Source organism: Lissotriton vulgaris, chromosome 11 (assembly GCF_964263255.1).
Source record: "Lissotriton vulgaris chromosome 11, aLisVul1.2, whole genome shotgun sequence".
In the NCBI taxonomy this organism is placed as follows: Eukaryota; Metazoa; Chordata; class Amphibia; order Caudata; family Salamandridae; genus Lissotriton; species Lissotriton vulgaris.
Window position 1 is genome coordinate 992,364,271 of NC_141699.1, and position 288,358 is coordinate 992,652,628.

At 46.2% G+C, this 288,358-nt stretch overlaps 1 protein-coding gene across 2 annotated transcripts; it reads left to right on the forward strand.

Annotated features, from left to right (window-relative positions):
* The first annotated feature begins 8,228 nt into the window (after positions 1 to 8,228).
* Positions 8,229 to 227,203, forward strand: CCNL1 (cyclin L1). 2 transcript variants are annotated; one of them, XM_086944229.1, is made up of 11 exons: positions 8,229 to 8,606; positions 8,697 to 8,771; positions 33,988 to 34,097; positions 110,622 to 110,742; positions 117,280 to 117,344; positions 131,945 to 132,044; positions 151,718 to 151,822; positions 151,926 to 152,067; positions 194,705 to 194,807; positions 209,130 to 209,213; positions 226,410 to 227,203. In XM_086944229.1, the coding sequence occupies exons 1-11, from the start codon at positions 8,229 to 8,231 to the stop codon at positions 226,750 to 226,752; spliced, it is 1,626 nt and encodes a 541-aa protein (XP_086800355.1). In that variant the 3' UTR covers positions 226,753 to 227,203. The 2 variants fall into 2 exon arrangements, with proteins under 2 accessions (XP_086800355.1, XP_086800356.1); XM_086944230.1 differs by lacking the exon at positions 209,130 to 209,213 and having other exon boundaries at positions 8,257 to 8,606.
* Positions 227,204 to 288,358: the final 61,155 nt, after the last annotated feature.

Sequence of the window (288,358 nt, forward strand, 5' to 3'; positions counted from 1 at the left end):
CAGATTATTGTTCTTTTTAGTTAATTCTACTGTTTCAGTTGATGACATCAATGATGAATAAGAACATTTGGATGTGTGTGAGATTAGAGAAGGAATCATTGGTGAAGATGAGTGGTTGGAAGAGGTAAAAAAAATTGATACTTCAAACTGTAGCTAGGAACATAAAAGATACCTGGTCTTATGTGGATAAGAATTATGAAGCTTTACAACCATTTTGGAGAGTCAGAGATGAGTTATCTTTTCATGGCGGAATTGTGTTCAGAGGAACTAAACGTATTCTTCCTCTGTCTTTGAGGGAAGGATTGATTTACTTAGCTCATGAGAGTCATCCTGGCATCTCATAAACAAAAGGAAGATTGAGACTTATGTACTGGTGGTCGGGAATGGACATCCAGGTAGAACATGTTGTTCGTGAGTGTGGAGAGTGTTGCAATGCTGATAACATTTTCAAATACAGAGTCCAATCCATGATTATAAGAGATATTCCAAAAGAACCCTGGAAAGAAGTGTCTTTCAACATTTTAGGTCCTATTCGTCTTGGAAGTGTTGACAAGTATGTATTGGTTCTTTTGATGTTTTCGAGGTGGCCAGAAGTTGCCATTACCATTTCCATTGAGTCTTGGAATGTTATGTAATGTTTCTTAACAGGTTTTTGAAAGAGAAGGCTTTCCCAATTAAATTTTGACAGATAATGGTGTGCAGTTGGTCTCCCATGAGATGGAGGAATTTTTTAAAGAAAGGGGCAATAGACATAAGAAATCAGCCTTATATCATCCCAAGACCAATGGCATGTGTAGTGTCCCACTACAATAATACACGGACACTGGTGTGTATATACTCAACCCTTTATTTCTGTGTCCACTCCGTTCCCCGTCCCTACTCTAACTAACCCCTTCCTGTCCTGTCCCCACCTCTTCCCCTCTGCCCACCTAGCTCCGCCCACCCCAGCTACTGGACTGCTAACTCCTTGACATCTCCCCCTTTCTTAATAAAGTAACAAATGAAATAGAGATTAGTCCATCTCTACGATCAGTCTCTTAGGGGGCTGCACGTGACGTCGGGGTCTCGCTGGTGTGGACACAATGCTCTCAGCGGATGGTTCCTTTGCCGATGAATGTCCAGTGTCGGATGCGACAGACTCAGGATTGTCTCGACCCTCAGGTGTGGGGATTGTGGTTGTGCTTTCGTGGTCCTCAGGAGGACATTTCTTGAAGTGAGAAGCGTTGCGGGTGACTCGCCGATTTTCCGATTCCGCGGTCACCATGGTGCCCTTTTGTTGTACAATTATGAGAGGCTCATCCTTGAAGCGACAGTCAGTCTTTTGGCGCTGTTCTTGCTTGACAAGGACTTTGTCGCCTTCCTTGAGGGAGGGTGACCGGGCCCTTCGCTTGTGGTCAGCATATTCCTTCATTTTCTCTTTGCGGCGCTGATCTGTTGCGGCCATGTCTCTGTGTTGCTGATCCGAGAGGGGCTTCCTCAGTGCTCCGTCCCATGTTGGGATCCGATTTCTCATTGTCCTCCCAAGCATGAGAGTGGCAGGGCACTGGCCCGTCGTGGAGTGTGGAGTGGTTCTATAGGCGCAAAGGACTTCATTCAGAGCTGACCTCAGATCTTTCTTCTCGGCGGTGGCTTGCTGGACAGTTCTCTTGATGGTGGACATGAATCTCTCTACAGTGCCGTTGGCTTGGGGCCAGAGTGGTGTGACTTTGCGGTGTTGAAAGTCCATGTGCTTCGCAAAGTCAATGAATTCGTGACCGTTGAACGGGGGCCCGTTGTCCGTCTTGATGACCTTGGGGACGCCCCATGTCGCAAAGGTTTCTTCAAGCACCTTGAGGGTGCAGGCGGCACTGGTGGATGATATGAACTGGGCCACTGGGAATCTGGAGTACTCATCCATGATGACAACTACATATTTCCCTGATTGCAGGGGTCCATAAAAGTCCATGGCAACTTCCTGCCACACCCCGTCGGGCAATGGGGTCATCTGCAGAGGTGCGGGAGGGTTGCTGTGGCTGGTCAGTTGACATGGATGACAATCTTTCAATGTGTCCTCAACCATCTGGTCGAGGGCTGGAAACCAGACACGCTCTCTCAGTGCCCTTTTGGTGGATACGACCCCTCAATGGCCTTCGTGAGCGAGGTCGATTACTCCTTGTCTCAGTGTCGCCGGAATGACCAGTCTGTGATCTCTCAGGAGGAGGCCCTCACTGGTTACAGAGAGTTCGTCAGAGACATGTCGGAAGGCCTGGAGTTCTTTCTTGATGGCGGGGTCCTCCTCTTCCTCCTGCGGGTGATACCTCCACCTGTTGGATTGTATGCGCTTCAGTACTGTCTGTAAGATGTTATCTTGGTTGGTCGCTTCCCGAATGGTGTGCATGGGGATAGCTGGTGGACGAGCATGACCAGTCACAAAGTGGATGTATTCCTCCGCGATGGAGGGCGCAGTCTCTGAGGATTCTCGGGGGTGGCGGGACATGTAGTCTGCCGGATTCTCTGCCTTCCCCGGTTTGTGGACGATCGTGAAAGTGTACTCTTGTAGCCGTAAGCCCCACCTTTCGATCCTGGGGGGCATCTTGCATTTGGGATTCCCGTAGATTGTAACAAGTGCCTGGTGGTCGGTTATGAGCGTGAAGTGTTTCCCGTATACAAAGATGTGGAAGTGCTCACATGCCCACACAACGGCCAGGCTCTCCTTCTCAGGTTGGGAATATTTCCTTTCGGGGTCAGTTAAGCTCCGACTGGCGTAGGCGATGATCCGCCTCTGATCTGATTCATTGTCGTACTGAGCCAGGATGGCTCCTAAGCCCACGGGGCTTGCGTCCACGGTGATTTCCGTTTTCCTCCTGGGGTTGAAATAAGAGAGGCAGTCGGCCGATTCCACGGCGTGTTTGATGTCTCTGAAGGCACGCTCACATTCCGGGGTCCAATCAAAAGGCTGGCCAGCTTTCGTGAGGAGCCTCAGTGGGTGACTTACAGTGGCGTAATCACAAATGTAGCGGGCACAGTAGCTCGCCATTCCTAGAAAGGAGCGTAGATCGTTGACGTCAGCCGGACTCTTGGTGTTATTGAGCATGGCGATCTTGTCAGGGTCCGGTTTCATGCCATTGGACGAGAAGATGTGGCCGAAGAATTTCAAGGTGGATTGATGAAATTCGCATTTTTCTTTGTTGAGAGTCAAGTTGGCGTCCATCAAGGCGTGGCAGACACGGTCAAGGGCGATGTCGTGCTGTCGCATGTCAGATCCGTAAACCAAGATATCATCGCTGTAATTGAGGGCGTTAGGTATGTGTTGGATGACAAGACGTATCGCCTCTTGGAAAATTTCAGCAGCCGATGAGACGCCAAAACTGAGCCGTTTGTAGCAGAATAGACCAAGGTGCGTGGCAAAAGTTGTGATGGAGCGAGAGCTGTCGTCCAGTTCGAGCTGATGGTAGCCCTTGTTCAGGTCCAGTTTAGAAAACACTTTCGCCCCATTGAGCGCAGTGATCATGTCGCTCAAATGTGGGCCGGGATGTCTCTCCTTTCGATGGCCGTGTTCGGCAGGTGCATGTCCACACAGAGACGGACCTTGTTGGGGGTCCCTTTCTTGGGGACGATGACCACTGGGGACACCCAGGGAGTGGGGCCCTCGGTGCGCTCGATGATGTCAGCGTCCAACAGTTCTTGCAGTTCATCTTCAACCGCAGATTGTAAGTGAAAGGGCACTCGCTGTGGATGCTGGGCCACTGGCTTGATTTGTTCATTTATGTGCAGATGAATTTGCCGGCCTTTCAATTTGCCCAGGCCCTGGAATAGCGATGGGAATTTCACAACATAGTCTGAGCTGTCATTCACATTGAAGAGGACATGCACCAAACGAAGGCGTTCAGCGGTGGGGAGGCTCAGCAGACAGTCGGCATCGGGCCCTTTAATGACGTGGATGACTGCCGGGATGGAGATGTCGCCGTGCGTGAGGGTGGTGTCGAACTTGCCTAGACACAGGAGTGGTTTCCTCGACATCCAGGTGTACACACGGACAGGCGCGAAACGCAAGTGAGGATTTGGGTCCATGCGTTCATGTTCAGCAACTGAAATGTAGTTGAGCGACGCGCCACTGTCCATCACGAATTTGGCTGCGTGGTTGCCCACCTTGATGTTGAGACGTGGGTATCGTTTGAGCTGATCGTTGTCAGCGATGTTGATGTATTCAGTGGTGTATGAAGACCGCCTGGACGAGGACGATCGTGATTCTCTTGACGGAGAACGACGGTCCCATCTGGAGCGTCGAGACTCGTGGCTGGAGTGAGAAGATGCTGGAGATCGAGTGGATTCACCCTGAACCGCTCTGATGTGGTGACGTTTGGTCTCAGATCTCGAGGGCCTCTGCTGGCTGTCACGTCTGTCATTGTCACTGCGTCTTTCTCTGTGGTATTCACCACACATGGCTTCAAAGTGGTTGGACCGTCCACATTTTCTGCAATGTTGGCCCATGGCAGGGCAGGAGTCGATGTGAGGGTAGTCGTATCCGCACCTGAAGCACCGCCTCGTGCGGTCGGGTCGCCGATCCCTCCTCTCAGGTTCTTTCCTTCTGTAATCCGGGCGTCGCCTGGGCAAAAATCTGGAGCGACGTGACCTGTCACGCGGGTTGCGTCTGCTGTTGTCACGATGATCCTGTCTTCCGTGTCGTCGATCAGAGACGCGGTTGGCATGTTCAGTACTGGTACCGAGTCCGGTCTCGATGTCCGCCGCGTTTTCTTCAGCCTGGTCGTACAACGGGGAGTTCTCCTCAATTTCTGCGAGTTCCTGCGGTTTTCGTAGCAGTCGTCGTCTCAGCGACTCCGAATGACATCCAGTGATAATTTGGGATTTGATGGCCGCATCAGGCGAGAAGTTTGTAAAGTCACAGTATTGGGACTGTCGTCGCAGTCGATGTATGAAGGAGCTCAGCGGTTCCTCCTTTCCTTGGCGCTGCTGGTGGAACTTGTGTCGCTCGTAGTCTACATTTCTCTTGTGCAGAAAGCGGTTATTTAGCACGTCCCTCACTTTGGCATAGGTGTCATCTCCTGTGGCTGGGATCTCTCGCACAATCTTGCTTATCTCACACCCCCCTAGGTTGCGAAGGGCAATTATCTTGTCTTTGTCCGGTTCTATTTTGGACCCTTCAACGTAATCCTCAAAGTCCTCTAGCCATTCTTGCCATTTTAGGCCCATGCTGCTTCCAGTTGTAACGGTTAGTGGCTCCGGTGCTCGCAGATGCGTTCCTCCCTTGACTTCCTTTTGCGCGGGAGGGTTAGACATCTTGACGGTGGGTCTTCAGTGCTTGTTTCTGACTCTTATTTCAGTTACTGGTGTGCGTTTCCAAGAGTTGTTTATTTTAGCTACCAATGCTTGTTTGTTTCTTGCTGTCAGTGTTCACTTATTAAGATTTGCAGGGTTCTCTTGCCACGGCTTGTTAATTTCCACTGCTAGTTTTCGGTTCTTGCCTGACTCAAAGATGGCCGCCGCCCATTCATATAGGGTTTGTCTTCCAAGCTGCCTGACCTTAAGATGGCCGCCCCCTCTGCAATACACGAGGTTCTCTCCCTCGCTCCAGACACACACACTCAGGGCCACTGGACTCACAGTTGCAGGCCTCTGCTCTTCAGGTACGGTTGAAGGGTTTTTTCGCTGCACGGCGTGGCCTTCTGGTCTTGCGCGCCGACCTGATGCTAAGTCTCACGCATCAGGCGGCAAGACTTCACTTTTCCGACGGTGTCGGTGCTGGCTGGGGCGCTTTGCCGCTCGCTTGTGGGGCGCTTCTCCCGCCCTTGCAGTGTCTCAGGAGGTGATGGGGCAATGTCGGAGTGGGCTCCCGACCTTCACTCACGTTCTCGTCGGGTCTTCGCGCCCATGGGTCTCGCGCGTCCAGCGCGACCGGCTCCCTTTCTTCTGGCGCTTCGGCGCTTTCACTCGGTGCTCTTTCTTCTGGCGCTTCGGCGCTTTCACTTTGCGCTTCCTTCTTTTCTCGGCTCTTCCCGCTTCCGAGGGGTTGCCAGGTCATTCCTGGGGGTCCTCACTTTGGCGCCGCAGGGTCACGGTCGCAGCGGAGCTCTGGACGCTCCACGCTGCGGGACGGGGCTCGCTCTGGTGGGTTTGCTTCTGGATCCCACCCTCGTCGCCAGTTGTAGTGTCCCACTACAATAATACACGGACACTGGTGTGTATATACTCAACCCTTTATTTCTGTGTCCACTCCGTTCCCCGTCCCTACTCTAACTAACCCCTTCCTGTCCTGTCCCCACCTCTTCCCCTCTGCCCACCTAGCTCCGCCCACCCCAGCTACTGGACTGCTAACTCCTTGACAGCATGGTAGAAAGATTTAATAGAGTATTAAAACAGACCATTCAATGTGCTGTTTCTAACAATCTTTGTTGGAAACATGATGTTTTTTGTAAAGTGAAAAACTACAGAATTACTCCTTATTCAAGCACTGTTTTTTCTCCATTAGACCTATTTAGAAGCAGGGGGGCTAATTCTTTGGTATGTCCTCCCTGGGTGAATGATTTAAATGAGGATGATGTGTTTCTTTTTCAAAAAGATGAGTATAAGAAAAAGAGAGAACACGGGTTGTTCAATAGGAGGAAACCTTTATTTGATTCATGTAAAGCTACTAGAAAAACAGATGTTCAGGTTGGTGATTTAGTCAAAATTAGGAACCCCTTGTGGTGGTGTTAGTAGTTCAGGTTCAAAATATTTATCTCCAATAAGGGTTATCAAACTATTTGGAAATGCTGTCAAAACAGAAGATCATCGCATCTGGAATCTTAATTGAGTAGTAAAAATATTTCTGAGAAAATGATGACAAACATGTTGTAAATGTTCCTGAAAAAGAAGTAAGTGTTTACAGCACTAGAATAAGGAAATCTTCAAGAATTTCTAAGAGACCGTCTTATCTGAAGGAATATATTTAATTCTCTTGTTTTTTTTGTTGTTGTTGGGAATGGAGGGAGGTATGTAGTATTTTATGGCTAACACTGATGTATGCTGTGAATCAGTGTTAGCCCAATAGAATATTTGTAGTTCATTCTAGTTCTCCAGTGATAGAATGTTAGGGTTTGAAGAACAGGCAGTTATTAAGAGCCTGGATTTGATCCTGATGCCAGATTAACTACTGAGGCTGGAGTGTTATTAGTACTTACTTAATAAAGTATCTTCTATAATCAACGTGCTGCCTCCTATCTCATTTCAATATATTTTGTATAGATAGGGTGACCAGACGTCCCCGTTTTCCCAGGACGGTCCCCGTTTTTGGAGAAGTGTCCCCGTGTCCCGACACTTTTCTCCAAGTGACTCAAATGTCCCCGTTTTCAACCAGTGTCCCAGGTAAACACAGAAATGTCCCTGTTTTTCATTGTTCAAGTTGAGCATGCACGCGCATGCTCTCTTTGCACTGGCATTTGCTAGCCTGTGATGTTTTATTGATTCTTGGCAAATATATGCTGTAGTCCTTAAAAGTGTAAATGTAATAAGAAGTACTAATGCTGCTGTGTAAAGGAGAGGGGTACCAATAAAAGACCTCAGATTTGGTTTCTGTAATGCTTCATCTCGGTCTGTGGAGGGAGCTGTCGTTGTTGTCCCTTTTCTATGTCTATGACAGCTGTCAAATAATCCTACTTTTATGTCGATGGTTACTGCAAACCGTAGTCCTACTTCTATGTCTATGACCTGTCCCCGTTTTTTGTTTTGAGAATCTGGTCACCCTATGTATAGATGCCCTTTCTTCCTCAACTTTCTATTCAATGTATAGCACCATTTGTCTTTATGAGTTTGCGCCTTTTGTATTTTATTGTGATGACGGGATTAACGCTGTGTTTGAACTTCGCTTATCGGATACTTTCCCTTTATGGAATTTAGATCGTCTATCCGTTCCACCTGTTGTCTGGCACCAAACGTTCCCTTCATTCCAGACAGCTCAGCTGTGAAGGAAGGTCGTTCCTGGAGCTCCGTGTGTACATTTTACACAGCGGAACATTCAACCATTTCGGTTTTTATCTTTTATTCGTCCATAGGTGTCATCCGACAGGACAGGGAGATTCCCCTCCTAAAAGAGGGAAAGTCCGTCTTCCCTTCCTATGGAAGAAACTGCCCTCGCTGACAGCTACTAGCTCCTGTGACCAAGGTCTGCATCACAGACCCGTTGCGCGGAGACCAAAGCGTCACTGGGCCTCCTTCCAAAGGGACTCTTTCTTTGAGTCAGTCTGCTTCGGCGGATGGATATCGCTTCCGGTTGGAGCGGTGGCATTCGTTCCGGCGCCTTGCGAGCGTCACTGGTCGGCGGCAGCCTGCGCCTCCTTCCTCCCCCGTGGATCGTAGCGAGGACGTCTGTCAGAGTAATGGCGTCAGGCCCGGGCCATCAACCGGCGCCCGCCGCCGCTACCAAGTCGTCCCGCGCGGCCGACGGCATCCTCATTGGCGACCGGCTGTACTCCCAGGTGCATTTGACCATTGACAACTCGCTGATCCCGGACGAGCTGCTATCGCCCACCCCCTCCATGCTGGACGGCTTGGATCTGAACAGTGAGACCGACCTTCGTGTCCTAGGCTGTGAGATGCTACAGTCCGCCGGCATCCTACTCCGCTTACCGCAGGTGAGCGAGCACTCCGGGGACGGGGAAACCACTAACATGGCGCATGAGGAAGAACCGGCCGAGTAATACCTATCTTCTCTCTGTTCACAGGTGGCAATGGCCACTGGCCAGGTTCTGTTTCACCGCTTCTTTTACTCAAAGTCATTCGTGAAACACAGCTTCGAGGTGAGCATGTACCATGTGTCTCGTCCGCTATTGCTGACAGTTTATGTAGTCTCGTCATATGCTTCCTGCTCGAAATATAAGTTACTTTACTTTTTCGAGGCCGATTGTTTACAATTTCTGTTGGTGCATATATTCTTGTAGCCTCCCAAGGAACGACCCAGTCCTCTATCTAACACGGCGCTCCCATATTGTGTCTTTAAATGTTGTTGGGCTTTTAAGGCGATAGCCTCTTACTCTGCATGTCACAGCTGGCAGGTCATTGTAGTTTGACCGGTGTGTCTGCCACACACTTCTCGATGTTCGCCCCTTGCCTGGCTGCCATGTTACGTATTCCTAGCCTAATCACATCACCCAATGGAACTTTTTAATTGTACGCTTCCAGCTAAAATGTAATTGCTTTACACTAGAGGCCTGCCACCTTCGAGACTCTGTTTTGATGAGGCAGTCTAGTCCACCACAAGAAAGTGCGAATTGAAGCTAGAGTATGCTTTTTATTACCCTTTGCCTTTTTACCCACATAAACTTTGTTTGAGACACGCATATGGCTAAAAACCGGCATGACTCTAAGTAAGTTAAGCTACATACCTGTTTTTTTTAGGCCTCGCTGTTCACTGGACATAAAATAGTGGGAATGATTGCCTAACTACAAACCTGCACCACACGCCCCTTGCCTATACTTTGGACACTCCCCACTTTTAGTTTTCCCTTCAAACGTAAGTTTGGAAAAGCATCACTTCCTTCTCAATTGGACTTTTTTTGTGTTTACTTTAGTCTTTTAGGCCGAGCCTAGGCAGTGCACATGTACTGTCTGCAAGACTTGCAGTAATCACTATATGAATTGTAATCCCTCCCACTACTTAGAATTGGTTCAACCCTGCGTCGGTCTACTTTGGTAACTCCTCATTGGTTGGTTCCCCCCCCCCATACACCACTTCCTTTTTTTTTTTTTTTGCTCAGGAGCACTGGCCAAATAAACTACCTACGCCGTAGAAGTTTCTTCCTTTGGGAACTACTCCAAGAAAGGAAAAGTGTGATGACAATCTTCCCTTTGTGCTAGCCTATTTGTAGGTTACTGCTAAAGTATGATCTGTGAGCCAAATGCATTTTTTTACCAGCTTATCTCACCTGTATACATCATGTAGTGTCCCCTTACTAACCTCCAACCTTAACTGTGGCCGCTCCTAGTGCATCGAAATTGGGTGCTGTGTGTAAGGAAGGCTGCAGTTTAGCAGGGGCCCATTGAGTGAATGATGTGTTATTCCTTCAATGTTGCCTGCCATTTATATCCCCATGTGAACTTGACAACTCACATGGCTGCATTTCCTGTGTCTGGCCTGACATCATGTAGCTTGTGATTGAGCAGCACGAGTATGCAGCTTAATTGTGTTGCATTAGTCTGTGCATCCCGTTCCAAGTGGAAAGTTTGCCTTTTCAAACAAAGTTTGTTCTTTGGGCCTGCATTTTGAACAGTTCCCATACAGCAGTAGTGATATATCAACTACCCGCTAATACACACACTTATGGTTTTAGAAAAACATGGTCTACACTTGTTGCGATAAACTTCTACCACAGACAGTGTTTTTAACTGTCTTCTTTAAGGTTTTGGGACTAAAACCTCGATTCCGACAAAGCGCTACTGCTGCGACCTTGTGATTTCGGATCCTCTGTTTCCCCACTAAAGTAGTTTGATAGTTTTCAAAATTTTCGGATCCCATTATTTTGGGTGCTAAAATGTTGTGTCCAAGAGGTAGGTATGTATGTTAGGGAAATAAGTATATATGATTTTCATTAATTACTTTGTAAGTGTTAGGGATGTATATTGACTGAAAAAAACAGTTGAACTACAGTTATTGTCATAAATCAAATTCTAAACCCACTGAAATTCGCCTGTTAGACTCCTCCATGCACTTCTTATGACCTCACATATATAACTAGACATGTTGCATGGACATTGATTACATCGCATTTAGTGAATTTTTAGACCTATGTTCATGCTTTAAGTCCTATTACCTGAAACACATGTGCATATATTTGCTCGAAAAGAGTTACACAAGTTTTGTTTATCAATGTGCACACAACACAATTCATAATTCGCATCACTCCCCATGTGGTTTTCCTGATGAATGTTCTTATGTTTGAATGTTGACAAGTTGGTGATGTGTGTGGCGTTTGCTAAAACTTGTAGCGTGTGTGCAGGTGTGTTAACTGCAATCTTCAAATTTCTGTGGTTTTATGCTTTTGAGCCAGATCTGTGACGCATTTGTACGTTTTTTTTTCCACTGAGTTCGTGTTTGATTTATTTTGATGTAGTAGTAACTGCCTCTGCTCCCTGTACCCAAGCAGCAGCGAAGGGGGGTGTGCCTAGTCAACGGCATGGCAGGCAGACCTACTGCGCATGACCATCAGCAGTAGTGCCTGGCCATGTGCAAGGCCCCATGCTTAACCCACAGCTCTTTAAAGCAAAAATACTGGGCCCTTTATGAAGATACCAATGGTACTTACTATAGATTGCATGTTGAAAGAGAAAATGCCAGATTTTTTAAAATTCATGTCCATAAATCAATAATATTCTCAGTAACTACAAGTGAAAACAAAGTTCGATGGGATGAAATGTTGTACACACTGTGATGAATTAATTTTAATGCTTATCAAGGTACTTTTACATACCCACAAAATAAACCGGTTTAGCAGCCAAAGCGAAGCTATGTTTACGGGCGACCCCAAATGGCGGGCATAAGGAATATGCCAGAACCTGAATCTGTTTAGAATGGCAGCCCACCAGTACATGTGCTTGTGTAGCAACAATGCGTCTGTGCATAGGAAAGAGGTGGCGGGCTGTCTCGACTGGATGGTATCCATGCGACTACCGCTGAGGACTAGGAAGCAACATTTCAATGGAGAATGGGTCTGACACAGTTGAGACTTCCTGCAGCTCTTTTCAGAGTCTGCTGGCACGTTCTGGCAAGAGTGCTCCAGCTGAAAAAACAAACAGGTGTTCTGTTATTTCGAAGTGTGAATGAGTAATAAAGATGCCTTTAAATCTTACTTTTATTTGGTCACATCACGGCTTTCAAAGACAGAGTTCAAATGTCAGTTTATGTCTTCTTACAGATTTCTGCTTGTTCTATCATGGAAATTCTGTAAAGCTTTCCTAAATTTTAACAGGTCTGGTATCACTCAAGAGTCAGATGGTAGCCTATTCCATAGCTGGGCTGCCGCCACAGAGAAGGCTCAAACCCCTCCCTCCCCAATGTCGAGTCTTCTGGAACCTATGTTCCTTAACCCCTTCCATGCTGGTGACGAACCCCAGCCGTCATGCACTACGGTGCTCGTGTGCTGATGACGGCTGGGGTTCGTCATGGCCCGCCCCTGTTCGTTTGTTTACCGCACGGGGGCGGAAACCGGCCAGCAGGGAAGGGGTTAATAAGATTGGCAGTTGTACATCGCAGGGTTCTTTTTGGTGTATATCTTTTCAATCTGCGTTGCAATGGTAGTGGACCCTTATTCTGGTAGACCTTGTAGACAATCCACATTGCCTTGAAGAGAATCCTTTGCTCCACGGGGTGCCAATGAAGTATTCTTAGAGCCTTGGGTGCAGAAGACCTCCACGGCCTGTTTAGTGTCAATTTTGTTGCGACCAACTGCACTCTGTGCAATCTTTTGATCTGATAATTTGAGGCTACCAACAAAAAGGCATTACAGTAATTAATCTTCTGAGTATTACACTATGCGCAATTAGTGCTTTCGCATTATCGGGTAGAACAAAGAACAGTTTTCTTAATCATCGGAGCAAAGTAAACCCGAACGCAGCTACGTTGTTTACATGCTTTTCCAAAGAGACCATCATCGAAGGTAATTACAAGATTGCATACTGCTTCCAAGAAGCGAAGCTCATTTTCTGTAGGAAATGGCCAGAGATTCATAGGGAGAGGCATCATAGGCTTTTTCGCAGAGAAGCATAGGAATTCAGTCGTATCCTTGGATAATTTTAGGGAATTTAAATTCATCCACTATGCACAACTGGAAAGCGTTTGCAGCCCCTGGCTGATTGTTATAAAGACAGAATCAGCTGTGTATCGTCTGCATAATTTACCACAGAAATGTTGTCTTAAAAGGAACACTCCACGGCTGCATATAGATGTTGAACAGTACTGGGCTAAGTGCTGAGCCTTGTGGCACACCTTGTTTAGTGTGTCTAAAAGTTTATTGATATGGGGCAGTGCTACTGCCTGACAGTGATCTTGCATATAAGATTTTACTCCCTTCCATCAGTCTCCCGACACCCAAATCTGCTTATCTTGTCAGCAGGGTATGGTGGCTGACCGTATCGAAGGAGGCCGACAGATCCAACAATGTGACCACTGCGGACTGAACACCATCAACCCACATACAAATCTCATCCAGTGCAGTCAGTAGGGCTGTCTCTGTACCCTAGCCTGGTCTAAAACTGAACTGTTCCTCTTCAAGTAAGGCATGCAAATCAAGAAACGATAAGATCTTGCTAACATACTGTTCCAGGATTTTCACCAGGAAAGGTAGACAAGAGATTGGCCTATAGTTACTCAAAACCGCCGGGTCTGTAGAAGGCTTCTTCAGCAGAAGTGTGCCCACAGACTTCTTCCAGCTGCAAGGTACTGGCTGACCTTGATTTCAAAGATTGGTTACAGAGTAGTAATAGTGGTGGCATCAACTCGTCCATCCACTTATTTCACTCTTTTGGCGGAAGAGGATCTAGTGGAGATCCCGATGTAGACCTAGCAATTGTTAAGAGTTTCCTCCGTCATTGGCTCAAAGGATTTAATCCCACAGGGAGTATTCTCAGATTGGTCAAATGTGATGCCATTCACAGGCTTTAGCCTTTCAGAGACCTCTTCTTAAATGCACAAGGATGCTAACTAAATTGTCCTTTCGCTAGAAGGAGCTGGTTTCATCTCGGACAATTTACTAATATCTTCCAACATTTTACCTAGCTTTCCATCAAAGAAGATCATCACACAGCTGCTGAGTGGGGATCAAATCTTTCTTTAAACACTGGGGGTTAGATAGATCGTGGAAGATGTCAAACATCTTATTTGCACTTTTATCTGTGGCTGGAATAGTCTGTGTAGGAACTCACTTTTGCTATCCCTTTCTCCTTTTTGTACTTCTTTAGCTCGGACTTAAGATGTTATTTGTCTTCGTCCCTTAAAAACTGTGCCATTTTCTTTGATTGGCTACATTCTAGTTTTGTTAGTCTTAGGGACTCCTTGTACCAAGGGGCTGTTGGACAATTACAGGGATTAATTTAATAAGGGGAATAACACCTTCCTGGAACTTTCTACAGTTGATCTCAATTGAATCTCTGGGATCAAAACTGTTAAAAAGACCCTTCCGCCAGAAGGCTTTACAAGCTTATGTCAAGCCCTCACCCTTTTACCTGGCATTAATGCTCTTTTGCTGGTAGATCATTCCAAGATATTTATATTAAATGCTATTAGCGCATGGTCCGACCAACATAGGGGGGACACTTCCTTGACCGAAATCAAATCATCTAATGTATGACCTTTCTGGTGAGTTGGGCCTCACACCAGTTGTTTTAAACCTAAAATTCTGCAAGAGCCACTTTACTCTTCTCCAACGCTCCTCAGCATCTTGCTCTTGATGGTGGCAAGTATTTCTATATTGGACTGAAAGCAAACTCTGTATTATCAACTTGTTTTCGAGCTTCCTTTACAAATTGTCCAGTATTGATGATAAACCTATATCTAGAGAGAATAGAATCGCTGTCAACTGATCTCTTACAAACCTTTTTAATTAACTCTTTTTGTTGTGGTCATATGTAAAAGCACTATTATGCATTGGAATGACTTTATCACAGTTTGTACTAAGTCTGAGCACGGACCACTTTCTTTTCACCAGTAGTAAATGTGAATGTTAAAGATTTATAGCAATGTAAAATGAAGTACGGAATACAATTTCTGAAATTTTATCTTTCAGTTTTCAATGCATTACAAGTATCATTGATGTCTCCCATACAGGGACCAGTGTTTTTGCTTACCAATTACCTACCAGAGGTCGCCATACACTAGAGTTTTCCTTTGTTTCAAATACATAACCCACCAGGTGGGAGCTAATCACTGCTGTACACAGCCTTGGGGCTAGGCTCTGCACCGGGCCCGTTAGACTGTCAACTTCCACTAAGCATAAGCATGTGGCCTATGTGCCAGGTTTGGCCATGTATGTATATTCCTTTTTCTATTTATTTTGGGATATGGGAATCCTGAAACGGGCATAGGAATCCAGCACAAGATTCACACACTGAAGATTGTTTAGGAATTGGGAGTCTGATTTCTGACTCTTGATTACAGACATGTTAAATAATTGCTCGGGACCACAGTACCAAGACAGGTACCAATATCCTTGCTGCCATTATAAGTGTCGGAGATTAGCAAGACCGAAATGAGAGACTGAAATCCTGGAACTGTTTGCTCCTTGTGTGGGTTTAATTTATTTTGTCTTTTCTCAACTGAGGACTGTCTCTGCCCCCCCCCATCCCACTGTGTGCAGTGGATCAGGGTGTGCCCCTTTTAAAAATATCCCTTTTTGTATGTGCAGGGGACAAACCAAATTAACATAATTTGCCAGTGTGTTACAATTTCCTGTTGTCATCTATGAAAGTGTGTAAGTATAGGTAAGTATCTACACGATAAAACCTTTCTAACATTGGACATATCCTCCCACGATTACCTCCATTTCATTGGTATTATAGTTCAGCTCACTGGCTTTTCTCCACTGGCCGCAGACTTTAGCAATTTTCAGGGGACAGCCTCATGCTTTGTAGAACACTTCTTATGCCAGCATAGACCCATACATGTTCTGGGCCCACCTCCTAATCCTCCATTCCCTCACCCCGCCGAATTTTGCACAGTATATCTTCTAGCAATCATAAGTTGAACATCATCTGTTTAAACAGCGTCTCATCACTTCAGATGTCCTGACAGACTAATTGTGCATTCCGATCTATCGCTAACTCGGAGCAGCCACAGAATCTGATTCACTGGCCCTCAGATTTGCCCTTTGTTTTATTAACAATTTACTCAAAAGTAAACAAAACCTGAATATCTTAATCAGGGGCCACTGTTAGCTTCACTTTAAAGAAAATTATTTTTTCAAGGCCATTACCACGGAATAAACGTCGTCAGAAATACATAACTGGCGATGTATATACTGTTCCTGAATTTCCATTTCTGGATTCTGCTGTCACCAGAATCTCTTCATGGCACTATTGGGCCTTTTACAAGCTGTTTATATATGTGTGTGTGTGTTTGAGGCATGTGTGCTGTAGATAAACATGCTTTGCATACTCAGCCATGTAGTGTTAGGTCCGGATGTTTGCAAGTTGTTTTCTTCAAAGAAGTCTTTTCTAGTCATGTGCTAAGGTGACTCATCCTTTCTGTGATTGTGTGCATGGACATTGACTCCATTGTTCGTTTTCTTCCCACCATTGGGTTTGGACGTGTATTGCTGCGCTCCGGTTCGGAACCGTCCTTCGGGTTTCCCTCAGTGGGCGCCCAATTCACTGTACCCTCGTCGGTATTATTGTATGCGTTTCCATATTCTCTGCGCATAGATAGTCATTCGGGAAGCTGCATCTTTGGTCGAAACTATTGTGGGCGGCCTACGAGCCTAGCTGCGTTGGACCAGACTTCTGTCGATAGAACAGACTGTTTCAGTTTTGTCCTCTGTGCCACTCCAAGCACCCTCGCACCGACCTACATAAAGTCTGTAACTTGTGTGCCTCTGACCGGAGAACAAGGAAGAAGATTGTGAGGCTTGTCGTTCGTTCTGATAAAAAAAAGACTCTTGGATAGTCTGGCTCGGCGAAGAGCAATGTAGCAACAAAGCATCCTACCTACTCCAGATATCTTTGGAGAAGAATCCGAACATGAAGAGGTCGAAGTGTCGGCAGCAGATTGAATTGGAGTCCGAAGACGTGCCACAGGGAAAGGGTGCTGTGAGTACTAAAGACCCTTTACCCTACAAACTCTCTTCAGCCAAATATAAGGCTTCAGCACCACCTCTGCCTTCAGTCCCTGGTCTGCACTGAGGTGATGTTTCTGACGCCCCGCCCTAGAGCCCGGCACCGAAACAACCAGTCGAGCCGACAAAAGCAGTCTTTGGAACCGAAACCTTCTGCTCTGAAAGTCCAGTTCAGCACCAAAACCTTCGGTGCCGAAATCGTAAGAGACTTCCAAAACCTCTAGAACAGATTACCGTACGTTATGAAAGAGAAATTAGACCCTGTGCAGAAGAAAATCTAAATCAACACAGATACTGAACATATTCTGGCAAAAACACCTTCCAAAAGGAAAGTTAGTTCAGAGGACACTAGTTCTAAATTTCCTCTTAAGAAAAAGGAGGACATGGCTACAAACTCTATTCATCCTAATCCGCAACCCCCTCCATCTTTACCCCTACCACAATTGCCAGGCTCAGATCTTCTACGCATAACACCCCAGGGGGTCTCCTCATACACAGACTGATAAAGGGGATGATGTTGACTATGGCAATAGTCATTTACCAGCAGATCCATGGGATGACTATAATTCATCCACCCATGGATAATGATCGGGTTAATACCCTGCAAAGCCATCCCCTCCAGATGATGTAGCTTATCAAGAGCAGCAACTTATCATGGGGTTACATTTTACAAAGAGTCTTTGGAAGAAGACTTTTTATTTGAAAATCTAGGGTCTACACATAGGACATGTCAGTCTTCCTATTTTAAAGGGCATGATGAGACCTGCTGAATAAATATTTAAGGACCCTGTGCGTGCCCGAATTCTAACACTTAGGGTTGACAGAAATTACGAACCCCCACCATGTGATCCCATTTTTTATTAAGGGACAGTTGCTTTTAGACTCATTAGTAGTCTCTAATGCTTGTAATAGGGCAAGTTCACAGAACTCCGCAGATGCAGGTCCGCCAGGCAAAAACTATAAATGGATCGATGCATCAGGTAAGAGTGACTGCTCAAGTCGCTAACCACTGGCGTATTGCCAACTTGTAGGGCCTACTAGCAAGGTATAACAGCGAACACTGGGATGAGAGTGAAGACCTACTTCAATACCTCCCAGAGCACAAGAAGAAATCACAGGAGTTAATCCAAGAAGGCAAACTCGTACTAATTTCTCCATTAGATGTGCTTTAGATACTATTGACACTGCAGCAAGGGGAATTAATACCAGCATTCTCCTACAACAACATTCTTGGCTTAGAATTTCAGGTTTTAAACTGGAGGTGTAGCAGTCTATTTTAAATACCATTTTTAATAAACAGCATATCTTTGGACCTCCAGTAGATGAGTCCCTAGAAAAAATGAAAGGACACAGATGTGGGGAAGTCCAGGGGACCGCTTCAGTCCCCATCAAACAGAGGCTCCTTTTGCCATTCATTTTATAGAGGAGGGTCCAAAAGTACATCTTTAGACCCAAATTCTTCCTCCTGTAAATAAAACACACAGCCCTCTCCCTCTACAGGTTTCTATAGCGGAGGGTACAGAGGAAACCATTTCAAGGGTTAGGGGTGAGAGCATACCAGCGTGTAAATCCCCTTCCCCCTAATAAGCAATGCCTTGCCTACACTTCTCTCGATCATTCAACACCTGTCGGAGGAAGACCATTTGACAATCCATAACATCAGGCAAATGGTTACTAGACGTTATCCAACATGGTTATTGCCTGGAGCTCACCAGCATTTCTCCCAATTTTCCACCTCGAGCTCACAAACTCTTGTGAGAGCACCTACAGCTCTTCAAACAAGAGGTACACGCTATTTTAACAAAGGGAGCCATAGAACCATTTCCATTACTGTATCAAGGTTCACAGGGTTACCCTGTACTTTCTCAACCTCAAAAAAGATGGCTCCTTAAGACCAATTTTAGAACGAAGGATGTTAAACCATATTGTCGAACATTTCCATATGGTTACGTTTCAGCAAGTGCTTCCACTTCTACAACAAGGCAATGTTATATCCACTCTGTACTTGAAAGATGCATACTTTCACATTCCGGTTCACCCAACACATCTCAAATTTGTGATGGCAGGAAAACAACATCAGTACAAGGTACTCCCGTTTGGAGTAACTACTGCTCTCTGAGTGTTCACAAAATGTCTAGCAGTAGTGGTAGCTCATCTCAGAAGACAACCGGTTCATGTCTTCCCATATCTAGATGATTGGCTTGTCAAGGCCAGCACACTCAGACTATATATGACCTAGTCCATCAATTGGGTTTTAGACTCAATATGCGAAAGTCTCATCTTCAGCCGTTCAGTCCTATCTGGGAGCGACTCTAAACACTCGCACAGATCTAGGCTCTACTAATCCAGACCGATTTAAAAATATTCAAACTCTGTTACTACAGTTTCAAACCAACCAATACTTAGCAGTCAGGACTTTCATGCAACTGTTAGGAATGATGGCATCATGCATTGTAATATTGACTTATGCAAGATTACACATTCGTCCCCTACACGAATGCTTAGCACTCCAGTGGAGTCAGTCTCCAGGTCAGTTAACAGCTCTAGTGTTGGTAGACAGCCGCACCCATCGCTCTCTGCAGTGATGGAACACTCAAAACTTATCAAGTGTGCGGCCGTTCATCGACCCTAATCCACATTTCGTGCTAACAGACTCCTCGCACACAGGTTGGGGTGCCCATCTCCATGACTTAACAATTCAGGGTTTATGCCACAACAATGTATGTGAGCGGGTGCTGCACTCTAGTATTCAATTTCTGTGTGTTATACGGTATGTGTGCTGTGTTAGATTAGTGCCTGCAACAAGCAAACGTCTTCACATCAACTATCTAGAGCTTCTAGCTGCGTATCTAGCACTGAAAGCTTTTTAGTCTCCTCATAAGGGAAGGTGTCTTAGTCCGCACGGACAATATGACGGCTACGTACAAAAACAGGGGGAGGAGGGGTGGGGGAACAACACTCTGCAACTGCCACGCCTCAGACCGTTGGGCAATCCATCACAGAATTCATTTTCTGGTAGAGCTTCTTCAGGAGTGAAAAATCAAATTGCTGTCCTCAGCAGGATGCGGCAACAAAGACATGAGTTGGAACTTCATCCCCAAGTTCTCCTTCCTTACTTTCAAGAATGGGTATTCCCACTAAATGCCCAAACTTCGCTTTCAGGTTCCCACACCATCTATCCAAAGGCAATGCCCTATGGATGAATTGGTCAGGGATATTTGCCTACGCTTTCCGGCCTCTCCTTCCATTTCTGGTTCGGAAGCTCAGGCAAACATCACATTAATCTTAGTGGCTCCCACATGGGCCCGTCAACCGCGGTTCTTCACACTTGGAATTAACTGTGGTTCCACAGCAGAAGCTGCATCTCGGTTCTAAACTTCTCACTCAGAACCATGGAGAAATCGGACACCCAAACTACAAGGAACTCAATCTAGCGATTTGGCTCCTGAAGTCAGTTTGGATACTTAAATTTGCCACCAGATTGTATGTTCATTCTTAAAGATGCAAGAAAGCGTACCACTGGAGCATGTTATGCAGCAAAATGGAAAAGATTTGTTGTATATTGTAATAAGAATATTAATCAGCTAGATGCATCTGTCCGAGGCAAGCTGGTCTAGCTTACCCATCCATTCGATTGCACCTTGAGGTAGTAGCCTCAAATTTGCAGAACAGACGGACAACATTTATCTTTGTTTAAGGTGCCAGTAATTAAAACCTTAATGAAGGGCTTTAAAATATTAATTCCACCCAGAGCACCTCCTGCACCCGTTTGGAATCTGAACATTGTTCTTACAAGACTCATGGGTCCTACTTTTGAGCCATTACGCAATTATCCATTACAGTTTCTTTCTTGGAAGGTTGCCTTCCTCATTACTAACACTTCATTAAGAAGAGTTGGTGAGCTACAAGCATTAACCTTAGAACAACCGTTTATTCAGCTTCATAAAGATAGAGTAGTTCTTCGCACCAACCCAAAATTCCTTCCAAAAGTGTTTTCTGCTTTTTAAATTAATCAGTTGAGTTACTGGTGTTCTTCCCTCAACCTGATTTAGTAGCAGAAAGAGCTCTTCACACACTTTGCCGGAAGAGCGTTATTGTACTATATTAAAAGGACAAAAGATTTTCGTAAGACAACGCAGCTATTTGTTGCCTTTGCTACACCTCACTCACAAAGGCAATCTCTCTAAATCTGGTATTTCAAGATTGATTGTTAAATGCATTCAAACTTGCTATGCTAAAACTAAATAACTTTATCTATTCCTCCTAGAGCACATTCCACTCGTAAAATAGGAGCATCTATGGATTTTTAGGTAACATTCCTATAGCTGACATTTGCAAGGCAGCAACATGGTCCACACCGCACACACTTACCAAACACCATGTGTGGATGTGGTAGCACATCAACAAGCCAGTGTAGGTCAAGCCGTGCTGAAGACACTTTTTCAAACAACTGCAACACCTACCGGGTAGCCACCGCTTTGGGAGAATACTGCTATATTGTCTATGCAAGGCATGTTTAAGTACAGCACACATGCCTTGAACAGATTGTTACTTACCCAGTAAGCATCTGTTCTTGGCATCTATTTACATTACTTGCGTATGGACATCTCTGTACTACACTCACTCCTTTCTCACCCTCTTGTGCGAAAACAATCTTAACAATGGAGTTGATGCCCATGCGCACTATCACCAAAAGGAGGAGTCTTCTTACCTTGTGACTGGAAAAAACTTCTTTGATGAAAAACAACTTTCAAACATCCAGACCCAACACTAAATGGCTGGAATATGCAAAGCATGTACATTTACAGCTCTACATGCTAAGTACAGATGCTTAATGGGTAAGTAACCTAATCAATACACACACACACACACAGGTTCAAGAAGTGTTGGGTTAATGCATCCAAATCATTACATATATGCTTCTTTCCTCGTTACCCATTACCAAACTTTTTTTGAGTTTGTTACATAAGAACAGTTTCGTACTACCAGAGAAGTTCATAAAAGATCATTTTTGCTTGCCAATTTAGGATCTGATCGGTTACAGCCTGGGATGTGTAATTCCTAAAACCTGACGCCCTTGTCACATTGGGATTAAGAGCATCACATTTTCATGTGTATTTTGTCCTTGGGACAAGTGGGCCCAACCCCTCTAGCACAAACCTTTTGGCTGCCGGTTTGCAGTACCGCATTATAGATCAGAGAAGGGCACTGTCAGCAGTTAAGGTAATATGTTTGTCCATATGTTAATGCTGTTCAAGCTTCATTAATTGGAAGCCTTTATTATTAGGGTGACCACTTTAAGTAAATGTTGTAAGCTCTGACTGCACTACTGACAGTGGTTCCAGTATAAAAATGTGTACACACTTTTTTCAAAGTTTAGCAATATGAGGCTATGTATAATGCTCCCAAAATGCTCTCTTATTTGACACAAATATTTTCAGAAGCTTGAAAGCAAGATAGAGGATTCTTTGCTTTCAAAATAAAATGTTCATAAAAAAATTTAAGCAGAAAAAATAACGCTACGCTGTAAAATTTCAGGTTCCATTTCGTTGCAGCATCATTTAGGAGCATGTGTTGATACATGCTAGTATTTCCCAAAAGTATTCAAAATGGAAAAACAGTGTAACCAGTTCCAATAAGATTATGAGGAAACAAAAATAAACAAGTATTGGCAAAGACAGTAGGTCTGAAATTGGTAGTTGGCTTTTTAGTTTTGTCAGTGTGTGAATTGTTTTGGCATGGTTTTTGTAAAACCTTATTGGTGTGGGAGCTGCTGGGCCGTCACTATTATAACAAACATTAACAAAAGCAAAAATAGTTTTTGGTCTCAAAAAGCACACACTGCCACAGTAGTTACTGGCACTGAACAAACTGCTTTGTGTGCCGATATGCTCCTTGTGAAAGATCAGAATGCAGTCCCTCACAGTGTGAAGTCCGTTAATACATAGAGAGCGAGAGAGAGAGACGCAGAATTTTAATAAACGCAAAAGGTCATAGCCAACGCCAGACCAAATTAGGGTGCCAATTAAAGGAAGTCTCAAGAGTGCACCCATGGTATATGTCCTTGCATTAAGTGCAGCTGTACGGCTTTCGTGAATTCCCAAGAATTTATAGAAGTGGGACTAGAATAAGTACTTCTAGAAAATATTTGTGAACTGCATTTTGGCATGAGCAAATATGCATGTGTAGATTTGCTCGTGCGAAAATCTGAGTGTTTGCAAGTTGATGATCCCTCCAACCACTTTTTTCCCAACTCTTGAAGAATACTTACATCTGCCATTGTCTGGAGTAAATTTCCAACATTTCTCATGTGGGAAAAATTAGAGAAGAGTTGTTGAAACCCCTTAAAACATGCAAGTTAGTAGGTTTGCACAGACTCAGAAGGGCATTCTAACCCTGAACTATTGCTTACCACTACCTTCAGCCCCAGTATGTAGATCTGTAGAAACGTAGCAACATAAGGGTATTGCAAGTCTTCAAATACTACTGTGGTATGAGCTCTGGCATAATCAGGCCATATCGGAGCTCTTATATAATGAGATTGCTGCCATAATTTGTCGCCGCACTACATGGCTCCAAATGGACAAGTGGATTTTTTTACATGACAAGTAGATTGATGAAGAGACGTGCCCCATGGACAAGTAGATATTTTATTAAATTCCACAACCCTGTACAGAGTATGTGGGACCTCGAACATGACAATACACAAAAATGCAGCGATCGTATAATTGAAGTACCAGTGATAAAGTTTTTCACAATGGTGGACCTCATTGAAGAATATCTGATAGCGTTAATTTACTAGTAGTTTAATTAAATGTGAGGGTATCCTTCCTCAAATCTCTCGAAGTGCTACACGAGGTACTGTGCAGCATGGTGAATCCAGCTTGCTGTTTGAATTTTTTTGTGAAGTAAAGCACAAATACACCTGCTGTCCAGGATTGGGCCGCACGGCAGATTAGCAGTCGTTTCGATAAGTTTTGTACTCGGTCACAGCATGGGCTTTCTCATTACAGTACACTTCATGTACAAGGACTCGAGAGTCTTAACTCTCCTGAGTGTGAAACTTTACCTTTTAAAATTCGCATAACGAATAATTATACATTCTCTGGCCTTCTACTGTACAGGCCTCCCAAGGCAAATATACCCTTGGCACAACTATTGGGTCCCGCTTTGGAGTCCTGCTTATCCGGGGCAGACTTCACGATCCTGGGGGATTTTAATATCCCCCTGAAAAGAGTTGATGACAAAAATACGACTACATTTTTAGAGACAATGTCCAGTTGTGGCATGTCCCAATTAGTGAATGCAGGAACTCACTCCGCCGGGCATACCCTGGACGGAATATTTACCTCGAATCCCAACATCACAATAGGAGAAGTGATGTCTATTCCCTGGTCCGATCACAAAGTAATACATTTTTTCCTAAACCTGGACCAGACCAAAATGGTCAGGGCACCTCGGGAGAGGGAGCGCCCTTACCAGGACTGGGAAAAGATAGATATCTCCGAACTTCACTCAGGCTTGGCTCCACCACTTTCGAATTAGATAAGGACTGCGACATAGCCTCATCCCAAGTCGAGAACTGGATTAAATCTGCAGTGTTGTCAGTCGCCCCCATCAAATTAAAAATAAAAAAAGAAGTAAACGCTCTGAACCGTGGTTTTCGGAGAAATTAAGACTACAAAAACAAACGTGCAGAAAGGAGATATGGAGGGCCAACTACGGGTCAACAGAGAAAGTCCATTATTGCAAAACCATAGCCACTTACAAAAATTTGATTTTTGGAAGAAAAATCTGCATTTTTCGTAAAAAAAATTAACGAAGCCAAAGACTCTAGGAAAGAATTGTTCGCCACGGTGAAGAAACTTACAGAGCCCACGACCAATCAGGTCACTGGTAGCACATACCTATGCAACAAATTAGGTCCGTTCTTTACGGGCAATGTGAGACTAATATAAGATTCCTTCCCCCAGAGGCCCATTGTATCAGATGCAGGGGGTGTTAGGTTACCTGATCACCCCACTCAGGACAGTCCCTCAGTCCTTAGCCCCCCTATTCCCAATTTTAAGTTTTCAGTTCCCTCAGTAGAGGAGAACAGACTATTGATACTGTCCACCAAATCTGGGGTCCCTATGGACCCTTGTCCACCAAAGGTGCTGCACTTGTTCCCTGAACTGCTTAGCGCCCAACTCCAGCCACTCTTCAGGAACATAATTCAGTCCAGCTGCTTCCCGAAAGCATGGAAAGCAGCCTCTGTACTACCATTACTCAAGAAACCTAGTCTCGACTCTTCCATACCAGCTAATTTTCGGCCAATTTCAAGAATTCCTTTCCCGGCTAAAATCCTTGAGAAACTGCTGAACTCTCAGTTGGCAGGGTTCGTCAGGGACACGCATGCCCTAGATGACTCCCAATATGGGTTCCGGGAGGAACACGGGACTGAGACTGCCTTGGTGATGGCAGCGGAGGAAATCAGGAGCATTTTGGACACTGGAGGGAAGGCCGCCCTCATCTTATTAGATCTGTCAGCTGCCTTCGACACTGTTAACCATTATAACCTCATAAGCAGGCTAAGCGATATAGGCCTTGACGCATCTATCAAATTGCTGGCCTCCTTCCTAGCAAACACAACCATCTCAGTTCAGCTTGGGGAATTTGTATCCAAATCCTTCAATCTGCCGTAGGGGGGTTCCCCAGGGTTCGTCCTTGAGTCCGTCCCTTTTTAATTTATATGCTGCCCCTTTAGCCAACATCATCAGGAACTGTGTGTTTGTCACTTTATCCTACGCGCATGATACCAAAATAGTGGTGGCAATCTCAAACAACACTTCTGAGACCGCGGAGAGATTCAAACTCTGCATGAACCAGGTCAGTCACTGGATGCAGGACAACTGTTTAAAGTTCAATGGCGATAAATCGGAGGTTATGCTATTGGGGGCTGATCCGGACATCTGGTCTAGCCTCTGGTGGCCAGACAGCCTGGGCAGATGTCCTTCACCGGTGGACAAAGTGAGGAACCTAGGCGTCATATTTGACTCCAAACTAACCTTCGATGCTCAAATAAACAACCTTTCCTCAACTGTCTGGTACACACTGAAACTAATCAGGAAACTGCTCCCATACATTCCACCTGACCCTTCCAAAACCCTGGTTACCTTGTTAGTCCTATCTAAATTAGATTATGGTAATGCACTATATTCAGGGTTTCAAAAACAGCTGTTACTAAAGCTGCAAAGGCTCCAGATAGTGGCAGCCAGGCTGGTTCTGAACATTCCGAAGTTCGAATCAGTAACTAAAAAAATGAGGCCTTCACTTACTCTCTGTAGAAAAAAGAATCCAGTTTAAGTCAGCCTGTCTAGCCTATAAAACTCTGCACGACTCAGGCTCGCGCTTCCTAAAAAGAAGCCTAAAACCCTATGAACCGATCAGGACTCTTCGATCCAGCGGCACCAAGCTCCTCGTGACCCCCAGATTTAAACAACTAAGGTGGGGGGGGAGAAGCTTCATAGGCAACACAGCAAAAATATGGAACAAGCTTCCCGTCGAACTGAAAAACAGCCCCTCATTGTGGTCATTCCGAAAGAACCTAAAGACCTGGCTTTTCTCATCTTAGTCTGAGGGAGCACCCGATCCTCTGGCAAGCAGCCTTATCCTTGGACAGCGCCAAGACGCCCTCGGGCATTCGAGCGCTATATAAATCTCAAAATCAAATCCAATTACTAACGTCTATATGGTTCACATGCATTATTCTTGGATTTGGGGCCCCTGAACATTATTTGTGGCTGCTTCTGGAAATGTCTTTGCCTCAACAAAGTGATCCAACGAAGGGCGGTGTAGGAAGCTGGCCTCTGTATATACTATTAAAATGGGGTATTGTGTGCAGAGTCCAGTTGAACCCCCAAAGGTAGGCAGATGTAAAGTTGGATAGCAGCTCCCTCTCTATTTGTGGTAGTGTGGTCGAGCAGTAAGGCAGTTTTGGAGGACGGTGTCGAGCATTTGTTGTACACACTCAGCAAATGAATTCATACACACCAAGACTGAACTTCAGACCAATGGTTTTTGTATAAAAATATTTGTAGGTATTTTATTTTTTAGAGCCAAGCAAGCCTGGCCCAGGTAAGCAATACATACTTTACAGTAGTAATGCAGTTTGTAAACAGTTTGAATTGTAATTGCGAATGCACTTTGTTTTGACTTGCAGTATGGCGTCCGAGAAATGCAATGCTTTGTAGATACAGTACATAGACTTGAATAGGCTTTTCAGTAAAATACCAGGTAAGTTTTAGATTATTTTTCTTACTCTGAGTAGTATACCTGGATACTACTCTGGGACATTTCCTGCAAACAGGTAAGTAAAATCGTTTTTGTTAAAAAGCACAATTTTAAAGAATTTCTTTAGGTTTTCAAACTCCACACTTAGAAACTTTTCCAAGAACATCAGTCAGTGTTATCATATGGAGGAAAATAGTGTTGTTGGTTTTAAAGTAAGTATCTGGTAGTGGGAGTTGAGGTTCTGGGGGTAGACTCGGGGGTCCCCCAGGGTTAGGGATGCACTCTTGTTACATCCTCAGCGGCACTAGGGAGGCCGGGTGCAGAGTCCTGAGGCCCGATGTTATCCAAGGGGGGATAGGGTGCCTACGGTTGGTGGCTGCTGGCTAGCACCCCACTTGGTTGTGGGAGTCAAGCTCCCAGCTTTGGCTTTGTTTTGTTGCAGCATGCTTGGTCCAGGAAGACTTACGGGAGGAACCAACAGCTGGGCAGGTCATTTGGAGTGCTCAGGGATGTGGGTGCACCTCTGGTTCTTTTCTCCAGGGCGGCTAGATGCAGGGGTGTCTTTTGAGGTCTGATTTCACCTTATCGGGCCAATCGTGGTTGGGGGGGTCACCGTGCAGAGGCTGCAGGTGACGTCGGGGAGTCATGAAGGGGTCAACTCGAGGTGGACTCTGACTCTGGAGCGCTGGGGGACCTCGCTGGGTTCGGTGGGCCACTCTAACTCAGGCCGTAGGCGCCGGGTGGACCTCCCAGGGGTTCTGGAGGTCACTGGCTGCAGGACAAGACTATTTTTATCGCAGGCTCTCCGGAAACTGAATACGGGCCGGTAGGGCTTGGGGCTAAGTCAGTTGTTCTCTACAGTCTTCTCTGCTGGGCATAATCTTTCGTCCTTTTTCTTCTAAGGTTGCAGAAATCTGCTTTCTTGGTTCAGGACTGCCCCCCCCCCCCAATACTGTATTTGGGGGGGCGTTTTAGGGGTCTCTAGGTCAGTAGCCAAAGGGGCTACTGACCTTAGGGTGACTACACCCTTGGTGTGGTCACCCCACATGAGGGAGTGAGCACAATCCCTAATCCTGATTGGGGAGTGCCGTCCATTAAGTTGAACATTTCAAACGTGCAGGACATCCGCCGAACAGTTTCAAATGGATTGTTCTAGAAAAAGCCACAGTGGGACCACGGGGTGCCAACACTGGACATATACTGGACATCCGTGAGTCCAAATGGATGGTTTTCTCCGATTCAATAAACAATGGCCTCAATGAGAATGACAGTAGTTTTGCTCAACTAGCTACGCTATGTCCGTAAACTAAGACATCGCCTAGCTGGCTCCCCCATCACTATGATTCTCCATCCTTTGCTTAATATACTCATTGATGACAACCCTCCCTCCTGTGTCAGAGGGTGACTGATCTATCTTTTTGCCATCAGTGAGCCATGCCATGTAATAAACTTATGTTCACTGTGCAAGGTTTAGACAACATGGTGCTTATACCACCCTGCTTGATAGGTAAGCACTATTAGTCACGGTACCAATGATTATTATGCATTTCCTCCCGACTGTGACTCATCGGGAGCTGTAGTGCATATATAATCATTTTTTTCTGTAAACCTCTGACTGGATCATGACACCATTGGTTTATACTCGCTTATACCGTCCTGTGAGACAGGTACGCGCTGACAAACTCGCTTTCATTTTGAATTATTTAATCACTATGGCTTTTTCCACCACTACTTGTTTTTTTATTAAGTCTGATTTTTGTTCTGTTTACCGTTTTCTCACTGTTACTTACTGCTTAAAAGCGCTTATACCGTCCTGTGAGACTGGTACGCGCCGATTACATTTCGATCACCTATCGCCCAATTCGCACTTGCTTTAGAAACAATGACTGCATACTGAGTCTTTCCTTGCTTTTTGTCCACGCATTGCGCGTGAGTCGCATTTCGAGTAGTTTTTAACGCTGCTGTCTGATCACGCTGCCCCTTGCCATTTCGGACAGAAGCCCCGCCGGATTGTTCACAGCCCACAGGTATTTGCCGCTTATCTATACCAGTGCGTGGCCCCCTTCCCAAACATGCATACCGCCATACCCTTGCATTCAGTGTCCCGAGAGTTGTTGGTTGACTCGTTCTCCCTCTCCCCCTACCTTTACAGAATCTCAACCAGCCAACTGCATTGTGGCGGCATTTTTGAAATAATCGCTTTGAAGACGGGGACTCTGCAGCCCCTGCTCTGTAAATTACTCTCCTCTCCTTTCCTCTATGTTAATTGTGACGTACGGTGCACTTTGCGATGCAGTTGTTTTCTAACGCCGGTTCTGTATTCCTCAGATATTCCCATTGATGTCATATCTCTTGAAGTCGTTTCTACATCGGATTTTTCCTTGCTACATGTTCTGTGTTTTAATGCGTTATTCACGGTAATCCATACACCTTTTCCACCTTTTTCTGCCAATTCCACTGTCTTAACCAGAATCCTCCGGGACCAGTCCTAACTCGTATCCCTTTCACATTTTTTTGCAACTCCGCCCCACCCCTGTCCTGAGGAAGACCCCTCCTCCCCTGTAAGGCTCCTTCACTGCCTACCATATCGTGGGGTCGAAACGTCGACAACCTGTCCGCTTACCAGCTTCTACCTTAAGCGTGACAATTACTGTATCGCCTGAAGCATGGTGTATCTGATTTGAACTCTAAAAACATTCATGTTTTGTGTATCTGGCTTCTTTCATAAGCCTGGTTTATATACTTGTTTAATAAGGTCGTTTGACCTTCATTGTGACACTACCCTCACTTTGCACTACTCCTTCCACTGACACCCTCCCCATCCTTTCCCTCTGGGGCACTAATTCTGATGAAGTGCATTTTTGTGTATAATATATTTTGGTCGATGCATTGTGATTTAAATAACAATGTTTCCTTACAAATTTGACTGCATATGTTTTTAATTCATAGTAAAAGTCTTTGTTTACCTATAACACTGTGTTCTGGGACCCCTCCCTCTCGTACTGCCATCCGCATGATGGCGGGCATGGAAGAGTGGGCTTAACCTCTCCTAACCCACCTGAGGGGTGGAGATGGCAGAGGTGGGCAAACCTTATGCGCTGGCTAGTTTTTCACCCTAGTCTTCATGCCAAAAACGAGGGGAGACAGAAAGGGGGCCTTTCCTTTGCTAGCAGGAGAGGCTGGGGGTCGCATTACAAATGCTGCCAGGCCTTTGAAGCTCCCCTGCCACAGATGGCTCTTCTTCAGTTTAACCATTATGGTGCTGTGGAGTTCGTAATGAAAAGCTTCCAAGCACCATATACTCTTAATGGCAGCACTGCACTTACAATGTCCAAGAATGGACTTAGACACTGTAAGGCTACAGGGCTCATGCACCTGTACCCTCGCCACTGGTATAGGGCACACATCTAGAGGGGTGGATGATCTATGCCAGGGCTATGGCTTGTATGCATGGCACACAGGGATTTTTACCATACAGACTCTTCACTTTGTTCTGCTCCAAAACACACAGTGTATGTGTGTAAAGGTACAGGGCCTCGAAGGGTGGCACAATAAGTGCTACAGCCCTTGGAGGTCTTCTCTGGTCACAGTGCCCTGGGTACCTGTGGTACCATTTACCAGCGGCTGACCTGTGGCTGGATATGCCAATTGGGTTAGTTTTGGGGAAAGAACACAGGCACCGGGAACCTGATTGGCAGGGACCCAGGGCACATCAAGTCAAAGTGCATCAGTAGTCTGGCAAAAAGTGTGTGGGTGTAAACCTGAGCACTTATGAAGGCAGCTGATGGGACTATACTGAACTTTACCATAGGATTATATTAGCTTCTGACCTTTCCCTGCCTTTCCTGTTATTTTAGTGTAATGCTTGTTAATGAGTGAGAGCTAGAATTGTTTAGGTGTTGTTACTGCTCCGGAAGGTGTTATACCATTTTCTCCCTTATTTTACTACCTAAATTACTCTCCTCCAAACACAGTTCCTTTTTGAAGTTGCATCAAGATGGATCTGTTTGTAACCCACTAACGTACTCCAGGCTAAACCTTGATTGATCCACTTCTCTACCCATAAAGAGTGAGGCACCCATAAAGAGTACTTTGTTTATCCAGTTGAAGTGCATCAGTGTCAAAGTTCGTGAGAACCAGTGATCATGGACAGAATCCACCTTTAATTTTGTCCGGTAACCTCAAACTGCCTCAGGAAGAGGGCTAAGACCTCATGACTACCACCACCTTAATTTAATGCTGCGTGCTGTATTGTTTTCTAAAATGTACTGTCCTACCGCTGCCAAAATGCTTTCCCTAAGCATCTGTTCAGCCCTTACTTTATTCTGCAACAACTACATGTTATTAAATCCAACATTCCTTGTCTGTGCTATAGTGGTCCCATCCCCCCACCCCATAGCCTTTCTTTGCCTAATTCTGTAAATGTAGGCTTCTCAACACAATTTACTTTCCTGGACTGCCTATCCTCCCAAAAGCTTCAAAATCCCTTTAGCTTCTCAAACCTTCTATTTGGAGTTTTACATCCTCCCCAAATTCCACATTCCTGCAAAAGCTCAAACCTTTTTTTTTTCCTAGTTGGGCTTATTACATTTACTGCCACAGTTTGGATTGTGGCTCTGTTCCCTCTCCTTCATTACCTGTATATTTTAGGGAAGCTCTTTGCTCCCCTCCTGCAACTTCTGATTGCTACTTTTTCTGCTTCAGGCATTTCTTTGGAACCTCATGGAAATACCATCATCATTATTGGGTTTTTTTTTGGGGGGGGGGGGGGGGGGATTGGAATCAGTCTAGCCTCTCCAGAACTCATATTTTGTTATTTGTTCACTTCTGTTGCCGAGGCTGAATATAAGTGCTTGTAATTCACTGCCCACATCCATGTTTGCCGTCCATCAAGTTCCTAACATGGCCCCGTTAAAACATTTCCTAGGCTCCACATACAGACCGCTTTTAGTAATCTATTTGCAAAAAGCCTATTGTGAATCTTAACTAAAGATACTACTGGCTCTAAGCCTGCCCAATGCCTAGAATTACATCTGTAACCCACCCGTCATCTTGGTATGGCAAATGTTAAAAAAACGGCGGCCGAATGATTAAGCATATGCGCACAGCTTTTCACTTTTAGCCATAATCGCATCATGACATGTCTATACTTTTTATCTTTTTTTTCTTCTTGCCAGTGCTGCACTGCATCGGTAAATCAAGCATTGACAGTGCAAATAGGTCCTCAATGCAAGACCAGTTGGCTTTGCCAATGCTTGTGTAGTTTTGAGTTTTAACAGCATAGCTATAAAACCTACTGTTTTTCATTATCAAACACTATGCATAGTATGATTTGTGCCCACCCATTTCAACCATACATTTTCATGGATCATCCTTTTTCAGGCATTGGCTTGTGACATCTTGGCTCTGCCCAACAGAATATTCCTCTCACCTTATGCTGTAGGATGTTTGGGATATGCTTCCACTTCCACTCCAGTGCTTAAGATTCTTGGCACAAGGAATTATTTTACAATTCTGCCCCTTTCTATCCCGTCCTGCTAATCCCTTCCCTTCTTTCTCACACAAGTATGCTAAGACTGCATGTGTTAGCAAATAAAACCCAGACATTTTGGCTTTGCCAATACCATTATTCAGAAATTCACTTAACTGCCATCTTTTAAAAAAAAAAAAAATGCTTTTAGTCTGACCCACCACCATATCCCAGTCCGTCTCTTACAACACCATCAGTTTAGGTTCTCATTTATGCACTCTGCAATGGCATGAAACTGCACATCCTCGGTTTTTTACTCTAGCCTGTCTCTTGTCCCATTGTAAGAATTGCTCTTATTCAGTGTTCACTACTAACTATTCCTCTTATTCCTTCCATTTTCATATTGGTGTCTACCATTAATTCGGTTCGGATTTTATTTGTGATAACTGACTAGCGATTTCCACTTTTTTGTCGTTTCCACATCCTAACTCACAAATGAATATCCACTTCATTTACCGCTACTCTTCACTGTACTATTGGACTCCCTTTTGATTTTTAGGTACGGAATATCTTCCTTTCCCTTCATCTTAACCCTCATAAAGCATTGATTCTTTTGCTCCATTATCTTCCCATCAGATTGTCCACCTATACCCACTTTCTTTTAACCAGCTCCCTAGCTATCCATCAACCCTGTATGTACATGCATGGTGCTTTATATCTCCTCACTGTTGTCCCTCCACTGCACCTTTTTCAACAAATTAGCTAGTTTCTACATTAATACGTTCTTCACTTTTCACACCAAAGCCCATCCTTGTGAACTTTTCCTACCTGGTCCATTGCACCTCTTTCTCTTCATTCTCCAGCCTGTAAGTTTGCCCTCCTTGTACTCAGTCCTGCTTAAAATTGTTCTTGAAAGCCTAGTACCTGATTTACAAAGATTGATCTTGATGTTTGAATTACACTGTAGTTTCCACATACTCATGGAAAGAGTGCGCTGATTTGGGCCCTTTGTTGTAGATATCATTGCGCCCTCTGATTGTCTACGAACTGCTGGCCTCAGATAAACTAGTATTGCTGAAAGAATAAATCCCTCCTCTTTGATTACAGAGTAATAGGTTCTGTAAGACAAGTAACTTCTTACTCTGCTCCGCTGCCCCTATCCATTTTCTATATCATTCTATTTTTGCAGTTTGATATTGACATGAAGACTGAGAGGAACATGCTTTTTTTGCGTTTCGACACTTGCATGTGCATCGCATTACATTCACCAGCGTAACTTTTTTCCTGTTTCGCTAACTCCTAGCAAATGAAGCCATGCAGTACTATATTTTAAATGGTAATGGTACTTCTGTTCTGTTTGCAAATTTGTTAGAAAGTTTGCAAAAAGAATATTTTCATTTATGTGAGCGTGAATAAGTGTGGAAACAGTTTTTCATCTGAATGGCTTCTTTTCAGATTGTTGCCATGGCTTGCATTAATCTCGCTTCCAAAATTGAAGAAGCACCTCGACGTATAAGAGATGTAATAAACGTTTTTCATCATTTACGGCAGTTAAGAGGAAAAAGGTAAGGCAATTTACTATGTGAATATTTTATTTTACATGAATTTTCATTGTTCAATATAAAGCGAGGTTAATGTGCTAGTTGTATTGGTAAATATTCTTTTTATAATACCATCTGAAATGTGTACTTTCTGTATATAAAAGGAATTAAAATGTGCCTATCTCCCATCTAAAAAAAGACACGGGGCAAGTCTGTTTTGGACAAGATAACCCCTAAAATGACTATCTGTGCTTAAGAAATCGTGTTTTTGTGCTAACTTTTAGATAGGTTTTTGGGGTGGTAGCTGTAGTTCTCCATTCATATAGGTCATAATACTATATACGTAATTTCGTTACCATGGGCATCTGGCCTTATTCTTTGAAGATGTACTTATCTTTTTGTCTGCCAAATGCAGATTTTATTCGACCACTATTCTGAAATTTTTATTTTTACTTTCGAGCATGGTTGCCCGCAACGTGGCCGAGCGTGTATTTTTTATAATGGAAGTAATCATTTGTAACTGAGTCTGAATACTATCTAGGCTACATGCAGATTTGTAGACTTAAACAACCGTTTAAACCATCTTCATTCTGCGATTCTGAAGACTATCTTCATTATTGCACAATGCACTACACTTACTAGTAACACCACTTTCCTCAGTGGCTTTTTTCAGATAAATATGTATGTTTTAAATAAGTCTGGTCCTCTTTGGAAGCGAGATCGCTAAGCCTAAACAGTTGCAAGTGAACACAGTTCAGGTATTGCTTTATTTTTTAAGTAGAACGTATTAAGTTACATGAGTTATGTCAATATTATGAACGTACAACTTGTTTGTAATGGGGAGGACTTAAACTTGAATTCAACGAAATGTTTTCTTTTTTTTGTTCCTGAAGTGACTTTGGCTGCAAGGCATAGTATTACCTGTGTAATTGAGCATACGTATCAAATAGTGTTTCAGTGGTCTGTTGACTTGTGGATGTGCTGTGAACCTCACAAGAACTAAATTTTTCTGGTTAAGCAAGTCGTATGTTTATGAAGTGTTTTTAATACAGTGGTAGCTGCTATTAGCGTCAGTCCTATCTATTTAACTATTCGGCAAGCAATTCATTGGACATATCAGATACTTTTGTACCTGATTTAACACTATTTTTTCGATTATTTGTTTATAAGTGCATTCCAGTTATCAATAGGAAGCAATGTATGCCTCTTGCAGTGTGATTGCAAATAATCTAAATTAATCTTTATTGTGTTTCCAAATGGTTCATGCCCGAATGCTTTTGGGATTCAAGGTGCTTCTGTGGAGAAGGACTGATCCAGATGTTGTGATATACAAATATTGGGAGATGGCACAGTTGCATTCTGTTTATTTATTTCAGGTTGGCATGGTGGAAATTGTGTTTTTTCCCTTTCTTTCGGTTTTTCTTTCAAATGTACATTGAAGCTGAATCTATTTGTGTGACCCGTTATTACCTTTGACTTGGTAGTTTCACACATGACCGTACAAGTGTAATGGAGGAGATTGGGGTCTAAGAATATCCTTTGAGGTTAATCTTGCAAGATAATAAGCCCTGTGAAAAGAATAGATCTGCCAGAAGAATGTTCAGATTCAGCAGTCTGTGCTAACCAAACTGTAAGGATTTGAGTTTTGAATGTTCAGTGAGAAAAGGGAGTTGAATTTGAAAAAACTCATACGACCTGAAGTTACATTTGCTGAGCAGAGCGCACACAACTCTAGACAAATATCTGCTGTTCGAGCATGGTGAGGGGTTAAATGTCAATAGCCTTTATTGCAATTGCTCGCTTATAAGCAGGTTCTTATTCATTTGGAGGATATTCATATATATATGAATATGTTTATGTACGTTACTTGGCAAATATTTAAACATTTTATTTGAAGTGATAGAAAGGTTTGTGCACGTTGTTAAGTCGATTGACTAATCTTGCAATAATGTGTTAAACAAATCAAGCACTTGGTTTGGATTTCCACTATTGCTGCAGTGTATTTTTATTAAAGTGATAAGCATACAATTATTGCCAAGAGAGTCCAATTTTGGTGACTTTACCCGCCGGGCTCCCGATATTTAAAAATGTGTTCTCTTAAGATTTTCCTCTGAACTTGTACCTCCAGAAGAAAAGTTGCATTTTTCAAAAGTGCACTCGGCATCCTTGTCCTTTTCCTTAGCGTGGGCACCATAAATTACCATAGTAAAATCACCCCGTAGCTTATTCAGCCAGAACACCTTTTTGGGAAAGTATTGCTCCAAAATGTTACAAATTTGCTTCTATTGTGATGTTGTGGCTAAAATATGTGTAATACCTATGAATGTATGCTTAAAGGATTGAGGCATATGCGGTTAAGTTTAAAAATGATAGCTTTACTTGATGCCTCAACAATCTGATGTGAAAGCCAACATTGCGTAATGTAGTGTGAACTAATTTTATTAATCATACATATCATTTTAAAGTAAAATCTTTAATATCATTGGGGATTCTCCGGCAGTAGAGAACCTACCTAAAATATTAGAGCATATGTCCTCTCATGCGTATATTCCACAGACAACTTACCCACTGAGCTTTAAAACTTTAAAGTCTTTACTCTTATAATCTGAATTATTGTAATAGAAAGGAGGACTTATTTGGCTAGTTTATCCCTTTGTCAAAAAATTACACTACATAAAATTAAGACTGGATGAACTTCACCCGAAAAACAGGAGGTACGGTAAATGTAGCACATTTGACTTGGCCATCTATAAGCTTAGGCCATGGTTATTGTAAAACAAAGGGGCAGATGCAACATTGGGACAAGCTCTCAGCAAGGGCAGGCAAAGTTAATGGAAAGCCGAAAGAAAACAAAAGACCAAAAGATTTGGATAATTTAGGATAGTGGTTCTTAACCTGTTGTCTGTAGATGCCTGGGGTCCCAAAAAATCCTAAAGGGGCCCCTCAAATTTCTAGAAGAAGTATTAAGACTAATGAAAGTATGTATACATAAAGCAAAATAGAACATTTTAATATGCTGTATAAAAAGCACCAGGAGCAACATCTAAATGAAATTCTACAGTCTAGCGTATTGCTTCATTTTTTCAAAAAAAACACATTTTGAAATGCTCCAACCTTCCTATTAAAATTTCTGTTTTTGTTGGTAAATTAAGTGAAATATATTTGATAATTTGTGTGTTGGTTTGACAGCTAGTAGTGTCCGTGATTTTTTTTTTTTGCATTGTTTTGTGGTTCAAATTGTAAATACTGCGTAGGTCATGGTTATCTCTATTAGAGATTTCATAAGGAATCCACTGAAATAAAAAAGGTTAAGAACCAATGATTTAGAACATTCTTGATGTGCATAATATTAAATTCTGGTCTAGACACATCTTTTGTTGCCTCACCAGCCTTATGTAGTCAAATCAAATGCATAATAATAATATGCATAGAGGGACTTTGTGTCAGCCATCTTTATCCATTGGCCTTTAGGTGCCATTCATCTTATGATTTCACCCAAGACCGCATATGGTTTGAAGTAATAGGCCAGCCACTTTTGCAGTTGACTCTTTCCACTCTTTCTCACTGTGCCAGCTAGTGTTAAATTTGAGCTGGTGAAGGTCACCATCACTTATTTTTTCCCATTAGACATTTTTCGAGTGGGAGAGAGAGAAGAGCATACAAACGGGAAATAAGGGCGGAGACCAAGACAAAAGCTTCTAGAAAGGAGAAAACGTGAACCAGCAAAAGTTAGATTAAATGGGCATTAGGTGGTTTCCAGTGTATGCAGGCTCGGTGTTCGCTGCGCCGGCACTTAATAGTGTAGGCATCTGGATTCTGAGTAGCTCTTTGGGCACTTAATCATTGGTAACGGCATATTGTTTGATTTGTCCGCTTGTTTCTTAAAGGGCCCTGCATGCTCCCCTGACCATGTTGCCAAGTCTTGCGTACAGTACTGTTTCAGATTTTATATGGAATGTGCTGCATTAAGACAGCCACTTCTTTAAATCCAGATAGCCATATTTAAATGTTGTATACACTTTATAAAACTTTTTACTTTTTGAAAAATCTTTCAGGTTTAGAATCAATGAATCTGTCACCACGAATAATACAAAAATTGTGTTTCCAAAGTCTCGTTGTTTGCTGTACCAAAATGGCAGACATGTTTTCTGAACTTGACTGCCATCTTGGAATAGTAAGAAAATTGCTAAGTATGCCCAATACCATTCAAAAATAGTTACCAGCTGCAATGTTTCATTCCAAGCATTAGCTCACACCATTTAAGTGGTAACACTTTTTTCTTTTATATTGTATGTTTGCAAAAACTACATAAGCGCTAACAGCATGAAGGTCTCTTCAAAATAGTCTAAGTCTTTCTGCCTGTTGGCCACCGAGAAAATGGCTCGCCATTCCCAAGTACTCTGCGACACCCTGTCGGACTACTTCCACAGCAAGATGGCCACCATCGACCCACAACTTCGACTCCCAACCCAACGACTTCAACAACTTCCACCCACCTACGGACACCAGCCACTTGATCGCCACATAGAATCTGCTCACCATGACCATCTCCTCCTCCATCCACTCTGGAGCACCCTCGGGCCCCTGCCATTTCTTCAACCTCTGAACCAAAGAAACCAGCGCAGAGCTCGCCAACATCCTCCAAGCCTCCATCCTGACAAATGGAAACTTGCTGAGGTTTGACCCCCTCCTGAAGAAACCCTCCGCCGACCACAGCAAGTTCAAAAATTACCACCCCATCTTGCTTCTTCTGTTCCCCTCTAAAGTCGTCGAAGACCATCAACACCCAGCTCATTGAACAACCAGGAAGAAAAATAACCTTCTAGACTTCTCCTGTGCCAACCACAGCACTCAGACTGCTCTGATCGCCGCCACAGACATCAGATTGGTTGTGTCCCCAGCCGATGTTGACCCCGGCCCCTTCCTTGAGGTGGACACGGAGCCGGACAAGCGCCAACCGACACTGGTACTGCCGCCAACAGTTTTTTTTGTAGCACTGTCCTCCCCTGGTGTTCCCTATCGCCCGAGTGGCTACCAGAGGAGGGTGAGGACGACTGGGAGGGGTCTGTGGACCCTTTAGCAGACCAGTTGGAGGAACCGGACTGGAGAGTTGAGTTGGCTGAGGCCAGTGGTCACCTCCCTAGACCATGACATGCTTTCAACCCCTGCTGTGGCTATGGAGGAAGGTGCATATTATGCAGTGGTGTTGGGTAGGGCAGCAGAGGCCTTAAAAGTTGAGCTTCCTACGGTGGTGGTTAGAATTAACCCCCTGACCGAGGTGCTTCAGCCGGCAGCAGCCTCTTCGGAGCCCCTGCTGCCTTTCAATGAGGCCCTTACAGACCTCCTTTTGGGCACTTGGTCCAAGCCCCAACACAGGGGCTCCTGTGGAGAGGATGACTGCCCGATGCCACCGCCTGGCCCCGGGCGACCCTATTTTCCTCTCAACATCCCACTCCTGAGAGCTTGGTGGTCCAAGCCTCAACTTCTGAGGGCGCGTTCCTACTGCACCACCTGAAAGGGAATCCAAGAAGCTGGACCACCTTGGGAAGATGATGTGTTCTTCCTCCAACTTAGGACTGCGGTCGTTGAACACCACATGTCTCTTGGGCCATTACTCCCACTCGTTGTGGGCTTCGGTCGTGCAGGTGCTGCTACAGTGCCCAGAGGAGGCCTGGGCTGTGCTCTCCCATGCAGTTACCGAAGGGAGATACTCCGCGAAGTCCGCCATAAGATGTGGGCTGTACACCGCCGACTCGCTAGGCAGGCCGAGATGCTACGCCTGGCTGAGGTCCACTGGCTTTTCGGGTGGTGCCTAAGCAGCACTTTTAAACATGCCCTTTGATGGCCGTCTCGTGTTAAGCGACAAGGCAGACCACTTTCTCGAGGGCTTTAAGGACTCTAGGGCTACGGCCACATCCTTGGGCCTCGCTTCCACTTCCTGCCCAGCGCAGCCTGCTTTTTGCTCCTTTTGTTGCTACGGAAGGGGTCCCTGGCACGTTCCACCCAGAGCCAGAGGCCTGTGCAAGCTGTCCAGCCTCTGCGCAGGCGGGTACGTGGTCCCACCATCGTCGGTATGGGTGCCAGTCCACTAGCGCCCCCTCTGCAGCAGACCCCAAACTCTCCTAGTCCGACCTTTCAGGGTCACCCTTCGCCACTGGGCGGCAGGATTTGCCATCACCTCCCCCACTGGCTCAACACCACATTAGACAGGTGGGTTTTGCAGGTAGTCCAAAGGGGCTACTCCCTCCCCTTTGAGGCTAACCCTCCTTCCATGCCACCTCAATTCCATCGCATGTCGGAGGATCACTTGTCTCTTCTCCAACAGGAAGTTAAGAATCTCTTGACCAAGGGAGCCATCGAGCGAGTTCCTGCCCCAGAAGTAGGTTGTAGTTGTTATTCCCACTACTTTCTGGTGCCCAAGAAGGACATGGGCCTGCGTCCTATCTTGGATCTCTGGAGTGTCAACCGCTTCCTCTGGAAGGAGAGGTTCAAAATGTTGACTCTAGTTCAGGTCCTGTTTGCCCATGACCCTGGAGACTGGATGGTTGCGATGGACTTGCAGGACTCTTATTTTCACATCCCTGTCCTGCTGGCCCACCGGCGTTACCTAGGTTCACAGTAGGGTAAGAGCACTTTCAGTTTGTGTTCCCCTTTGGCCCTACCAGCGTCCCTCGAGTGTTCACAAAAGTGATGGCGGGGCCGGATCTCATCCGCGCAGATCAGGGGTTCCAATCTTTCCCTATCTCGATGACTGGCTATTGAAGGCGGGCTCTCCCCAGGCTGTTGTCTCCCACCGCCAGACTATGGCTAACCTCCTGCATTCGCTGGGGTTCACCATCAAAGTGCCGAAGTCACACATGATCGGAGCAGTTCTGGACACATCGCAGTTTCGAGCTTATCCTTCCGAACAGCGAGTCTGGGTTATTCGGGCTATGATTCCGATCTTTTGGCCTTTATCCCGAGTTTCGGTCAGAATGATCCGGAGGCTACTGGGCCTCCTGTATCCTGCTGGTGGACTATGCCAGATGGCATATGCGGGCTCTACTGTGGGACCTTAAGTTCCAGTAGGCACAGCATCAGGGGAATCTTTGCGATTGCATTCAGATCTCAGAGTACACTGCACACCAATTACAGTGGTGGCTCACAAACCAAGATTGGGTCATCGGCAGATCCCTCTCTCTTCCCCAACCAGAGAACACAGTGATGACAGATGCATCACTTCTGGGGTGGGGCAGCTACATGGGAGAGGCGGAGATCAGAGGCCTCTGGTCTCTTGCGGAGTCCGGGCTCTACATCAACCTTCTTGGAGCTTCAGGCGATCTATCTTGCACTGAAGGCATTCCTTCCTTCTGTCGCAGGGAGAGTAGTGCTGGTGTTCAGACAACCCCACTGCCATGTGGTAATGCAACAAACCGGGCGGGGTGGGGTTTTGGATAGCCCTGGGCGTAGTTCGCAGAGTTTTGCTATGCTGAACTCAGCGAAGTTACAAAAAAACTCTGCGAGTGGCGGAGTGCTGTGTGAACTGCAGTTTGTGTTGGTATTCCTGCAGCTCGAGCTCGCGAACTTCCCGATCGCAAACTTACCGATTTTGGGGTGGGGGGGTTGGAGGACTCCCCTGCACATCGTGAAGCAGAGTATTCTGCACTCCACGAGCTCCGCTGACTGCAGAAACTCTGCAAACTGAGCGAATTTCACCGCCTAGTTGTGGACCTTATGTCAGGAGGCACTTCGTCTCTGGCAGTGTCTGGAACATCAGGGCGTGTCCCTGGTGGTTCAACACCTGGCAGGTTCACGGAACGCCAGGACGGCTAACTCAGCCGTCGGTGCATGATGGATCACAAATGCCATCTACACTTGGAGGGTGCTCAAGGTCTCTTTCAACGGTGGGGAGAGCCTTGGTTAGATCTATTTGCCACCGAAGAGAACGCACAATTTTAGCTTTTCTGGAGGTCTTCTATACGCCTTACCGCCTATACCACTTATGTCCAGAGTACTGAAGAAGATCAAGCACTACCGGGCCAAAGTCATTCTTGTGGCTCCGGACTGGGCATGAAGAGTCTGGTATCCCGAGCTTCTGCACATGGCCATAAATCCTCCGATCAGACTTACCCTTCAGGAGGCTCTTCTGTCGCAGCAGCAGGGGACGGTCCTCCACCTGAACCTGTCCAGCCTCCCCCTCCTTGTGTCGAGATTGAGCGGCAACAGTTGACCACTTTCAAACTTTGTCCCGAAATCTCTAATGTTATCTTGGCAGCCAGGCGTCCCTCCACCAAAACTGTATACACCTGTAGGGGAAAAACATTGTGGCATGGTGCTCTGCAAAGGCTGTGGATCCCCTTTCAGAGGTTCTCACCTTCCTTCTTTCTTTGGCCCAGCAGCGCTCTGCTCTGGGCACCTTCAAAGGCTATATTTTGGACATCTCTGCCTTTCTTCGGCTTCAGGATGAGACCTTCTTTTTTCAAGTCCCTATTGTATATCGCTACCTCAAGAGCATTACTCACTTGTTTCCTTCAATTCCTTTCGTAATGCCCCAGTGGGACTTGAACCTGGTTCTGACCTACCTTGTGTGCTCCTTGCGAGCCACTGCTTAACTGTACTAGCAGATTTTTACCTCTTAAGACTGCCTTTTTGGTTGCCATCACCTCTGCTCGCAGGGTGAGTGAGCTTCAGGCTCTTTCTTCCAAACCTCCTGTCGTCGTTGTTCATCCGGACAAAGTTGACCTTCGCACTAGGCCTTCTTTCCTTCCCAAAGTGGTTACCTCTTTCCACATAGGACAGACCATCACTGTTGCCCACCTTCTTACCACCTTTGCATCCTTCTAAAGAGGAGGAGAGGCTCCACTGTCTGGATCGAAAACGTGCGCTTTCATTCTATCTGTATCGCACAAAACAATTCCGGGTGGATGACCATATCTTTGTTGGCTACCTGGGCGCCAAGAGGTCGGACCGTACAATAACGAACCGTCTCTCAATTGGTCGTTATTTGCTTAGCAAAAAAGGAACCTCCAGTGGGTTTGTGTGCCCATTCCACCAGGGCGACTGCAGCCACTACTGCTTTGGGATGTGGAGTCCCCCTTCATGACATCTGCCAAGCAGCTACGTGGGCTTCATTGCACACATTTACCCATCACTACTGCCTGGACAGCCAAGTCCGGAGAGACCGCTTCTTTGGCTGTTCAGTTCTCCAGGACTTTCTGGTGTGAACTTGGTTCGCAGACTCCCCTCCGGGTTGGTATTGCTGGGGTATCTATTCTAAGGTGAGCAATCCATAACTAATTGTCTCTTTCAGATGAACAAGTTACTTATCTTCGGTAACGATATATCTGTAAGAGACATAGATTAGTTATGGATTCCTCACTGCCCCACCCATCCTCCCCATTCTGCGAACTGACTTCTAGGGTAAGGACTCCCTTTCATTTCCCTAGTTCTGTGCACCAGTGGTCCGTGTCTTTCATGGCTCTGTGCTTCTGGCGTGGAATGTCGTGCAAAGAACTGAGTCAGCGCGCAGGGGCGTCGTCTAAGTAGATAACGCAACATCATTCCGGCGACCACGATGCCAACGACTAACGCTGAGTAGACAGACACCTCCCACTGAACACTGGGGTACTGCTGAATAAAATTTCTCCGGATCCAGTCTGACGCCTGGAGGTAATTCTAAGGTGAGGAATCCATAACTAATCTATGTCTCTTACAGATATATTGTTACTGTAGGTATGTAACTTGTTCATCAGGGTCACCGACTAGGTGAAGACCAACTGCCTGAAGCTCAACATGGACAAGACCGAAGTACTGATAACACCTCCCCGTGGAGGAACAGCTGGTGGCCCCTCTGACCTCAGACCCACACCAGCAGACCACACCCACAATTTCTATGCTGCTTCCACATCCCAAAATCTCCAGAAGGATCCCAGTCAACACCAGAAAAACAGTCCACAGCCAGCTAGACTACATGAAGCACACTACTTTCGTATCGCCACCCAAGCCCAGCCAGCTAGACTACATGAAGCACACTACTTTCGTATCGCCACCCAAGCCCTCGAGACTCCAAACCATACAGTGTGCAGCAGCCAGACTCATCCTTAACACCCCTTCCGAATAGACCCCCCCCCCCCCCCAATGAGAACCTCCATTGGTTCGCTGTCCTGTAGGGATGCCAGTTCACTCTACTGACATGCCTACGAAGCCCAACACGACCGTGGACCAGCATAAGTCAACAACTGCCTGAACTTCACCAACCCACCTGCACGTCGCCTTAGTCTTAGCCACAGCGAAGGTAGTTTCTTTGGGTACCTCGCCGCCAAGGTCCTGGATCTACCATCACCTACAAACCTCCCCTCCCTAGTGGATTTCCGAAGGAGACTCGAGACCTGGCTTTTGAACGGAGACAAGTGAAATCTCAGCATCTGGATACCCTCAGGTGTGAAGAGCTGTGCTTTATAAATGATTGACCCAAAAATGCATTGTAAACCACTTGTCTCTAGAAGTAGTGATTTTCCAGTGATTTCTGTGTCGGATATTCGTTAAATACCCTTTGTAGGGTAATACGGAGACAGGATCTTGGCATTTGTAGGATGGGACTAATATTTCCTTCAGTTGATAGCTTAAATACAAAGTTAAACTTCTCTAGCAGGTGAGAGAGTGAAATCCTCCTGATATTCGATTTTCAAGGACTTTGGGTGGGTAATGGGCTAAACTTTCATTGGTCTGAATTAGAAATAGCAAATCTTACTGACAAAATAGTGGTAATAAATTGAAAAGATTGAGACTTGCAAGACCTCTTTAAAAGCGGTGATCATAATTCTTTCAAAGGGGCATCGGAGAATCGTAGGAAGTTAAATCTTACTCTTATCCGAAATGTGCAAAGTTCCAGTGGTTCAAAGAGCCTTGGTGTACTCCAATCATAAAGGAATTTTCATGGTTGATGTAGCAGGTTCAATTCACTGTATTGCTTGCAGTGAAAACATCCAAGATCCCTCAACTGGCTCTTGTTTTTACGTTCTCCATTTTTTGCCCACCCATATAATGTTACAAGGGAGGCTCGGGGTTGCAAAATACCAGACTTCTACCTGGAAGTTGACACAGTGCTCGATTGCCTCTAAGATTGGATGAGGACTAGGGGAGGGAAAGGAAATGGGAAAACAACCAGAAGACTTATACCTCTCATAATCTCCATTACTTTCAACCAGTCCTCCTTCTCCAGATAAATATAACTGAACATTTGGTAGGATAACCCCTGACTTCTAAGTGAAATACAATTCTTCCCCTGCTTTCTGCTTGATGAAGAGTGTAATTTCCTGTTTTCCTGATAGCACCATGTTTTTATCACTATGAAAGAAGCCAGAAGATTAATTCCGACCTCTTGCCTGGAAAAGATCAGAACAAGTGACTCAACTCTTGCTGTGCCTTCGTGGTAAAGTAATTGAATGCCTAGTGCACAACTTTTTTAAAGAATCAAGCCCACAAAGCTGGTCTGTATGCTAAAGTATTGGTTCTATCCTAAGCCAAAAAAGCCAGTTTATGTAATGGTAAACCAGCATTTGCAGTGCGATAGGTCTGCATTTATCAGAGTTAGAGCTATTGCTTTTGTAAATGATGTTTTTTACTTGGGGCAGGTGTGTACGAATGAGAGCCCGGGCAAATATTTAAATGCAATTGTATGTAAATTGATTGGAAAATGTAATAAATTGCAAAAAAAGCTTCACTCGTAGTCTAAAATAGTCTCATTAAGAGCTAACCTTTCCTTAATGCTATACCTTCTCGTGGCCCTGCTCCCAGTTTCACTCTGGTTAACCGTGGTTCATGTAATTTTTTTTATATCTCTTTTTATTTATGTACAAAAACAAAATGAAACTAAGACGTATCAGGAACAGCACATTCAGTTACAAAAATCAAGCAAACAATTTCAGATATCAGGATTTCTGCAAGATGATGAGGGAGGTTACTGAGACACAGACGCCATGATCGCTCAACAATATTTGACAACATACAATTTAGAATGCCTTCTATGCGCTACGACTCTCAGACCGCGCCACCCAAGAAAACACGATAAGTAAACTATTGCCCCTAGATACGAAAACATAATCCGGATAAACAAAGGATAATTATGCACACCATAAAATAAACAACGCTAAAGCGCGAAACCTCATCCCCAGCACCCTGCACCCCTGCATGTAGCTTTCACTCGTCCCCAACTAGCAGTGTGCCTGTCGCCCCAAAACTACACTAATATATCTGAAAATAGAAAATGGAGGAGGACCTTGGAACAGACCCCCAGCCGTGCCCCCCCCCCCCCACCCCCCCACAGCTTAGCTTCCCCTATGCTGACGGATCTAATAAATAAAATGTCAAAATATACAAATCAAGGGGGATCCTTATTCGCCTGCCTCACCTCCCGCATACTAATCCTATAAGAATTGAGTCCTGCACCGCCACAGAGTCCACTAATGTCATACAATAATGGTATATTGCTCAACCTTGGCCTGTCTGATCAGGAGCATGAAGACTCCCCAGCCCATCTGCTGCAACTTCAGGAGAGTCAAAGTACCATACTGGTCTGTTAAGTTCCGCTCGTAGGCCAGTTGAAAACAGCAAAGCATATTGGACCCAGTTTACCCTGCTGTCCCATTTTCCCGACAAGAATCCCTGACGTTGCTGTTGAATGAATGGCGCGAAATCCGGGAGAGAAGAAAGAGCCACATTGATACACCTCAAGCCAGATAACTCGCTGTCCACAGTCTCCCGCACCTCTTGCTCCAAGGAATTCCCGACATCTGTTAACATAGCTAAGTTGAGTTCTAGGACTTTCGCTTTACCATTCGATTCAACGGGGTCCGCACTTGTTAGCCCAATCCCAGGCGCAATATCCTCCAATTTACAATCCAGGGCTAGCATTCTCAGGCTCATGGAGAAGTGAAATCCAACAACAGCCGCCATTACATCTCCCAGCGTCGGTCCCATCTCTTCTCTCACAGTAGTGACAGTTTTCGTCTCCACCGGAGACCCTTCGGGCAGGATGCGAAGTTGAAGTCAGCCTCCGTACCATCCACTTTCGGGGTCGTTGGTCAAAGCACTCCGGTGACAGCCGGAGTGATATTTCCTTACTCCGCTGTTGCTGCTGTTCCAATTAGAGGTCCACCAGTGAAATTGGCGAATCTCCGATCCGGGCCGACCGGTCCTTCTCGGTCTCTCATGGCTGATGTTGTTCAACGTGCCTCCGGCCTCTCCATTGCTCAAGGCCCCGGTTCCGAAGCTGGTGCTGGCCGCAATCTTTACGCTGACATTTCCGTCCACAAAGCTCGTAGATCACTCGGGATCACACGGTCGGGCATAGTTTTGTCTCATCTATGCGGGGGCATGGCATAGGCGCAGGTTATGTAGCAGGATCTTGTGGGTGGAGAAGGAGGTCGACGGAGCTGGGAGCCTAGGCGGCCATCTTGGTCGCCAGGTTGGCTCCTCCCCCGGTTCATGTAATTTTAAACTGAAATTAATTTAAAAACCGATTGAGGGCTCACTTGCACTGTTAAAGACAGCAAATTCAGATTGCAAACGGTTCTGATTCCTGCTGCAAGGCGGCTCTCAAATACCACAAGTTGTGAAAGCAAGGGCTTGTGTGCAAACCCCTCCAGTAATGAGATAAAAAGTTTAAAAAGAAGACAACATTGTGATTTGGTCACCCCTCCGCCCATTTCAATTTGCAGGAAGTTGCACGGTGCGGTATTCACAGCAGAAAAGTTTACATTTCCACCTACTTGTTCAAATCCGTTTTTCAGATCCTAATTCTGACACAGCATGCAAGGAAGCTCAATTGGTTAATGCACCCAATGCAGTAGTATTTTGGTAATACTGAAAGTCTTGTACTTGAATTGTAGAATAGCCAACTCTACCTTTCATGTTTCAGAGATCGAGAGAGTGCTATCAAGCTGTGTAATGACGTGTGATATTTAGGGCGCTATTTAAATAAACGTTATTTCTATCAAGAGAAGCAGTTTCAGAAATAGGTAAATGTACATACTAAAAAAAGTCACCTGATTTAGTTTATTTGGCACATGCAGTTTTCTCCCAGGTTTATACCATAGCACACGCTACCAGACAAATGGCTGCGTTTTAACACTTCCCGCGAACGGTGGCCTCAGTTCACGTTTTCAAATCCTAGCAATGTCGACTTGGCCCTAAATCCTTTCAAGGTCAGAAAGTGGAGTAATTGGAACCACTATAGAAAACTGACTATGTACAGCTGTTTAGGCCAGGTGCGCTGCATCTGATGTGTTGATAGAGCAGCATTTGTTGATGTTTACACAACACACAGGACGGCCTGTGATCCGGATAAGTGTGCATTGTGGAATATGTTGTCTGGCTTTGTAGAAACTGAGCCCAGGCATGCAGACATCCTCCGCAGATCGCCGCAATTACTGCCAGTAGCACGTCAGCCATGTTCATGCGGCTGCGTGTCTGCTGTGAAGGAGGGGGCTAATTGCTCACAAAGGAAAGAGATGACCAGAGATGTCCCAACAGAAAGCAGTGCAAGGAAACTCCCTTTTGAAAACCAGCATGCACGGAACGGACCGCAGTAATGCGGTTGGGGGAGGGGTGGGTGTATGTAAGCATGAAGGCAAGAGATGGCCAGCTTAAAGTATAAATCAGTGAAGTCCTGTGGGAGGGAACCAAGCACACAGAGGCATTACAGATGGACACTATTGACCAACCAGAGTTGAGGAATTCCGAAAAGCAGGCCAACCAAAAGTGCTGGGCGTGTTGAATGCCCTTGAACTTGAATACAACATGCCTTGCAGTGCTGCACAAGCGCTGTCCATGCTCGAACTATAAACTAGAGATGGGGAGGTACAACCAAACCAGAACGGATCTTGCTGTGAACTTGCATTGTGCGGGCGCTTCATCTGTTGTCTAAAACTTGCTCATTCCACACATGGTGCTGTACCTGATCGCCAAATCATTCAATATTTTGTGCGATGCATTATTTTGGTTGTCTACATTCTCCTCGTTGAAGAAACATTTCACTGTATTGGACTGCTGACACACTAGATTGGGAGCCAGGATGGAGTGGAACATGATTGAAATTTGGCTCATAACTGCCTTTAGATCCAATCTGCCATGGTAGTAAAAGTAACTTTTGTAGATTTTAGAAATTGATTCAAAGCTTAAAGCCCGATATTCAACTCCTCTTAAATCAACATCACTATGCACTAGTGGGAGCTTCCTTGTTAGGCCTATGGGGACAGTTTGCATGAACGGCCTTCCTCTAGTTAAGGTGGCTTGACACAGTACTCTACTAATGATTTGAGATCTGAACCATCTTTGTGTACTGCGGAGTTTTCTTGGATAGTAAAACTTAATTGGTTGTGGCAGCAGAGCGAGTACATTTGTAGGGGATACAAAGGTTTTACATCTAAGCAACAAGTAATGCAGATTTAGGTGACCGAGAGAACGCAGCAAAACAGGGAATTGATTTTTTCAGCATAATTTGAAAGTTAATTGTTAAATTAAGCCTGCTCCCTATTGCTGTACGACACACTAACTTCACTTGGGGCTAAGGCTGTGCTTTAACCTTTTAATTACACAATCATGACCTGTAGTAAGCTTGCATAAGGCTTCCAGAATTGTGTAGAAAATGGCAGTGTCATTTTTCAGTATTTTGTGGAGGTTTACTGTTGGCTAGATAGCAGACAATCTAGTCTGTTTCCCAATTTTTGTACAGAGAAGATGTATCCTAGATAAGACAAGGGACTGTCGAAGAGGATTTCTAAGCGGAGAATTGCATTTTGTTCCTTCTTATTTAGGTGGATCTGCTAATGATCATTGACACTGGATTATGCTTCCACCATCATTACCTCATTTAGTTTTTCTCTCTCTGGGATAGTCACAGAGCAATTTTGCTTGTATTTGGTAACTCAGTAGTAACTAATTGGGCGGGTCTGGCCTTAATTGAAAAACTGGAGTCTATCCTACAAGTGCTTCCACTTCTTATTTAACACATCACTTGATGTCAAAGGAAAAGTAAAATGTTGCCATATTGCTGGATACGTATTCTTGCTTCCGTTACTCGATCATAGTAGGTATTTTTGCTGTTTGTGGCCTCGGCTTGAAGAGCTCTACTGTTCATGTAACCAAAAGTAATCTGCCCATTTACTAACTCTTCATTTCATTTTGCCAATGCGTATTTGAGTTCCAGTTTTCAGTAGCATCAACGTATTGACAAGCATTCATAATGCCAATAGGTATTTTGTAATGCACTGTCAAACTAGACCTAAAAATCCATGTGTGATTGACTGCCTTCGTCTGTCTATTCTGCGGCCAGAGAAAAACACCATACATGCTCTAGTTATCGAAGTCACTTTAATAGCATTACAGTTGCATGCGTGTGCCCCTTAAAGTTCAAGCTCATTATCTGGATAAATAAACAAAATGGACAGCTGTGTGGAGGGCATGTTTTTTTGTGGGAGAAACCCACTTCTGCTCAACCAAAACATCTACACCTGGCTTCTAACATGTGGGCCTTGTCAAAGCCCTTCTCCTGGTGGTCTCACATCATTGTATGGCTACAGCTGTGCTGTCAAGCCAGACCATAACAATGCAACCTAACCTTGGACAAAAAAGAAGAGCCTGGGAAGAAAGGACTCCTATCGCTAATAGTTCAGGACATAATAGTTTTTGACGTTTCTTTGTGTATGCCTGCATGCTCAGGCTCCTTAATATTTAAGAAAAGGCTGCCCCTGTTCCCCGAAACTGGTGCATGTCGTTCATGCAAACCTGTATTAATGGTCCTTCTCTCTAAAAGTGCAACCATAAGGACGTTCATGCTTATTAAACTACAGTACCTATCCTCCTGAGTTTCACAAATGTCTTTTTGGCATGGTATTATTTACACCGATTCTTTATCATTTTTTTTGCTGTTTCAGAATCTTTTTGCCCAATTGTGTAGCTGCTCTTTTCCGCAATTTGTTTCTTGTGACCCTTTTACTTAGAAACAGTTTGATTTTTTTTCATCTCACACATTCTAAATAAATGAACAAAACTTTGTTCCCTTCGTGTGGTGTAGGTCTTCTAACGAACGATCATCAGTACTGTTGTAACTCAATTGAGTTTGTCTTCTCTATCCAGGTGGCTGTTTTCGCCTTGGGTGGTGGTGGAGAGATGAGGGATGCATTGGAAGGCGACTGAGAAATGGGTGTTAACGACATGCTAAAGACCCTCTTTGCCATCCTTTAGTTCAGATCTTGGGGGTGGGACGACAGCACCGCTCATGGTAACCAGAATCTGGGAGCTCTTAGAACTACAGGTTGATTAGAGTAACCTTTTTGCACCCCTCAGAAACAGTGTTTTGCTACAATTATTGGATATATTAACATTTTAGCACGCCTGATCCAAAGTCATGTGATTAGTTTTCAATAAAAAATGTTAAATACACCGTTTTTACTGCCTTTCTATAGTGCATCTGAGTATTTTCATGAAGCTGAGAATTTTTCTTTGACTTACGAAAGAAGGAAAGGGTCACTGAGTAATTTCTTAGGGTGAGCGTAACTCGTGTAATTTGCTTTCGCTTAACTACACACCATTAAAGCAAATTACACTGAATTACAGAGTTTAATCCGGCCCTTAGTGCTATTTTCTTAGCGCAAAATGGACTCTTACGTCGAGAGTGAACCAGTGGATGCATTTTGGGGTAAGAAAATGCGGTAAACGCTACGGTGGTACAGTACCACAGCAGCCTCTTTCTCTGTTCCTGTGTTCTTGGTCAGTTATTTTTGCCCCAGATTATGCAAACGGGTGTAATCTTTTGTAATTTCACATCACAAGAGTCACTCAAAATTATTGACTACGCCAGCGTAATCAAAAGTTCACACCTGTCTAGTAATAACAAGCCAGAAGTTTGACGTTCGAGTAAATAAAGTGCACACGTGACAAAAATGAGCGCATGTCAGAAAAACACAGTGACTTTGAACAATTTGTTAAGGGCTTTTATTACAAGGTTGAGCTGCGTTGCTCAAGTAAAACTTTATGCTACAGACTGGTTTTCAGCTTCTCACTTAACCACTGTTGCTTTAGAAATTTGTTTCAGGTCACCTCTGATATATATATATATATATATATACATCATTTTAGATTGTGTGAGGGACCTTATTAAAGTCCGGGTTTCTCTAATATTTATGACACTGTGTCCTCTTAGTGTTTGCCCTGCTGTAAAGCAACATTTACTACTATGGTGTTCCTTTTTGTCTTTTATCCGCTTACAAATTATCTACTTCTGTGGTTGCTACGAAATCTTCAGTGTCCACTTCCTTCCCAAAAATATTTTTTTCCTCGTGGAATGCTTTGTACCTTGAATTACATGACGCAAGTATTTACGACTGTTAACTAGGCAATATATAGAATTCTGCATCCTTCGAATTTAGTTTGGTTTAGGTGGTAGCCTGTAAGTGTCGCATGATTTCCATTTTTCAGTTTTGCCGCTAACACCTCTCACGTAAGGCTTACAATTGGCTTCTATCTATTATCATGCACAATCCTCTTGTCTCCGACTCCCTCCTATTCTTGTTCACCCTTTCAATTACTGCATATGTCTACCATGCATTTTTGTTTTCCTGGCCTGGGTAATATTTTCACGTTATAGCTCGATTTTGTTTTATGTATGACAGTTTCTTTTTAGTCGGTACATTGTTTACTCTTCCTTTTAGTGAGCTCATTGTCACGCTTTCAAGTGCATCCATTAGGGTATCCAGATTTGTCAAGAATGTTTTTGACCCTACTCTTTACTCCTCATAAAACCACAGTATATAAAAATCGTCATCTTACATAAAAAACTATTAAAATCACTTTACACAACTAGACAAATTCCTACATAGCATACGATCTTTTTTAAAGCCCGTTTTAGGAATCCGATAAAATCCTTTTAATGGCCACTGCAAATCTTCTTACGCGCTTGTCACGCTCCAAGAGCACATTTCACTAAATAGTGTTACTGCTTGCCTGAGTTCATAAGTACTGTATTTAAGAAAGAGTGGCTTTAAGATTCCCTTCGGAGGTATTTGCACCTTTAAACAATCTAAAAGAATGTGCAGGCAGTTGCACTTTACCTGTAACCCACAATTTCATTTTCCCTGCACTTCCATCATTGCTGAATTCACTTTGCTGCCAAGATGGCACAGGTTTAAACCAATTCTTAGTCTTCTAATGTCTGCTCTTAGACTGGGGTAGAGCGTCAATATAGGGAAATTACTCAGTTTTGCCAGGACATTAACATGAATTGGACAAAGGATTTCCCCATAGGACACTGCATGTCCTGTTACCTTGCTTTATTTACCAAAGTGCTAAGCTCACCCTTTGTGATCCCTATCTTTAGATTCTCGTTAGAAAAATCTAAACCCAGGATCCTGCATATTTTGCCCATATTTTTTGGGTCCTTCTTGGCCCAACTTCAGCTTGCTATGTAGGATCTAATTTTTGCGCATCACTATTTTTTGTCCTTCTGTTTGCAGGTGTAGCCAGAACTTTACTGTATCAGCATATGCTAAGTAACTCCAGGATGTTCTTCCTGTTTCCATTCGGATTGTCTGGTTCATTGCTGACATCCGTCCCAGCTAATTTTGGCACTTGCGCACAGAGGCTAAGCGCCAGAGAGGCAAAAAAAAATCAGAATAAAGGTCACATCCGCTGCCATGGGATCATGATTCCGTTGCACACACCAATGATACCACCTTCTCCAGGTGGAGCGGTATCACTTGACGGTGCTATCGGCCCAAGCCTTGGACCTGAACTCCGCAGCCTTTGCCGAAAGGCCTGGGACCACCCAGCGTCCCCTGTAATCCTTTATGCCATGAGGGTGAGAGAGCCCTACTCTATCAATGAGTGAGTGACTCCATCTGGATTGAGGAGGAGAGTCGGAAACTGGGGAGTGGGATTGGAAAATCCCAAGAAAGTTCCAGAAGAACCGGAAACCACACTTGAGACCTCCATGTTGGAGAAATGAGAACCACATCTGCGTTCTTGCGTCATACCTGGGCTGATACCCTCATGATCATGGCAAACTCGGAAAAGGCATAGCCCTGTTCGGTCCGCCAACCCTGAAGAAACGCATCCGTCTGCACTGCCAGGGGATCCGATCTCCAACAGAAGAACCTGGGCAGCTGGTGATCCAGGCAAAAAGCAAAGAGATCCACTGAAAACGGACCCAGAGAGACTGGAGATCTGCGAAAAAACCCCAGGTGCAATCGCCAATGACTGCCGTAGTGGAAATGGCGAGACTGAAAGTCCGCTACCTGATTGTCCCGACCCGGAAGGTATTTCGCCATTACGGACACATGATGGTCCAGACAATACTTCCAAAAGTTTGCTGTCATGTCCGGGAGAGCCCTCGAGCGCGTGCCCCCAATATGGTTGATGTACCGGACGGCCGATATGTTGTACATCTTGAGGAGAACACGAGATCAAACCGTGTCCTTGGTCCAGAATTGGATGGCAAATGACCCGCCAATAGTTCCAGACAATTGATATTCAACTGTTCGTCCAGTGAAGACCACAAACCTCCTGTTGTGAACTTGTGTTATCCTCTCCGTCCTCAGGATCAGTGTGTGGTTTAGATAGGCCACCTCCAGATCTACCCAAGCCCCGATTGCTGTTATAGCCGTGGGCTAGAGAAGGATCAGGTGAGGGCAAAACAGGAAGGAAAGGAAGGGGAATGCGGGGAGGGAGAGCTGTGAAAACAGAAAACACAATGATTGGTACCAGTTCTACGGAAGGCACTCCTAACCATAGATACTGACAGTATATAACAGTTCTCTACCTGTGACTTGAAAGCAGCCTGCAATAACTCAGGAGATACTTCTCTTCTACTGAGAACATATAACTTCAGCATGTGTCTGTCTTCCCCTGCAAACACAAACCTCACTGTCATAACAACCCCCAGGACCTGATTTCTAGCAGAACTATAGGTATCACGAAAGAGAAATACATACCCTATTCTCTCTACCCGTGGGTGATAAAGATGCGGAGTCAGTGCTCTTATGCCGATAGTGAAAACAACACAGTCTCTCCCTGAACAAAAATAAGGGTTACGTCACCCAAAAGTAAGGCAAGAAAAGGTTACCTGGAGAGTTGTTCGGTACCTTTAAGGAATCGTAATACTTCGTCACTGCCTGGGACCTATAGGAGTAATCCTCCGCAATAGCCGATGCAAGAAGGCTCGCCAACGGAGGATTACAAGAAAGGAGTATACCAACACAAACAAAAGGGATTCCCTCCGCAATAGCCGTTGAAAGAAGGCTCGCCAACGGAGGAAATCTGATTCAGAATGAACCCTGATCTGAGGTTATGAAATCGTATCCTCCGCAAGAGCCGAAGCAAGAAGTCTCGCCAACGGGGACACGCGGAAAGAAAATACAGCGCAACCAAGGAACACGGAAGTCTGTCCTCCGCAATAGCCGGTTAGAAGGCTAGCCAACGGAGGACCAAGGAGAACCACAAAACTAGGAACACTCTTGCACTTGCCCAAACGTAGAGACGTCAAGAACGATGGCGGTCGTAATCCAAAATATCCGACACCGGATGAAGGAAGTGACGTCTTATTTATACCCCGCCTCCTATACCGCTTAGCAATCTGGGATTTGTAGTTTGTTCATCTTCCGTACCCTTTGTCCATAGCGAGGCGCGACAGAAACCTGACAGTACATCCCCCCCTCCCCTAGAGCGCCGAAGGGGGCCAGGACGCTCAGGAAACCGACGATGATAAGCGGCCACCAGGCGAGGAGCATGGACCCCAGACGCTGGTTCCCACGAGTTCTCTTCGGGACCGTAGCCCTTCCATGCCACCAGATAACGAAGGCCACGGCCCGCCACCTTGAATCCAGTATACCCTCCACCTCGTACTCCATACCATCAGGAACCACCAAAGGGGGAGGAAGGCGCCGCACCACCGCAGCCGCAGGCTTGAGTAGGGACACGTGGAAAACAGGATGAATACGCAGATGCATAGGCAGCTGCAGCTTCACAGCCACCTGGTTGATGCGCTTCACCACTCGATAAGGACCGATGAAGCGAGGGTTAAACACACTGTATCGCCTGAACCTGAAGTTCCGAGTGGACAACCACACCCAGTCCCCGACCTGATACAAAGGACCCGGGCGTCGTCTCTTCTCCGCCGCATTCTTATATGCCACCTTGGAAGTTCTTAGAGAGCCCTGAACTTGTTCCAATAGTCTCTTGAGTTGGGAAACCCTCCTGGCAGCTTCAGGCACCTTGTTATCTTCGAAGGGTTGCAAGAAAGGAAGAAAACGGGGATGATGACCATAAGTACAATAGAAAGGAGATACTTTCGTGGCAGAATGTGTTGCGTTATTGTACGCAACCTCCGCCAGCCATAGATACTCCACCCAGTTGTTCTTGCCTTGGGACACATAGCACCGCAGGAATTGCTTCAACGTCTGGTTGAGACGCTCAGTCTGTCCATCAGACTGGGGATGGAAGCTCGTGGACAAGGCCGTCTCGATATGAAGGGATGAGCACCATGCCTTCCAAAATCTCGCAGTGAATTGGGATCCCCTGTCCGACACAATGACAGCCGGTAAGCCATGCAGACGCACAATATGGATCATGAGAAGTTGCGCCAATTGACCCGCCGTGGGCACTTGAGGACAGGCAATAAAGTGCCCCATCTTAGTCAAATAGTCAATGACTACCAACACTGCTGTACAACCCCGATCTCTGGGCAGACCCACCACAAAATCCAATGAGATACGTTCCCAAGGAGTAGATGGGGTAGGCATAGGCTGCAGAAGCCCCGCAGGACGACGGTGATCTGACTTAGCTCGGGCACAAACATCACACTCTGACACCCATCTCTTTACATCGTCTCTTATCGTTGGCCACCAACATCTGCGCTTGATTAGGTCTAATGTCTTATCCCCTCCAACGTGTCCAGCACTGGGAGAAGTGTGACACCATAAGAACATCTGTTTCCGCAAGGATTCTGTAGGAATCAACAATCGCCCCTTGTTAACCGGAAATCCATGTCGCATTTGCCATTCAGGATGTGTCTGCAACCATCTCTTCCAAAACTCCAATCTAACCCCATACCTTATGCCCTGCAAAAAGGCATCAGGTTGGATAACACAGACCACCTTGACAGGGTCCACTATAGGGGTTTCCAACCCTTTATCAGGTGTTTTCGTGGATGATTGACGGGTTAAGGCATCAGCCTTTCGATTGTCAGCTCCGGGCCTGAAAGTTATGATAAAATGGAACTCCGAAAAGAAGAGCATCCACCTAAGCTGTCTAGGGGTGAGATGTCTAGCAGCCGACATGAATTGGAGGTTTCGGTGATCGGTATAAACCGTCACCACGTGCTTGGCCCCCATGAGAAAATGTCTCCATTCTGTGAAGGCGTTCTTGATCGCCAGGAGTTCTTTTTCCGCGATGCAGTAATTAAGTTCCGCCCCTGTGAGTTTCCGTGACATAAAAGCCACTGGATGTAATTGCCCTGTGTTCTCATGTCTTTGCGATAGTATAGCTCCTATAGCAACCTCCGAAGCGTCTGCCTCAACTATATACGGGATGTCTGGATTGGGATGAGTCAATACTGGAGCAGTGACAAACGCTTCTTTCAGAGTCACAAACGCTTCTTGTGCCTTCTCATCCCACCCAAAACCCTGATCTTTTTTCAGCAGTCTTGTTATGGGAGCCACCACCTTTGAGAACTGGTTGATAAAGCGCCTGTAGAAATTGGCAAATCCTAGGAAACATTGAACATCCTTGATGTTTCGGGGAATAGGCCAATCACGAACAGCCTGGATCTTTCGTTCAGCCATTTCCTGCCCTTGAGGGGTGAGCAAAACACCTAAAAACTCCACTGTGGTGACATGGAAGTAACACTTGGACAATTTGCAGTACAAGCTGTGTTGTTGTAAGATTCTTAGTACAGATGTGACATGATGTACGTGCATCTCTTCTGACTCGGAGTAGATGAGGATGTCATCAATATATACTATGACATGACGATCCAGTATTTCCTTTAGCACATCGTTTAAGAAAAACTGGAACGCCGCAGGGGCATTACAAAGCCCGAAGGGCATGACCAGGTATTCGAATAACCCATACCTGGTCTTGAAAGCCGTCTTCCATTTGTCCCCGGCTCTCATTCTTACTAGATGATAAGCTCCTTTCAGATCTAATTTGGTGAAAATGTTGGCTTTTTTCACCTGTTCCAAGAGCACGTTAATCAATGGCAAGGGGTATCTATTTTTCACTGTTACCGCGTTGAGGGCTCGAAAGTCTACACAGGCTCTTAATTCCCCATTGGCCTTAGGGATGAAAAATAAAGGGGAGGCCGCCGGTGATCGTGATGGGCGGATAAACCCCACTTTCAACAGTTTATCTAGGTACGTTCTCAAGTATGCGTTTTCTGGTTCCGTCAAAGCATATAGTCTACCCTTGGGAATCACTGCCCCAGGAATTAATTCAATCTGGCAATCGTATGGCCTGTGTGGAGGCAGCTCTTTGGGCAATACTTCATCGAATACCCCTTTGTATTCATGATATACCTCTGGTAGTGTTACCGCCTTCTCGGCTGCTGTGGCTACACATTCACCACAGGCCAAAGCAAACGAAGGACTCTGAGCATATCGAAAACAATGCTCCTCGCAATGTCTGGAATTCATTACGATAGTGTCCGTTTCCCAATTAATGTCGGGGTTGTGTTTTTTCAGCCAGGGTATGCCTAGAATCACCCCATATTGTGGCGCCTTAATAATGCTGAAAGAAACCCATTCTCTGTGACACCCAAACCGCATCTCTGTCTTGGCCGTCTGATAACTGATGGGCCCTGTATCCAATTTCCTGCCATCTACCGCAAACACATCGTTACAGGCTTCTTTAGGGACCAGAGGTATGCCTACTCTCTCAGCTTCCGTCATGTCCATGAAGAAGCCAGTAGCCCCTGAATCCACCATGGCCTGCGTGCTCACCTCCATCATGCCAATCATTAACACGATATTGATGAATAAATGTTGTGCTCCCACAACAGTATTCAACATAGAAGGGATACTAACACAACTCCAGGGAACCCCTTCATCAACCCCAGAGTCTCTCAGTTTTCAGCCGGTTTCTCCATAGCTGCTGAAACCCCCCGATTTAAACGGAATTTGGAAAACTTGGGTTTGACAGGGCATTCCCTAACGAAATGGCCTGTTTTGCCGCAATATAAACAAAGCCCATTTTTGCGCCTCTGTTCCTTTTCTGTAGCAGTTAAGGCTGCTCGGACAGCCTTAATTTCCATGGGTTCGGGGCTGAAAGGTACCGAACTGTCATTGGTCTTAACCGGTACTGAAGAGGGAATAGTCCTATTCTTGGATCTACTGTCACCCGTACGATTCTTCATCCTATGATCCAAACGTGATACCAAATTAATCAAATCTTCACACGACACTGGCTGGGGATCAATTTGGGCTATGATGTCCTTCATTTCCTCAGTTAAACCCTGATGGAACAGTGATGCTTGCTTAGCCTCTGGCCACTTTGTTTCGGTAACTAGCCTTCTGAAGTTGTTCAAATAGGTCACAATGTCTTGATTCCCTTGACGTAGTTCTAGCAGCTCTTTATCAGCCGTGTACGTGTCTGCCCTTCTGTCGAACACTTTCGTGAACTCGGCCAGAAACGCATCCCAATCATGTAACAATGGGTCATTTCTTTTAACAAACTGAACTGCCCATTGAGCCGCGTCCCCCACTAAATATGAAATGACGAAGGCTACCTTTGCCTGATTGGTGGGAAACGATCGGGGTTTGCAAGAAAAATGCATCATTGCTTGCGTCAACAATACTTGTACGGACCCAGCATCCCCGTTAAATCGTTCTGGGTTTGCTAGTGGAATGCTAGGGGGTATTTCCACCACTACAGGACTGGCAGTGCCAGACCCTGAAGTCCCTGCACTAAAGGGGTTTCTCTGGATATTATCCAACCGGGTCCTTGATTCAGTGCTTTCTTGCCTGGATGCAATCAATTCAGATTGCACCACTACCAAAGCTGCCATCACCTCATCTAGAGTGGCCATAACCCTTCCGCTGATCAGGAGGACTAAATCTCGTGGGTCGGATATTCTGTTATCCTCTCCGTCCTCAGGATCAGCGTGTGGTTTAGATAGGCCACCTCCAGATCTATCCAAGCCCCGATTGCTGTTATAGCCGTGGGCTAGAGAAGGATCAGGTGAGGGCAAAACAGGAAGGAAAGGAAGGGGACTGCGGGGAGGGAGAGCTGTGAAAACAGAAAACACAATGATTGGTACCAGTTCTACTGAAAGCACTCCTAACCATAGATACTGACAGTATATAACAGTTCTCTACCTGTGACTTGAAAGCAGCCTGCAATAACTCAGGAGATACTTCTCTTCTACTGAGAACATATACCTTCAGCATGTGTCTGTCTTCCCCTGCAAATACAAACCTCACTGTCATAACAACCCCCTGGACCTGATTTCTAGCAGAACTATAGGTATCGCGAAAGAGAAATACATACCCTATTCTCTCTACCCGTGGGTGATAAAGATGCGGAGTCAGTGCTCTAATGCCGATAGTGAAAACACAGTCTCTCCCTGAACAAAAATAAGGGTTACGTCACCCAAAAGTAAGGCAAGAAAAGGTTACCTGGAGAGTTGTTCGGTACCTTTAAGGAATCTTAATACTTCGTCCCTGCCTGGGACCTATAGGAGTAATCCTCCGCAATAGCCGATGCAAGAAGGCTCGCCAACGGAGGATTACAAGGAAGGAGTATACCAACACAAACAAAAGGGATTTCCTCCGCAATAGCCGTTGAAAGAAGGCTCGCCAACGGAGGAAATCGGATTCAGAATGAACCCTGATCTGAGGTTATGAAATCGTATCCTCCGCAAGAGCCGAAGCAAGAAGGCTCGCCAACGGGGACACGCGGAAAGAAAATACAGCGCAACCAAGGAACACGGAAGTCTGTCCTCCGCAATAGCCGGTGAGAATGCTAGCCAACAGAGGACCAAGGAGAACCACAAAACTAGGAACACTCTTGCACTTGCCCAAACGTAGAGACGTCAAGAACGATGGCGGTCGTAATCCAAAATATCCGACACTGGATGAAGGAAGTGTCGTCTTATTTATACCCCGCCTCCTATACCGCTTAGCAATCTGGGATTTGTAGTTTGTTCATCTTCCGTACCCTTTGTCCATAGCGAGGCGCAACAGAAACCTGACAACTTGCCACATCGCGCTCCCCAGCCTTATCTGCTGGCTTTTGATTCGATAACTATATCTGGCGCAGAATCGACAATCGCCCGTCCATTCCCGGCTTCCATGCTGGAAAGCCACCATTGTATCTCCTCCCTGGCTTCTGGAGAGAGGGGTACCTTCCAAGAGTAGGAGAGGCCTTTGCGAAGGTGCTGGGCCTTGAGGCGTTGCATGGCCCTGTATTGAAGTAGGCCTGGAAATATAGCTTGAATGGACCCTGACATAAGTCCTACAATGCAGGCTATTTGCCGGAGGGAGAGCTGGTGTTGGGTTAGAGCTCTCCTCAGTTTGGACGGATTTTCGTCATCTTCCGGGAAGGGAGGCTGAGTGTGGCCGCGATGGAAAATTCCAGGAAAACCACTTTCTGGGATGGAAAGAGCACAGATTTCGCCTCATTGATCTCAAAGCCCAGGCTTTGGAGTAGATTGACCGCTGTGCGAAGCTGTTGAGACGGAGCCGTGGGACTTTGTGCCATGAGTAAAATGTCGTCCAAATAAACTGAGTCTCATCCCGGACGCAAGCAGACGTTCGATCACCGGCCGCAGTACCTTGGTGAAACACCAAGGAGCGGAGGATAGACCGAAAGGGAGTGTGGTGAATTTGTACACTCTCGTCAAAGAAACTGCAGAAACCGCTGATGTGGGGTAAAAATTGGGATGGTCATATATGCGTCTTTAAGGTCTAGACACGCCATCCAGTCGTTCGGTCTGAGAAGATCGCGAAGAAGATGGATTCCCTCCATCTTGAAGTGGCAGTAAACCAGCCAATCGTTGAACTCGCGCAAATTGATGATGGTCCTCTGGCCCCCGTCCGCCTTGTCCACTACAAAAAGATTGCTGATGAAGCCCCGAGCATTAGAAGTGGTTTGTACGACTGCCCCTTTGAGCAAATGAGACTGGACCTCCCTGTTGCCCAAAGCGTAGTCTACTGCCGAACAGTACCCATGCGTCGCCTGTGACAGAAGTCCAAGCCTGGAAACAATGCGCCAGCCGGCCCGCACTCTTAGTTGGGAAGAAGGGTGAACACTCACCGGAAGAACTGGAGGTGCCGCCGCCTCTACCACCACAATTCTTTCCTCTCCGTCCCCTGGTCGGGTAGAAGTTGCTGAATCTGGTCTGGTCCTCGTAACCTGCTTGGTTGGAGCCTCCTCTTTGCTGGTTAGGACGGCCGACGAACGTCCCCTGCCTCGACCGGGCGCCCTGAAAACCTGCGGGCGAAAGACCTTCCGAATTGAAGTTTGTGCCCTGTCCAAAGATGTGAATGTATTTCCGAAGCGACCTAGTTCCTTCATAAAGGGCTCTCCAAAAAGTCCCCCTTGAGCAATGGGTCCTGCTTCAGAATCCGCCAGATCCGCAAGCTTAGGGTCCACTTTTATCAAGAGGGATCTGCGGCATTCAGTCGCTATGGCGCAATTGGCATTCCCTAGAAATACCACTACGCTCTGGGCCCAAGATGAGAGATCGTCCTGGGAGATCAGGGCTCCTAATGAGTTGGCGTCTTTGGCCATATCGAGGATTTTTGTTATGGTCCCCAGAATGTCAAGGAGCTTGTCTTGACAAGCCCGCCAAGACCTAGCGATACCCTTCTTGGGATCCTTTACACATTTTTGTAAACGTCGCCATGCGTGGGTCAATTTCAGGGGTTGCCACAACCTTCCCTTCTAAGGAGAGGTGAGGACATTCCGTTCTAGGACAGTTACGCACTGAGGCCTTTAACGGCCGGCGGATGCGGCTGGCGACGTATTGGGAGACCTTATCACAGGACGCCCAGTCTGAGGATCTAGGGTGCAAGATGTCGTTGGGGTCTAGCATATCTGCGCAGAGATTTTGCTCACCTGCGCTAGGAACAGGGGGGGCAGCCTCTGGCTGCGAAGGACGCCAGATACGTGAAGGGCTGGCTTCCTCGTCCCCTCGAGCAGAGTGCCCAGGGTTGATCGTTTTAGGGGGAGGGACTTTGATAGCCAGGAAATCCTGCTTGAGATGAGCGAAGGCATCGGTGTCAACCCCGCGTCCTTGGCACACTTGGTGGGAGGACGTTGAGGGAGAGAGGCTGGAATGGCCTGAGCTGACTCGGCCAATTTATCACAGGCTAGCTCGATTTTGTTGGGAGAGGCCGTCTCCTGAGGTGGCCATCGCCTGCTCCACCGCCTTATGTATGGAGGAATCTACTGTGTTGTAGAAATCATCATCCCACTGCAATGCTGTGAGTGGGTCGTCATCCAGGTAGGTGTCATCCTGATACGACTCCATGGTGAGACTAGAAAACACTACCTAGGTAAGTGGGAAGGTAAAACTGAGGGGAACCCCGCAATACGGGAGGCTGGGTGTCCGCCGACTTCGTAGCAAGCAGAGCTCTCGTTCGGGAACTAGCCCTGGGACCCAACAGCCCTGGTGCTAAAATGAAATGAGGGCAGCCTGCCAATAAATAGGTCCCAGCAGGGCACAGCCTGCAATACAGACTCCCAAGAGCGTTGAAATAGGCCTAAAATTACTGACCCCAGAGGCTGGGCACACATGAGCTCACAGCCTCAAAGAAATTATACGGACCTTAGGTAAAAGGCGTTCAGGGGTGCTCAATAAATCAATTGCCTAAAGGCAGAACAGACCGCAAGCGGTGTAGTGGCAGGCAAAATGCTTGCTGCAATGCGCTCCGACATTCAAACGTGCGGAATCTCAGGAACGCACTCAGCGAGGAGGAGGCATACATGCGCCCTCTAGCGGCAAAACAGAGCATCGCGAGCCACACCAATACCCGGCCGCTAGGGAGGAACAGTCAGCCGAGTAGCGGCTGACTAGCACCTCACAGATGCCCGAAAATCGTAACGGCAATACACTGTGAACCGCAAATAAAGCACACAATACAGCAAAAAAGAAAAAGCGGCGCGTGACAGCTAGCCTCCGGTGTGCGCCGTAGTTGCACACATCAGAGCGCGAAGGCTCGAACAGCGCCTGAGGGTAAAAGCAGGGGAAAAAAAACCTGAGCACAATACCAACCGAACAAACAGACAATGTAGATCGTACAATTCCACAAACAATTACTGTATTAATTAAATCGCAAGGAAAAGTATCAGATTGCAGTGTTATACAAACAAAACTACAAGAGTAAAGTGAATGACTTTTGTAGCTGCAAGCGGCAAAGAAAGAGGGAGATTGGGCAGTGAAAGAGGACTACATTCACTAGATTCTTCAGAGGCCTTGTACCTAGGATTCTATAAAACTGAAAGAAAAAAAATAGGAATCTCTTGAAACGTACCAGCATATGGCCTTCAGAAAACCAAACACCTGTATATATTTGTACATATCGATTGCATTAGATTGTATTTTCACTGTATATATTTCTTCACTACGTGATCACTATTCACCATTGTCACGCTTTTTGCACTTTTAACTTATCTTGACAGTCATTGTATGTACTGTATGAGACATCAATTTCAATGAATTTAATTCAGATAAAGACACAGTACAACAAATTGTTTACAGGTCTCTTTTTCATTCAGTGCAAGGGCCTGTTCTTGTGTTTTCAGAGGGGATTCTTTGACTGTATTAAGCAGCACTTGTAAATTATTTGTGTATCTACCCGACAGAACCACTTCTTTATTAACCATTAATTACCCAGGTTCTGAGGGACACAGGGTCACCCTTTTTTTCTTAATAATTACATTAACCATGGAGCACGGTGATCGGTGCAGCGTACAAGGAACACTCTAGCCATGGACACTCTATTGTTTTCTTGTTGTTCCCGATGTTTCATAGGATTAGTTATGTTTTGGGGACTTTAAAATGGCTGCTGTCATAAAAAGTAAAGAAAGATGAAGCATAATCCTCGCCTCCGGTCTTGACATAGAATGAGAATTTGCCTAGCCTTGGTGCTGGTAAGTTCCAATTCTATTAAGGACTCGGAGGCGAGGATTATGCCTTCTTTCTTACGCTTTATTTTCCACAGCAGCAAGAAAAAATATATAAGCAACTAAATTTCCCATGAACACCGGGGAAAAAACAAATTTTAACATGAGTCCTTCAACAATGTCCATGCACTGGCAGCTCCCATCATGCCCTGGTGTCTCTTCCTCTATCTTCGCGCGAAGCCTCAACACCTGTCACTTCACGCATCCTGTTTGGAACCTTCATTCCCTGCAAAAAATGCCACACCGTCAGAAACCTGACTTTCTCAACAAACCGTCATACGTTACATGGAAGTAAACCATAACACAGAGTAACAGCAGCAATAGCAACCGAAGCATCATGAATGAGTTACTTACGGTGCATACGGGGAGGGTCCACTTCCTGGAAGTCCCTGGGGGGGGATAATCCTCGCCTCAGAGTTTTTAATAGAATTGGAACTTACCAGCACCAAGGCTAGGCAAATTCTCATTCTATGTCAGGACCGGAGGCTTCGGATTATGCCAGTTCAAAGCTTATCGACAACCAGCCGAGCTACTTCGATCACTGGCTTGAAATAGAATCTCTTGAATGTGGAGTCCGAGGACCAATCGGCCGCTCTCATTAAATCTTCCAAGCGAGCCCCGAGGGCAAAAGCTTTGGAGGCCATAGATCCTCTCGCTGAATGCGCACCAAACCGCTTGGTGTCAATCCCCGCCTCGTGCATCACCCAACGCACCCATCTGGCGATCGTCGGGGAAGTAACAGCCTTGAACGGTTTTCGTAGGGCAATTAGAAGTTGCCTCTCACCCGGAGGGTGAGTATCATCAGTCATTTCCTCATAAGCACGGAGGCACTGCACTACACATAGTTTAGGGGAATCCGGAAAAGCCGGGTAAGAAATAACCCTAGAAAGGGACTTGGTTCTCCTACTTACAGAGAATGAAACTCCTTCTGGAGAAAAGTCTCTAGCCGTGACATCAAGAGCACGTACATCCGAGACTCGTCTGCAAGATACCAGACATAACATCGCCAACTTAGCAGTCAGCTCTTTTCGAGATAGAAACCTGTTCGGTTGCCAAGAAAGGAACAAATTCAACACCCTGTTGACGTCCCACAGGGCGGAGTATCGAGGCTCGGGCGTCAATGAGAGGCGAATCCCTCTCAAGAGTCTCCAAACCAAGGGGTGCTCACCAATGGGAGAACCCTGCACCACAGCGTGTCCCGCTGAAATCGCAGATCTGAAGGTGTTGATCGACCAGTAGGCCCGACCCTCCTGCGCCAGTTCAGCCAAAAAGTTAAGGACCTGGACTACATCCGCCCCCACCGGATCGTAATTCCGTCGCACACACCAGCGATTCCATCTGTGCCATGCAGATCGATAACGCTTGGTCGTGCTGTCGGCCCAGGCTTTGGAAAGAAAATCCTCTGCTTTTCCCAAAAGTCCCGGGAGTGCCCAACGACGCCTGAGAGCCTCCAGCCTCAGAGAGCCCTCCAGGACTAGCTGGTGCGGAATTCCCTCCGGATTGAGGAGAATGTGAGGAGAGTGGGGGAGTAGGATTGGAAAATCCCAAGAAAGTTCCAGAAGAACTGGAAACAAAACTTGCGATCTCCACCATGGTGTAATCATCACCACCTGCGCCGACTGGCGACGCAGCAGCGCCGACACGCGCGTTATCATCGAAAATGGGGGAAACGCATACCCCCTGCTCGCTCGACCAGTCCTGGAGGAACACATCTGTCTCCTCCGCAGCTGGGTCGGGGCGCCAACTGAAATACCTTGGAATTTGATGGTCCAGGCGGGACGCGAAAAGGTCCACTGAGAAGGGACCCCACCGGTCCGAGAGCCTGAGGAACAGAAGAGGATCTAGCTTCCATACGCTGGCATCCAAGAGGTGCCGGGAGTGCCAATCGGCCACCACGTTCTGACGTCCCGGCAGGTACTCCGCCGTGACAGACACCTGATGGTCCAGGCAAAAGTGGCAAAAGTCTCTTGCGAGATCCGCAACCATCTTGGACCTCGTACCTCCGAGATGGTTGATATATCGGACCCCAACACATTGTCCATCCTGAGAAGGACACAGGACTGCACCCTGTCCTTGGTCCAACACTGAACCGCAAAGGAGCCCGCCAGAAGCTCCAAACAGTTGATATGTAAAGATTGTTCGGAAGCGGACCAGGTGCCTCCTGTGGAGAAATCCCTGCACCTGCCTCCCCAGCCTAGCCGACTGGCATCCGACTCAATTACGATGTCCGGGGAGGACCCAAAAATCGCACGACCATTCCAGGCCTCCATGTGCGTGAGCCACCATCTCATTTCGTCCCGCACGTCATCCGACAACGGAATCTGCTGAGAGTATGTTAGCCCTCTCCTGAGATGATACGTCTTCCAACGTTGCATGGCCCGATAATGGAGAGGGCCGGGAAAAATGGCCTGAATCGAAGATAACCGGCCCACCAACCGTGCAAGGTGCCGCAAGGATATCAACGGTTTCGCCAGAGTTTGACGCAACTCGTGCCTTATCTTTGCCATCTTCCTGGCGGGGAGACTCAGAGTTGACAACACCGAGTCTATGTTGAAACCGAGGAAGGTTGCGCATTGTGCGGGGACCAGCAGGGACTTCTCGTTGATAACGAAGCCCAAGCCCTGAAGCAGGTCGATCGCAGACTGCAATTGAGACAGCAGACGGCGCGGGCACTGGTCCATGAACAACATGTCGTCCAAATACACTATCATTCTGACACCTCGGGCCCTCAAGGCCTCCACCGCCGGATGCAATACCTTTGTGAAGCACCATGGCGCCGAGGATAGCCCGAAAGGTAGCGTGGTGAACTCTTAAACCTGACCGTCCCACCTGAACTGGAGGAAACTACGGTGAGGCAGGAAAATCGGGACCGCTAAGTAAGCGTCTTTTAAGTCGAGCCTGACCATCCAATCGGACGGGCGCAACACATCCCGCAGCAGATGGATCCCCTCCATCTTGAAATGGCGGTATACCAGCCACTCGTTAAAATCCTTTAAATTGATCACCGGACGACGGCCTCCGTCGACCAAGAAGAGGTTGCTTAGAAAACCGGCCGGGTGTTCGCATGCGCGACAAATTGCCCCTTTGTGGAGGAGGGCAGATATCTCTTCGCTCACCAAAGCTGCATTGCGCTGCGAAAAGGTAATGGGGCGAGGACGCTGAAGCTGACAAGGACGGCCATGGAACTCCAACCGGAAGCCCTGAACTGTCTGCAGCACCCAGGCGTCGCTGGTAAGGGAAGACCACGCTGGGAGAAACTGCGTTAACCGCCCCCCCTACTCGCAAGCTCGCAGAGGGTAGCACACTCACCTCGTCCACCGCCTTGCTGTTGGCCTCTCTGACCACCACGTCCGCGTAACTTCTGCCCTCTTGTGGGGTAGAAATTGTTGAACCGGTCATTGTCCTGAAACTGCCCGCGTCCGGAGCCTTGTCCTCTGTCTGAGCTGTTGCCCTGACCGAACGAGCGGCCCCTGCCTCGTCCGGCCCTGTCAAAAACACGAGGGGCGAAGACCTTTTTTATTTGTTGGACTGCGCTCGGTCAAAAGAGGTAAAAGTGGCTACGAATTACCAAGCTCCTTGATGAATGGATCTCCAAAAAGACCACCTTGTGCCACAGCCCCCGCCTCCGACGAGGCGAGATCATCCAACTTAGGGTCAACCTTGATTAAAAGGGACCGCCTCCTCTCAGTAGAGAGAGCACAGTTTGCATTGCCAAGAAAAATAATGGCGCGCTGCGCCCAATTTGAAAGAACCTCGGGGGAAATCAAGTCCCCAGATACCTTAGCTTCCTCAGCCATGTCTAAAATCTTCGTCAAAGGACCCACTTCATCAAGCAATTTATCCTGGCACGTACGCCATGACCTGTCTATACCCTTCCGAGGGTCCTTGACAAATTTGGCCAAGAAAGTCGCCATCTTGGGGTAAATATCTGGCGTCATGGCAAGCTTACCCTCCAAGGAAGGCCGAGGGCATTCCGCTCTAAGGGGCTCCGGGCATCCTTGTCCACAGGCCTCCTGAGGCGGTTAGCGACCTACTGGGCCACTTTCTCACCCGGAATCCACTCTGAGGACCTGGGGTGGACAATGTCGTCCGGGTCAAGCATATCAGAAGGGCCCGCGGAGGAGGAAGGCTGAGAGGGCAACCAAGATCTAGACGAACAAGCCTCCTCCTCCGAGTCAGTAGAGTCATCATCCCGTTGCGGGTCAGGGGACATAGTTCGCGGAGAAGGCGGAGGCGCCTCCGCGGGGAGGGGGGCTGGAAGTGGGAGGGACCCTTCCATCGCATTGAACGCACTCTTCACCCTCTCAAAAGCCGAAGAGTCAACCCCCTCCGTACAAGGCTTTTTAGGGGGAGGGGGTGGTGGTGAAGCTACAGGATCAGGCTCCGAAGCCGGGGAGGGCGCGGGAATAAGGCCGCAAGCTTCGCGTACGCCTCATCCAAACGCGCTGAGAGACGCTGCTCAAGGGGGACCATCGCCTGGTCTACCGCCCTATAGAGTCGTCGACTGCTTGATAGAAGTCATCGTCCAAAGGGACGTAGTTTAGAGGGTCTTCCTCCGTATACTGTCCTGACTCCCTCTGCATGGTGAGTTAAGTTAGGCTCTGCAGGCTAGGGAGGTACGGGCAGGCAATAACTGAAACCTCAACGGGTGCCGTATGGACTGGGAGGGCCCAGGATATGGGTGGCTTATAGCACACAATTATGGGGGTGACCCCTGGGGACGCTGCAGCCCACACAGTTTCTGGGCGCCACCCGGTAAAGCGCCCCCGCTCCGAGCACTGGCGCAATTACGACCCCGCAGGGTGTCAAATGTCAATAATATAACCCACACCGGGCGTCTGAATAGTGGGGATACCTAAATTGCGACCCAGAGTGTGTCAAAAACCGAGTGGCCAGGTGCAGGATACAGACTGCGCAAACGCCCTGGAAAAACACCTCAGAAAAGACGTTCCAAAGCGCGCCGGCAACAGAACGACACGCTGCCCCCTAGCGGTGAGAACACTGCACCGCACACTACTGGGATACTGAATCGCGTGAGGAGCGCCAAAGTGTCCCGCGATCGACAGGGAACCTGCGAGGGGATAAACAAAGCCGCGCCTGCAAAACGCCAATCCCACAGACTCCCAAAACCCCAGAAGTGAAAGGAAAAACGACTTAACTTGCTGCTGAGCAGCGAAGGAAGAGGAAGAGACACCAGGGCATGATGGGAGCTGCCAGTGCATGGACATTGTTGAAGGTCTCATGTTCGAATTTGTTTTTTTCCCAGGTGTTCATGGGAAATGTAGTTTATTTTCCACAGCAGCAAGAAAAAATATATAAAGCGTAAGAAAGAAGGCATAATCCTAAGCCTCCTGTCCTGACATAGAATTGCAGGCGAACCATAGCCATCTAAGCTGTCAATGCAGGTAGGAAAGAACTATTTCCATAACATTTGCAAAACCTTTTTAGGCTGCTTATTTATTGATGCTAAGGTTCTCCCTTTAAGGCAGTCCATATGTTCTTTTCATGCCAGCCTCTTTTCGAACCACACACCTAAGTTCTTATACTTATTCACAGTTTTAATTTGTTAGCTCCCAAGTGTCATGCAGCTTTTACAAGTTTTTTCCCAAATGCCATCACTTTGGCTTTACCATATATATCACTAGCTTTTTCTTATTACAATACTCCAGAAACTTATTCAATTTGTGTTGTAGACCTCTTTCCATCATATCCATTGTGACCAGGTCATCTGCATATATGAGGTATGCTATATGGGTACCATCCATTTTTGGGCTTAGGCCCTTGCTTCAGCGAATCCTGCCTGCAAGTCAAAAATAAACTGCGCAAATCACAAGAGGGCCTAGACACACCCATGACTTAAATCGTTCCTAATTGGAATTTTACTGGTCAATCTTTCTGCTATGTCAATGATTACCTGTGCCCAATTTTGTGAGTGCAGACCCTGTATGATAAAGGACTGGTAGGATTTTCATTTTAATCCGCATTTCCCATAGGCATATCCCAGCTACAAAATCGAATGCTGCATGGAAGTCCACGAAGTAACCGAATAGGTGGCCTCTTTGTTCTACTGCCTTCCTTGCACATGACCACAGGCTGAAACAATAGTCAGCCATTGAGTGATCTTCCTTGAACCCCTTCTTGTTCAAGTGGGCCAATTTTATGGAGTTCTGTCCAATCCTTAAAGCTGCCTAGGAAGATATTTGCGAAAAGTTTTTCGCCCCCATCAAGGAGGTTGATCAGTCTATAGTTTTTTAATTTTTTTGTGTCGTCTTTATTATGTATGGGTCCGATTGAGCCCTTCCATGTTTCAGGGAACTTGCTGGTAGACAGGAATTCCAGAAATGAGAAATTGAAGCATTTTGCTAACCGGTCAACTTTTGTTTTGATAATGACGGTGGGTAGACTATCTGGGTCAGACGCTCTAGTTAGTTTCAATAATTCATCAAAACAGGTGGTCTCTGATGGGTAAGTGTAGCCCTGGACGTCACGGCAATAGTGATTATAGAATGAAACCGTTTTGCTTTTTGATATTACGAAAAGTGCATTAATTTATTTAAATATACTCTACCCCCAGATCTGTAGATAACACAAGCGCACCACTTAGTTACTTTATTCGCCTTCACTATGCCAACAAATAATAGGAGCATTTTTTTCTGTTTGTTGAAAGTAAGTTTTAAAAAATTTAGAATTAAAGGATTGAAAAAACAAAGTATGAACGCTTAGCCAATTATCTAAATATATGAATGCACTTATCGCAAAATCAAAGGCAGAACTGTTCTATTCTTTAATATATCACCATTGCTGTGGAATTCCAGGGCAACACTTCACCCTTGGGGACCACCTGTTTTGATAAATATTGTTCAGCTCAGGTCCTAAGTTCTTGGGCTGCTCCCTTTTTTTTAAAACTCTAGTTAGTTTCAAGCAATATGGTACCTTTAATCTCCTCATCTCTATCAGACCAGGCTATCTTACTCTCTTCCTCTTGAACTGCTTCATAAAATTCCTTTATATAATCAACCAGTGCTTCTACTCCACTACATGTTTTAAGGAGCCGATCTTTCTTTCACGAGCTGCCAGAACTTTTTTTGTGTTTTGTTATGCTAGATTCTTACATTTTTCCAACCACTGTCCTTGTAAGCTCTTTTTGGGGTCATTTATAACATTTTTTTTTAGATTTACTGTTAAGGTTCTGGAGGCTTTTATACCTCTTGTAATCCTAATTTACTGTGAGATTTGTTCCTTCTTGCTTCTCTTACAAGCTTTTTCAAGGGTCTGCAGTCTTTATCAAACCAAACGTACCCCATCCTGGCATATTCCTGGGTGTTTTGCTTATTACCTATTTTTGCCTTTTAACTTAATCTTTAAACATTGTAATACCCGGTGGATTATTTTATTATTCCAGCCGGTGCTATTGGCTGAGGTTAGTGCCATATCGTGCCTCTGTTGGAAGTTAGCCAATTCTTCCAAATTGTTCTCTGAAATCCTAGTGGATAGCCGCTTAGTATACCCTACCTCTACAGGGAGGACCGATTCTCAATCTATACCAACCCTGAGCATGATTGCCAAATGCAGGGATTAGTGATCACACTTGCATTCCATACTGAAACATCTGTCTTGCTGGGCAGTCTTGATCCAGTGACTCGAGATAATTCACTAGAGCTATAGCTTGTGTTCCAATCGCACAAGGAGGAAATCTGGCATAGTTGATACTATATGCTGTCCTTGTTTATTTGAACGTGGTTCTGAGTTTTTCAGGTTCAAAGATTGCTTTTACTTGACTCCTGAGGCTTGAGCCGGGAGGTCGTTTATTTTAACTTTGTATTCCGTTTCTTGCACGAATTTCCCGTGTGTCCTTTCCCTCCCCCCTGCACTGATCTAATAGTGTCTGTAGTTTTAATGACATACTAGCGCCTACCTGAAAAACTTGATTTGCTGAACTCTAGCAAGTTTATTGTTGACATGCCTGCCCTGGGGACGCGGTCGACTCTATGACCGGCATCAGGCAGGATTAGCATAGTCAGAAGAGTCGGGCAGCGGCCATATTTGTGTGGGCTCGCGCTGCACGTCGCGCTACAGAGCGCTTATAACCAGACGTAAATGGCTCCGCGCAGCGGACGCGCATTGCGGGCGCGCCGGAGTCAAGCCAGAGTCCTGCCCGTCTGCGCCCGTCCGCGACCGACCGGGGCAAGGGGCAGGACACCCTGGACTAATTAACACAGTTCTGGCAGCTAATAGGGAGCACTCCCAACAGCGTATCCTATACACACGCGCCACTCTACTAGAAATAGGTAAGACCCCCATTAAGCCATGTTGGCACTCCATGGACCCTAACGTGCTTCCACCACAATGTACTTTATGTAATCCTCTATTCCTGACTGTTCCTAACTGCAACTCCCATGTGCCCAACCTAAAATTGATGCTATTAAACTGTAGATCCATGATAAAACATAAAACTGAACTAAGTGATCTACTACAGAACCAAGACTTTGACGTACTGTTTCTTACGGAAACTTGGTTAGAGGAGTCTTCATCCCCCGATATACTTGAGACAGTGCCTCTGAACTACAGCTTATTGAGAATCGACAGACCCAAACAACGGGGTGGAGGTCTTGCTATGATTTTCAAAAAAGAACTGGAATGCACCCTTACTAATAAGACCATTACCAATAGTGAAAGTGGAACATTCTCTATAAAAGTGAATCCGTTAATGACCATTACTGGCCTTCTCATTTATCGGCCCCCGGGCAATGCTACCCCTTTCTGTAATCAGCTCATCGAAACAGCCACGCAATTAGCCATAAAATATAACAATTTCATGATTCTAGGCGACCTGAGTCTTCACTTTGAAGATATCAATGCTAGAGAAGCCCAACTACTCAAAACAGCCCTCCACGCAATGGGAATTACATTGCTTTCTACCTTACCCACTCATCAACATGGTCACCTTCTTGACCCTATTTTCGCCACCTGGGAAGGTATCGAAATACACCCCCCCGTCCCAATTCTTTGGTCTGATCACTACATGATCACTTTCAATATACCCACTAACAAGACTATGAATAGGGCGAACAGACCTCTGTACACTAAGCGTCGTAACTGGAAAAATTACACCCCTGAACGGCTCATTATAGAATTAAAAACCAACCCTCCTCCAATAGGACAAGCCCTACAAGACACCTGGAACAACTATGAACTTTGGCTGAACAGGGCACTAGATAAAATTGCACCATGGACTTCCAAGCCCCCAGTCAGGAGAACAAAATCTGAACCCTAGTTCTCAGAAAAATTAAAAACAGCTAAAGCCCGCTGTAAAACGATCGAAAGAAAATGGAGAAAAAATTATTCTACTGAACTTAGGGAAACCTATAAACTGGAACTAAAATCTTAGAGATTAATAAGAGAGGAAAAAAGTCTTTTTTTATCAGAGCAGAATTGAAGAAGCCACCAATCCAACAAAAGAACTATTCCGGATCTATAAGGAACTGACAGACACCTCTAGACTTGATACTCAGGACACTTACTCAAATGAGTTATGTGAACAAATAGCGGATTTCTTTGTCAATAAAGTAGAGAAAATTCACGCTACCTTTCCCATCCCCTCTACTTCTGGTAAGGAAGCGCCCCCCTCTCAAAATACCTTCCTCACCGAATTCAATACTCCTGACAAATCACATCTGTCTTGCATAATCAATAGTATCCACTCTGGCTCCCCTAACGATGTGTGCCCTCTAGAAAAAAGTAAGGATATTATGGACCATACTCTCATGGATCAAATAAGTCAGATGATAACCCTTTCTTTTAAAGAATGCTATGTTCCGGAAGCTTGGAAAAATGCTCAAGTTATTCCTCTCAAAAAAAAAAACAATATCCTGGTTACCCAATTTCAAAATCTTAGGCCAATTTCTCTCTTGCCACAATGTGCCAAGATAATCGAAAAAGTAGTAAATAAACAACTAATGGCTTTTTTAGAATCTGAAAACGTACTCCATCCAACTCAATCCGGCTTTAGAACCAACTATTCCACGGAATCTGCTGTTTTGTACTCCACGGAATATATCCGCATGATGGTGGACGAGGGAGAGACAGCAGCGTTGGTCATGCTAGACTTAAGCGCAGCTTTTGATACTGTGCTACATGCCACGCTGCTGTCCCGACTCTCAGACATCGGAGTGAAAGACCATGCTTTGGCATGGATTAAATCTTTCCTTACGAAGAGATCTTTTCAGATACGCTGCCCACCCTTTAAATCATCTTCTCGTGACGTGAGCCATGGGGTTCCACAGGGCTCTAGTTTGAGCCCCACCCTGTTCAATATCTATATGGAGCCCCTGGCGCAGGTCGTTGAGAACTTCGGGGTGGGCATTGTCAGCTACGCCGATGACACCCAGCTCATGTTTAAGCTCACTCCTGACACCGAGAAATACGCCTCCAATTTCTCGGACTGCCTGGCTGCTGTAGCCAGGTGGATGGATAACTGCCTCCGGCTGAATGGAGAGAAAACAGAGGTGTTGGTGATAGGAAATAAAACCTCTCTATGGTCGCAAGCATGGTGGCCCACAACATTGGGCGACTGTCCCTACCCTGTTGAAAAAGTGAAAAACCTCGGAATTATGATAGACTCCGATTTGTCAGGAAAATCCCAAGTCAACAAAATAATAGGCAAATGCATCGGTACGCTAAAAATGTTAAGAAAAATCATTGATCTCATTCCTACAGAAGCTAGAAAGACCATCGTACATGCGCTTATCACACCTCATTTGGATTATGGAAATGTTCTCCTACTAGGACTGAACCAAAAACTCCTTCACCAACTTCAATGCCTACAAAATGCGGCCGCGCGCATGGTACTGGGCCTACCCAAAAGAACATCCGCCAAGGCAGCCTTGTCCAAATTGCACTGGCTCCCTGTTAGGGAAAGAATCAAATTTAAGAGCCTTTGCTATGCCCATAAGATTGCCCACAACAAAGGTCCCACCTATCTAAGAGATCTGTTGACTATCCACCGCCCAACCAGAGACCTTAGGTCCTCAGGAATGTCACAATTCAAAATCCCACGTGTCCACAAAGCGAAAATAGGCGGCCGCTCTTTTCGCTATCTTGGAGCAAAACACTGGAATGCTCTTCCTATTCAACTAAGAATGGAACCCTCAGAGACTCTTTTTAGAGCTAGACTGAAAACCCATCTCTTTCCTTAATGGCTGTCTTCTCTGCCCGTCCCCGATCTTTTCTCGGTGAGTTTTGTAGGCAATTAGCGCGGGGATACACAGTTGTGCAGCCAGGCGCTTTACAAATCTCTTAATATTATTATTATTATTAATCTATGGTTAAAGTCTCCCTTCAACAACATCTTGTTTGCACAGATCCATTTCACATCTTCCTTAAACATTCTGATCTCTCTTTCATAGTCATCCATATTCATCAATTGGATATATACATTAATTGTCATACAATGGTACCTTGGGTCTGCATCATATATGTGTAGTCTGCAAGGCACTATCCAGTTATAACTTACTTTTATCATTGTTTTTTGTCTAGTGTTATATAGTGCAAACTAGTCCAGAGAAATCGGGTATCGGAGCGATTTACATGAGCGTCAGTTTCGTTTGATGGACCCATTCAGTTTTGTCATTTGTCATTCATTGTTATCTTTCTTTCTGCTTTGTTGATATGAGTTAGCAGCTCCCCTGATGAACGTCCCTGACCCCGTTTCTTGGCACTTTTATTGACCTGCAAGAACTAGTCTATGACTTGAGATTTATTGCACAGCCAGGTTTCCTGTACGCATAAGATTTAATACATTTCCAGCCTCTCTTCCGCAATTTTTTTATTTATTTTTTAAATCCCATGATTTTCCAGGATAAGATCCTTTGGCTGTGCAACTCCTCTTCATTCTAGTTAATATCGCTCAACCAACTGGCCTGGTTCACGGCTGATGTGACCTGCTCCGTGGTGTTATTGCCTCTGCCACTTGCTCCGTTGTATTCTTTTGGGTTTATGTATGAGATTGTTACTTTTAATACTCCCTTCTTACTGTTTTCTATGTGCCTCTTAATCCTACTTCCATGTTTGTCGGAAATTACTTACCCTATACCAACACCAGCGTGGTGTTTGAGGATGGGGCTGGTGAGGCTTCCTGCTTTTGAGGTCTCATTTTCAGTTACAAACCTAATAACGTCTTTTAACATCTCTGCTTTCGCTGTCTCCAGTGCTTTTATTTACTATTACCAACAAGTGTTGAAGTACTTTCGTTTCCTTGTTACTCTGTCATTAGTGAACCCCAACAAGCCTCGGGTGGTTTGATATAGCCTTCAGGTGTGGTCCTTTTTAGAGTGAGAATACCAACTGTGAATGGCTAGTGGGGGTGTAATTTCTTCTTTTTTTTATGCCCACTTTTTATAGAAGTGGGAGGAATGATAGTGTGCACATAAGGATGGAACCAGTGACTCACTGGTTTCACAGTTGAAGCACTTTTTATAAGTCAAATATTTGTCCACACAATCTTTGATACCGATTGTCCCCCTGCCTCCATTATTGTCCTGCTCTTTTGAGATTTTTCTTCAGCTCACTTGGTGAGTTTCCCATTACTTCCTTGTTTGTGGATTTTGTATTTGGGCGTCTTGGATCTTGTAGAGGCCATACTTTCTGCCTTTGGATTCTGTCCCTATAAGTGCATATTTACGCCCACTGGTTGTTTCCAACAGGAGGCTATGAAGCTGAACTTAAATGTCTTCCCCTTTCCAAAGTGTACCAGCTACGTAATTCAGTAGATACATTGTTAAATCATGCATGTAATCACCCAGAGGGATACACTTACCTCGCCCTTCTGACTCTCAATTTCTGAGGCTTCTGCTGCTACCCCCTTCTCCGCCAGTCCTGCAGGTAATCCTTAAATTCTACTGTTCCAATACTACTCTATTTTTTGCCTTTCATCGGCCTGCCTCCGGGTGCACTCTATGTTTAATAGGGTTAATTACTGACTTTACATGTGCCTTGTCAGCACTCGTCCGTTAGAGGATACCCTTCTCAAAGCCACGTGTAAGCTCTGCCACACACCAAACTCAACCTAGCTGCCCAAGTTCTGTTGGCACAGTAGCGGTTCTCAACCTCAGGGGTTCAAAAGAGGCAGCTGGTTTAGCGGTCTGCTGCTTGCTGGCTTTACCCTAAATTCAGCACCCTGCAGCCAGTCTTGTAGTGTTGGAAGAAAATTAAATATGCAAAGGGTTGAGGCAATAAACTACAGCATCTGCTATCACAGTGAAGTCAATTAAATACTTCATAGTTTTGCTTTTGGCGGGCGGTCTGTATATCTGCAACCTTGCCCGTTAACCTTCCAAATGTCCCCCCACCGCTCTGTTTTGCCGCCATGGTAAAATGTCAGTCATGGGCTAGTGGGGGGGTAGTATTGACGGGTTTCTCAATGTATTTGAGTCCGAAGGTTCTGAAGGTACGTATCTCGGTGGCGAACTCTGCAGTGGCTTGGGCACGGCTGTGTCGGCGCGTTTCATTGTCGGGGGCGGGGGGGGTGGTTCACTGCCCACGCCTTCCATAGTAAACAGTTTGATCAAATGTATTCGATTAATTTTAGTGGCTAGGATGTCCGTTTTTTTGGTGGATTTTTTTGTGCCTAGAATAGCCCCTTCGGGTTTTTGGTTTTGTAATACATTTTTGGCTGCCCTATTTAGGTTTTCTAATCCTTGTCACTTTTTCAGCTGATGGAATAAACCACGAAAGGGTTAATTGTATGTTTCTCTTCCCATTTTGCTGTTGGTGGACTTTGTACCTCAGTGAAAGCACAAGTATTACAGACATTACCTTTCTATCTGTGAGCCTTAAGTGACTGGGGATTTACTGGACTACCTGTTTTTTTAGTAGATCAGCAGCCCTTGTTAAACGTGCAGGTCTTTGAGGCAGTGGTTACATCTTAAACGGTCTGTCATACTTTTCATTGGTTCAAATCTCTAGAGGTATAATGCATACCGTATGTAATCAGACTTTTTGGAAGCTGAACAATGCTATCCATCGGTAGGAAGAGTTGTTGTTCTTGCGTTTTTAGCATGTATGTAAACTTCTTTTAGCCATTTGCTGTTGTATTTTGCCATGGGCATAAATGTCCTCTGGAGTTAAAGTAATATTTAAGGATAGGCCTTAAAAGTCTAGCACCATTAGACACCTTTTTAATTTCTGAGATCAGGTGTAATGCACTTCTTTGCTGACTTTCTGGTAAGCAGTCTGTTCATTGTTCTGTGCACAAGACTGTGCACAGATTTATCATAATATAGAATCTTTCCTCCGGTTCCTGTAGCTGGGATCTTGCTAATATGGATCTGATGGCATGCATGGAAGTATGTTTAGGAATTAGCCATCAGTGGGCACAGGTCCTAGTAGCTTCTAACTAATGTCATTTATAAAGTGCATTATCTCATTATCTATATCCTTCATGTTTTTTTCTTCTGTAGTAACCCCCGCTTCCGCTTTCATTATTGTTTTGGCCCAAGCATTCCCATGGGCCCTTACTTGTCCTTAGGCTCATCTGCCATGCTGCAGCACTGGGTTGCACTGTAAATGTGACCACCTGTATCTGCCCCCCCCCACCCACCCCCTGTTATCTTCACTCATTACAAGCAGGCATGCCTGCTTCCCCTCTGCAGAGATCATCATAAGTTGTCAAAGGATACAAAATTGTGAAGATCTCCTATTAAAAGCCCCAAATCCTTTTTCGTTTTGGGCTTCGCCTTTTAAACGTTGGTGCTACTTGCATGTACTGCCTTGGCAAACCAGAACACCCCCCCCCCCCCCCCCCCCCACACACACACACACACATATTTATAGTTACTTGTGATTTTTAGCCGTGAAACCTAGAATTTTGTTTGATTTTTAATGTATTTAATTCATAGTGTAGAGAATTTTCAAATCATGCACTAATTGAAGTTTCTAATCAGCTGCTGCCAATAACTCCTTGAATGAGGACAACCTTTGTTCTTGCTTGTATCGGGATTACATGAAGATTAATCTTAGCCTAAAAATGGACCAACAAAGTATAAATCCAGACACCTTCTCTTCAGGTGTTGCTTCTACCTGGGACTTCAAGAATAATTTTACTTCTAAACTGAAGAATAGTTTTTTTTAAGCCGGATCTAAAGCATGATTGCACAAACAACCTTGTCTTCCTGCTTGTGTCTTTCAAAGCAAAACTATGAATTTTGAACTAATACGTTTTTATTGTGAGTTCAGAACTGTGGACCATGCTTCGTTCTCATCGAAGATCACAGCCCAGTTGACATCTATCAAGAACTTAAACTTGCTTTTCCAGGTGCCTGTATTTTTGTTGTTGTACCGAATCTCATGGACATTACTGTCTTTATTCTAGTTGCACATCACACAAGGCCACGAGTGGCATGCTGATTTATATGTGGATTAAGCAAATATTTTCGTAATGATCCCAGTAGTTCCTACACCACGGTAACTTTCAGGTCCCCTAAGCGCCAACACAGTAACCAATCAACATTAATATCGAAGGCCACTAATCTGTTGAACATGAACAGAGCTAGTTGAAAGACACTTCCTTCTTTAGGTTCAAGGTAAGTTATTATGCACATGCATACATTTGATTTTAGCCGAATACCATAACGCCTTGCCATAAAAAAGTCCATTCCTCTCCAGGGAGCTTTTTATAGCTGGGCAATACAACTTTTGGGAAACCTTTTCCCAAAAATCAGTTGACTGATCAGATGAGGGCCTCTTAATGACCCTGGCTTCTGCTGCAAACGGAAACTTTTAAGCCACAGTCCTAATGTTTCCCCAATGATAGGACTAAAGCTGTAGCATGAGTTAAAATCTGTTTTATTTCGCTCAGCTGTAAGCAAGAGAAGGGTTTGTATAAGTTAGTTTTAGGACTTTGTGCATCGCTCTTCTCTCTTGTAAACTAGGATTGTCTTGAAATCTTAATGGGTTGAGCTTCACACCATTTGTAAGTGTAGTTCAGGATGTGCTTTTGTGTGGGGGCGACCTTCTTGACAAGCTCAAGATTTTTCCCACTGGCGCATCGCACATAATGAGAATTATTTTGATGTGTTCACAAAGCCTTATGTTTACCAAGTAAAAAAAAAACACAATTGTTTTTTAAATGCCCTTCGATCCCCACTTTTTCATAACTGCATGCAACATTTGTTCAGACTGCTTGGGTTTAGGGTCATGACATCTGTTAATTTTAAAGGCCTACTTAAATCTTGCATATTGACGTGTCCTATTCATATTGGTGTATATGCAATTGAATTTTGGTAATGTGATCTTTGTGTTCTCTGGCGCTACTGTATTTTTAGTGGTAGGTATCGGTTAGCTGGGGTACTGAGGCTTTTTCAAATGCATAACAATTTTTCATACTCAAATTTTAGCTAACCGGTTTGGGAACAGTCTGAATTTAACATTTGTCTTTAAATATGCTCTGTACACACTTTTATTGTGGTGCATTTTATTGACTTGATTTCTTTTTTCCCTTGCAACCACCTATACAGCAACCAGCTACATTTACCAATGCCTGGGTGATGTGGAGTGGTACATAGAGATGAAGCTGTCGTCATGGCAACAATGAGCGAAGTATCGAAAATCCCCACGGAGAAGCCAGTGTTCTGAGAATAGGTCACTGGAATCGGGGACTAACAGGTTGGCCGCTGGTGAACCATTTGGAGGAACTCCTGTATCTTGTTCTAAGCTTTTGTCTTTGCTGTCCAAGTGTAAATTGTTTAATTAATAATAATTAGGGCATTGCACACGAAGCATGGAAACTGATTGCACACATTTCACCATAGTTATAATCCGCTTTTAGACATTTTTCAATGACATTTTCCAGGTCAAAGCTTTTTGGGTTGGTGGGAATATCCATGTTGTATCCAGCTAGGAATCTATTCATAACATAAGCACCTCAGGAGTTTTAACGTTTTGCGAAATAGTTTTTCTTTCAGAACATATAGTAAAAGTGAAACTTGTTTCAGTTATGACATATCAATTGTTTTCAGAGTAGTTAGCCTTAATGTAGTATAAATTGGCGCCCAGTCTGCTTTAAAATAAGATCTGTATGCAATTTAGATGCTCCCTGCATGTATTTTAATCTCACTACTTGTAATAATTTGGTCAGCCATGTAGCTGAGACTGCTCCAGTGCTTTCTCCTTCTATTGAGAGTTTCTGTAGCTGGTATTCCGTGACCATTTCACATGACGTGATTATTCAGAATTGCGCGTGAAGAATTCCATTGGTTATAGAAGTTGTGCACTTCTTTCTAAGTTAATTTTCTGTTGCTTTATTGCATGGACATTTTCTTTACATTTATCCAAACATCATACCCACTCCTTTTAAGTGAAAAAAATAATTTAGAACGTTTGGGAAATTACTGTGCTTGGTTGTGAAATGTCCAGCCCAATGGACAAACTGGCTTGACTAAAACCAGGTGACACCAGTATCGCACTTTTAAGGCCTTTCTCTTCCACCTTCCTTTCTCTTTCACCTTTATCTTCCATCCTTCCTTTCTCTTGATTGCAGGATAATTTAGCAGTTACTGTAGGTTACCTTTTCCAACTACATTTCGAAGCAGTTACTCAACAAAGGAAAGGAGCTTTCAAACTAGGTCAGACTAAGTCCTGGGAAAAAACTGATCATGGATTAGATATACAAAAACAAGCACTTGTAACTCAATAGGTTGTGCATTTGCGAGAGTTTAAGTATATTGGCATTGTAAATGACTGCCTTTTAGTTATCTGTTTTGATAATTAACACACAAATAAAAGTCATTGTCATTTACAATGCCGATAGCTCAAACTCTTGTAAATGCAAGACCTATTTAATTTCAAAGAAGTGGCTGCAATTGTCCTGGGCTGCTTGGAAAGTGAAAGCGCGCATGGCTTTCTGAAAGTTGTGGGAAAGCACGTCTTGCCTGCAGTAGGAGAAACTCATTAAAGAACATACTGTGTAACAGAAGTAAAAGGGCCAGTCTTCATGAGAGGTAACAAATGAAGACAAGGCGGTACTAAGGAGGGATTAACAAGCCTATTAACAAATCAGATGCCATTATTTACAAAGGGCAGAGACACAAGGTAATGAAAAATATGGGCAGAGAGTGAGCAGAGCGTTAAGTCCATACTCTAAAACAGCATGCCTTGCAGAGCAGCACATGCGCTGCCCAGGCTCAACCTATAAACCTTGTTGTGCTGTAAAGGTGATTATGTATATGGAGGCACCAGGACATTATCATGTCTTTGTAAAAACTGGATGACTGGTGATGACAAGCCTGATCTGAGTTATTTGTGGCAACTTTGAAGAAACTCCAGGCTTAAATGATTAAGACTTGCCCAATGTGCTGGTTGCCACCAACTCCCTAGAACCACAAATCTTGCCTGTATGGTGAGGAAGTAATAAGTAAACGTTATTAAAAACAGCTCATCATTCGTCCCTTTTTGAAGTATGTAACCCCCCCCCACCCCCCCCCCCCCCCCTACCCCCCGGAATTCCACCTCTCTGGATTACAGCAACAGAAGCTCGCATATAAAACAATATCCGTGACTAATAAACAAATAACAACTTCATCACTACCACCTAAATAAATAGGAAGTTTTCTGAATGACTTGAACACTTCTCACCAATTCTCTTGCAAAAATGTGGCCAGAGGATGAACTGTTTAGCAAAGAGGATTGCAAAATATTGCCAAATAGTTTCGCAGAAAACCAGTGCTGTGTATTATCAGCTGAAACTACTTCCAAATATGTGTTCACCAAGTATTACGTCTAGAGAGATTGGGGGAGGCATTTGTTTGTTTCTACCATATTTTTCACACACAAAGATTTTTCCCTTCAGTGTAGAGTATGGTGTGTAAATGAGTGGAGAATACATGCTAATTTAAATAAAGGAAATACCAGAAGAGCTTAATGAAGTGTAGACATTCTAAATCAATGCTGATGATTGTCACTAGATTTGTTTTTAAAAACCATGCACCACCTTCAATTTCTTTCTTTTTGCTTAGTTTATAGTTAAGCTGAATTAAATAGTGCGCCATGTTCTGCTCTTTTAACTTGTGCTTAGTGACTTGACTGTAAATTACTTATGCGTTATTATCTTCAAATCAATTTGCTATTTTCCATACCCTGCCACTATCTGAATCTTTCTTTGGTAGTTATGGCAAAGGAACGTAACAATTTGGGGGCAAGAGGCAAAGTCTGATTATTAACATTAGTTAGAGTGTAAATAGAGAAGCATCTCACCATTTTCGTGTGGAATAGATGGTCATTGGTAGAGGAGAGATAACTGCATGTTAAGTCAGTGCACCTTATTTCAACTAGGCACACTTTGATAGAATTTATCTTTAGTAACATTTAGTAGTCACCAATACACTCGCTAGTCCAATTGAGAATTTAATTAGGTCATTCATTGTAACTAGAAGATTTACGTCTTCATGCTCCAAAGACAACCTTGCATCAAAATGTAATATGTTCACCACTGTGAGCATGTAAAATACTATCATTCAGGTGCATTAAGCTGACACATTCAAACTAGTTGTATTTCCTTAACTCGCCACTGCAATGAGTTTGTAATGCTATATACCGAATTGCCAGTATTGGAGTGAACACCCGTGAAGCCTCTTCTCTATCCACTCTATGCAAAAATAAAAATTAGGCCTCCGGTTTGTATTGTAGCACGTATGTAGCGCTTCTTACACCATTGTGTGGAGCTGAAGTGCATTGGACATAATACATTCCGCACTGTGGGGGATGTGTGTGGTTACCCATGTGATTTGCATGAATGATAAGACAGGTGCACACATCTTATTTCCCAGTGCCTGTCTGTGTGTTAGAGGAATCGTGAGAGTTGGGCACTCAAACTGTAATTGCGATTAGCTAGTGGTTATTAGTTACTCTGCATGTTCTTTGCCATGTCTCACGATTTCTGTACTGCTTTTCAGTTGATATCTGAAGCAGACTGCAACAGTTGGATCGGACAATTAAGAATAATCAGAATGCGGTTGGAGAGCTTGTGGAGGGAGTCCACATTATAGGTAGTGGTAGTACAGTTTAAAGAAGGGACTAAATATTTTACCTAGTTCTATACAAATATACCTCCTGAGCAAGGAAAGAAGCCGAAGAGCAACCAGGGACCCTGTTTCTCCAAATGTGGAGAGTCTATCAACAATCAAGTGAGCTTTAGTTTGGTCATGGCTCGAACCCTAGCAAGACTGGCACACTACACTTGCAAGAGATAGACTGAGCTCCTGGTAGGCAGATAAGTCTTATTGGCAACTAACCCTGTGCTACCCCAATAGTGTCACAAACCACTTTAACATTAAGGAGCTAAATTAAGAGCAATCCAATTGAACCCTACCAAATATCACTATTGCAGTTGTCAGTCGGTTAAGTTCATAATGTGACTGCTTTTGGAACCCATGGTGCTCGATAGATGAGTATCTTCGTCCCTTAAAGCATGGATTTCTTATTTGAGGTTTAAACCAATAGACATTTAAAGAAAACTCCACAGTTAAAATTTGGTGTATACTGTATTCAGAGCATACCGGATGGGTACTGTTTAGGCTTAAAAAAGTTTTTTAATCAGTCCATGCAGTGATGCGCAAGTCCTGAATTTTTCTTTTCACAAGCTTTTCGCCATTCTGTATCAAACAGAATTGCATATATGATTATACCATTGGGAGACTGATTAAAAGTATCTTTCTGATAAACATTTTTTGCTTCTAGTGAGACACTTTCACATCAGAAATCCTACCATTACTGAGCATTAATGTATAACACCTAGATCCTTAATAATAAAACAGCTCAATTTCTCAATGAAATATAACTTCTTTAATGCTTCGGAAATAACAATGAAAGGCCATCTGCATAGCTATATAGTGTAGAAATTTAGATTGTAGGGATGTCCTATTCTCAAATCTCTGCTCACTTTACTGGCACTTAGGCGCTCAAGTCAGTTTGTGCTTGTGATTTCCTTATCCTCATTGTCCGAATCTGGATTGTGGAATGTTGCTTTAAGTACACTGAGGATCTGTGAAGTCTTTCTGGTGGGTTAACTTTCTCCGTAATGTTGTAGATCCCCAAGAAGCTACAAACAAGTAAAACATTTTATATGTGGAAGTGTAAGGGCTGTCTGTCCTATATGATATTTGTATCTATATTTCTTTCTAGTTATATTTTTTCAGTATGTTTGCACACAGATTCATTTAAATCGGTAGATACTTGCAAACCCCTTATCTGATTACAAAAGACCCATCTTTGAAAGTCTTAAACTTGGAATTTCCAAAAATAACTCAACAGATTGCATTTAAAATAAAATCAATAAGCAATTAACTTGTTTCAAAAGGCCGATTCTGCCATTCTGAAACTTGGTATCCATTGCTGAGCGAAGTTCTCTAGCTACCTAAAGTAACACAAAGCAGTGAGAAATTACAGCAATCCCTTAAAGCAACTTAAAGATCAAACTTCAAACTCCAATTTTTCAATTTAGAATCCCCCTCTAGCCACCCGATATCCTGACTATCTATTCACTTGGCCTGCAAGCAATAGAAGGTTGGCATGGCTGTATTTTAGAGTGCTTGTTGCTTACTAACCTGGCTATGCGGTACATCAGGATGCTCCTCCGCAGTAATGCAGTCTAGGCAGCACAACAGTTTGAATATTAGATGTGATATTTTGTTGTCGCTGTCCAAAACCAGTGGCTCAAAATATGTTAATAAATGTGTGTGTGTGTAATATAATTTTTCACAGGTCACTAGTAGTGATGAAAGCCCTATGGCAATAAGCCAATCAGAACCTAAATGTTTGTCTTATTGCCCCATGATGCAGAACTACGTTACGCTCCTCTAATGCACTTTTGTGCACTCTTGTCACCTTCTGCTAATAGTTTTTTTTAACTCTCCATTGATGCACAGAGCTGCAATGTGCTGTTCCCTCCTGATAACGAAATGTGACAAAGTAAGCTGTTATCTACTGATAACGCACAGTGAAGTATTTCAGTGTTATTCATTACTAATGCAGTTAGGACATTTTCTCATTCTGAAGGTTTTGATTTGAGAGCAATTTTAAAAGGAGTGGATCTTTTTGTCGATATTTAACTTCTTTTATTTATATAACTTTAGCCAGAATCTTTATCCAGAATAGTCTACATATACTAAACCTGTTTATCTAACAAATAGCAGAAGTGAAACCAATCCTAAACTAATTGCAATGCATGATGTTATACTATTGTAGCATTTGTATAGCCCATATTCCCATTGTCTGGGACCCTGAAGCACTTGCCTACACAGATGGCAAACTACACTGTGTAGGGTTTGTGGATATTTTTTATTTTGAATCTACGCTGAAAGTGTTTTCATGGCACGAATTAGGACCACTGAGGTGCTTTTATTGTGTTAAACAATGCTGCACCTCCGATGTGAAGGTATGAGCGACTCAAATTCGAATTATAATGTAGACTAGCCAGCTTAGCCATAGCAGAATGTTGTGTGCCAATGTACCAAAAAATGGGGTAATCGTGAGATGGCCTAGTATTCCTTACTGTAACATGCGTCTGGCAGAGATGCTGTTGAATGAGTAGCAATGGAAATTGGTGATAGAAGCAGTAGATAGGCACCATTTTATTGTTTTTGATTTATTTTGAATTTTTGTTCAAGACCGTGATACTGCCTACTGCTTAATAAATAGACCATATGAAGGAGAAAGTCTAAGAGCAATCCAGTATGTTTGCTTAAGCTGAAACTACACAAACTTTAAGTTCCCCAGGTTCCTCCTACTCCTGATAGGCCAAAGGAAGCCAGCATATTTTAGCAGGAGTTCACACCTCAAGCCCCTCTCAAGCACTCGAACGCTCTCAAAGGCAAACTATCACCAATCCGGTTAGCCCTAGTAGAGTTGTGTCTCAGGCCCCAGCCTGACTGCCACCCTACATACTACTAGGTGAGAGACTATTCACTTCCTAGGTTGCTACCCTGACGGCAAAAGAGAGTTGGCCTGCTTCGTGTTACCCAGCTGCTCTTGCTCCTGATCCTAATCGTTTTCTTGGGTCCCTGAGCCCCTTGTTCTTTGTGGTGAAAAGGGACTTACTCTGCTTCCATTATTTTGGCCAGCATATCAGTTATGTAGTTCTCAATTTCTTCAATGTTTGCTCCGCTCTCTTCTGACCTGTGAGCCTTATGGAAAGCGCTTTTTAAATGTACACCCCCTTCCTCCTACCCCACTCTGCCCTTTTAACTCTGCTCTCTTTGAACTAAAACAATAGTAGTCATTGGGTGTCCTAACGTGCATTCCTAAAAAAAAAAAGCCACTTTAAATGCTGGCTTCAGCCTTTAGACTCTAAGTCTATCTAGATACTGCAGCTTACGTCTGCCCTGAGACTGCAGAGCCTTTGCCTGCCTTCTTCATACTAAAACTCTGATCTTATGCTGTACAGGCACATTGTTGGAAAACATTACACAACGTCTTGTTACTTTGCCTTGGGCTAGCTTTACTGATTCCTGGTTATTTGGCCATGTCCTCCTGATGCCCTGCATGTCTTATAACCTGCAATCTATATTCATTGGTATTAGAAGATTAAGGTAAGTTGCACTATGCCAACCCCATACCACATTGAGGCTGCTTGCAATGTTTTAGGTTAGGCATGCTGAATCCCAGATGGTTACTCTCCCCATGCTGACCTTTATCAGCATTCGGAGATGATCATACTAAGCCCTGCCATTGCAAGAAGATGAAACATCTTATTGATGTCTCATTTCAGAGTTTAGAAGCATGACTAAGATACCAGAAGTCAAAAACCAGGCAAGGCAGATGAGGGGTAGATGTGGAAAAAAATGAATAGCATTGAAACCTACTGCCTTTGTCAGTGCTTTTTTTTCTGTTAACCACTGTGGATGCTAAGTTGTATTCCCTCTTGAAATATAAAGGAAGGTGTTTAAGATGAGGCAACCCCACTCTGGTTTCCACAAAAGATTTTGAATGCATGTCATATCTTGAGACGTGCAATGATGTAGTTCTTAACCTTTTGATTTCTGTGGACCCCAACATAATCCATTAATGGAAACCGTGGACCCCCACTGAGTTATTACTAGAAGCCGGGGAAACCACCCTAAGCATTTTAGATTATTTTAATGGCAAAACAATGTACAAAAAAAATACAGAACCCAGCATTCGTCAGACAAATACACTATTTTATTTCATTCACAAACCTAACCTTTTTGTTATCAGAATTTTAATGAGGCTGAAGCTTTTCTAAATTCAATTGAGGATGCTTATTCATACTATATTATGTTTGATAGACTTGCACTGCTTAACTGCTTCAACAGTGTCGATTTGCAGTTGTACATATTGCTCCTTTTTATATGCATTTTTAATATGTTAACATTAATTAACTTTCTAAGTAGTTTAGGACCTATTGAGTAGGTTTCGCAAACCCTAGAAGCCCCAAGACCACATATTAAGAAGCATAGGCATTTTCACCAAATGCATTGCCAAGTGCAGTGGAAATATCGGAGCTTTTAATGTCCTGGAAGCCGCCTCCCCCCTCCCTGCAGAGTTCACTGATTGCACACATCTTTATTCCAGGGAGATATAGACCTTGCCATATGTTCAGGAGTACTGCCAGCTACGAAAATGTATTTTTCAAAAGCATGTGTGAAGCTTTTCTACTGCAAATGTGGCACATATTAGTGATTTAGTGTACAGGATGAACTTGCCAGCTCATTGACTGCACATTACGGTAAACTGACATACATGCTTCAAACATACAATTTATTTCACTTTTCTACAAATTGCTCAGTGACTGTTTTAGGTACATTAGGAAGCCAGGACCAGATCTGTTTCCCAGGCTACAGTGCTAACAAATTTGCCAAGGTCTAGATGTTAGAGCTCAGATATGTACTGCGATTCATAATCATTCTTGTATTACATCATTGTGCACCATTGGCAAGGATATTTGTGAGGCAACCAGATACAAATGGTAACATTCTGTTTCAAGATAATTCTCGTATGTGGGGCGATATTAAAAAAAAGAATAGCCTCTATCCGTTTCCAGACTTGTTTGATCTGTCCTGCAAGGTTAATAACTTGATTACCTCTCTGATTACCAGTTATTTGTCAGGAGATTTATTGTATTTTGCTAGTGTTAATTGCTTAACTTTATTAGGTTCTCCTGCTTTGTAGCAAGGGTCGTATTTATATTCTCAACACACACCATTCCATTAGGTAACATGTAAAGTAATCGTCATAATTTGACATTATTTCTGTTATAAAAAACCATAAAAGTTCACAGCAGCATAGGTTTAAAAACATGTCCGAGTATAAACGTTTTGATTCAACAAACAGCATTAAAAAAAAATTCTACTTCCAATGAACAAGAAACTTAATTGGGCCTTTCAACAAAACCCTATTATCTGGCAGCTGTTCATGTACCAAAGCAAAGTAAAGTCGTTTATGCAAATACGTAAGCAGGCTACCATTGCATCAGCCTAATACATTTTAGATTCTCTTGTCCAAGGATTGGGCAAGTGTTTGACTTACAAATAGATCCGTTCTCCGTGGAACTACATAGATGTAAAACAATCTTAAGCCCCCTTGTTGCTTATTATTAACAGTACCAACTAATTAACTCTAATGAACATTATAATGGGAGCAAAGCAAAAGAAATTGATTAAAACATCTTATTACATGAGCAGCTTAGTTTTTAGTTCAGTAACAAATGCGTAGAACTAACTGGAAGCAAACAAAGTGAATCCAAGCCAGCTGCAGGGGATCATTGTGCTATGGTACTGGTATCTTCGAGGTATGTAGTTGTATTGTGGTGACATTAAAAATGTTACAAATAAATCCAGTTGATCCACTGGATGTCCTAAAAACTAGGGGAGCGACAGATGGCTTTGCAATTTATGAAAACTGTTGGATTCCTATAAAGGATTGGAGGAGGAAAGGGATGAATGTCGAAGAATAACCCTCTTCTCACTCATCGCATCTACTGCGCCATCTGGGTCTCACAGAGCTCCGCCGAGATGCCGCCTTTGGGGGTGGGGGTTCCACAGGGCTCTGTGTTGAGCCCATCGTTGTTTAACATCTTTATGTCCCCCCTGGCGGCGGCGGTGGAGGCTTACGGGGCCCAGATCGTGTCCTATGCTGACGACACGCAACTCCTCTTCACTTGTGGTAAAGATCAACCATTTGATGGAGAGAGTATTCGGGGTTGTCTGGGCATGGTATTCGACTGGTTCCAGCATAACAACCTGAAGGCCAACTCCAGTAAGTCGGAGGTCCTATTCTTCGGCTGTGTCACCGACCCTGAGTGGCGGCAATGGTGGCCATCTGAAATGAGCCCTCCTGTACAGTCATCTACGGTCGCCAAAAATCTTGGCGTCAAACTCGATAACAAGCTGTCACTGAGAGCTCATGTCCTTGGTCTGGCCGGAACCTGCTTCGGCATTTTGAAGATGCTCCGCAAGTTTCTTCCACTGCTCTCTGCGGAGCACAGGCGGATTACCATGCAGGCGCCTATTGGGTCCAGGCTCGATTACGCCAATGCCCTCTTTCTAGGCCTCCCTGACTACCTGGTCCAACGCCTACACGTGGCACAGAATTCTGCTGCCCGCGCCATCTTTGGCTTGCATAGGCGGTCACGAGCTTCTGGGTTGCTGCAGAAGCTCCATTGGCTACCTATCCGTAAGCGGATCATGTTTAAATCCCTTACGTTGATGCACAAAGCCTTGTTTGGCTCAGGGGCCGGGTATCTACGTCGCAGATTGGCCTTCTATCGCCCAGCACGCTCACTGCGGTCCGAATCTCTTTTCACTGCCGTGGTTCCACGTGTGCGGAAGGCCCGCACTGGGGGCCGCTCCTTCAGCTTCAAGGCTCCCCAGTTGTGGAATTCTTTGCCACTGGCGTTACGCAGTACCCCCAATCTGCTTCAATTCAGGAAGAGCCTGAAGACCTGGCTTTTTAATGTCTAGTTGCTTTCGGGTGGGCTTTTTCTTTCTTTCTCCTGTATCCGTTCTTTTTGTTATGTTATTTCACACTGAGCCGCTTGTGGAAAGCGCCGGGACACTCTTTTAGAGTAGCCGTGCGCTATATAACCTTATTTTAACATAACATAACTGCCATGCCTCCTCTCCTACCTCTGGACAAAGGTAGGGGGTAGTTTTCCAACTGAAAAGGGCTAACCAGCTTCACAATCCTAGAGACCCATAATGTTTCTGGATTCTCAGAAAGTGAGTTGAGTTTAATTAGAGGGTGTGGCAATATTAAAGTACAACATATGGTTTTGATGCCTTGAAATATCAGTTGACAATGGATGGTGGAGTTCCCTAGTTGTCTCTGCTTATTAGTAAAGGCTGTAGTTCACTGAATGTCTGGTGTTACCGGGACACAGTGGGCTCTGCTGTTGCATTAGCTGCTGAGAAGGGCCTTTGGCCAGGCAAGCCAATGGGATGGATTCTGGTGCTAAGTTTAGTCTCTTTGATGCCACTGATACTAGGGTGGCTCCGGTTTCATGGAGAGAACCTTATGTCTGAGTAGACCCTGGGTTACTGTTGCCTGGGCAGCACACTGCTGCCTGTTACGCTGGAGATAGACTTGTCATTGTAGACTGTGGTAGGCATAATGCAGGTTTGGAATAGGCAGCACACTGGTGCTAGTCTAGCTGCTAGAAGGCTCCAGTACTTTTTAAGTACTGCTATAGGGCACTATTATTGCTTTCAGGCTAGATGACTTAGTGCTTGATGCTGCTTACTCCTTGATTTTGTGTTTCTCGTATCTGCTTTGGTTGATTACACGGTGGTGCTGGCAAGTGTGTGCAGTGTCGAGAGGGTGCACTAGAGCCTTCCCTCCCTTTCCAGCCTTTGAGTACTGAAATACCTTTCCAGATTCTGCACTCCAGAGTTTCCCTTGTGTCAACTCATGGAACACCCATTCCAGTTTTTAAGCCTGTGAAGACCCACACTTTCTTCTCATGCTCCTAACAAACACCACTTGTCCCTTGCCACTACTCTCCAGCAAACTAGGGTCACGTCATGACCACAACAGTTCTAACCAGCCTGGAGTGCTCACTCAAGGCACTTCTTCCAGCAGCCCGAATCCCACTCATGCATGCTCCAGTCCACTCTGCACCCATAACCACAAACTCTTAAGTTCTGTTTTCTCGACCTCAGCCCCCTCTTCCAACCCTAGCTCCCCCATGGCCTCACTTCCTGCTCCTCTCGACACTGACCATGATACATGAAGACAACCAGCTAATTCCTTTTTTGTGCTTACCACTCTTGCTTGAACCCCCATTCACATCCATACTGACAACGCTTCATGCTAACTGTTCTACTGGCACTATACTAGCCAGAAGCCACTTGCTGTTTATTTTTTTTTCTGCAAAGAAATTAGGCTGCCACATGTCTACTGATTTGGCTGAAAGAACCCAATGAGTTGTGACAGTGTTCTTTAATTTCTGCTTTTTTTAGTTAACTTTATAGTGTTGGGCTGCAAAGTTCTCTGCCTTAAATCCTTGCAAGATACTTTCATTAAACATTTTTACATCCTTATATTATTGGAATATTTATATAAAGTCAAAAAGTTTGGATGGCCAACAGAGAAATAATTCGAAGTCTGCTGAAAATGCTCTGTTCAACTTTGCTGGTCAGGCTTCAAGTTGTAAATTATCTTTGGTATACTGTTACCATCATAAGATCAAAGGGAACTGTTGCTTCCCTTTGCCTTTGTGTAAGGATTTATTCACCACTTAAGAGCACAATATAGACTGATTCAACGTGACATGGCAAGACATGCGGCAGCAAAAAGTGCATTACTGCATTTTCTATCAAAGCGTGAACAGTGTACTTCAAAATAAATACTTGAAAACCCTAATACTCCAGTAACGTTGCACTAAAAGACTAGTTCTACAAAGCTTTTACAAGTCATTATCGAAGCATGTGACTCGCTTCTTTCTCTGGTTGAATTTTAAACTTAAGAAGGAGCAAGTGATGGTACTTACACTTTTTTACATTTCCCAGTAGATTATTTTGACAAACAATATTGCGCACCCTGCCAAAGACTTCATAGGGCACTCTTCATTTGTTTCTGTGCTCCAGATTTCCACTGTTGACTAGACTGTTTTGGGAAACATCTGAGTTTTTCTGCAAAACTATCTGGTTAAAGTATGCTTCTTAAAGGTCCATACAATCGCTATTCCCTTTGTAGAACTGGCTTCTCACTTTTAATGTCTGTTGCACATGTTTGCGGGCAAACAAATGCAGGCTTGCCAAGACGAGATCTTGTGCATTAGTCGGTGTTTGCATCCAACTATAGTTTAGTTTTTATTTGTTTTGCATTGATTCAGGGCAAGGAAGTGTGGGACTAGAAGAGACTCTGCCACAGTGTAATAAATACAGGGTGCCGTAAATCACTTTGTCACTGGCACTTGCCATGTAATACACAAGACTCACATGTTTGCTCTTCTACGCTGCCATGCACATTCAAACAGGAAACACAAGACCTACTGAATAAACTTGCATGGGTTTGTTAGAAGCTTGCAACCCTGACCGCTTTGTGCTATTGAAACACCGAGCCGAAAGATGGAAGCTTTGCTTCACCAAAACCAATCATGAGAAAATAACCTGCAATTACTGCAGTTGTGGTGCACACCAGACATTCACACTCATCGGATTAACCAATTACATTGCAGCCTTCTCATTCGTAAACTTTTGATGCCGTGGTGGACCTTAAATGGAGGTGTATAAAAGTGGTACAAAATTCATCTACATAGACGCCCAGAAGTTTATTTATTTATTCAAAGTTTTATATAGCGCGAACAGGATCCTTACAGATATCAGAGCGCTTCACAAAGACAGGGAGGGGCAATAGGAGTAAACAGAGATAATGGGAACAGTATAATAGTCAGTGACATGGTAATAACATGGATGATAGAAACAAACATAAAACCAATCCATATATGATCAGGTAAATAACATGGTAACATGGTAATAACATGGTAATAACATGGTAAGTAACATGGTAATAACATGGATGATAAAAACAAACATAAAACCAATCCATATATGATAAGGTAAGGGAGTAGTATAGAGCAGCACAGGTCATTGATCCGACTACAATGGCGTACAGGTGGATCAGTAAACCAACGTGTATCATATCTTGGTCGGTAGTAAGAGAGTAGCGTAATAGTGCCCCCAACAAGTCAAGTATAGTGCCAGGGGATATGCAGAGCAGCGGTACAAGCAATGCAGAGTCTCTGACCCAACATCTGTAGCGATCAGGAGATCTTGGCCAGAAGCAATGTTTTCACCTCTTTCTTGAAGAGTGCAGTGGAGGTGATTAGCCTTGTTTCAGGAGGGAGCGCATTCCAGATCCTGGGTGCCATTCCAGAGAAGGAGCGTTTGTAAGTTTTCGCTTTCCGAAATCTACGAGGTTTCAGGAGTAGATTTTTAGCACTCCTATTGGATCTCGAACCTCCTGATATAGACAGCTTTTGAGCGAGGTAGTTGGGTGCCTTGTGGTGCACGGCCGCGTGTGTCATAGTTGCAATTTTTAGCTGTATTCTGGCTTCAAAAGGCAGCCATTTTAGAGACTTTAGGTCTGGGGATATGTGCGAGTGCTTTCTAGAGCCAGTAATGAGTCTCGCGGCAGCGTTCAGGGAGGCTCTTAAGGGTGCTGTTGTGGATTGTGGGAGACCGCTGAGGGTCGCAATTCCGTAGTCTATTCGAGGGATGACTAGAGCTTGTACAGCAGTTTGGAAGTCTTTGGCCGGGAGGAAGGGTTTAATTTTCCTCCCTTTTAGTGAGAGGATTATTCAGTACCATGATATCCTCTAGTGGGGAGTCAAAATAAGAGGTCTACACTGTTATCAGGCTTGCAGTATATTCTTGCTCAAAGTAAACACTGCTAAATGTTTCACCTCATCAGTGTGTGCATGTACAGTCTGCCACAAGTGTTGATGGCATGAGGAACAGGACATATGTAACTTTACTTTAACCTTACAGGTTATAATTTAACCTAGCCTGTGCAGACGGACTATCCAAGCATGCCTTTTTGTTTTAGTTAAACCTCATGGGGCTACATCATACGCAGTTTATCTTGTCAAGATTGAGGTATTGTAGTGTTCTCATTTTCTAAAAAAATGTATTCAGCCTTTATCAGGAAATTGCTATTGCACACATTGCCTGACTTTTTTCACCGAGTCACCTATGTGCTAAATGCTACGGCTGAAGTGCAATAAATACCTGAAACCTTGAAACAATATTTTGTTTATAATAGAAATTATAAGTTTTTCAATGTTCTTTAAAGCTTCACATTGTACATAGATGTCACTATGATGTCATTTGCCATTTGCAGTACTATATCTTCTTAATTAACTTTTTTGATACCAGACGGAGCTTTTCAGACGAATCCTTTGTCACTGCCCCCTTTCAATCAATAAAAATATGTTAAGCGAGTAGTGATGTCAAGATGCCAACTTCTCTTCATTCTCCTTGTTGAGTATTTGTGGCTAAAACCTTATATGTGGGATAGAGACCCATGTTGGCTAAAAGCCAATTCTCTGAACACTCCAGTTAAAGTGGACAAGCTGCATAGTGATGCCTGTTTGACACCCGTCTACCTACAGACACTCCCAAGGGAAGCTGCTAAAAAAACAAAATTGTGGTGGACCTGTGGTTCTTGGTAACCAAGATGCATTCACTACTCCCATGGTTGGAAGGTGAGGGGCAAACAGGTGTGTTTCGAGGCCAGCAAATCATTTGGTAAAGCCTGACCGCTTAACCACAGCTGACCATCTTGGACAAATACAGGAGACTAAAACGTAATGGATTTTATAACCGTACTCTGTCTCATCTCTGGTCAGACATAACTGCATCCAGCTCCGTTTTATTTTTTGTTTTGTGTATTCTGGTACTTGGAATCCTGCTTTTGGATTCTTCATAACTGTAAGTTTAAGAATGGCAAGGGACACAATCAGGAGTAGTGGAGCATCGTCCAGGTGACCGTGGATAACTCGAGAGCTCTGAGAGAGAGGCTTCCTTACATAATATGGCATAAAATGCCCCACATAGGCAAGTGTGAAGATATTTAAAGTGTCCTCCTCAATCTGCATCTCTCCGAATAGCAAAATGCATGTAATGTGCATTTGAGGTACTTTATTCCTTAGGAATACTGTTTACCATTGAATTTTTTGGTACTTCAATGTCTGCTGCTTTCACCCTAATTCATAGACCTAAGCTTTTCACATGAGTGGTAGCTTTGAATTAACCCCAAATCTGTCAGATTCTCAGTTAATGCTCTTTTCTAGTCCCTCTTGTACAATGTTCCCCTTTATTTCACAGTGGCCCGTCCCTCAAATAAATAAAGCACCCTGCTATTTTTATGGCACCTTCAGCACTATATCCTGACTAGTAACCAACCCAACTCGTGCATCTAGGCAGTCTTTGCTAGCCAATAATTTGAAAGAGGTGTGTTCCAAAAGGAAGGCATAATTTTAAAATGGTACCTGAAAAGGAAGCCTTCCCTCTCGCCCCCCCACCCCCGACCTTTCTATTATGCGAAATGTACTTCAGCATTCAACTTACTATTCTTAGTTGATATTTGAAAATCTATCTTTTGTGCTATACCAAACCAAATTAGCTACAACATGTAAGCTAAATGTTGGGGTCTTGAGAATTACAGTCATTGTGATATGCTAAACTGTTAATTATGCAACCAGCGCCTCAGTTATTCAGGTACTGAACTAACTTTTTGAGTGCAACACTACATTTCTAATATATTGAAAAAGGCTTTCTCTCTCATCCAAATGAAAGCGGAATCGGCACTCCGTAGGTTAGTTATCTGGCGTGTTTATTTTCAAAATATCAACCTGCTTCGACCGTTGCCTCACCACCTTTTTCGCGAGATATATATACTCGTTTTCCCGCGTTGGTCCTCCTTCACCTTATTCAACCTATTCCGTGGGGAAGGGAAGACCGCACTATTCCGTGGGGAAGGGAAGACCGCACTACTCTGGTAAAAGAAGCATCCAGGTCTGTTATTCATTTCGGAAAATGATTTATTTTTATCATTTTTCTAAATCTCAGCAAAGTGCAAATAGAAAAGAAAGACCGTGTTTCGGCCTGAGACCTTCTTCGGGGTTATGTATGTGTATAAATAAATATATATACGTGTGTGTATATATATATATATATATGTGTGTGTATATATGTTGTTCAAAATGATAGTGTTCTCTTTGAAGGGCTTGGTGCAGTGCCACTTATAAGTGTTCTAAGCAAATCACTGTAGCAGTGTTTGTATCTGGTTATGTTGTGTTACATTATAAAATTTTATAAAGCGCACAGCTGCCCCAGTGAAGGGGCGTCCCGTGGCTGAAGAAAAAGGATCATTAGTGAAGTAGTGAAAAAGCATCTCCCAATTTTCTTTTTTACAAGAATAGATGAGTTTTTATAGCTTTCCTAAAAACGGACAAACTTTGAATTCCTCTGATGTAGGATGGAAGGGCGTTCCAGGCTTTAGCCGCAAGAAGGCGAAAAGAACGTCCTCCCGCTCTACTACGTTTGACCCAAGGTACTTCGACCAAATTTTGGCCCGCAGAGCGTAATGTACGCAGAGGAGCATATAAGTTCAGAGGGCAGAGCATCCTGGGAGTTGTCAGTCTTAAGATTTTAAACGAAATGCAGAGAGTCTTAAACTGTATTCGTTGGGCTACAGGTAGCCAGTGGAGCCTTCGAATGGTCGCAGAAATCGGGCTGAATTTAGGCAAGCCTACTAGAACTCCAGCAGCCGCATTTTGAATGCGTTGCATTTGGACGATTTCTACCTGATTTGCGCCCAACAATAATGAGCAGGCGTAATCAAGTCTAGACATAACTGTGGCCTGGACTATCATCTGTCTGGTCTCAGAGTCAAAAAATGTTAAGACAGGTTTCAGACTACGCAGGATGCCAAAGCAAGTGGTGGCAACTTTCTTTGTATGGGTAGAAAAACTGAGTCGAATCAAGCCAGACTCCGAGATTCTTCACTTCTATCTTCGGTTCCGGAGCTTTCCCGAAAGTAGCTGGCCACCAGTGGTCTCCCAATAAATAGGTATTCCTACCAACCAGAAGAACCTCAGTCTTGGCCAACCAACGGTTAGTGTTACAGCTTTTTAACTAGGACCCCTCTGCCAGTATAGGCTTGTAAATTCACAGCAGCCTTCAGTCTTCATTTTTGCTAGTGTTACCAAAATATTTGTCACTGTAAAGCATCATTACCTCTAAATAATGTTCCATAGATTTCCATGAACTTCCCACCATAGCTTAATACTGAAATAGAAATTGGCCAACCTTTTTTATTGTACTTGGATATCCTATTGGAGGTCTGGTTGCATTTATAAACCATTCTGCCTTGTAATTTGTTGTGCCACCAAAATCCTCTCGCAGGCATTATTACATAACCGTAACATGAAGTTGTTGCTTTGCAACCTCTGTCACTTTACTTGTCACATTTTATATTTTTTAGAACCTTCTGATATAATACCTTGATGGGTTTTACAATATTTGTACTCGAAGGTCCGTCTCAGTATTAATGATGAATGCTTGTTCGCATTGTATACATGTCCAAGCCAGCTTTGCAGTATGCCCTTTGTTGTGACTGTTATGAAATGCGGGGCTGAGTAGAAGCACAAGGGGGGGGGGGGTACACGGCTTCCACCAATTTGTCACACCCTGTCAAGAAGTTGGGCCCTTCAGAAATATGCTGAACGTGTTCTGGTGTGATTTTCAGGCACTGAGACTCGTTCAGCAGCACCTGCACGTTGTCTGCTTTTTCCCAGCAGCAATGGTCCAGCAGCAAGTGGGGCAAGATAAAGGTCAAGTTAAGGGGCCATCGGGCCTCCTTTTTAGGTTTCGCTGGGGGACGGAGCGCAAGCTCCGCCTCCAGAGAAATCTCTTGATTACAGTAAGGACTCTGGAATACGCCCCCCTGTCCCATTGGCTAGCTCCATAAATGGAGGCTAGCCATTGGAACAGAGAGGCGTCCGTCATGGCCGGAGTAGACTCGGGGGCGTTCCCGAGAATCTTTGGCTTTTGGCTACGTCATGATACGTCAGCCAAAAGCCGGGAACGCCCCCGAATCTGGTCCGGCCGGGCCGTGCTTGCTGCTGTCCTGCCTTCTTCCGTGTCCCTCCTCCCGCCGTCCCCCCTCCCCCCTCCTCGCTGTCCTGTGCACGTTTCCCGCCGTCCGTTCCTCTCCCCCGCCTCCCGAGCCGCAGCTGATCCCGATCCGCTCTCCCCGCCTCCCTCTCCCCTCCCACTGCAGATCCCCGCCTCCCTCTCCCCTCCCACAGCAGATCCCCGCCTCCCGAGCCGCAGCCGGTCCCGATGCCGTTGTAACACGGCCTCCGCTCTCCCCCTTGCCGCTACTTGCTTTTTATGTCTTACAGAGAGGCCAGAGGGTCAGCCAAAAGCCAAAAATTCATTGCCCATGAAATCGTCCCTGCCGCCGCCCGACCAGGAAGTCAGGCAGGCCGGGGGCGGGCCTCCGGGACACCCGGAAGAAGAAGGGCGGGAGCCTACCCCGCCTCCCCCGGAAGAATCGCGGCTGCATTGGGCACCGGGGCAGGCAGGAGCCTACTCTGCGCCCCGGTGCACTCACCCGGAAGAAGAGAGGCGGCGGATGGTGCAGGCGGGGCTCCGTTGCGAGGAGGAGAACACCGCCGCCCAGGAGAAAGGAGCCGTCCGCCTGTCCAGCCACGGGACCTCCATGCGCTGAGGAGGGGCCCGCATCCTGCCGGAACCGCAACAGCAGGAGAAGCCGGTGAGTGGGGCAGCTGAGAATCGCGGCTGCATTGGGCAAACCAGAGAATTGAACTTTTTGGGCCTGTTTAAGTTTTCATTACACTCTTGCTACGCCTCTGCTGCGTGTGAAAACATGATAATACACCAATGGCAACATGTGTTTGGAAACCTGCTCAGATGCACAAACAGTAACAGATACAAGGTGACATGCCCCGTTAACATACATGACTACATGGAAACATATGCAGCGAGCTGTGTCTAAGCCCTCTATAGTCAAGCACAGGCGGTGCTGCCTCTCTTCACTAAGTTCTGACTGTATTTTCCCTCAGAGTTTAACCCCTTTTCTTCTGTCCAGGGCTCAAGCTTTCTCCTTCCTGGCTCTCTGTTGTGGGAGGTGCACCCCCCCCCCCCCCCCCCCCCCCCAACCCTTCTTACTGTGCAAGATCGGTCCCTGGCGTTGCTCCTGCGCTCCGAGGCCCTTTCTAGGTATGGACTGCAAACATACATGCTTAGTAGGACACCCTGAATAGTAATGTTGCACATACACCCAGCACAGAAGAAATGTGCAGTATAGGAGGGTCGTGACGTCACTCATCTACAATCAAACGTCACATACACAACAACCAGCAGCACAGTATCGACAGAACATCTCAGCACAGACATGCCTGTACCTGGCACTCGCCACCCGAGCCCACAAACTGCATTTCTGCAGGAGAGGGACCCCGCCCCCTGCCCTTGAACTTGCTGAGGTGAGTCAGAGCAGCCCCGCTCACCCCCCCCCCCCCCCCCCCCCCCCACACACACACACACACACACACCCGTGAAACACCCACAGCTCCCTGGAGTTGACACATTCACCTAACACGGGAATATTAATAAAAACTCCCACGCGAGGAATAGCAGCATTCACGAACCGAAGCAGCCAATGGGGGGGCCTTGCATCTTTGTGGGCAGTCCTGCGCTATGTACAGCGCTGCGGTGCCGCACTGGAGGCACAGTGGGCGCTATTCAAAGAACCAGAAAACAAACTGGGGCACGTTGCATCAATAGACTAATTCAGAAAGGAACGAGAGAGAAAGGACGCATGAGAGACCAAGAGAAGAGAGAGAGACAAAGAGAAGAGAGGCAAAGAGGAGAGAGGGAAGATATAGAAAGGGCCTAAGAGAGAAAAAGAGAAGTGTGAGAGAGACAGAGAGGGGAAATAGAAAACACGAGAGAGAAGGAGAAACAGTGCACATGAGAGGCACAGAAGTGACAGAGTGCGAAAGAGAGACAAAGAGAAGTAAGTGAGAGAGAGAACGAGGCACATACAGTACAGTACGGACGAGGGAGAAATAAGAGAGGGGCGCTGAAGGGACAAGCTGCTATTGTGCTCATTGTGCTCAGTGCAGAGTGCAGATTCGATTGCGTCTTGGCGCTACAAGGACCAAGTTACAAAAAGAATGTGAAAGGGTTACAGGTTGCGATGTAACTGACATCCCTGGCTGGTGCTGGGCGACTGGGGGCATCGATTCGACGGACCCACCGGGCTCCGGGGTTCATCGTGTTTTGGGGCCAGATGACACCAAACTCCTGCAGACGAACGCACGTGCAAGCAGCGCCTCGAAGACTATCTTAGCGCATCTGAGTGTACGTGTGTGATGGCTTCTAGTTCTAACAGAGGTTAAGAGCGGCCAGGGCGAGGACTGACAACGCAATTTCTCTTTTCAACCTGCGCCTCACAACAACCAAGTGCGTCCTTGTAAAAGAAAGCAGTAGAGACCGGGGGCTTTCTTTTAGAGGGGCACTCCTCTTAAAAAAAAAAAAAAAAAGTTTTCTCAGTCCCGTTTACAATTATGCTGTTTGTTATGAGGTGATGCACAACAGATACTTGAAACTCCACGGGTCTGCAACAGGGCCTCTCCTCTTGATACTCTTCTGCAGGAGTAAATGCACAAGCCAGTTTTCATTGTAGTGCAAAATGATAAGTGAAATAGTTGCAATACAAATCGCATTTGCGAGAGATTAAGCTATTGCCATTGTAAATGACAATGCCATTTATTTATCTGTTTTCAAAACTAACACATAAATAAAAAGTTTGTCATTCATAATGCCAATAGCTCAAACTTTTCCAAAGGCGAAACCGTTGCATTGTAAATGCTTGTTTATCAGGTATCCTGTCTGGACATGGCTTGGAACCTCACACTTAAATGCAATGTAGGGGAAACAAACGCGCAGAGCTTGTTAGCTCTTCACAAGTAATTGAGAGGCGTGCTTTTGACTTTGTTCAGTCTCTGTATTTAATTGCACGACCGGTAAGAATGTCAGATGTTGGCCTGTTCCTGTATTTACACAAATAATTTTATATAGCACTATTTTATTTCTTTTATAGCGCTACTCCTCCCAGTGCAGGGTGTCGGCGCTTTACAAAACATACACATTATACATTGACAATAAATCATGAAAGTGTGTAAATTAATGTGCAAGATGTTACATGAGAAAGTAAGGGTTACAAGGTGGAGTCACATGCCCTTCATACCTCACTGTGCTATATTAGGAGGATTACAATTTAGGAACTGCAAGTAACCAAGGGATCTCGGTGTTCAAAGCAATAACCCACTTACCTAGCTACATAAAATATAAATCTTTCATCTGCATGTTACATGATGTGCTTTGCTAGAGACAGATTAACCTTCTATACTGCTTTAATTCAAATCTGGGGCTACACAAAACACAGATCTCCCCAACAAATGCTTTACCCTCGAGTTATCTCATCATTATTATGCACTGACGTTTACTGGACACCTCTGCAGCAGATGCTTTAACCCCATAAAATATTTTAAAATGCTGACTTTGCAACCAGTTAAGAACAGATCTACTACCATGCTTCTCCTTGACGGTTTCTTAGTGGCAGGATTAAAAAAAATGTATTAGTTGGGGTCCAGATTGTGCGTCTGTATTGCCCCACTTTTTTGGTTCAACTCCCAATGCAAAATCTTTTTGTTAAATGTCATGTGCTTAAATGTACTCCTGATAAAAATGTGTGGGGTCTTAATATCTGATGTCACTTCATGGGATTTCACTTCCAAAGAGGTCACTTCCTGCGATGTCACAGATCATATATTCATGTGCTGTGATGGCATGCCCCATGATGTCCCTTCCATACTGCCTAACTTGGTTAGTTCCCCCCCTTCGTTTTAAAGGACTTGTGACCTGGAGCTGAAGTGTTTTTTTTCCGCAATAAATTGTTTACTACTAAATGTTTGTTGCGGACTCGTCTTTCATCCATTGAATTTGCACAAAAGGTTTGTGTCGCCTGACCAAGCAATTTTTTGTTGTATACAAAATTGGAATCCCATTCTGCATAAAAAGTTCTACATTGGAAAGGTGGACCTGATACAAGACCAATAATCAATACACTAAAAACAAATTGAAATCTTAGCTGTTCATCAGAATTAGTTATGGTTTAGGGTCCAGTTAGAATGTATGTAGTTGGAACTAATCGGACGTCTGCTAGAGAAAATGAAAGAAAAGCATGCTGATTAGGGAAGTTCTTGTGGAATTTCAGATGAACGGTATGCTTATATACAGCTGATAATTATCTCCGCATCTAATGCAGCATACCAGGAGAAGAGTTCAAACAAAAGAATTTAAGATGGATTACTTGCCTTTCTGACGGTTGCTCAACCTGTGCTGTAACCAGTGCAAGCCATTCAATGCGGCACCAGCTAGGTACCATAATTGACTGTTTTTCAAGCTGCTTAGAATCAAAATGGCACACCACAATACAGATAGTGGTAAACGTCTAATCTGGTATAGACAGTGTGTACTAAAAATATTCGTTTCAGGGGATTTGTTACTGTTCTCTAATACTCCCTGACCTTTGTGCTAATGGTACCATCGCTGGGATCGTCTGAGCATCTGATGGCTTAATGGGACACCAGCAACCTTAGTACTTTCAACCTTACTCTTTTCATGAAATATCTCCGTTTTAGTTATGTTTAGTTTACCTCACCTGGTAGACATTGATCTGAAGGCGCACAAATATCCCATCAATCTGGGGAGAAGGATACGCCTATGCTGCTGCAGTTCTAAGTAGTGAGGTTAAGTGCATGCTTAGGCGCATCCGCTCTCTTATAGGTAGAAAATGTTGTCCAGAACAGTACTGTAAAGAAAAGCTAGTTAAAAATGTTATTGCCAAAATAATGATACCTGTACTTGCCCTGCTCTCATGTTGCATTAGCACTAACCCAATCTCTTCACTGTAATCATCAAAGGGCCTTATATTTCAGTTGAATGTAAAATGTGATTCCCCATCCTTCGCCCATGGGCCTATTTTAAGAAAATGAGAACACAGATTGTCATCTGTGCACTTTTTTTGGTGCAAACAATTTGCAGCTATTCCATTCTTTATCACGTACTCAAGTTCATTTTGTTGTGTTTTCCTTGTCCTGAGTTCTTTATAATATATCTCAAAATCTGGAGTCCTTGTTAAATTGTAAAATATTTATGCTTGATACCATACGTATTAGTTGGCCATCCTTGACTCCTTGGCAACTTCTTGAAAATGCTGTGTGCAGCAGCTGGGTAAACAGACGTCTGTGCGGACTGATTGCTGTGGACATTTTGTAAATGCAAGCAGAATGATGGCAAAATATAAGCTGTGGGTGATTTTGGCAGACCAGTGCTCACCAGATGTAGCTCACTATTTTGCTATGTTTGAACTGAAAAGGAGCACAAGCAAGACTATGTACAAACGTTTCTACGTTTTACAAGGTGTTCATTATTTAAGCCTCTTTGTTGGGTGCTTTGCAGCAAACAGAATATTTTTATTTCGGCTTTACAAATAGAAAGGGCTAAGAGATAAATGATGTGTCAGAATATGCCTGGGAGTCCAGATCGAGTTGTTGTCAGTGGAAAGACGTGTGGACCATTTCAATAACTGCTATTGAGTTGAAAGAGTAAATGGGTGCGTTGAATTTGCAGTCCGAGCATAAGACTGGGAGCAAGGGAGCGGATTCGAGAAAATGGCAGTTTGCAAGAGAGATGGAGTGTGTGTGGTTGGTCTGAATCTGTTTGCAATTCATCTGAGCAGGCTACAAATGAGTGAGAGTACGAACTTACATTTTTCTTAATGTATATCTTGAATTTGCTTTTATTTTTGCAGTTAATTATTTTCAAAGTTCCACATATTTGAAACCAATAGCTCCTTACAGGGTTCCTGAAATTGTTTGGTCTCGTGACTAGGTGCCTTTTACAGAAAGTCAGTTTGGGGGTTTTGTGTTGTGCATGAACCAACACTATAGGATATTCTGTTGAATGTTTGAATTTAGGGAACACGTGCCTTAGACCTATGCTCCTGTTTGTAAAGCCCCCCGCCCCCTTTATATGGCATAGTACCACTTTTACTGGAGGGCGTTTTTCTGTTTTTAGGACACCTCTTTTGTCTCATTTTGGGACACTTTTTTTTTTGTTTTTTTCTCTTTACCTTTTTAACTGTTTCCCCATCACTACTTTCGTACTACTATTTAGGATAATTTAGACCTATTTTCTGTTTTAAAAAACGAACTGATTTTGGCTTGATTTCCAGCACTCTTTCTTTCCTTTTTGGCCACGTATTATTTCAAACCTTGTTAATTGTTTATGCACACTTTTTAGGTCTGACTTAATAGCGAATATATTTGTATATCTATTGTTGCCATTTTTTTTAAAAATATACACAGTGGGGTTTGGCTCCACCCATAGGAGTTGTACCCTCCTTTAGTTTTTTTTCATGCTCTTTGGTGGATTATTCTGCCTTCAAGCCTTCCATTGGAATGCATGAGGTAGTATTCTGCTTTGAAAGTGTTACTAAACCATCAATATCGGTCATTAGATTATTAATAACTTATTTGCATTCCATGCAAAAGTAATCCTTTTAGCTGCTTTTTTACCCAACAGTTGCAAAGCCAGTAAGGCAGACTATAACGTCATAAATAACGTATGTGTATACCTGTATTTACATGCGTTGACGCATTAAAGCCAGACCTGCTGGCTTTGTTAGCGCTAGTTTACATAGTGTTGTATCAAAAGTCAAAGAAAATCGTTTCTTGGAATAAGGACCGCTTTCTGTGAATGTGTTGTATTTAACCTCATGCGCGCTAGCGGAATTCCGCTCCTGCGCTGAGATTTTTCAAATCGCACTTTGCGTGACGAGCTGGGCTCGTCATCAGCGTGCGAGGAGGCTACGCCATGACGAGCCCAGCTCGTCATCAGCCTCGAAGGGGTTAAGTTACATGCAGGTGTGGTACTCTTGATGTCTAATTTGAAGCCGCTTCTACCAAAGACACCTATGTATGTAGTACTGCATTGATTTTTCTTTTGCAGTAATATTGCCAGCTAGAGATTATTAGAGCAATTTATTTTGCTACTTTGCAGGCATGCTCGTATTGTTTCTCCAGAAATAATCTTCGTATTTAGCAGGTCTTGAAATTCTACTCAGATTTTGAATGATCACCCCCCCCCCCCCCCCCTCAACCTCCCTTCCCCAAGTATGAAAGAAGGGCTTGAGTTTTTTCCCCCCTAAGAACCCCACATTAGTGCATTAGTGTGATACACACGAGAGATCTTTGTTTTTCTGTAATGCCTTCCATGCATTGTGAATCTATAAAAACAGCAGTTATGTGCATAGATGTAACTAATCGTATGACAATCTTGGGGGGTTCGTTCTCAGGTGTGTGTTAAACATCTCCCTAAAATCAGTCGACGGCCATTCCTAATTGATCACCTCACCTTCTGATGCATGAAAATGTAGGTGAAGGTTCTTCCCATTGGCTGGGATGTTTCCCATGTAATGCTTCAGACTGGGGGGGGTCCAAGTGACTCCCTGTTATGTGCTTCTTGCAACAGCAGATACTGCCGGATATTTGCACTGACCTCTTTGCTGTTCAGAAAAAACCCTGCACATTGGGTACTTCAGGTATGTTGTTCTTAATCTCCAGGATAAACTCAAGCGACTGCAGGTTGCATTACGATTGTGCGTAGCTATCTCAATAAAAAAATTTAAACAGCGAAATAAATAAGTGCTGGCCTGCATTGCTACAAATTTTAATTACACAAGTGCCATTATACATTTTTTTCTACCCCTCCAATTTCTTGTTATTTCATCCATTAAAAAAAATCTTGTATTCTTGGCCCTTCCCCAAAGTGACTCTTCCCATTGTCCACTCTGCAAGTGATTAAAACCGTGGCTGTTTTTTTCCCTTTAAATGTACCTTTGCCAGTCTACCCCCGTCACTACCTGCCACCCCTTCACCCCACCCAAGCCCTGCTGTCTTTCTGGTCCTTACTGCCTATGCACCTGCTGCTATGGGCAATGACTTTCTTCCGACTCCCCCTGAAGCTCCAGCCCCCCTGCCCCTTCTCTGCTGAAGGGTCCTCCTTATGCCTACTTTTTCACGTGCCATCTGGCCCTCAAGTCTCGCTTTGGTTTTTTTTCTCTTCCTACTGTCTCTTGGCATCCAGTTCAGCAGGCAGGGCCAATATTATAGATACTTGGTGACCATTTTTTTAGTATCTGTAAAAAAAAAAAAAGATCAGTTTTCAAACTGGTACGGGGCACGTGCCACTTCGGATTATTTTTGCATGAAGCAGCCCCTGCTATGTATGCAAGAGCAGCTTGAAGGGTGTAATTGTCCACAATGAAGGTAGATGATTAGACATTCAGCAAAGGTTGGTATGGCTTGAGCTTCACCACGACAACATTACAAAGGTTGGGCTGTCAATCTTTGAATGAGGCCCGTAATCAGTTTATGATCATTGATGCCCATTGACCTATGTGTGGTATACTTAAGACGTGGAGCATCTTTGTATTGCGGTTACACTAAGGGATATATTATATCATCTGAAACTGACCATTGTGCAGAACATTTTATACTGAGTTCCTGCCCCGCAGATTATTGAAGATTTTCATAGGCAATTTCTTTTTTTATTCTACACTTTGCATTTGCATTTCATGCTCGTAAATCAAAGTGGTAGTAGGATCTTGTAGAAATAGCTTTAGGAAAGCAGAAAAAATTGCCTGTGCCACCTAACGGTGCCCAAACCATTGTAGTCCGCTTTAGAAGAAAATACATTCTTCTAATGTCATATGTCCTGTCAGTTGTTTAGTTTTTGTAATATGAAAGAAATACTGGTCTATAGTGATAGTTCTGCACTTATCTGCATGTAAACTGCAAGTTACTGGTTAAACCTCAACTGGGATCAGTTGAGTTGGGTAGAATAACGCTTACCATGTATCTCTGAAATAGTGTAAGCATGTGCTAGCCAAAACTATGTGTTCAGCATTTGTCGCTTTGAGAAACCGGATTCTATTCACATACTACATGATAGCTCTTTAAGCATATCCCTTTGGGACCATTTCCTGCTGAGAGCTTTGACTTCTATGACGAACTAATGGAGCCTGTGCTCTCACTTATGCCCTTCGAAGTTTTGTGCAACTGTTTGTGCATGGCTGTTTGCTGTTATTCCTTTTTGACTTGTGCTCCATTAGTTCCATTTTTGTTCCATGAGTGCCACATGAATTGATACCCCAACCCGTGCACTGGCCATAGAGCAGTTGATCATTAGTATCTGACCTGCAGTAAACTCTAGAGCCCTTGCTCATTCAGCAAGGATGGGTGCCGTTAACACTGAAGGCCATTGCCATGCAGGTGGCAATTCCGTTTTAAAAGCTTTTACCAATATGTGTTGCATTTGTGACCAGGCTTTACCACCCTTTTGCTTTTTTGTAAAGAATTACGTTTTTGTGTTGGAATTTCCATTCCTCGTTTTCAGGCTTTTGGAGGATTCCAGCCGCCCTTCACTTGAATCATTAAATCCATATTTTGTGTCTCACATTGAGTGATCGAATGTAAGCTGATTAGCATATCAAGTGGTCTAATTTTAGAGAGCTGTAAAGCGCATGAGAAAATCTTCGTAGTCCAGTGAACTAGCTAACTGGAATATTACTCTTTACATAGTTAGTTGGGTTGGGTGGGGTGAGATCGCAGGAGAAATCCATATGCTTGCAGGTTTAGGAGCTCAGTATATTTGAGCTACAGCTTAAAATCAGTGCTACTAAAATAAGTAACTTGCAGTAGCAATTTCTTCTTAAACACATTTTTACTGCTAAATTCTAAACTGTAGTCTGTGTTTTTCAAACCTCACTTTAGTGCCTCTTCATATAGATTGTTGTGGGCATGGTTACACGTTGGACTTCATGGCATTGTGCAGGACATTGGTAGTAAGCAGGATGCCAGTTTCTTTAACATCTGAGAACATTGAGGCAGACCCATTTGTCTACCAGCTATAACATTGTGCAGTATGACTAGCTTGCTGGACAACCCACACTCTTTTTTCTTGCTTGCGACTGGACCTGGTGAATTATGTTTAAATACAAATTGCCCTCTGTGACAGTTTCAAGTTTGCTCGTTAAAGATAGTGATTAGTTTAAGATATCCCTAATTGGATGACCTTGGACAGCATAAGATTAATGCTTAAACTTGTTTGCAGGAGTTTAAAATGTAGCTTCTGTTGCTGTTAAGATGGTTGCCAGGGAAAACTGAAAACATAAGTTCGACAGTCAAAGTGCAAACCAGTTTTGATTTTATTCCCTACAAATTAGGACTCCAAGCCCACTGATTCTTGATCAGAACTACATTAACACCAAGAATCAAGTGATCAAAGCAGAGCGACGGATATTAAAGGAATTGGGATTTTGTGTTCATGTCAAGCATCCCCATAAGGTGAGTTGTATGGCATTAATTTGTTGAGCTTAATCATTTGCATAGTTCGAACACTGTTTAACTTTTCAGGGTTTGATATTTACTGTTAACTGAATAGACAAGGCACCTCACTTTAGGGTGACCAGTCAAACCGGATTTGCAAGGGCAGTTACGGGTTTTGTCATCTGCACTCCGAAATGTCAGTAAATTTAACATCTGGTTTTCAAAGCCTTATCAAGTAATTACAGAGGGTCTCTTTTGTTGCAGAAGGTATATTAGTCAAAACAGATGCCACTGCATATAAAGGTGCATTTTTATAATCTTAATTCTCCGGGGGAGCCTTGACCGATGCAGAATTATACTCCCACTTCGATCATTGTGGGATGTCCCAGTTTTGGGTTTTTAAGAGCCAGCCACTCAATGGTGCTACCAAAAAACTCTGACTTCCCTAAATGATATACCTCTGGACACCATGTTGCTATACCATGAGCCAGAATTCAAACCAATTATACAGCATGATTGAATGTATTGTTGCCCTGATGTGACGTAGATATATTTGGAGTTGTGTATTAAAGAATGTAATTCCTGGGAAACATGTGAATGTCATCACAAGCCAGTCCGCTGTATACAGTGCTTATATTGTAAAATGTCAAAATATATATATATATCTATATCTATATATATCTATCTGGTCATCCTATTGAGCTCGGAAAATCAGAAGGCTGTATCAACTAACCTTCAATCAAACTGGATTTGTGTAGCATGACTAATTACCCCTGAGGGTATCCTTGTGCTGGGAGCCCTGCAGCGAGAAGGGTTCGGTTGAACAGCCAAGTCCTAAATCCTTCCGTATGCACAGGTTTCTAGAGGGTTTGTTGATTTTCAGGCAGTGGTTAATGTATGCTGGTCCTTGGTTGTGTAAGGCCTTGTAGGTGTGGATGAGCACCTTGAATTGACATCTCTTCTGGATGGGGAGCCAGTGGAGCTTCTTGAGGTGTAGGGTGATGTGGGTCTGCTTAGGGAGTTCAAGGATGAGCTCTGTATGGTCTGTCTCTTCAGGAGGTGCGAAGTGATTACTATGTATAGTGCCTTTTCGTAGCCCAACCTGCTGGTGAGTAGTGCTTGAGTGACAATGCATACGGTGTTGATGGGGAGCCACTTGAAGACCTTACCTAGCATTCGAAGAAGGAGGTGAAGGACTGTTCGTCCATTTGGACTGGTGATCCATTTGAGGGAGTCTCCTTGGATTCCAATCTGGTGAAGCCTCTTAATGGTGTGGGGGATACGGAGTTTAACGCGGCTCAATCTAGGAGGACCTGGGCTGCTGTTTTTCCTCGGTCAAGGAGGGTTCAGCTGTCTTTCATCTAGTGGGCGACACTCATCAGCAAGGTTTCCAATGTGGTGAAGCATCTTAAAGGTGTGGTGCGATATGGTGTCTAACACGGCTGAGAAGTCTAAGGAGAAGATATATATACACACACACACTCTGACGAAGGCTAAGGCTGAAACGCATCTTGTTACTTTGCGCAAATAAACCCGAGGATGGTTTAAATCTAACCTGAGTGCTGGTCCGGTCTTTTTTGACAGTGGAGCAGAATATATATATATATATATATATATATATATATATATATATATCTATCCACATTCCAGCCAATCAGGCTGCAGCACCCTCTAGAACCTTCTCCTCAGAAGCTCAAGCTCTTAGATTTTCTACCGCACGCCGTGTGAAGGGAGTCACCCTGAGCTCTACTCAGTTTTCTTCAAATCTTTAAAACCTGTCAACTTCTACAAAAATGTCTACTACTAAGAAATCTTTATTCAGGCCCTGTTCTTCATGTGGGAAACTACGCCTGTTCCATGAGGAACCTCATTAAAAGTGCATCTATTGCCTGTATCCGGACCATGAGGTAAGGGACTGCAAGTTCTGCAGAACTTTTTCTTCAAAGACTCTGAAGGATAGAGAGGCCCGTCTCCTTCTGTGGCTACAGAAGTTGAAGACTACAGATAATCCTATAGCTGATGTGGAGAGTGTGTCTTCCTGCCATTCCAAGACCTCTCTTAAGCGTGGGTCGGAGACTGAGATGCCTTCTCCTTTCCTAAAAAGGAAGAAGTTTGTGGACTCTCCAAAGTCTGTCTCCCCACGGGATCTGCCGGCCTCTACGCATACAGTCCCAAGCTGGGCCCTCGTCATCTAAACCGAAAACCAGCTCGTCGACGTGCTCGTTGAGGACGACAAGAACCGTCGACATTGTACCTACAATGACTACATGCTCTGTCGTCGAAGACTGCGATAACGTCCTCCTCGTCGACTGCGTACCAAGAGGTTAGGCCCATAACCTCCATTGTGAAGAGCTTGTCGACGGCGATTAAATCCGTCTCCTGACTACCTTGCCAAAGAAACATTCGTCGACTAAGGCTTCGTCGACGCGTCGCTTGTCGACTGTACCGCCTTCGTCGACTGTACCGCCTTCGTCGACTGTACCGCCTTCGTCGACTGTACCGCCTTCGTCGACGGCACCGCCTTCGTCGACTAAGAAAACCTCGTTGATGACAGCCGCACCATCGAAGGGAAAAGTCCTGGCTCCGTCGACGTCTTCCACTTCATCTTCGACGCCTGGTTCTGAATTGTCAAATCCATCGACGACTGTTTCAACCACGAGCTCGTCGACAGTCACTATTCTCTGGAGACTGCAACAACCTTTATTGTGGTGACGGCTTCTATTGTGAAACGTTCCGCTCCGCTGGATTTGAGTCCTCTTCAAGGTGATTCTCGCCCCCCTGCTCAACTATTTGCGTCTGCAGAGGAGGAACCTTCAGATGGTTCTTATGTTGATGACACCTTTCGCCCTGCTGTAAGTCCTTCGGAGCTCAATATAAAATATCAGGACTATGAGGATGAGGACATTGATGACCGGGGTTCACTCTTCCAAGTTCATGATGACCAGCTGGATGTTAACCACAAGGTTCCTATGGCACAAATACCGGTGTCTTTGATATCGAACCTTCAGCACATGTTAGACGATTATAATCGCTGATTCCCACCTTCAGCACAGAATTCTCCTGCTCCGCCTCTTCCAGCACAAGAGCCAATTTCTGTTGCTCAGCCAAAATAGCCAGTTCTTCCAGATCCTGGTACTGATGATGATGTCCGCCATGATACGGACCAGGACGACGGCGCTGTCCTTACAGACTGGGACAACTATCGGGCCCAGACACCGTCTCCTCCTCCTGCTTCTCCCCTAGCTTCTCCACCAGTGGACATTGGGGGTTTCCACAACTTGATGGTGAGAGCCGCAAAACATTTCGACTTGCCTATGGATGTCAAACAAACGGACTGCTTCCTTTATGACTTCAAGGATCAACCTTTGAAGCAAGTACATACCATCCTGATTGAGTTCATATGGCAGGAGGGGCTTCAACTTATGGAACGCCTAACTCCATCCCAGCCGTGCTTCCGCACCTTGACAAGAAGTACAAGGCGCAGGCGGATTCACTGGCATGCCTTGTGTCCTAACCTAAGGCTGACTCTGTCATTACGCAGGCTGCCCAGAAGAGGTCGCGTAAACCGGCAACTCTGTTGACTTCCCACCGGATCAGAAGGGTGGCCGCCTGGATACCATTGGGAAGAAATTCACCACTATGGCTGCCACGACGGTCAGGGCGGCAAAGTCCTTGGCCATCCTCGGACGATATGACAGTCAGATGTGGTCAGAGATCGCTGCTTTGGTTGACCAACTTCCAGAATCCTCCATGGCTGAAGGTCATAAGATTGTACAGGAGGGAGAGAAGATCACCTCTGAAATTATAGACTGTGCCATTGATATTTCTTCGGGCTTCAGACAGCTCGCAGGTGCTGCAGTCTTACGAAGGCAGGGCTGGCTTAAGTTCCGGCTTTTCGGCCAGAAGTACAGGCGAGGGTGCTTGACTTGTCTTTTGATGGAGAGTCACTTTTCGGCAAGCATGTGGACGATGCCTTAGAGCCAATCAAGAAGGACACGGACACTGCTCGTGCTCTGGGATCTCTCCAATACCGGAAGCGGCCCTTTCATGGAGCACGTGGCAGGGGTTCTTCCTCCATTTTTCGTGGCTCCTCGCAGTACCGCTCCTATGGTGAAAACAAGCAGCGCTACTCCTATCAAACTAAAAATAGGCAATCCAATTCCAGGCCTTATCGAAGTAAGAGCACCTACAGAGGAGCTGCTACCTCTAAAAACAGTGACTTTCCCAGGGGCAAGTGTTCTCCTGCTCTGAAGATTGGAGGTCGGATCTCCCAGCACTTCTGCAATTGGTCAAAGATAACTTCAGATAGTTGGGTCCTGGATGTCCTCTTAAAGTGCCACGCTCGCAAATTTCTCAAATTTCCTCCCACCCTCTGGCCCTCCCCCAGCACATTTGAAGGAACTGTTTGCGCAGGTCAAAATTATGATACAGAAAGGGGCTGGCCAAGTAGTTCCTCGATTACAAGGGAAGGGCTTTTATTCCCGCTTTTTCCTTATCAGGAAAAAAATCAGGAAAGTGGCGCCCTATTTTAGACCTCCGAACCCTCAACAGACCGGGATAGCTTGTAATACTTTTTTGTGCCTATTTCTTTGGCAATTATATTTCAGTATGCACGTTTGTTATTCTGTCTTGCTGCTGTCTGCCTATCAACCCAGTTTTTATCCTGGATTTGTTCCTTGTTTTGTTGCTTTTTCTCTCCTGTACTGATTTTTCAATATGTTTATTTCTAGTTGTTTAGATGCAGAGTATTCAAGAAACTGCAACCTTATCAGTTTATTTATTTGCTTTGCATTATTGACTAAGTTCAGACTTATGTTTTGGTTCTTTGTTGGGCCCCGTTGTTTTAGTTTTTCCTGTAATTTTTGTATCCGCTTTTTAGTAACAATTTGAAAGTTTTTTTTCGGATTTGTAGAGTGAGTTGTCTGTAATGGTTGTGTCGTGCCTATTGCGTTAATAATTTTGTTGAGTGTCGATGAATTCCACTGGATCCGTCCTTGGGCTTGATTGACCATAACTGTACTATGAGTATACATGTGACCTGGTAATGCAAGTTGTGTTTTCCACTCTGTATCTGCTTGCAACATTGCATGATCGCTTCCCTGTGGAAAGGTAATCTTAAGTTTAAAAACTGTGCCGAACAGATCCGAGCTACAAATCCTGTAGTCCAGGATTGAGGAGCTGCAGTTCCCTTGTCTTGTGGATGATGCAGGAATGTCTCCTTCTACATTGCCATTTAATATTACTCCATTTAACGTCGGGAGTGAGGCTAATAGGATTTTCCCTGTTTTGTCGGCTTTGTTTTCTTTGGGAAATAAAGGGGTGGAGATCGCCAGAGCTGCTTCTTTGTCACAGTTTGCCCATTTTTCAAGCAACTCATTTGATATTTTTCCATTGAAGTCGCCTGTGACAAAAAGTGACGGATAGCCTTGTCCCTCTACTACCTTTTTGATTGCTTCGAGTATTTCTATAGCAAGTGCATCCATTTTTGCACTGGGGAGGGATGTAAACATTGAAGATAAGATCTTTTGGGTTTTCTAGTGGGTTGATCCCAAATTTGATCTTGATACTTGGAAAATTCTTTGACTCAGTTGGGATTATTTCTTGAGCCCACTTGTAGCCTTCAATAAGTATTGCTATCCCACCTTTCGCGTGTCCCTGGTCGACCTGCTCTGCGGGGATATCATATACGTAGTATTCTTCATGGTCAAAATTTGTTATAGACCAGGTTTCTTGTAAGGCCACTATCCCTGGATGCTCTTTTGTTATTACAGCTAATTTGTCTTGTGTGTTTCCGGCGATATTCCTGTTAATGGCTATTCAAATTCTACGCGATCCAAGCCCATGAGTGGTCCCTCGTTATTTCCCTCTTTGGAGTATTTTTACTCCAGCTTCTCCTTTCTCCATTCGTTATGGAAACAAATGTTTTCCCAATAGGGATTTGGAGGATTATTGATGGAGAGTTTTTGATTAGATTTCTGAGTCTAGTGAAATTCTTCTGATAGTTCCGACTTATGGAATTCGCAAATTTGCACTGGAGTTAAGTCATAGCCGTATTTGTGGAGAGTCTCACTTTCCTTTAATATTATTCCTGGAGACCAGCATTCAACAATCGCTGTAGTGGTTTTAGATTTTTCAGGGAACGTTACTAGTTTTACTTCATTTCTGGCTAAGGAATGTAACAGCTGTATCTTTGGTAGCAAATTAATAATGCAAGCGCGATTGAGCAGAGCGTCGCCTGAAGGGAATAGATCAAGCAACAAGCTACTGTGGTCCAGGCTGTATTAGGAACACTTTTTCAAGCTACTGCAACAAATATAGGTTGCCACCGCTAGGGAGGAAAAACTGCTTTATAGTCTATGCTAAAGTATACTTGACAGTGACATGTAATCCTCTTTTTAAATAAACATTTTATGTAAAAGAGCAGTCTCCGATATCTTGATAAAACTTGTTTAATTGTTGGTGTGTGTGTGTGTGCGCCCTTAGAGATAGGTGAAGCGTTTTACTTCATATTGTGCTATAAAACTAATGCACATTTTGTTTTTCTTCCTCATATAGATTATAGTAATGTATCTTCAAGTGTTGGAATGTGAACGGAACGAAACACTTGTTCAGACTGCCTGGTAAGCTCTTGTGATTGTTCTGAAAATAGTAGTAGTTATAGTATGTACTATTGCTTCAGCCAGAAATCGGGCTGGTAATGCCAGGATAGTGAACTGTACCTAACATAACCCAAGAACGCTAATATTATGTTGGTTAGAAAAATTTGAAACGTTTCTCCACTCATTTCTGTAGTGCAGAAATGAATGTCTAGTACAGTGTTTGTTTTGTTTGTGTTTTCCTTTTGGGTCCTTTCTCCTGCCAGTATTTTTAAAAACTTTTTGTAGTGTCTTGATTTATGCCATAAGTCTTGTGTCTAAAGACTTGGTGGCGCATATCTCAGTGTGCTGAACCTAAAGGTCTTTGTATCTGCGTAGCATCCACCACCCCCTACACATTCTTTATGCATGTAGGAAGCTGGCTCTTTATGATCTATCAATCTGATATACAGTGTAAGGAGTCCTGTTCCCTTCATGGACAGCAGGTTGCTCTAGCATTCCCAAGGTGCTGTACTAGGGGTAGTGTGGTTGAGCAGCTTTAGGCTTAATCGAGAGGAGTGCAAGACATTTGTGTGACAAAGTGACTCTATATATATATATATATATATATATATATACTGGACTAGAATGAAGTACAGTGTGTATAGAGTCCACCACCCCGAGAGTTATAACAGAGGTTGAAGTCAGAACTCACCTTACTCTCCAAAGTGGTAGCTTGGTCGAGCAGTAAGGCTGTACCAGAGGACAGTGTAAAGCATTTGTTGTACACACTCGGTCAGCAAAAGGTTTCACGCACTCAAGGACTGAACTCCAGGCCAATTGTTTCTATATCCACAGATATAGGTGTTTTATTTTTAGAACCAACAGTTATAAAAATATACTTTTCTTGTTATGAGTTCTCTCATATAATTACTTTGCAAAGGAGTAATAAAGTTTGTGCACACAATTAATACAGTATTGACAGTAAGCAACACAATCCTAAAACACACTATGGCATTGAGCTCAATGGGTTTTCCACATGTAAGTACAGTTGATTACTATATAGATTAGTTTAGTAGTCCCATGACTAGATCTGAGATTCAGTCCTGGGGTCTAAGCTGAAACCGGGTTAGCAAAAACGTTTTAGTTAATGTAGTGAATTTTCAGGACTATAATGTTATTCAATGGGAGAAAATTCAGGTTGCAGGTAAAGTACGATTTCGTTACTTTTGTAACCCAACACTGGTCTACTAGGGCCAGCACTGGGGTCTTAACTCAAAACAGGTAGGTAATTGCGTTTCAATGTTTTGTGTGATTTTTAAAGAATATTTCAAGTTTTCAAAAGTAGACACTAGGAAGAAATTTCCTAGAAAAGCAGACAATGGGTTCCTATGGAGAAAATACAGATTACTAGTAACCCCGCTAGGGATTACTTTTGTGGTTCAGTACTGGGCTGAAAGGTAGAGCACTGGCTTCTCCCCTGATCACAGTTGAGTACTTCGGAATTCGGACTTTGACTGATTTTATCTGAATATTTTCAGGTTTCAAAACTTAACACATAAAATTTCCGAGTCAAAATGAGTCCATGTTATCCAATGGCAGGTAAGTAAATTACCGGTTTCCAGGTGAGTACTTGGTTGGTGAAGTTAAGGTTCTGGGCATAGACTCCGGGGTCCCCCAGGGTCAGGTAAGTACAGTTAGTTCACTCCCAGCAGCACAGGGGCAGCCGGGTGCAGATGTAGGTAGGCCCAATGATATCCAATGAGGGAAGGGGGCCTTGGGTTGGTGGCGGCTGGCTAGCAGGCCACGTGGCTGTGAGAGCTGGGCTCCTGGTCACTTGCTCAGGGCAAGGGGAAAGTAGGATAGGACACAGGGGTCACAGCCAGCGGCACTCGGGCTACTGTGTGCAGGGTGCTTTTGAGCCGTCGGGCGCTCAATATTATCCAATGGGAAAGGTAAAAAAGGAACAAAGGCAGAGAGGCTCGGACGGAGACTCTCCAGGGCCGACCAGCACTTCGAGAGGTAAGTTGGGATCTTGGAGCACAGGTAGGTACCCCAAAGGGAGGCACAGGGGGCTGTAGGGCGCCGTGTGCAGGGGTGTCTTTGGGTGTCGGAAAAGCTTACCCTCGGCTGGTCGCGGTTGGGTTGGCCCCTGATTCTGAGTCTGCAGGCGTCGGCTGGTTCTTCGAGGAGGGTCTTTAGGCACTGGACTTCGGGATCCAGTCGCCGGGGGGACGTCCTCGTGGTCTTGGTTCGGCGGGTGCAGAGTGGGCTGGTCCAGAGCTTCCTGGTTGGCACCAGGTGGGTTGTTGCAGCAGAGCCTCTGCTAATGAGAGACCCAGTCTTCATGAGGGTCAAGGCAGGCAGGTCCTTCTGGTGTCCCAAGGTTGCTGTCCGCAGGAGTCGCCGGAATTAAACAAGAGCGGGTTCCAGGATCGACAGGCCGGTAGGGCTGGGGCCAAGGCAGTTGTTGTCGTCCTGTTAGCAGCTGCACGGCGGGTCTTCTACTTGATCTTCTTTCTTCTTTTCGTATCTGGCTCTGAGGAAGGAAGGTTCAGGGAGCCCCTAAATACTGAATTTAGGGGTGTTACAGGTAGGGCAAGGACAGGGACCAATGGGTCCCTGCCCTGGGTACACCCCCTAGCCTGCTCCTCTCCTGTGGGAGGGGGGCAGTAGCCTAGCTGTGATAGGGCAGGGCTCCCCATCTTCAAGATGGCCGGAGCCCGGGGTCGTGCTTCACCTCTTCTCTCCCACCTGATTGGTGGGGTTGGCACAGACTGGCACCCCCCCACCCTGACGTCGTTTTTCCCGCTAGAGTGGGGGCAGGACTGGTGGGGGCTGGTCGCTGGGTACATCAAATGGTCTGGAGAAGCTCACAGAGACCGCATGCCTTTGAACCTTCCCCCTGCCCATCCTGGGGGAGGAGACCTAGCACCTCACCCAGGATGTGCATTGTTGCAGGTCCAGAAGAGAGCGGGGGCTCTCCTACCCAGGGGTCCAGCAATATGTCTGTTGTGTGGCAGCCTCTGCAGCCACTCAGCCGGATGTGGTTTGCAGGTTAGGGTTTCAGAGGGCATTTTACATTAAATCCCACACTGGCATCAGTACGGGTTTAATGTGCTGAGAAGTTTGATACCAAACTTGTCAGCCTTCAGTGTAGCCCTTATGGTGCTGTGGAGTTCGTAATGCCAACCTCCCAGCACCATATACTCTTAATGGCATCACGGGGTACTGTAGGGGCACAGGGCTCATGCACCTGTGCCCACACCTCGGGCATAGGGCACCCAGCTAGAGGGGTGACTGAAGTATGCCAGGGCAGTGGGTTCTGTGGGCATGGCACACAGGGATTTGTGCCTTGACTCTGGTTTTAGTTCTGTACTTAGGCACTCAGCCTGCAAAGGCAGGGTGTGGGTGCCAGGGTGCAGGGCCCATGAGGGTGGCACAATAAGTGCTGCAGCCCTCAGGGGTCTTCTCTGGTCACCATGCCCTAGGTACCTAGGGTACCAAATACATGGGGCTGACAGGCGGCCATAGATGCCAATTGGGTTTTGTTTCAGTATAGTTTTAGGGAAGGGACACAGTCCCTGGGTACCTGGTTGGCAGGAGCCCAGAGCACACTCAGTCAAAGCACATCAGCAATTCAGGAAAAAGTGGGGGCATACCAAGGCAAGAAAGATGGCACTTTCTCACAATTTGCAATTACACAATGATCAATAAATGACACACGCAGCACAAGAAGGAGATGCACAACAATTTATTAAAATAGCAAGTAACCTTTATGTATGTTTAGGCATCAGAGAGAAATCATTTAGGTAAATAGTTTTTTTTTAAAATCTTATTCGTTACAACCAACAGTGTGCATTTGAGGACAATACTTTTTTTGTTCATATACATCCATCAGTACTGGACAATAATCAAACTGCATTTATACATTACATAGTATTCACACCGTCTGTGTTTCTATGCATCTCCAATTCCACAGTCGGGGACACCACTATATCCCCCCAATATTTATTCCAGCTGGACCATTTCCGGACCCATTTCTTGGGGCAACCCCTTGCTACAAAAACCTCAGCTTCCGCCACCATACATCTGTCAAGTTATTTCGCCCACATATGGACACTCTGAGTAGCTGCTCCTCCCCATCTTTTCGCTATTTCCCCGTTTAACCAGCGGACAGCCGAGAGTAGTAAACTGCTGTTCCACCTCAGTCAGGTCAGTCGCCTCCCATATATTCAACAAATCCAGTTGTGGCGTCAGGGCAATCTCCTTACCTAGGGCCTTATGCGTGTGTTCAGAAGACCCCTCCCACAGGACATGTGACCTCTGGCAGCTCCATATAGTGTGATCAAATGTCACCTGATGGCCACATCCCCTCAGACAAAAATAATCTGACCTAGAACCTATTTTCACCAGGGTCTGCCCCGTCATATACGAGTGGTGCAGTATCCGAAGTTGGATTAGCCTACATTTTTGCGTGATGGCCGCCTCCCGATGAGACATCAGGGCCTCCTGCCACTCTTCGTCGCTTAGTACGCCCAAATCATCCTGCCATCTCGGAGTCTCTGGAAAGCATCAGGAAGGTTGTTGCATAGTTTCCTATATGTATGGGAGATGGCCTTTGAGGTCAGTGGCCCATCCAACAATCTGAAGTGGCAATGAATCCGGTACGTCTGTAAGAGACGAGAAAGCCACCTTAAGTGCATGGCGGATTTTCAAGTATCTATCCGCTTCTCCTTGGGTTAATTGATATCGTTTCCGAAGTTCCGCAAATGAAAGTATCTCCCCACCCCCCCCCCCTTTGACCAGGTCTTTCACTACAATGATACCAATCAGGTCCTATTTGTCGAACCCGGGCTGATGACACAGCATGCCCAGTTTCTGTGTATACTAGAGTGGGGCCACCTTAGTAAGAATGCCAGCCCAACCGGGAGTTCACCTTTCGCCAGATCTCCGTGTGCAATGTAGGCCCAAAGAAGCGCCTCTTGTTTTTCCTATCATTTACCTACAGGGCCCCCAAATACCCGGACCGGTCAGTTTGGTAGCGCTCGAGTGCGTATGCTGGGTCTTCCGGAGGGCAGTAGATCCAGCGATTGACAGTCAATAATTGTGCTGCCCAATAGTAAAGTTATAGGTGGGGGAGCGCAATGCCCCCATCATACCAACTCTTCGTCAGTTTCTTTAGCGCTACCCTTGGTGCCCTCCCATCCCACAATAGCGTACGGACCTCTCCTTCCACCGTTTTGAAATAAGAATCCGGGACTTTATACGGGCAATTCTGAAGGATATATAAAAATTGAGGAAGGGCCAGCATCTTAAACAGTGCCGCCCTGCCTGTCCGTGAGAGCGGGAGGGACCGCCAATGTTTCCCCACCGCTCGGAGTAGAGTCAGCAGCGGGGCCAAATTTGAACTGTAGAACAGATCGGGATCTGCCGTAACATAAATCCCTAAGTATCTAAACCCATCTTTTGCCACTACTATGGAGCAGTCCGCCGGAAGCAGAGTGACCTGCCCCCACAGCATATACAACACTGATTTATGCCAGTTTATCGCATACCCGGAATACCTGCCAAAATTTGTAAAGATATCAAGCACCACCGATATTGATTTATATGGGGAAGCCAGGTATAAGAGTATATCGTCCTCACATAAAGATAATTGGTCTTCTACATCTTCCGTCCACCGCATCCCACGCACCATAACGTTCCGTCGTATCCACGCCGCAAGAGCTTCTAACAAGAGAGCAAATATCCGCAGAGAACAGGGGGCATCCCTGCCTAGTACCCCTCCGCAGGTTAAATGTCCTGGAGGTATATCCATTTACCTGCACCTGACCCATAATATCCGTGTAGAGCAGCCGGACCCATGCCATAAATTTTGGACCTAATCACACCCTCTCCAAAACTTCCAACATATACGGCCATTCTATGGAATCAAAGGACATAGAGGCATCCAGAGACAACAAAGCGGCATCTTCATCGATATACTGTCTACGGGCCATCACATTATGCAAGCGCCTCAGATTGAGCGTTGTGTTCCTTCCAGGCATGAACCCGACTGGTCTGGGTGGACCAGTGTCGTAATAACCGCCCCCAGCCGATTGGCGAACTTTTGCTAGGACTTTTGCCTCAACGTTAATCAGTGAAATAGGTCTGTAAGAACTACATACGTCCGCTGGTTTGTCCGGCTTGTGAATCACCACTATCGTGGCCAGCCTCGAATCTACTGGTAGCCGCCCATATTCCAAACTTTCCTCAAACATCGCCTTTAAATGTACTATCGTCCGAGATGCAGTAGCTTTGAGAAATTCAACAGGGATACCGTTAAGTCCCATCGCTTTCCCCGATTTAATCTGCACTATAGCCTTCCCAAGTTTTTCACCCGAAAGATCTTCCTCTAGGGATTTCCTGTCTGCCTCCGATAGGGTCGGAACATCACTATCCCGGAGGAGCTGACGTTAGTCCTCCGCCGTATAGAAAGTAGAGTAAGAATAAACCTTCTCTAAATGAGGCAAATTCTTCTGCTATGTCCCTCGGATGTGTCACGGTACCCCCTCCAAGCTTTATCAACCTGTGCACCCACCTCGTTCCCTGTTCTCTCCTCTCCAACTAAGCCAGCGTCCTACCCGCTCTATCTTCCATTTCGTACACTCTGTGCTGGGTATGGCGATATTTAGCCAGCATGTGTTCCCTAGTTTTTATACGATATTCATTTCGTACACTCTGTGCTAGGTATACGATATTCATTTTGTACACTCTGTGCTAGGTATGGCGATATTTAGCCAGCATGTGTTCCCTAGTTTTTATACGATATTGATCCTGCTTTAACTTAAGCCTATGAGTAGTTACATTCGAGGGATTCTGTGCATGATCCCTCTCGAGACCGAAAAGGTCTGTTTCTGCTTGCACCTAAAGTTTGCGCTTTCTTGCAATATATCCCATCTTCAAAGATATAGAGCCTATCCCTTCAAAACCACCTTATATGCCTCCCATATTGTCTGAGCAGACGTAACCGACCCCACATTGTCGGCAAAGTAATACTCAGTTTGTGTGCGAAGTTCTTCTCTAATGTCTGGTATGTGTAATAGCCATGGGTTGAGAATAATAGTAGTGCGTGCCTGTCTTTCTCAGTGTGTGTACTCCACCCAAACCGGGGAATAGTCAGATATACCCCTCCGTAAAATCCGGGAGTTGACAAAGTACCCTACCGCCGATAGGTGGGTGAGGAAATAGTCTATTTGTGATAGGTTATGATGCATGTTAGAGAAAAAGGTGAACAGCTTATCTGTGGGTTGCAGCACCCGTCCCAGATCCTCTAGTCTCAGTGCCTCTGTGAAATCGGTCATTAGGGTAGTGTATTTTGCCTTTGGCCCCGGTAGATGGCGGTCAATTGTCATCTAGTGTCATATTGTAGTCGCCCCCATTATCAGCGTACTGTCCTGTAGTCCCGTCAACCTCCCACCTAGATCCTCCAGAGCCTGTTTGCCCAGGGCAGGCGGTAGATGGACAGAAATTATGTTGAAGTCTCTGCCATCCCATTTGGCCTCCACACCTGCAAACCTCCCTGCAGAGTCCGCCCATGCTTTATGAACCACAAGGGGCACATGCCTCTTTACCAGGATTGCTGTTCCCCGCGACCCGGAAGTGTAATCTGCATGAACCAAACGTTTGTATCCCCACCTAGTGAGGGCCTTCGTCCTATGTCACACTAAATGTGTTTCCTGGAGAAGTACAACATCGTGAGAGTGTCATTTCAAGTACTGTTGCACCATCCCCCACTTAATCTTGTCCCCCATCCCATTAACATTCCACGTCAATACAGTGTCCTATCTCTATACCCCCCCCCGCCCCCATCCCAAGTAACCAGAAGAGCAACAATTAGACGGACCATAAAGGCCATCGAGAGAGATAAAAACATCTTGTTCAGTAACAAAAGTCCCAGCTGCACATACACACTTGGTAACTCCAACCTTGGTAACCCCTAACCCCTGCCCGTGGATTCAAAACTACCCACGCCCCAACATGGCAGAGTGCCTCCCCTCCCCCCCCCCCGGAAATGCTGAAGATGCCTGGGGTGATCCAGTCCCCCTCCTCGCATGTACACCTTACAATAGACTCAAAATATAGCCGTTCACTAGCAAAGTTTTCCTACACACATTCAGGTCACAGCAATACACCCCATCAATCTACCATACTGCAGTGAGTCCTCTCATGATCAAATGTGTCTACTCGACGGGCATGTCCATCCCTCCCCGCTCCCCTTACTTGCGATGACTGGTGTGCTCAAACGCCGCCTTCAGGCCGCCTCAGTCGGTTCGTCTTTTTTCCCCCGCTGGTCGGCCTCCTCTGCCGATTCCTTGTGACCCAGTTCCTTCTGAAGCTCTCTGTTTCGCCCTAGTCTATCTGCTCTCTCGTCGCTGGCTTCCCACCGTGCTCCAGCCCTCCATCCATTCCCCACGGCCTCCAGAGAGTCAAAAAACGACGACTTGCCTTCCGATTCCACCCACAACCTCGCTGGAAAGAGCATTGCGTACTTCACTTCCCGCAGTTCTTTTCACCGCCTGAAAACTGCAACGTTGAGCCTGAACCTTGGCCATAAAATCTGGGAAGAAAGCCACCTCCTAGTTATCTATCTTCAAGGGCGGAGGTGAACGTGCAGTCTGTAGAATAGCATCTCTATCCCGTTAATTGAACACCCTAGTAATAAGAGGCCTCGGGCGCTCCTGGTTTTGGTCTACCCCAAGGTACTCTGTGTGCCCTTTCAATAGAAAAGTAGCTGGACAGGGTCTTAGGCTTTACGTCCTTCATGATCAGCTCCTTTACATACAGGTCCACCGCTGGCTCCTCCATCCGTTCCGGAACTCCTAAAATGCGAATGTTCTTGTGGCGGGCCTGACCTTCATAGTCGTCAAGTTGTTGCGACATCCTTTCCTGCTTTTTTTGTATTTCAAGATTTGCGTTTGGAGGTCAAACGTATCTGATTGTAGGGCACTGGTGACTATTTTGAGCTCTTTGACCCTTTCGTTCATTTTCCGAAAGTTTGCCCTAATTGGCGAAACCTCCACAGTGACTGGGTCCACCGAGGCACGCACTCCATTTATAGCCGCCATGACATCATGTAGGGTTGGCTCCGGGCTCTGCTTGGCGGTCGCTACTCCACCATCCTTATCCGATTGCAGCGAGTCCGGCCTTGGACCACGCAAATTTAGGGAGCTGCTTTTGAACATTGTTGGCCTTCGGGCCTCCTCCTCATGTCTCCATTTCTCCACTCTACCAGGCGATCTCCCAAGCAGGGGCTTCGGGTAGCAGTCCGGGAGGCTGGGGCGTCCGCGGGAGCGACCACCAGCGTGTTGTGCCTCCTTTGGAGCCGTCACTCCCGTACCACCGCTGTTAGATGTTAGCTGTATAGGCTGGAGCCCTCCACGTGCAGTTGCGCCCTTCAATATAATTAACTCCTCTGCCACCGTTCGCCTGGAAGGGCCACTGCCCACTGTTCATGCCGCACAACTACACCAGTCTCTTTGGGGCCAGAAGGCAGCTCACTCTTCCCCACACTCCAGTTACAGCAGCTTCAAACCTGCCAGATGATGGGCAAGGGGCACTCTGCCACAACTTTGCCTGTCCAATGTAGACCAGCCCTAACCCTTACACCATCTGCAGTGCCTCGGAGAAAATCTGCTGCGCTCCCATGCACCTGATTCTTCAAAAGCTGTATAGTCTGCAGGGCACCAACGTGGGCAAAGCGACGCACCACCCAAGTCTTCACTCTGTGTCCAGCCTGGGAGCTATGCACCCCTCCCATGCCCAGCACCGGGCCTCTGCTGCACTTCGCCACCGCCCAGGGCTCCAGCCAGGCCTCGTTGCGATCTCCTGGAGCTTGCGTCCGTTTCGGCGGCAGCCACCCAGGCGTGCACACATCCCTGTGCGCCCAAAGTCCTCGCCTCCTCCTCAAGCACTCAGCAAAATATCTCTAAATCACTACCACAGCTCAGGCACCACAGGCCATACCTTTCCAGCCACCTATGACCTGAATTCCGACTCCAGAAAGGCCGCAAGCCGGGGCCTGAATTTACCCCCCGTCGGCCCTGGGAATTTTCTCTGGCCGACACTAGGCTCCTCCCCTTACCGGCCTCCGGATCCGGCCACTGCGGTCTCAGGTAATCACCTCGGTCAGGTCCGACATCCGGTCCGGCACTCGTCCGCTGCAGTGGCAGGAGGCCCCAGCGCTAATTGCTCCCGGTCCCGGGGCACTTCACCAGACCCTCAAGGCCCAGGCCCCAAAGCCTGGGCCTCGGGTAGTCTCGCCACCCGCTGGGAGGCCCCACCTTCGCAGTCCTCACCTGGCCGTCTCCCGACCAGGCGTGATCCTCGGTGCTCCTTTCTCGTCCCACACTGCGGGGACACCTCATTTGGCCTCGGAAGCCACTGATCTAGTTAGTGTCGCGGGTCAGAGCCCACCTTCACTCCTCTCTTCGACCCGAAGCTGCCATCACGGATCCGGGCACTCTACGACAAGGGGGACACCAAGCCTCACCAGCGTCGCCAGAGGAACCGAATTACTCCAGGGGGGGTAGGGACGAGATTATCTACACAGCTGTGCCATATATTCCTGTAAAGGACTCCGGATGGGTCAGGATTGATAGCGGGAAGGCAGGAGCTCGTTCAGGCTGCGGTCATACTAGACGGCTGCAAGCCACGCCCCCAGGTCAGTAGATTTTTAAATATACATTCTTTTCACTTTAAAACGTTGACACTGAAAATTGAGTTCTGCAATGTTATCCTATCGAAGGAAGAACCTGTTCTACAAACAGGCATAGTATAGTGGCTTACAAGACAAGTTCCAGGAGTTAAAAGTGAGTGGTGGGCATTATCCAAGCTGCACCACCAGTGGCATTGGAGAGGCAGGGTACAAAATTGTGTCTGGAGCCCAGTGTATTTCAATGGAGATCGGTCACTGCAGAAAGAAACTGCAGGCTCTGGCCAGGAGGCCAGTTGGGCTGAACCAGCAAGTGGGTTCAGTCCTTGTGATGCATGAGGACGGGGGTGGGGCCCCTTTGGTAAACTTCTCCAAGGCCCAGGAGCGACGGGTGCAGGGATGTCCTTCGGCTTCGGGTTTTTCCTTACAGGAGCAGTCACGGTTGAGGGGGTCTGCGTGCAGAGGCTGCAGGCAACGTTGGGGACTCCAAGAGAGGTAAAACCACAATCGACTTGAGTTCTGGAGGACCTTGTTGACACCGGAGGCCACCTTCAACTCTTGGAGGAGACAGGTGTAGTGGTGGTTTGGGGAGTCTGGTTTTAGTGGTTCCAGAGGCCTCGGTCTTCTCTTTTGGAGCTTCTTCACAATTTGTCTGCTGTTCACAGTAGGTCTGGAGTCTTTTTGGAAGGTAGGCAGTCATCCAGGACTAGTATACTTTGTGCAGTTTGCGACGAGGGATGCAGACAGGTCAGCAGGGCAGGTACTAGGTCAGCTGCTTCTTCGCTCCTTTCTGCTTTTGTGGCTCTATTGTGTCTTCTCTTCTTAGGTAGTCCGAATCTGCTTCTCTGGTGCCAGGGGCTACCCTAAATACTGAAATGTGATCGAGACCGCTAGATGCAGATAACTTGCCTTTGAATATCCAGGCGTCAGGTTGGAACCAGAAGATTTTACTTAGCAGTACCCCTGCGCGACAATAAGTGGTGTGGTCGAGACTGGTGGGGTCTAGTTTGTCGCTGTGATGTCCGCGAGGTCTATATAGGCGCCACCATGGCGCACTGATGTCCATTCTTTTCTTTCCAGTCAGTGTAGATCCATCATAGCTAACCCCTGTAATTTTTTGACACAAAAATATTCAACAAAAAGTTAAAAATGGTTTGTGTTTAGGATGTCCAAGAAGACCTCTGGGCTCAAACCTTGTGGCTCCTGTCCCTGTGCCATGTCTGTTACAGACCCCAACCTTGTGCGCCTTTGGTACCTGTAGTGCGAACATGCCAGAAGTCGTGCTCAGACTATCGGGCCATAGTGCCGAAAGCTTTGATTGAGCGTTTGCTAAAGCTTCATGTGTCCTATTGTCCACTGCCTCGGAGATCTAGCCCCCCCCCCCCCCCCCCGCCCCCCCCAAGATCTTGTTCTTGCTCCCGGTCGAGAGGAAGGTCTGAGCACTGCTCTGGGGGATCCATGTCTTCGTCCTTCCATTTGAAATCTTCGAAGGGTCCAGTTAAGAAGCACCATAAGAAACACAAAGGTGAAGCATTCTTTGACTTTGCCTGTGCGTCACAAGATGCAGACTCTTGGTGTTCGAGGCCCTGTTCCATGGAGTGGGTTGCTGGGTCGGCTCCCTGTTTCCCTCCCTGACCAGTAGAGACCACCGGCCAGTTAAAGGAGTTTTATGACGCCATGTGCTCTATATTTGGGCGCCCTGACCCCACCGGTGCCCTTTGGGCCCTCCAGTCTTTGCGGAAGGAGCTCCTCTGGGTTCTGAGCTAGCAACTCTGGCCAGACACCCAAGGCTCCTCCTGGATCTGTACCCGGAACGGCGCTGGCCGCACCCATTCATCCTTCCCACAACGGCGCGTCCGGCGCAGAGACCCTCAACATCTCTGGCACAGCCAGCCCCATTCTGATCCTCAATCACACAGAGCTGGTCTGTGTCCTCTAGACCTATTCGGAAGAGCTAGGATTGGAGGAAGACTGGGAGGGGGCACAGGACCCCTAAGAAGTCGTGCCTTACACAGAAGAAATGGACTGGCATGCTTTCTTAGCCATGGTGGTGAATAGGCCTGCTGAGGTCCTAGACCTGCAGCTTCCTACTGTGGCAGTGAAGACCAATGTCTTGTCAGAGGTCCTGCAGCCTGGCGTCTCCACAATGGAACCCTTGCTGCCATTTAAAGAAACCTTGACCGTTGCTTTTCTGGGGAATTGGTCCGAGTCTGACATACAAATTTCCTAGCTAACGCAAGGGAAAGTTTCAATTGTATTAAGAACACAGAGGCGAGTTATAAGCCCACCCTATTCCTCTACAGGTAGACCTATTCCCTCCCTATTGAAAGGCTAATATACATTGTTTTATAATAAGGCAACAATTTGTTGTACGGGTGGCTTGCTTCCCTTGAAAGGGAAGCAAGGCTTCCTGTCATTTCCTGTTGATAATGCTTCAAGTGCGTTCCTTTCCGTGGTGACAGACATTGTGTATTTTTTATCTATTTAGCGTCGGAATCTAACCAGCTGGAGTGAATAGAATGGTGAAATGCTGCCTACATAGGAAGAAAGAGGGAAATGGAGGCGCTACGGTGATTGTTCTACTGAGTCCTACTCTAAGATTGGATGGACTGTTTATACTTCTTTTCCCAATTACTAATGGGAGTTGTAGTTTTGTTGTGTAAAAACTTTAGAAAAATGGCTGCTGGTGAAAATAAATGTTAAGCGAAGAGAAAACACCCTAGTCCTTTCCTCCTTGTCCTTAATAGAATTGAAACTTTCCTTTACTTTAGCTAGGAAATTTTTCATTCCATAATTCAAAAATATGTAAACCCTGGAGATCAGCAGCTGCTTTTAGCAGAGACTGTTTAGATTTGGTTTCCAAGGCAGATGATGAAGTAAGTGATGCCTATTGAGGAATTTGAATGCAAACGAGTGCTGCTTTACTTTGGCTGTAATTTCTAATGGGATATGCTTGCTACTCCATTCAGTGGATACAACTATTTGAGTATCCCCTAGAAGAGAAGAAAGTTAGTTACCTGTTATCATAGTTCTGTACCTGGGGAATTCTTTTTATAGTGATGCCCAACCCTTCCAGAGAGTACAGTGTTTCTTTCATATACCCAGGTTCTCCTTAATTGCTTAAAAATGAACTAACCTTTCACCTGCGGTTCATGTTAGGCACATGAGGATGGGTGAGGCCCTTAAAGGCACAGTACCAGTTTTTGCTTTCAAGTAGAGTGTAGCCTAACTGCTAACAATGCCATCACTCCCATTTCTTTTTCCTTCAATATATGACATTTTCAAATGACTTTTGTTAATGTAATAATTAGGATTATTTGGGTGCCTTTTTGAAATGCAATTCTGCCATTTATGTCCTCTAATAGGCTGCAAAGACAATTGTTTCTCCATTTAAGCACCATTTTCCACTAAAATGCTTTGCACAGGCTGAGGATTTCAGTGCTCATTACATTGTTCAAGATATCCATGGAAGAGAACTAGTATTACAGATAAGTAACTTTGCCTTCCTCAAATTGGGAGCCCTTCTAGGGCTAACTCTCATTTGTACTTTTAACATTGTAGAGTACTAATGGAAATTTTAAAATATTTTTCCTACCATTTACTACATTTTATTATTTGTTTTAAAGTAACATTACTTAAATCTGAGCTGTTAGCTGGGGATTAATAATGTGTGGAGCATACAGTGGCTAAAACTCTATTGTTAAAGGTGAGTACATTTTTTGTACGACTTATTCGTTGATGTTGATAGTTTCTGCTGTTTTTATCTGTTTGGTTACAAATGAGGCAAGCACTTCTGCCCTAAATGAATGATGTCTCATTCCACACAAAGAATATATGAAGGAATCTATAAGCTGCAAGTGTAGAGTTGCTGGAGGTCATGATTTTTCCTGTGAATGTTCCTGAAAGCAATAAATATATTTAACCGTAAACCTTTATTTTCATTTTCTAGGAACTATATGAATGATTGTCTTCGAACAAATGTTTTTGTGCGCTTTGCACCTGAGACCATAGCATGTGCTTGTATTTATCTTGCAGCTAGAGCCCTACAGGTATGTCTTCTTGATTACCATCTTTTATAAGTTTGTTGGTTTACAGAAAGCACATTTAATGATTTTTCTTTTCTTACATGTTAATTAAGAATGCTTTCATCACGGTTTGGTTCTTAAATTAGTTTTGTACTGTATACCTCACATTTATATTGGTTCTGTCGTACTGCGTGTTATTGGGGTATAGAAACTGGCAGTCTTGCTGAGTTTTCAGAAACTATTTTGGATCACGGAAGGAAAGGGGCTCCGATAAAGTCTCTACACTAGACATGGACTCATTGAACAAACTAGCATATCTTTCTTTCCTCCAGGCAGAATCAAATTTATATTATTTTTTTGTGCATTACTCTCAAATACTCTTGAATATTCTTTAGTTGAGAATTGGCAGAGTGCCTACCCTAATCTGATCAACTTTAGGTGTTTTGCTTTGTACACAATACGTAGCAATGTCAGGGAGGAGTTTGGAAAATTTGAGGACTTGTGCCTTCTGTGTGATCTTGAAGCTGTACTGCGGTTTATTGCTGGTTATACGTTCCAGAGGCAGAGATTGAAGTATGCTATCCTGCAATTGCAAAGCACTATCGATCTGTGTGTCAAGGGTTAGCCATTCATCTTAAAGTTTTATCTTTGTGTAAGCTAAAGAAATGTTGCTGAATAAAGGCTTAGACAGTGACGAGTTGTCTTTATAAGCTTGTTTGGGTGGTCTCCATGTGTTTATGTTATAACAAACCTTGCCCTATCCAGTCTTGAATGCATTTCACACATTTGAAAATACGTGGTCTCTGAGGAAGCTCTGATGTGGTTAGTTTTTAGAATCTTCCACTTACCAACAGAAATAGGTGACTGAGTATCTTGGAGAAGACATATCTGATAGTGCTGTTGACAACTGGCTCAGTCCAAGTTATTCTATTTGCAGCAGATCGTCTCTAGTTCTCTCTCCTGGTATCTTAATTAATATTTCTAAGCATACTGTCTCCACCTTTGTGCTGGATCATGGAACACCTTGAAATATGAAAGAAAATCTGTGCATAAACTTGAAAATGCATTTGTAAAGGCAACATTGAGGATCATAAAATACCACTCCAGTGCTATTAAAACTTTTTTTAAAAAAAAAGGCAAGATGAAGTACCTGAGCCCAAGTACATCTTGAGCTACTTTGCTTGTTGTGAGTGCTCATTCTTTTCAAAACCTGTGCTGTGGAAACCGGTTTTAACGCTCTGAGCAGGTCCTCTCTGTGTCAATGAGTGTGGTAGCACTAAATAGTCCAACATGTTTATCTTCTAATAACATTCTCAGCTTGTGGCGATGGTTAATCAATTTTGTGTGGAGGGCCTTCCAAAAAAATCCTTCCTCTCACCACACAAAAAATATACCTTGACTAAAGACCTTGATTGAGATCGAGTCTCTGCCATTGTAGGAAGATGGCTTTATATATAGTGTACCAAAATGAGGTACACTCTGTAGCTAGTCCAGACTGCCCATATTGGCTTGCAGGGCTTGAATTGATAATCCCAATGTCTTGTGTGGTAGTGTGGGCAAGCAGTTTAGGCTCATCAGAGGGTAGTGTTAAGCATTTGTTGTAGGCTCAATAAATGAGACTGGCTCAAGAAGAAACTTTAGACTAACTTATATAAAAAAGCTGAATTTTTATATAGTTTTAGCACCAAGAACTTAGTAATTGAGTAAGTACTTTTGTGTTATCGATTTTCAGTTGAGCAAAAATGTCACACAAATGCGTTCTCACACAGTAATGCTGGTCTATGGAGAAGAAATATATACAATGTACAGCCCTTTGCAATCTTATTTCGAGGGTCCCCTTTAGTACTTTAGTGTGAGAAAATGGCTCTATATATACTAGACTAGAATGAAGTACAGTGTGTATAGAGTCCAACGACCCCAGAGGTATAACAGAGGTTAAAGTCAGAACTGACCTTACACTCCAAAGTGATAGCTTGGTCGAGCAGAAATGCAGTACCAGAGGACAGTGTAAAGCATCTGTTATACACACTGTCAGCAAAAGGTTTCACACACTTAATGACCGAACTCCAGGCCAATTGTTTTTATATCCACAGATATAGGTGTTTTTATTTTTTAGAACCAACAGTTATAAAAATATACTTTTCTTGTTATGAGTTCTCTCATGTAATTACTTTGCAAAGGAGCAATAAAGTTTGTGCACACAATTAATACAGTATTGACAGTAAGCAACACAATCCTAAAACACACTATGGCATTGAGCTCAATGGGGTTTCCTCATGCAAGTACAGTTGATTACTATATAGATTACTTTAGTAGTCCCAGGACTAGATCTTAGATTCTGTCCTGGGGCCTAAGCTGAAACCAGATTAGCAAAAACGTTTTAGTACTGTAGTGAATTTATATGAATATAAAGCTGTTTTAAAAGTTCACACTTAAACTTTTCAATGGAAATCTGACTATGTTATTCAATGAAAGAAAATTCAGGTTGCAGGTAAAGTACAATCGCTTTACTTTTGTAATCCAGTACTGGTCTCCTAGGGCCAGCACTGGGGTCTTAACTCAACACAGGTAGGTAATTGCGTATCAGTTTTTCGTGTGCTTTTTAAAGAATATTTCAAGTTTTCAAAAGTAGACACTTAGAAGAAATTTCATAGAAAAGCAGACAATGGGTTCCTATGGAGAAAGGCTGAAAGGTACGGTACTGGCTTCTCCCCTGATCACACAGATCAAGTTTGGCTGATTTTAGGTGAATATTTTTAGATTTCAAATCTTAACACAAAATCTTTGAGTCAAAATGAGTCCATGTTATCCAATGGCAGGTAAGTACATTATCTGTTTCCAGGTGGGTACTTGGTTGGTGAAGTTAAGGTTCTGAGCATAGACTCCGGGGGGGCAGGGTCAGGTAAGTACAGTTAGTTCACTCCCAGCGGCACAGGGGCGGCCGGGTGCAGAGGTAGGTAGGCCCAATGATATCCAATGAGGGAAGGGGGGCCTTTGGTTGGTGGCTACTGGCTAGCAGGCCACGCGGCTGTGGGAGCTGGGCTCCTGGTCACTTGCTCAGGGCAAGGGGGGGGGAAGTAGGATAGGCCACAGGGGTCACAACCAGCGGCACTCGGGCGGCTGGGTGCAGGGTGCTTTTGAGCCGTTGGGCGCTCAATATTATCCAATGGGAAAGGTCAAAAAGGAACAAAGGCTGCAGGCTCTGGGACGGAGACTCTCCAGGGGCGACCAGCACTTCGAGAGGTAAGATGGGATCTTGGAGCACAGGTAGGTACCCCAAAGGAAGGCACAAGGGGTTGTAGGGCGCCGGGTGCAGGGGTGTCTTTGGGTGTTGGAAAAGCTTACCCTCGGCTGGTCGCTGTTGGGTTGGCCCCTGGTTGTCAGTCTGCAGGCATCGGCTGGTTCGTCGAAGAGGGTCTTTGGGCACTGGACTTCGGGTCCCAGTCGCCGGGGGGTACATCTTCGTGGTCTTGGTTCGGTTGGGCCCGGCCCGGCGGGTGCAGAGTGGGCTGGCACGGAGCTTCCAGGTTAGCACCAGGTGGGTTGTTGCAGCAGAGCCTCTGCTGATGGGAGTCCCAATCTTCAAGAGGGTCAAGGCAGGCAGGTCCTCCAGGTGTCCCAAGGTTGCTGTCCGCAGGAGACGCCAGGATTAAGCAGGAGCAGGTTCCAGGATCGACAGGCCGGTAGGGCTGGGGCCAAGTTAGTATTTCTGTTAGCAGCTGCACGGTGGGTCGTCTTCTTCTTGATCTACTTTCTTCTTTTCGTATCTGGATCTGAGGAAGGAAGGTTCAGGGAGCCCCTAAATACTGAATTTAGGGGTGTTACAGGTAGGGCAAGGCCAGGGACCAATAGGTCCCTGCCCTGGGGTGTGTACACCCTTTAGCCTGCTCCTCTCCTGTGAGAGGGGGGCAGGAGCCTAGCTGTGATTGGGCAGGGCTCCCTATTTTCAAGATGGCTGGAGCCAGGGGTCGTGCTTTACCTAGTCTCCCCCACCTTAGGGGTGGGGTTGGCACAGGCTGGCACACCCCCTTCCTGGCGTAGTTTTCCCCGCCAGTCTTCCCGCCAGAGTAGGTAGCAGGACTGGTGGGGGCCGGTTGCTGGGTACAGCAGATGGTCTGGAGAAGCTCAGAGGCGGCATGCCTTTGAAGCTTCCCACTGCCCATCCTGGGGAAGGAGACCTAGCACCTCGCCCAGGATGAGCATTGTTGCAGGCCCAGGAGAGCGGGGGCTCTCCTACCCAGAGGTCCAGCAACATGTCTGTTGTGTGGCAGCCTCTGCAGCCACTCAGCCAGACGTGGATTGTAAGTTAGGTTTTCAGGGGGCATCTCTAAGATGCCCTCTGGTGCATTTTACATTAAATCTCACACTGGCATCAGTGCGGGTTTTATGTGCTGAGAAGTTTGGTACCAAACTTGTCAGTCTTCAGTGTAGCCATTATGGTACTGTGGAGTTCGTAATGACAACCTCCCAGCACCATATACTCTTAATGGCATCACTGCACTTACAGTGCCCAGGAATGTCCCTGGGTACTGTAGGGGCACAGGGCTCATGCACCTAGGCCCACACCACTGGCATAGGGCACCCAGCTAGAGAGGTGACTGATGTATGCCAGGGCAGTGGGTTTGTGGGTATGGCATACAAAGATGTGTGCCATGTCGACTTTGTTTAGTTCTGTACCTATCAACAAATCAAGGTGGGGCGAAAAGAAAAACGTGATCCATTCAGTTTCCTTAGGCTTATAGCATATAATCAAGAAAGAAGGATCACTTGTCCCGCATAACCAGGGTATGCAGGTATCGTTCTGACTAGTCACAAGTAAAAAAAACCCTCATGCACGTGTATAGTTTGTGATCTTAGCGGTATATCTTGATTCTCCGTTATTCTTAACACGTTGTATGCATAATCATGGGGTTTAGTTGTTATGCATCCTCCACCAGGAGGCTTTACCCTTGGTTAAAATAGTAGTGATCCGTGATTTTACAGTGTGAAGTGAATAGTTTTAAAAACGTTTCTTCATACTAGAATAATACATTTTATTCGTTCCAGTTCTGAGATAGTGAGAGTTAATAATGAGGTTGTGTGGCTGAGTGATAATGGCTCTCGCACACTAGGATTCGTGGACATTATAGGTAGACATGTTTCAGCCCTTTGGTTGCCAGGCGGTCAAATGGGCTTTCTTCAGGACCGAGGTGTAGTGTGCACAGAGACCAAGGGCGTCTGTTTGTGTTAGGCAAATAGGTTTTTCCTAAGATCCCTTCTTTAAGATCAACAAGGAAGTAATGTACAATTTAAATCCTTGCAGGTCGCTGGGTACCTGTGTGTGATTGGCATTACAAAACACCCAGACACTTCGTACTTGAATGTTGCAAGATGGCCCTCATGGAAAACTATTTCCAATACAACGACACCATGTATCAACAATGCCACGGCACCTCAATGGGGAGCACATTTGCTCCAAGTGTAGCAGGGCTCTACGTGAGCAATTTCGAATCAGAATACATGAACAACCCCACCAACCCATTTCAAAAACAGATTTTATTTTGGCGCCGTTATATCGACGACATTCTAATCTGGGAAGGTGATACAGAAAGCCTTAAAAATTTCCACACATGGATTAATACAAGAGACGAATGGTTACAATTTACCTATACCGCAGATAAACACCAACTGGATTTTCTAGTTCCTAAGATTACGCAGAAACTACGGTAAACCATCAGAGTATAAGAAACCAGCAAATGAACTACGTGAAACTAAAAGAAAGAGATTATCCTAAAGAGTAATTGACAAATGTAAGAAGAGGGCAAGGAATCAAAATAGAGAAAGTCTTCTGGAATTAACACAGAAAACACCTGAACCTGATCTGATGACATGTGTAACCACATACGGCCCTGCCAGCAACAACGTGAAAAAGATCATTAACAAAAATTGGAGAATTTTGACCTCCGCCAATATAAAATGGCCAAAACCCAGATTTGCCAACAAAAGGACTCTCAATCTAAAAGACATATTGGTCCATACCAGACCACCTCCTAAAACACCTACTGCAGGAACGAACCAACTATGGGACATCTGTCCAGTCACCGGCCACTTCCCATGTGGCTCATGTTCGGTAGGCCCATTAACAAAGACAACAAAGGAGATCCAATTGTTGACTGGAAGAGAAGGATTAGTTACTTACCTGTAATCCTAGTTCTCCTCCAGGGGTATCCTCATCAAAGTCATAAGCAACCCTCCCGCCTCCCCGGGCAAAGGACATTCTTTAATAAGGAGATATTGTTAACCTATTTGTTACTTGGTTTTTTCAGTCTCCGAAAATAACAACTGACCTAACTGTCACCCCTGAGGCATGATGGGATACAGGGGGTCATGAGTGCCTTAAAGGCACTGTCAGTTTTTGTATTACATACAGCTACAGGTTAGCTTTTCAGTCTTTTTAGACTGTGTGTTTGCAATGCAGCCTGGGAGCTTTCTAGGCTTTCAGTGAGTTATAAGAATTTCTACTGCTATCTGAGAATTAAAACCGTTTCTAAACAATCTTTGGTGTTGTTTCTCATGTTTCTAATGCATATTATTCATGTATGGTGGAAATTCTTCACAGCATATTTCAGCTCTGATGTTATTTGGCTGCTATTGCATGTTTATATATATATATATATATATGTTTATATATGTATATGTATATATATATATATGTATGTGGGGCACATATAATAGTGTTTCCGGGGTCCAGCGCATGGGCGGGAATATTCTAATGCTTATGACTTTGATGAGGATACCCCTGGAAGAGAACTAGGATTACAGGTAAGTAACTAATCCATTTTCACTGCATGTCATGTGTGAAGGGAGTCTCCCTGAGCTCTAATCAGTTCTACAACAATTTTCTCAAGACGCTCAGACATTCTGTCCATTCGAAAGACAAGTGAATCAATCTTGCCATCAATAATTAGCAAGCTCTTTTGTACTGCTGCAAACATTTGTTTCACATCACAGGCGCTTCCTCCGGGGCATCTGCCTGTTCCTCTGTCGAGCGGTAGCCCCCCGCCCTTCCAGCCCTGGTTTTCTTTGGGTCAAAAAGCAGTTTTGATTGGTTCTTATTAACTTTTCCGATGGTGTCCACGGTTAGGGCACAGCTCCTGCCTGGGGAACTGTAGAGCTGGGATGTGGGGTGCTGAAGTCACCTGGGGCACGCACAACAGAGTCTGGGTAACCGCTTGCAATGGAGAGTCTGTTCGCTCCAGAGGGAATCCGCCTCACAGACCACTTTGGCCGGGGGCCCACACGTGGCAGGTCTTCGTTGTCAAAAGTATGGCTTCCAGTCAGGGGCACCTCTCTATTCTCTCTGAAGCGTACAGAGTGATGGGCTGAGGTGGAGAGCAGAGGCCAACCCCCTCCCGTGGGGACAGTTTCACTGTGAAACTGCCAGCAGCTCAATACCCGTTTTGTAGCCCTGTGGCCTGTGAACAGTGCGAGCAGCATGTAGGATCCATGGCGTCTCGCAACCGCATTCAGTTACCCCAGACCTCCCCCCCCCCCCCCCCACCCCCCCAATGCAGTACAATGGGTGCAAGTAGCGATGTAGCTCTGGGTTACACTGCTCCTTTATTTTATCTGTGGGCCCCCGCTTTCTTGTCTGCACCTTCGCGCATACTGCAGGGCGCGCTTCCCTCTGATCACGCAGGGCCCATCTGAATACTTTGTCCACAGTGGCTAGTGGCAGGGCTGCACGTTGCTGTGGACCGTACGCTTTTCTGTTTCAGCACATGGCCAACTTTTAGCCACCTGGTGAGGCTTCAGGGTGGGGAATGCGTCCCGGTGAGCAGCCGCCAGCCGCAGGATCGTAGCGCAGCTCTCTCAGCACACACCGCCCCTCTCAGGCAGATGATGGATCACATCAGCTCCGGGGGCACAAGCTGGGCTCGCAATCCTCCCCAGGCATGACTCGCAGCCACCAGGCCTGCTGCTCAGCCCTGCCAATTATAATGGGGACACACACTCTACCTCACACCCCTGTATCGGCCCTGTCAGCTGTTGCAGCACCAGGGCGCAGTCCAGTCAGATCTCCGACCGGCAGGGCCGAACTGGCGCCACTCACCGCCTCGCTCTGACAAAATTGACAGAGCTGCACTTTGAGCTGCCTGGAAGTCGCGCACAGCCGGAGGCCCTTCGCTTAACGGGTCCAGCCCTCGAGCGACACCGGCTCGCGCAGGGGGGTAGCCCCAAGCTAGGAACGGCACCATAAAGGCAGTCTCTGTCAGCCGAGGCCCACTGGCGAGGTGCAACGCCACAACACAGGGGACTCCAGTTGCGCATGCAGTCCGCGCCAGGTGGGACTTCCGGCCGGTCATGGTCGTTCACTGGGGCTTCAGCCTAATGGGACCGTCAGCAGCAAAGGCCGCAGTCACGGTCTACCTCTTCCGCTTGTGCCGCTGTCTCAAAGGTGGCACCAGAGTGTAGCCCCCTGTCTGCCCTGCCGCAATCACTCGATCATGCAGGAATATCAATTTCAGGTGTGAGGATAATTGATGATTCGGTCCGATGGCTTGTGGAACTCTTCCCTCACGTGGCCATCTTGTTCTGCGGCAAGCTCTGCCCCCGGGTGACACAGGAGTTACTAAACTCTTTCACCTTCTGGGAAATGTTTGGCCAGTAGTGGTAGGAGACTGGCCTTCTCAAAGTCTTTCCCTGGCTAAGATTTCCAGCTAGGGGGATATCATGGGCCAGCGAGAATAAGAACTTTCTGTATTGCTGAGGCACTACCACTCTCCTAGTGTCACAAGGTTTGGGATCTCTGGACTCGGTATACAGGAGCCCCTTCTTCCAATAATCCTGTGAAAGCCACTGATATCTCCTCTTTCCTGTTTTGCAGTTTGCTGGTTCAGCTCTCAAGAGTGATACACGTTTTCGGTCCCTGGCACAGCTTTTCCCTGGAGGGTTCCCCTGGACATAAAAGCTCTACCGTGTAAGGCCCAAGTTCCTTGGGTTCCGTTCCCTCTAAGGCTGACCGGTCTTCTCCCTAAGGCTGACCGGTCTTCTCCCTGTAAAGGAGACCTGAGCTTGTGGCTGCGCAGAAGTTGGTTCTGAGCAGCTTCTCAGTCCCTGCCATCTTGCAGATGGGGGGCCCCAGCACACCAAAGTGAGGCATATGCCCCCCCTTCCACTGTAGAGTGTCATAATAGAGGGTGTACCAACCCCAAGGAAGAGACTCATTGGCCCCAACCTTTACTTACCTGTAATAACCTTAAAATTAATATTTAGGGCCAACCCCAAACCTTGCCTCCTCAGACGAGACTCAATAAGAAGAGCAGGATCTAAGAAGCTGTGCTGAACTAAGAGGACTCCCACTAACTTGGCCCCAGCCCTACCGGCCTGTCTGCATCTCTAACCTGCTCCAGCAAAATACTGGTGTGTCCTGCAGCCCGCAACCTCAAGAACCTGGAGGACCTGCCCTGCCCTGCCTTCCAAGCCAAAGACTTTGTCTCTTGAGATCACCAGATTAGCTCACCCAAAGACTCGGGCCCTAGCAAAACCACAAGTCTGCATCCGATACCCATGGCCTGAGTTAAAGTTCCCAACACCATGTGGAGGTCTCCCCGGCGATCCTGATCTGAGATCTGGTGATCTCGGACCTGCCTCGAATCTCCAAGCAAAGCCTGCAGACCCTTTCTGGGGGATCCTCTGCGACTGCAGCTGGTGAGAAAACCAGATGACTAAAGACACCCCTGCACCCGACGTCCCACGGCCTTGGGTGGCCCAACGGACGGTGTCTCAGCATTCCCAGGCATCCCAACTTACCTCTCCAACCAGTGGTCATCTCCAGAAGATGTTCGTCCTGAGTCTTCAGTCTTTTTTGCAACCGGAGAATCCTCATTGAAAACAGGGCACCCAATGCCAAAACCGCAACCTGCACCCAGTTGCCGCTGCATGTGTACTTTAGGTGCGAACTCTGATCCCCCTCTGCCCTGAGCCTGACACCAGGAGCTTTGCTCCCATAACCTTGTGGCCTGCTCGTGAGCAGCCACCAACCAGAGGCCCCCTATCCCGCTTTGTATAACATTGGGCCTCAGCAGTCTGCACCTTGCAGCCCTAGAGCCCGGAGTGCCTCCTTGACCCTGGGGTAATCCTGGTTCTAACCCCAGAATACCAACTCCCACAACAAAGTACTTGCCTGTTAACCGATAACATCATGTTCGAGGCATATGAGCTGTAGATCATATGCTTTAGCATAGATCCCCATCTGGTTTTGGGTCCGGGAGTTTGCACTTTGTTTTTGTTCGAATAAGTCTTTGTAGTCACGAGGTAAGTGACTCCTCCTTTCGGTGATAGAGCTCATGGGCATCGAACCCCCCCCCATCCCCAGATTTTTTTTCGGTCAGGTATAGTTTTCGAACTCCTTCAATGCGCAATCCACTACCCTCTACAGTATTGTCCTTCGATCAGGTTTCCCATTCCACGCGTATCGTCTACACTGTGAAAACCTTCGATCGGGAACTTCGAGGCAGGCTGTTGGGCCTACCTGTGCTGACCACACCAGCAGTTATTCAATTCAAGCTATGTCCCGGGTGTCGTATTAAGTTTCCACGCTCAGACTTGCCCGAGGTCTGCAACCTGTGCTTATCCCCGGAACACGAAGAAATATCCAGCGAAGCATGGCCATCATTCCAATCGAAGACTATCATCCGTGATAGTCTGGCTCGATGCAACGCGGCAGTGGCTCCATACCGGACATCTTTGGCGAAGAACAAGAACACTGTCCTGCCGCGGAAGCCAAAGAAAAAGAACTTGTCTCGGTGTCCGAAGCTGACTCCAACATTGAGGAAGACCTGATCGTCACTCCGGGTCAAAGTACCGTGAGTACAGATCCTCCTGTGCTTACTGAAACAAAAGATAAAGCTCCGGTGTCGCCTTCGCACTTGGACTCTGGTAGCAACCGAGAAAGTTTCTGATGCCCCAACCTCCAGCCCGGATAAGAAACATAAACGAAGCCGGTCCTAGGATGCTTGATTCCGGTCCAGGACAGACATGTCTTGGCAGTTCAGGCTGGACTGTTCCCATGAGGCACAGGGTCAAGGCTGATTTGCATATGGCCATGTCTGAACTGGGGTGGTGGGGAGTGCAAAAAACGATGGATTTAGGCCCAGATCTCTGTACTGGGGCGAATGTATGACCTTGTTCTGCATTCCTGATCAACTGTTATTTCTACAGCTCTATATGCTAAGAACAGATGCTTATTGGGTAAGTAGCATTTTCCTTCTCTCCATAGACTCCATACATTGACTGTTTTTTCTTGAAACATGGTTGTAAGTGTGGAGTTGGTTTTGTATTGAACTTTTAAATACTGCTATTAGCTAAAAATTGCTTACTTGCCATTTCTCTAGGAAATGTCCCAGTGTGATATCTAGGTGCATCACGCTGAGTAGAAAAAGTAATCCAACAAGTAATCTGCAAAGTAATTCAAAGTAATCTAACAGTAATGTCCACTGTATTGAAAGCGTTTACAAAACTGTAACAAATTCTCATTCAGTTTGCCTGTATTGTTCAACCTGCCATGAAAAATATTAATTATACTAACCTGTGCCAAGCTTGCTTGGTCTGCCCTGGCGTTGGTGCAGCGTGGCTCCTGGTATCTCCTGGTGCACAGTGACCACCTCCTGGGCAGCTGGTGCGTTGGTGGACCCGGTGGTCGGCAGAACTGTGAACCAGACTTAGCAGCGTGCAGGGAAGTGGCTCCTGCACTTTAAGAAAGATGCTGACTGGTTGGTCGCTCGTAGCCGCTGCCGCTGGAAAGTGAACACTGGGCTCTCATCCTCATTGCCTGCCGGATTCCTGATACCTGACACGGAGCCTGATTGGGAGGGCTTGAACACTTGTGTCCATCCATCGTTGCTGCCGGGGCCGGGACTGCGAGACCCAGGGTGCATAGCGCTTGACCAACACAGCGCACCTGGTGTGTCTTCCCGCCCCCTGGCGCCACATATAAGCGCGCCCACTCCCGCGCATCGCGGAACACGCGTGGGACTCAGCCCGGGCACAGGGCGGGCCGGTTGAGGCCGTTCGAGAACGGTCGAGACCGGGAACGGGCCACCCCCCTTGGTCTGCTTTCTCCTCAGACCCTTCTTCGGTAAACATCGAAATCAACTGTGCCCGACGATGACCACGAGGAAAACCAGGAGCAAAAGCACGCTGGCAGCAACGGGAGCTGCCAAAGGTACATTGGATAATTACTTTGTCAAAGCAGGGTCACTACTGATCGATGAAATTACGATCTGGGAGAGGCGTATTTCACAAGAAATAGACTGGGTGAGGAGATCTTCAATGGGCCCCTTGGCACAGGCTAAGACCCTAGACAACAGACCCGAGCGTACTGAGTATATGGAGTCTAATAAAGGGGTAACTAGTGCTAGCGAGTTTTCTGTGAATCCAGGTTTGACAAACTCCACCTCTCACATTAGTGCGAAGGACCTCAGCGATTTTGTCGACCTGAGTTTGCTCAATTTGCCACCGGTCCAACCCCACCCCACCCCATCCCACTCCTCAATCCTGACCATGCTCCCGATGTTGATAACACCAATGGCAGAGATAGTAACCCACTGCAGGGGGCAAGGGAAGGAGCTATCCCCAAAAGGAAAAGAGGGGTTCAAAACAAAGGGGGAAGGAAGCCAAAAACCCCAAAGCTCAATCCTACTCCGGAGGTTGATAGCCCTGGATTGAGCACATTGGGGAACTTGCCTATTGATAGAGCGGAGGCTATACCCATCGAGATCCCGTTTGTAGAGATAACAGAACACACTAATACGAACCCCTTTGAGACCTCCGGCGAGGATATTACTCTTGCCGATATAGGATCTCTTCTGAGGTCCTTATTAAGTCCCCTAGAAGCTCGGCTAATCAAGATGGAAGCCTGGCTAGTGACCATAGAGAAATCGACGGTGCAACTAGCCGATAACTTCAAAGTAGATAGTAAAGTAGATAGTAAGGGTGGTAGAGGGGGGGCAGAGATAAAGAATAAGAGGGGTGTCCCAGCTATCACCAAGGTGGACAATAGTGCAGCACCCTTAGTCCGACAGGCCAAACCAACCCCCTCCCAAAGTACGACCACACAGTCCAAGGTTAATGCTGCTATCCCCAATCAACCCACAGTTCGACATGCACAAGCATCCCCTTCCCAAACCATGTCTAAGCAGCCTAAGGATAATACTTCCGTTCCTAACCAGCCTCAGAAAGTAGCAGTACCAACAGATGAGGCATTAGGCAATGCTAACAAATCAAGAGTAGTGAACTTGCCGCAGGAGGCGAGTCCGCATACAGTAATTTTAGCGGGGGTTCCGGAGTTAAAAAACACTTTTAAAGAATCTACTGCCTCTTTAATGAATAAGGTGGTAAGATTGTTATCTATGTACAGACCTCTCCCACAAGGTATAACGAGCGAGGTCCTTATGGTAAGAAGGGTCCCATGGGTGGGTAGTTCAAGGAAATCCATAATCGGAGACTGTGTCCTGATTAGTTTCAGAGATCCCAGGACCTTCTCCCACATCTGTGGATGGTTCCCCGATGACCAGGGGAGTAATATTCAGTCCCTACCCCTTTCTTTCTTCCCCCCCCCCCGCTGACATATGCATGTGAGGAGGAGAGATGGGGCAGCCTCCCGGAGAGGGTGGGCGGGTGGGTGGGATTCCAGAGGGCGAGGAGATTTCCACTACCCTAGAAGTCAACACCAAGCGTACTTTACAACAAATACTGAGGAGGAGGGTTGGGAAATTTGTCACGGGAGGGGAGGTGTTTGGAGGGGAAGAGAGAGAGGAGACTACTACCACCGCCCCAGAGTCCACCAGCCTATATATTTTCCAACATCTAATAGGTATAGCCACTTAGACATGGTGGATTGACAGTTTATTCGTAATGGTAGAAAGCCTTACTATTATCCCAGGGAGGGCTTGAAGGCAGACATCATAGCCCCTAGATTTACAACTGATCTAATGGTAGAGACTGGGCAGCCTGATGTTCCATCACATAGCAAAGAGGTCAACTAAACCACTGTTGAGCCGCCTCGTATTATCAGGGAACTAGGGGAGGCACTAGAGATTTGGCCCCAAAAATAAGGCCCCTGGGTAGTGCAAATGATAACGTCCCCTACCTTACCCCAGCTTCGAACCTAAGGCCACCATCTCTTAAGATAATATCATGGAATGTGGCTGGCCTGGGTAACAAGCCGGAACAACAGGAATGGACTACTTTTATCGACTCCAAAGATATATGCCTGTTTCAAGAAACCTGGACAAGGGACGAGTACTCTCGCCAAGGCTTCGCGGCATTCTCCATTCCTGCGAAATGGGGGAGCAGGGGCCGCCCTTCTGGAGGCCTCTCAACCTGGGTGGCAACTCACCTGGGATGTCAGGCTGCACGTCTCCCCTTGGCTTCAGAGGATATATTAGTGGTGTTGCTGGAATGGTCAAATTCCCGTAGACTTGCCGTGATAAATGTATACTCAAGGCCGGTAAACATATCACGGGAATCATCTACTATTGAGGAATTGTCAGCTTTCCTCAGCGAAATTCCCAAGGGGATCCCATTTGTGGTGGGTGGGGACCTGAACTCACATTTTGAGCCCCTCGCAGGCCTCTTGGATGGGTCCTCCTTAGAAGAGGACGCTAGGTGGTCGGTACTCTCCACGGTGGCTCCTCCGCCCAGAGCTTGGACCCCACTTGCACTACAGATTACTGCCCTAACCCTCAAACAGTGTCAGGGCTTGCAATGGGCGCACCAAATCCGATATTCCCAGTAAACACACCTTTAATAGAGTAGGCAGGGAGTCAAGACTGGATTATGTTCTAGTACAACTGTCCTCGTGGTCGCGTATCATCGATTTTAGGGTGATAGTTGATAGCGACCACAACGCCCTAGAATTGGACTACGCTCTCCCTGGCCAGGAGGGTAGGGACCATGTCACGGCGGTGGCAAATCCAGGGCTTCTCCTTGAAAATAACAGGAGAATAAGGTGGGAAAAACTAGTCACTAGTAATGAGAAGCTCCCCAGGCTTTATACTAGACTCATTCCAATATTGGAAAAAGTGGGTATCCTAAGTGAGGAACCCAGCTCCCAGGAAACTCACAAATTACTGTGTTTGGCACATGAGGAACTCATTAGGACCTTGGCGGCAGACCTTTTTTTTCTAAGGGACACAGTAGAGGTGGCAGGTCTTACCGCAACACATGGTATAATGCCGCATGAAGGAGGGCAAAAGCAGACAGGAGATACAGGCCAGAAGACGAGAATATAAGAAACTAGTCACCCTGGCCAAGATTGAATGGGATCAAGACAAATGGGAGGAACGCTCTAGTTCTCTAGCTACCAGGGATTACCGTAAGTTCTGGCGAATTGTTTACACGGGATCAGAGTATTTAGCATCGGCAATAGAACCGAACATTGCGCCACGGGTATGGCAAGAGCACTTTCATTCCCTCTACACAGTGGAAGTTGGGGCCACATGCTACTCACCCCCAACCACATCCAGCCATCCAGAGGGGGGCCTCTTTACAGAATAGGAGGTGCGAGCTGCTATTGCGGGCCTGTCATCAGGCAAAGCGCCTGGGTTGGATGGCCTCCCAGGCGATCTTTTTAAACAAGAGCCTGATGTATTGGCCCCCTATCTGTTGACCATATTTAATGCTGTCTTGAAGGGCATGGAGGTGCCCTGTACTTGGCTGGGCGCGGAGGTTGTTCCTATATTTAAGAAGGGTTCGCCTCTGCTCCCAGCCAATTACAGGCCCATCAGCCTAATAGATGTGTCCCAGAAGCTTTTTGGTAGGCTCATATTAGATCGCCTCCAGAACTGGCTCGAGGAAACTGCCACTCTGAGCCCATACCAGGCTGGATTTAGAAGAGGGGTGTCCACAACTGATCAGATATTCCGCCTAAACCTCATTTATTGGAGGACCGCACTAATCGAGGGGGGCAGCTTGTTCACGGTCTTCGTGGACTTGCGAGCCGCCTTCGATTTGGTGCCAAGATCCAAATTATGGAGTGTGCTTGCTGACTTAGGCATCCCGGTAGACATTCTTTCCATTCTGATGAAATTACACCAGATAACTTTGCGCGTGTCAGGTGCGGCAGAAATGGGAACCTAACGGAAAGATTCCCTGTTGACAGAGTGGTGAGACAGGGCTGTGTGCTTGCACCGACCCTGTTCTGCCTCTTTGTGAACGGGGTAATCGCCCACCTGACTAGGATTGGCGACATTGATGCTCCCAAATTGAATGGCAGCAGGGTGCCCGCTATCATGTTTGCGGATGACACCCTGCTGTTGTCGAAATCCCCCATGGGAATACAACGGGTACTGGATGGGTTTTTGAAATTTTGTACGGAGAAGGGCCTTGAGATCAATGCTTCTAAAACAAAATACATAATCCTAAACCCCACCCCTTCAACACGCCCTAATCTCTTGCTCAGCTCAGTACTTAGGGGTAACCCTAAATGAGAACATGACATGGGGGACACACCAGACTAAGGCTAATATGAAACTGGTGCAGATAGCGGGTGGTGTCTCCAGGATGGTGAACAAATCAACATATCGTCCACTTGGCCCTGTCATTCAAATTTATAAATCTCAGGCACGGGGGGGCAGTCACCTATGGGGGCGAATTGTGGGGGTCACACTTCTTCCCAAACCTGATGATTACGGAAAACAAATTCATCAGGCAGCTGGTAGCTCTTCCATCAAGCACGCCGTTACTCCCTCTGAGATTGGACTTGGGAATTAGGCCAATTGCAGAAGAACTGGGACTCAAACCACTAACTTTCTAGAGACGATTATGGAGCAGCTAAGAGCTCATTAATTATAGGACTGAGCTCCAGGAGTTTTTAACCTTATCAAATGCCACTCACATCCCACGGTTAAGCTACATAAAAAGGTCATGCGAGAGCCTGGGCATATCAGAACTTTGGACTGATCCGGCAAACTGAAGTATCAGGATTCCACGCAAAGCACTGTCAAAAGCTTTCTAAGACCTAAAGCTTACTACTGCTTTGGATAGCACGCGTGAGGGATCCTTAACAAATCTATTCATTCAAAGCAAAGACTTTATTCCCTGGAATGTGTCCTGGATGGCATGAGCCCTGTGCTAACCAGGAAGTTATTTCTGCAGTGGAGATATGGCACACTACCCCTCAGGTCATTCACTAGTTCTTGGTCTTGCCTCCGACCACAGAGCACTGCCCGGCATTTGCGCATTCTCAAGAAAATGACTTGCATGTGGTTCTCTTCTGTAAAGCCTACCAAAGAATCAGGAAACATTGGCTTGTCCCCCTTCTTAAAAATCTGGGCTTCAGACCGTTCCTCCCTGCGTACAGAATCCTAAAAACTGATGTCACCCCCAATTGTGTTCGCAGTGGCAAAGTATCTAACGGCAATGTGGTTTATTCGCACCCGCCTTTTGAAGGCGGATGTGGATTTTTAATAATTTCAGCCTACTAATGATTTTAAGCTTTCTTGAGGATGCACAGACTTGTATGTTGTAGACCAACTTTTATAATTAATGTTTTATTGATTTGTCTAAATTATAATGACTTTGATTGTCTGTATATTTTTTATGATCTAATAGATCAAAATAAATATTGAATTGGTTAGATTGGTTGGTTGGCAAAGTGGTGGTGGCCATGCAAGGTTTTTGGAGGATGCCCAGCTTCAGGACGAGTTGGGTTGTCGGAATTATTTGGACAAGAGCCGGCAGGGTTTGGCACTTCACTCCAGTCCACAATTCTCGCTTCTTAAGCTTTTTTTTGTCCTTGTCCTCCTTCTGTTGGGTGCTTCCGAGGGCCACTTGAATAATTTAGGGGAATTTAGAGGCGTGAAGAGTAGTAGCCAATGGGCTACTTAGCCTTCGGGTCACTACACCCCCTATATTACATCTTCATGTGGGGAGAGGTCATAACCCTTGTCCAGAGTTCCTATTTCAACCTAAATAAAGATGGTGTAATCCTTCTTTGGTGAAGCATGAGGCAGCCCACTTTAAGTGTGTGACTAGCCTGTGGGTGCAACTCGCCTACTTGCAAATCTAATTTCCCGCCTGTCCTGGTGCCAAATGGGCATCGGCGCAAGGGGGTGGCATCTCCGATGTTTGGGGAAGCCAAAGTCGCATATCAAAGCGGCAGGGCCTTTGAAACCCTTGGCCTTGATATGTTAAATCACTAGCCATCCTACTGGAGGAGGTGTTAACACCTGCCTCTGGAGCAGACATTTTTTTTAGCCTCAGAATGTGGGCTCTCACCTCCAGAGAGGTCAGAAACTGGTCTGTGGTGGCAGGCTGGACAAGACCAGTCAGCCAGCACACAGGATACCGATGTGTTTTTCAGGGGGGCAGATTATTAAAACAGGGTTATTGATACCAAACGCCATAGATTTCAGTAAAGCCATCATGTAGCTGGGGAACTCGTATTGACCAGTGTCCAGTACATATACTAAAGCTGGCTTTCCTGTTCACTTATCAATTCTAGTAATTGAGCCAGACAGCGCAGGGGCAGTGGACCCTGCCTTAGGGCTGCAAGGCCTGCTGTAGGGGTGACTTGCATAAATTACATGCAGTGAGTTCAGCATGGGACACGGTGGGTTTTCAATGGCGTGTTTTCAAACATGGTTTGCACTGTCCCGAGGTCTGAAATGGCATTATACATGCTGCAGCGCTTGGGGACCCTTTTTGGTACCCATGCCCTAGGTACCAGGGACTTACTAGGACTTACAGGGGTGCCAAGGTGTGTGCCAATTGTGTTACAAATAGATAGTTTTCCCTTCTTTTTAGGAAAAGAACACTGGCACTTGGGCCTGGTTGGCACGACCCAGTGCGCACCAGTCAAAAAACATCTGTACCAGTTTCATACAGTGAGAATTACCATGACAAAAAGGGGCAGTTTCCTACACCCTTAGTGGGACTCTGAACTGACCTAAACAGTGTGTGCCACTCAAATCGAGCAGCAAGAGTACACTAAGCATAAATCCGGAGATGGCCTAAAGGGAATCTGTAACGTTACCCATCAAACTTCCTAATGGACTATTCAGTTTTTAATAGTTATCTTTTCTAGTTTAGATATTTTGAAGTTTGTTATAATAGTGGAAAGTGCTTGGTTTTAGAAAACAGTTTAGGAAATTATTTGTAGTGAAGGCTTTGTAACGCGGTTTTGAAGCCAGGTATTTCTAGGTGAGGTTTCTTTAAGTAAAAATTGCAGTATTGGAGTAAAGCATCACATCACTTCACAGTAGCCTTCTAGATCATTGCGTGCAAGCCATTTCTGCCAGAAAATCACTCTGGCATGCAATTATTCTAAAGAGATCCCGCATCAGTTCATGCTCTGTTCACTCTTGTATCCACAATTTAATAAAGGGTTCCCTCTTATACCCTAATAGACTTTTACTTTTCCAGTCTCATACAGACTGCTCAGTCTCATCTCAGTGAAGTATTTAACTCTTGCTGCACTAACAAGTTGTGCTGTAGACTCTGCTGAATGGACTGGTGATCATTAAGAGCTGTAATATCACCTAGCAGGCTATGTAAAGTTGTGAAGCCAAAAATGAGAGATTTGCTAAAATGTTTTGTTACCACCCATCTGTTTCATTAGCTATTTTACAGTGCTTGTGGCTCTATAGAAGATGGTGACTCTGGAATACTATTGTTACAAGTAAGTAACGTTTCCTTTTGGTTTTATCACTTAGATTGCACTGCCTACCCGTCCCCACTGGTTTGTACTCTTTGGAGCTACAGAAGATGAGATTCAAGAAGTCTGCATAACGACGCTGAAGCTTTACACGAGAAAAAAGGTAAGTTTTGTGTAATAGCACACATATTAATGACACCCCATTGCACTAGTACACATATTTAGCATGTTAGTATTCTTGCTTCAATTGGTAATTCATTTTACAGCCTAATTATGAATTGTTGGAGAAAGAAGTTGAAAGAAGAAAAGTTGCCCTTCAGGAAGCCAAACTCAAAGCAAAAGGATTGAATCCTGATGGAACACCAGCACTTTCTAATATGGGTGGCTTCTCACCTGCGTCCAAACCATGTAAGTTAAATATATTTCATAAGCTTCAGCATGATTGTATTTATATTAAGTGTAAAATTGTTGCTATTCTGCGATGATATTGTTGCAAGTACATCTTTCAGTTTTAATTTTTTTTTCAATAACCTGGCAGAAAATCCTAGTAATTCCAAAAAAGTTCTTTATGCTCTTTGTAAGTTGTAAATTGAAGATATTTTTCAGACGATTGATGGCAGACAAATAGTGAGTTCTCAGCAGCCCGTGCCACCTTTCTGGGGAGTCTTACTCAATCCCTAGTCCCATCCTCCACTAAATTGGCTGTATCTTGTAGCAACTGCAGAAAAGGAATGTAAGACCTCAAATATTTTCTCATCAAGAATGTTATTTACTCTAAAAAAAAAAAAGTAAATAGCATTCTTGATGAGAAGATTTGATGTCTTACATTCCTTTTCTGAAGTTGCTACAAGATACAGCCAATTTAGTGGAGGATGGGACTAGGGATTGAGTTGAGGCCTGCCCAGAGTAAGGGGAAACATAAGGAAACCTCACTACGGCAACCTACGTAGCAGAAAGTTTTGCGTCCAAACCTGCTGAGCCCGTTGAAGTGGCGGTGCTCGTCAGGGAGAGGGATTCCTAAGAGGGATCCCAATCTGCTGGACGTCCTCAAGAACGCCAAGGCTCCGGTAACCAGGCAACCAGTGCAGGCGCTGCATCAGGGGCCGGAGTGCGCAGTCGAGGCTGGCGTCCTGGAGTACTCGGTGAAAGAAACAACCAGTGATGACCCCGAGACCAGACCGGCAGATGGAAGTGGAGCAGAGCGGGACAGAGGCGTAGACGGAGGCTGTTCTGACAATAAGGTTGTTCGCTCTAAGATCCCTTCTATCCAAACCCAGGGTGAGTCTGTGGGCTCTGCGGGGACAGCGGGGCCTAAGTCTGGAGCACCTGGGGAAGTAATACGGCTCTTACAAGCCAGCATTTAGTTGATGTGGATAACCCAACAAGGCAAAGTGAGAGTGGGGCTCTTGGAGGGGGTGCCTCGCCGGATCGATTTTATTGAGTCAATGAGGACTCTGAATCATTAAGCCCAAGTGAGGGTAGCATTGAGGATTTCACTGACACGGGGAGCAGTTCAGAGGCGCAGAAATGCACCCAAAGAAGCGCAGGTCTAGGAGGAAACCCAACCCCTCAGGGAGCCCCTCAGACTCCTCCAAAAAACTCATGTGGGATTACTCAGCCACTTTAGACTTACCAGGACGTTGGTGGTACTCCGTTGCAACCTGGGGCACAGGGCTCACCCCATTAATTACCTCAGCCTGTTTTAATGGATTTGTTATTCAGCACCCTCAAATCCATGCAAAGCGAGGCAAGAGCCGAAAGCCGGAGGGCGAGGCAGGGGACAAAAAAGATCCAGAACTCCTTAAGGAAGATGAATAAACTGTACGAGGAGGTTGCTGAACGGGTCACCCAAGTAGAAGAAAGGACTGGGAAGCTGGAGGATGATTTCAGTAGCTTTCAAAACTTCAAACCGGAACAGGAAATGTCTGAGGACATGCAATGGAAGCTAGAGGACTACGAAAATCGCCAGCGTCGCAACAATAAAATACTACTGGGTGTAGCAGAGAGGATGTAAGGGCAGGATGCTAGGTTATTTGTGGTGAATTTGCTAAAAGGGGCTTTCCCCGAGCTCAACTCATGGCAATGGGAGAACGAAATTCAAAGGGTGCATCGCTTCCCCTTAACAGTTTGGAGAGGCCAGAATGCATCACAAGAGGGTAGGCCCAGAGCTATTCTCCTGTATGTAGGCAATTTCTTGCTGAGACAACAAATCTTAGAAAAAGCAAAGCCGGAGGCCAAGCGTACATTTAATAGTGTCACCTTTTTTACCAGGCCCGACTTTTGCCACGTTACAGTAGAGCGTAGGTGGAGGTTGAGGCAGCTAATTGCACCCATACAGGCCCTTTGGTCGGAAGCCTACCTACTATATCCTGCTAAGCTGAAAGTAATTGCAAAATGCAAGGTGAAAATGTTATTTTCCGAAATCAAGGCAAAAGAATATATAGTTGAGGTGTTGGGCTTTAGAGATGGTGGGGCGCTTATAAGAAGTGCACAGGCAGGGCCAGGTAGGAGTATGCCGGAACCCTGAATGCAGGGTTGGCTAATGCCAGGTACCAAGGGGGGGTGTCAGTTTAAATATTTAAGGGAGGGAGGAGGGGGCGACAGCTACAATCTTAAGCGACCACATATAGGTCATGCTTGGCTAGGGGGTTCAAGTTCAAGTTCGGGCATTTATAAAGCGCACTACTCACCCAGGGTCTCAAGGCGCTTGGGAAGGGGTTCATTATTTGTCGAATAGCCAGGTTTTAAGTTCTTTTCTGAAGGAGATGTGGTTTTGAGTAAGGCGGAGGCGAGAGGGGAGTGAGTTCCAGGTCTTGGCCGCCAGGAAGGAGAAGGATCTTTCTCCCATGGTGGACCTTCGGATGCGCGGGACTGCGGCGAGGGCTTGATTGGACGATCTTAGTTGGCGGGTGAGTTTGTAGAAGGACAGTCGAGTGTTGAGGCATTCGGGTCCTAGATTGTGGAGGGCCTTGTGTGCGTGGGTGAGAAGACGGATTGTAATTCTCTTGTTGACGGGAAGCCAGTGGAGGTCTTTTAGGTGTCCGGTGATGTGATCTTGGTGAGGGATGTTCAGTATGAGTCTCGCTGATGCGTTTTGGATGCGTTGGAGTTTTTTCTGTAATTTTGCTGTGATTCCGGCGTATAGTGTGTTACCATAATCCAGTCGACTTCTGACCAGTGCGTGGGTGACGGTCTTTCTTGTCTCGAGGGGGATCCAGCAGAAGATCTTTTTGAGAATGCGAAGTACGTTGAAGCAGGAGGATGAGACTGCGTTGACTTGTCTGGACATCGATAGAGAGGAGTCTAGGATGAAGCCAAGGTTCCGTGCATGGTCTGTGGGTGTGGATGCTGTGCCCAGAGCGGAAGGCCACCACGAGTCGTCCCAGGCAGAGGGGGAAGATCCTAGGATGAGCACCTCCGTTTTGTCTGAGTTAAGTTTTAGGCGGCTGTGTTTCATCCATTCGGCTACTTCTTTCATGCCTTCGTGCAGATTGGTTTTGGCGGTGTTGGGGTCTTTGGTGAGGGAAAGGATTAATTGGGTGTAGTCGGCGTAAGAGATGATGTTGGGGTTGTGTTGGCACGCGTTGAATGCGAGTGGGCTCATGTAGACGTTGAAGAGGGTGGGACTGAGTGAAGATCCTTGTGGGACTCCACAGATGACTTCAGTGGCCTCTGAGTTGAATGGGGGAAGTCGGACTCTCTGAGTTCTCCCAGCTAGGAACGAGATGATCCAGTCCAAGGCTTTGCCTTGTATGCCGATGTTGCTGAGGCGTTGTATGAGGGGGCTGTGGCAGACTGTGTCGAAAGCGGCTGAGAGGTCGAGTAGGATGAGTGCCACTGTTTCTCCGTTGTCCAGTAGTGTTCGGATGTCGTCTGTTGCTGCAATGAGGGCGGTTTCGGTGCTGTTTGGCCCGAAATCCAGACTGAGAGGGGTCAAGGGAGTTGTGGGATTCAAGGAAGGCGGCGAGCTGGCTGTTGACGGCTTTTTCAATTACTTTGGCCGGGAATGGGAGGAGGAATATGGGTCGGTAGTTTTTAAGTTCTGAAGGGTCTGCTGTGGGTTTCTTCAAAAGGGCGCTGAGTTCGGCATGTTTCCAGCTTTCTGGGAAGGTGGCAGAGTTGAACGAGCAGTTGATGACATCACGGAGATAGGGTGCGATGATGGAGTCGGCTTTGTTGAAGATGTGGTGGGGGCAGGGGTCGGTTGGCGAGCCAGAGTGGATTGAGTTCATTAGGCGGATGGTGTCTTCAGTGGTGATTGGGTTCCAGGCGCTAAGGATGTTAGTTGGCAGAGTAGGATCTGAGGGGGGTGGGGAGTGTTGATCGCTGGGAGTATTCTCGAAGCTGTTGTGGATGTCGGCAATTTTGTTGTAGAAGGAGGATAAAGCATCGCAGAGGTCTTGGGAGGGAGTGATGTCGTTAGATGCTGCGGTGGGGTTGGTGAATTCTTTGACGATGCTGAAAAGTTCCTTGCTGTTGTGATTGATGTTGTCGAGACGATCCTTGAATGCTGATATTTTGTCGGATCGAATCAGTTGGTGGTGTTTGCGGGCGGCTGCCTTGAGGGTGGTCATGTTGTCTGTGGTTGGGTTTTTTCTCCATGTTTTCTCCAGGGTGTGGCATAGCTTCTTGGATTTTTTTAGGTTATCATTGAACCAGGGAGCCTTTTTGCTGGCTGATTTGATCTGGTGCTTTTTCAGGGGTGCTGAAGGAGACCGGGGAGGGACAGAGAAGGGGAGGGGGTGGTAGGGGGGAGCACACACAGTACATACAGCACGGCACAATTTCAAGTGTTTCTTTGGTTCTTCTTGAGGAATCGGTTATGAAGGCAAGGCATACATTTGTTGTATTTTAATGACATGTAGAATTGCCTCAATCAACATCTGTAGGCTTAACGAGGCTAATAAAAGAATGCGAGTGGCCGCTCAGTTAAAAACAATGTATTTGGATCTAGTTTGCTTACAGGAAACCCACATAGAAGGGGGCAAGGGGATTTCTGCTGGAGCAGCTGGGTTTTTCCTTATTGGCTAACACTAAACAAGGTTCAAAGACTAGAGGGGTTGCAGTACTGGGCGAAGGTAGGGATATCATAGTAAACAAAAAGAATGAAGACCAATGGGGGAGATGGGTGATACTGGCAATACTATGCAGGGGGGATAAGTTTACACTGGCCTCAGTATATGGCTCCACTGAAGATGATCCCGAGATCTTCCAATATTTAAATGCAGAACTAGCCCAGTGGCCCGAACCCATTATTTGTTGCGGCGACTTTAATATTCATGGTCCATTAGGGTTGTATACACAAGCGGGGGGGGGGGAGGATATGTTGGCGGAAAGAAGAAAACACATTAGCACTTATTGATATGGCACAGCATCATTCCTTAATAGATCTCTGAGCCAATCTGTACCCCCACAATGATGGCAGCACATTTTTCTCTGCTCCCCATAAGATTCTGGTTAGAATCGATTACTTCTGGATATCTAGCTCCCTTATGTGCAGATCCCAAATTGAAAAATACCCTTGGATCGTCTCAGATCACAACCCTCTGATTTTAACTCTTAAAGTAGGTAAGGCACGCACACAAGACAAACTCTGGACCTTCGAGAGAGCTTTACTCAAAGACGAGACATATGTTAAACACATGAATATATGGATTAGAATTTCTGGGAAGTAAATGGAGGGACTGCAGCCCCTGGCATGGTGTGGGACGCATTCAAACAGGAACCCGGGGAGAGACGCTGAGCTGTACGCTCCATAAACAGAAGGGTGAAAAGGAGAGGAGGGAGGAAATGGTTAAAAACCTGCTCAGAGCAGAGGATGAGTTAAACGTAGCTATCCAGCAGCAAGTCCCATTATTTATTTATTTAATTCATTTATTGCATTTGTAAAGCGCAACTGCCACCTAGAAAAGGCATCATGGCGCTGTCAGACTCATGGCGACGGAAGACAGCGAATGGAAACTAGAGTTTCAGGAAGAGCAGTGTTTTCAGTCTCCTCCTAAACAGGAGGAGATCGGAGGTATGTCTTACCTCAGACGGGAGGGCGTTCCACAATTTCGCCGTGGCTACCCCAAACGATCTGCCTCAAACCTAGAAATTTTCACCAACCTAGCAGAAGAAGATCGTAGGCTGCGAGTTGGAGCATGCCACCTAAGTTTCCTTTGTAGGCCAACTGGACCCAAATCATGCAAGGCCTTGAAGGCCAGACAGAGAGACAGAGAGACTTAAATTGTACCCTCTGTATCACTGGAAGCCATTGTAGCTGGGCCAGGGCCTTGGAGGATGAAGCTCTCGTCGGCCACACCAGCGCTAATTTAGCTGCCGCGGACTGGATTCTCTAGAGTCTGTCCATAAGATAGCTCAGAGAATCCAACAGCAGGGAATTACAATAATCTAACCTGCTGAGCACAGTGCAACGTACCACCTCTACCTGAGCAGGGGGCGGTAGTATTGGAAGGATTTTCTCAGGAGTCTAATATTGGCAAGGCAGCCAGCTGCCAGCTTCGATACCTGGGCCTCCAAGGAAAGGTCACTTTTAAACATGACACCTAGTTTTCGCACTACCTTCACTGGCTTTACCGCTTACGAAAAATCCTCAGGCCAGAAGTTGCAGGGTAGGGGTGTTTGCACCTGAAGCCTAAGGCAGTATACCACCTCCGTTTTCTCAGCATTGAATTGCAAGGAGTTAGCCTTCAACCATCCCGCCGTGTCTCGCAGACAGTTATGGAGTTCTTCCAGGGAGGTTGAATCATCTCCCTCCAAGGAGAAAATCAGCTGCGTATCATCAGCGTAGTTGGCAATCTCGATGTTATATTTTTTGATAATTGCAACTAAGGGCTTCATATAGATGTTAAATAGTACCGGGCTAACTGCTGAACCTGGGGAAACACCATGCGAAATGGTAGAGAAGATAGATTGGTGTGGCGGGAGGGCCACCGCCTGTTCTCTATCCTGGAGGAAAGACTCAGACCACCCCAGGGTCCTGCCAGCAACCCCCACCCCTCTCAGCCTATCCAGCAAGATGGCATGGTTCACCGTGTCGAAGGCGGCAGACAAGTCCAGCAGGATCAAGACACCTGCCTGACCGCTGTCTGCTCGCCAACGAAGCTCATCCAACACGGCCACCAGGGCTGTCTCGGTTCCATGGGCTGGCCGAAAGCCGAACTGCACTTCCTCCAAGAGCTTGTGCTGCTCTAGGTGTCTAGAAAGAGTGCCTGCCACCACCCGCTCTACAATTTTAGCTGGAAAACGTAGAAGCGAGATAGGTCTGAAGTTCTTCAAGCACTTGGGGTCAAGGGTGGGCTTTTTCAATAAAGGGGTCACCACCGCCCGCTTCCATTGCGAAGGAACCACTCCAGAGGTGAGCGACTGGTTACAAACTAGCCGAAGCGTGGGAAAGAGCTCAGCCTCAAACTCCTTCCAGATTTTTAGTGGAAGCGGATCAAGTGGAGACCCAGATGTAATACCAGAGGCCACTCCCCTGAACTCCATTGGAACACCAGTTACTTAAAATAGTGACTATTAAAGCAGGATTAGTTGAATGTATTGCCAGTAAAGCCGCAATTAACTATTTAATTAAGAAAGAGGATTCTTATGAGCTGAGTGAGAGGGTGGGCCACATATTAGCCATCCGTACTAGATAGAAAACTTCAGCGTCCGAAATAAGAGATCTCAGATGATCAGGGCATTAGGGTGGCCGAACCTGACGGTGTGAGTGAAGTATTTAGGCAGTTTTATACGGGCCTGTACAGTTTAGATAAGGATAATTAGACTGTAGATATATCAGACGGTAGATATATCAGGCTATCTCAGTAACATTTCACCTCCGATCCTCCCCGAAGAAGAGAAGAATGCCTTAGACTCACTAATTAAATTGGAAGAGGTGGTGGCAGCATTAGAAGCCTCCCCTCAGGAAAGGCTGTGGGACCGGATCAGATCCCCGTAGAATTTATAAAGTTTTCCAAGAGGCACTGGCCCCAGATATCTTTAATACTGTGCTTCAGGCACAACGAGGGGAATCCATTCCAAATACATGGGGAGGAGCGGATATCATAGTAATCTTGAAAAAAGGCAAACCTCCGCTTGCGCGAGGTTCTTATAGACCCATTACCTTAATGAATTCAGACGCAAAAATCTTTTCTAAAATACTCGCGAAGAGATTAGTCAGAGTAGCTGAGAATTTGGTCTGCCCCTCGCAACATGGTTTTATACCAGGTAAAGGCACTACACATCATGTTAGACAAGTAATCACACTGTTTGACGCTGCAGAGGTTCCAGGAGACCCTATGGCAGCATTATTTTTAGACTCTGAAAAAGCATTTGATAGGGTCTCCTGGGACTATTTGTGGACAGCAATGATATGGTATGGTATAGGCGAGGCTTATATAAGGGCCATCCAGACCCTGCATAGAGAGCCAACAGCCAGGATTAGGATTTACAGGATATTCAGCTCCGGTGCAGATCAGAAGAGGGACTAGGCAGGGTTGCCCTTCCTCTCCCCTGCTGTTTGCACTCCATATGGATCCCTTGCTGCGTAGATTGGAGGCTAACCCCAATATTCCCCCAGTGAGAGTAAATGGCATGGAATTTAATACGCTGGCCTACGCGGTTGATGTGGTGACTTCAACAACTTGTCCCACACTTGCCATCAGCAAGGTTGAAGCTGAAGCACTGCAATTTGGCAAGGTCTCAGGCTATAGACTTAACAGGGCTAAGACACAGATAGTGAAAAACTCTCATGTAATTTGTAATGATTGTCGGGTAGTTAGCTTGGCAGTGTATTTAGGGGTTGAAATCTCTGCAGATATAGAAAGGGTTGTGGAGAAGAACATGGCTCCCTTAATGGTGAAAGTAAGATCTGACTTGGAGAGAGTGAATAATCTTCATTTATCGTTAGTTGGCTGCACCAATGTTATTAAAATGTTAATTTTGCCTAAGTTTCTGTATTTTTTTAGAGCAATCCCGCTATACTTTGAAGCAAGATGGTTCCATGCACTAGAATTAGTTCTGAACAAATTTATTTGGGCCCATGGTAAAACGAGGAGGGCATATAGGTTCATTACTCTTCCAAGGGATAGAGGGGAGTGGGGAGCCCCGGACTTTAGGTTATATTACTGGGCGGCGGCCTTACAGTATATGCAGCGGTTGATCGGGGGCGGTGGACTGGATCACAGAGTTACCTGCATCTCTGCCAATGTCTATGCAGTGGTTTTGGGGGCAGACGCAGAGAATTGCTTTCTAAATTGCACTGGTTTCTCCTATTATAAAAGGACAAGGTTCAAGACGGTGGGTGCTGCTAAGATTTGGGCTGCCTTACTGAAAAAATTTGGGTTGGGTAGATTTAAGATATACTTGGTTGTTTAAAAACAGATCCCTTCCAGACGAGATCTTCGCGGATTCAGTTATAGCTAGCTGGACAGATAAAGGGATCATGAAGATCAGGGATATTGTTGGGCCGGGGGGGGTTTGTACAGTTCATGGATTTGGTGAACAAATTCCGAGTAGACACTAGAAGCTTCTTTAAATACTTACAGGTTAGGAGTTTCTTGAATAATAAACAGGGAGGGAGTAGAGGCTGCGGCAATAACGAAATTTTGGATAAAATAGAAAATGGGCATGATTGTACAATCCTCAGCCTCTATACATGCCTAGCAGCAGGAAAACCAGACGACATAGATAAATATGGTGCGAAATGAGCCGAGAAATTGGGCATTGAGGCCTGTTTTCAGGAATCATTAGGTCTGGGCTACAGGGTTCTTTGTTCAGCCCCACTCCAGGCTCCGCACTACAAAAAGCTATATTCCCTGTATTAAAACCCTGCTAGAATAGCACAATAAGGAGGCACCTCGGGGACCAACTGCCCACGCTGCAATCAAACAGAGGCGGACATAATGCACATCTTCGCCACCTGCCCCCAACTCTTTACCCTATTTAGAGATATAGTCATTCTTGGACAGATCTATAGCAACAGCCGCTTTCTCAGACTGTTCGCGTTTTTGGAGCACTTCACGCTGGATTCGGTTGTGGCTTCCAGACGGACAAAATAAGGTGACGAAAGCACCAGAACCTTAAGACCACCCGATACATAACAAAGTGAAATTGACTAATTCCATCTAGATCACCACCGGACCGCCCGTGGGGGCGCCGGTAGGACTTTCCCCCTCCACCTTAATCAGTGGACACCGCATTACAAAGAACTTTTGACCAGCCCAGTGAACCTTACTCCTGATCACCTGCATATCATTAGGTGATCTACCCCCTGGAAGCCGGGACGAACCCACATCCCTGATCAGCTTCATTGGTGTTCCCAGCCAGAATACGTGCCTGATAACGGCCAAGGTCCCCCCTCTCCCTCCATGCCCCTTGTCCTGAAGAAGACCCGCAGCCGAGGCCTTAAACATCCCTAGAGCACCAGGGTCGAAACGTCGACGCCTTTTAATTTGTGTGCCTGTACCCATATTTTCCCATCTCCTTCCCGTTAAAATTGTATGGACAGGCCACCTTGTAAGCGGAAGATTCCCCGCTTTTTGTTGTTGTAAATATTGCAATTGTACAGTCTAACACGTTTTCTTTTTCTCTATCTAAACACTTGAGCACCCCTTTCCTTCCTTCACTGCACTTGCGCCTTTTATAATTATGACTATGACTGTTTCCCATTAAACTGTAAATAAATGTGTAAATTTGGTTAAGAACTAAAATTTGAAGTGTGGTAATGTTCTTCCTCCTTTAACTTTGGGTACTACCTATTGTTTTTGCATTGATGAAAATATCATTTTGAAATTGAATATATGTCTCCCACTTGCTTGAGTCAAAGCATGCAGATTTAATTGCATCCCTAATTATAAATTAATTCTAGACGCATATTTTCTTTGATCAGTAGTCCAGGACCATTGTTTTTCCTTATACCAATTGACACCCAGGTCCTTTGATTCTATGGGTAACACCCCATTGATTTAATGGTCTATAGAAATCCAAGTCACACTTACCCCAACTCTGATACTATTGGGGGTGATTCCAGGCATTGATGTCCCCCATCGGGAGTTTATATTTGTTACTATGGCTTTCTATAGGCCTGCCATTGCCAGGTCTTGGCTGGATAAAATATCTCCTACACTGCAACAATGGCTGGCAAGCCTTCTGGCTGCTTATAATTTAGAAAAAGGGATATATGCGCTCAAAGGTAGGAGGGGGAGACAGTTAGGATTGAGAATTTGGGATCCAGTACGGAGATGGAAGGAGGGATTGGTGCTGGGATGACTGCGGGCTATATGTTAATGGTTTTGATAAGAGATTTGTTTATGCCTTGCCCACATTAGATAGCAGGTTGCTTGTTGTATCTCATTTCTATGTATTATGGTATTTGTTTCTCGTTGTTTGGTTGTCCTATATTTTGCTGTGTTGTAATGTATGAAATATGAAAATGGCGGGGGGAAAAAAGAAAAGAGAACTTTTAATAAAAATATTTAAAAAAAAGAATGTTATTTACTCTAAAGTAGGCAACCAGACATTTCTTGATAAATCTTCAATGAGTTCTTCATTGTTGATGAATGCTTCATCAGCCACATCTTGATTGACTTGAAGGCCTTTTATCTCCTACTCAAGTGAGACCAGCCCAAACCTTGCCCATGCCAGAGTAGACATGTGTTTTAGCAAGAGCAGCTGAGGCAACATCATTATTAACAAGACTGGTCCACAACAGTTGTCAGTGAATGAAAATCACTTGTTTCCACAACCGAATCATTGTCTGACATCACTCTTTCTCTGGCATTGGCTTTACTCCTTATTTTGTCCATCAGTCAGTGCTTACCAGTAGTTCACCAATAAAAAATCCCACTAAAGGCTGAGATTCTTCACATATCCAGTAGTATAGGGGCTGCACCTAGTTTCTTGCAGACTTGCAATTTAAGTTGCCCATCTTGCAATGATACCAGAATTTCTCATGAGGTGAAGAAACTGGTTCACTAGTGCACTAGCCAGGAGGTTGTGGCAATACAGGGCCTGATTTGAACTTTTCCTCCTGTAGCCAAACAACTATCGCATTGGTTTTGAACCAGTATTGTAACTCCCCTTCGGAGAAGCTCTTTCAAGTACGTCCACAATGCTTCTCTAGAGGTGCTTTCTTAAGACTACTGTTCGAGGCATATCAGCTGCAGATTACACACTGCAAACATCCGGGCCCAACACTAGGTGGCGATCTATGAACAGTTTGTTGATGTCTTGAAAAGTTCTTTGGAAGTCACGAGATAGGTGACTCCTCCTTTGGACCGCATTGCGCATGGGCATCGGCTCCATCTCAGATTGTTTTTTTCCGCCATCGGGCTCGGATGTATTTCCTGCGCTCCGGTTTGGAACCGAATTTCCTTCGGCGCGCAATCCTCACCCAGTTCGACGGTATTGTTTCGATCGTGCTCCACATCGACTCGATTCTTCACCACTTCGAAGTTTTCGATTCCGGTCGTCGACGAAGGCCTACCTAGGCCTAATCTTCTGGCTCATGGAAAGGACACCATTCAAGAAGTGTCCTCAATGTGGGTCGAAGTTTCTCTACACCGATCTACATGAGGTGTGCAACCTTTGCCTCTCAGCGGAGCACGAGGCCAAAGACTGTTTCGCTTGTGCCTCTTACCGCTCCAAGAAGACTATTCGGGACCGACTAGCTTGAAGAACAATGGCTCGCACGTCCGCTTTGACGCCGGACGACATCTTTGGAGAGGGCGTCGACGTGCCAGAACACCAGCCCGCCGAAGAAAGTGCCAGCTCCTCCGATGCGACGACTCAGACGTCGAGGACATCACTCCAGCTCAACGGGTCGTAAGTAAGACCGCCAGCCCCAACCCTTCCTCAACACCCTCAAAAAAGCATTCGGTCACACCCTCGACAAGTTATGAAAAAGAGCTCTCCCAGTTAGTTTTAGGCCAAGAGGAGGGAGATCAGAGTACACAAAGCGTAAGCAAAAACCTCTTAGAAGACCTATATTACTTTTGACAAGGCAATTAATCCAACAGATATTTTCACATACATGGATGCTATAGATAGACAAGACTTTAAGGTATTACAAACATATTATTTTATTGTCTTTTTCTTTTGTCTTTTTTTTATATCATTTTACTTTTTAAAGGTTTATACAAATATGCATTACAACATCACATATAAAGAGTCATAAATAGTTCTAATACATACACTAGATTGCCAATAGTGCAGTTAAATAAAGTGCAGTATAAAGAAGATTTTTTGAAGAGAGAATTTGCCCCTATTGCTAATATATCTTGATAACATACACACTTTCACACATACCAGTCATACAACCACATTCATAATTGTTTAAAACAAACAGAAAAAGGAACATGCAAACACACTAAATAGGATGGAATAACAACCCAAAGGTGCAGATGGTAATACACGGCCGTACATCCTAACAAGATCTGGATAATGTATCAATGAATGATCAATACCACACAGATCATCGTTTAAAACCGGTGGAATCCTCATTTTTATACCATCTGTAGAAAGTGTATTACCATCTGCACCTTTGGGTTGTTATTCCATCCTATTTAGTGTGTTTGCATGTTCCTTTTTCTGTTTGTTTTAAACAATTATGAATGTGGTTGTATGACTGGTATGTGTGAAAGTGTGTATGTTATCAAGATATATTAGCAATAGGGGCAAATTCTCTCTTCAAAAAATCTTCTTTATACTGCACTTTATTTAACTGCACTATTGGCAATCCAGTTTATGTATTAGAACTATTTATGACTCTTTATATGTGATGTTGTAATGCATATTTGTATAAACCTTTAAAAAGTAAAATGATATAAAAAAAAAAGACTAAAGAAAAAGACAATAAAATAATATGTTTGTAATACCTTAAAGTCTTGTCTATCTATAGCATCCATGTATGTGAAAATATCTGTTGGATTAATTGCCTTGTCAAAAGTAATATAGGTCTTCTAAGAGGTTTTTGCTTACGCTTTGTGTACTTCGGTCACACCCTCACCTTCGGGCCCGGGTGCACACCGAGAGATTGCTTCCAACGCCCCGCCTTCGGGCTCGACAAAGAAGCCTACTAAGCCTTCAGGCGGCTCGGGCTCGAGCCAGCCTATTCCCGGTGCCGATCCGATACCGACACCAAAGAAGCCATCTTTCTCAACCACGCCGACCGCTGCTCCGACACCTAAGCACACGGCGCCGAAGACTGGCAGCTGCTCATTGACGACGAAACCGCACTCTGAGCGGAGTAAAAAAACGCCTAAAGGCCCAGATTCACACGCTTCGGAGTCGAAGAAACACCCGGAACCGAAGAAACATGTTCCGGGAAAAGAAATTTCGAAAGGTCACACTTCTAAACTAAAGACCCTAGACCAGCTACTGACTCGGTGCCGAAAAACCTCCGAAACCGAGAACTTTGACGCTGAAGGATCTGCCATACACAGAAGAACTTTACACCAGATCCTAATAAAAAAACTCTTGTAAAGGATCCTAAGACTGGCCAACTAGCTCTTAGCTCCAAGAAGAAACCACTAGAAGCGCCGGCACCACCTCCTCCTCCTCCTCCTCCTCCTCCTCAGACATTGCAATCTCTCCATTAAGGGTCCCTTCTCCACCACCTCCCCATACTGTTCCTCCTCCTACACCTCCTCCACCACATCATTCACCTACACCATCCACCAATCCAGATGATGACGTGGATACAGACTCTGATGACACAGGTGGGGGTGCACGTGACCCAGCAGGGACTGCACATGACGGAGCAGGGACCAATAGTCCCGCTCAGTCACCTAATCCTTGGGATAATTATAACCCCACTGATGTACCTTACGTCCCACAAGACGACGTATATCCTTCCCCCCCCCCCCCCCCCCCTGAGCTCGTCATCAGCATCGAAGGGGTTAAAGGTGTCATCAAGCACGCAACAGAGGTCTTTAAAGACCCCGTCAGAACTCGGGTCCTCAACCCTCGCATTGAGAAAAAATATAAAGCTGCCCCATCAGACCCAATTTACATTAAATGTCCAGCACCACTAGATTCTTTAGTAGTGTCTAATGCACGTAAACGTGCTAATTCAGACATCAGGTGAGGCCTCGCCACCAGATAAAGAATCTAAGCTCCTGGACGCCTCCGGTAAACAAACAGCGTCACAGGCAGCTAACATTTGGCGCATTGCCAATACCCAAGCGTTGGCAAGATATGACTGGGCACATTACAATGAACTGAAGTCCACAATGCAGCATCTACCAGACATATCTAAAAATAGGGCCAATGAACTCATACAGGAAGGTAAAAATATTACTAATACTTCCTTTGGTTGTACCCTAGATGCTGCAGATACTGCCTCAAGGGCAATCAATACCAGTGCCCTTTTGCGGAGACATGCCTGGCTATGTATTTCAGGTTTTAAACCTGAGGTACAAAATTCCATCCTCATTCAACCATTTGATGAGACACATTTATTTGGCCCTAATGTTGTGTCTTTAGAAAAAATGAAAAAAGACACCGACACAGCAAAATCTATGGGAGCCTTGCAGCTGCAAGCTTCCAGACATTCTTTTTGTCGCTCATCATACAGAGGCAACACAAGAGGCTATTCCTCCGAAAGCCCCTCCACTGCAACAATTCCTTCCTGTCTGGATCAACATCACATAAGACATGTGGGTGCGACAAATTATTCAGTCAGGTTACTGCCTAGAACTAAAATCTACGCCCCCGAACATACAACCCAAACAGCGTCCAATGTCACAAGAACATCTATCCCTGTTAAAGCAAGAAGTAATATCTCTGCTAGAAAAAAGTGCAATAGAACCAGTCCCTCTGCACCAACAAAACTAAGGGGTTTACTCCCTATATTTTATTATCCGAAAGGACTGCTCTCTGAGGCCTATTCTGGACCTCAGACTGCTAAACATATACATACAGTCAGGCCATGTTCACATGGTCACACTCCAACAAGTTCTTCCTCTCCTGTTACAAAACAACCTCCTTGCTACTCTAGATCTCAAGGACGCATACTTCCACATTCCCATTCACAAGGCTCACAGGAAGTATCTCAGATTTGTAATAGATAGGCAGCACTATCAATTCAAAGTACTCCCATTCGGAGTCACAGTAGCACCAAGAGTATTCACCAAGTGCCTGGCAGTTGTGGCAGCACATTTACAAGTTAGCAGTGATGAGGGAGTTAAACACTCTGGACCTCACACAACCCCAGACTTTCCATAACACTAGCAGTGTGGAACATGAAGCTATTAGACAGTTAGCTGCCAACGACGAGATCACGATAAAACCTGCAGACAAAGGGGGAGCAATTGTCCTACAAACCTCCATGGCATACGATCAAGAATGTCTTAGATTTCTTTCTTACAGACTCAATTATACAGTCTTATCAGTTGACCCAACAGAATCGCTACGGGTCAGGATTGGTGCCATGGTAGAGGAGGCGCTAGCACATGACTGGCTGTCAAAAAAACGAGGGGAGTTTCTGATCCAAAAAACACCAAAGATCCCATACTTCTACAGTATCCCCAAAATACTTAAACACTACGAGAAACCTCCAGGGAGACCAATAGTCTCTGGAATTGGCTCTATCTTCGAGCCACTTTCAAAATTTGCAGATGCCTTTCTTCGCCCCCTAGTGCAGGCCACTGACACGTATGTAAAGGATACAAAAGCCATCCTCCAACTGCTAAAAGACATACCCTTCGACCCTAAGACTCCATTATTGCTCCGCTTTACGTTGAGAGCCTCTATACCAGCCTGCCCCATGACGAAACACAATATATCATCGAGGAAGTTCTGTTCAGCAACCCTTGGAAGTACCAGACACTCAGAGGTGTGGTCCTGGAGTGCATTTCACTAGCACTCACTAAAAACTTTTTCAGATACAATGCCACCCTGTACCTTCAAAGCCATGGGACCAGCATGGGCAGTACTTTTGCTCCTAGCATAGCGGGCCTGTACGTCCATCATTTGGAAACCAATGAGATCTTAAATCCGACCAACCCCTTCAGAGACAAGATCCTTATCTGGAGGAGATACATAGACGATGTCTTTGTAATCTAGGAAGGTGATTTACAGTCAGTTTCTGACTTCATGACATGGCTCAACATTCAGAATGCCTTACTTAAATTCACAAGCTCTGTCTCTGAGTCCCTAGTGTTCCTAGATTTGAACATATACCCAGAAGCAGGCACACTTAAGACAACTACCCACTTTAAGCTAACTGCCAGGAACTGCCTTTTGAGGTTTGACAGTTTCCATCCTCGTCACCTACGAACAAACTTACCATATGGCCAATTCCTCCACCTCAGGCGTAATTGCACTGACGTTGCCCAGTTTAAGACACAAGCAAAGGATCTCCAAAACAAAATTACAACACAGGCAATATCCAGACCGCATAATTGACGCCGCGATGAAACGGGCAAGTAACAACAACTGAGATGCTCTTCTTGAAGACAACATAAAAACAGACAATGACCTGAAAAGACAAGTATGTGTGACAACATACAACACACACTCAAATGAGGTCACGAAAATCATTAATAAAAACTGGCGTATCCTGACGTGCGGTGAACTGGTTTTTGAAAAACCTATGTTCGCCCACAAACATGGGAGGAATCTCAAAGACATTTTGATCCATACTCGCCCAAAAGAGTGCCAACCATTCACACCCTCTATACATGGAATACATGGACATTTTCCATGTGGGAACTGTAGCAGTTGCCACCTCACCAGCAAGAGCAAACATCTAACCTTTAAAAACGGAACATGGGAACAAAGGAGTCTCACCACCTGCAACAGCAAAAATGTAATTTATATGATTATATGCCCTTGTACATTGGAGTACGTGGGAATGACATCCAGAGCAATCAAAACTCGTATAAATGAGCACAAGAGCAATATCGGGTGTAAAAAAAGTACAACAAAAATGGCAACGCATTTTTTAGAAGCACAACACTGTGTAAATGACATAAAATGGACAGTGATTGAACAACTACCAACGGATAATGGCCTGTACCAAAAGGAACAACGTTGGGTTTTCCGTCTGGGAACACACACTGACTGACTCAATGAGGACATCCCTTGGGGCCAAGTCACTTGAATGATTATCCAGAATCTGACTATGGGACTATTCATTCCCTTTTCTCTTCCTCCTGCTAAACTGAACTATACAGTTCCGAAATAAAAAATGAAGATTTTCCATCTTCTGTTTTGATATATAGTTATTTGGACTCATAACAATTTTTTCACAATCAATTTGCATGCACCCGGTTTTTATAAAATCTACCCGGGACTTATTCCAGCTTGTCGGACTTCTTAGGTGGCAATAACTAAGGAACACGAGAGAGACTTCTCTCTCTCGTTCATGTGTAGCTCCAATACGCTACCGCGCATGCGCACACCATAGATGCCGCCACAAGAGCATCACACATGAGCTCTTAACACTCCCGAACTACAAAACACTTCTTCGGTCATATCGCAAATATCACGGACAAGCGGAATACGCATATTCGGCTCTTCCTCCAATTAACTTACCAATTAACCTGACAAACGAGATCTGCCATCACTATAAATACGGTACAAAAGGGGGTGGTGATGGACGGAGCATCTGAATCAATCAAACACTCAAACCCAGTCAAAAGATCAAGGTTTAATCCATCACTGTTCTTTAGCCCACTCTGCCACCCCAGTTCAGACATGGCTATATGCAAATCAGTCTGACCTTGTGTCTCATGGGAACAGTCCTTCCCGAACTCTTGCCAGTCTAAGATAAACTCACCTCTACTTCATTCCCTCCTACACACAACATACTCTACTCATAAACACATCACCACCCCTCTACGTCACAACCTTCTCAGCAACCTCACTACTCCTCAAACGCAAAACACATCACACACACCAGCATAACAAGATCTTCAAAGCGCATCACCTCATAATACTTACCATCACAAAATACAAACATATACTCCCCTTTCAAACCACACAAAGGAGCAAACTCCAATGCCAAGCTTTCAGTCTTCCACCACACGTAACACATCAATACAGCAACTCTCTTCTAACTGCCTCTCATCCATTGGACAATTTAGAACATTACTACATGACCCAGATGCTGTACCACCTCTTCTGACTCGTACACCATCCGCCTTAAACACACGCAAAAAATATAAGCAACATACCATACCTCACAACTTTGCTTCCCCAGGTCTACTTCACAACAATGTTACACCACAAAAGCAACACAGCACTCCAACTCACTCTCAAATACCATCTCCAACACATACACATGCAGACCCATCAAAATGCCTTCTTAGCATGCTGGATGAGGAACACGATACAGAACAGCTACATGATTGTTATCCTAATACAGCTAATACCAGCACTAAAAACACACCTGCTACAAACCCACACAATACTGATCACTCTTCTAAAAAAAAAAAAAGTCCCCCTATCACCGAAGGCCACTCCCTAAACTGTCTACTAATAAATGCTCGATCCCTCTCTAAAAACAAGCATCATATATTCGACCTTCTCACCGATGCAAAACCAGACATACTTTTCATAACCGAATCATGGTTGGGAGAGGATATGGCTCCAGTCCTGCATGAAGCCATTCCTCTAGGCTATCAAACAATCACCCAAAATCGTATAGCCAAAAAGAGGTGGTCTAGCTGTTGTATTCAGGCAAACAATACATATCACTAAAATTGACAACCTCTCCATAAAGAATTGTGAGGCTCTTCTAACAAGATGCAATCCTGCACCGTCTTCCTCCTGTAACTTCCTGCTCCTTCAGAGACCTCCACCTAGCAAGGCAACATTCCCAGACACCCTTTTAGACACAGTTTCAAACCTGGTAACAATAGAGTCCAACCTATACGTTCTGGGTGACCTTAACATTTGGTTTGATAAACTGAATACGACTCATCCAAAAACGATAATCACTGGCCTAGACTCATTGAACCTGCATCAGATTGTCCACAATTCGACACACACCGCTGGACATACCCTAGGTGTAATTTTTGCTAATACTGAACTAGTTCCCTTTCAAACTAGAACTCCAGTCACATGGTCAGACCACCACTTGCTTACTTTCCAACATAAAACAACACTAAGCGACTCACCTAAAACTACCTTACCTCCAGCCACCTATCGGCCGTGGAACAAACTCAATTTGGAACACTTAGATACACAACTAACATCCAGTACAAATCTGGAAACCATAAATTCTGTTCAAAATCTGAGTGGCTACAGGAAGCTTTTGACACCCTGATACCACTCAAACCCACACAACAGAGCAAAAGAAACAAAGGGCCTTGGAGAAACATATAAATAAAAGACATAAAACAGCAAATTAGAAAGCTGCAACGTACCTGGCTCAAAAAAACGCCAAACAAGACCAACTTCACCAACAGAAAATTAACAGATTATACAAGTCTGCTATCAAAAAAGCTAAGAAAAGGTACTATTCAGACAGAATTCAAAACGCTAAATGGGCAAATAAAGAATTCTATAAAATACCCATGAATTTCGCAAACCAAATTGCCTAGAAGGAACTCCTCCTGTTACTCAAGATTTCACAGACAAACTGGCAAATCATTACACGGACAAAGCAGACACGTTGGACTCTTATTTAAAACAGAAACAAAGCACAAGCACTAACTCTTGTACAAAACAACAATCCAAGAATTCTCTAATCAAGCCTCTCTGTTCCTTCCAACACATCTCACGCGATGACTTTATGGACCTGGTCAAAGCAAGCCAGCCGGCCTGCCGGCAGCCCTTCTGACTCCTGTCCGCCACAAACTTTCAAGACAATTCTTTTAACAACCTCTGCTGCCATTCCAGTAAGAAGAATCATCAACTATTCCTTAACTACTGAAATATTTCCAGAAGAAATCCATCATACATACGCCCTTTACTGAAGAAAACAAACTTGGACCCTCTGAACACTGACAACTACAGACCCATTACAAATGGACCTTTCCTGGGCAAACTGATAGAAAGAGCAGCGTTCGCCCAGATGTCACAATTCATTGAAGAGAATGACATACTTTCAGACTTCCAAACAGGATTCTGTCCAGGAAGAGGCTCTGAATCCTCCCTCCTTGCCATCTGGGATGACCTGAAGAATACAGTTGACCGCAACGGGGTTGCCGCAATATTACTCTTGGACCTCTCAGCTGCCTTTGACACGGTTGACCATGACCCTCTGAAACAAAGACTCTATGAAGCCGGTATAGAGAGATCTGCTCTAGACTGGATCGCCTCCTACCTTCAAAACAGAACTAATGTCATTCATACCCCACCTTTCTCGTCCAAACCGTACTCCACAAAAGCAGGGTTCCCTCAAGGTTATATAATCTCGCCCATGCTTTTCAACAGCTACATGAAGTCATTACCTGTACTGATCAATACATTTCACCTCACGTGCTAGAACTATGCAGCTGACACACAAATACTCCTTCAACTGGAATGCCTCAAAGACCTTGGAAAATCACCAATTTTCAGCTACAGCATGGCTCATCAGTTATTAAAATTCCAATATTTACAGTTAACTGAAAAGTGTATAGAAGTTATATGTAAAGGCCAGGAGACCATCAAATAGAAGTGGCCTTGATGTGAAATCTACATACAATGAGCATTAATTGATGCTCAGAACTTTACTTGCAGATACATTTGGCAGAAGAGACAAAATGACATATTTACTTGAATTAAGCTGTGCTTGCTTAAGAGTGCATTTGTCACCTTTAGTAGCATTTACTGAGGCATTGAGGCAAAAACTATTTTTGCAATACTTGTTAAACAATTTCTAGAAGGGGTAAAAAGATATCAACCACCGGCGATCCTAGCACCAAGGTGTATTCATGAGTCTTGAGTATGCATAAAGCAAAATTTAAGTACCAGTCTCCAGTTGGAATTGCATCAGAAAGATGCTTTAGCAAGTTAGACGCTCTACCTATTAAAGAACCGGGACAAAGATGGTGATAACGTGAACCAGTTACTGTTTATCTTTAAGTGGTTTTTTTTGGCACTTTAATTAGAAAATACAATTACTAGCCTTTGTTTAAAAAAAGCCTTTCGATTCAGCAAGATAATTCTGCACAGATTATATGTTAGAAGAGTGCTAATGTCTTATTTACAAGAAACAAAACACACACAGTAAAGGCATACATTTACAGGACTTTATTGCAGAGATATCAAGATCCAAGTATGTTAGACAATTACTTTTTTGGTTTGGTACTACTCACTTCTCATGTAGGGTATTTCCATGTTAAGTCCTAATCGCTGAATAGTCCTGCCCACATGCGGGGGTCCCAGTGCACTTAAATATATATCTTGTGTAGAATTTTGCTTTTCCTCATGAAGGTGTCCAAAGACACTTACAGAGATTATGCAGCCAAAATACATAGGCTACAATGGCAGAATTCTTCATCATGAAGTTAAAAAAAAGGCCGGCACAAAGCATTTCCGTATAATTTCAAATTGTTTTTGCAAACAGCATAATTCTCCCTCACAAACACTTTTTTATGATGGAGATGGAGGAGGAGGACAGAGTAGCCTCATAGGCTGTCATTATATGGCTAAATAGAGACTCTTATCGTACCAGATCATAAAAGTGCAGCAGCTGATGCATCAGATCTAGCGGCTCATGGCTATTCGCATGGCATCTGTGCTAGGCGCTCCTCCTAGCTGAGGCCCAACACAGGATTTTGAATCTGCCCTTCAACAGAACTTCACTTTTCGGCACTCACTCAGACGATGAGATGTCCAGAATGAAGTCAGAGCTTGACACCCTGAAGGCAGTAGGCCTGGAAAAAAAGTAAGGATTTCAGATGCAGATACTGTCCTTATAACCATCGCCAATACCAGCACAGGGTTCAAACCCCTCATGGGTCATCACAACACCACCATTCCAGATACCACTATTATCAGTGCAGACTAGGATGAGGGGCTTCCAGGCAAACAACCTCCTCTGCTAAACAGCAGCCAAAACAGGGAGTGCTTGCTTCCCCCAGCTCTGTTCCCCACTCCGGGGGGAAGGGGGGGGGGCAGTTGGGAAGAAGGGGGGAGGGAAGAGTATCATGTTTCGTTTGGACGAGTGGCACAAAATTAAGGACAATTGGGTGCTCGATATTGCACGTAATGAATACTCAATCAGATTGAAGTCCCCTCCAGCAGCATTACTGCCTCGGACATCGACATTTCATCAGCAAAAGCTACTTCGGTGGAAGTATCTAACCTGTTACAAAAGCAGGCCATCGAAAGGGTTCCCCGGTCTCCAACGTAGACAGGAGATGTATTCCTGTTACTTCTTGATTCTAAAGAAAGGCCCAACAAAGGAGTACAGGCCTATTCTCTATCTCAGACTTTTAAACAAGTTTGTCCGCCAAGAAATATTCAGGATGTTGGCATGACACCAAATTGTTCCTCAAATCAATCAAGGAGACTGGATGTGTTCCACAGACCTTCAGGATGCTTACTTTTTTATGCCAATTTCCTGGAAGTACTAGAAATTTCTGTGGTTCAAGGTAGCGTCAGAGCACTTCCAGTACAAATTACTCCCTTTTGTACTCAAATCCACCCCCGCACATTTTCAAAATGCATGGCGGTGGTAGTGGCTTTTCTGCGAAAGCAAAAACATTTTGTCTATCCATATCTAGACTGCCTGCTCAGGTGCTTCTTCCAGTCTTCCGCAAAAACACCTACAATCCTGCATTCGGTTCTAAATCAGTTGGGACTGCGCGTCCGTCAACTACAAAAAGTCTATTCTCAATCCAACTCAGAGAATCCACTACTTAGGTGTGACTCTAGACGCCGCAAGCGTGTCCTTCAGAGGAGAGGCTATACTCAATCATCCACAAATGTCGCACGCTCGATTGCATCCTTCATATTAATCGTTCCCAATGCCAGACTGCAGATGAGGCAGTTGCAGCAGGCATTGGAGCATCAGTGGTCTCAAGTCGCCAACTGCTGGGAGGACACTATAATTCTTCCTCACACATTCAAAGACTCCCTGAGATGGTGGATGCAGAATCATTTGTTCAAAAGGAATCGCACACTACCAGGAACTCCCCAAACAAACACTTGTCACAGACTTGTCCCTCCAAGGATGGGGAACCCACATGGGCCCTTTTCAGAGTCAGGGGATGTGGTAAAAAAAGACAACCTACCACATCAATATGTTGGAACTAAGAGCTGTACATCTGGCGCTCAAAGCGTTCTTTCCTTCCATAAAAACCTGGTCCCCTGTTGGTTCAGATGGGCAATACCACAACTATGTAATACCTGACAAACTGGGAGTGACCAGATCCAGACCTCTATCACAGGAGGCTCAGATGATTTGGAAGTGGCTACTGGGGAGGAAGCTGACCATATTGGCAATTCACCTCTCAAGTACTCTTGACTTGCACACAGATGTATGAGGTCGCAACTTTGTCGAAGCGCATGACGGTGCTAAAAGACAAGGTTGCATACATCTTTCAAAGATACTGTTATCCAGAGACCGATCTGTTTGCGGAAGTAACAAACGTAAAATGCTATGTATTCGCATCCAGGTACCCTCAGCCAGGCTTCGGAGGGAATACGCTTTTGACCGACTGGTCAGAGACATTTCTCTACGCCTTTCAACCAATCCCTCTCATACAACTGGTGATCAACAAACTCTAAAGATCCAGGACCGATATAATCCTGATCCCTCCAGAGTGGCCTTGCCAGTGGTGGTATCCGGACCGTCTTCATCTTTCCAAGACACCACACAGGAGGTTACCATGCCATCCGGATCTGTTAACGAAGTTCGGAGGGAAGGTGTTCATCCCAACCTTCCATCACTGAGATTGACTGCATGGCTCCTGAGTTCATCCAATATGGGCATCCAGGCCTCTTGCCATACTGTATGCAGGTTCTGAAGGAAGTGAGGACACCATCTATGAGGAAATCATACGATTTCAAATGGTATCCGGACTATCTTCATCTTTTCAAGACACCACACCGGAGGTTACTTTGCCAACCGGATCTGTTAACCAAGTTCGGCCGGGAGGTGTTCTATCCCAACCTTCCATCACTGAGATTGACTGCATGGCTCCGGAGTCCCTCCAATCTGAACATCTAGGCCTTTTGCCAGACTATGCAGATTCTGAAGGAAGTGAGGACGCCATCTATGAGGAAATCATACGAATTCAAATTGAAGCGTTTCTATCTGTGGTGTACAGCCAATGGACTAAATTCCATTCTTGTCCAGGAACAGGTTATTCTTCCTTACATTTTGTACTTGGCTAAATCAGGTCTTCAGTTTACTTCTATTCAAGCACACATGGCGGCAATTACAGCTTATAGAAAGTCACCTAAGTAGGTCTTTCTTTCAGATACCCGTAGTTCAGGACTTCCTGGAAAGGTTGAAAAAGGTCTACCTCGTGATTAGATCACCTTCCTGGGTGTTTATCGTAGTCCTTTCTAAATGAATGGGTCCACCCTTCAAACCCATTCACAAAGCCTCATTGCAGCACCTTACGTGGAAGACTGCTTTCTTAGTGGCAAATACCTCTGTTCGCAGAGTGAACAAGATTAAGGCCCTATGTTTTAAAGATGTGCAGTGGTCTCCCTTCATCTAAACAGTCCATCTCACGATGGATAGTGTATTGTGTCACTTTATCTTATCAGTTACACTACAGCCTTTCTCAGGAATATACCCATTCAAGAGATATGTAAAGCGACTACATGGCAATTGGTACATACCTTTTCCTGCCATTACTGCCTAGATTCTGATAAACAGGACACAGGTGAATGCCCAGGTTTGGCAAGCTCCCTTGACAAATATCATGTTTATATCATGTTTATAACAGCACTCTGGGCATATTTTAGCCTAATTTGGTGTTTAGGGTGGGTGGGTGTGTGTGTGTGTGTGTGTGTGTGGTAGTGTGGGTGGGTGTGGGTATGGGTGGGTGGTAGTGTGGGTGTGTGATAGTGTGTGTATGGGTGGGTGTGTGGGGTGTGATAGTGTGTGGCTGTCTGGAAATCAGTTAAAACAGACTCTGCCCGACAGTACCCTACCGGATGAAAATCAGCTGACCCGGTTTAAACAGAGTGTCACTGATTATCATTGCTGTTGCACCCCTTGGCCACTTTATGGAGCCAAAGCATTGCAGACCAAACTGCAGTTTAGGCCAGAGAATGCTTGGTTTTTAAATTTGCTTTTATTGCTTTATGCGGCCCGTGAGCAAGGGCCCCCTGCCCTGCTAACTTGGGGGAGAGGAGCTGTTGCTGTCTGCATGCCGCCGCACCCGATTAATTCACAGGTCTTTAAAAAGCAATGTAATGGTGATGACAAAGCTGCAGGTATCTGAAAGAGACACGTTAGTGATAGATTCCTTACCTTAGAATATCCCCAGGTGTCAGACTGGATCCGGAAAGTTTTGCTTAGCAGCACCCCTGCGCATCAGTAGGTGGCGTCCTGCAGCTCCGCATCCGTCGCTGGCGTATGCGGCGAGATGGTGTTACAGAGACTACTTAGGGGCCACCCATGCGCACTGACGTCAGTTATTTATTTTTCCTCGCCAGCAAGCGCAGATCCGGATAGAGCATGTACCTTAGTCATTTTTTGACTATCTTTTTGAGACTTTTCTCGTGTTGGTTTTCTCTGGTGCGAGTAGGGACGCCTGGATTGAAGTCCTGCGGGGCCTGCTGTCGCAATATGTCGGTGGCGGACCCCCACGATGTTTGCCTCTACTGCCTGGAGACTGATCACGACTCCCGGGATTGTCCAGCCATGGCCCGAAGGGGCTGTAGTCGTCGCTCCTCGGGCTCAAAGTGTTCGCCCTCAGATTCCGGTAAGCGATGACATAAAAAGAAGTCGATGAAGCGTGTTCGCTCTCCGACGTCCCCCCGTCGGTCCTCGGATGCGGGCGAGGGGGACAGGGGTTCTGCCCCTGCGGCCCCCCGGGAGCCTTGGAGTCCTGCGGCTTACCCGCCTTACCCGAGTCTGTCAGCGACTCCTGAACTGGTGCAAGGGTTTCTTGCTGCCATGGACCGCCTTTTTGGGCATCGGGCTCCTGCCGGCGCGCCTTCGGGTCCCGTGTCCAGATCCTGTTGGCCTGCCGGCGGATCCAGCTTCGGAGCCTCAGGCGGATCCAGCTCCGGCGCCACAGGATCCTGCGCCATTGGCTCCGGCACCACGAAGTCCAGCCCTGCCTGCTCCGGCCCCAGCACCGCCCTCGGCTCCGCTTCCGGCACCGCAATTGGTGCCATTCGTTCCACCCTTGCCCCAGTTCCAGGACCATTTAGTTCCTACCTGGGATCCGCGTCCCTGGCCGACGCCGTTCACTGCACCGTTTCCGACGCCGTTTGTCCTGCGACGGAGGTGGAGGAAGGCTCGTAGGGGTCAGAGGACCCTCTTGCCCGGCAGTGTGACTCTGAGCGGGACTGGTGGACGATCTGGAGGACGCAGGTGACCTCGATGTCTCTTCTGACCCGGGGTTTACCTCTCCCCTGCTCATGATAAAGGAGGGCGCTTTCTACACGATGGTGCTCCATAGAGCTGCTGAGGTCCTAAACCTCGATCTTCCTACTGTGACCCCCAAAACTAAACACCTCACCGAGGTGCTCCAGACGTCGTCTACTTTGCTGGAGACACTGCTGCCCTTCAATGACGCCCTCACCGACGTCCTGTTTACCTGTTTGCGACCGGCCACAGGGGCCCCTGTGGATAAGAATGTTGCCAGGCTTCACCTCCCGGCGCCTGGTGACCCCACCTTTCTGACCACTCGCCCTACGCCTTAGTCTGGTCATCCAGGCCTAGACGTCGCAGAGTGCCTTTCCCACCGCTCTGCCAGAAAAGGACTCTTAAGAAGTTGGATCAGTTCAGTAAGCGGCTGTTCTCTCCGGCCAGCTTGGGGCTTCAGTCGGTGAATACCACCTGCTTATTGGGCCGTTATTCCCATGCGGTGTGGAAGTCCGTTGCTCCGGTGTTGTCCGTGTCCTGAGGAGGTCCAGGCTGTGCTTTCCCTGGTGGTTGCTGAGGGTAAGGATGCGGCTAAGTTTGCCATTCGGTGTGGTTTGAACACCGCTGAATCTTTGGGCAGGGCGATTTCTACGACTGTGGCGCCTCGTCGCCACGCCTGCTTGCGTTCTATTGGGTTCTCGTCCCGATGTCCAGAGGTCGCTCATGGACATGCCTTTTGATGGTACTCGCCTGTTTGGCGATGAGGCAGACCGTGCACTGGTACGTTTTTTATGGACTCAGGGCCACGGCCAAGTCCTTGGGTCTTTCTGCAAAGAGCCCGGCCACTCCTGCTTTTCGTTCCTTTCGTGGCCATGGCAGAGGCGCCCAGGCACGTTCGGTCAGCAAGCTTGTGTAGCACCAGCCTCAGCGCGGCCGCAGACGCGGCTTCCGCAGGGGCGGGTCTGGGAATCAGCGTGGGGGTCAGTCCACCTCCCCCCGCTGCTTCTACCTCCAAACCATCCTAATCCCAGCTTTGTGGAGCACCCAACGCCGGTGGGTGGCAGGATCCGCCTCCACCTCCCCCATTGGCACGACATCACATCAGACAAGTGGGTGTTGCAGATCATATGCAAGGGGTACTACCTTCCATTCAGTCCACCTCTCCAGCCATGCCACCTCAGTACCACCGCATGTCGGGGGAACATGTGGCACTTCTCCGGCAGGAAGTCACGACCCTCTTGGCCAAGGGGGCCATCAAGTGTGTTCCTTGGCCAGAAGTAGGGAGTGGTTGTTATTCTCACTACTTTCTGGTACCCAAGAAGGACAAAGGGGGTCTGCGTCCTATAATGGACCTCCCGAACGTCAATCGCTTCCTCCGGAAGGAGACTTTCAAGATGCTGACTCTGGCTCAGATCTTGGCTGCTCTCGACCCTGGAGACTGGATTGTAGCGTTGGACTTGAAGGACGCATATTTTCACATCCCCATCCTGCCGGCCCACTGGCGTTACCTGCGGTTCGCGGTAGGCCTGGAGCATTTTCAATTTGCCGTGCTCCCCTTCAGCCTTACCAGCTCCCCTCGGGTGTTCACGAAAGTGATGGCGGTGGTCACAGCTCATCTGCACAGGTCAGGGGTGTCAGTCTTCCCCTACCTCGACGACTGGTTGTGGAAGGCGGGCTCGCCCCAGGCAGTCGTCTCTCACCTTCAGACTACGGCCGACCTCCTGCATTTGCTGGGGTTCTCCATCAACGTGCCTAAGTCGCACCTGAGTCCCCCTCAAAAGCTCTCCTTTATCGGAGCGTTTCTGGATTTGAGGCGTTGTCTGGGTTATCCGCCCGAGCAGCGAGTCCGGGATATTCAGGCTATGATTACGATCTTTCAGCCTCTATCCCGGGTTTCAGTTAGGATGACCCTCCGGCTCCTGGGCCTGATGGCCTCCTGCATCCTGCTAGTGCATCATGCCAGATGGCATATGAGGGCTATGTAGTGGGACCTGAAGTTCCAGAGTTTACTAGACTGTAGTAATTGTGCTTATTTTACAGGTGCAGTCAGGTGTCCTCTAGGAAGGAGTCCAGTGACGATACCAGTGTGGCAGTCTCTCTCTTTTTGTCCCATTCCCCTTTCCCCCCTATTTCTGATATCGGAGAGACTCCGGTTCAGGGGCATTAGGAAGTTGGGAAATATTCATCTGAGATCTTCGGCCATTCAGCTCCTGTGGAAGGTTTGATTTTGGTACAGGTCCTGACACCTCCACAGCTATAAAGTAGTTGCTTTGATGGCTCTGCTAGCAGGAAGAGCTGCTCAGTTTAAGCCTTCATAGGTAATTTTTATGTCAAAAGACATGAGTCACTCGTCCAATGAGGTCATCCAAAACCTGGTGACAAATGTTTGTAGGGTAAAAGGGCAACATAGGACGCTGAAGCTATCTAACAAGATCTAACCGTAAAACAGCACCCTGGTTCTCCACTAAACTGAGAGAGCTCAAACAAACATGTAGGAAGTTAGAAAGGAGCTGGAGACAGAACCCAATAGAAGGGAAATCAATCTACAGAGAGGCAATAAGGAAATATAAGTCAGAAATAAAAACTGCACAATCCTCCTACAAGGAGAAGATGTGTGCAGCCGCAAACTCCCCTAAGGAGATTTTTCGCCTCTCTAAAACCCTGGGCACCATACCCCCAAAAAAAAACCAATCCAGAAGATGCACCCTCCCGATGCAACAATCTTGCATAATTTTTTCACCAAAAAATCGAACTAATTGCCCACTCCTTCCCTCTGTCCCAGAACGACACCTTTGAGTCTGACACAAGGAGTCCCCCTCCCATTCCCTGTTGATCCCTTGCTGAGTTCCCCCCATTAGATGAAGATTCCCTAAAGGCAATCATGCCTAGAGTGACCTCGGGTTCTCCACTAGACCCTGCCCCTTCCCGATACCTTTCCTTAGTCGCCAATACCATATGCCCAGTCATCTTGGCTATTAGAAATGCCTCCATTTTAGCAGGCACGGTTCCCCTTGCCTGGAAGTGCGCTTAGGTAAAGGCCCTTTTGAAAAAACCCAGTCTGGATCCCTCTAACCTGGCCAACTACCGACCTATATCCCTCCTCCCCTGGTTAAGTAAGCCAACCGAGAGACACATAAACTGCGTTCTAGTACAATACCCAGAGCATAAAAATCTGCTTCATGTATCACAAACAGGTTTTCGCCCCAGACTAGGGGACGGAGACGGCCCTCTTGGCCGTAACAGAAGAGGCTCGAAGACTCATGGACCGGGGCGAGTCAGCACCTATCATCCTGTTAGACCTTAGTGCCGCCTTCGACACTAGATCCTGCTGAGCTGGCTAAAAAGTCTAGGAGTGACTCACTCAGCTCTCTCCTGGCTACAATCATTGCTCAAAGACCGGTTCTTTCAGGTCTTCGAAGGTAATGCCTCCTCCGACTGCTGGCCGCTCAGCTGTGGGGTCCCTCAGGGCTCCTCCCTGAGCCCCACACTTTTTAATACTTACATGCCACCCTTAGCTGCAGTAGTTCTCCCATTCGACATACAAATCATAACATACGCTGACGACACCCAGTTGGTGGTATCACTGAACCACCCAGAGGGCTCATCCTGCTCCCTCGGCAGCTGCCTAGAGGCTGTAGCTGACTGGATTAAACTTTCCCACCATAAACTAAATGGCGACAAGACTGAGCTCATGTTCTTGGGTAAACTGCCATCCCCCTTGTCTGCACATCTAAGGCCTACCTGCCTCAACCCAATGCCCGCTCCAAAACAGCAGATTAAGAGCCTCGGCATATGGCTTGACAGCTCTCTGTGCTTTGGCCATCAGGCCACTAAGCTAGCGGCTGCCTGCTTTGGCCTGCTAAGGATGCTTAGGAAAGTTCTCCCCCTGCTTCCCTTCAAGGCCAGAAGGATCATGGTACAGGCCTTAATTATTTCACGCCTTGACTACGGGAACGCACTGTACTTGGGCGCCCCACAGGCAACCCAACAAAGACTCCAGGTGATCCAGAACAGCGCAGCCCGCCTTCTGCTCCAAATCCCCCGGAGACAATCGGCTAAACCCGCCCTAAGGACGCTGCACTGGCTCCCTATCCGGGCCCGAATCCAGTTTAAATCCATGTGCCTGGCTCATAGAGCCATGTGGAAATCTGGTCCAGCCATTTTACACTCCCTGATCACGCCCTATCAACCCTCAAGAAACCTCCGGTCCAGCTCAGCCTTTTTTGCCACCACCAGGAAAGTCCGCCGTTCCAAATGGGGTGGTCGCTCTTTCTCCCTGAACGCTTTGAACCTATGGAACTCCCTGTCCCCCTCTCTACGCAGCGAACCAAACATACTGGCCTTCCGCAAGTGCCTCAAAACTCTATTCCGCAATGTGCCCTAATTTGATCTGTCGTCCCCAAGCAGTCCACAAGCACTACGAGGCCTTAGGGTAGAAACGCGCTATATAAATATAATTTCATTCATTCATTCATTCATTCATTGAAGCTTTGTTTCAATAACAGAAATAAGGTAGTTCGAGCTCTTTGAATGTTGTGCACAGGTGTGCTAGAGTTCAGGGGAAGGCAGAGTATAAATGCTTTTGAAGCGGGCCAAGCAGAAAGAGGCCATATTTTACTCAAAGTCTACTAGCCTGTCTGTCACCCAGTATGTACAAGAAGCCTTTTTTTTGCAGTTTTTTATTTTATATAGAGCTAACTTGAGCCAAAGGTATTGGAGTGCTTTACTTGAGGACCAGTTACGCTAAACAAGGATACATTAATTTTTTGATGGGCACAGGGATATTCAGTGATTTATCCAGGTAAGGAATGGAACATTTCCGTGCCTCCTTCAAACGTAATGCATTAACTACACTGCCCGTCAGCATGCAGTGATGGCTCAACTTCAGCCATTCAGAGCAGCCAGTCTTCAAATATGCCTCATAACCAATAGTGTACCGCAGGACCTTAACTGAGGAGACCACATTCCCTGGCTTACAAATAGAACGTAATTAGGACTTATACGAGACCCTTCGCAGATGGGCCACATGCTGAGTCAAGGTGTGTGTGTAGCCACCATTTACCTTCCAACTACTACTTGCTACATGACCCAGCACTCACCTACCCTGACACTCCATGTGCGCTTCACCCAACACATGGACAACGTTAGTGCGGTAAATGCTACTGGATGCACACCCCACACAGTTCTCTATGTAGCCTGTGCGAGAGCACTTTGAAATACATGCCTCGATCAGGGACATAATGCTTCCTGCAATGTGCTCATAACCTCCAGGGTTCCCAAGTTTTTATTTATGAGCATCCAGGGACAAGTTAACCTTGAAAGCGGCGCTGTTTACGGTTTGGGAGCGATAGAACTGTACTTCACATATTTCTCTGTTTGCCTGGAAGCAACAGTGGGCACTTGATGCATGAGATGACTAGCACTGTACATGCCTCTTACCGGTATCTCCGCGTCTAGATAAATCTCACTCTGGAGTTCCCACCATGCTGTCCCACTGTTCGTTGGCATTCGATTGTCCCTCCAGACAGTCATGGATAGCACCAGAGCAGCTATCACAGGCTATTTGAAGGGCTTTTCAAATGCACAAATACATATGTAAGACTTGCCGAATCCAACAGAAAAACACATGTAAATGATCAAACAAAATCTTTGAAATTCCCATACAGTGCACAAATCAATCAATCTAATCTGCCCTCCCTTTCAGACACTACGACTAATAGGATGACCTCTACGATTATAATACCTTCATCTCAATAATTTTCAAGGAGAAAAATGGAAGTCTCCTGAGGCCGGGCTTAGTAACCCCCACCCACTAAAAAAAGTAACGTAATGGGGAGCCACGGCTAGGCACACTTTTAGAGACTTTGGCACTGCAACATGTTCCCTGTTAGAATGCTTGCCACTTGGTAAGCTGAGAAGTGTTGAGGTCCAATTCAGAAGAATTTATTTTACAATGCATGCAAAATGGCTAGCTATGATGCATAGAAATGTCCCTTCACCAACCGTGCTGTTTGAAGTCAATGAAGCCTCACTTTGGTGCTCTGCATAAGTGTTAAATCCCTTCCGTAAAGAGGAATTTTCTCCAGACTTTGAAAAGTACAGCTTCATTTTTGACCGCTTTAATACCTCTGAGGGCATATGCACCCAGTTCAACGCATATGTTGCAGAACTTGGCCCAGAGAATGTCAACCTTGAGGTGCACCAGTATTGGCATGGAAAGCTACGTCAGTGGCCAGTGTTGGCAAATTGTGTACTGGCTGTTTTGATGTTGCCAGTCTCAAGTTGTCGAGAGGGCCTTTTACCAAATAAAAGTGTACATGGGAAGGAAAGAGACCGCGAATGACCAAAGAATCAGTGCAGAAATATTGTATGGTGTACTACAATAAATTCAACTTGTAAAAATGTATTTAGACCTCATATACACTGTACGTACATTGTCTATATACCCTGCATCAATAAAGAAAGCAAGCAATAATAAAAGCAAAGCGTTGCATAAACACCAGTAAAACACTGTTTCAGTAGTTTTCTATGGCGCGAAAATGAGTAACTACTGAAAAGCACTGGTTTCTTTTTTTTTTTTGAGGTATTGAAAACACTGGAAAACACTGAAAAAACACAACCAGAATTTACCAAAAAAATAAACTGGAAACCGGAAAGCCTATATATTTATTGAGTTATGTTTTCACAGGACTAGTCCTTAGTTGTGGTTAAACATGCATTAATATATATATATATCTCAATGACTATGCCTTTGTGTATACCCCTAGAAGAGATCTATGATTACAGGTAAGTACCTTATCCTTTTTACACATATGCAAGTTTTCAAGGTTTCATACCAACCAGCTCCACACTTCAAAGAAAAGCAGTAAATGCAATCCTATGGGAGAAAATGAAGTTATCGGTTTACAGGTAATTATTTGTCTGTGGGAGTTGGATTCTGGAGTTAGAACTAAGGTTACGCCTGGGTGGAGGATGCACTCTAAAAGCACCCTCCGTGGCCTAGGGCGGCCGGGTGCTGCGTGCTGTGGCCCAATGCTACCCAGTGGGGGTTAGGGGCACTCCGGCTGGGGGCTGCTCGCGGACAGGCTACAAGGTTGTAGGAGCAAAGCTCCTGGTGTTGGCTCAGGGCAAAGGGGGATCAGTTTTAGCACCTAAAGTGCACCTACAGCAGCCACAGGGTGGCCCGGTGCAGGGTGTTGATTTGGCGTTTTCTGCCCTATTGATTTCAACTGGGATTCTCAGGTTGCATCAAACACTGCAGGCTCTTTAACAAAGATCTTCTGGAGGCGACCACCGGTTGGAGAGAAGTTGAGATGCCTGCGGATGCTGGAACACTGTCGTTTGGGCGACCCAACGCCGTGGGACGTCGTGGTCTGGTGCAGGGGTGTCTTTAGGCATAGAGTTTTTCTTACCAGCTCCAGTCAGTCTGGAGGATCCTTCAGAAAGGGGCTGCAGGCGTCTCTTGCAGACTTGAGGCAGGTTAGGGATCACCAGACCCAGGTCAGGGTTGCCAAGCAGACCTCCACGGTGTGTTGGACCAATCAAACTAGGGCTGTGGGCGTCGAGTGCAGAGTGGTGCAGACTTTCATTTGGCCGGAGCCAGAGACTGAGCAAATCCAGTGCTCACGGGAGACAACGTGTTGGTTTGGGAATGCAGGGCAGGTTCTCCAGTGTCTTGGGGGCGGCTGGCTGCAGGACACTGCAGGATTTCGCTGGAGCAGGTCTAGGCCAACTTCCCAGTTTTCAGTAAAGCCATTATGGTGCTGTGGAGTTCGTAATGTCATACTCCCAGTACCATATACTCTTAATGGCATTACTGCACTTAGTGTCTAAGAATTGACTTAGACAATGTAGGGGTACAGGGCTCATGCACCTGTACCCTACCCCCTGGTATAGTGCACCCAGCTAGAGGGGTGGCTGAACTATGCCATGGCAGTGGGTTGTAGGCATGGCACTCAGTGATGTGTGCCATGTCGACTCTTTACTTTGTTCTGCACCAAAACATGCACCTTGCAATGGGTGGGTGTGGGTATGTGTTGTTGTGTGTGTATATATAAAGGTCCAGGACCTCTAAGAGTGGCACAACAAGTACTGCAGCCCATAGAGGCCTTCCCTGGTCACAGTGCCCTTGGTACCTTTTACAAGGGACTTGCATGTAGCCAGAGACTTAACAAGGTTTTGCCACAGTATAGTTTAGGGCAGGAACATAGACCCTGGGTACCTGGTTAGCAGGAACCCAGGGTACACTCTGTCAAAGTACATCATCAGTTTGGCAAAAAGTGGGGGCAACCATGCAAAAAGAGGCACCTTCTGACTGTTTCCTGCAGTAGAGTCTACCAGAAAGAATGTTAACTGAGGCAAATAGTTTTTTTTCCCAGGTAAAACCCCTATGTGGTGGAACATTGTACAGCATGATAATCTTGAAGAGTTACAAAGTGCAAAACTATTGTTACAGGTATGTAACTAGTTTAAATTGTCTTGGTGCTTTTAATTGTTTGTACTATATTACACTGCTGAGTAAACATTGAGTCTTGAGAATTTCCATCCTGACTGGTAGTAATTTGTAACATTCAAATAGTAGAGAATAGTTAAAGGTAAGTGTTTTAGTTTCCTTCCTTTAAACAAATCTATTATCCAGTATTAGGGTATCTTTCATAGATTCACATGCCTGAATCATTCCCCGTCGTCGGGATGAGAGTCCCCGGTACATAAATAAAGTATTTACCCATTAGACATATAGAGTAATAGGCCAAAGGCCCCACATTAGTAACATATCCATGTCCTTTTGTAAAAAGGAATAAACTCTAGAGAAGAGCCAATCTGCTATCGCCTCCCTCTAGAACCCTCCTGGAAGGAGCTCCTGTCCCTCAGATTTTCTACCGCTCATCGTGCTAAGGGAGTCTCCTCTGAGCTCTGCTCAGTTTACTTCTCATCTGGGTTTCCAGTGTTTTTCTGGCTTTATATTTCATCTTCTCACTGACGTTCCTTGGTATCCTCATGGCTGAGACACTTAAGAAGGGACTTTTTAGGTCCTGTGGTTCCTGTGGGAAAAAGACTACATGTAGATGACCAACATCAAGATTGTCTCTACTGCCTCTATCCAGACCATTCTTCTAAAGATTGCAAGGTATGTCATACCTTTTCCACAAAAACCCTCAAAGATCGAGAGGCACGCCTTTTAATATGGCTACAAAGGCTGAAAGACAGAGACCAACTTGAGTCTTCTGAGGAGAGTGAGGGCTCTTCAATATCCTCTAAAGCCTCTCGAAAAAGACCAAGGATGGCATCTCCGTGCCCTTGGTCACAGCCTTCTCAAAAGAAGACACTTAAAAAGTCTTCAGAGGTCCATTCTAAGGCTCTACCATCGAAGGTGTCCTCTCAAAGTTACCACCTTCAAAAAGTCTTCTTCCACTGTCGACAACATCGTCAACGACGACTTCAGCGACGAAGAGATCTTTGTCGACAGCCTTATGTGTCACTTCGTCGACAACTGCCTCCACGTCGATGGCGACATCGTCATTAACCTCGTTGACTACTCCATTGTCGATGGCAGGTAAGACTGTCGTAGACCATAAAGATCAAAAAGACAAAGTCGACGTCGACGCTGCGATCGCCGAAGACTGGGTCGTCTAAGAGCTCGACGACTAAGACAGCCCCATCGACATCCTCGCCATCGTCGACGAAAGCTCCATCGGCGAAAACCATACCGTCGACGAGATCTCCCATCTGTGATGACGACAGCGTCGACGATAACTCCATCGACTACGACACCTGTCGACGTTTCACAGTCGACGGATCCAAATCTGAAAAGCACAAATGTGCATCTAAAAATTAGGAAGAAGACGTTGACGCCGGCCCTAACATCTCCAAGTAGGGTCCACCCACTGCCTCCAGCATGTCTTCTGGAAGAGGAGGATTCGGATGAGGGTAGCATGTTTCAAACGGCGACAAGCCCCTCTGAACTTAATGTAAAATATCAAGAAAGTTCAGATGAGGAAGACTTGGATCAGGAGGAAGAATATCAACTGCATCCTCCACTAATGGTTTGTCTTCCAGCCTTCTTGGTTACGGATTTACAATACCTCATTACTGACTACAAACAGAGGTTTTCAACATCTCCTAAACCTCAACCCCCGGCGGTGTCTCCACCACCAAGACCACGGCCTCCACCTTTAAATTTACAGCGTGTCATTTTGCCGCATCCTCCATCTACTGATGACGAGGAGGAAGATCAGCATGAAGAGGTGGAACTTCAAGACACCCAGTCTAACCATGATGAATGGGACGACTGGGGCATTCCCTATCCTGCTTCTCCTGTGCCTACACAGGCTGACTAACCACCTGAAGACATCGGGGGTTGGGGGTTCCATAACGTTGTTGGAAGAGCAGCTCAACATTTTCAAATACCCATGACTTCCCACCAACAGGATTGCTTCTTGTATGATTTTAAGGAGCCTTTCAAGAAGTCAGTGAGATCTATACCCATAATAGAATACTTATGGGGTCAGGGTGTGAAGATTATGCAAAATCCTTAGTCAGTGCCTCCGGTGTTGCCTCGCCTGGATAAAAAATACAAGGCGCCCGATACTGCTCCAGCTTGTTTAATAGGACAACCCAAGCCGGACTCTGTTATAACACAGGAGGCTCAAAGAAAGTCCAAAAATTATTCTGCCTCGTTAACAGCTCCGCCGGATAAAGCATGCCGAAGGTTGGATAACATCGGATAGCGTTTTTATTCAATGTCTGCATAGACAGTAAGAGCGTCCAATGCTCAGGGACGATACAATAAGCAGTTATGGGCAGACATAGCTCCATACCTGGCAGCCTTACCTGAAGACTCAAGAGGAGGCAAAGAAGCTATTGCTTGAAGGGGAATGCTCAGTGTCGGAAATAGATTGTGCGATGGATATTGCGTCGACTGGATTTTGTCAGCTGGCTGGCACAGCAGTATTAAGAAGACATGGTTGGTTGAAGGCAACTTCTTTTCGACCTGACATTCGAACGAAGATCTTGGATATGCCCTGTGATGGCCAGTTTCTTTTTGGGCCACAAATTGATGAGGCTCTCCAAAGTATAAAGAAAGATACGGACACAGCCAGAGCTTTGGGAACCCTCCAATTTAAAAAATCCTTCCTTTCGTGGATCAAGAGGGAGAGGGCAGTCCTCTTTTAGAGGCGGTTACCAATATCAGTCGTCCTACTCTTCTGATCAACCACATTGACCACAGTATCAACAGCGTCAGCAGCAGCAGCAATCATCTTATGGTAAATCATCCTTTCGTGGAAAAGGTCAACAAAAAGGCACTGCCCGACGACAATGACCCTTCACTTCAGCCAGTCTCCAGTTCATCTCTGCCCTCAAAAATTGGGGAAAAAATTCCCATTTTCTAACAAATTGGAAACTAATTACAACGGACCGTTGGGTTCTACAATTAGTTAAATTCGGTCATTCACTGGAATTTGTTCACATCCCTCCCCAAACCCCTCCCTGACCTATGCTTCACAAAAATCTACGTATACTTCTCCGGGAGATTTCTCTTATGCTCGAGAAGGGAGCGATAGAAAGAGTTGCTCTTTCTCAACGGGGGAAAGGATTTTACTCCTGTTTTTTCCTGATTCAGAAAAAGGAGTAAAAATAAAGATCAATTTTAGACCTGAGATCCCTCAACAAATTCTTGAGAAAGCAGTCGTTTTGTATGGTGACAATACAGGAGGTTCTACAACTTCTAGATGCGGAAGATTACATGGTGTCATTGGATCTTCAAGATGCTTATTTTCATATCCCTATTCACCGGAATCACAAAAAGTTCCTGAGGTTTGCAGTAGCGGGCACACACTTTCAATTCCGCGTCCTACCTTTCGGGCTCAAGTCTGCACCACGCATCTTTTCGAAATGCCTTTCTCCAGTGGCTGCATATCTCGGGCAACAACACCATCAAGTTTTTCCATATCTGGGCGACTGGCTAATCAAGGCACCATCCTTAGAAGATGCGTCCAGGTCTTCCAACGCTTGTCTACAGCTTTTTAATCGTTTGGGACTCACACTCAATCCGGACAAATCAGCCTTCTGCCTTCTCAGCGCATACATTTCCTAGGTGCTACCCTCGACACAAAACAGAAGAAAGCTTTTCCATCTCGGGAAAGCAAGGACAAGCTTCTGTCACTGGCTATTCTCATAACTTCCAAGAGGTCCTTGACAGTTCGCCTCTTAAAGTCCCTACTCTGGATGATGTCATGTATCTTACTGGTTCCACACTGCCGTCTCCGCATGCGCCCTCTCCAAGAAGCGCTCTCAGTGCAATGGGTCCAATGTACAGGTTCATTCGACGATGTCATACGAATGACCCTCAGATGGTCAAGGCTCTGCAATGGTGGATTTGTCCTCAGAACCTTTCTCAAGGCTTGCCTTTCTTGCTTCCAGCTTCGCCGCATATCCTCAAAACAGACGCCTAACTGGGAGGTTGGGGAGCTTTTCTCCAAGAGCTGCAGATAAGTGGAAAGTGGCCCCCTTTCGAGAGAGCTTCATATAAATCTCCTCTAACTACGAGCAGTCTTCCTCGCCCTTCAAGCTTTTCTTCCAAGAATCAGGAATTCTCTAGTGCTTGTGCGTACGGACAATACCACGACAATGCACTATCTCAACAAGCAGGGAGGGACTCGCTCACTAACACTCTCTTGCGAATCGCAGAAAACCTGGAACTGGTTGATCCTGCACAATATCCCCCTTCGGGCGGAGTATGTCTCAGGAACGGACAACAATCTGGCCGATTCACTAAGCAGGCAACAGGCATGTCACGAGTGGGAATTGGACCAGGGGATCCTCAACCAAATATTCTCACAATGGGGCACTCCTCTCATAGATCTATTTGCTACAAGACAGGATGCCAAATGCCAACACTTCGCAAGCTGGCATCCCCAGTAGGGATCTCTAGGAAATGCATTTTCGATCACACAGTGCAACGTCTTTGCATACACTTTTCCACCGTTTGCAATGATTCCCAGAGTCCTCCAGGAAATTGAAAGCGGAGCCTTGCACACTCATTCTAATAGCCCCAGCTTAGCCACGCCAACATTGGTTCACAGAGCTTCACCTTCTCTCTCTGGAACCGCCAACACGGTTGAAGCAGTTTCCTTCTCTCCTCGCAATGAACCACCAGCAAGTCCTGCATCCGGATCCGGCATCTCTCCGGTTCTCCGCTTGGCGCCTGATTTCAAAGAAATTCAGAATTTAAACATTCCACCGGATTGTAGGGCCATTCTAGCTCGGGTCCGAGCAGACAGTAATAACAAGACATACTCTTTAAAGTGGTAGAAGTTTTGCATTTGGTATAAAACTCCGAAAATACATCCTTTTTCTTATTCTCCAGTACAAATATTGCCTTACCTTCTCCATTTGGCGAACTCCGGTCTGGCTCATGCTTCCATCAGGGTTCACTTGGAGGCAATATCCCGTTACAGAAGATCTTCTACTGGCCCTTCTCTCTGGTCTGACAGATTGATCAAACAGTTTCTTAGAGGCCTCTTCAGGACTTTTCCTCCGGTGAAGACTTTACCTCCTACTTGGCAGCTCAACACAGTCCTTAATCAGCTCATGAAACATCCCTTTGAGCCGATACACTGAGCTGATCTTAAGTATCTCTCTTGGAAAACGGCACTCCTTCTCGCCCTTACTTCAACGAGATGAGTAAGTGAGCGCCAGGCTTTCTCAATTCAAGAACCTTTTCTGCAATTCAAACAAGACCGAGTGCTATTACGAACAAACCCAAAATTTGTACCAAAGGTTCTGTCGGACTTCCATCTCAACAAGCCTGTAGTCTTACGCTCTTTCTTTCCAAATCCTCACACTATGGCAGAGAGGACTCTACATTCACTGGATCTTAAACGCTACCTAAAGTTTTATATTGCGAAGACTAAAACCTTCCGCAAATCCAACCAGCTTTTTGTGGCCTACAGTAGACCTAGAAAAGGCCTTCCACTCACTAAACAAAGTATTTCTCGCTGGATCTCTGCAGCTATTTCATTTTGTCACAAACAGGCGGGGCAACCCTTCAATCTAAATTACGGACCCATTCCACTAGAGCGATGTCTACATCCATGGCACTCATCGCAGGTGTACCTATCATAGACATTTGCAGAGCGGCAACGTGGAAGACTCCGCATACATTCACCAAGTATTACTGCTTGGATACAAAACTCATGAAGGATGCTTCAGTGGGACAAGCAGTACTTCGTCAACTATTTCGATAGAGGTGAGCCTTCTTTTCATCCCACCATCCTTTCTCGTATACGCACATTTCTTTATTGTATTTCTTGATGGTATCTTTGCTTACATTTTGATATTTTCTATTTGTCACTTTGATATGTGATTATCTGGTGAATTTGTATATGCTGTACCATCTGAAATGTGCTTATCATTGCTTGGTACTCTGATTCAGGCATGTGAATCTATGAAAGATACCCTAATACTGGATAAGAAATACGTTACTTACCTGTAACTGCAGTTATCCAGTATTGGTATCTTTCATAGTCACATGCAACCCTCCTGCCTCCCCTGGAAGGACTCATCTAATTCTCTCAGTAGTACGCCTACTTAGCACGGTGCTTACGAAAATCTGAGGGACAGGAGCCTCCTTCCAGGAGGGTTCTAGAGGTAGGTGATCGCTGATTGGCTCTTCCCTAGAGTTTGGTCCTTTTTACAAAAGGACATAGATGTTACTCATGTGGGGCCTTTGGCCTATTACTCTATATGGCTAATGGGACATTACTTTATTTATGTACCGGGGACTCGCATCCCGCTGATGGGGAATGATTCAGGCATGTGAATCGATGAAAGATACCAATACTGGATAACTGCAGTTACAGGTAAGTAACGCATTTCCTAAAATTGCCCTTCTACCTCTTTTTAGCAAAGTAGTGATGGGTGTCTAAAGGGGATTGAACAAGACCTGCTGAATGTCTGGCGTACTAACCGGAACGTTTCAGTCAAGATAGGTGTGACTGAAGATTATTAGTACAAGGTGCGCTGTGTATTGTATTATTGCTGTGTTGAGCGGTTGGAGCCCATCTGCATGCACCACTTAGGAGATATAGATTCTTAACCTTTCACCGGCTAGTAATGTTTTCTTTATGGGTATGTTCAGTGCCACTGAAATTATGTGGCAATAGATGACCAAACTATATGGCAGGGTTGACTAGTGCAGCTCAAAATGGAACTTGTGGCACAGTGTGTTGGTATGAATTTGCTTTGTCATTTTAACACATTAATCGTCTGAACAAAAGATGCATCTCATGGGAACAAGTTCAACATTCAAATAGTAATATCCTTAACTAAAAAGATGAGTTAACCATTTCAAAGAGTGTTGTACTATATTGAATGTATGCACATTTAAGCTAGAAAAATGTTTTGTCGACAACTATGCATTCTTCTAAAGGTGGTTGCTTTGTACTGTGGTAAATCTGCAATTGTGCAGATACTGCCATTGAAGCAGAGTTCTATAATCCCAGGAACTGTGTATTGTCTGTATTTGACAAGGGATATCTTTACTGTTTGTGTTGGGAAAGAATAAGCTTAGAATTTGTCAATATAAGCTATTTATTAGTTGACTATTCATACATTTTACAGCCTCACCAATGAAAATGGAGGAGAAATCACCTATTTCTATTAACGTGAAGTCTTTTAAAAAAGAATTGGAAGATGGACCGCAATCCAAAAGCCCTTTTAATGGGTATGTGCTTGTATTGATAAATATGTATGGTGAAGGTGCTTATAGGCTGCGTACATTGAGTATTAATTGAATAATGTTTGATATAAACAAGTAGAGGATAATTTGGATAGTAAGTGTTTTACATCAGAAAGCCATATTTATTTGATTTATCAATTTTGAAAACCATATGTGATCACATGTCAGTTGTTGAACAAGAATACTTTGGTTTAAATCTGGTAAACCAATCAGTTTAAAAAGTGAATTCTGCACACTAGCTCGAAACACCCTGCCTCTCCTGCACAACAGACAGTAACCTTCCTACTTAACTCAGCATGTGGTGTGGCATCTTGGATACAAGCAGGGGAACCTGGTAGCTGTGCAGCTTGCTAGCTTTATTTGCCCATTTTCTTTTTTTTAAAGTTTTGTATTGCACTGACACTGCACGATTTATTTTATTTCTCTAGTTAGTGAGCACATTTGTGCTGTGCTAGCTTTATTTGCCCATTTTTTTAAAATGCGTTTGTATTGCACTGACACTGCATGATAATGTATATTATTTCTCTAATTAGTGAGATATTTGTGCTTGTTATGTTAATTCTTCTTGGGATCTTTGAGCTGGGTTTCTGTTGCAGTAATACCCACCCCCGCCCCTTCTCCCCACACACACTATTTGCAGGGTACTGATGCACTTTGACTTGATGTGCCCTGGGTCCCTGCCAATCAGGTTCCCCGGCCCTGTGTTCTTTCCCAAAACTGTACCTTGTACCCACAATTGGCTCACCTCTGGCCACATGTCAGACCCTTGTAAAAGGTACCATGGTTACCAAGGGCACTGTGGCCAGGGAAGGCCTCCAAGGGCTGTAGCACCTAATGTGCTAGCCTTGGAGGCCCTGTACCTTTATTCACACACACACACACACACACACACACACACTGCCTTTGCAGGCTGCATGTTTTGGTGTAGAACAAAGTGAAGAGTCGACATGGCACACATCCCTGTGTTCCATGCCTACAACTCACTGCCCTGGCATAGATCAGCCACCCTTCTAGCTCGGTGCACTATACCAGTGGTGAGGGTACAGGTGCATGAGGCCTGTACCCCTACAGTGTCTAGACCAATTCTTAAACACCATAAGTGTAGTAATACCATTAAGAGTATATGGTGCTAGGAGTTTGTCATTGTGAACTCCACCGCATCATAATGGCTTTACTGAAAACTAGGAAGTTTGATATCAAACTTCTCAGCACATTAACCCACACTGGATTTAATGAATAATTAATCCAGAGGGCATCCCTTGAAAAACGACCAGCCTCTAATGGGTTCCCTGTCTGATGAACACCAGCCTGCCACCCCAAGACATGTTTCTGGACCCCTGGGGTGGTAGCCTTCACTCCCTGGGCCCAGAAACAAAGCTTTTCCTGGGCGGAGGTGGTCACAATTTCCCCAGGTCAGGAAGATCCGTCTGTGGCAGGGGAGCTTTAAAAGCATTTCTGCCTTTGTAACACGACACCCAGCCTCTCCTGCTATCAAAAGCAGGCCCCTTCTTTTCTTACCCGCTTTTCAGCTGGAAGATTGGCTGGAAATATTAGAGCAGTCCAAAAGGTGTGCCCATCTCTGCCAACCCCACCCCTCAGGTAGGGGAGGCGAGGTGAAGCCCATTCTTCAGTGCCCGCCATCTTGAAGATGGCAGGCACTCTCTAATGAGGATTCGGGATTATGCCCTCTCCTCCATGTGGGGTTAGCACACGAGGGTGTAATAATCCTAAGGTCATATCCCATTGGCTACTGACCTCAAGACCCCGTAAACGTCCCCTAAAGACTGTATTTAGGGGGCACCCCTGAACCAAGAAGGGAGATTCCCGCAACCTACTGCCTCTGTCGATGCAGAGCAGCTCCATTTCTCCATCTCCTGCTAGGCAGACACAGAAGGGAGCACCACAGACTAAGAGTTCACTTTTCTCCCAGTTGGCTGTTATCAGGCCTTGAAAATCCTAAAAGTGATACTAGACCTTCCGGGCTAGGGACTTAAACTACTTTATCTAATTATAATGCTCTTCTCCTATAAACTGGTTTCAAATTATGTAGTTCTGGACAAGTATTTTAATTCCCTGAGATGCCATTTCCTTCATCACATATGATAGCAACTTCAAAAACGTGAATTCAGCATATCTGCTGTACAGAATACTTTTGTTTAATTTAATAGACTAAACTTTTGCTCCAAATCTAGCCACAGATAAAATACACATGACCACTGTCTTGCCTCAGTTTATTAACTGCATTGGTATCGGTGCAAGGGCAGAAATACTTCTCAATCCTGTTTAAAAACTGTCACTTTTAATATATGCATATCTAAAGCGTAAAGTAGCAGCACAATGTCATTTGCAATCGCAGATTTTACATTGAAATGGCAACAGAATTTCTTAAACTATATAGTGGAGAATGTCTGGAAATCGAGTTTCTGCAAAAATGTATTTGTACATTGCCAAGTGAAGTGTTCCGATTTGATTTTCTCCTATGCAAATCTTTGTTTGCATCACACTCCTGATTTACAATAGAAACATTATTTCATAATTCCTGATCTATTTTTCAGTACTTGTACTATTAATTTACAAGCTGTTTAAATGTGTTTGAAACCTGTTATTTTACAACCCTGTTTCACAATTACAGTCCGATAACTCAACAAAAAGCACTAACTATAATAAGAGAGGGAAAATTAAACTCCATTTTCTAGGAACAGATGAGCTACAATTAGTAAAAAGACAAACTGACATATGACCTCTGTCCTTGAATAGACAGCAAATGTGTCCAGACAAAAACAAGATTTAACCCCTTCCATGCTGATGACGAACCCCAGCCGTCATGCACTACGGTGCTCGTGTGCTGATGACGGCTGGGGTTCGTCACGGCCCGCCCCTGTTCGTGCTGTTTACAGCACACCAGGGGAATCGCGGCCGCATGGAAGGGGTTAAAGACTTTTTTTATTGCTCATTCACTTTTAGAATGAACAGAACACCTGTTACTTTCAGCTTAAGTTAACTCGCCAGCATGGACGAGTAAATGCTGACAACAGCTCGACCTGATAAAATCTCACTTGCAATTGCAAGTGGATTTTTTGAGGCCTCACCATGCAAGTGCAGCAAGTTCTTGACTACTCTAGCCTCTGCACAGCTCGCCTCTGGCTCACTTAGTTCAGACTGTAGACCTTTCGCCTACTAATTTTCCCAGAGGTCGGGAACCTGCTCGGGCGGCAACTCTTATCGCCACGAAGGAGGTTCCCTTCACGTAGCCATCGTACAAGACAGAGATAACCTCCATGGTCCTCGTCCTCATCCTCCACGCATTCTTCAGAAAGGGAATCTTTTCCCTCCTTGAAGGACAGTCCACCTTTGAGATTCTTCCTGGTGGATGATTTGATGCTTTCCACAGGGTACTGGCTAGAGGAGCGCATAGGTTGTTCTGAGGGTGGGTCCACCTTCAAATTCTGTAATTATTGCAGATGCAAAGACTCATGCAGTGGCGTCCTCTACAAGGGGGCCTCCGGACAAAGAGGTCAGAGCCCAGGACTCTTGGGGAAGGAAAGTTTGTGGCACCTCAGCTTCCTTTTTGAAGGTATCCAATGCTTCAGCTCTTTTGAGTCGCTATGATAGGTTTCTATGGGAGTCTTAGGAGAGATTCAAAGACAAGTTGCCCAAAGAGGATCGTCAAGACTTCGATGAAGTTCTCCAATAAGAGGGCTTGGTGGCAAACCAGAGGATTAGCTCCCTGTTGAAGTGAGGAGCTACCATTTTGTGACTGAATTTTGTGAGGGGGGTTTCTGTCAAAATATCCCTTCTCTTTTTGATCTTTGCCCTTCTTGTGGCAAAAACATCAAAATAGATTCTTACTTTGTTTGTATTCTCTGCCTCCCTGAGACACGTTCTCCTGAGACATGCCAACATTGCAAACATCTTTCCAGACGTACTCTCAGAAAAAGAGAGGATTTGCCTATATGGCCTCTCAGAAAAGAAGAAATCCACTACTTCCAGAGGAAGATCTCAATCGAGGAACAAGAAGTGGAGAACCAGATCTACTTCTAGACGTGAAATCCCTATCTGTTCTTCGGCGTCAGGCTCTGCATCAAAAATGCCTCCACCGGCGAAGCAAAGCAGCCAGACATTGCAGGTTTCTCTCCTGCCACCACTGTCAAAGTTATTGGAATGCCGCTAGTCTTCGAAGACTACACCGAAGGAAGCGGCAAGTTCAACGTCTGTCCATCAGCGATATTCACCGGCGTCTACTCAGCCCGTTTCGTTGATGTCAAGCCAGTGACTGTCAACGTCGAGGAGCCGGTCTCCATTGGCACTGACACAATGCTTAACGTCGAGACATTGGTCTCCATTGGCGTCAACTCAAGAGTGGCACAGCATCACAAGAGATCAATGGGTATTGAGTACGCTTCAGAATGGGTACTCTCTACAGATTTGCTATCCACCTCCAGCAATTCCGTTCATTAAAACCACATGCTACCAGCTGCAACTACTGCAGCAAGAAGTAGCCTCTCTTCTAGAAAAATCTGCCATAGTGGAAGTTTCTTCCTCTGGAAGAGGAGTATATTCAAGATACTTTCTGGTGCGAAAGAAAAGTCTCAAAGCGGAGTTCAGACCTATAATAGATCCACGCATACTGAACAAGTCCATCCAAAGACTAACATTTTACATGCTGGCCCTCCATCACATATATTCTCTCCTCCAGCAAGGAGACTGTACGTGCTTGATAGATCTGCAAGATGCTTATTTCCATGTACCAATCAGCTCATGCCACGGAAAGTTCCTACGCTTCTTAGTAGGGGCCAAACACTACCAGTTCAAAGTTTTCCCTTATGAATTGATGTCGCCCCAAGTTTTTACCAAATCGATGGCCGTAGTAGCAGCTGCTCTAAGCTGCTAAGGACTGTTCATTTATTCTTAACTTAACGACTGGATTCTGAAGAGTGCATCTCCCCAGTGTGCAAAGACTCAGTGACAGACCTGTCTAACTTTGCTACAGCGGCTGGGCCTTCATGTCGGCTTGGCAAAGTCAGTTAATCACTCTACTCAAAGGATACACTATCTGGGTGCAACACTAGACTCCAACACAGGAAAAGTGTAACCTTTGGAGGAGAGACTATGATTTATTATTCTGAAGTGCAACCAGCTTCTTTGCACTCTTCAACCTTCAGTCCGCAGGTTGCCTCACTCCTGGGGTTGATGGCATTTCTAGTTCCCAATGCTAGGTCGAAGATGCGACGTTTGCAGCAGAATCTGGCTGATAAATTAGATCAACAGGCGGCTCAATGGGACGAGAAGGTCCACCTTTCCTAGGCTGCAAAATCTTCCATCCTGTGGTGGACTCATCACAAAAATCTCTTGGTCCTGTTCCATCAGACCCCTCCAACGCAAACTCGGGGTTGGGGATCCCACATAGGCCCTTTTCAAACTCCAGGTCTGTGGTCGACTAAAGAGCGGCATATCACATCAATATGCTAGAGCTATGAGACGTGTATCTAGCCCTCAAGGCCTTCTACCCCTCCATGGAAGCCAGCTCCATATCAGTCCAGACCGGCAACACAACCACAATGTACTATCTAAACAAACAGGGAGGAACCCAATCTCTCCCCCTTTACTTGGAGGTTCAGGCGATCTGGCATTGGCTCCTGGCCACAGCGCTTTCAATTACAGTAGTGCACCTGCCAAGAGAAATAAACACTCCAGCAGATACCCTAAGTTGTCACTTCAAAGATCAGCAAGACTTAGTACAGCCAACAAGGTGTTGGCAGACCTCTTCCTAGAATAGTCAACCAAGTATTGATCTCTTTGCGGACGACACCAACAAAAAATGTCTTGACTTTGTGTCAGGATATTACCGGCCATAGACAAAAAGGAATGCCCTTTTGATTGATTGGTCAGAAGTTTTGTGTGCTCTTTCACCACTTCCTCTTATCCCAACGGTCATAACCAAGCTCTGTGACTCCAAACCGAGGATGATCGCGATGGCACCAGACTTGCCATGACAGGGGTGGTATCTGAACCTTCTACATCTCTCTCAAGTCCTCACAGGAGGCTTCTGTGCAGGCCAGATCTTCTCTCCAAACTAAACAGGAAAAGCCATCATCGCAACCTTCCCTCACTAAACTTGGCTGCATGGCTTCTGAGGTCCTTCAGTATGGCCATCTGGGACTCCGTGAGGAGTGCATGAACATTTTAAACTTATCAGAGGCCTTGCACGAGGCGTTCTCTTCCAGGGGATCCTCATCAGTCATAAGCACTGAATATTCCCGTCCACCCGCCCATGAGCGGTGACCTCGGAAATAATACATTATATATAAAAAAACCTATATATACAGATATATAATTTTTTTTTCTCATACCAATGCAGTGCCCATATAGGAGGCTAAACAATGCAATAATAAAATAAATACTTGTGCAAACACATAATGAATGTATGTACCACAGGAGGGCAAGTATCACTTGAACTCTTTTTAATGAGTACAACTCATGAAAACTGCAAAAAGAGCAGGCATTGTTAGCCTACAGTCTGCATTGTAAGCCAATAGCATAGAAAATGAAAGCAATTGTATAAAAACTGACATCGTGCCTTTAAGGCAGCCATGACCTCTAGCTTCCCATCATGCCTCAGGAGTGACATGGCAGTTGTTCTTTTCGGCCCTTGTCAGTCAGGACCCTGGATTTCACAGCTCTGTCCTTTTTCACTTTTTTGTCAATTATCTAAACTGTTTAAGGTTTTCTACCTTTCACTCGACATCTTTTTGTCTTTGGAGTGAAGGGTAAACAGTTTTTTGGCAGAAAGTGTTTTTATTTCTGTCAGAATGCCTTCACTTTTTGATCCTTGCCCCTCCTGTGGCAAGAAGAAGCCAAGACTGACACACATTTTATGTGTATCCTCTGACTCCCCCTCTCCAGAGAATTGTCCACATTGTAAAACATTGTCCAGTAGAACTCTCAAGGATAGAGAGAGAATTAGTTTATATGGACTGTCTAAAAGAGGTAGATCTCCAATGAGGCAGAAGAAAAAAAGACAACAATCGACATCGAGAAGCAAGATACCGATCTGTTCACCGTCTGGATCTGTGTCGAACCTACCGCTGACGAAGAAGCAGAAGTCATTGTCGAAGTTTTCAGCGGTGCACACTCAAAGTTCAACTCAAAGACCAAAGACTGCGGCTTCAGCATAGTCTGGTAAAGGACCCTCCGTTGACATCAACCGGACAACGGTCAACGTCGAGGAACAGGTCTCCGTCGGCGTTGGCCAAATGTTTGACATCGAGGCAGGACACTCCATCTCTGCACATCCTTGAGCTGTACATAGATCTACGTGGAGGCATAAAACAATGTCTCTGGCGTCAAAGCAAAGGAGTCCATCTGCTTCATCCCAGAGAAGATTGCCGTTGAGACACCAGTCTTCGGCGCACAGGCATTCAACTTCGAGGCAGAGGTCGACGTCAGCGCAGAGACGCTAGTCGTCGAGGGCAGAAGACTCCTCTGATGGTAAGACACTCAACGTCGAGACAGAAGACTCAGTCAATGGCATCACAGACGTTTGAAGTCAAGGCAGAGGTCTTCGTCGACAACATCACGTAGACGGTCTTTGTCGACAGAGGTCTCCCGTCGACAATACCACAAAGGCGTTCGTCGAGACAGGTCGACGTCGAGGCAGCAACGTTAACCGTTGAGACGAGGTACTCCGTCGGCGTCCAAACTCTGATGTTCGACGTCGAAGCACAAATCTGCTTCGTGCTCACACTCCGTAAGTTTTTCTCCGTCACCTCACCGACGTCTAGGGTAGAATCTCACTGCACGTTATCAAGACGTTCTTCTTTCTCTTCCTCAAGATCGCTGGTGGTCATTTTGACATCATATAGCCAGGCGTCTTCACCTGTACGACTACGTTCAGCTGAGGATCCTGCAAGAATGGAGAAGCAGAAATCTCCATCTGCGCATCGCTCATGTCAACATGAGCTTCCAGTGCGGGAAGATGGAGACGAAAATCTCCATCAGTACACCTTTCTCCCAGCTGGTTGGTCTCCTCTAACTCGTCTCGTGCAAGCAGCGGATCTCTCCTACTACTCCATCGAGGGGTAGAGATCACACGCACACTCCTGCTCGCTCTTCAAAAAGATCCAGATCTCAAGTACAAAGAAGACCTAGGTCTCCAACAAGTTCACCCCCTTCCACCCATTCCTCGAAGAGGGACTGCTCCCCTTCTCTGACACAGCCCACCGTTGAGAATCTCTCCGGAGGATGATGTTGTTACTTTTCTTGGAGGGGCACACAAATTAAACATCGCTATGCCTACCCAGCAAAGCTCATCCTCATATTCGAGACATTGCATCGGAGATTAGCACCCAACCATTGCTACCTCTGGTCCGGAGTCTGCTCCAGCCTGTACAGCCTGTAATGGACATTTTTATGACACCGGCAAGACTCAAGGCCGCGCCAGCGAGAATCATGAAGAAATACAGGCCTCCTGAGGAAGACCCATTATTTCTCAGATCTGACCATCCACCAGATTCTGTTATAGCTGTGGCTACGAAAATGCATGCAGTAGCCTCCTGATCTACAGTTCCACCGGACAGGGAGAGCAGAACACATGAGGCATGGGGTGAAAGGTCTGTGGCATGTCAGCCTACATGATGAAGATCTCTAGCGTTCTGGCCCTGTTGGGGCGCTATGACAGATCTTAGCGGGACTCCTTTCAAGGTTCACAGAGAAGCTGCCACGGTAAGACTGCAGATATTTTGAAGAAATTGTGCAGGAAGGCAGCTTGGTGGCAAACCAAGTGATCAGCGCAGCAGCTGATCGAGCGACCCTGTCTGCGCACTCCGATGCACATGGAATCGGCGCCAGAAGATCATCCTGGCTCCGTCTTACTGCACTTAAACCGGAAGCGCAGTCCCGGATTCTCAATCTCCCTTTTACAGACTCATCTTTGTTTGGCACTCACACTGATATGTTGATTATAGAGCCAGAACTCAATATCCTGAAGGCGGTTGGACTTGAGAAGAAGAAAGATTTCCTGCGCAGTTAAAGGCTCTATGGTCAGCAGCCCGTCTGTCAGTGTTCAAACCCCTCATTATCAGAGGCAAAAGCAGGGTCAATCGAAGTCCCATTAGCAGGGTTGTCGTACCCCCAGAGGAAGAGGAACCCCTCGTCAATCGACTACCTCAGCAAAAACACCAACAAAACAATGTGTCCGCTTCTTCCATCACTGTTTTCCACTCCGGTAGGGGGAAGTATTGCCAATCATATAAAGGAGTGGCAGAGTATTAGAAGAGACCAATGGGTGTTAACTACGCTGCAGAATGAGTACTCTCTACGTTTTCGACATCGGCCTCCCTCTATCCCACCAGCAAAAACATGCCACCAGATAAAAATACTGCAGCGGGAAGTATCTATCCTTCTAAGAAAGTAGGCCATTGAGAAGGTTCCTACAGAGCAACGAGGTCAAGGAGTATACTCAAGATACTTCCTAGTGACGAAGAAGGGTTGAAAGTCAGAATACAGGCCTATTCTAGACCATTGGACACAAAACCAGTCCATCAAAAAAATATATCCACATCTACAGCAGGGAGATTGGATGTGTTCGCTGGATCTGCAAGATGCATACTTTCATGTCCCAAGCAATCTTTAGGAAGTTCCTGTGTTTTCTGGTGTGGTCCTTCCATTATCAGTTCAAGATGTTGCCCTTCGGGTTGAAGTCTGCTCCCGAGTGTTCATGAAGTGCATGGCAGTAGTGGCAGCCGCTCTACCACTCAGGGGTATCTTTGTGTATCCCTATCTCGACGACTGACTTCTGAAAGGTCCCTCCCCCAGAGCGTGAGGAACCATTTTCAACAATGTCTAGACCTTTCCCAGCAGCTGGGTCTCCACGTAAACTTCGAAAAATAGACTCAGCAGCCCACGCAAATAATTCACTATCTGGAGGCCACAATAGACTCCGCAATAGGAAAAGTGTTTCCTTCGGAGAAGAGACTGTTATATATCACACCGAAGGGCAAGCAGATCCTACGCAACAACTTGTCTTCGGTCCGTCAGGTTGCATCTCCTCTAAGATCAATGGCATCCTGCATCTTTCTGGTACCCAATTCCAGTTTGAGAATGCGTTTCTTAAAACAGGGTCTGAAGGACAAGTGGGATCAAAGAACGGCTTGGTGGGAAGACAGGATACAACTGTTGCACACAGCCGGAGCATCAATACCATGGTGGATGAGACAAGAGAATCTTCTGATAGGCGTTCCATTCCATCGGGCTCCTCTCTCCCAATCAATGATCACGGATGCCTCCCTCCAGGGTTGGGGAGCTCACATGGGGTCCCTCTAGACTCTAGGTCGATGGTCAACAAAAGAGCAGTTGTACCACTTCGACAAGCTGGAGTTGGGGGCGGTGCATCTGGTTCTCAAGGCTTTCCTCCTTTCGATTCAGACCAATTCCATTCTAGTAGACAGACAGTACGACCACCATGTACTCCCTGAACAAACTGGGAGGAACTCGATTGAGGACTCTATTGCTGGAAGCTCAGTCCCTCTGGCATTTGCTCTTAGTGAGAAATCTATTGATTTACAGCAATACACCTACCGGGAGAGCAGTATTCACAGGTAGACTCTGTCGGCACTTCGAGGACCAGCAGGACTGGGTTCTAAACAACAAGTTGTTGGACATTTTCCAAGCATGGGGTCGTCCAAGCATCGATCTGTTCGTGGACGACGCAAACAAAAAATGCTGAGACTTTGCCTCAAGGTACTACCGACCAGGGTCGAAGGGGAATGCCCTTTTGATCAGCTGGCCAGGGGTATTTGTACTTTTTGTTAAGAAATAGGAGAGGTACCCCTTTGTAAAGCGTCAAGGGAAGTAGGGTAAATTACCAAACAAAAAGGAATGTCTCCCTAGACCTTCAAATTATCGAAACACAATGCCTCAAGAATGTACAATAGTAACTATAACAGTTGACATTCCTTTTTGTCAGGGGTATTTGTACACCTTTCCACCTCTCCCACTTGTTCACTTTCTAGGTACAGTTGTCCATCTTATTCATTTGCATTAATTTCACACCTTTGTTGTTTCTAACAGCCAGTACACTCTCATGGTTATCTCTGCTCAGATCGCTTAAAACCAAATGCTGCACCAGGCTTTGCTTTTGACCGCCACCTCTTAAATCTTACTATTCCCACATTTGCCTCTCATTTGTCTGACTGGAGGAGCAGGGAGGTTTTTAAGATGCGCAGACCACTCTCCTGATGATGAAAAATAAGTACAGGAGGCCCAGTAGGGAGGAAGCTAGTCCTACACCTTCACACCCCCGGAGTTCTCGCAGGCCATGTCTCACCTGGGTGCCAGTAGCCCCACCTCTCACTGTTGCAAGGTAGTGTCTTGATTTTGGCTCGGTTCCTGTATGCAGTCCCCTCTGCTTGACTGCTACTGTACTTTGCTCTCAACCTAAAGCAAGGGACTCTTTCTGTATTCTTAATGTTTGCTGGTCAGTCACTTAGCTCCATTTTGCATCTTGGCTAAATGTAGCAGTCTTGCTGCTGCAAGGTTTTATTGTTCCAGCTGCCTGGTAGGACAAGCTTACTGCTTACTACATATTGCCCCACGTTTGATTCCCATCTTTCTATTACCCCTGCACCACACACATGTGGAGAAAGTTATGTTCTATTAACCATCTCATGTGCTGTAGTTCTTTGCTCTCTGTGGTCCCAAGTACAAGAGCTCTTTGATCTCAGGCCACTGTTATTCACAGGTGTTTGGTCTTTAATTATCCAAATTAGTTATCCAGGTCTGAAAGGATAATTGAATTGTGCAGAAAAATTCTAATTCATCTCAGATAGCTCCAAGTTTTTTACAGGGTTCTTTTGTTCTGTAAAGTGAAGTAGTGGGTGCAACAGTGGTTTGTTTTCTGGCATCCTGTGTCTCCAGATTTTTGCAACAATAAATCTTCAGGATATCTTGCAGGTGTATTAGTAGACGTGGTATTGAGCTTTTTTCGGGATGCTTAATCGTTACTAGTTCTAAATACTAAATGTTTGTGAGATGTACACAAGCTTTGCAAACTCCTGGCATTTGGTTTTGGGCTTGGACATTGCAAGTGTTATATCTTCAAAGAAGCTTCAAGTTACAGGATAATGTGACTCCTCTTTTTGCATACAATACACATGGGCGCCAACTCTACGCTTGGATCGTGTTTTTTACGCCATCTGGTTCAAATGCGTTTAGTAACAGTTCAGAGATTAACATGCTGTTGTGGCTTTTTCGAGCAATGCTGTGCTTTATTCTCAACTTTGATGATAGGAATACGACCTGCATGTGGTTTGTCAGTTTCTCGGCTGACTGCGAATGATTTAACAGAGGCAAAGGAAGATTACATTTCTGACTAAAGACTGTTAAATTCTTCTCAGTTTCCAGTGAAACAGCTCAAAGAATGCAGGCAGGTAGAGGTTGAGGGAACGAACACCTTCTGTTTTTGCCCATAGTGCAACACCAAGTACCATTGGTCTCTCCCCCGAGCAAATCAGGGTCAGTAAGTCTTGTATTGCTTTTCTCTGCAAAAAGACCTGCAAGGTGCAGAAGATGTTGGGCATTCCTAAGGGTACAGCACCAGACATCTGCCGATACACTTGAGATCTTTGGCGAACTAGACCCCCTCCATGCAGAGACAGACCCTCTAGAGTACCAGTCCAACAGGTAGGGCCCAGCCGACAGTCTATAAAGTGCCTACAAGGGAGAGAAACTCAAGGGGGAACCCCTTCTGCTTCAGTGTCTATGGGGAATGAAAACTAAGATGACCAAGGGCCACTGTGAACCACCACCCTGGTTCAAACACTACTTCAGAGCCCCATTCACTTAAATGGCCTGGTGCTGAGGCAGAGCATCGCTCCGAAGGGAGGGGCATTTAGCCCAAGTTCTAAAGGGAAGGCCTTTGCATCTAGTGCATCTCTGCTTTCAAGCTCCTGTTAACACAGAAGTAAGGATTCAGTCAAGCGGGCTCTCAAGGAAAGAGGTTGAAAACCCTCGCTGATTAAGGCAGTCAGTGCTCACTTTTGGGCCAGAAGTTGGTGCTGAAGCCGTAATCCATGTTCAATACTCAACACAGATCAGAGTGATCCGAGGCACTGATTCTTAAAGAACTTGGTGCTAGACAAAATCAGCTCTTTATCCATCTACATACCTGAAAGATTTCTGCAAATCCGCTCCAAGAGTAAGTCTCAAGTAACTCATCTAATTCCCAAGAAGCTGAGGTATTCCTTCGAGGAAGAAGTAGCACTCGTCTATTGCCTTCTGCACTCAGCCACTCACCTTCACTGCCTCCACCACAACTATATTCCCTACCATCCACCAATCTCTCTAGAACAGTGGTCTTTAAACTTTGTAGAGGAAAGAGCATTGCATTTCTTAGATGTAAAATGTTTGGTCATGTATTGTATTGATAGGACTAAACTTTTTCAGTAGACCAATGAGCTTGCCTTTGCTAAACCCTGGAAGACTTAGTCCATTTGTAAAGGAGGAATTTCAAGGTGGACTGTTAAATGCAGGCAAAATTGATATGCAAAGAAGAAAGATATGTTCCCTAGAGCACACTACGACCATTTAAAGTAAAGAGCCACCATGCCTTTCTTGTGCGACATCCCATTTGTGGATATTTGCAAAGCTGCTGCTTGGTCATTATTAGATACTTTCTCAAAGCATTACTAAGTTGACACATTCGCTTGTGGATAAGCTATATATGGCCAGACTAAATTGAAAGGTTTTCTTCAAACATCTGCATAATCTACCTGTCCTCTACCGCAAGGAGGAACCTGTCTGACAGTTAATGCAAAGCATGTGAATCTACAGCCCCCAGCGCTGGTACACCTCTCCGGAGGTAGTTGTGTGCTTTACAAATGCTGGTATTTCATATTTCATTACAGCCGCCCGTGCTAGGAACAGAAAATGCTCGCATAAGCATCTGTTCATAGTCTGTAGTGCTACAGATACACATGCACCCATCTATCCTTCCCAGGAGCATAGAGATGGCATGTTATTTCACTCCATACGCATGTTAAACTAACACGCAGAGCACATATCTACTATTCTCTGAACTCCACTTTCACCAGCTGTTCAAAACAATCTAAGGGTGGAGTTGATGCACATGATTTGTGAAATAGGAGACGTTACACAGTATCCCATGACTCGTAGCTTCTTCGAAGAAAACAAAAATTCTAATGTATGATCCGATCACTAGTTGACAGCAGTACGTAAAGCGTATTAATCTAGTGCACTACGAGCCGATCTTTATAGGGTAAGTAACATTCTCCTTTTTCTGTCTTAACATAGCATGCGAAAAGATGGTAAAAGAAGCAGAAGCATTTCTAGATCCAGGACAAGGTCAAGGTCTAGATCTCACTCCCCTAGGAGACAGTAAGTATATATTTTAAATCCTGACTATTGACATGCCAAAATGTCAGTTAATCTTATTTTGACGATGGGACATCTACTAATGAATTAAAAGTAGGGCTCCCAGTTTTATGGTATCTATTTTTTTGCCATTTCCGTCTGTATTTATCCATATTTATTTTTTGGACATTTTTTCTGTATTAATCGCATTTATTTTTGCCACAAGCAAAAGACGAACCTACAGCTAGTATTTTTCCACATTTATTTAAATTGACAATGCACACCTGCGCCCAGTTGTTATTGGTCAACACAATACATTCATTTGAAAACTTTGCCATTGTAGTACAAGCACACACATGATGACTGCAGACGATCCTCTGCTGATGCTGGGGCATGGGGGGGGTGGGCAGGGGAAATCCTCTTATACACGTACATAGGACACCAGCTGCCAGCAGAGAGTGATGCCTGGAAGAGGACACACCAGTATGATGCTCAGACACCAACTTTGAACAGAGAGTGATGTCAGAAAGAGAACACGCTAGCATGATGCAAATATAGAGACATTAGTTCCTAGCACAGAGTAGCTTCAGAAAGAGGACACATCAGCATTATGCACATACCAAGACTCCAGCTACCAGCAATAAGACAGGACATGCATGCATAATGCATACACCTTGACATAAGCTGCTAGTAATAAGTGGTGTCAGGAAGAGGACATGCCAACATGATACACAGAGACCAGCTTCCAGGAGAGAGAGGTCTCAGAAACAGGACAAGCCAGCATGATGCATATATCAAGACACCAGCTTCCTGCATTGAGTAGTCTCACAAAGAGGACACGCCGGCATGATTCATATACTGAGGTAACAGGTCCCAGTAGTGAGTAGTCTCAGGAAGAGGACCACCCAGCAGGATGCTCAAAAGTATATATGAAACTAAGAGTGGTCTCTGAAAGAGGGCTTCAATAAAGATCATCCACAATAAAATCTCCCAGAATAGTGCCCTGATCCTATCTGTTTTATTTCCCCCTGCTGACTTCTTTACTCATTGTGCGACCGAGCAGTGTCTATAGAAGGTTCACCCCCTGGGGCCTTTATTAAACAAGCATTTGCAATGCAATAGGTCTCGCATTATTTAAGTTTGAGCTATTAGCATTGTAAATGGCAATTGTTTTTTGCTTTATGCTATATATTTTTTTTACATAAAAAGCTTCATATAAAATATGTTTTATTAAAGTTATTTATGCAGTATCTAAATTTTGTTTGCATAAAACAGTATAATAATATCTTAGTAAAAAAGTCAAATATTTTAATGGAAATTCACCAAACGTTCATTTATGTGTTGGTTTTGAAAATAGCTAAATTAATAGCTTTGTCATTTACAATGCCAATAGTTATAACTTTCGCAAATGTGACACCTATAGCATTTGTAATGCAACATTTGTTTTTACGTGACTTAGATGTATTGATATTACAAATAACAATGGCTTTTAATTTTTTTTAATACTTAATAAAAGTGATTGTAATTTATAATGGCAATAGCTTAAACTTTTGTAAATAACTTTTGTGAAGATTATGTTCAGTGTATTTTATTGTAACAAAATCCAAGAACAGAAGTGAAATATTAACATCTTTTTGTGACATTTGTAATAAAGCTTGAAACATTGAGAGAACATATTTGTGCTGTGGTGGTGCTGAGTGATGCTGTGGTGGTGCTGAATGGGGCTGTGGTGATGCTGAGTGATGCAGTGGTGGTGCTGAGTGGTGCTATGGTGGTGCTATGGTGGTGCTGTGGTGGTGCTGAGTGATGCTGAGTGATGCTGTGGTGGTGCTGAGTGGTGCTGTGGTGGTTCTGAGTGATGCTGTGGTGGTTCTGACTGATAATGTGGTGGTGCTGAGTGACTGTACTCACTGTCACTCTGCACTCACTGTCACTCTGCACGCACTGTCACTCTACACGCACTGTCACTCTGCACGCACTGTCACTCTGCACGCACTCTGCACTCACTGTCACTCTGCACTCACTGTCACTCTGCACTCACTGTCACTCTGCACTCACTGTCACTCTGCACTCACTGTCACTCTGCACTCACTGTCACTCTGCATGCACTCTGCACTCACTGTCACTCTGCACTCACTGTCACTCTGCACTCACTGTCACTCTGCACTCACTGTCACTCTGCACTCACTGTCACTCTGCACTCACTGTCACTCTGCACTCACTGTCACTCTGCACTCACTGTCACTCTGCACTCACTCTGCACTCACTGTCACTCTGCACTCACTCTGCACTCACTCTGCACTCACTGTCACTCTGCACTCACTGTCACTCTGCACTCACTGTCACTCTGCACTCACTGTCACTCTGCACTCACTGTCACTCTGCACTCACTGTCACTCTGCACGCACTCTGCACTCACTGTCACTCTGCACTCACTGTCACTCTGCACTCACTGTCACTCTGCACTCACTGTCACTCTGCACTCACTGTCACTCTGCACTCACTGTCACTCTGCACTCACTCTGCACTCACTGTCACTCTGCACTCACTCTGCACTCACTGTCACTCTGCACTCACTGTCACTCTGCACTCACTGTCACTCTGCACTCACTGTCACTCTGCACGCACTCTGCACTCACTGTCACTCTGCACTCACTGTCACTCTGCACTCACTGTCACTCTGCACTCTGCACTCACTGTCACTCTGCACTCACTGTCACTCTGCACTCACTGTCACTCTGCACTCACTGTCACTCTGCACTCACTGTCACTTCGCACTCACTGTCACTCCGCACTCACTGTCACTCTGCACTCACTGTCACTCTGCACTCACTGTCACTCTGCACTCACTGTCACTCTGCACTCACTGTCACTCTGCACTCACTGTCACTCTGCACTCACTGTCACTCCGCACTCACTGTCACTCCGCACTCACTGTCACTCCGCACTCACTGTCACTCTGCACTCACTGTCACTCTGCACTCACTCTGCACTCACTGTCACTTCGCACTCACTGTCACTCCGCACTCACTGTCACTTCGCACTCACTGTCACTCCGCACTCACTGTCACTCTGCACTCACTGTCACTCTGCACTCACTGTCACTCTGCACTCACTGTCACTCTGCACTCACTGCATGCACTCTGCACTCACTGTCACTCTGCACTCACTGTCACTCTGCACTCACTGTCACTCTGCACTCACTGTCACTCTGCACTCACTGTCACTCTGCACTCACTGTCACTCTGCACTCACTGTCACTCTGCACTCACTCTGCACTCACTGTCACTTCGCACTCACTGTCACTCCGCACTCACTGTCACTTCGCACTCACTGTCACTCCGCACTCACTGTCACTCCGCACTCACTGTCACTCTGCACTCACTGTCACTCTGCACTCACTGTCACTCTGCACTCACTGTCACTCCGCACTCACTGTCACTCCGCACTCACTGTCACTCCGCACTCACTGTCACTCTGCACTCACTGTCACTCTGCACTCACTGTCACTCTGCACTCACTGTCACTCTGCACTCACTGTCACTCTGCACTCACTGTCACTCTGCACTCACTGTCACTCTGCACTCACTGTCACTCTGCATGCACTCTGCACTCACTGTCACTCTGCACTCACTGCATGCACTCTGCACTCACTGTCACTCTGCACTCACTGTCACTCTGCACTCACTGTCACTCTGCACTCACTGTCACTCTGCACTCACTGTCACTCTGCATGCACTCTGCACTCACTGTCACTCTGCACTCACTGCATGCACTCTGCACTCACTGTCACTCTGCACTCACTGTCACTCTGCACTCACTGTCACTCTGCACTCACTGTCACTCTGCACTCACTGTCACTCTGCACTCACTGTCACTCTGCACTCACTGCATGCACTCTGCACTCACTGTCACTCTGCACTCACTGCATGCACTCTGCACTCACTGTCACTCTGCACTCACTCTGCACTCATCATTACTGTTCCTTTTGTGGCATAAAACGGGTACCTCTTCTGCGTGCACTGGTTTGTCAGAGGAGCTAAGCTTGGTCAATGTCTGAACAAAATGGCAAAATGATATGTTCCTGCAACAGCACAAGGCCGTAGATTAGAAGCTACGAGGTAAGAGACAAAATGTACCCGCAATACCAAAGTACTAAACGCTTCACTGTATCTTGGAGGAATGTACTTACAACAAAAAAAAATCAATCACCCATAACAACGAACCCACCCGACCCGTCCTTATCAAAACAGATCAGACGAAGACTTGATGGAGAGGGCCAGGCACACAACCCGGCCATCGGTCGCCTGGGAAACCAGATCCATCCACGGCTCAGGAGTCCTCTGTGCGTGGACAGGGTGTACTCCAGGAATCAAGTCCGTGCAATTGTACCTAATAATTTTCTCATAAAAAACTCACTGCGCATTCCACCCTCAACGAACAACACGCTTGGCAAAACAACATGCACGGCAAAGGAAACCGGCCGCTCGCACACTCTCCTCTCCTGCCTCCTTGTATCATACCAAGTCACGGACATGCGCAGACGTCGTGATGCGCATTTGATTCAAGTATTTTACAGTTTTATAAAAAATACTCACTGCGCATTCACCAATCAACGCGCGCGGCAAAGGAAACCGCCGCGCACACACGCTCCTTTGCCCTAAGGTAAGCAATTACGGCGGACTCCCGCTTTCGTTTTCCGCCGGCCTGCGAACAGGAAGTCAGGCAGGCCGGGCGGGACAACCGGAAGTAGGAGGGCGGGAGCCTACCCCGCCTCCCACGGAAGAGCCGCGATTGTTTGGCGCACCGGAGCAGGCAGGAGCCTACCCTGCGCCCCGGTGCCGAAGAAGGGAAGAAGAGTCTTGCTGCCGGTGGGAGCCGCTGCACTGAGGATGCCGGTGAGTGGGGCTTCGCCTTGTGGGGGGGGGGCCTCTGTGTGCGCGCGCGCGGCGGCGGACTGTGTATGTGTGTGAGCGTGCATGTGTGTGTGTATGTGTATGTGTCCTGGAGTCTGTGTGTATGCGTGTGTGTGACGGGGGGGGGGGGGTTTGCCTGTCTGGGTGCCTGCGTGTCTGTGTAAGTGTAAATGCGTGTGCGTGTGTGTGGAGCCGAGAGGAGAGGGGCTGGTGTGTGTGGAGGGGTCTCTGTGTATGCGTGTAGGTGACGGGGGTGTGCCTGTGTATGCGTGTGTATGTGCGCATGCGTGAGTGCTGTGTATGCGTGTGGCTGTGATGTGCGCATGCGTGAATGTTGACGCGCGTGCACGCAGCTCAATCCAGCCGCTCGTCACAGTTTTGTGTCCCTCATTCCCCCGTGTCAGACGACTATAAGTCTCCGCCCTGGACGCATCCTTCGGATGCGAATTCCAGGGCGAGACCTAAAAAGTAAAGACATGCAGAGACATCAGAACTCCTAGCTGAAAAGGGCACAGACGGGAAAACAAGGAGTACATAAAGGGATATTTGAGCTTCATGCAAAGAGTAAAGTGAAACTGAAACATGGTGCTCTAACATGAAAGATGTTCATAAAGACAACGGAGTACCTAGAGAAAGAAACAAATGAGAGATCCCCCAAAAACCAGTACATCCAGAGACAACGTTCTTCAATAAGAGCTCACTGAGACAATCGTTTGCAGCTCCTTACATTAATGAAATGCAGAGAGAGAGAGAATGTACCCAAATATGGCGTTTTGGGAAATACTGTGTGTGCTCAATGCCACAGGGTGCCTTAGTTTATCGCGGGGGTGGAGGGAAAGGGCCCGCCGTCGCGCCATTCCACGATTGATGGCCTACTTGGCATTAACCTCGTGCTAAGTATTCCATCAATCGTGGAATGGCGCGACGGCGGGCCCTTTCCCTCCACCACCTCGATAAACTAAGGCCCCCTGTGGCATTGAGCACACACAGCAATTTCAAAACAAACAATAGCCCCCACCTCCCCCTCACCCACATGACTGGACACGATCCTCTGTTGATGCAGGGGCATGGGGGAGCAGGAGATCGCTTCAGCAGACCCCAATAAAAATATAATTCTTTAAATGCGGTCTCTCTTTGGTTCCCTTCTTTGAATGAGCAGGCAATGGCGCGATTACAAGCCAACGTAATTTCAGTTTTGTGTCACATAACAATATCAGTTGCCATGACAGCATATTGGGGCGATGGCATCCCCTGTACATACATCTCCATGGAGAGAGCGATTCTCTTCATGCTGTACATTAGAATGCTCCACTATTTTTGCATTGTTCTTCGATTGTGATTACATCTCTATGTATATAGAACACAGCAATTTTTTTCTAATTAGAGACAACAATGCGCGGTTTATCATTGGAAGAGCAATACTGAGTTCCACTTTGCACTCGCACCTCTTCAGGTGCTTATTTTTCACAAAATATGCATTGATTTCTACAAAATATAGAGTAAACTACATAACCGAACAGAGCACGAAATTACCCAGTGGTATTCGCAAGACTCCCAAAATAACGAGGGCGAGGCCGTAGGTGTTGGCACGCCCACACACATAGGCTTCATTCCCACGAGGATTGGCTCAGGTGAACAGCTGTCCTTTAAAGACCCTCTGCCAATTTGTCCACACGAGGGCGCCAAAAGACTGATTGGAAGGGATTAAAAGGATTTAAATGAATTCAGGCAGCGGCATTGCGGCAACATTTACCAGTGTTTTGCCGTTTCTATATATAAATACAGACAAAGGAAATAAAGATTTCCGTCTGTATTTATATGTAAATATCCGTAAAAACGGAAAACCGTGAGCCCTAATTAAAAGTAATCGTAAACTTGTCAAAGTAACTCACGTTCTACAATAGAGGTAACACTTTGTATAGCAAAGATGCTACTCATCACATACATTGTTCATTGTTGGTCTTGAATGTATGATATTGTGCAAATTGGTCAGTGGTGACAGTACAAAGCTTAGCCCTTAATCATGGACCAAATGTTTTGTGAAACCCAGTGATTCGTGGATCACACTTTGGATACTACAACATAGGTTGTAAGCTTCTTAGTATTGGTCTAAACCTGCAAGCTGTAAGGTTATTGGGGACTGGAGGAAAGGGGATGTAGAGAAATTGTAGTGATGTCATAGTGTATTCCTTCAGCTTGTTAACTAGATAGTAAACTAATAACCCCAGAATATATACCATGGGTTCGAGGCATATGAGCTGCAGATCTCACCCTGTGCATTAGATCTCCACCTGGTGTTGGTCTTGGATGATTGCATGTTGTCGTCTTGGAAGAAGTCTTTGTAGTCACAAGATAGGTGACTCCTCCCTTGGACGATAGTGCGCATGGGCATCGGCTCCATCCATAGAATGTTTTTTTCCGCCACTGGGTTCGGATGCAACTTTTCCGCTCCGGTTCGAAATCTACTTTTCAAGTACTTCGCGTAAATACTTTACCAAACAACTTTCGACATCAAGAACTATAGACTCTAATTCATCAGCTCGATTCCAGTCTTCGACGCGGGCCGTTGGGCCTATCCACGTGGTGAGGCCTACAACTCATGGAAATGACACCGTTCAAGAGATGCCCCGAGTGTGGAGCAAAATTTCCACGCAGCAACCATCACGAGGTCTGTAACCTTTGCTTATCACAAGAACACAAGTCGAGCTGTACAGCCTGCGCATCCTTTTGATCCAAGAAGACCATTCGAGATCGAAGGGCCCATCGACGCAACATGCAGAGATCCGCTCCGGAACCAGTGGATTTCTTCAACGAAGGTCCATGTGTCCTGGAGGAAGATTCCGATGATCTCCCGATTGTATCTGAGGCAGACTACTCCGATGACTCCATACCATCAGGTCAATGCGGGAGTACGACTACCCCTACCCCAGCCCCTAAACCAAAATCAAAGGTCAAAACTCCGCCTTCGGGGCCCAGGCACGCCCGAAACACTGCTTCAAAAGCACCGCCATCGAGCCCGGCTCCGAAGAAAATATTAAAGCCTTCTGGTAGCTCCATACCGAGCAAACCGCACGTGCCAATACCACCAGCTCCCTCTGCACCGAGCCCAAAAGAAGTCCTGGTTCTGAAACACACTCCGATACCGTCGACTCCTAAAGACAAGACTGCTCCAAAAGCAATGAAGCCGGTCTCCGACGCTTCCAAGCCGAACAAGACCGCTTCCAGCCTGAAATCTTAGGTGCCGAAACCTACAAAGCCTGCTTCCGATGCCTCCAAGCCAAAGAACCAGACCTAGACTCCGAAGACCATACCTTCGGTGCCGAAAACAACATCAAAGGACTGTATAACAGCTCCTAAGGCAAAAGACAAGCAACAACCATGCCCGGAACCGAAAAAATCGGCGCCAAAAGCGGTTCCTCAAGACGAGGAGCTTTTTCAACCTGATCCTTTGCAAAAAAAAGGATATACATTGATCCAAAAACAGGACATGTCTCTACTATGCCACATAGAAAGAGGAAGTTAGATACATTACCTACAACTCCAGTGCCTGTCAAGATGAAGGATTCTGCTACATCACTTATGCACCCTTCTTTTCCTGTACCTTCTCTTTCACCTCCTCTTCCTTCAAACATTTCACCTCAAAATTCACTACAAGATTCTCCTCCTCATTCTGCACCACCACAGACACCTCCTCAGAATGATGAGTATAACCTAGAGGATGGTGGAGACCCAGATGAGCCTTTTACCTACCCAAGTGATGAACCAGACTGGGAGTACCCAAACCCACAACATGTACCAGATATACCTGACCCACATACATATCCATCCAAACCATCTCCTCCAGAGGATAATATTGGTTTCGGACACTTACTCAATAGGGCAGTCTATCATGGTGTCACAATGCACTCAGATGAGGCAGAAGATTTTTTTCTAGATACTTTTGAACAATCACAAAAGTCAGTTCAAATACTACCTATGATTAAAGGAGTCATTAGGCATGCACCATAAGTGTTTAAAGATCCAGTACGAGCTAGGCTCATAAAGCCAAGAATAGAAAAAAAGTACAAACCTGCCCCTGGGGATCCTGCCTACATTAAAGGACAGCTACCCTTAGATTCCCTAGTCGTTTCAAACGCTAGAAAACTAGCAAACTCAAACATCAGGTGAAGCACCACCATAAGGAATCAAAAATTCAGGCAAAAGAATAGCTGCACAAGCTAGCAATACATGGCGTGTACCCTCCTCGCAAGATACGACCAGGCTCTCTATGATTGGTTAGAAACACTTTTACTACATCTACCTGACCAATATAAAGCACATGCAAATGACCTTATCCAAGAGGGTAAGCTAATCTCAAATGCCTCAATCAAGTGCGCACTTGATGTAGCAGACACTGCATCTAGAGCAATAAACACTAGTGTCCTCCTTAAGACATGCGTGGATACGCATTTCAGGATTTAAGCAAGAGGTGCAAACAACCATCTTAAATCAGCCATTCAACCAACAACAATTGTTTGGTCCAGAGGTAGACACTGCACTTGAGAAATTGAAGAAAGACACTGATACAGCCAAATCTATGGGAGCTCTGCAGTCCGCTCAAGCACGAGGCTCCTTTCGTCGCTCCTTTTAAAGGGGAGGCTCCAAACAAGCTGGAGCAGACAATTCAGCTTCCTTTAAAAACAATACACAAACATCCTCTATTAAAGGATATTTTAGAGGAGGCTAGAGAGGTAACAACAACAAGGGAAGAGGTTGAGGTAATAACAATCGAACCTCCTCCACCGCTAAACAGTGACTTCCTTCAGCTCCCCCAACAGCATTCCACTCCTGTAGGGGGAGACTAACACAGTTCCTACCTGTCTGGAATTTCATAACAGACTAGTGAGTAAGACAAATTATACAGTATGGTTACTGCCTAGAGCTTACAGCTATCCCTCCACATATACCACCCAGACATCGTCCAATGTCCACAGACCATCTAACGCTGCTCCAACAAGAGGTTCTCTCATTGCTGCAAAAAGATGCAATGGTTATTTCCGTTGCAACATCCAGGATCAAGGGTTTACTCACTATTTCCCGATACCCAAAAAGGACGGGACACTAAGACCAATTCGAAACCTAAGGCCTTTCAATCTGTATATACACTCAGATAATTTTCACATGATCACTTTAAAACAAGTGCACCCATTGTTGCAACAAGGCGATTTCCTGACCACACTAGACCTCAAGGATGCCTACTTTCACATTCCCATACATTCTTCTCACAGGAAGTATCAAGTTTGTACTAGGACAACACTATCAGTTCAGATTCCTTCCATTCGGCGTCACAACTGTACCACCAGTGTTTACAAAGTGCCTACCAGTAGTAGCAGCACATCTCAGAAGGCAACATATCCACTTCTTCCCATAAACGATTAGCTCATTAAAGCCAAGTCATTCAACCAGTGTGTCCAACACACATCTCAAACAATTCAAACACTGCACAACTTGGGGTTTACAATCAACCACACCAAGTCACATCTCCAGCCCTCTCATGTACATCAATACCTAGTGGCTACCGTAAACACCGATACAGCTCTAGCTTATCCCAGTCCAGCAAGGATACAGTGCATTCAAGCCTTAGTCACAAAGTTCCAAAACCAACACGCTCTCCCAGCCAGAGTGTTCATGCAACTAATAGGCATGATGGCGTCTTGCATTTTTATTGTACCATATGCAAGACTACAAATGCGCCCATTACAGGAATGTCTGGCACATCAGTGGAATCAGGCACAAGGACAACTTACAGACCTGGTGTTGGTGGGCAGCCGCACACATAGTTATCTGCAGTGGTGGAACACCAAAAACTTGTCCAGAGGGCGGCCGTTCCTTGAGCCTGTTCCACAGACAGTACTGACAACGGACACATTCCCTTACAGGATGGGGAGCCCATCTGCTCCACCATACAACTTAGGGAAGATGGACCGCTCAACAAAAGGTGCTTCACATTAATCACCTAGAGCTGCTAGCAATATTCCGAACACTGAAATCCTTCCAAGTACATATACGTAACAAAGCTGTTTTGATCCGGACGGCCAACATGACTGCCATGTACTACATTCAAAAACAAGGAGGCACACATTCCCTGCAGCTGTCCCAGCTCGCACAAAACCTTTGGAGATGGGCCATTCCACAAAAGATATATCTGCTTGCAGAACACCTTCCAGGAGTTCACAATCAGATAGCGGATCTGTTAAGTTGACAGACACAACAGATTCACGAATGGGAACTACATCTGCAAGTTCTTCAACCATTCTTTCACAAGTGGGGTCATCCAGACATAGACCTGTTTGCCACACACAAGAAAGCAAAAATGCCCAACCTTCGCCGCCACGTTTCCACACCCTCTGTCCAAGGGCAATGCAATTTGGATGAACTGGTCAGGCAGATTTGCGTACGCTTTTCCGTCAATCCCACTAATACCACCACTAGTAGTGCTCAAGCTCAGACAACAGTCTCTCAAATTGATCCTGGTTGCTCCCACATGGGCACGCCAACTGTGGTTCACCACACTGCTAGAACTCTCTAGTTCCACACCAAAGACTGTCTCTGACACATCCATGCTAACGCAGAACCATGGAGACATCCGACATGCAGATCCAAGTCAACTGAATCGATCTGGCTCCTGAAGTCTTAGAGTTTGGTTACCTTAACCTGCCACCAGACTGTATGAATATCATTGAAGAAGCCAGAAGACCTACTACTAGAGCTTGCTATGCTGCAAAATGTAAGAGATTTGCCATTTACTTCACTAATAATCAAATTGATCCTCTAGATGCTTCCATCCAAAATATCATCTGTTACCTTCTCCATTTACAAAGATGTAATCTAGCATATTCATCTATACGTTTACATCCTGCAGCCATTGCAGCATATCTACAAAACAGACAACATATGTTGTTAATTTAGAGTGCCTGCAATCAAAGCTTTTATGGAAGGATTAAAGAGAATCATTCCTCTTAGGTTACCACCTTCTCCAGTGTGGAACCTAAACATTGTTTTTACCAGGCTCATGGGGCCCCCTTTGAACCTTTACATAAGTGTGAACTGCAATTTCTCACATGGAAAACAGCTTTCCTTATTGCTATTACCTCTCTTAGGAGAGTTAGTGAGATTCAAGCTTTCACTATACAAGAACCATTTTTACAATTACACCGTAACAAAGTGGTTCTACGGACTAATCCTAAATTCCTTCCTAAAGTAATTACTCCTTTTCATCTAAATCCATTAGTAGAGTTGCCAGTGTTTTTTCAAAACCCAGACTCTGTAGCAGAAAGAGCTTTACACACACTAGATGTAAAAAGAGCTCTTCTCTATTACATTGATAGGACCAAATATTTTCGTAAAACAAAGCAACTGTTTGTAGCTTTCTCTCCACCACATAAAGGCAACCCCATTTCTAAAGCAGGAATTGCAAGGTAGATTGTAAAATGTATACAAATATGCTATCACAAAGCAAAACGTACATTAACAGTTCTCCACGCGCAAACAGGGGCCTCCATGGTTTTCTTAGGGAACATTCCCCTAGAAGGCATCTGCAAGGCAGCAACATGGTCTACAACACACACCTTCACTAAACACTATTGTGTTGATGCTCTTTCAAACTACTGCAACAGATACAGGTGACCACCGATAGGGGAGACACTGCTGTACAATCGATGCACAGTGTGAGATCTGCAGCTCATATGCCTTGAACGTAAAATGCAACTTACCAGTATGCATCTGTTCTTGGCTTACAGAGCTGCAGATTCTCACACGCCCTCCCCGGGAACTGTATCTGTTCCAGTTCTATCTTAACTAGATGTACACGCATGGACATCCCTTCTTTATTTCTACTAACTCCATCATTTCCCATCATGGAGAAAAACAATCTAAGGATGGAGCCGATGCCCATGCGCACTGTCGTCCAAGGGAGGAGTCACCTATCTCGTGACTACAAAGACTTCTTCCAAGACGACAACATGCAATCATCCGAGCCCAACACCAGGTGGCGATCTAATGCACAGTGTGAGAATCTACAGCTCTATATGCCAAGAACAGATGCATACTGATAAGTAGCTTTTTCCTTACAATAAACCTGCTAGAAAGTAGATCGCATTACTCCTTTGAACATCTTGATCCATGTGAGTTACAATATACTGCAGCTGAGCAGCATCTTTCGGTTCAAGCTTGTCTGAGTCACTGCCACCAAAAAGGTGACTGATTATCTGTGACTAGTAGCCATGGCCTCATGTTTTCTGAGCAAAAACAGAAAACTAATTCAAATTACAAACTGGGTGAAGCCTTGGAACTGGAAAATTAAGATTGAAAGCTTATGTACGAGGCATGTGTGGCTGTAGATACACATGCTTTGCATACTTCTGCCATTTACTTCTGGGTACGGATGTGTGTACGTTGTTTTTCTTCGAAGAAGTTGGAGTCACGAGGGAATGCGACTCCTTCTCTTGGTAAAAGTGCACACGGGGATCGACTCCCATTGTTAAATTGTTTTCTTTCTGCCATCTGGTTTGGAAATGTATTACTGCGCTCTGGTTCAAGACCGTTTTCTGGACCATTTCTCTGCGTAATCCACTCTACCCTCTGTTTCAAAAGCGTTTTCCTTCCTTGCATATTGAAGTTCGGAGCACTTTCATTTGTCAGGTAACAGGCCTTGCCTGTTCGGTCTACCCTTTACTCTCATTTGACCTATCGATGACACTCTGCTAATGGAACCAACTCTGTTTCGATTCTCCCCCAGTGCCATTCAAAGTACCTTGGACCAACCTTCATGAGGTTTGCAATTTGTGCTTATCCCCTGAGCACAGAAAAGATTGTGAGGCTGGTCTATCCTTTCAAACAAAAAAGACCCCATGGGATTGTCTGGCATGGTGCAGAGAAATGCAGAGATGTGAAATCGAACACACGCCTTATTCCTTCGGACAGGAAGATGTTGTACAAGAGGAAGACCTCGATGTCTCTGTGGCCAAAGAAGAGCGTACATTTTTGGTTGGTTGGAGAATCGGACTTGGAGATCGATTTGATGTTGCGCAATCTGCCGCTAAGTCAAAGATAACTCAAACCCCTAACCTACCAACATTAAAACTTGATTGCCACTTAAGCAAAATGCTTCCAGGCCACCACTGCCATCTGGCCATGGTTGGGCCCCAGACTCCACTTCAGCTGCCCTGCCATCGGGCTCGGCACCGAAGGCACAGATAAAGCCTTCCAGTTCCACACTGAGCAGAGATACCAACTCTTCGGCTCTGACCGCTTCGATTTTGAAAAGTAAAATTGTTTCGGTCTCAAAACCAAAATCTGCATTCACTACACTCCCAGAGTCTATTTTGCAAACCGTGCAGGGGAGCCTCAATCTGAAACGAAAACTGATCCATATCCATCCAGAGACTGACCGCTTTATTACAAAGACTGCGTCCGGGCCTTCTCCCAAGCGGCAAACCTCTTTTCAAGAAGCTATTGATTTCCCACTGCCCATGAAGTAGAAAAAGGACCATGCTACCGTTCCTCTGCACCTTATTCCTCCTACTTCTCCATCTCGCATACCACCACCTGTACCTTCGCTACCTCATTCACCACAGAATCCCTTAATATTACACCTCCGGGATCTATACATACAGACCCAGTTGCTGATTGGGGTGGGGGATAATGACTTATGGAGCACCTGGACCACCAGACCTCTAACAGAATTAGAACCTTGACCCGTCGTGGGCCTTACCGGAGCTGAGGAGATGCGTAGATTTTCGGCCTGCAGGCCCGTTGCGGTGCGCAAGATGGCGCCTTGATGCGATCCGGTTGCGATGCGAGAAAATGGCGCCCTTGATGCGGCGATGTGATGGCGCCCTGGCAGCCTTGCGACGACTCTGTACTTTGGAGCCGCGATCGGCCCTGCGACACGCTTCTCCGGTGATGCGATGGCGACTATCACGATGTTGTCACGCTTCTCCAGTGATGCTTCGAGGGAGATGCGACGAAGGCTCGCTTCTCCGGCGTTGCGATGATTTCAGCTGCGGCGGCGACATGCTTCTCGCTGCATCGCGCTTCCAGCTCCCAGCGGCACACAGGTGACTGGAGTTAGAATTCCCAGCAAGGAAATTCAGGAGGGAGCTAGAGGTGAAGTCTTTTGTCCCTGAGACTTAAGAAGGAGGCAAGCACAGTTCAAGCCCTTGGAGAATATTCTGTAGATGAGTCCTTACAAAGTACCTTCTCCTTTCACTTGGCAATGAAGCAACCACTGCAGGCCAACCCAAACAGCACACTGGCAGAGGGGCAGTAGAACTCCTGCAGCTTCCTTGATTCTTCTCCTTGGCAGAAAGGTTTCTTGTTCCAGAAGTGATCTAATTTCTTGGGATCAGGGTCCCAATATTTATACCCCAAAATCTGTTCTCTGAAGGCAGAGAGGCCTCTGCCTAGTCCAAACCAGTTCCTGAGCTCTTTGTTTACATGAGTCTCTTCTTACTTTCATTGTGCAGGGCAGAGACATCAGACGCCCCACAGGAGGTGGAGCCAGCACAGGGGAGGGAAGATTCAGCTCTGGAGCACTCTGTTGACATGATTCCTCCTCTCCTTTCACAGTGCAGGGCAGAGACATCAGACAAGCCACTGTAGGTGGAGCCATCATTGTAGAGGGAAGGCCCAGCCCTATTCAGGCTACAGGTGCAACTCCTCCATCCCATCTAGATGCAGATCTCCCTATTCACCACCGGGCTGCCCCAGCCTGTCTCCTGGAATCCCTCAGCCCGGTCACTCACAAACCCAGACAAGGAATACACAACCCAGCAGAGGCAGGCTCAAATGGTTAGGCAAGCAAATAACTACTTTCTAAAAGTGGTATTTGCAAACACAGAATATTAAAATAACCTTTACTAAAAGATGTATTTTATTATTCTGAGTTCAGGCATACTAAATTCGAATTGCTACTGTGTTCCCTGAGTCAGTTAGGATTATTAGAATGTAATAATCTAACTGCCCAATCTGGCCTAGGAGAACAGGTAGCCTTCAATAGTGAAAAACGAAAATGGCTGTAATTCACTATTAGAACATGCTACACATATCGGAGCATGTTCTACCTTATACTTACAATGCACCCTGCCCTTGGGCCTACCAGAGGGGTGTCTAATATGAAGCAAAGGGAAGGTTTAGGGACTGGCAAGAGGGTTCACTTGGCCAAGTCGACCTGGCAGTGCTAGACTGCACACAGGCCTTGCAATGGCAGGCCGGAGATACACTTTACAAGCTGCTTCAGTGGGAGGCACAACCAGTGCTGCAAGCCCACCAGCAGCATTTGATTTACAAGCCCTGGGCACACATGGTGCACTGTACTAGGGGCTGACAGATAAATCAAATAACCCAATCATGGAATAACCAATTAGTACATCAATTTAACATAGGGAGCATTTGCACTGTGACACTGTTTAGCAGTGGCACCGTGCCCAAAGCATAAATCCAGCAAAAACATATCAAAACAGAGGAGGCAATCCATCAAAATGGAAGGGAGACTCACGCCAATGATGCCAGGTCTAACACACCACAAGAGATGTCTCGCACGAGTGCAAATTGTTGTCAAGAGCCCAGAAGGCCATCATACATACATGTCAAACTTTTTATCTTTTTTGCCAATGCAGGTCTGCTGGCAACTGGTCCTGTGGTGTCGTCGTTTAGGGCCTCTAGAGAAATAAGTGTTATAAATGCATGCAAAGGGACTGGTCCTGACATGCTGTTGCGGGTGAAATAGAAGGCAATAGTTGATAATTTTCTTTAAATATACGGAACCTCGATATCAAGAGACATGTTCACCACAGGCAAAAGCAGAACATCTTAAGAATTCATTGAGGTTTGAAGTGGACCCTGTAGACGCAATGGAGAACTGACTTCTTTAAAATCTTTTCCGACACTCTCCTGGAAATATGAAGTAAAAGACCTCCAGACCCAGTATTATCAGCCTCTCCGGTGTTTCCAACCTGAAAGTGTGGATTCATATAATGCATGGGAATACACAAGGTACCAACTTTGAAAATTGATAGTTGGATGTAAGTAATTTTCCTTCAAAATATGGTTACATTTGCCAAGCATAGTCACAAGTAATATTGTCATCTATGAACCGCCATGTATTTGTTTCTTGTGAATGAGGAATTGGCATGCCATGGTTTAAGCAATTAAGGTGATTCACCAATAACTTCTCAATTGTTTGCATACTTTTCATGCAGTTTTGAAATGCATACACATGTTAAACTGTTTGTGTTTTTTTTTTTTTTTTTTTTTTTTTTACCAGTTTCAACAGAAGTAGAAGATCTGGAACATACAGCTCCAGATCAAGAAGTAGATCATGCAGTCACAGTGAAAGTCCTCGTCATCGTCATACCCATGGGTCACCTCATCTTAAAATCAAACATCACAGCTATAACCGGAAGAATTCAAGCAGGCATGGTCACAAGAGGAAAAAATCACGTTCTCGTTCCCACAGCAAAACAAGAGACTATTCAGATATTAAGAAACATAGACATGACCAAGGTCATCACAGATATAGGCATGAAAGATCTAAATCATCTGACAGATCGCATAAAAGCAAGCATCACAGTAGTGGACGTTCTGGGCACAGCAGGCACAGGCACTGATTACTGTGTGCTTGGATATATTTGTTTCAGCTTTCATAAACTGATGTATCAATATGTAAGATTTCAAACCGAGAACTAGGACTTAATTTGATTACAAAATGTTTATAACTCAAAGTTGCAAAATTAATATTTGTTACTTTGATCTTTTAGTTTTTGCACACTGTAATACCTTTGCAGTATCATTATTTGAAAACCATGGCTAGGTAAAATTGGATGCAAGTTGTGGATTGTGTAAGGAATATTCTGAAATTTCTGTAAAACATCTTATTTTTATACAAAGTTGTTGCTGATGCTATTTTATTTAGGTAGCTATTTCCTAAAACATTGGTGGATACTTTCTTACACTGGTTTTAGTCTGCACATGTAGGAACAGATTTTTACAATTAAATACGACTCCTTAAAATGATTATTAGTGAATACCTTTCTATAAAACCATTGTTTTGAAACCTCAGTTTACAGCAAAATCATTATTTTGTGCTTGCTTGTTCAGAGTTCTTCAAAGGTATTTTGCATACATTTCTTGATCTTGTTAAGGGAATGATGGATTCTAAAGTGTTTTAAATTCCTGTCCCTATGATGTCTCCTAAAAATGCCTTGCTTTGATACTTGCCAAAGGTAGGGGGGAATCTAAGTTTAACATGGATTCTGGGTCCTGAATCTTGTAGATCACTTGTTTGTGCCATAAACCATTTTTCACTTCAATACCTCTTCACTAAAGTTAAAATTTCGATAGTGACTGAAAGCCTTAAAGCAACCCTTTACCTTCTTGTATTTATTTTCTCATTCCGTTGCCTCTATCATTCAATGACCTGCATCTTACTCACCCCCTCCCCACTTCACTGCAACAAGGTGGAAAACATGTTTTTCTTCCAGGGGATCCTCATCAAAGTTATAAGCATTAAACAGTCCTGCCACGTGCGGTTTCCCGGGAGCAAGCGCAGAAATGCACATACATACGCATAGATATATTCACTGAAAAAAACACAGGTTGCAGTCAAGTCAGAATTTATATAGCGCACTACATACCCAGAGGGTCTCAAGGCGCTTGAGGAGGGGTGGGGAATTACTTGTCAAATATCCACGTTTTAAGTGGCTTTCTGAATGCTAGGTGGTTCTGGGTAAGGCGAAGGTAAGTGGGAAGTGAGTTCCAGGTTTTAGCTGCCAGGTAGGAGAAGGATCTACCTCCCATGGTGGTTTTGTTGATGCGAGGTACAGTGGCAAGGGCTTGGTTGGAAGATCGTAGCTGGCGGGAGGGGGTGTAGAAGGACAGTCGTGTGTTGAGGCATTCTGGTCCGATTTCGTAGAGTGCTTTGTGTGCGTGGGTTAGGAGCCGGAAAGTGATCCTCTTATTGACGGGAAGCCAGTGGAGGTTTTTCAGGTGACCAGAGATATGTTCTTTACGCGGGATGTCTAATATGAGCCTGGCTGAGGCGTTTTGGATTCGTTGGAGTTTTTTCTGGAGTTTAGCGGTAGATCCGGCGTAGAGGGTGTTTCCATAGTCCAGTCGGCTCGTGACCAGAGCGTGGGTGACCGTTTTCCTAGTTTCGGTGGGGATCCAACGAAATGTTTTTTTGAGCATGCGAAGAATGTTGAAGCAGGATGAGGAGACGGCGTTGACTTGTCTGTTCATTGAAAGTGAGGAATCCAGGATGACGCCCAGGTTCCGTGCGTGGTCTGTCGGGATGGGTGCATTTCCAAGGGCTTCTGGCCACCAAGAGTCGTCCCATGCGGAGGGGGAGGTACCTAAGATGAGGACTTCTGTTTTATCTGAGTTCAGTTTCAGACGGCTGTGTTTCATCCATTCGGCTACTTCTTTCATTCCTTCGTGTAGGTTAGTTTTGGCGGTGCTAGGGTCATTGGTGAGTGATAGGATCAGTTGAGTGTCATCCGCGTAGGAGATGATGTTGAGGTTGTGTTGGCGGGCGATGGCCGCGAGGGGGCTCATGTATACGTTGAAAAGGGTGGGGCTGAGTGAAGATCCTTGTGGTACGCCGCAGATGACTTCAGTGGCCTCTGACTTGAATGGTGGAAGGCGGACTCTCTGGGTTCTTCCGGTGAGGAACAAGGTGATCCATTCTAGTGCTTTTCCTTGGATTCCGATGTTTCTGAGGCGCTGTAGAAGGGTGCTATGGCAGACTGTGTCGAAGGCTGCGGATAGGTCGAGGAGGATGAGGGCGACTGTGTCTCCATTGTCCAGTAGAGTTCGAATGTCGTCTGTTGCTGCGATGAGGGCGGTCTCAGTGCTGTGTTTTGCTCGGAAGCCGGACTGTGAGGAGTCGAGGGATTTGTTGGCTTCGAGGAAGGCGGCGAGCTGGTTGTTGACAGCTTTCTCGATGACTTTGGCCGGGAATGGAAGGAGCGAGATGGGGCGGTAATTTTTGAGTTCGGTGGGGTCCGCTGTGGGTTTATTCAGAAGGGCGCTGAGTTCAGCGTGTTTCCAGCTTTCCGGGAAGGTGGCGGAGTTAAAGGAGCAGTTGATGACGTCTCGGAGGTGCGGTGCTATGATGGAGTCTGCTTTGTTGGAGATGTGGTGAGGGCATGGGTCTGTGGGGGATCCTGAGTGGATGGAGTTCATCAGGCGGATGGTGTCCTCAGTGGAGATTGGGTTCCAGTCATTAAGGATGTTCGAGGGGGGTGAAGGTCCAGCAGATGGTTGGGTGGGTTGGTCTCCGGGTTGGTTGTCGAAGCTGTTGTGGATGTCTGCAATTTTGTTGTGGAAGAATGAAGCTAGGGAGTCGCAGAGGGCTTGAGAGGGGGTGATGTCGTTAGAGTTGGCCGAGGGATTGGTAAATTCCTTGACGATGTTGAAAAGTTCCTTGCTGTTGTGGGCGTTGTTATCTAGTCGGTCCTTGAAGGCGGTTTTCTTGGCCTTTCGGATCAGTTGGTGGTGTATGCGGGTGGCGTTTTTGAAGGCGTCCTTGGTGCTGGTGGTAGGGTCTTTTTTCCATGTCTTCTCAAGGGAGCGGCAGAGTTTCTTGGATTTCTTAAGATCATCGTTGAACCATGAGGCCTTCTTGCTGCCAAGTTTGCTTTGTCGTTTTTTCAGTGGTGCTAGGATGTCGGCGCTGTTGGATAACCATAGGGTGAGGTTGGTGGCGGCTTGGTCGGGGTTTGAGGAGTGGGCTGGGGGGTTTAGAAGCAGCGATGAGGAGATCTGGTCGATGGTGATTTTGTTCCAGTTTCTTTGCAGAGTTGGTTGGGGGTGGTTGTTGGGTTTGGGCTTGTTGTAGGTAAAGTGAACGCAGCTGTGGTCAGTCCAGAGGAGAGCCGTAGTGTGGCTGAAGGAGACATGATTGCTGGAGGTGAAGATAGGGTCGAGAGTGTGACCTGCGATGTGGGTGGGGGAAGTGACCAGTTGTTTAAGTCGGAGGTTGGCGAGGTTGTCCAAAAGGGTGGTGGAGTTGCGGTCGTTGTTCTTTTCAAGGTGAAAATTGAGGTCTCCCAGAAGGATGTAATCTTTGGAGGGGAGCGCGTGTGGAGTGATGAAGTCTGTGATGTCCTCACTAAATTGTGCGCGGGGTCCTGGTGGCCTGTAAAGGAGGGTGCCTCTGAGTGTGGTCTTGGGGTCGATGTGAATCTGGAAGTGAAGGTGTTCAGAGTTGGCGAGATTGACGTCAGAGCTGGTTGAGATGCGGATGGATTTTTTATGGACGATAGCGATTCCTCCTCCTGTGTGGCTGGTACGGTCCTTGCGTATGATCTTATAATCTTCTGGGATGGCAATGGTGATGTCTGGGGCGGAGGAGGCGTTCATCCATGTTTCTGTTAGGAAGGCGACGTCCGGAGAGATGGTGTCTAGTAGATTCCATAGGTCAATTGCGTGCCTGTGGACCGATCGGGTGTTGAGCAAGATGCATTGTAGGTGGTTGGGGTCGGGAATCTGTGGTGTGATCTTAGCGGAGTTGTTGACGGTGCCGATGAATTTGCAGGAGTAGCATGAGAAAGGTCCATGTGTGTGTCCAGGAGCGGCTTGGACGCAGTTGGGGGAGCGGCCGGGGTTAAGGGCTAGGAGGGTGGTGGCATCGTAGGTAATGCGGGAGGGCTGGGCAATGCGAGGGCCAGGGGGTCTGGCGCTGGGCGCGGTCCAGGCGCCGACGGGCGTAGACGGGCTTACCTTTGGCGCACCTTCGGCGCGACTGGGGCGCGATCGCTGCGCGTAAACGCTGCGCGCGGGAACAACTGTCATATATGGATAGTGGAGGGGGAGGGGCGAGGGCGGCTCAGCTGGGAGGCGGGGCGGGCTTACTAGCAAGACAACAACAAACAAAATGGCAGCGGAGGGGTGAGCACAGCCGAGCTCTTGGGGATAACGCGCTAGCACAGAACAGTAACAATGCTAATTAAACAAAAATGCATACAGAGCAGAAGCGTCAAGCAAGGCAGACTGCAGGCATAAATAGCGAGGCAGTTGTGATACAAAGCGCAGCTTCTACGATACCAGGTGTCGTCAGACACTGGGGAGCGACCATTCAGCTCGAAAGCGAAGAGAGTCACAGCGCTTCGAGGTAATGGAGCGCTCTATGTAGTCTGTGGGAGGGCGGCTCAGCTGGGAGGCGGGGCGGGCTTACTAGCAAGACAACAACAAACAAAATGGCAGCGGAGGGGTGAGCGGAGGGACTTTAGTTACTTGAGTTAACTATAGCTTACACCCCCACAATGCACTGCTATGACTTCACATATTACATCAATCATGACATGGTCACTGACCTCATCCAGTGATTGTGAGTGTTTTTTAAAAAGTTTCGGAGAGTTAAGCATATATACTAAGGTATCACAAAAGTTAAATTAGTTCACTTTATTTATTTGTGTTTGTATATAGTGTGGACATGGCCCGAAGGCATCAGAATGCTTGAGAATAAAGGGTTGCAGCTGGTTACAGTTATAGTTAAACTCCGACATTTACATCAGTGGATTTGCACAGACTGTTACAACAATTGGGCAAAGGGCATACACTGTCAGATCAGGGCACAGTGAAGAAAGTCCGGGTGAGGGTGAATTAACAAAGATGTCTGTCAAATAGAATCATGCAGTCCTTTTCAAAGGTTGCTAGGCAGGTGGTTTGACTGAGGGAGGCAGAGTTCCAGATTCTAGTGACGCTACCAGTGATTACCAGAGTACTACTGAGTGATTCTATTTTAAAACCTAGATTATGTGAGTGTATATGTGTGTGAATGGGTATGTGTGGCTGTATGGGCGAATAAGTGGGTGTGTGAGTAACTGTATGGATTAGTGTATGGGTGATTGAGTAAGAGTACAGGGCTCAAAAAATTCAAAAAATGGTGCTAGTCCTGCAGGTCTAGTACCTTGTAAAATCCCCTCGCCCTAACTGCAACCGACTTCACCTCCGTCTCTGAAAACGGAGCAAAGGTGACAAAATAACATGATTTAACACCTTGGCTGCTAGGCGTTTTCCCCTCCTGTGCTGGAAATTGCTATTTTATATTATTTTATGACGAGCTGGGCTCGTCATCAGCACACGACCACTGTGCACCATGACGAGCCCAGCTCGTCATCAGCATCGAAAGGGTTAAAGGCATCCTTATTGCTCATTCCCTTTGTGAGCAATAAAAATGCCTTTAAATCTTGTTATCTTGTCAATTTTGCTCCGTTTTCAAAGACTGAGGACAAAGGTTAGTTTGTCTTCCTACTCGCCAGAAAGGGCGAGTAGGACCTAAAACTAGCTCGTCCTCATCAATTCTCCCTCGCAAATGCGAGGGGGCGAGTGGATTTGTTGAGCCCTGAAGTAGTTGTGTAAGTAGTGTATGAATGAGTGAGTGGGTATATGAGACTAAAGTAGAGTGAGTGGTTGTGTGTTTTTGTGTGGGTGAGCGAGTGGCTGGCAGTCGCTGTAGATGTGAAAGTGGCTCTGCATGAGTGAGTGGGTGCATCAGTATTTGCATGGGTATGTGAATGCATGTAGGAGATTGTTGCATGGAGGTGTACGTGGTTCGGTGGATGATATCAGATCACTTACCATGTTATGAATGATGTAATATGTGGTGTCATAAGCAGTGCATTGCGGGTGTGTACGTTCTAGTTAGCTCAGGTAGCTAGAACTGCTGAATTTGTATATATTTTTTATGAGTGAAATCAGAGGCTAACTAGAATATCCCTGTAACATTTGTTTTTTTCAGTGAATTTCTAAGGTTTTTTTTTTAATTCTATATCCGAACTATAACATCCCTGTAACCGTTGTTTTTTTAACGCTCTTTCCTAACTGTAATCTGGGTGTGTGAGTGGATGCCTGAGTGGGTTCTTCTCACTTATGACTTTTATGTTGCTGTCCTTTTCTTCTAGGGCTGGCAGAGCTTGTGTAGTTAGCGAATAACTCTGCCAAATTCTGTTTTGTTCAGTGAGCAGGCGGAGTATTGCTTCACCACCCCAAATTACGTTTCCCTGGATGCTGAGAGTAGTTGGGGATGCCAAGAAATCTTCCTGTTACCCCAAAGCCGGATCTTGTTGGAGGTCCTGTCCCCATTCTCAACCACTGCAAATAAACCTCCTGGCTTTCTACTGGTTAAGGGATGGAGTCCCTAGGCTGCTGAGGGTCCGTGGGGGCCAAGATCCCCCATTGTTAACGCCAGGAGGTCCCCCCACAGCATGATTGCGTAGACCTCGTCTGAGGTCCTGCCTCCTTTTTCAACCATTCTGCAAATGCGCCTTCTGGCACACTACTGGTTGGGCGGATGAAGCCCCCTTGGCTGAGGGTCCAGGAGGGTCGCAAGAACCCCTATTATCGGTGACTTCTAGCTGCAGATTCCTTACCTTTGAATTTCCCAAGCGTTTTGCTGCATTCGGAAACTTTTGTGTGAGTAGTACCCCTACGCGTGCCGTCGGGGTGGCTCCATTCAGCTCCACGTGACGTCTGCATTGGCTAGGATGTCGGTCACCTTTATAGGTGGCACCTGGGCACGCGGTCATCAGTTTTTATTCCTACGCAAGTTAAGAGCCACTCTAGAGAAGAGCTACCCCTCTGTCTCGTTTTGACAGGTTTTTTATTGACCATTTGTTTTCTAGCATGTTGAGGCATGTAATTTAGATGTACAGGGTTTAAACTGTGTGGCGCCTGTCACCGTGCCAGCTCAATAACAGACACCCACCTTGGTTGTCTTTGGTGGCTTGAGCGCGACCCCAACACAGTTGTGCTCGTACTATCTGAAAGAGACAATTAGTTATAGATTCCTTGCCTTTAGAATTACCCTCAGCCGTCAGACTGAATCCGGACACTTGTTTCGTCTACAGTACTCCTGCACGTGAAAAGGTGGCGTCTGTCGGCTCCGCGTTTGTCGTTGGCCTTGTGCTCGCTGGGATGATGTTGGTTCTTAGACGCCGCCCTTGTGCGCTGATGTAAGTTCTTTCTTTTTCTGTGCCAGCCAGCGCAGATCCGGAGAGAGCGGTACCTCCAGTCACTTTTTGACTGACTTTTTCTCGACTTTTGTCTACATCGTTTTTGAGTCCATCGACTCCTGGTGCACAAGGGATGCCCGGTTTCAAGGCTTGCGGTTCCTGACGAAAGCTGATGTCTGGGACTGAACTGCACTGCGTGTGCCTGTGCTGCCTGGAACTAGACCATGACCCCAAGTCGTGTTCCGACTACCGGACCATGAATCCGAAGTCTTTGCGGGAGCAGTCCCGAAAGCCTCTCTAGGCCCGGCAGTCTGCCCCGCACCGTTTATGGTCCCGATCGCGCTGGAGGTCAAGGGACAGGTCATCCCCACTTGTTCTTGAAGTCTTCGCACTCCTCGGGTAAGTCAAAGCACAAGAAAAGTTAAAGAAGCATAGTTTCTCTTCAACGGCCGTTGGCCGACGCGATGAGGGATACTCCAAGTTTCCCTCCCTTCCCGGGACCCAGAGCGACCCCTGCCCAGCTTCGAGGTTTTTACGAAGCGATGCATGTCTTCTTTGGGCAGCCCGATTCTGCAGGCGCTCCTTCGGGCCCCGCAGACTCGACTGGGGGCCTTGGGCCTTCGCCGCTGACTGTTTTGGCCTCCGCACCGCAGGGCGCCCTTGGATCCAGGCCTGGATCCAGATAGGCGCTTGTCGACCTCATAACACCTCCCCGGCACTGAATCTACCGATACCATGTCCGAAGCAGTCGCCGGTTGTGTCTCCAGTGGACGTCGACCCCGGCCTCCACCCGGACATGGAGCCGGACCTGCGTCAACTGACTACGGATCCTGCGCCAATGGGTATATTTTTGTTGCCCTCTTATTCCCTGGTGTGTTTAGGCCAGATTGGAAACCAGAGGAGGATGAAGAGGACTGGGAGGGGTTTGGTGACCCTTTAACTGACAAGTTAGAGTACGACCTGGACTGGAGAGAGAGGAGTTGGGAAGCCAGTGGTCTCGATACCTCCCCCCGACCTTTGCATGTTGTCTCCTCTTACCATGGCTACGGAGGAGGGAGCTTCTTACACAGTGGTGTTGTGTAGGGCGGCTGAGGCACTCCATCTCGACTTACCTACCGTGGCAATCAGGCCTAACCTCCTGACCGGTGCTTCAACTGGCAGCAAGCTCTTTCGAGCCCCTGCTGCTGTTCAGTGAAGCCTTAACTGACATCCTTTCTGGACTCCTGGTCCAGGCCCAGCACAGGGGCTCCTGTGGATAGGATGATTACCCGACTCCACCGCCCAGCTCCGGGCGACCCCAGTTTCCTTTCCCCACACCCCACCCCTCAGGACTTGGTGGTCCAAGCTTCCACGTCCAAAGGCACATTCTTTACTGCTCCACGTGATAGGGAATCCAAAAGGCTGGGCCATCTTGGGAAAATGTTTTCTTCCTCCAGCTTGGGACTGCAGTCATTAAACACTGCATGTCTGTTGAGCTGTTACACTCCCTCTGTGTGGGATACAGTAGTGCTGATGCTGCGCCAGTACCTGGAGGAGGCCTGGGCCATTCTCTCCCATTCTGTCGCCGAGGTAGAGAAGCAGTTAAGTTTACTATATGCTGCGGACTAGACACCTCCGACTTGCTGGGCTAGACTATTTTAACGTCGGTAGCCCTTCAATGCTACACCTAGCTGAGGTAGACTGGTTTTTCTGGGGATGTCCAAGCTACCCTGATGGACATGCCCTTTGATGGCCGTCACCTCTTCGGCGACAAAGCAGACGATGCGCTAGAAGGACTCGCGGGCTACAACCAAGTCCATGGGCCGTTCCACCACCCGTCCTGCGCAGTCTGCCTTTTGCCCCTTTTGTTGCTACGTACGGGTTGCCCCACCACGTTCTGCCCAGAGCCACAGACCGGCGCAAGCTGTCCAACCCCTGCGTGGCTGGGGACCAGCCAGGGAGCGAGCCAGTCCACCACTACCCCCTCTGCAGCAGCATCCAAACACTCCTAGTCTAACCTTTCATGGCCACCAATCGCCACTGGGCAGCAGGATTTGCCATCACCCCACCCACTGGCACACCATCACGTCAGACAGGTCGGATTTGCAGATAGTCCGAAGGGGCCACTCCCTCCCCTTCGAGACTACCCCCTAGCCATGCCACCTCAGTACCATCGCATGTCGGAGGATCATCTGGCCCTTCTCCAACAGGAGGTTACGGCTCTCCTGGCCAAGGGAGCCATTAAGCGAGTTTCTGCCCCAGAAGAAGGTTGTGGTTGCTATTCCCACTACTTTCTAGTGCTCAAGAAAGAAAAAAGCCTGCGTCCTACCTTGGATCTCAGGAACGTCAACTGCTTCCTCCAGAAGAAGTTCAAAATGTTGACTCTAACTCAGTTTGTCTGTCCTCTACCCTGGAGACTGGATGGTAGCGTTGGACTTGCAGGACACCTATTCTCATATTTCCGTCCTGCTGGCTCACCGGCGTTACTTGTGGTTCACGGTAGGCCATGAGCACTTTTAGCTTACCGTGCTCCCCTTTGGCCTTACCAGCACCCCTGGGGTGTTCATAAAGGTGATAGCGGTGGTCGCGGCTCATCTGCGCCGATCAGGGGTTCCAGTCTTCCCTTATCTCGACGACTGGCTGTTAAAGGCGGGCTTGCACCAGGCAGTCGTCGCCTACCTCCAGACTATGGTGGACCTCCTGCACTCGCTAGGGTTCACTATCAATGTGCCAAAGTCACGCCTGACTCCCTCTCAGAAGGTCCTTTTCATCAGAGAGGTTCTGGACACGATAGTTTTGGGCCTATCCTCCCCAGTAGCGATATTCGCGCTAGGATTCCGATCTTTCAGCCTCTAACCCGGGTTTTGGTCAGAATGACCCGGAGTCTGCTGGGCCTCATGGCCTCCTGCAACCTGCTGGTAGATCATGCCAGGTGGCACATGCTGGTTCTGCAGTGGGCACAGAAAAAGGGGAATCTGTCCGATTGCGTTCAGATCTCTGAGGGCACTGCATGTAAATTGCAGTAGTGGCTAACGAACCAGGATTGGGTCAATGGCAGATCCCTCCCTTCCCCAACTGGAGTACGCAGTGGTGACAGATGCATCACTTCTAGGGTGGGCGGCCACACGGGAGAGGCGGAGATCAGAGGCCTCTGATTTCCGGCGGAGTCTGGACTCCTTATCCACCTTCTTGAGCTTCGGGCGATCTGTCTTGCACTGAAAGCATTTCTTCCCTCTGTCCGAGGAAGAGTAGTGCATGTGTTCACGGACCACACCATTGCCATGTGGTACTGCAACAAACAGGGCAGGGTGGGGTCGTGGACCCTATGTCAAGAGGTTCTTCGTCTCCGGACATGGCTGGAACATCAGGGCATATCCCTGGTGGTTCAACACCTTGCAGGTTCACTGAACGCCAGGTCGGACAAACTCAGCCGCAGTTGCATGATGGATCACGACTGGCATCTTCACTCGGAGGTGGTGCAAAGTCTCTTTTGGCAGTAGGAAGAGACTTGGTTAGATCTATTCACCACCGAAGAGAACGTGCAATGTCCACAATTCTGCGGTTTGGAATTTCCAAGAAGGCATTCGTTAGGCGGAAGATCAAGCTCGGCTGGGCCCACGTCATTCTTGTGGCTCCGGATTGGGCATGAATAGTCTGCTCTCCAGAGCTGTTACACATGGCCATTGGTCCTCCGATCAGACTGCCTCTTCGGGAGGATCATCTGTCGCAGCAGCAGTGGACGGTCCTCCACCCACGTGGAGATTGAGCGGTGACAGTTGGAAGCTTTCAGCCTTCCTCCCGAAATCTTGGCAGCCAGGCGTCCCTCCACTAAGACGGTATACGCCTGCAGATGGAACAAATTTGTTGCATGGTGCGCAGCAAAGACTGTGGCTCCCCTTTCTGCCCGGCTTTCTGAGGTTCTCTTTTTCCTCCTTTCTTTGGCCCCATTAGGACGCAGCCCTGGGCACACTTAAGGGCGGTCTCTCAGCCATTTCAGCTTTTCTTAGACTTGCCTTCTTTCAAGTCCTCTTATGTAAATCGCTTTCTTAAGAGCATTACTCGTCTTTTTCCTCCTGTTCCCTTCGTAATGCCTCAGTGGGACTTGAACTTTGTTCTTACTTTTCTCATATGTGCACCTTTTGAGCCCCTACATAAATGTCCTCCCAGACTTCTCACTTTAAAGACTGCCTTTCTGGTTGCCATCACTTCTACTCACTGAGTGAGTGCGCTCCAGGCTCTTTTCAAAACCTCAGTTTCTGGAGGTTCATCCAGACACGGTTGTCCTCCAAACTCGACCCTCTTTTATTCCTAAAGTGATTTCTTCTTTCCACATTGGTCAGACCATCACTTTGCCCACCTTCTTTCCGCATCCTTCTAAGGAGGAAGAGATGGTCCACCGTCTGGATCCGAAACGTTCGCTTTCCTTTAATTTGGATTGCACCAAGCAATCCTGGGTGGATGACTAGCTCTTTGTTGGCTACGTGGGTGCCAAAAAAGGTTGGGCCATGCACAAATGGACCATCTCCAGGTGGGTTATTTTGTGCATTAAAGCTTGCTACTCTTTGGCAAAGGAGGAGCCTCCAGTGGGATTGCGTGCCCATTCCACCAGGTGATGGATCAAGCCCTGATCTTTGGACTGGGTAAGAGTGGTCTGCTTAATTCAGACACTCTGTTCATCACCACCCCCTTTTCTGAATCATTTTGTCCACCATAAGCGTGGAAGGGTATACTCAGATGTGAGTCCCTTGCTCATTGCACCATCAGGATTCAAGCAAGCCGGGCCGAAGACGGCTGAAATGCCAGAAACCGGTCCCCGGAAGCTTGTTTCCTTCCCAGTATAAGAATTGGCTTGGTAGTCTGGTCTGCCCTGTTCCCATGATGCACTGGGCCAGGGACAGACTAATTTGCATGTAGCCAGGTTCTGAGCTGGGATGGTGCAGTGAGCTAAAAAACGGTGATGGATCAAGCCCTGATCTTTGGACTGGGTAAGAGTGGTCTGCTTATTTTATTTTATTTTATTTTAGAGTTTTGTATAGCGCGAACAAGACCCGTGGGTATCAGAGAGCTTAACATGAGAGAGGAAAAAGTGTTAACATATATATAAACAGTTAGCGAGCAACCGCTGTGAGGTAGATGATATATATAAAATCGTAACACCTGTGAACGTTAGCATGCATAAATAAGCTATGACAAAATTACTAACAAAAGCATGTATATATAACAGATATGACAAAATTACTAACAAAAGCATGTATATATAACAGATATGAGGTAGCTCGGTATATGTTCATGAAAGATGCTGTTCTCCTGTTCAATCAAAGTAACCATTACTAATGGCCTTTCGGTTGTTCTCATATCATAGGATATGTATTCCAATAAAGAGTTGCCTATGTCTCCCTTCCTAATGGCGTACATGATCAGTACTAAGCAGTAGTAAATCCAAACCCAGAACAATGTTCTAGGTAATGTATCTATTCATCAGCAGGCTCTTCACTTCCCGCTTGAATGTTACCAGATTCTGGATCTTCCTGATGTTTGGAGGTAGTGAGTTCCAAATTCTGGGGGCGGCTCCTGAGAACGCTCTGTCATAGGTTTTTTTCTTTCGGAAGAAGGCTGGCCGTAGAAGCAACTCCTTAGCACTCCTAGCTGGTCTGTTGCCACCGGACAGCTGAATTTTCTTGGCTAGATAACTTGGGGTGTTCTCATGTAGTGCTTTGTGTGTGATGCATGCTATCTTCATTTGGATTCTTGCTTCATACGGTAGCCAGTTTAATACTTTCAGGTGCGGGGATATATGATCATATTTCCTGGTTCCGGTGATAAGTCTTGCCGCAGCGTTAAGGCAGGCTTTCAGTGGTGCTGTGGACGTTTTTGGTAATCCAGCCAAGGTAGTGCAACCATATTCAATCCTCGAGATAACTAAGGATTGGATTGCCACTTTGAGGTCAGACTCTGTGATGTATGGTTTCAATTTTCTTAAGTAGTTCAAGTGAAAGCGGGCACTTTTCGCCATTGAATTAATGTGGGCTTTCATGTCTAGATTCTCGTCTAGGGTGATTCCTAGAGATTTAGCTGAGTTGACAAGGGTTGGGGTGCAGTTTAGCGCAGTCACGACTTTCGTCCAATCCTTTATTTCTGTATGGCTCCTTGGTGGAGAAATTAGTAAGAACTCTGTTTTATGTGCATTCAGCTTCTGGTGGTTTGTGGTTAACCATTGAAGTGCCATTTTTAGTGTCTCATTCATTAATTCCAAATCTTTTAGGGATGCGATCTTTAAGTATATTTGCGTGTCGTCAGCATACATGTGATAGGATATTTGAGATTTTTGGAGAATTTCTGTGAGTGGTTCGACGTATAGGTTAAACAGATCAGGGGATAATGTCGAACCTTGAGGGACTCCAATTGAGATAGGGCACGGAAGTGAAGTAGATTGGTTAACCAGGAAGCGCTGCGTTCTGTTCTGTAAAAAGGACTCGAACCAATTCAGCACAATTCCCGATAGTCCCATCCTGTCCCGTAGCCTGGCCAGTAATGCCTCATGATTTACCGTATCAAATGCCGATGACAGGTCTAGGAGAATCAGTAAGCATGCTTGATTTTGGTCAAGGGCCTGCAGCGCGTCATCAATAATATGGAGAATCGCTGTTTCAGTGCTGTGCCCGGCTCTGAATCCCGATTGACATTCGTCTAGCAAGGAGAATTTGGTGATGTGTTGGCTCAGTTGATTCTGCACACATTTCTCAGTCAGCTTGGCCAGTAAAGGGATGTTGGTTACTGGGCGAAAATTATTTGGATCTGATGCATCCGCTGTGGGTTTTTTGATTATGGGAACGACTTGACCTGTTTTTAGGCAGTCTGGAAGGATCCGTTGTGAAAGTGACGCATTTAATTTTTCGGTCCATATTGGAATCAGGATGTGATTGATTTCTTTTACGCATTTTGCAGGCAGAGGGTCTTGGTAGTGGTTGTTAGGTTTGATTCCTGCGAGCGTCTTAGCAATCGTGTGTTGGTCATATAGTTCGAATGATTCCCAGCTCGCCTTGTTTTTTGCGATGGTGCAATCCGTTGCGCAATCCGTTGTAGAGTCAGCATCGTTAGTAAGCGGAGGTTCGTTGGGAAGGTTCGACGCCGAGTTTCTAAGCTCTACTTCGAGTGTTTTGGCCTTTTCCGTGAAAAATGTGGAAAATTCATCACAGTTTAGAGGTGTTTTTGAATTTTCTAGCACTGATTTGGCTAGTTTGTTTGATTGCTCCTTTAGGATTTCAAATAGTTTTCGTGGTCTGTTTTTGGCATTATCCAGTTCTGCTCTTATAAATTCCTTTTTTGAGTTGATGATCTTTTTATTATATTGGTTCCTTATTTTTCTGAGGGCTTCCAGTTCAGGAGATGATGGGTGTTGCCTCCATTTTCTTTCGGCCATTCTCAATTTGCGTCTATCTTCGTTTAGTGCTTCGTTAAACCATGGGTGTTTTGTCTTCTCTGAGATTCTTTTCAATTTTAATGGCATGGTGTTATTAACGATATTTTCAACAGCTGCTATGTAGTGATCCGTCAGCTCGTTAACTTTTTCCAGGTTGTTGGGTGGCTTTAAGTCTCTTTCGCAGCTTTCGACCAGTAGTTCCATATTTGCTTCTTTTGTGTCCCGGGTCCACTTTTTGGCTTTGAAAGGTTGCCTGGTCCTACCTTTTCTCAATGTGGGTATCATGAAAGTTATGGCATGATGATCAGACCAGTCACACGGTGTTATGGAGTGAATTGTTGCAGCATTGTTTCTTGAGATAATCCAGTCTAACGTCGCTCCTTTAGAGTGTGTGGGTAGTGTGCACGCTTGAGTGAGGTTTAGTTCAGTGAGGAAGCCTTTCAGCATGTTGACCAGTTTGTCATTGCAGTTCTCCCAGTGAAGGTTGAAGTCGCCTAGAAATATGTTATTGGCAGCGATGTTAGAGTTGGCTGTTATGATCTCCATTAACTCTACTATAAACTTTTCATTATCTCCTGGTGGGTGGTAGAATGTATGCAAGTTGCATTGTTGAATGTTGGTTGATCTTATGTTAAGACCAAGATACTCACAGGATTCTAGCGGGTCGGCCTGAATTTGTTTAACCTCTATGTCAGATCGATGAATACAGGCTATCCCTCCCCCTAGCTTTATGGGTCTATCAAGTCTCAAAATGTTGAATTGCGGTGGTACTAGCAGATCCATGGTTGGGGATGAAGATTCCGTAAGCCATGTTTCTGTAAGGATTGCCAGGTCAATGTCCTTGTTGAGGATGAGGTCCGCTATGTCCGATGCATGTTTGGTTGCTGATCGACAGTTGAGTAGTAGACAGGTCAGATGTTTTCCTTTTGTACTAGTGTTCGCATTTTCGGCTTCGTTTGGAGTAAGCTGTATATGTTGTAAGTTGTGGGGGTTGGATGTTCTATTGTTTTTTCTCGAAGTTCTGTTAGCATCAGGTGGTAATGTTTTGATTCTCTCCCCTTCAATGTGGTCCGATCGGTCATATGTTCGGATTAAGGCCAGCGTTTCCTCTTTCGATAGTGGTTTAGTCCTGTCTGGTCTGTTGTCTCTCTGTTTTAAACGCATGTCCGCCTCGGTACGCTCTCTATGTGAAGAATGAGCAAGGTTTTGGATATCCGTGACTTTAGAATGAATGTTCACCGTCATCTCTCCAATTTTTTCAATCGTCTGTACGGTATTAATAGTGGCTTTTGCTAGCTTGCTCACTAGTTTCTGAAGCTTATTAAAGTCCTTCTTGTTCTGATGAGACTTCTTAAGGGCGGCCGATCTGTACCTCCCTTCTACTCTTCTCCTTTTTGGCTCGGTTCTTGGTTGCGCTGCCATTTCCTTTATCTTCTCTTTTTGATTGTCGGTTCCAATTCTATTAGGTGTGTCGTTGGTGCTGGATATGTTCCGAGTTACTAGGAGCATGTTTGTGGGTGAGGGTCTGCATGTCGCTGGTGTTGTAATAGCGAGCGGTATCGGGAGGTTGATGGAGTTAGATAAATCCTGAGTAGTTGGTAGTTCGTTTGAAGGTGGAAGTGTGAACGACGTTGGAATTGTGCTGGAGAGGGTGTAGGATGTAGGAAGGCTGGTGACTTCCGTCTCACCCAGTGTATGCTCTACGTGAGGGGCCTCGTGGTTCAGGAGTAGGGGCGACTCTTCTCTTTGGCACTGGTAGTGTTCTTTGTTTGTCTGATAGGTAGACTTCTCAGTTCTTACAGTCGTGTTCTCCGTTACTGGCATTACTAGACCAGTAGTCTCTACCTGGTTAGGGTTTTGAGCATGATCGTTCCTGGTTCTATTTGCGCCTCTGATGGTGACATCGTGAATATCTAGAGTGTCTACTGGTGGGGTTAGGAGACGTAGATTACTCAGGTCGTCCATTGTGTCTTTTACCGATTGGAAAGTCTTGGCAAATCTCTCTAGATCTTGATTTGCTGCTTGTATCAGCACCATTCCCGATTTATATATCGTGATGCTAAGTTCGGCTCTGCATCTTTCTGATGGTGAGGTTGACATTTTTAAGCCATGAGGGATGTTTTTCGTGGTTTTTATGGTAAGCATCCTGGTGAAGGCATTGCGCCATTTAGCTGTTCTGTATGTGTAGAATAAGAGGTCATTCATTTTCGTACCATTAGTTATATTGAAGTATAGGTCTGCGAATAGAATGTCCGGGTTTTTTCTCAGGGAGTCATGTTTAAACTTCTTAGCTGCATTTTTAGATAAATTATGGGGGTATTTTATACTCCGGACACTTAGGCCAGCAGACTCAAGGTATCTTTCAGTCATTTTTGCTCCGATCTGCACGTATTAAGGTGATTCTTGCTCCGTTTTATTCCAGGTGGCTCCACTGCTGGCGTTATTTGTTGCTGGATTTATTCCCCGAATCTGGAAGTGTGTGGCTATAGCTTTGCTGGGTAGTACTGGATATAGCTTTTCTTATTCCGTGATTATTCCACAATTAGCTCTGGTAGTTGTAGTTTCAGAGTGCTAATAATTAATTAATTATTAGCCGGCTGACCTTTGCTCTGCTCTGTTTTGGGTGTAAAAGCTAATCCATGTAAGAACCTTAAAAGATGGCTGCCATTATATTCGTTTTTATGCAGGCAGTGAGACCTTTCTCTCTTTCCCCTTCTTGCTCCAGTCCAGCTTCCCTCGTCGATTGGTCCAGCTTCCCTGGCTCTCCTTTAGTTAATCCTAATGCTGTGACCTTGTTTGTTGCAGAGATTCCGCTTTTCATTCATACACGTGTGTTTGTTGCAGAGATTCCGCTTTTCACACACGTGTGTATAATTATGCCCGATCATCAAGATTATTTGTTTCATGTTAAATGTCCGCTTTGGCCGCCATTTTAAGGTCAGGCGGGGTGGACTGCAGACCTTTTGTACAGTTTCCTGTTCTCTCCTCAGCGTGGCGGCGGCGGGGGGGGGGGGGGGGCGAGGATGGGCGTTGGGGAGCTGCGCTGCAGCAGCGCAGGTGCCTGTACCTCAGATCGCCCCGCACCTCCTCTCTGCTGTGCTCTGTCCCTGGTCCCGGTCCTTGGTCCCGGTGACGCCGTCCCAGCCCACCATCGGCACGGACCTCGCTCGCCTCGTCCTGAGAGCCCTCCGCTCTCTGCCCGCTTCGCCAACAGCCTCCAACGTGACAGGCGATGTCGTCTCTGCCCCGCGTCCTCCCAGTCCAGCACCCCTCTCAGCTCGGGAGTCGGAAGACTGCGAGGTTGTCACGTCTCCTTATGAGGTATTGTGATATCGTGTATTTTCCTTTCGGTTCCCGTGTCCTGGGTCGACGGTCCTGACGGTCCTAGGCTGCAGAGGGGGATATTCAGGGATTTATGCCAGACTTGGCGATCCCAAATCCCGGAGCTCTCGCCTAGGGCTACTGGTCAGCGGCCATCTTGCCTTTGTTCCCATGATGCACTGGGCCTGGGACAGACTAATTTGCATGTAGCCAGGTTCTGAGCTGGGATGGTGCAGTGAGCTAAAAAACGGTGATGGATCAAGCCCTGATCTTTGGACTGGGTAAGAGTGGTCTGCTTAATTCAGACACTCTCTTCATCACCACCCCCTTTTCTGAATCATTCCACCAGGGCGGCAGCAGCTACCACTGCTTTGGGACGGAGAGTCCCCCTCAATGACATCTGTCAGGCAGCAACGTGGGCATCTCTGCACGCTCACAAAACACTACTGCCTGGACAGCCAAGTCTGGAGAGACTGCTTCTTTGGCCGTTCTGTTCTCCAGGACTTTCTGGTGTGAACTTGGTTTGCAGACCTACCTCCGGGGTTGGTATTAATGGGGTATCTATTCTAAAGGTAAGGCATCTATAACTGTCTCTTTCTGATGAACCAGTTACTTATCTTAGTTAATGATATATCTATAAGACCTAGATTAGTTATAGATTCCTTACCACCCCACCCATCCTTCCAGTTCTGCAAACTGACTTCTAGGGTTAGGGAATCCCTTTCAGGGCCCTAGTTTTGTGCACCAGTGGTCAGTGTCTTGCATGGCTCTGTGCTTCTGGCATGGAATGTCGTGTAAAAAAACTGACTGCATGAGGGCGGTGTCCAAGTAGCTACCGCAACATCATCATGGCGTCCGTGATGCCAACGACTAAACGCGGAGCCGGGCGACACCACCTTTCGATGCACAGGGGGTACTGCTGCTGACCAAATTCTCCGGAACCAGTCTGACGCCTCGGGGTAATTCTAATGGTAAGGAATCTGTAAGTAATCTGTCTCTTACAGATATATTGTTACCGAAGGTTAGTAACTTGTTAGTTAGGCCATGCCCCGAAGGCCTTGCGGGAGCGAGCTGTGAAGCTCCTGGTGTCCTGGCAGTCGACACCGGCTGACGAGACTCCTCTGAGATCCTGGTCCCGATCCAATAAGGGGTGGACGTGGGACCACCCCTCTGAGACCCATGTCCTGTTATCCAGTATTGGGGTAACTTTCATAAATTCACATGCCTGAATCATTCCCCGTCTTCGTAGTGGGAGGCCCACAGTACAAATAACCTAGCAGTAAATAGTAAAAAACCATAGGCCTAATAGTTGCAAACATGCATTGTATAGCCTATTACTCTCTTTTTGTAAAAAGGACCAAACTGAAAAAAATGAACAATCAGACACCAGCACCCTGTAGACCCTTCCCAAGAGAGGCTGACTTCCTCAGATTTCCACTGCACTTCGTTGTGTAAGGGAGTCTCTCTGCGCCTGGCTCAGTTCTACAGTGAGCTCTATATCTTATACTTTATCAAGATTAAGTCTGATTCTAAAGGATTATTCAGGCCTTGCCCATCCTGTGGGAAGAAGATTGTTCACATTGATAATGCCCACAAATACTGTAATTATTGCCTTTTATCTAAAGCATGAATCAATGCACTGTAAGATATGCCACACTTTCCCATCTAAAACCATAAGGGATGAAGCAGGACTGCTCTTATTATGGCTAAAAAAGAAGAATGACGCCTCTTCAGATGTGGAAAATGATACTTCCTCCATTTCTCATTATAGGCAAAGGTCGCCTGAGGGACAGCCTGAAGAGAAAAGGAATTAACATAAGGTATCTCTTATGGCAAAAGAATCCCTTAATCGGGAGAAAAAATATAAAGTCTCCTCAGTGATTTCATCCCCTCAGCCTTCAGGTATTTCTAAGACGAAATCTGGTAAGAAAACCTCTTCAACCGGTTCAATAGCCTTGCCTGCTACTTCTTCAACTACCACAACTACGACTGAATTCTTCCAGACAGTCGACGGCGATAACTTCTTCGACTGAAAGTCTCAGAGGTTCTATACCGTCTACATTGCCGTTATCGTCAACAACACTTCCGTCGTCTAAGGCTTCCACATCGAGAGCTTTGACGTCGACCGCACCGTTGACTAGCAAACATTCTTCATCGAGAGCCATCACCGACGACAGCATCACCATTGGCGGTGCCACCTTCGACTATGGCAGCACCATCGCTGACTGTGTGCCGTCGACGAAGACAGTCTACCGCAGCAACACCACCGTCGCCGACTAGAATCTCTGCAGCAGTGATGTATACCGGTTTTTCAACGCCGGTATTGCAGAGGGCGCGCATGGAGTTAAAAACCCCAAAGATTTCTCCTTTGCCTCCCAGCAATCTTCTGTATGTAGAAGATACAGATGACGAGGAGGGTCAATTTGGAGCGGCTTTTAGTCCATCGCAGCTGAACGTTAAATGTCAAGAGGTCGATGACTATACTGAGGAGGAGCACTATTACCAACAATATGAAGCTCCTACTACTCACTATCGGCAATATAGATACTTTGAGCAGCCTGTGCAACCACCTGCTCCATTCCCAGCAGCGTTGCTGTTAGACCTCCACAGTATGCTGCAGGACTACAGAAAGAGGTTCCCTCCTCAAGAACAGGAAGTTATAGTACCTCCACCACAGCCAGCAGCTCCAGCACCACTGCCGCCTCCTGTGATACCAAGTCCCATTATCCCTCTGCCTCCACAAGAGAACCCTGCTACCTCTGAAGAAGAGCCGGAAGGGGGTGAGATTCATGACCCTGCGACACCCGCAGACTGGGATGACTGTGATACCATCACCACCACCTCACCGCCCTTTGGATTCACCTTCTGAGGACATAGGAGGTCTCCATAATATTATGAACAGGGCTCCAAATAGTCTCCACCTACCAACTGGCATGCATCAGGAAGATAGATTATTTATGACTTTAAGGAGCAATCCAGAAAAAGTGAGGTCCATACCTATCATTGATCACTTTGGCAGGAAGGTGTGAAAGTGATCAAATGCCTGCCTCTGTGGTCCCTGTGCTGCCGAGACTGGATAAGAAGTATAGAGCCCCTGAGTACTCTCCTGCTTGTCTAACTGGGTCACCCCAAGTCTGATTCAGTACTCTCGCAGGCCGCTCAGAGGTGCTTGAAGAATCCGTCTGTTCCTATTACCTCCCCACCTGATCAAGATGGTGGGCGTCTTGACACTATCGGAAAGAAATTTTCATCGGTGGCAGCGATTTCTGGAAGGGCAGTAAACGCTCTAGCAATCCTGAGCAGGTACGATCGTCTGCTATGGTCCGATATAGGGGAGATGAAATCCTTCCTCCCGGAAGCAAATAAGGATGAGTTTACCAAACTCATCTCAGAAGGAGAAAGAGCAGCGTCGGAACTGATTGACATCGCTATGGACATTGCCACTACCAGTTTTAGGCAGTTAGCGGGTGCTGCCGTCCTACGATGTCAAGGGTGACTGAAAGCAACAAGTGCAATCCAAAATTTGGGATATGGCCTATGATGGGGATAGCCTGTTTGGTAGTCCCATTGATGAGGCTTTGACTATGATCAAAAAAGATACACAGCTAGGGCTCTAGGAACCCTTCAATACCGCAAGGTTCCCTTTCGGGGAGCTCGTGGCTGGGGTTTCTCAAGCTACAGAGGCAATTACCAGTGTACCCAGACCTATCGGTCTTACCAGCCACAATTTCGACAGGGATATCAGCAGCAATATAACCGCCAACCAGCTATGGCTGTTTTTTCTCGTCAAGGCTCAAGACAGAAGCCAGCATCACAAGGCTGTGACTCCGGCCGCAAGCAGTGAGTTCAGTCGGGTACCAGTGAGTGCTCCTCTTCCTTAAAAGTAGCGAAGCTCTCCATGCATTTTCACCAGTGGTGCAACATCACTTCAGACAAGTGTGTCCTAGAACGCTTATCTCACGGCAACACCGTGGAGTATACCGCCGTGTATTGCACTCCCCCCTCGTCTGCATCTGCTCAAGAATGAAGTGAAGATCATGCTTCAAAAAGGAGGTCCCTTTTTCGCAGAGGAGGAAAGGTTTCTACTCCCGCTGTTTCCTCATTCGCAAGAAATCGGGAGAGTGGAGACCCATCCTAGACCTCAGGAAGTTAAACAAATGTTTGAAGACTCAAACATTCAGGATGGTCACTCTGGCAGACATCTTGCGGCGCCTCAACTGTGACGACCTCATGACTTCATTGGACATCGAAGGCGCGTACTTCAATATCCCTATTCACCCGGAGCACAGAAAGTTCCTAAGGTTCACAGTGGCTGGTACCTACTACCAATTCCGAGTACTTCCTTTTGGGCTCAAATCAACTCCACGAAATTCATGGCTCCTGTAGCAGCTGCATTAAGAACAAGCATTAAAAATGCAATAGGTCTCGCCTTTTATTAAGTTAAAGCAATTTGCTTTGCTAATGGTTTTGTATAGCAAATTAAATGACTTTAACTTAATTAAAGGCTAGACCTCTTGCATTTTTAATGCTTGTTAAATTCAGTTATCTCAAAAAGTAGTATGTGGATTTGCACAAACCCAAGAAACTAAAGCTTGATATTTATGCTAAACTTGATGCTGATCCAGGCATGGGGATACTTTCAAACATCGACCAAACCCTATATAACTATCTAGGACTGGGGTAATGTTGATACATATGTAGACAGCCGGCCGGGGAAATTAATTCAAAGATTAACATACAGAAATTGTACCATGAAAATTAATACAGCATGCTATAATTTCAACAATCAGTGTATCAAAAAACGGAAACAAGGCCTCATCAAATCAATGCAAAGCAGGCAACAGGTAAATATGTAAAGTGCAGACGGTGCAGTGTTCATAGTGGTGGGATTTTTCATATAGAACTATATAATCACATAAGCATCAAGGGTTATAAAACCAGTTTCTTATAGGACATCTTTTTCAGTCTTCCAGATTAATTCCAATGTGAATCCTAACTACACAACAGCCTAGATGTTGCAGGCTACTGTTTGGCTTGATATGGCTGTCTGCTGCTGTTGTCACTTGGAATGTTTCCATGTGTCTTGCATATTCCACTGTGCAATGTACTGTTGGCACTGGGACTAGAGCATCTCTGGTACCCGAGGATGGAGGAGACTTGGAGGAATGGTGCTTGCAGCCCGAGGGGTCTGCAGTGTTATGTGGAGTGATGGGCACTGAGCTGCAGAAGCCTTGCTTCTCATCCGGCAGCAAGGAGAGACTCATGTTAAACTCAAACCTGAGTTCAGGGCTCTGCAGAGTGGCGTGTGAGAGGTTAAAAGCCACCATTTACACTCTGTAAAGGGATCAATACGCCTCCCTTCCTGTTCAACTGCTGGGGATGTGTGGCTGTGAACAGCACACGAAACTTGTATAGACATTCTCTTAGGCTGGTGTGTACCAGGGTCCTAAGAGGTCAAAACAGGCCAATGTTCAGGTTTGAAATAGGGTATTGAAACTGTGTGTAGACATTACTATTGTGTATGAAATGGGGTGGAGTATTGTTTACCAAGTGATTAACATGTTTCTTATGGCTGCTAGTAGATACTCCCTGTTAAATACATGATGACGCAGCAATTGTACATACACGTGCTCTGTACTGTGCGTGGCCTGGAGACACGCCCACCCCCAGGATGAGGAGAATATTGCAGTATTCCACCAACCACAGGCGGGCATCTAAGCACCTAGCAAGTCACTAGGACCTGTGCCTGTAATGGCCGCACATGCAGGAATGAGTACTCCAAGACCTCAGGAGAACAATATGCAAATGAAGAGCTTCCTGTAGAGAGGCCCGCAATTGGGGCCTTCTGAGACATTGTGTCAGGGTTCTCCCATCACCTAAGGGGGCAGCTCTGCAGCGATGGGGGTATCCAAGGTGGCAGCGCAATTAGTGCAGCAATTGTTTTGGTTCCTTTGTAGAACTGGAATAAAGAAAGCGCTTGCCAGGCTTGGGAAGAGGGTGGCGCTCGCCTGACCCCGGTGACGTGGCGCGCAAACTGTTCACTGATATTGCTGTCAGTGGCGCTTTAATAAATAGACATTACACATCATTCCCTCTTCATTGTTGCAACGTGAGTCTCTATTGTCCCGTTTGGCGAGTGCCTGGCTGGAGTGTGGGATTGTACAGTAGTTTGGCGCTGCTGCAGTTTATTGACACTATAAGCCAAGATCACCACGCACATTGTAGTTTTGTTGCTGGTGATTTTGAAACGCAAATTTAACTAGAATAAGTCGCGCCCACATAACGAAAGGAATGCCGTTGTTGCCTTTCGAGTTACTGCATGATACCATAAGGGAAACTTCAGGACAGATAAGCGGCGCTCAGCGTGTTTAAAGTGAAAGCACGCCGCTATGTGCGCGCACATCTCTGGAGCCAGAGTTGAAGGAAGCCGGCGTGTTCAACAAGATGGTGGCAGACTGTCCACTGTCCTTACATGCATGCGCATGCTGTTAGGTTTGGACAAATGGCGAGAGCAACCATCTTTGTCCATCCTTGCGAGTGCATGTAAGGCTTTCGGAGAATAGATTGCAAAAGGTCCTATCTAGTGAGAGTAGCGCATGCTATGCTATCGCCAGGCGAGACCTAAAAAGCAGTCCTCAAGTATTTCCCTACCTAGACGATTGGCTTCTGAAAGCGCCATCAGTTCATCTAGTGGAAGCAGCAACAAGAGATTGCATTTCTCTGTATCAGCGATTAGGCCTATCATTAAACTATCAAAAATCCTCCCTCATTTCAAGCCAGAGAATGGGTTTTCTGGGAGCAATGCTGGACACCATTCAGAACAATGCCTTCCTTTCCCAGGAAAGACAGCAACAATTGCAGACACTAGCACTACTGGGAATGCTTTCATCGGCAATTGACCTGGTGCCAATGACTCGACTACACGTGCGACCTCTTCAGGAGGTGCTGCAATGTTAGTGGGTACAGACCAAAGGCTCTTTTGACGACATAGTAGATATCACTCCGCTAATGAAAGAATATCTCCTCTGGTGGGCTCCGCAATCAAATCTATCCAAGGGGCTTTCTTTTCTCCCAGTTATTCCAGACTACTTCGTGACAACAGACGCTTCCCTGGAAGGTTGGGGAAGACACTTGCAGGACCTAGATTTTCAAGGCAAGTGGTCCTCAGCTCAACACAAAATGCATATAAACAGGTTCGAGTTGAAAGCCATGTCTCTCTCACTCCAAGCTTTCCTCCCACGGATTTAGGGATCCTCGGTTCTAGTCCACACGGATAACACCACAAGCATGTTCTATATCAACCAACAGGAAGGGACCAAGTCCCTATCTCTGTCACAAGATGCCCAACAACTTTGGGACAGGCTAACGCTCCACAAGATCTCTTTAACAGCGGAACATGTTCGCGGTTTAAGAAACACACTAACAGATGCCCTGAGCAGAGCAAACGACGGCTGTCACGTGTGGGAGCAGGAACAATGACAATGGACAGGATATTTGCGATATGGGGAAGCCAGAACTGAATCTCTTTGCGACCCAAATCAATTCCAAATGCTGATTCTTCGCAAGCAGATTCCCTCTCCCAGGATCTCGGGGGAATGCGCTTTCGATGCACTGGTCAGGGATCTATGCGTACGCTTTTTCCCCCCATACCCCATCAAGTGGGAACGCTGTCACATTCTGCTCATAGCCGCCAGATGGCCCAGGTAACACTGGTACTCAGAATTCTCCTGTTGTCTGAAGTGATGCCTATTCGCCTTCTCCCTACGCCAACACTGTTATCCAGGAACAAGAGCCACGTGTGTCACCCAGAACCAGCTACACTCCAATTACATGCTTGGCTCCTGAATTCTTTGAATTTAAAGACCCAAACATTGCGCACGATTGTAAAGAAATTAGAAGTTGAGAGCTGACAGCACCAATAGAGCATACAAACTTAAGTGGAAGCGTTTCTGTAAATGGTGCAGATTTAAAGCCTTAGATCCTTTTCGCTCTGCTGCTGGGGAAATCTTACCTTATTTGCTCTCCTTAGCAAAATCTGGTCTCACACTCTTCGGTTTGGGTTCACCTTGCTGCTATATCGAGATACTGGTGATTGCCCAACTGCCCCTCGTTATGGTCATCAAGAATAGTGAAAGAGTTCATTAAAGGCCTGTTTAGGAATTTTCCACCCAACAAGGCTCCACCTCCATAGTGGCAACTGAATGTAGTGTTGTTTCAGTTGATGAGGCAACCGTTTGAGCCGATACATAAAGCGGTACTGAAATTCTTAACCTGGAAGCTCGCCCTTCTCATGGCTCTCACATTCGCAAAAAGGGTTAGTGAAATACAAGCGTTCACTATATCTCATCCTTTCTTGCGCTTTTCTAATGATAGTCCTTTGAAGAACAAACCCTAAGTTCATTCCATCTTAATTTCATTTGAATGAACCAGTGATCCTCAGAACTTTTTTCCCTAACCCGTCCACGCCAGCTGAAGAAACTTTACACACTCTTGACATAAAAAGATGTCTCAAGTTTTACTTGCAACGGACAAAAGAGATCCTCAAATCAAATAGGTGTTTGTGGCTTACGGTCAAATCTGCCAGGGAACTGCAGTCACCAAAGCTACCATAGCTAGTTGGGTAGCAAATGCAATACAATTTTGCCACGACAAAGCGGGCAAGCGTTTATCACGAACTGTATGGGTGCACTCCACTACAGCAGTCTCTGCTTCGGTTGCTCTATTTGCCGGAGTGCCACTTGACAAAATCTGCAATACTGCAACGTGGAAGGCAACCCACACGTTCTCACAGCATTACTGCCTTAAGTCCTCGCACAGAGCTGACGCAGCTGTTGGACAGGCAGTACTACGAAATCTTTTTCACTAAATTAAACCATTTTTGCTAGAGGTGTTCTAGATGGCTGTTTTAAAAATAGAGAATATATGTGTGTGTATGTATGTGTATATATATATGTATATTTTACCATGTACTGGTGTATATTGTTAATTACACTGAAATGACCATATCTATGCTTACTACAGTATATAGCATCTTTGACTGTTTCTTACTAATGGAACATGTTTGCTTTATGCTCCATCACTTTTCATATTTAGTGTGCTACTAAGCAATATATTAGCACTACCCACCGTCCACTATAGTGCTTACCAGCTAATACTCGTGCGTATATATATATATAATGATACGTTTCCATTATCCATATGGGGCACAGTTTGCTATTTTGATTCAGGCATGTGAATCTATGAAACATACCCCAATACTGGCTAAGAAATAAGTTACTTACCTGTAACTGCAGTTATCCAGTATTTGTAACTTTCATAGATTCACATGCACCCACCCTCCTCCCCGGAGAGGCTTCCTCTATACTACGATACTTACCACACTTGTGCTGGAAAATATGAGGAACTCAGCCTTTCTTGGGAAGGTTCTACAGGGTGCTGGTGTCTGATTGGTCGTGTTTTTCAGTTTGGTCCTTTTTACAAAAGGAGACTAAAAGGCTATACAATGCATGTTTGCATCTATTAGGCCTATGTTTTTTTACAATTATGTTATTTGTACTGTGGGACGGGGAATGATTCAGGCATGTGAATCTATGAAAGATACCAATACTGGATAACTGCAGTTACAGTTAAGTAACTGTATTGTATATAACTTTATTCGATATACAATATCATAAAAATATTTAAAAAAATTTAAGAGGGTGAAGGGGAAAAGCTCCACCCATTAAAATACATTACACAATATATACAAAGGTATAATATGTAACAAAGTCCATCCATGATATGTAATACATGCATTAACATACAAGTTAATCATATATTGGTTAAGCAAGTAACAAAACGATTTATCATAAAAAACAGAGTGCACATCATTACAGGTTGGTGATCTACAGTTTCACAGGCTGTGCTTGGATCATCCCAGAAAGTTTCATCCTCAGCCAGGCACAGCCCAGGTATTTGGCCAGCCCACAAATTAAACTGGGGATCGAAGTCTCCGATGCTATAATACGCTGCGCCACCCTATGGTCTCTACAACCCAGATTGGAACAAACGGGTTTCAACCATTTCCTCCTCGCCTGGCCATAAGCTGGGCAGGCGAAGAGGAAATGAGCGGCCGATTCCGTAGGGGAGGCACAGCCCGGACACCGCAAGTCACTCCCCCTCAAGTGCCTCCAGCCTGCTCTAAAGTCATTCAATGAAAGGGTGCCAAACCTGAACTTCAAATACAGGGCCCTATCTTTCGGGGACTCAATGAGATCCAGGAGGGATTCTAGTTTAGGCACAGGCTTAACGCTCATGTAGATTTCTGTCAGGGTGCCGCGGTTCTTGCTTCTTGATGTGGCTGCGGCCACCCAATCCCAATAGGCCTTTTTTACAACTACTTTGGGCGGCGGGTACTGACTCACCCAGGCTTCTCCCAAACCAATATCCCCAACTAGCTGTTTCAATTTGGATAGCCAGGCTATCTTGTGGCCTATATCTAGTTCTATCGATTCGGTCAATGCAGTTGCATAGTGGCATAACTCAGGGGACCTTCTGAGGGGTGTCCAAAACAATAAGGGGCGCAGTCTTGCCACCTCGTTAATTGGATGTCTCCCCAGATCATAGTACAGCGGGACTAGTGGGGTCGATGGAGGAAGCAAGACCAAGTCTCTAAAGAACTTGTTCTCTGATCTTACTAGGTCTGTAACCTTCTTGAATCCCCACAGTTCCACTCCGTGTAGAGATGAGGGCAAGGCCTTTCCCTCATAGACCTTAATGGCAGGAGCCACAGGTCGACTGTAGGTGAGGCTCTGATGTTTAGCAATAGCCCCCAACACTCGTTTATGGTTGAGGAGCATTTTAGCCAGGTGCGAGGACCAATTCATCCGACTATTAATCCTTACTCCTAAATAGTCGAAAGCTTCAACGAGTTCCAGGGGGGAGTCATTCAATCTGATGTTATTTTTGAAATTTTTCGATGGTGCCAGGGCCATTAGTTTTGTTTTAGATGTGTTTATGATCAAACCTCTAACATCACAAAACTTGGTGATGCGGTCGAGTAGTTTTTGTAGCCCCATTGGGCTCTTTGAAATCAGGAGGGTGTCATCCTCAAAAAGCAGTGGGGGTTTTTTCCCCTGCCAGGGTTGGGGCGTCGGCCCCGTCCTCCCTCAAATGGTCCACCACCCCATTGATAAATAGGGAGAACGGGGTCGGGCCATAACACAGCCCTGGCGGACCCCTCTATTGACCGCTATCCTCTCAGTCAGTTGGCTCTGGTTACCCAACCTCACTCTAGCGTAATTCCCCTCGTGGAGTCGTTTGATGATGTCCATGATTGGGGCAGGAGTACCAAGATCGAGCATTGTCTGCCATAACTTGGCACAAGGGACCAGGTCGAAGGCCGTTCTTAAATCAATGAATGCCAGATAAAGGCTGCCTTTTTGATCGTAACAGACTTCCAGTAAGGAGCAAGAAATCTGAAGACCTGGTCCATCGTGCCAACCCCCTGTCTGAGCCCCACCTAAAAATGTGACAAGATGCCCTCCTCATCAATCCATGACCTCAATCTTGTCAGGAGGACCCTGCCAACCACTTTCTGGGCTACATCGATCAGACTGATCGGTCTATAGTTGGCAGGTTCCACCCGGTCCCCTTTCTTATAGATGGTCACCACCTCAGCACCCTTCCATGAATCAGGCACTGGGTGCCCGCTCGCGATGAGGTTGAGGATCCGGAGAATAAAATGTACCCAAAGATTTTTATCATACAGCATTAGGTCACCCCGGAGACCATCAGGGCCTCTGGCTTTGCCCGGGGCGATTGTTACGATTGCCGATAGCACCTCTCTTAGCCCAAAAAGTTCCCCTTGGGTGTGGGGCTCGTGGAGGGTAAGCCCTGTCACTTGCTCCATGGGTACATTCCCTACCTCACTGGAATATGTAAATGTAAATGTATTTGAGCTTATAAAATGGCCATGGCCATAAAAGTGCTCAAACCATTGGCACCCCACTATATGGTTTGCTGTAGTGTCTACTCCTTTCCTGGTGCTAATGCTAATTCGCTCCCAGAATCTAGTGAAGTCTTTCAACTGGGCAGCAGATTTCAATTCTTGCCAATGCGTTTCCTCCCACAGACGTTTGGCTATATCAACTGTCCGGTAGTAGATTTTTCTCGCTGCGACTATGCTAGGCTGATCTTGTACTCTTAGGGCCTTTGCCAGTTCCTGCCTCCTTTTCCTACAAGCCTCGGAGTACCACGGGTTTGCAGCCTTTGGACGAGGGGCCTTACGTCCGCCTTTTTCTATGACCAGGAAGAACTCGCCTACCTTCCCCATGGCCTCCTTGTAAACTTTAGTAAGCTTTGACTCCTGCGGGGCCACTGGAGAGGGACTCGTTATATCATAGAGTTCCAAGATGCTATGATTTATGGCATCCCTGATACTTTCCAGGGTTGATTCCTGCTTGGCGACCTTATTCCATCTCAAGTGACGGCTGCAATTGGAGGGTGTTATCTCCCTAGTCAACTGCCTCTTGGGGCCAGGCGACTCAATAGAGGTAGTATCCCGTGCACGCCTCAGCTGCATATATAGCGGGTTGTGGTCGCTGTCGCACCTGGGGACCACCACCATGTCAATAAGTTCGGCCCACGACCCCACATCTAATAGTATGTAGTCAATGCGTGATGGGGACCTAGATCTATTGTAGGTACATGCTCCCGTTGGGTCAGATAGAGTTCTGCCATTTGCTGCTCGCAAATTATGCTCCAGTGTTAGAGCATTAATTTGGACAGCTCTCTGGGTCCATCTCTTGATAGGTGCCAGACTAAGTTGGGGGATAGGCCACTTGGAGTCCTCGTCCCCGATACCCAAGATGTCTTCATTGCACAGGGGCTCAAAGGTGCAATTGAAGTCACCAGCGACAATAATCCCTGTGTTGGTGTTGATGGCCGACAATTCCGTATCAAGGGTTGATAAGTTGGAGCTGACCTGGGCACCAGGGGACCCTAGATATTAAACATTTCCAAATGAGCATTAGCCTCATTCCCTACAATTGAAATGTGGAGAATGTCCTGAGATGGGGTGTCATGTTTTGATACTCGCCAGTTCAGCTCGATGTTCAGCCAAATAATGAGTCCCCTTGATGGACGCCCCTGCCTGTGTCCTGGAACAAGATAATATCATAGTTATCTATGAAATCATTCCAATCCTGGTCGGCTAGGTTTTTTTGTAAGCCTGCTATATTCCAGGATATAAACTGGAATACCCCCGGTGTTTTCTTACTGGAGTTGTCATCATTACCTGGCCTTCTCAGCCTTGTCCAGCGCCATCTCCCCTGGCTCGAATCATTCCCACCTAGTGCATGCAGGTCAGGGCCCAAGGGGAGAGTCTGTGTGCTTACTAGTCAATCAATTTGGCTCAGCCCGGAGTCCTCTGTTGCACAGGCCTGTGTCCAGATGGGGTACCGGCGGATCTGGATGGAAGAGTGTAACTTATTTCTTCCTCTTCCTCATACTCTAGGTCCTTAGGACACTTGGGGAAGACGTACAAGAAGAAGCAATCCAAGAGGAATTCATCTTCGCCTCGACTGTTGTCCATTGACAAAGTAAGTAGCACTGATGGTCTGGGCACGGTTCTGCAGAGCCATTGTTGACTTCGCGCCCTCATTTCCGGGAGCTAGTGCGACCCTCTGCTTCCCCCTCCCCTTGGTGGGGCCTCATGGATCCAATCCCTGATGACTCACGTCCTGCAAACGCAACATTCCGTAGCTTCGGACCCGAAGTTTGTGCCTTTGCCGCCGGCGCCCAGCAGCAGTTTGAGCGCCATCCTTATTCCAGATGCTGGATGCAGACTTTGGCAAAAAACAGAGGTTCTGTGTTGTTGCCTGGGCATTTTGAGGACTTTTTCAGGCGTACAAGAGGATTGGGAGGAGTCTATGGACCCTTTAGAACATCAGCATGTGTCGGTGGAACAGATGGACTGGCATGAGGAACTTGGGGAAGCCAATGGACTAGATACATCCCCAGATTCTGGCATGCTGTCTCAATCGACTGTGGCTACGGAGGAGGGGGCTTCTTATACCATGGTGGTAAGGAGCAAAAGGAACAAATGATGGACGGAGTACTGAACAATGCAAACATTTACCCCAAGTCACAACGATCTGTGTTTAATCCCAGTCTTTTGCTCACCGCGCTTCCCAATTTGGACCCAGCCATATGCAGATCATCTTGACTCTGCTCCTCATGGGAACAGTACAGCCCGAACTGCCAAGCCAGGTCCTCCCTGGACCGGAAACAATCATCCTGGGACCAGTTTCAGGACATCACCCCTCATCAGCCATGCTAGCTTGAACCCAGTGGCGCAGTGAGCATGGGACCCGTGTCCCTTTATACCATGGTGGTAAGGAGGGCAGCTGATGCAGGTCAGGACAAATCTCCTAACCAAAGTGCTTCAGCCTGGGGCTTTCACCTCTGAACCCCTGTTGCCCTTTAATGAAGCACTGACTGCTGTCCTAGGCATGTGATCCAAGCCTTGCACAGGGGCTCCTGTGAACAGGACAATTGCACGTCTCCATTGCCTGGCTCCGGGTGACCCAAGGTTCCTCAGCCAACACCCCACCCCTGAGAGCTTGCTGGTCCAGGCTTCGACATCACATGGCACGCTTCCTTCTGCTCCTCCAGGTAGGGAATCTAAGAGGCTAGACACACTTCATAAGATGTTTTCTTCCACCAGCCTGGCATTGTGGTCCGTGAATAGCGCATGCTTATTTGGCTGCTTCTTGCACTCTTTGGGAGATGGTTACATGCTTGCTGCCACAGGCCCCGAAGATGGCCGGAGCTGTACTCTCTCGGGCAGGGAAGGCCAGAATAGATTCAGCAAAATTCACCATTAGTTGTGGCCCTGACACTATTGACTCGCTGGGCAGAGTGGTTTCGTAGACGGTGTCCTTACGTGCCACACCTGGTTAAGCACATCTGGCTTTTCGGGTGATGACCAGGCTATTCTGATGGACATGCCTTTTGACAGACCTCGTCTCTTCCGAGACTCAGACCTAAAACTACGTCGCTCTTCGATCACCTGAGACTCCACCAAGGAAGAGTCCTGCTGCTCCTTGTCTCGTTGTTCTACAAATAATCTTCGTCATCTATGTGTGTGTTTCTGCCAGGTTCTTAAACAGACGTGTTGGCATTAAGGACACCTTAAGAAATCTCCCTTGGAGTGAAGTAGTCCCTCCCCTGCATCTGCAGAAATTGCGAAAAAGCTGACCGGTTTGTTGTTCCTGTCGTCCCAGAGACTTCCCGAGGCTCAGCTACTCAGGTTGTGGTTCTGCAACTCCTTCGAGGCCTGACTCATCCTCTCAGCAACTTTGAGGGCAGTATACCTCTGAACCGTTGGGATTAAACCCCTGTGCTCTACATTGACTTGCCATTACCAAGGCTTGTTGGCTCTGCTTACCAGAGATCGTCCGGTTACAAGAAGCTCCAGCATCTCTTCCCTCTAAGATCAGCATCCTCACCGCATCCGCTGCACCCTGGGCCTTGATCTTTGGTGTGCTGCTTGAGGTCCTCTTGAAACTCCTGTGCCTTCGGCCTGTGGGTCCTCCTAAGTATCTTCTGCTTCAGTGGGCTCCCCTGCTTGCTCAGGGCCTGCTCTGACTCTCCTGCTGTTGTCCCTGCTGCTGAGTCCATGGGACCTTTGCTCTCATCGTTCACATTCATTTTCATTTCTCCATGCTAGTTGCGGCTACCAAGGCTTGTTGGTGCTCCTGCCGGACACCGACCACCTAGTCACTGACATCCGACGTTGGATAGAACGTGCACGGCTCCTGATCTTCCTCAGCGTCGCCTGGTCCCCACTGTTGCAGCGACAAGTTCAGTCGACTCTTCTGAACCTCCCGACATTGGTAGGCATTGCCTTCGTGCCTCCTGGGCACCTCCGGTTGGCATAGACTCTGTCACCTCTGCTTGCAGGTTCTTCACTTCCAGAATCCACTCTTGAATTCCGCTCGACTTCACTGCTTCTCCAGAGGCATTTTCATCTAAGTCATCGATTGTCGTTTATGGAGGTTTCCAACGGCTCTTCAGCCCTGTGCACCTGGCTTCCCTGGTGGAGGTATTCTTAGTTGCAGGGGCATCCACGTGGGTGGCTCTCCAACCTTCTGTTCTCTAAGGGAATTATGCAGGATCCTCTGGGAAGGGTCCTTGAAAACTGCAACAGCGACTTCTCCATTGACTTCCATTGAGTACATCGCTGTCTTCCCACTCTTCACACAGTCTCTGTGTGGTTCCTGGGTACCTACCTTGGGTGGTTCCTTGTGTCCCTGGCTCCTCTGGGTATTCTGGTCCAAGTCCCGTCCTTTGTTGTAGATCGCATCCCTTTTTAGGTTAAGCCTGGGCAGAGCATGTGCTGCTCTGCGAGTTATGCCGTATTGAAGCTCTGCCCACTCCCCGCCCACATGTTTCATTGGCTTGTGTCATGGTCCACTGTAAACTGTGGCTGTTCATTGGTTAAAAGGCATAGTAGTCACTTAGAACCACTTTGTCTAATTTGGTAACCTCCCATGGGAACACCCCCTATTACGTGTTATTGCTCAGTAGGCTTTCATTACAGCGTTCAAGCACTATTTTCTCAAGTAGCTTTGTCCTGCCTGCTGTTGCTGGCAGGACATGCTGTCTCCTAACGCTTTTCTTTATTTTATAGCATGCATTTGCAATGCAATAGGTCTTGCATTTCTGAAAGTTTAACCTATTGGCATTGTAAATGACAATGCCTTTTATGTTTTAAAAACAACACATAAAAGGCATTGTCATTTACAATGTCAATAGCTCAAACTCATAAATTCGAGACCTAGAACATTGCAAATTCTTGTTAAAGTATATGGTTTGGTCTCCCCTGGAGACCATTGTGTTTTATGCTTACTTACCTGATTGAATTGAAATATTAGGGTGTATTGTGTTGATATCTCCAAGTAGGAGATATGCCAATGTGTTAGTGAGTGTTGTGTAATAAATAGATGTATTTTTAAATAAACACAGTGGTTCTTTCTCATATAACTATGCACCATAAGATTAAACTGGTAAAATAAGCTGCTTAACATTCCTTTTTGATAAGCCTGCTCTCCACAGATGCCACTTTCAGAGCTTTCTATGGTTATCAAAGACCACTAAAATCGCCATAAGGGTTGCCTGGGTTAGTGCAAGGTGCACCACCTGAATAGGTTTGCACCATATACTACGCCAGCCTCCTACACCCATTCTACCGGACCGGAGACGTTAACTGCAGTTCAAGGTAGGCCACAAGCACTTTCAGTTTACTGTGCTACATTCTGGCCTTAACTACGCCCCTCGGTTGTTCACCAAGGTGACAGCAGTGGTTGCAGCTAATCTGCACACACTGGCGCTAAGGCGGAGGAGCATCTCCACTGCTGTGAAGCAGCAAAATAAAGTGATAATAACTCAAAGTTATCATTTTATTTAGTCCTGCTTTGCAGGGCGAGGTGGGGCTGCTCTGACACAGGAGTTAGGGGGAGTGGTGAGCACACTTTGCAAGTGCGCATGAATGTATGGCTGGCTGGCCAAACATTTATGCGCACTAAGCGTGTTCGACATACCCAGGCTCCTATTCCCTGGCTGAGCGCCAAATTGCTGCGCTCAGAACAATCGCATCTCTGCATTGCAATGTTGTGATTGGCTTAGGGAGCTTGGGTGTGCTTCCTGTTCTATTTTGGCGGTGGCGAGGGACAAGGAGGAGAGACGTGGCAGTGAGGTACGTTTTTTTAATTTACTTTCTCCTTCACCCCTGCTCCCCGCCAACCCCAATCAGTGCCGGGCGTGACTGCAGGTTAATGATTTCGGTCTTTCTCTAGCTCGACAGCTGGCTGTTGAAAGCGTCCTAGCTCTTGGCTGTCGTCTCCCAACTTCAGACTGCGGCAGACCTCCTACGTTTTCTGACTTTCTTTATAAATGTACCAAGTTACATGGGACTCTTCAGACAATCCCTTTCATCGGAGCTGTTCTGGACACAGTGCAGTTTTTGGCCTATTTTTCTGTGTTGCAAGTCCAGTATGTTCAGTTCTGATTGATACTTCTGTCTGTGGATTCCTCACCTTTTGAGTACCCCCTGCGCCAGCATTCCGCGGGTAAATTCTTTCTTAGCTCTCCCACGTCGACGAGGATGTCACAACGGACAGGCTCTGCTTGTGGCACCGCATGACTTCATCAGAGCCACAAACTGACCTCGTGGGCATGCTGATGTCCGTTCCCTTTTTTCCACCCCGTCGACGCTCAAGTTTTTCTAAGGGCTCCATTTTTTTCTAAAGAAAACTTTGTATCCCTTGATTGTTCCTGATGGCTACTTCTAGGAAGACGGGATTTAAACCCTGCAGAGTGTGTGACGGGCATATGTCTAACATGGACCCGCATGATGACTGCCTTTGGTGCCTATCTTCGGACCACGAATGTCGAGGAATGCCGAAGCTGTAGGAAGATGAATCCCAAAGTGATTAAAGAGCATGAAGCCAAGTTGATTATGGCCAAAGCCAGGAAGGAGAAGAGAGGTAGGAAGAGAGCGAAGTCTTCGTCTTCTCACACTTCGAGGTCGAAGAAGCTTAAGAAATCCAAGAGAAGACATGCCTCTCAACATCTTTCTTCGAAGGCCAAGTTTTCGAGGTCGCCAACTCCGGCTGAGCGACCTCTGAGGAAGAACTTTATCTCTCCATCTCCTTCTCCTCAGGCGACACCGGTACCATCTCTGGCTGCGGCGTCGGATGCTAATTCGCAACATGAAGATTCACCGGCTCCGGCGACGTCTCCGGCGCCTGGTGAGTCCTCTCAAGTCCGTGTGTCTTCACCTGTGCTGGTGCCGTCCCTGGCTCCGCAGGCTCCAGTTCGACCTCAGGTGACTCCTCTTCAGGAAGGTACTGATCCATATCCTCCTTTTCCTGCTCCTGGGTCTGATTCTTCGCATTTCCTTAATGCAATGTTTGGCATGTTTGCCAGAGCCTCAACTCCATCGGCGCGCCTTCAGGCCCCGTGGGTCCTTTGGCTTTCACCCTGGGTGTTCCTCAGTTCTATCCCCAGGCTCATTTCATGCCATTCTTGCAGTTGACTCCGGCTTGGCATTTTGTGGCGCCGAGATCCTCCACCCCAGCTCCTCTGACTCCTTCGGCTGCTGAGTCGGCGCCACTTCAAATTTGATTGACGTCGAGGTTCGAAGCCGAGGCTCCTCCATCGACGCTGTTAATGTCATAACGGCGCCGCGTGTGGCTCCACCAACGCCGTTACCTAAACAACGGTCCAGGAGAGAGGCGGAGAGGAGGAATATTTACAAAATCAGGTGGAAGGAGAGATTGTGGACTCTATGGACGAGTTTGAAGGCCTTCATGAAGCTAGTGGCCTCGATACTTCTCCTGAGTATAATCTTCCATCTGCAAGTGGAGCTGTTTTACAGGACATTTCACCATATCATGTGGTTATAAGGAAGGCAGCTGATTTATTGGGCCTCAAGCTTCCCTCAGCGGAGATAAAGTCCAACATTCTAACAGACGTTTTAAATCCACCATCAACTTCTCAGCCGTTGCTTCCTTTTACAGATGCTTTAACAGAACCAATCCTGGAGGTGTGGCAGAAGCCTTTATCTGCTCCGGCTGTGTCTCATTCCATCTCGAGAAGGTACGGGCCTGCCCCTGGTGATCCGGCCTTTTTGTCATCGCATGTGACACCGGTGAGTTTGGTTGTCCAGGCTTCTGGTTCAAAGCAGTCTTCTGGTTCCTTCCCTAGTGTTCTGGGTGATAGGGATTCTAAGAAGATGGAGCAAGCTTGGAGCGACTTGCCTTCGTAGACGATATATCCATGCTTTGATGGACTCAGTTGTACAATTGGCCCGAAATTGCCTGAAGAAAATCGTGCCAATTTCTTAGAAGTCCTTACGGATTCGCAGGCTGCGGCATTTCAGGTGATTCAATCGGGCATGGACACTGCAGACTCTGGGTCGTGTGATGGGGTATTCTGTGGCTGCAAGGAGGCAAGCATGGCTTAGATCATCTGGTTTTTCAGCTGAAAGACAGGCGACTTTGCTGGATTTGCCCTTTGATGGGCCAAAACTCTTTGGTTCAAAGGCTGACTCAGCCTTGGAACGTTTTAAAGACAGCAGGGCTACTGCAAGATCTCTCGGCCTCCAGATGCAGTCCAGAGGATATGGTTAGAAATGGTATTGTGGTTTTGGGAGATCTGCTTCCTTTCGTGGCCACCAGCAAACTCTACAGGTTCAGCAACAACAGAATCCCGTGTACAAATCATACAGAGGGAAGAATAAAAGATGCCTCAGGGGTGCAAAGCGACAACAATCCTCCTCTTCTTCCTCTACCTCCCCTCCCGCCACCGTTGGTACAACAGGAAAGCCGTTTCAGATCCCTCATCTTAGAACATGCTGGTCCGGTTGGAGGTTGGGTGTCCAGCTTTCTACAAGATTGGAGACTGATCACTTCCCATCGTTGGGTCTTGAATCTTGCAGAGAATGGGCACACCCTCCCATTTTTGGAGTTTCCTCCTCCTTACCCTCCTCGCCAGGGTGGCTGTTCAGAGGACCACTTACTGCTTTTACAGCAGGAGGTTCCTACATTGCTTCAAAAAGGTGCGATAGAGGTGGTTCCGGAGCAGGAAAGGAGTCAAGGTTGATACTCTCAATTTTTCCTGATCCTCAAAAAGGACGGTCACTTGAGACCAATTTTGGACCTCAGGATTTTGAACCTTTACCTCAGGCAGGAAAAGTTCAAAATGTTGACCTTGGCTCAGGTTCTTCTTGCGCTGCAACAGGAAGACTGGATGGTGTCCATCGATCTGCAGGATGCGTATTTTCATCTTCCCATCCTGAAGTCGCATCAGAAGTATCTCCGGTTCACGGTGGGATCGCAACACTTCCAGTTTGCGGTTCTTCTGTTCGGTCTTACTTCCGCTCCTCAAGTCTTTACAAAGGTGATGGCGGTGGTTGCGGCTTATCTCAGAAGGTATGGGGTTCCTGTTTTCCCCTACCTGGATGACTGGCTGTTGAAGGCGGAGTCTCCAGAGTTGGTTTCACGCCACTTGCAAGTGACAAGTCATCTGTTGTTAAAATAGGGTTTTTCAATAAATGTACCCAAATCTCACCTGGTGCTTTCTCAACGCAGCCTGTTCATAGGGGCAATACTGCTGGACACTTTTGTCTGTTAAGCATACCCGCCTCTGCAGAGGATTCTCGACATACAGGATATGGTCCCTTTATTTCACGATGGAGCGGTTGTTCCAGTCCTGAAGGTTCTTCGCCTGCTCGGTCTGTTCGCTTCCTACATTCTGTTGGTCAACCATGCATACTGGCACATGAGGGCACTCCGCAGGCAGTGGTATCAGCACAACGGAGATCTCAGGGAGTCAATCAGAATCACCAGAGAAGCTGCAGCGGTGCTGACTTGGTGGAGTGTGCAGTGCAACCTGTCGCAAGGAAAGCCCTTTCAGTCTCCTCTGCCGGTGGCCACAATGATTACGGATGCCTCCACTCTAGGGTGGGGTGCTGATCTGGAGGTCAATGGTATTTCGTCTCCAGAGTAAAGGTTGCTTCACATCAACCTGGTGGAATTGCGGGCGATACGTTTGGCACTAAAGGCTTTCCTTCCTTCACTTCGCGGTCAGCCAGTTCAGGTCCTGAGGGACAACACTACACTTACCTTCGGTATTGCTTTTTCTGGTGGATACAATATCTGCCTGTGGATTCCTCACACGGACCACCCGCCTCCCCATTGTCCATCTGCTTCTACCAATAATTTTTTTTTAAAACATGTTTATATCTTAATAATGAGAAATGCTTTTCCTTTGCTATTTCTCTTTACTTTTATTAACTATGCATTTGTGATTTGGCATATATGTATTTATTTAATATGCTATGTATATGTTTGAAAATGTGTCGGTCCGCCCGTTTACCTTGGTGGCACGGAAAAAATCGGTGGAACTGACGTCAGCATGCCGACGAGGTCCTTTTGTGGCTCTGATGATGTCATACCGTGCTGCGAGCAGAACCTGTCCTTTGTGACGTCCTCGTCGATGTGGGAGAGCTAGGAAAGAATTTTCCCGCAGAATGCTGGCGCAGGGGGTATTCAAAAGGTGAGGAATCCACAGGCAGGTTTTGTATCCACCAGAAAAAGCGTTACTGAAGGTAAGTAACTTGTTCGTTATGATATCGATCTTTCACCCTCTATCCTGTATTTCTGTGAGACTGACTCTGAGGCTGCTGGGCCTCATGGCCTTCTGCATTCTGTTGGTTAAACACGCCAGAAGGCATATGCAGGCTCAAACGTATGGTCTGAGGTTCCAGTGGGCGCAGCATCAGGGGAATCTCTTTAACATGGTCCAGATCTCTGAGGGAACTGCAAGGGATCTGTTGATGAATCTCGATTGCGTCAGAGGCAGGCTCCTCTCCCTTCTCCAACCAGATGTCATAGTAGTGACAGATGCATCACTTCTGGGATGGTGCTGCCATCTGGGAAAGGTGGAGTTCAGTGTACACCGGTCTCAAGCGAAGTCGGAGCTCCACATCAATTTTTTGGAGCTTCGAGCCGGTTGGCATTGAAAGCATTTCTTCCCTCTGTCAATGGGAAGTTAGTGCAAGTGTTCACGGACAACAACACCGCCATGTGGTTCTGCAACAAGCAGGACTCTGGACATGGCTGGAACAGCAGGGCAAAACTGGCGGTTCAACACCTGGCAGGTTCTCTGAATGCCAGGGCAGACATACTCAGCTGTCGATGCCTAGCGGATCACGAATGTTCTCTCCAGTCGGAGGTGGCGCAAAGTCCCTTACGATACAAAAGGGGATGATGGACGGAGCGTTTGAGCAAATCAAACACTCGCCCCCAGTCAACTGATCTGGGTTTAATCCATCACCATTCTTTAGCGCACTCAGCCACCCCAGTTCAGACATGGCCATATGCACATCAGTCTGACCCTGTGCCTCATGGGAACAGTCCAGCCCGAACTGCCAAACCATGTCTTCCCTGGACCGGAAACAAGCATCCTGGGACCGGTTTCGGATTCATAATCCTCATCAGCCAGGCTATCTTGAATCCAGTGGCCAAGTGAGCAAGGGACTCACGTCTGAGCATACCCTGCCAACTTAGGGCGAACAAAGTGATACGAAAGGGGATGATGGACGGAGCGTTTGAGCAAATCAAACACTCACCCCCAGTCAACTGATCCGGGTTTAATCCATCACCATTCTTTAGCTCACTCAGCCACCCCAGTTCAGACACGGCCATATGCAAATCAGTCCGACCCTGTGCCTCATGGGAACAGTCCAGCTCGAACTGCCAAACCATGTCTTCCCTGGACCGGAAACAAGCATCCTGGGACCGGTTTCGGATTCATAATCCTCATCAGCCAGGCTATCTTGAATCCAGTGGGCAAGTGAGCAAGGGACTCTCGTCTGAGCATACCCTGCCAACTTACCTTACAGCAGTGGAGAGAGCCATGGTTAGATCTGTTCACCTCCGAAGAGAACATGCAATGTCAGCAGCTTTTCGTGCTGGAGTTTCCATGGCAGCAATCGCTTGCTGCCTCTTCATCAAGAGTGGAGCCCATACCACTTCTGCCCAGGGTTCTCAAGAAGATGAAGAACAACCGTGCCCAAGTCATTCTTGTGGCTCCAGACTAGGGCTTATCTTAATGGAAATTTATATAGCGCTCTGTCACCATACGTTTCCTGGCGCTGACTGGGTGCTGAGAGATGTAAAGTGAAGGGGAGCTAGCCGGACTGTGTGAAAAGACTGGTTTTCAGGAGTTTTCTGAATCCCAGAAGGGAATTAGAAGTTTTGAGCGGAAGTGACAACAAGTTCCAGAATTTGAGGGCCAAATGGGCAAGTCTATGGCCACCAAATTTTTTAAGCTTAATTGGGGGGACAGCTAAAAGATGGAGATGAGAGGACCGTAGATTGCGTGTCGAACAGTAGGGGATGACTAAGGATTTGAGGAAGGAACGGGAAATTCCAGACACAGCCTTGAATGTAAGGCAGCCAGTCTTGAACGCAGCCCTTTGTTCGACCGGCAATCAGTGGAGTTTGCGAAGTAGTGGTTTCGCCGACTGCCATTTCGGGATTTTATAAGCTAGTCTGGCTGCCTGGTTCTGTACAATTTGAAGCCTATGAAGAAGGTAATTGGGTAGGCCGTGGTACAGAGAGTTGGAAAAATCCTGGCGGGAGAGCACTAGGGCAATCAGGACTTGAATCAGGGCCTCAGGTGTAAGAAGATGGGAAACTTTCCTGATTTTTCTGAGCTGGAACATGCAAGATGATACAACAGCACCCACCTGAGGCTTAAGAGAGAGCTCAGTGTCAATGACGACCCCGAGACTCTTAGCTGACTTCGCCGGGACAGGTGGGGAACCAAGCTCTATCGGCCAGAACTGTGGGCCCCAGTAAGTGGGGCTGTTACCCGGGAGGATTTGCTCGGTTTTCCCCGGGTTCAACTTGAGCTGGTTGAAGTTCATCCATTGCTGGATATGTAACATGGCCGCTTGACAGTCCAAGGCTGCGTTAGGAGAGTTGAGGGGAAAGATGATTTGCAGATCGTGTGCATAATTGAAGACTGTGATGTCCCACCTCTTCAAGGAATGAATAAGCGGTTGGAGGTAGTGATTAAAAAGCAGGGGGGACAGAGAGGATCCCTGGGGCACTCCACAGATGCATGGCTCCTTAGCGGCCGTAAAGGGGCCTAGACGCACCGCCTGGGTTCTGCCTGTCAAGAAGGATTTAATCCAGGCCAGAGCCAAACCCCGGATGCCGGCTTGTTCGACAAGGTGAAGAAGGATAATATGATCAACCGTGTCGAACGCTGCCGACAGATCCAGTAGGACGAGTGCCTGAGGAAACCCTTTATCGGCATTGCCCCTTAAGGAGTCCATAACTGCCAGGATCACAGCCTCGGTGGAGTGGGCAGGTCTGAAACCGGCTTGATTAGGTTCAAGGAAGTTGGTGCGCTCAATGAAATGAGAGAGGCAGGTGCTGACATGTGCCTCCAAAAGTTTGGATAGATAGGGCAGGAGAGAGATAGGCCTATAGTTGGCAAGGTCCTCCGGGTCGGCTCCGGGTTTTTTCAGTAGGGGTACCAGGACAGCCTCTTTGAAAGAATTAGGTACCGTGCCTGTTTCAAGAGAAATATTTAACAGAGGCAGAATACAATCTGGGAGAGCCTTGCAGATGTCACCAAGAACAGAGGGAGGGCAGCAATCGTTGGGCGAGCCGGATTTGACTCGACCAGCGAGTTTTGCCAGGGTGGGGGAGTCAAGGGTAGGGAAGCATAATAGTGAGAAAGGATTTTCAGGGGAGGAAGCTGACTCAACAGCGGGAGAAATGGAGGGGATGGAATTCTTGATCTTAACTATTTTTTCTATGAAAAAACTATTTAAAGCGTTCCAGGACTCTTGGGTAGGGGCCTGGGAAGGGAGGGTTCTAGCGTCAGACGTGAGCTCACTCATCACTCTGAAGATCTCTTTGGATTTATTAGGGGCAACAAGGATCCTTCCAGAAATGTGTGAGGATTTTGCTGCGATGATTGCACATTTATATTTTTTCCGTGCGGCGACATATGCTTCTCTGTCAGTGGGCGAGTAATTACGTCTCCACCTGCGTTCTATCTGGTGTAGTTCAAGCTGCTGAGTTTTCAAGGAGGGGTTAAACCACCTATGTGATTTGCTGTGACGAGAGCGAGGGAATCTGGAGATGGGGGGGAAGAGGTCGCTGGCTTTTGTGATCCAGCTGGAAAAGTCGTTCTCCAAAGTATGAACAGTTGCGACATTACACGGTGGGGGGTAAGTCTCAGCCAAGAAGGAGAGAAAACCTTGGGAATCAAGGGCGCTCCATTTGCGAGTGGCCCCACCTGCAAGAGGGGGGACCTTGACACGACCCCTGATTGTGATCACCGTGTCGATCATATGATGGTCCGACCAGATACAAGGGGTGACCACAGGGCAGGAGAGTGTGAGATTGTAGGTCCAGATATGATCTAATATATGTCCCCTAGTATGGTCGGGGGAGGCGACAAGTTGGGTCATATTGAAGTTCGCAAGAACTTCAAATAGTTCAGCTGCATGAGGGCCAGCGGTGCTATCATTGTACCAGTAATTAAAGTCGCCGAAGATAGCGACTCTGGCAGATGAAGTGATCAGGTTGGCTAGTTGTTCACTGAAGGCGGCGGGAAACAAAGGCATAGAATAGGGGGGACTATAGACAACAATGAGGGTAAGAGCTCCCTCCCTCGTCTCCAAGCTGATGATAAGATTGTCAACGTCAGCAAGAGTAAGAGAAGATGTAGTGATGAATGTAAACTCTTTTCGTATGACAGCTGCCACACCTCCACCAGTGCGACCAGAAGGTCGATTGATGTTAAGCATGTAGTAGTCGGGGGGTAATGCTGCCAAGATATCAGGGAGCGAGTCGTCAGTCAACCAGGTTTCGGTGAGTAGGAGGATATCTGGGCTTTAGTCAGTGAGTAGAAGGAAGAGATCGGCCTGATGTTTTACGAAAGAGCGTGTGTTTAAATATAATACACGTAAACGCGTGTCACTGGTACTAGGAGTGGCGTGGGGCTTGACACTAGAACATAGGGGGGGTAATCTGCGCAAGAAGAGTCTGGTATCCAGAACTACTGAAGTTGAGCATCGATCCTCTGATTAGACTGCTCCTTTGGGAGGATCTTCTGCCGCAGCAGCAGGGGAGAGTCCTCCACCTGAACTTGTCTACTCTCCACCTCCATCCCTAGAAATTGAATGGCGACGGTTGACAGCTTTTGACCTTGCTATTGAAGTATGTGAGGTTATTTTGGTGGTTAGATGGCCATCCACTAAATGGATATATGCCTGCTGCTGGCAAAAGGTTGTAAAATATTGCACAGAAAGGTCTGTGGACCCTCTTTTTGCTGCTTTATCTGCTATCCTTTTCATTCTCACCCTTGCCCAGCAGGGCTCTGCATTGGGTACTCTCAAAGGTTATCTTTCTGCTCTGTCTGCTTTCTTGTGGCTGCCGTGGACTCCCCTATTGCCCTGAGTGGCTACGAGAGGAATTGCGGACTGGGAGGGTTCGAAGACCCAGTGGCAGACCAGTTGGAAGAACTGGACCGTAGAGAGGAGTTGGGTGAGGCCAGTGGTCTGGACAATTCTCCAGACCGTGGCATGCTTTGCCTCCCTACCGTTCCTACGGAGGAGCGTGCATCATACGCAGTGGTGTTGCATAGGGTGGCTGAGGCCTTGAGCTTCCTACGGTGGCGGTTAGGACTAACCTCCTGACCGAGGTGGTTTAACCGGCAGCGGCCTCTTCAGAGCCCCTGCTGACGTTCAATGAAGCCCTTACAGACATCCTTTTGGGCACTTGGTCCAAGCCCAACACAGGGACTCCAGTGGATAGGATGATTGCCCAACACCACTGCCCGGCCCTGTGCAATCCCATTTTCCTCTCCCAACACCCACCCCTGAGTGCTTGGCCGTCCAAGCCTCGACTTCCAAGGACGTGTTCCCTACTGCACCACCTGATAGGGAATCCAAGAAGCTGAACCTTATTAAGAAGAAAATGTTTTCGTCCTCCAGCTTAGGACAGCGGTCGGTGAATACTGCATGTCTCTTGGGCCATTACGCCCATTCTGTATGGGACACGATCACACAGATGCTGCCACAGTGCCCGGAGGAGGCCCGGGCCGTGCTCTCCTCTGCAGTGGGCAAAGGGAGAGATGCTTACAAAAAACATTTTGATGGACAGAATGTAGATCAATGTCTTACATTCACCCCTGTACAAGGATCTGGGCCTAAATCCATCGTTTTTTGCACTCCACACCACCCTGGGTCGGATAATGGCTTTATGCAAATCAGCTCTGACCCTGTGCCCCATGGGAACAGTCCAGTCCGAACTACAACAGCCATATCTTTCCCAGACCGGAATCAAGCATCTGGGCTGATGAGAGGTGTTACCTCGAAACCGGTCCGGTCCTCGGATGCTTGATTCCGTTCTGGGAAGGACATGGCTTTTGTAGTTCGGACTGGACTGTTCCCATGGGGCACAGAGTCAGAGCTGATTTGCATATCGCCATTGTCTAACCCAGGGTGGTGTGGAGTGCAAAAAAACGATGGATTTGGGCCCAGATCTTTGGACTGGGATGAGTGTGTGACATTGATCCACATTCGGTCCATCACCTGTTGTGTTTGCATATTCCGCCCTAAGTGCGCTGGGGATGCCCAGACGTGGGTCCCAGGCACTCCACACCACTGGAGTCAAGCTAGCCGGGCTGATGAGAGGTGTTACCTCGAAACCGGTCCGGTCCTCGGATGCTTAATTCCGTTCTGGGAAGGACATGGCTTTTGTAGTTCGGACTGGACTGTTCCCATGGGGCACAGGGTCAGAGCTGATTTGCATATCGCCATTGTCTAACCCAGGGTGGTGTGGAGTGCAAAAAAACGATGGATTTGGGCCCAGATCTTTGGACTGGGATGAGTGTGTGACATTGATCCACATTCGGTCCATCACCTGTTGTGTTTGCATATTCTGCCCTAAGTGCGCTGGGGATGCCCAGACGTGGGTCCCAGGCACTCCACACCACTGGAGTCAAGCTAGCCGGGCTAATGAGAGGTGCTACCTCGAAACCGGTCCGGTCCTCGGATGCTTGATTCCGTTCTGGGAAGGACATGGCTTTTGTAGTTCGGACTGGACTGTTCCCATGGGGCACAGGGTCAGAGCTGATTTGCATATCACCATTGTCTAACCCAGGGTGGTGTGGAGTGCAAAAAAACGATGGATTTGGGCCCAGATCTTTGGACTGGGATGAGTGTGTGACATTGATCCACATTCGGTCCATCACCTGTTGTGTTTGCATATTCCGCCCTAAGTGCGCTGGGGATGCCCAAACGTGGGTCCCAGGCACTCCACACCACTGGAGTCAAGCTAGCCGGGCTGAAGAGAGGTGTTACCTCGAAACCGGTCCGGTCCTCGGATGCTTGATTCCGTTCTGGGAAGGACATGGCTTTTGTAGTTCGGACTGGACTGTTCCCATGGGGCACAGGGTCAGAGCTGATTTGCATATCGCCATTGTCTAACCCAGGGTGGTGTGGAGTGCAAAAAAACGATGGATTTGGGCCCAGATCTTTGGACTGGGATGAGTGTGTGACATTGATCCACATTCGGTCCATCACCTGTTGTGTTTGCATATTCCGCCCTAAGTGCGCTGGGGATGCCCAGACGTGGGTCCCAGGCACTCCACACCACTGGAGTCAAGCTAGCCGGGCTGATGAGAGGTGTTACCTCGAAACCGGTCCGGTCCTCGGATGCTTGATTCCGTTCTGGGAAGGACATGGCTTTTGTAGTTCGGACTGGACTGTTCCCATGGGGCACAGGGTCAGAGCTGATTTGCATATCGCCATTGTCTAACCCAGGGTGGTGTGGAGTGCAAAAAAACGATGGATTTGGGCCCAGATCTTTGGACTGGGATGAGTGTGTGACATTGATCCACATTCGGTCCATCACCTGTTGTGTTTGCATATTCCGCCCTAAGTGCGCTGGGGATGCCCAGACGTGGGTCCCAGGCACTCCACACCACTGGAGTCAAGCTAGCCGGGCTGATGAGAGGTGCTACCTCGAAACCGGTCCGGTCCTCGGATGCTTGATTCCGTTCTGGGAAGGACATGGCTTTTGTAGTTCGGACTGGACTGTTCCCATGGGGCACAGGGTCAGAGCTGATTTGCATATCGCCATTGTCTAACCCAGGGTGGTGTGGAGTGCAAAAAAACGATGGATTTGGGCCCAGATCTTTGGACTGGGATGAGTGTGTGACATTGATCCACATTCGGTCCATCACCTGTTGTGTTTGCATATTCCGCCCTAAGTGCGCTGGGGATGCCCAGACGTGGGTCCCAGGCACTCCACACCACTGGAGTCAAGCTAGCCGGGCTGATGAGAGGTGTTACCTCGAAACCGGTCCGGTCCTCGGATGCTTGATTCCGTTCTGGGAAGGACATGGCTTTTGTAGTTCGGACTGGACTGTTCCCATGGGGCACAGGGTCAGAGCTGATTTGCATATCGCCATTGTCTAACCCAGGGTGGTGTGGAGTGCAAAAAAACGATGGATTTGGGCCCAGATCTTTGGACTGGGATGAGTGTGTGACATTGTTCCACATTCGGTCCATCACCTGTTGTGTTTGCATATTCCGCCCTAAGTGCGCTGGGGATGCCCAGACGTGGGTCCCAGGCACTCCACACCACTGGAGTCAAGCTAGCCGGGCTGATGAGAGGTGTTACCTCGAAACCGGTCCGGTCCTCGGATGCTTGATTCCGTTCTGGGAAGGACATGGCTTTTGTAGTTTGGACTGGACTGTTCCCATGGGGCACAGGGTCAGAGCTGATTTGCATATCGCCATTGTCTAACCCAGGGTGGTGTGGAGTGCAAAAAAACGATGGATTTGGGCCCAGATCTTTGGACTGGGATGAGTGTGTGACATTGATCCACATTCGGTCCATCACCTGTTGTGTTTGCATATTCCGCCCTAAGTGCGCTGGGGATGCCCAGACGTGGGTCCCAGGCACTCCACACCACTGGAGTCAAGCTAGCCGGGCTGATGAGAGGTGCTACCTCGAAACCGGTCCGGTCCTCGGATGCTTGATTCCGTTCTGGGAAGGACATGGCTTTTGTAGTTCGGACTGGACTGTTCCCATGGGGCACAGGGTCAGAGCTGATTTGCATATCGCCATTGTCTAACCCAGGGTGGTGTGGAGTGCAAAAAAACGATGGATTTGGGCCCAGATCTTTGGACTGGGATGAGTGTGTGACATTGATCCACATTCGGTCCATCACCTGTTGTGTTTGCATATTCCGCCCTAAGTGCGCTGGGGATGCCCAGACGTGGGTCCCAGGCACTCCACACCACTGGAGTCAAGCTAGCCGGGCTGATGAGAGGTGTTACCTCGAAACCGGTCCGGTCCTCGGATGCTTGATTCCGTTCTGGGAAGGACATGGCTTTTGTAGTTCGGACTGGACTGTTCCCATGGGGCACAGGGTCAGAGCTGATTTGCATATCGCCATTGTCTAACCCAGGGTGGTGTGGAGTGCAAAAAAACGATGGATTTGGGCCCAGATCTTTGGACTGGGATGAGTGTGTGACATTGTTCCACATTCGGTCCATCACCTGTTGTGTTTGCATATTCCGCTCTAAGTGCGCTGGGGATGCCCAGACGTGGGTCCCAGGCACTCCACACCACTGGAGTCAAGCTAGCCGGGCTGATGAGAGGTGTTACCTCGAAACCGGTCCGGTCCTCGGATGCTTGATTCCGTTCTGGGAAGGACATGGCTTTTGTAGTTTGGACTGGACTGTTCCCATGGGGCACAGGGTCAGAGCTGATTTGCATATCGCCATTGTCTAACCCAGGGTGGTGTGGAGTGCAAAAAAACGATGGATTTGGGCCCAGATCTTTGGACTGGGATGAGTGTGTGACATTGATCCACATTCGGTCCATCACCTGTTGTGTTTGCAAAGGGAGAGATGCAGCAAAGTTCTCCATACAGTGGGAGCTGGACACTCCCCACTCGCTGGGCAGGAGGATTTCAATGTCAGTAGCCCTAAGACGCTACAACCCGCTGAGGTCCACTGGCTTTTCGGGTGATGTTGAAGCTATGCTTTTGGACATGCCCTTTGATGGCCGTTGCTTGTTGGGCTACAAAGCAGACAATGAGCTCGAGTGCTTTAGGGACTCCAGGACTATGGCCAGATCCTTTGGCCTGAATTTCACCTGTCATCCCGCTCAGTCTGCTTTTCGCCCCTTTTCGTGGCTATGTAAGGGGTCCCCCACCATGTTCCGCCCAGAGCCACAGGCCTGCGCAAGCTGTCCAGCCTCTTTGCGAACGGGGACGAGGGATCCCCTGTCGTGGGTCTGGGGGCTAGCGGGCGGGCCATTCGACCAGCACCCCCTCTACAGCAGCCTCCTAGTCCAACCTTTCAGGGCCACCATTCGCCAGTGGGCGGCAGGATGCTCCATCACCTCCCCTTCTGGCTCAACATCCCGTTGTACAGGTGGGTTTTGCAGATAGTCCAAAGGGGCTATTCCCTCCTCTTCAAGACTACCTCTCCATCCATGCCACCTCAATTCCTTCCAACAGGAAGTTATGGCTCTCTTCGCCAAGGGAGCCATCGAGCAAGTTCTGCCACTGAAGTGGGTTGTGGTTGTTATTCCGACTACTTTCTGGTGCCCAGGAAGGACAAGGGCCCGCGTCCTATCTTGGATCTCAGGAACCTCACCGCTTCCTCCGGAAGGAGAAGTTCAACATTTTGACATTGCCTCCGGTCCTGTCTGACCTCGACCCTGGCGACAGCATGTGGGGGTTGGACTTGCAGGACGCTTATTTTAACATCCCAGTCCTGCTGGTTCACACGCGTTACCTACGATTCACGGTAGGCCACAAGCACTTTCAGTTTACTGTGCTCCCATTTGGCCTTACCAGCGCCCCTTGGGTGTTCACGAAAGTGATGGCAGTGGTCGCAGCTCATCTGCGCAGATCAGGGGTTTTGGTCTTCCCCTATCTCGATGATTGTCTGTTGAAGGTGTCGTCTCCCACCACCGGAATACGGTAGACCTCCTGCATTTGCTGAGGTTCTCTATCAATATTCCGAAGTCACACCTGACCCCCTCTCAGAAGCTCCTCTTCATTGGAGCGGTTCTGGATGCCGCACAGCTTCGGGTTTATCCTCCCAAACAACGAGTCTGGGATATTCGGGCTATGATTCCGATCCTTCAGCCTCAAGTCCGGGTTTTGCTCAGAATGACTCTGAGGTTGCTTGGTCTGAAGGCCTCCTGCATTCTGCTGGTGGACCATGCCAGATGGCATATAAGGGCTCTGCAGTGGGACCTGAGGTTACAGTGGGCACAGCATCAGGGGAAATCTTTAAATTGCATCCAGATCTCGGAGGGCACTGCACATCAATTGGAGTGGTGGCTAAGAAACTAGGATTGGTTTAACGGCAGGTCCCTCTCGCTTCCCCAGTCAGAGTTAACAGTGGTGACAGATGCATCACTTCTGGGGTGGGGCAGCCACATGGGAGAGGCGGAGATCAGAGACCTCTGGTCTCCGGCTGAATTCGGGCTCCACATCAACCTTCTGGAGCTTCGGGCGATCCGTCTTGCACTAAGGGCATTCCTTCCTTCTGTGAAAGGGAGAGTAGTGTAGGTGTTCATGGACAACACCACTGCCATGTGGTACTGCAACAAACAGGGCTGGTGGAGTCGTGGACCCTATGTCAGGAGGCACTTCGTCTCTGGAAGTGGCGGGAACATCAGGGCATGTCCCTAGTGGTTCAACACCTGGCAGGTTGTCTGAATGCCAGGACGGACAAACTTAGCCACAGGTGCATGATGGACCACGAATGGCGTCTCCACTGGGAGGTGGTGCAAGGTCTCTTTCAGCAGTGGGGAGAGCATTGGTTAGATCTATTTGCCACCGAAGAGAAAGCGCAATGTCCGCAGTTCTTTGCGTTGGAATTTCCAAGGCGGCACTCACTAAGCAACGCTTTTCGTAGCGAGTGGAGTTGCTGTCTTTTATACGCCTTTTTCGCATTTACCACATCCACCCAGAGTGCTGAAGAAGATCAAGCCCGGCTGGCCCAAGTCATTCTTATGGCTCTGGATTGGGCACGAAGAGTCTGGTATCCCGAGCTGCTCAACATTGCCATCGATCCTCCGTTCAGACTGCCTCTTTGGTAGGATCTTCTGTCGCAGTCGCAGGGGACAGTCCTCCACCCGAACCTGTCCAGCCTCCTTGCGTGGAGATTGAGTAGCAGCAGTTGACATTGTTTGACATGCCTCCTGAAGTCTGCGATGTTATTTTGGCAGCCAGGCTTCCCTCCACTAAGACGGTATACGCCTGTAGATGGAACATATTTGTGGCATGGTGCACAGCAAAGGCTGTGGATCCTCTTTCCGCCCCTCTGTCTGAGGTTCTTTTGTCCCCCTTTCTTTGGCCCAGCAGGGCTCTGCTCTGGGCACTCTAAAGAGCTGCCTCTCTGCCATTTCAGGCTTCCTGATCAGCCTTCTCTTTTCAAGTCCCCTGTCGTAAACAGATTCCTTAAGAGCATTACTCATCTTGTTCCTCATGTTCCCTTCGTAATGCCTGACTAGGACTTGAACTTGGTTCTTACCTACCTCATGTGTGCTCTTTTTGAGCCGCTACATAACTGTCCTCTCAGACTTCTCACTTTGAAAATTGCCTTTCTGGTGGCCATCACCTCTGCACGCAGGGTGAGTGAGCTACAAGCTCTTTCTTCCAAGCCTCCCTTTATGACAAGCCTCCCTTTCTGACTGTCTATCCAGACAAAGTCGTCCTGAGAACTATACCTTCCATTCTTCCCAAGGTTGTTACTTCTTTCCACATTGGTAAAACCATCACTTTGCCCACCTTCTTTCCGCATCCTTCAAAAGAGGCTCCACCGTCTGGATACAAAACGTGCCTTTACCTTCTACTTGGATCGCACCAAACAATTCCGGGTGGACGACCAGTTCTTTGTTGGTTACGTGGGCGCTAAGAAAGGTTGGGCCGTGCACAAACAGACCATCTCCAGGTGGGTCGTTCTGTGCATCAAAGCCTGTTATTCTTTGGTACAGAAGGAGCCTCCAGTGCGACTGCTCGCCCATTCAACCAGGGTGACAGCATCTACCACTGCTTTGGGATGGGGAGTCCCCCTTAATAACATCTGTCAGCTAGCTACATGGGCATTGCTGCACACGTTCACCAAACATTACTGCCTGGACAACCAAGTCCGGAGAGACCGCTTTTTTTGCAGTTCAGTTCTCCAGGACTTTCTGTTGTGAACTTAGTTCGCAGACCCACCTCCTGGGTTGGTATTGCATGGGGCATCTATTCTAAGGTAAAGAATCTATAACTAATTGTTTCTTTCAGATGGACAAGTTACTTGCCTTCGATATAGATATATCTGTAAGAAACATAGGTTAGTTATAGATTCCTTGCCGCCCCTCCCATCCTCCCCATTCTGCGAACTGACTTCTAGGGTCTTCATTCTTTCAGGGCCCTAGTTTGTGCACCAGTGGTCTGTGTCTTGCATAGCTCTGAAAGTCGTGTACAGAATTGACATCAGTGTGCGAGGGCAGCGTCTAAGTAGCTACTGCGAAGTCATCCCGGTGACCACGACGCCGACGACGAACATGGAGTCGACCGACGCCACCTTCCGATGTGCAGGGGATGAAAAACTTTCCGGATCCAGTCTGACACCTGGGGTAATTCTATGGTAAGGAATCTAAGGTAAGGAATCTATAACTAACCTATGTTTCTTACAGATATATTGTTACTAAAGATAAGTAACTTGTTCATCGGCCCTAGGGCGGCCAGGTGCAGAGTGCTGAGGCTCAATATTATCCAACAGGGATAGGGGGTCTCCGGTTGGTGGCTGCTCAAGAGCAGGTCACAAGATAGTGAGAGCAAAGTTCCTGGTGTTAGGCTCCGGGAAAAGAGGGATCTGAGTTGGCACCCAAAGTACACCCACAACAGCTCAGGGGCGGCTGGGTGCAGGTTTGGCATTCTTCAATGGGAATTCTTCAGTTGCAACAAAGACTGCAGGCCCGGAGATGAAGATCTTCTGGAGGTGACCACTGGTTGGAGATGCCTGGGGATGCTGGGACACCGTCGGTTGGGCCACCTGAGGCCGTGGGTTGTCTGATGCAGGGGTGTCTGTAGGCGTTAGGTTTTCTTACCAGCTCCAGTCTCGGTCGGGGGGATCCTCCAGAAAGAGGCTGCACACTTCACTTGTAGATTTGAGGCAGGTCAGAGATAACCAGGTCTCGGATAAATAGGTAGACCGCCTGTGGTGTTGGCCACTCGAATTTGGACCATGAGCATTGGGTGCAGAGTGTTGCAGACTTTCAGATGTGCCTGGAGCCAGAGTCTGTTGTTGAGCAAATCCGGTGCTCACAGGAGACAGTCTTGAGTATGGAAGGCAGGGCAGGTCTCTCGGGTTCCTGAGGCTGCTGGCTCCAGGACACACCTGGATTTTGCTGTTGCAGGTTCGAGGTGGGGACAGGCTGGTAGGGCTGGGGCCAAGTCAGTGGCCGTCTTCATCTTGGTTTCAGGACAGCTTCTTTGGCCCTTCTTGGTCGGTTCTTGTCTGAGGGGGCAAGGTTCAGGCTTGCCCCTAAATACTAGATTATGGGGTGTTACAGGTAGGTAAATGTTGGGACCAATGGGTCCCTTCCTTGTGGTGGGTACACCCTCTATTATGCCGCCCTCCAGTGGGATGGAGGTATATGCCTCACTCTGGTTGGCTGGGTCCCCCCAGCTGCAAGATGGTGGGGACTGAGAGTTGTGCAACACAATTTCGAAAGAAGGGGACCCCTACTATTGGTGAACTCACTAAATGTAGGGAATATTAAGAACTATATTTGTAACGTACCTAATAGTGAGCTGATTAAATATGCCAAAAACGACCTAGGAAACTAGTCTGATACGTGACTGATTCTAATCATACATAAACAAAGATCATAACTATAGTGATTATGTAAAAATATATTTTTGTTTTATTTTGATCATTTTCTTGAGTTCTGATACATATTTCATATTTATCTATTCATATTCATTTAGAATGACAAACATATGTGAATATAACAATAGTGTAAAAAAACAACTAATCAATAGTGAAACATGAATGGAAAAAGCTAATAACAGACAAAACAGGAAAACCAAATATTCAAATGACATTGATGGTACGCAGGGCTATTGGAGTAAGCAAAGCGGTGGATGGAATCTCTACGCGCGTTTCGGCATTTGCCTTCTTCAGGAGTCCGTCATTTGCAATAGGACATATACATAACACTGAAAAACATATAAGAAAACTGTGTCATACAATATGCATATTTATAAGATTAGTTACGCAGACTACTTCCTAGGGCCTAGGTTTCACTTATATACAAAAAATCACATAGCGCATATATTACAATCCTACTATATACATATATACATATGGAGCAGTTGTATTTACATAGGCATAATACTATTTACATATGCACATCGGGAGTATTTCTCTCTTCAGAGACTAAATACTTCTTAGTTAATTTTGCCATAGATTGGTTTGAAACAACAGTATATAAGGCGTACCTTGTTAAGAAGAGTGGGATACATGGATATATTGATGCTTACGTTATGTTGGCCACTAATTATATAGAAACAGTATTCTTGTCTATTGATATTTAAAATAAGTGTTACTAAAGTGTACTGAACAAAAAATAGTGATTAGGCTATTAAGGATAGATATCTTTTCTAAGTTCTGCATTGTACATATGTAAGATGAAAATCAAAATGTAAAAAAAGGGGGGGGACCAAAAAAAGGGTGGGCAGCTACCTAATTAATTATTAGAAAAAAGAAGAAGGGGTGGAGGAAAAGAGGCAAAAAGAAGGGAGGAGATTATTGATGAGAATACAGAGATAGCGTCATGAGGGCCTCCAGCTTATTCTCATAGTAGTACATACATGTTAAATATATGGGCTGCAGGGTATGACAACTCTATTTATTGTGATTTCTATTACTGATGATTACTTACAAGAAAAGGTGGGCGTGTATCTCTTCTATAATTGATATTCTGGTTAGCTAGTGCAACTAATAGATATTTGTTTTACGCTGCTCTGTAGGGTTATGACGAATACCCTGCATAATAACAGGAGAAAAAACATAGAATAAAGGAATGGAATCATGGTGGATAATACAATCATATGATATTATATTGCTAGATCTAATTATTAAAAGGACATACCTATAGCTTAAGGCATTGATTATTACTATCTGGTAGGTGGAGTATATTTTACATTTTTTGATGTATATATCAATACTAGCCGGTGCAGGTGGTTTCCATTACTAAGGACTGTAGATAAGACCTGTTTGTACCTTGTGGAGATAAATTTATCTTTTATGTCTGCGCATAATCAGCAAGACACCGACGAATCTGATCCAGTAAGTACGATAGTAAAACGCTGCAGAAAAATAAGCGAATGTCAGGGGTGGATGCCATCTAGATTCCACATATTATATGCGGGTACCCATATGCTGACATCTTACCTTAGCAAATAGTGGATATTTCTTATTGTTGTTGGATCCGTGATATTTATAAAATCTTGTAAATCTGCAACACTCTCAGTAAGATGTTCACTCAACCTATAGAATAGAATATATCGACTATTTAAGGGGGCTGACTAATATGCAACACTAATACATGTTATTACACTGGGTGGTGACATGCGTGTCAGGAATACCAGAATATCATGAACTTGTTTTCACCTGATATAATGGCATGGATGTCTGTATCCAGCTGAGGAGGCACAGAAGGTCGCCACACGAACCTAACGATTGTACCCTATGATGATGAAAAAGGGGGGGGGGGGTGTGACCGAGTTAAAAATGGATTCCTACTGTATTGCAAAATACCGTCTAGGGTGACATATTGAAACTAAGACAAGGACATTGGCATTACCTTATTTATAGAACTGCAATGTATTCAGTAATTAGGTCCTTCACGAAAGGCGCGTTAGGACGAAATAATGATGGTCGGCTGTTGCACTGGAAAACATGCAAAAATCAAAAAACAGGTGTCATAATTGTATCGCCTATGATTTGCCCGTCTAGATATATAAACAGGGGTCAAGTTTTACCTTAGTTTGTAACATATGCCAAAACTCGGGCGGGGTTCTCAAAAACGTAAATCCTCATTGTCGCGCTAGATGGAGCCAGCTCGTAGCATTTGTAGAATAAACAGATAGGTTGTTCTTAGCGAATGCGCTAGAAAACAAACAAAAACCCGATAGACGGGTATCAAGATTGTGTCCCGACCTTTTATATGCTTTCTATACTCGGCGAGAGATCTTGTCTTACCATGATAGGCGATTCGTGCCGGATTGCGTTTGGGGTTCTGGGAAGCGTCCCTTCTCGTGTTGGTGTTGGGTGAAAACAGCTAAGTGTTTTGCCCTGTTTAAATAGTCCGCCTTGATTGAGAAAGTGCTGCAGGTGCGTTTAATAGGGACAGGGAGGCCAGTGCTGGCAATGGCCAATCAGCAAGCAACTGTAGTTCCAAACACGAACTACACCTAGGGCCGTAGCGCAAGAGCCTGCAAGTGACGTGATACTTGTTTACTCTTTGGTATTCGATCACATGGTTACTGAAGCCAATGGACATTTATTAGTATTACTGAATAGATCTACCGGAGAAAGTTATGTTGATATGCACCCAGTACTACCGTTATACAAAATACAGACTAACCGGGATATTTAATGGGCCTTAGCTGGCTGCTATCTATCAGGTTTGTCTAATTCTAACTACATACTGGCGAGATTGTATATATAACGGATGGCACGTTATTGTTCAAGGTATGGTTACATAAGGATGTCTCCCAGTTTGCGTCCTCGAATAAATACAGTAGGACTACAGACACAAAGAAAAGGAAGCTTCTGCTATTACTAACATGTATCACAGAGAGCTTTTATATGGAATATTGTATTTATATTATTGCTCGCATACTTTATTTCTTTAAAACTGATATACATTCCGTTTAAGTCTGGGTGGAAAAAGGTGCTGGAGCTCTTGCCATCTTATGATGGTTAAGAAAATATCCTGTCTATAGGAGTAGATATATGCCTTAGCAATGCCATGTCGTTTAGATGATAGCTTGTTCCCAGGGAATATCACAGTTTAACCCCGTAATGGTAGTGTCCAGAGAAAAAATCCAATATACCTCCATCTTTCGTCGGATTTTGTCTGGGCATAGTCCTGGTCTGGCTTGTATATTTTCAAGGATATACCATCTTAAATCTTCTGGTGTATGACCTTGTTCTAAAAAGTGCTCTACAAGGGGCGCATTAATCTTTTTGGTGCGTATTGCAGATTTGTGTTCTGTTATCCTTTTATTGATTACCTTCGATGTTTCCCCTACGTATCCTTTCTGGCATGGACAGAGTATCAAATATACCACGTTTTGCGTTTTACAGTTTGTCATTGTTTTACTTGAGATAATTCTGTTGTTGAATCTCAGATCTTTACCTTCAATGGCTTGAGGGCAAATTTTGCAATTACCGCATTTAAAGTTGCCCTTCACTGGATGGATGCCCGTTATACTTCTTTGTACAGGGTTTGTTTTGTCTGGCAGCCTTGATCTTACTATTAGGTCTTTTATGTTCTTATTCCTTTTGTAGGCGAAAACTGGTTTTGATATCTCATCTTGTTTTGATTTATTAACATTTAAAAGGTGCCAGTTAGAGCAGATAATTTGCCGTAGTTTGTCATTAAATAGGGAATGTCTGGTGACAAATACTAGTTTGTCATTTTGTTCTTTGTCCTTATTTTGTAGTATACACTGTCGATCGAAAAATCGGGCTCTTTTGAACGATTCCCGGACAAGCCTGTGCGGGTAGCCTCGATCTTCGAATTTCTGTTTCATCACTCTAGATCAATCATCATAGTCTTGTAGCTTTGTGCAATTCCGTCTTAATCTTAAAAACTGGCTGAACGGGATGCTATTTTTTTGTGTTGCAGGGTGGAAGCTGTTATAATGGAGCAAGGTATTGCGTGCAGTGGGCTTAACGAATAGATCCACATAGAGCTGTCCCTGTTCATGCTTGATGGTTAAATCCAAAAATTCCATCTCAGTGTTACTTATATGGGACGTGAATTTGAGGTTACTGTCACAGTCATTTAACCATGATATAAATTCATCAAGGATATCCTCATTATCGTCCCATATAAAAATCACGTCGTCGATATATCTCGACCTGCAAGATGGTGGGGACTGAGAGTTGTGCACCACCTCGTCTCTCCTACGTGAGCGGTGGGGTTGGTGGGGTTGGCACAGGTGGGCACACCATCCTTCCTCACTTGGTTTTCTTGCCCAAACTTGGGGCCAGAACTGGTGAGGACCAGTTCCTGGAAGCAGCAAAGGCCTGGGGTAGCTCACAATGGCGGCAAGCCTTTGAAGCTTCTCCTTCCTGGAACCTACCCATACTGGGAGGAGGCTTGGCACCTCGTCCCAGGATGTACATTGTTTCAGACCCCTGAGAGCAGCAGGCTCTCGACCCAGGGGGTCCAGAAACATGTATGGTGGTGGCAGCTGGCAAGCAGCCACTCAGCCTGGACACTAGTGTTAAGTCGTCTTTCCAGGGGGCATTTCTAAGATGCCCTCTGAGTAAATTTTTCATTAAATCTCACACTGGCGTCAGTGCATGTGCTGAAAAGTTTGATACCAAACTACCCAGTTTTCAGTGAAGCCATTATGAGGCTTTGGAGTTCGTAAAGACAAACTTACAGCACAATATACTCTTAATGGCATTCCTGCACTTACGTCTAAATGCCTAAGAATTGGTTTGGACACTGTAGTGGTACAGAGCTCATGCACCTGTATCCTCACCACTGGTATAGTGCACACAGCTAGAGGGGTGGCTGACCTATGCCAGGGCAGTGGCCTGTAGGCATGGCACACTGGGATGTGTAACATGTTGACTCTTCCCTTTGTTATTCACCAAAACACACAGTGTGTAAAGTGCCCTTGGTACCATTTACAAGGGATTGACCTGTGGCCAAAGACTGCCAATTGGATTTTGTTTTTAATGCAGTCTTGGGAAAGAACATAGGCCCAGTCAAAATACATCAGCAGTTTAGCAAAAAGTGGGTACAACCATGCAAAAAGAGGGCACTTTCTTACAAAGTGGTAGCTGTGGGGAGCAGCCTTCATGCTTATCCAGTAGAAGTGTTAAGCAGCTTGTTTTTGCCAGATCTAATCACTTAGTGTAGGTTAAACTAAAAAGAGCCACACAGTGCATATATAAAAATGTCCATATATTACACAACACTCGCTAACACATTGGTGTAGCTCCTATCGGAGATATCAACACAAATGCACAACAATATTTCAATTGCAAATAGGTAAGTACAATACACAGAGACCAGACCACGTACTAAAAAGGTGGAGTGCATACTGTGACTGAAGTAGGTACTTGGACCAGGAGACTCAGAAGAGCTGGGGACACAAGGAATCACCCAAGGTGAGTAGCATGGAACCCCCTGCCCCTCCCCCCCGGTGGATGTGTACAGCATAGAAGTACAGCCACATACTTGATAGAAGTCAACGTGAAAGGTGAAGTTGCAGTTTTCAAAAAGAGGGACCCTTAAGAAACCCTGTGGAAGACAGAAGGTTGGAGAGTCACCCAAACCGTGGATACCCAAGGAACCAGGAAGGCTACACCAGGGAAACCTTGTGCTTAGGTGCGAAGTGACATCTGAAACCTTCATAGACAACAATGGAGGACTTCAGAAAAGATGTTGCTGGTGAAGACTGTGTAAGAGTCCGGTGGAATCCAAGGGTGGATTCTTGAAGAGCGGAACCTGCAAGCAAAGAGGACAGTCTATGCCACTCGGAAGTGACCAGGAGGCACGGAAGAGCAATGACCACCAATGTCAGAAGGTTCAAGAGTGATGACTGTGATGTTGTGGTTGCTGCTGTGATGACCCAGGCGATGCTGAGGAAGACCAGGAGCTTTCCCACAGCAGAACTTGAGAAGCAGGGGGTCTGTGTACGCCAGGAGCACCAGAAAGCCTTGGCAGCTGAAACAGGTTTGGAAAGTGAAAAAGGAGCAATGTTGAGACTAGCAAGGTCCAAGGGACTCGCCACAAGCAGGAGAGTCTGAGAAGGCCCCGAGCAAGCAGGGGAGCCCACTGAAGCAGGAGAAGACTCTCGAAAGGACCCACAGGCTGAAATCACAGGAGTTGCAAGAGGACCTAGATCAGCTCACCAAAGATGTATTCCATCTTCCCCTACCTCAACGGCTGGCTGTTGAAGACGTCCTCACCCTAGGCTCTTGTCTCCCACCTTCAGACTGCGGTGGACCTCCTGCATTTGGTTGGGGTCTTTATAAACATGGCAAAAATAACATTTTATCTGACTCCTTCTTAGATGTTCCCTTTTATCAGAGCTGTTCTGGACACAGTGCAGTTTAGGGCCTCTCCTTCTGAGCCATGAGTCCCGTATGTTCGGTTATGATATCAATGTTTCATCCTCTATCCTGGATTTTGTTTGGACTAACTCTGAGGTTGCTGGGCTTCTGCATTCTTTTGGTAAAACACACCAGCTGGTGTATGCTGGCTCTGCAGTAGGACCTGAAGTTCCAGTGGACGCAGCATCAGGGGAATCTCTCTAACATCGTCCAGATCTCAGAGGGAATAGCAACAGATCTGCAGTGGTTGTTGACGAATTGCAATTGGGTCTGAGGCAGACCCCTCTCCTTTCCCCATCCAGATCTCACAATAGTGACAGATGTCACTCCTGGGATGAGGCGGCCACCTGGGAGAGGTGGAGATGAGTGGACACTAGTTACTGTCGGATTCAGAGCTCCACATCAATTCTTGGAGCTTCGGGTGATCTGGTTGACATTGAAAGCATTTCTTCCTTCTGTCAAGGGGAAGTTAGTGCAGGTATTCATGGACAACACCACAGCCATGTGGTACTATAACAAGCAGGGCCGGGTAGGGTCGTGGATTCCACAAGTGATGA

Excerpts from the sequence above, each read along its gene's own strand:
- CCNL1 (XM_086944229.1), top strand. The coding sequence starts at position 8,229 with ATGGATATCGCTTCCGGTTGGAGCGGTGGCATTCGTTCCGGCGCCTTG. Across the intron at positions 8,607-8,696 it reads TCCTACTCCGCTTACCGCAG|GTGGCAATGGCCACTGGCCA; the intron begins GTGAGCGAGCAC and ends CTCTGTTCACAG. Across the intron at positions 209,214-226,409 it reads TCTCACTCCCCTAGGAGACA|TTTCAACAGAAGTAGAAGAT; the intron begins GTAAGTATATAT and ends TTTTTTTACCAG.